The 288,358-nt window shown below is 39.5% G+C and overlaps 15 protein-coding genes across 18 annotated transcripts in view; 7 read left to right on the forward strand and 8 right to left on the reverse strand.

Moving 5' to 3' along the window:
- Positions 1-17,075: 17,075 nt before the first annotated feature.
- On the forward strand, positions 17,076-55,184 carry cadm1b (cell adhesion molecule 1b). The gene is made up of 11 exons (XM_030778088.1): positions 17,076-17,091; positions 19,754-19,774; positions 24,558-24,704; positions 27,544-27,696; positions 29,149-29,286; positions 31,074-31,232; positions 32,044-32,140; positions 32,294-32,460; positions 40,411-40,470; positions 54,799-54,924; positions 55,066-55,184. The coding sequence occupies exons 1-11, from the start codon at positions 17,076-17,078 to the stop codon at positions 55,182-55,184; spliced, it is 1,203 nt and encodes a 400-aa protein (XP_030633948.1).
- A 19,413-nt stretch (positions 55,185-74,597) lies between these two features.
- On the reverse strand, positions 74,598-96,561 carry arhgap32a (Rho GTPase activating protein 32a). The gene is made up of 22 exons (XM_030776808.1): positions 96,443-96,561; positions 94,700-94,817; positions 92,115-92,208; positions 91,860-91,954; positions 91,556-91,640; positions 84,929-85,015; positions 83,719-83,856; positions 82,942-83,034; positions 82,136-82,258; positions 81,848-81,925; positions 81,662-81,743; positions 80,471-80,620; positions 80,149-80,251; positions 79,837-79,981; positions 79,640-79,722; positions 79,400-79,507; positions 79,034-79,179; positions 78,686-78,890; positions 78,454-78,599; positions 78,236-78,310; positions 77,391-78,131; positions 74,598-77,097 (listed from the first exon to the last, which is right to left on the reverse strand). Exons 2-22 carry the CDS (start codon positions 94,786-94,788, stop codon positions 74,783-74,785), a joined length of 5,181 nt encoding a protein of 1,726 aa, XP_030632668.1. The 5' UTR covers positions 94,789-94,817; positions 96,443-96,561; the 3' UTR covers positions 74,598-74,782.
- Positions 96,562-102,426: 5,865 nt separating this feature from the next.
- Positions 102,427-143,322, reverse strand: igsf9ba (immunoglobulin superfamily, member 9Ba). Its single transcript, XM_030777846.1, has 21 exons — positions 143,259-143,322; positions 131,716-131,913; positions 128,496-128,642; positions 120,856-121,007; positions 118,357-118,474; positions 115,187-115,328; positions 114,232-114,377; positions 113,498-113,640; positions 113,233-113,373; positions 113,006-113,125; positions 112,550-112,700; positions 111,325-111,448; positions 110,132-110,307; positions 109,787-110,013; positions 109,351-109,435; positions 108,950-109,111; positions 108,721-108,766; positions 107,986-108,072; positions 105,491-107,131; positions 102,867-102,997; positions 102,427-102,647 (listed from the first exon to the last, which is right to left on the reverse strand). Exons 1-21 carry the CDS (start codon positions 143,320-143,322, stop codon positions 102,427-102,429), a joined length of 4,422 nt encoding a protein of 1,473 aa, XP_030633706.1.
- A 12,713-nt stretch (positions 143,323-156,035) lies between these two features.
- Positions 156,036-161,382, forward strand: jam3a (junctional adhesion molecule 3a). Its single transcript, XM_030778089.1, has 10 exons — positions 156,036-156,221; positions 156,355-156,439; positions 159,343-159,411; positions 159,533-159,646; positions 159,810-159,962; positions 160,067-160,269; positions 160,390-160,489; positions 160,619-160,748; positions 161,064-161,115; positions 161,347-161,382. Exons 1-10 carry the CDS (start codon positions 156,036-156,038, stop codon positions 161,380-161,382), a joined length of 1,128 nt encoding a protein of 375 aa, XP_030633949.1.
- A 2,467-nt stretch (positions 161,383-163,849) lies between these two features.
- On the forward strand, positions 163,850-166,969 carry vps26b (VPS26, retromer complex component B). The gene is made up of 6 exons (XM_030776715.1): positions 163,850-164,523; positions 164,636-164,792; positions 164,976-165,140; positions 165,417-165,592; positions 165,743-165,885; positions 166,037-166,969. The coding sequence occupies exons 1-6, from the start codon at positions 164,301-164,303 to the stop codon at positions 166,163-166,165; spliced, it is 993 nt and encodes a 330-aa protein (XP_030632575.1). The 5' UTR covers positions 163,850-164,300; the 3' UTR covers positions 166,166-166,969.
- Positions 166,970-167,982: 1,013 nt separating this feature from the next.
- Positions 167,983-170,054, reverse strand: thyn1 (thymocyte nuclear protein 1). 2 transcript variants are annotated; one of them, XM_030777849.1, is made up of 8 exons: positions 169,928-170,054; positions 169,746-169,789; positions 169,393-169,604; positions 169,236-169,304; positions 168,947-169,039; positions 168,772-168,867; positions 168,449-168,599; positions 167,983-168,136 (listed from the first exon to the last, which is right to left on the reverse strand). In XM_030777849.1, exons 2-8 carry the CDS (start codon positions 169,786-169,788, stop codon positions 168,090-168,092), a joined length of 711 nt encoding a protein of 236 aa, XP_030633709.1. In that variant the 5' UTR covers position 169,789; positions 169,928-170,054; the 3' UTR covers positions 167,983-168,089. The 2 variants fall into 2 exon arrangements, with proteins under 2 accessions (XP_030633709.1, XP_030633708.1); XM_030777848.1 differs by having other exon boundaries at positions 169,746-170,054.
- A 198-nt stretch (positions 170,055-170,252) lies between these two features.
- On the forward strand, positions 170,253-175,253 carry acad8 (acyl-CoA dehydrogenase family, member 8). Its single transcript, XM_030776965.1, has 11 exons — positions 170,253-170,373; positions 171,161-171,261; positions 171,385-171,554; positions 171,774-171,883; positions 172,383-172,459; positions 172,551-172,688; positions 173,134-173,269; positions 173,554-173,651; positions 173,766-173,918; positions 174,117-174,219; positions 174,395-175,253. Exons 1-11 carry the CDS (start codon positions 170,253-170,255, stop codon positions 174,448-174,450), a joined length of 1,263 nt encoding a protein of 420 aa, XP_030632825.1. The 3' UTR covers positions 174,451-175,253.
- Positions 175,254-175,566: 313 nt separating this feature from the next.
- Positions 175,567-178,517, reverse strand: LOC115815126 (V-set and immunoglobulin domain-containing protein 2-like). Its single transcript, XM_030778090.1, has 7 exons — positions 178,466-178,517; positions 178,001-178,158; positions 177,710-177,914; positions 177,408-177,566; positions 176,016-176,135; positions 175,795-175,924; positions 175,567-175,693 (listed from the first exon to the last, which is right to left on the reverse strand). The coding sequence occupies exons 1-7, from the start codon at positions 178,515-178,517 to the stop codon at positions 175,567-175,569; spliced, it is 951 nt and encodes a 316-aa protein (XP_030633950.1).
- Positions 178,518-180,387: 1,870 nt separating this feature from the next.
- On the reverse strand, positions 180,388-194,837 carry esamb (endothelial cell adhesion molecule b). The gene is made up of 8 exons (XM_030778091.1): positions 194,762-194,837; positions 187,239-187,384; positions 185,220-185,421; positions 184,429-184,584; positions 183,256-183,300; positions 181,251-181,373; positions 181,030-181,159; positions 180,388-180,859 (listed from the first exon to the last, which is right to left on the reverse strand). The coding sequence occupies exons 1-8, from the start codon at positions 194,835-194,837 to the stop codon at positions 180,388-180,390; spliced, it is 1,350 nt and encodes a 449-aa protein (XP_030633951.1).
- A 24,404-nt stretch (positions 194,838-219,241) lies between these two features.
- On the forward strand, positions 219,242-246,620 carry LOC115815128 (roundabout homolog 2). Its single transcript, XM_030778092.1, is given in 27 exon segments — positions 219,242-219,302; positions 223,866-224,192; positions 231,007-231,164; positions 231,528-231,648; positions 231,778-231,916; positions 232,512-232,639; positions 235,105-235,229; positions 236,356-236,527; positions 236,919-237,124; positions 238,556-238,637; positions 238,859-239,027; positions 239,883-240,049; positions 240,135-240,256; positions 241,039-241,255; positions 241,393-241,511; positions 241,710-241,887; positions 242,146-242,364; positions 242,495-242,537; positions 242,699-242,838; positions 242,964-243,233; positions 243,451-243,580; positions 244,551-244,763; positions 244,937-245,100; positions 245,257-245,376; positions 245,485-245,640; positions 245,823-245,962; positions 246,594-246,620. Coding segments are annotated over 27 exon segments (4,113 nt in total).
- A 7,820-nt stretch (positions 246,621-254,440) lies between these two features.
- On the forward strand, positions 254,441-255,590 carry lim2.3 (lens intrinsic membrane protein 2.3). Its single transcript, XM_030778486.1, has 4 exons — positions 254,441-254,615; positions 254,746-254,895; positions 255,174-255,308; positions 255,532-255,590. Exons 1-4 carry the CDS (start codon positions 254,441-254,443, stop codon positions 255,588-255,590), a joined length of 519 nt encoding a protein of 172 aa, XP_030634346.1.
- A 517-nt stretch (positions 255,591-256,107) lies between these two features.
- On the reverse strand, positions 256,108-260,542 carry hspa8b (heat shock protein family A (Hsp70) member 8b). The gene is made up of 9 exons (XM_030777620.1): positions 260,477-260,542; positions 258,942-259,151; positions 258,612-258,817; positions 258,242-258,394; positions 257,544-258,099; positions 257,201-257,403; positions 256,820-257,018; positions 256,497-256,729; positions 256,108-256,382 (listed from the first exon to the last, which is right to left on the reverse strand). The coding sequence occupies exons 2-9, from the start codon at positions 259,144-259,146 to the stop codon at positions 256,188-256,190; spliced, it is 1,950 nt and encodes a 649-aa protein (XP_030633480.1). The 5' UTR covers positions 259,147-259,151; positions 260,477-260,542; the 3' UTR covers positions 256,108-256,187.
- A 3,443-nt stretch (positions 260,543-263,985) lies between these two features.
- On the forward strand, positions 263,986-266,562 carry LOC115815129 (zona pellucida-like domain-containing protein 1). The gene is made up of 10 exons (XM_030778093.1): positions 263,986-264,088; positions 264,241-264,467; positions 264,629-264,813; positions 264,929-265,001; positions 265,099-265,196; positions 265,288-265,368; positions 265,472-265,643; positions 265,759-265,855; positions 266,012-266,038; positions 266,426-266,562. The coding sequence occupies exons 1-10, from the start codon at positions 263,986-263,988 to the stop codon at positions 266,560-266,562; spliced, it is 1,200 nt and encodes a 399-aa protein (XP_030633953.1).
- A 2,737-nt stretch (positions 266,563-269,299) lies between these two features.
- sytl2b (synaptotagmin-like 2b) lies at positions 269,300-274,347 on the reverse strand. Its single transcript, XM_030778095.1, has 11 exons — positions 273,798-274,347; positions 273,029-273,118; positions 272,303-272,397; positions 272,090-272,209; positions 271,556-271,725; positions 271,227-271,329; positions 270,982-271,143; positions 270,690-270,768; positions 270,433-270,532; positions 269,801-270,006; positions 269,300-269,448 (listed from the first exon to the last, which is right to left on the reverse strand). Exons 1-11 carry the CDS (start codon positions 274,345-274,347, stop codon positions 269,300-269,302), a joined length of 1,824 nt encoding a protein of 607 aa, XP_030633955.1.
- Positions 274,348-286,896: 12,549 nt separating this feature from the next.
- picalmb (phosphatidylinositol binding clathrin assembly protein b) overlaps positions 286,897-288,358 on the reverse strand; it is a 10,182-nt gene continuing 8,720 nt past the window's right edge. For all 3 annotated transcript variants that reach the window (XM_030777173.1, XM_030777171.1, XM_030777172.1), the window contains 6 exons: positions 288,170-288,286; positions 287,955-287,985; positions 287,748-287,847; positions 287,572-287,631; positions 287,270-287,374; positions 286,897-286,989 (listed from right to left, as the gene is read on the reverse strand). In XM_030777173.1, coding sequence (XP_030633033.1) covers positions 286,897-286,989; positions 287,270-287,374; positions 287,572-287,631; positions 287,748-287,847; positions 287,955-287,985; positions 288,170-288,286 — 506 coding nt within the window. The remainder of the gene's footprint in view (positions 286,990-287,269; positions 287,375-287,571; positions 287,632-287,747; positions 287,848-287,954; positions 287,986-288,169; positions 288,287-288,358) is intronic.

Below are 288,358 nucleotides of genomic sequence, written 5' to 3' on the forward strand. Positions count from 1 at the left end.
AGACATTAATTACCAACTTTATCTCCTGGGAAAATTACACCAACAAATGAGTTTTTAGAAATGTTATCCATCAAACAGTAACATTCTATGTGTATGTATGATGAGGTCACTAAACAGGGGTCAACATATGGGATGAATAGTATATTGACAGTTTTTATAAATATTTAGTGTATGCAACTATAAACTAGATAGCAAAACTGTTGCATCTCTTGTGCTGCCTCTATATGGTGGAGTCAGTAGAGAGTCCATTTGATACTCACTTGTTATTTTCCACAGGTCAAATACACTGCCCATGATAATGGAGCTACTCGTGGGCTACTTGACTCTGTGGTTTGGTTGTATCCATTCTGGTGTGTAGACAATATAACCTGTCTGCTTTAACTTATCCTTGTTTATTTTTCCTGGTCTATCTCAGTTAAAAAGACAAAGGCCAAGTACTACACTTAAAGTGATAGAAATGAAAGGATCTGACACAAGGCTCAACGCTGCAACCAACAACTCATGGTCAACAGGTGTCTAGGACTGATGCCGACACTATAAATGAAAACATCTGTTGAACAAAGGTGCATACAACTTTAAATGAAGCATTATTTTATAATACTAATAGCCACCTGTGGTGGTCAGCAAAACAGCGAACCTGATTTTCTGCAAGCATACTTCTGCAAGCATAGCATAAGCTCTGATCACTGTCATGTTGATGCTGTTGAATACAAGAATTATATGAAATTACTCAAAAAAAATCATTTGATATCTGAATGCGAGTGAGTGACAGAGAATAGCCTGATGAAATTCTTTGGGCGGGAATGTTGGTGTTTAAAGGCATAATCATATCTGATTATGAATTGTTAGAATTATGTGTTTGTGGAACAGAATTTTTTCCCCCTCCTACAGTAAATTGAGAGAGATAATCTAATCACAAGGTAGATCATGTGAGCATAAATATGCATGAATGAGTTGAGGAAATGACCTGCTCACACTCAGAGGAATCTCTTAGATATGCTAAACAAGATTGTTGTTTTTTTTTTCTTGTTTTATGCAAAACAGTCTTCCTACTTTTTTTTTTGGTTTTTTTTTTAAAATCTGGATTCACCATTCAAATAATCTCTTACCCTGCCAATTACCTAATACTCTTTCCTCATTTAAACAATTATAGCCCACAATGAAAAACCTCAAAGGTGGTTACAGATAATAGCGAGTGATAAACCGCCTGATCAAGCTGCTCCATCCCAGGCATATGAAAGAGGTGGTTGGAGAATGGAAGTGCTCTCTGATAGGCTGATCACAGGCTGGTGGCTGGTTCTCTAAGCTACACTAATGAAGAGCTGATGTTTTAGATGGGCACTGAGGCTTGCGTGTCTGAGTGGAGTATGGTAGCGATAGCAAGTTTGCATAGCATTCTGGGGGAGTCTGGCGGTAGGTTGGGCCTCCATGGCTTTCTGAGGCAGTAAGCAGCTCCAGGCATAAGGCTTCTTCTCATATGTGGGAAGACTCTGTTTTTCAACCGTGGAAAATGAACTGTAACGCAATGCGGATCACAGCAAATGAAAAACAATGTTCGGTCTGAGCTACATCAGTATTCTTCAGATTACCATATGGTTTATTGGTAAAATTGAAACATGAAAGCTTGTTGCTAGCATATGTATTTGTTCAGCATTACGAGAGATGACATTTATTATAAAACGTAGAGATGTAACGGATGTGTGAAGCCTGTTTCAATGACTCAAATGGATTTATATTCAATCTCTGTCACTGGTTGAAAAATGGAAAACACTAGACAATCGTAATGACACTATTACTGTAATACTGTAATTTGAGAAATACAGACTGGAATCAACAGTGTCTTAATAATTAATGCATGCATATTACTCCCTGATTCCTAATAAACCCTCTACTGATGCATGACATAGAGCTCCATGGGAAATATTTGATGACCTGTCAGATCGCATGAACCGCAATTCATGATGCAAAAGGATCATTTGTAAAGGCTCTCCCCCTCACCCAAAAACACTTAAACCTCACGACCTATCTGTCATTCAAATGGGAAAACATGGAGCAGGCTGTATGGATGTTGTGTGGCAGGACTGTACGTGAAGTGACACGGTGTGTTTGGCTGTGGCAGTGGCGTGGAGCATTGATCACTGCCATCATCTGAAGGACATTGAGCTACACTCACAGGATGTGTGTGTGTGTGTGTGTGTGTGTGTGTGTGTGTGTGTGTGTGTGTGTGTGATAACTTCAGCCGGAGTGAGATGCAGCTGGTTGCTGTGCTCCTCTGTTTTTCAGCCTTGCTGCAGATATGTCAGGGGACTGGCAGGAGTGACAGGTCAATCTAGCAACACTCTGTCTCCTCACAAGTGCTTGGGATCCATTTTATTTCCGGTGTTTATACCTTCCAGGTACAAACTTCTCTGAGTTCTTGTTAAGGACGAATACCTTGGCACTGTTTATGACCCCCAATCAGATTTTTTACAAAGAAGGCATAACATCTTCATTAATGTACGGTGAATGAATATTTCAAGAGGACCAAGCTATTTTCAGTGTAAGGATGCCATTATAGCTTAATGCAATATTTAAAGGAAAACCATAGAATAACGGCAGTTTTGTTACTTTTCAATTTTTGGATTCATTTTGTAGATTTTTAATAAAATGATTTCACGAAGCATGTAATTTACCTACACATACTCGCACGAGCGCGCACACGCACACACACACACACAGGCATATGTATGTATAATTGCATATTGCCACAGTAATAGGTAAGAGGGACCAGAAAAAGTGTATGAAAGGTAAATATAGACATGTTTATTTTTTTTTGTTCTTTTTCTTTTTTTTTTTCAAATTGACTGTAGACTGCCACTGTAAACATCAAGAGATGAGAATGAGCTGTCAAGATTCAAAGCAAACTCAGGTTGCCTTGCATTTTGTGGTTGATGACTCTGTTTGTAGCAGTATGGTAGAACCACGCTAGGGATTTGAATGGATGGAGCTAATGATATGCTACGCAAGGCTAAAATGACTCAAATGATGAAACAGAGTTTACCTTTGCTTCCCATACTGTGCTGCAGACGGACTTGCTGTCCGACCAAAGATTTAGCCTAGGGCAGAGTGCTTTGTTTCTGGGGAATCTTTGCTGTCTATCACTTAACTTATCAAAGCTGGGACTTTGGTTCTTTGCCTGAGGGCATTTATCTGTCTGCCTAAAGGTCAGGGACTAAATTATTCAGCCAATGGGATGAATCGGCAGCTTTTAGAGTTTTGGGGAAAAAATGCCCTCCTGTCGACCAGCCTGAAGCAGCATTGTGTGTTTAAAATGTTAAGCTGTATCTAAAATAGCTGTACTTATATGTTCTTACTTTTACTGTGTGTGTGTGTGTGTGCGTGTGTATGCGCGTGTGCCTGCGCCTGTGCCTGCGTCTGTACCTGTGTGTGCGTGCACGCACCTGTGTAGTTATGTGTTTATTTTGCACATTTTCCATAAGCATAACATACCTCATGAGTCTGAATATAAAATATTAGCCATTACCGAGTATTCACTGCACCGAAAAGACCGGCCTTTGTTTTTTCTCCCTCCAGAAATCCTTTGCCATGTGTGAGTGTTAATACATTCGGTTTGTTCAATTTAAGGGAAGGTCAGCCAGCTGAACTGTGTGCTGCTCTTATGAAATATGCTCAGATGAAAGTTTCCTCAGTTTACTAAAACCTTTTATTGAACTTTTGTTTGAAGAACAATAGCCTGCCCCAGGGAAAGTTTGGTGCTGCACTCAGCCTTTGAAGTTCAAAAAACATCATACAAACCCTTTTCTCTCAGTCTCAGATCCAGGCAAAGAGAGAGTTACTGCATCAGTCAATCTAGTGACAAATCTAACAAGCTCAGTAGCATCCTGCATGTATTGTGGCATTTCCAGTCTGTTAGAGTATAGTACTGGCCTCATGTGTGGCTAGTCACTATTTTGCCTTATGAATCTGAAATATTTAGCAACTATTTCGTGAACTTTTGCTGCTGAATGCATGATAATATTGGGTTAGACCAATTCTTCTTCCTTCTACTGTTCAAAAAGAAAAAGAAAAAAAAAAACTCTTAGTAATTCACTTTAGCTTCAGGGTAAACAGTATGTCCTCCCGGAACAATTCTGCAAGAATTTGACCAAAACCATATCTGACGCACCTGAATTTAATACTTAGAGGCATCTCCGGACTTTATCGAGCTGAAAAGCGAGTGCATTTGTGCAAAGTTGGCACCAGAGCCAGCTTAACCTCTACCCTCTCTAGAAGAACCACATCACTCTGGTTAGCTTGAACATTTTCTCACAAGCTGCAGTCATACTTTCTCTTGCTTTGCACATACTACAATGTGTTCTTTTATAACTGAACACCAAAAAATAAAAGTTCTTATCTTTGCCTAATTATATTAGCAGTCACATTCGTCTGCTATTCTGTTTCCCTGGAAGTTTTTACTCCAGCAGTATGTTAACTGGTAGAGCAACTTGAACTAGTTGAAGTACCATCACGTCTATCTAATAAGAGGGAATTGTAGATTATTATATGAGCCCTTAATTGCGATCTCTGGATGTCATCTTTATCAAGCACCAGTGCCTCTCAAACATCCTTCAGACTATCGTTTGGCTTCCTGGAAGCAGCCCCCGAAAAAGAGGGTTTGATCTGAAGAGGCCTGTCCATATTGAATTATTAATCAGATGGCCTAATATTATGCAGGAACTAAAATGTTTTGAGTCTCATTGCAATTTGCCATGCGGTTCAGAAGTTCTTTCTTAATTGTGCCTTGCAGTCCGAAGGCTGGATGTGGTGCTTCACATCTCAAGTAATCCCATCTGAATGTCCCTGCTTGTCAGAGAAAGAAACGTGTCCGCATTCGTAATGTTACGACTCCAGATTCTCTCTTCACTTCACACTTTCCACTCCATGCATCCTTCTGAAGCTCATTTAATTCACTCTCTCGCCGTCAAAGAATAGGAAAATATGACAGGAATTAGCTGACTTGAACACCAATTTCTCACCCTTTTGCACTCACTCTTTCGTTCATTGCAGGTGTAAGCCAATCTTTGATACTTTATGTTTTTCAAATTAGATTTGACGTGCCTGAATGCAGAATGCCGTTTCTCTCTCTTCTCATCAAATTTTTCTCTGCCTACAGAAATTCCCTCGGTACACAAGCCCTGCAATACACAGATATAAAGTATATGTGTGAGAGCAAATGTTGGATTTAAGATTACTTTACCGTCTGTTTTAGCCAAATAATGAATGAAGGTAGAATGTTTTGTTTCAGAACCTTGATCTCAGACCAATTTGGCTCAGGCCCAATACAAAGCCATTTCACTAACTGACCCTGTGTGTGTCTGTGCGTGTGTGTGTGTGTGTGTGTGTGTGCCAAGGCCGTCATTGCCTCTTGGTTTATCATCCAAGGCTGATCAGGATGTGAGCAATTAGGGCAGATCAGTGGTAACCTTGCAAGTCCCCCTGTCCCACTATGTTCTAGATTGCTAATTACTTCCAGTGCTCACACTCGGCTGTCCAAGGGTGTGTTTCATATCCGCAGCAAAAGGATAGACACCCAGGAGAGGGAAATTGATTTTTATGTCAGAGAAGGCGTTTTGACAGGAAATCCAACTCAGTGTGGCTAGAGACACCTGCTCCCCTATGAGGCAGGCACCCCGCCACCCTCACCCTCGCACCCCAATGGAAATGACACTGTTTTAAAGTGTCAATCCCTGGATTTGAGTCCCTGAAGGCTGCCCTCTCTGGGTGTTACACGCTCCACTGTGCCTGTGTTAATTTCAGAGGGTGGAGTATCAAGGCCTGTAAAAGCCAGAGCTGTCAGAGCCCTAGGCATAATTGTAGTGAGCGCTTTCTAAAGTCAGTCCCAACGGCCACCTGTTACTGCACCCGAAAAAGTGGCTGCTCAAGGCTTTGACTGAACATCCTGTCTAACTGAAACATCGATTTGATAAAGGGGGGGGGGGGTTGCCCTTGGAGGCAGCAGGACAGTTTGGACAACATGAACTCGGGAGTAAGAGGGAGGCGTATGCTTGAGGCTGGAATGTCATGTCACTGTGTGTGTCAGTCAGTGAGAAATGAGCAGAGGTATAGAACACGTTTCTATTTAATGAGTGTTCAATAGCATTTTGCTTTTCACTTTCAGGTTTTTTTTTTTATGTAAATGAAAATGTAATAGAGAAAGCTATCCTACTGTGTATTTTTCTACATCCATCATGAAATTTCATTGGAAGACAAATGCCAGCTCTGTGCTGAAGATTACGACTGACCATCCATCATCGCGTTCTTTATGGCGATATTACACATGAGAACTGTGGAAGTGTACAGATTAAAAGATACAAATAGCATTTTTGTGTCTTGGTTTCTTTATTTGAGAGGAATATCAGCATCGGGGTCATAATGTTAACTCATGCTAGATCTTTTTAACAAGAGGAAGTTGCCCTCTCACCCTTTGGCTGGTGTGGAAGAATGTCTCTCTGCAGGAGTAGAGTTCAGCTTGGCTAATCAGTGGATTAAGGACCTCATTTTGAGGCAGGAGCACAGCTCAAAATCCAGTTTTCTGCAGTCTTTGCTCACGGAGTGGTCTGAATTGAATGGAAATGAAGACTGATTAATTCTCTCTAGTGGCTGGTGCTGAAGCTCTCTCAGTGATACTGAAGGTGTTTGAAGAGCTGGTGAGATGCTAAGAGAAGTGGGGTTGGGGGGGGGGGGGGGGGGCGGGTGCAGGAGATTGAGTGCACCGACATTTTTTCCTTAGTATAATGCTGAGGGATATAAGAAGGATGTAACCAAAATTGCATGGCGGTCAGTGGTTTTTCCATTGGTGAGTTTCATCAATATGTATTGTGCTATATCTATATCTAGATTCTATATCTATTATGGATTTATTTTGAAATTGCGAGTTTGTCAGACATTGATTAGTGTAGCCCAGATTTTATATATACACAACTACATATTTATGATTGTATAGCTCATATTATATTAAGTCTTTGAAGCTGCAATGTCAATATTTGTCTTTCCTCTGCTCTGAGACCAATAGCATTACAGAAAATCATTATTTCTGTGTTATTGCCATAGTTCCTCATGCTAGAGGCATTAATTAACTATATACATCAAAGGGTCCTATGAATAGAAAAGAACCAAAGAAAAGACAAAAACCTAATGTCCAGATGATCCATTGCCCTGTGACTCTACATTTTAATACATGTTTTCATTGTAACACAGTGGGCTATAAACATATCGTTAATACAGTGATTTGATACTATGAGCTGCTCTGTCTGCGCCTACATAACCAACTCAGCTGATTATCTCATCTGCCCTTTTATCAAAACACATACACTTCTGTTTCCTCAAGGACACAATCCAGCAAACTAGTACATCTCGTGAGCACAGCAGAAAATTGTTTAAGTGACAATGGTTACTGGATGTCAACTGATAAAGGACAAATACATGTAATGCCATAACTCTCATGGCAGTCAGGAGGCTTTGGTGTGTTGGCATTCCTCTTCCTCCCATGCCACCAACATTAAGTGGCACTTACAGCACCATTCACTGATAAGGCTTTCAGTTAGTGCTATGATAGGTTTTTGTAATATTGGTCAATAAAGTTTTAAGGTTATTTAGTAGGAAATGTTGCAGAAAACTTTATTAAATAAAGCGTGCCATACTGCCATAGCTTCTTGTTTGAACCACAGTGCATGTGACTCAATAATATACTCAGTGTTTACTCTACCTGCACTCATTCAGTAGTAGGAATTTTACAGAGGAATATGGCTGGCTCTCTGCAAGCCCACTAATTCTAATGAAATGAAAGCACATTACATTAATCTGACTAATGATCTATCACATTGAATAAATAAATCTACAAGAGCAATAATGTATTTTAATAAGAAATGCTAAAGGCCATTTAAATGAAAAATTACCTCTCAGAAGTTTTAAACCACAGAATTAATCAGATTTTCTCAAATTGTTGACAAAGAGAGCTATTTAAAGTTGATTTTAATAATTGATCGCTTCAGAGTGCTTCAAGAGATGCTCGCTGACAAAAAAGAGGAATGTTTTTAAGAATCTTATTCGAATTCTTATTCGCATAATATTTTTTGATCCTCCATACATAATGTTCATGCTCTTTTAAGATTATTTGTGGACTGTTGTAAACTTCAAAACTGTCCTTTGTGGTTATTTTGTCTGTGTTTTTTGTTTGTTTGTTTTTTGAGAAGATTCCGTAGTTACCTTCTTCTAATTAACAATCCCAAAATAGGAATGCAGTACTTTTAGTTTAAAAACGATCAAAACGTTTAAACGCAATTCAATACAGTTCCGTTAAATACAATATAATACAAACATACATGACAGTGTTTGATTTATTGGTTTTTCAGTGAGCTTGTCTTTTAAAATTGATACCGAAAATTCAAAATGATACCTTAAATGATACCTTTAATCTTGTAAAATCATAGTTATTTTAGACTTAATACTAGCAGTAATAACAGAAATGCAAGTAAAATAAAATCTTATGAATGAGCACTTTAAAATAGAGAAAAAAAAAACACGAAATGTGGTACTAATGGTACCACTGTAATTTTCCTCAATTAGCGGTCTGATTTCTGCATTTCACCTCTCCTTACCACTCCCAATACAACTTGTTCTTCAAGGCAGCTCAGATGTAGCACATTTGTCATTTTCCTGCGCTGCATTTTGTTTGGCTCTTGTGTCATCTGTCCAAACAATCTGGTGGTAATTCTGAAGCGAAAGAACAGATGTCCTGAACAGAAGAAACACTTTTTAAGTGGCAATATCGCCCATGAAGCCCCATAGACTCCCTGTGCAAAAGTGTAAGCCAGTACTCAAAAGGAAATCAGCGTCTGAGAGATGCTGCTTAAGATGAAGCTGCCTAACTGAATAGAAGTTCATAAGCCAAATTAAACAGGCGTTTTCCTCCAAAATTTAGTATACTTTTTTGGGAGCTCTAGAGATGCTGTATTCATCAGTGCATTGCCATATTCAACCATCATACCACTGACAACCAAAACTGAACATCTCTAGTCAGACATAACCTTTTTGCTGTATAAACACACCACCTAGGATAATGACACTAAGATCTTTCATTTGTTTTGTTTTGGTTTTTTTTTTTTTTTTTTTTTTTTTTTTTTTCTTTTCCACTTTTTTGTTTGTAATTGAGAGATCCTCTTGAGTTTGCAGTGCTTTTATCTAAATATTCAAGGTAAAACAGTTGAAAAGCAAAAGCAAAACTTTCACGGCTGTTTCTAAAAAGCTCTGTACAGTTAAAAACATTCTGCTTGAAGGCAGAGAGAAATGAATAAAGGAAATAAAGGGAGAGAAAAAGAAAAACACTCAGAACCTCTGTAAGGCACAGAGGGATGTCAATTTACTCTGTGACATTCAAATGTTTAATGACACTAATATATTCCTGAACCAAACCTCTCATGTGACTGACTAAACAGAACTATCCGTCTCCTTGAACCAAAGTAAACACTTCATTTACATTAAGTGCTTTTTGAAGTTCGGCCTCAGTTTCTTTCCCGTGTTTTATGTCCATCATCTTTAACCAAGACACATAGTATTTCTTTTTTCATTTGAACTTGCCTTTAACTTTACGCCATAGCAAACTCCCTTTTGGAAGCCTTTTCCTTAGCCTGGGGGAATTCTCTGTATTCTTGATCCCAAGACCATTAGACCATTATTCTCAACATTTGACTGCAGTTATAAAGCACGTGGCAACTGAGGGTTTATTCCTAGCTATTCCTAGTCATTCCTTTTCAACCACATGAGTATATAGTCATGCAGTATTATAATTTGCACGGATCAATGTTATGTATTCATCTTCAAACATTCATCTGCTTTGATCACTGGTTATTGATGGCTTCTGGAGCTATAGCTCATATTTACATCAGACTGAAGATGAGAATTTTAAGATGCCCTCTCTTACCACTAAATGAAGTTGATTCTAAATTTGTGGCAGTAATGTGCAAATTCAAAATACAAGTGGCTGAGTTACTATAAGATGGAGATACTGCTTTTTTAATTTCATACTGTGAAACAAAAATGAGGAACCAAGAAGAAAAACTACAGGAAGGTAATATATATTACCTTTAATTATTCCTTTTAATTAGATGATATGTAATGTCTTGAAGACAGTATCATTAGGGGCAAGTATATTTCTGTGAACACATTTCTCGTTCAAAACACAGCAAAATCCATTACGTGAACCTCACAAAAAACGAATGCAAATTTACTTCAGGAAAATAGGCTTATTTTGTTGCCATAGCAACTCCTTGGGTCATGAGCCGTTCCGTTAACTGTAGGTGGACCTGTTGCTCTTTGAGGGTGCTGAGGCTTTAACACTGATGTTTTCATTTGGTATCGTAAGAAAATGTTTTCTGTTACCTACCACTCACTGAGAAATGTAGGCATGACTTCTGAGCATTTTTACTTGAAATAACAGTTTTTGTCTGACAGTGGTTCCAATATTTGACTTTGAATATGCCCATATAGACACATATCTGGAAACAGTCTATTAGGACACACTCTTTATTGCATATATCATAGCATTTGGCATCTTCTTTTTGACCTTGTCTTTATTTCAGGCATATTTTGCGGTGGTTTAATTTATAAGATGTCATCTTCATTTTAAGCTTAATCTTTAAGTAATTACTTGCCATTTGAGTCAGTCATGACTTTGCGTGATGCATCACGCTGACAATCCTGTGTTAATTTTTAAAAATTTCTTAGTGCATTAAAGAATTATTCGACATCCTTATAAAGCTAAATATTCACACACTGATAGAGACAATAACACAGTCTCAGTCAAAATGCTCAATCTCATTTCTTTCTTCTTCTCTTACTTGACTTTGTGTTTAACCTTCCCTAGCACGTTACCGAGCCTCTTGAACTGTCAGTCACCAAGACCAAATGCAGACGCAAATTAGGGCTTTGGCCACTTTGCCAAAGAACGCTTACAACCCTTTCGATCAGGCCACCAATCATGAACCCTGACAGGGGGAGCTTTGCTGCTGGTGTGTGTGGGCACGGCTAATGCTGAGCTCTGCTCCAGCCTCACACGGTACCCCACAGAGCTGGTAATTACATAGAGCATGTAGAGAGAGAGAGACCGAAGACTGTGCCATTTTTAAAGTGATAGACACCATTTACTAGTCCCTCCAACCCTTCCCTCCCCCCGCCTTTGCCTCCCTCGACATTAGCGTTGCCGTTCGCTACGCTGGCAAATAACATCTGCCACAGTCATCGGAGTGTCATTTCAGCCCTAATGGCTGGCTCAGAGGAAAATTCAGTGCATGTGGGTTTAACCACGGATGCTAATTACTAACTTATGTCATAAATCTTTTAGCCTAAGTAGAATGCAGCAACTTTATCTACGCTATGGAAGAGTAGGAAGAAGTCCGTAAATTTTCATTGATAGAAAAAGATAAGGTGGTGAGAAGGATAAAGATAACTTGAGAACTTCAAGTTTTGCTTTCTTTCTTTTTTTTTTTTTTTTGGAGGACCTTTAATGCCTCAAAGATCAGTTTCAACAGTGTGAGTCACAGAAATGACAGGAACCCTACAGACTCACACATATCTTATATGTGGCTGTTGTAAGAAGTGTCATAAATTGGTGGCTGTTTTTCTGCCTGCAGTCTGAGATGGAGTTGTTAGTCACGGCAAAGCTGCCCTCACTTAACAAACATCAGCACACGCCTTAAAGCCAGCCCCTGTCAGGCCTGCTGATGCTGGCAGCACTTCCACGTCACTTAACAATCTGATCCACAGAGAGAGAGAGACAGAGAGAGAGAGAGAGAGAGAGAGAGAGAGAGCAAGGGGGAAAGCAAACATCCCCAGAGAAACAACTCCCAGCCTCCCACTTGTTTTTGTAACTGTCGCTGTGAATGTTGGAATTCATGCCTATTTGAAATGTTGTTCATTGCTGAATATGTTAGCATTGATAAGTTGATACGAGGAGCAGTGATGCAGGTGATTCTGTTTACGCACATATTAAGCACGGGAGAGATTTGTCAAGTGTTCCCATACAGCTTTTTTTTTTTTGTGAAATATACCATTAAAAAAAAAAAAAGAATTTCTAACTGTAAGTTCGGGCCACGTACGTCTTCAAACACTCCCGTATAGTGCTCTGATATATCACATTTTTTGTAGTGAGGCCACGACTGAACTTAATAAAGATTTCCAGACATGCCTAAGCTTTGCACTGGGAGTGCACGATGTTTTCCTTGTCTGTCAGAGTAGCGCATAAATAGGGCTAATGGGCAGACCTCCAGGGAGGAAAGACTGACAGGTCAGGTGATGATCAAAGGCCTGTTTTCCTACACTTCATAGCATTCATAGAGATGCGCAAGGCGCACATCTGCCTCCCTCTCAGTGTTCTTTTTCTAATGATATTATGTGGTAAGCCCTGGTTAGTAAGCTTGGCCTTATCACCACACAGTCAGCTTCTTCTGTCGTTGGATAAGTTCCTAAAAAAAAATGAAAAATAAAGATGCCTGTGAATACGCTCCTTTTACACACATTCGTGATTTGCGACACTTTGATCCCTTCGTCCTAGCCCTAAATTCGCATCCTGTAGTCAGTCTCACCACCTCCGCATCAAAAATCATGTATCAGCTATCTCCTTTCACTGCCAGTTCTCATCCATTCTCTCTCTCTCTCTCTCTCTCTCTCTGTCTCTCTCACTCTTGCTCTCCCTCTCTCTTTCCCTGTGTATGCAACTGTGTGTGTTCATCTGGTGAAATGCACCTTCCCACAGCGGGGAAAAAAAGATAAGCTTAAATGAGAATAACAGTGCAGGTTTATGAACTGGTTAGGAAGAGCAGAGTGTTAATAAGCACAAAGCATGAATTGAGGAAAATGGAAAAAGCTCAAGGGAGGTGTTGATGCTGTAGTGGATATGAAGTCATTCATCTAATTAATCACTAGGCCTTTCAGGCAGTGTGAGTCATACTGGGCAGGACAATAAGTAGGAGAAGTAAGTATTGAGGAGAAGCAGACTTATTGCAAATGGCCATGTGATTTGATATGATGATCGATTAAACACATTAAGAGGGACATTTCACTACTAAAATAATACCATCACTTTTCTTTTCAGGTCATGTCAGCAATACTTCACATAAAGCTTGCATGTGTTGTGATGCATTATAATTTTATATGAGATTTGTTGAAGCTTATGTCACTGCAGTAAACAGTAATATATATATATATGTGTGTGTGTGTGTGTGTGTGTGTGTGTGTGTAATATATATATATATATATATATAATTTTTTTTTTTTTAAATTATACACACACACACACACAGAGTCATACACATGCACACACACACACACACACACACACACACACACACACACACACAGAGTCATACACATGCACACACCAAGCAAAATATGATCAGCAAATAAGAACCATATTAGCATGCACTAAGGTATTGTGTACATCAAATGTGCCGGTGTTAGATTATCTTTCGAGTGTTTGTTGTAGGTTATATAGTAAAAATGTGTTGACATGTTTGTGTAATCCACTCTCATCAGAGTAAAAGTAGTTACAAAAACTGTAAGGCCAGTGGTATCTCAAGAGCATATGTAACAGTAGGCATTAATGAATGTGAACTACCCTAGAACTCCTTGTAACTTCAGAAAACTTTACTTGGAAACATCAACACTTGCAAATGTGATAAGTAAGAATAGCAATTAATGTGGATTTTTTTTTTTTTTGGGGTGGGGGTTGTAGATACTGGGAATCATCTCAGACTGCCATTGGCATTTATGCTCATACAAACAGTAAAGCAAAAGTGCAATATGACCTTTGATCATAGTAGATGTTGCTGCATTTGTATTGACTTGATGCTTTAACTTGTAGCTTGCTTTCACAGCTAGTACCCAATTTTATGCTGCATCAATAGTTTTTGGACTAGTTGTTGCTGAAGCACAAATTATTTGGCTTCTGACAGCCTCTCCTCGGTTCATAAAACAGACTTCAGAACCTTATTTTACTGCCATGTTTTTTTTTTTTAAGACATATTTTTTATGCGTGCACACACACACACACAAAGCTGAGGCCAGATGGAGGGTAAACAGTGGCTGCTGACTGCTAGGCTTTTCGCCAGTCAAATGTGATCGCCATCAGTGGCAAATTAACAACAAATTAAGTAAGCGGGTTGGATAATTACACACTCAATCAATAAGACATACTTTACACTGGCAGCAGATAAAACTCTGCATAAATGCCCAACTTTAATGAATTAATATAGTATCGACTATACGTTATAAAGTACATATAGTATTTTATTTCGGTAGGATTGAAATACCCTTGGAAAATTTCTATCGTACTTTTGCCTTTGGATTGTGTTATGTAAAGCCTCTGCATTATTTCACACTATAGCACTTTAATATATTCTGGTTATAGAGACCTTTTTTTCAGTAAAGTTGGCATGCACTAAATCATAAAGCCATAAAACCGTTCGAGTATCATCATTTGTTTAGGAAACTGTCTTAGCAAAGAGAAAGCTTGCAGCATGAAAACAGTGAGAGGAAGAGTGAAAAAGACAGAAGAGCGAGCGAGAGAGAGAGAGAGAGAGAGAGAGAGAGAGAGAGAGGGAGAGAGAGGGAGAGAGAGAGTCATATCACATGACTGTCATTTGTCCTTACAGTATAGCGTACTCACAAGAGAGAGATATTTGAAATGCCTGCACAGCACACTCTAAATATTCATTTATAATTCACAAGGGTTTGTCATTTGCACATGAACCAGAGTACAAATATTAAATATTCATGTGTGTCCAGCTTTGAGCCTCGGTCATATGACCATTGGAATACAGCTGTTTCTATCAACACAGAGGAGAGGAATGTTTCTCCGTGAATGAATGAAACCTTTTTCAGTTGTGCAGCCAGCTCTGATCCAGTCATTCGTTGTTGCTGGCCCTTTTAATCAAGATGACTGTTTAAGAAAGCTCTCGTAAGCACCATGCATCCTTTTATAATGTGAATATAATAGGAATATATAAAATGAATAATACATAATCTTCTCTCGTTGTCACTGGGTTTGATACAAATGGGAGTGATTATGGTGCGTGGAGAAAGACCTGCCCATCTAAATGTATTTATTGAATGGATGATATTTCACTAGCTCGCAGCTGTTTTTGCTGCCGAAAAAAACCCTTTGAGGCTATTTTACCAGGTCCTGATGAGAAACATGGTATTCAGCCCTCTTGTAGAAACAGCTCTGCTATATATCTTTGGGTCATTCACACTTTCATGTCTAATTTCTGATACTGTGCTAATGAGGAGGTATGTTGTTACAAACATAGATTCTTCCATTTCATATTACACTGCCTGAATATTTGCATTAGTGGTTTAGATGGGCTGTGTATGTGCTGTGTTAGTATTTGGTCACGACTCAATAACAACAACAATAATTTTCCAACATCTGTCCTCTTCAAATGCAACATTAGAGGTACATACGATAGCGGAGGAGTAACAAGGTTAGGAATTGTCTTCCGTCTCACCTTGGAAAAGAGGTGCGAGGAAAATGAAAAAAAAACAAAAAACAAAAAAAAAAACCCAACAACGACAGCCACCACAAAGAGGAATGCTAAAGCATGGGGAAGCTGCATCTTTTCATCAGCTATGATTGTCTTCTCAGCCTTCTGTATTTCTTTTGAAGGATATTCCTAGAATCAGCACGTTGAGGTGATTCAGCTGTACCATAGAAAACCATATATTCAACTGTACCATAGAAAACCATATTTTGATAAAAAAAAAAAAAAAAAAATCTCACAATGTTGACCATTAATTGTGCCTCGCAGTTGACAAGTCTCTTGTTCCGATTCAACCATTTCTTAAAAGCTTCATAAGAAATGTACACTGCATGAGTATGTCAGTGCGAGCAGGCTATACTTTGAATACAGAGCCCTGTATTTCGCAAAGGCTTTGAAATGGCCTTGATATGGTAACAGTTTTTTTTTGTTGTTAATGTGGTCTGGGTTTTTGTACTGCGTGCCACCTATTTTCTAGAGATACCAGACAAATGAGGCAGGGTGACTAGAGATGTTTCCATCACAGAACACATTTGTGCTTTTCCCTCATCCAGAACTGATTGATAGCTGTGATTTCATTGAGAAAAGGAATGGGGAAATTGAAAAATGGTGGGTGCAGATTGGACACACTGTGTTGATTATAAACTGTTAGAAGAAACAAAAGGCCACCTTCCCATTTTTTAGCTCTACAAATAGGCAGCAGGTGTTTTTGACAGGTGTCTGATTGAGCTGCACAAAAGACATTAAAATAGCAAACAAATTGATGCATTTTATGGCTTTCCAGTGAGTGGTGTTGGGACTGATGGGTGCTATTACCCAGGGATATGATCGGTGCATAAAGTGACTGAATAGCACAGGTGCTATGTAGAGCGAAAGTGAAACACTCAGTGTCTCTGACGTATTGAGCACCCCTGCTGCTCTCTCTGATATTATAGTCATGAAGTGCACCATCTGATTGATTTACCCTGGTGCTATAATTAGGTTAACTTTTCAAAATGGCTGGATAACGTCAAGCATTTATCCACACTTGTGCCATTCACTTGCAGTAAATTTATATATATATATATATATATATGTACACACATACATACACGTATGTGTGCTCACACACACACACACACACACACACACACATGCATGCACGTATGTGTCCGTGAGAGTGTGCGTGTGTACGTGTCTATAAATGTACATGTATCTGTATCTATATCCATATCCATTTGTCTGCGTCGATGTATGTATAAAGATGGCTGAGCTCCTCGGGCTAATGTTGTTGTGTTTCTAAAATATTGTTTATACAGTTTTATGAGTGTTAACTCCTGCTGAAATGTTTTTCACATTATTTAAGAGAACTTTTTTTCGATTTGTTTATCTGAGCGCGTTCTATCGGTGGACCCAGAAGGATAATATTGTGGTTCATGTCGAAGAGGAGGAGTAAACGAAGGAGAGGAAGACTGCAGCTTTAGCAGCTCTCCCTTGACCTCCATCTTTCGTGGACATGCTGAGAAGATGACGTTCCTGTCAGGTCTCCTCAATTTGACATCCTAATTATCTGTGCTCCTCTCTCCTGCCCCACTGACGAGTAGTGGCAGGCTGAAACATGTTCCTTCACAGCAGTTAGCACAATGAGAAAGACAGAACAGTGTTCCCTTTACAAGCACATATAATGGATGATCACACAGGGTGCATTACAGTGGTGTTAAGTGGGGCAAATTGAAGGGCAGATATGGGAGTTGCTCCAAAGGACAAAGCAGTGGCATCAAACCGTCACTAGAGGGATAAAACAACAGTAATAATGTTTTCACCAACCCCAGCTTTTACATTTTAATGAAAATATTCATGTCCACTGTGAAATATATACAGGCGGATTTTTCAAAAGCTGCGAAGTACAATGTATCTAATGAGTTTGGTAATTTAATTTAGGCTTAACGATATACTGATTTAATTTGGGTCTGTAGTGTGATAGCATTCAGAGCTAAGAATATCTACACAATTTCATGCTTTAACACTGAGTAGGTGGTATGACCTTGAAGAGGTTTGACTCTTAAGGATGATTCATTCAAAGAAGTTCTTCTTCTTCTCTATGCAACATTTTCAGTACCTACACAAAGGTTGTAAATCAGCCACTGCCTACTTATTTCAGTAGTGCATTTCTTTTGTGCATTTGGGAATTTTCATACTTTTTACTCAGTGCCAAAGGGTCTTTTAAGGATCATAGGCAAGTCGATTTAGTAAACAGTATGTGCATATGTCTTTGCAGCCCACTGAATGTGACACTGCACAGACTCTTGGCAGTCTTAGTTATGCTTTGATTTGTTTTTACCAGATTTAATTACATGCTCACTGGGCACTGTAAAAACATTAAATAGTGGGGGAGGGACAGGAAAACGACGTTTAACTGAGAAGTCCCTCAAGATGCATCATTCTGTACTGAATGTCAGTCCAAGACAATGCTTCTGAAAACATAGTTCATATAATGTCATGTGTTATGAATGCAACCAATACAAAGAAAGAAGGAGGGTTTTGTCTGTGATATACACTGCATCAGATTACATGGCAGAAATATCAGCCAATGGTATACTCCTATCCACACTGGCGTGGGTTGTTATTCGTTTAGCACATACAAGTACACATAATGGCTGAGTCATGGAGATTTATGTTACAGATGGTCTGTATGATCCTTTTAATGTAAATTTTTTAAATATTTTTTTGTAAAAATTCGATCAAATGTACAAATGAATTGGTGAAAAGCGGTGGCAGAAGTGTTGAGACAGGACAGTGGCATCTGGCATTGAGACAATAACGAGAGCTCGAACAATTATGTGTCTTGCTGTTCAGGAAATTATGTTCATGGGAGCCAATTTGGGTTCCTTGGGTTGACATACCATGCTCAGGTGTTTCCATTAAATCCCTTTTCAGAAACATTTTCTGAATCCACTGTCCTAACCTTTTAATTAAATGAAAGCACAGCAGGTCAAGCTGCTGCCTGAAGTCCAGCCACGGAGAGTGACAGGGCCTCACAGCATCTCACCTACACACAGAATACACAATTATGACCGCTCGGCTGGCTAGCAGGTGATAAGCTACAGACCACACTGAGAAATAACAGGTCAAGAAAAAGCTCCTCTCAAAAAGGAAACTCTGGAATTTGGACCTACGTATCACCAGACATTGTGGTGTACTGCTGGGAGGTTTTTTTTCTATTATTTTTGGTCTGTGGTTTTAAGCCATTTATAGTGTGTGTTGATGTGGGTTTGGGACCCAAATTCAGTTAAAAACAAGCAAACACTAACAAATCACAAGCCACGGAAAGCCAAAGTCGTTGTCGTATCCTCTTTTTTTCCGAATTCGGAATTACTTTGTAATAAAGTTAATGTCTAAGCTGTTTTCATTTTATTGGCTTCCTGATTACTGTGAACTGATCCTTTAAAAACGGTTGACCTCACGGGCTGAAACATATTACGTGCACTGAAATGCATCTTTTTACTGTTTAAAATCAAAGTATACGGCGCAGTATATGGGCACGTGTTTGACTGTTTGGTTGCACTTAAAATAACATCTGTTTGTAGTGCGGCTTCATCCTCTGTGACAGACAGATAACCAGGGTAGCTGCCTTCACATGGATGGCATCTAACGCATTTCCACTCAAATCTTACCATCAAATATCACACGAGAGAAGAGTGACAGCGTTGACACCTAATCACAGCTCAGCTGGCACACCATAAATCCTTACCTAATGCGCTTCAGGTAGAGAGAGTGTATCGACAGCTTCAGTCTCTATTTATAGCATTAACAATGCTGAGTGAATAAGCTGAGAGTCTGAAGGTCCTTACCTGCTGCTCTTGTGAAGTTGTGTACGCAGTTATAATCCTCATATAGTCAAAGCCTTTATGTTGAGTTTTATTGACATTACTGAGAACAAATCTCAAACATTAGATGTTTGTTTTAGATGCAGAGCTTCATCTATGTGGTTGCTTATCAAATTTCTTCTTCTTCTTCTTCTTCTTCTTCTTCTTCTTCTTCTTCTTTTTCTTCTTCTTCTTTTTCTTCTTCTTCCTCCTCCTCCTCCTCTTCTTCTTCTTCTTCTTCTTCTTCTTCTCATTATTATTGTTGCAGTGTTTCTTAAATGAAGCTAACGATTCGTTGTTAACTGTGTTTGTCTGTCTTCTTTCCCAATGCTTGTTCAGGAGCTACTCAGACCATGTCAGGTACACATACCTCTCTATATCTCTGCTAACATCTTTTCTCCTTATTCTCTGCTCTATTACCTTACATATATCGTATATACCATATGTCTTATATACAGTACATGCATTTCTTGCAGGTGTGGTGTCTACGTGTAGACTGTTTATCATTGGTTGCTGTTGTTGTTGTTGTTGTTGTGGCATTTTGCATGTTGCATGGCATGTGACTGAAAATAAAGTTTGCGAAAGATTAAATTACAATATTACAAATGGTTTTATGAGCAGGAGAATACAGGTTACATATAGTACATGCACTATTTTCTTTCTTCATATTTTTGTGGAAGAAAAACCCACAAAGTATAGTCACAAGTGCATCTCCAAGGAACAGTTCATCTAAAGAAATGTTTATGTTTCATGTATATTTTTGCGCTGCCTTCATTTACTACATCTAGCATTTTGCCATATCTCAGAAATGCCTTTGTTAATGTGTTGTATTTAGACATGAAAACATGACACTGGGAGTGAGATCTGTTACTTATAGAAGTACACTGCATCAGAATCGAGTACTCAGGCTTAAACTAGCCATCGTTCCTACCTGTGTCCCTGGTCCTTCATCATAACCTTGAGTTTGGTGAGGTCTAGAAGGGAATGAAAAAAAAAAAAAAGCAGGATTTTCTCAGTCTTTTTCCAAGGGCTTTGTATGTCACTCAAGTTGAGAGTTTTGTCGGAATGAATGGTTTATTTTGACAGAGGCAGTTCTTACCACGAGATCAACAAGTTGGAACATATATTTAAGGCTGTAAAGGAAGCCACAAATATTTATCCATGAAAAAAAGTCTTAAGTGATAATAAATTAATAGTTTTGCTCCAACTTGTTTATATACATTGTTACGTAAATAGTTACAGTTTCTATATCAATGACAGAAATTCATTTGAAACAATGTCCTGGTAAAAACTGTGATGTTTCACTCAATTAGAATCTCTGTACGTGCTGACACAAGCTGTACCTATGTATACATGATCACAGGTTTCACTATATCCAAACAAGAATCTATTGTGAAAATACAGTTATTAGTGACACTGAACATGAAGTGGGTCACACAAAAACACATTTTGTTTTAAACAGAAATTCGTGAATTTGGTTTAAGAAAGTACATTATCCGCCCCTCCCTTCCCACGCAAATCAATGGTCCTCCAGGAATGCTTTGTGTGAACGTCTACCAAGGTCATTTAAAATAAATTCTCTTCCAAGGTGAATGCTAACAGATGAGAATGTGAACATTGAAAAGGTAAATTTGAAAAAGAGTGAAGGCTGTGTTGGACGGCTTTGAGTGGACCTGAAAGAGACAGTAATTTCCATTTCTAATTGCTTTATTCTCATTTTTAAAGTCCTTGAAAGGATGAGCAAGCTCCCTCGTAAGCTGACAGATCCTCGTCCTGTGCACCTTTTTGCATTTGAGTACAACGGGTTTGTTTAAACTAGTGGGTTTTGAATATCAAAACTTTGTGTACGTAAGATCTCTAGCAATCACCTCAGTCTCCTTTAAATCAAGGTTTGCTCCCCACTGCATTCATGTATTTTGTTGGTCAAGGCCACTGATATACAAAGCTACTAACAAGGATTTAATTTTCATTTAAAGTTTAATGGGATATACTTGGCAGCCCAATGCTGTGGATACAAAACAGCTAATGAGCATCTACTTTTATTAAACTTTAATTTAAACAGACCACATGCACACAGTTTTGTTTTTAAAGCCTTAATATGATAATACAGTTAAAATACATATTTATTTCATCTATTTAAAGACAGTAAAGTCTTCACAAAGAACTGTTGCATCATGCAGCACATTTGTTACATGGAAGAGTGGGTGAATCGTGAGGACTGCTTGACTCATAAGCAGGAAGTGGAATGATTTGAGGCAGAATTTACTGTATTAGGAGAATCACACTCTCCTTTAATGTTTCCCAAGGGAGTTTTTTTTTTTCTTTTTCTTTTTCTTTTCTTTTTTTTTTTGTGGAGGTAACACATCCTCCACTCCTCTCTCTGTCTCTGTTTCAAGTGAAAATTCTATATTCTTATTCTCTGTGGTCCTTCATCCGTGGGTGAACCCAGACTGCTGTGCTTTGTCCCTCTTCACGGGGATGGCCATCAGGGACCATGGGCAGCCTGCCAGACTGCAGAGAGGGATTTTCTTGACAACTCCCATCCTCCCATGGAGCTATTGCAATGTCCTCGGCTTTATTAGAAGGTTGATAAAAGGCCCATTGAGTATATCTGCTATGGTCACTTCTCTCAGTAACAAGTCCCCCCCCCCCACCTCCCCATCTGATTTTCTTTTTTTTCTTTCTTTCTTGGCAGAATTCCTCTCAATAAACTTCACCCATTAAGGGATGAAACTGTTAAGTCTTATAATAAATATTTGTAGACTGTATTCTTTTGTGAATTGCTGCTTGTGTGCCACATGTATGCCCTGTGTGCTGAGGACACAAAAGCGAAGAGGGACAAACATTGAAAATCGATGTATGTATCTGGCTATGCCTCACTAAATTGCCCAAAACAGAATTAATGAAAACTCTGGCTTTGCATTGCATTGTATTGCATTGAAATATGAACAGATTTTTTTTTCCCCTTTGCAATATCCTGTTGTAACCAATAGCAAACATCTTTGATTCACCACTTCAGCATATGAAGCCAAAATTGCTTCCAGAGGTGAACCAAAGACTCTCATTACTGTGTTATTACATAGCACAAAATTGATAATCACATAATATGTGTAAAATTTCCTTTTCTTTCGGGTATTCTGTTATTACTAAAAAAAGCACACAGTAGAAAAGAAAAGAGTTGAGTGGGTTTTAATGTGCATTTATTGTGCCTTGGCGATGTATAAGCCCCTGGGCCTTTTATTTGCAGTTCTCTAAATGAGAGTTCCAGTCATGACAGTAGGAGGTCAGTGCTTCTTAGGGTTTGTCATGAGGATGTGTCAGTGAAGGACTGTACCCTGGAGACAGTGGATGAACTGAATAGAGCTATTCATTCTTTTGTTTGAACTACTTTTGGACAACTGATTGATGCTTTACATTGTTAAAATGGAGTTGACAGAGAGTTTAGGGAGGTAGCTTTAATACTACTTGATATTATAATGTGGTTCTTGGCTTGTACTGTAATATCTTGCACTTTTTTCGCTTCAGTAATGAAAAAAAAAAAAAAAAGACTCTACAGTGCTTGTTATCCATACCGCATACACAAACGCTGTTCTCACATGTGGTTGGATCTTTTCAAACGTCAAACTCTAGATTTGCGCTTCATTATATTTCCCTCATATGCTGTAGACTGGAGCTTTTTTTTTTTTTTTTTTTGTCTAAGCTTTCAGAGTCCCTGACAGCCTTTCAAGCCATTCCCCATTTTTTTTCCCAATGTGAGTGTGGCAGTGTGAAACCTGGCGTCACGGATGTTTAACCTCAGGCATGGTCACACTTCGCAGCAGCAGCGGTAGCATAGCACGTCTCGCAACTCACAGACACACTCTGCATGCCCTGCCTGTTAATGCTTGTGTGTGTGTGTGTGTGTGTGTGTGTGTGTGTGTGTGTGTGTGCATGTGAAGCATCAAGCCTTTTAGGGTGAGAAGGACACGGGCATTAAATATATTTTTATTCTTCGTGGCTATTTGTTGTGCTCCACACTTGATCGGGTTCATCTGAATTTTCGTTAGGCTGGGCTGCCTTTACTTAACACGGTTTGGGAAATTGAGATGCTTCTTTAATACTCTGTAAATGTCAGGGAGCTTTGGAGGTGTCTGATAAATCAGGCATGCAAATTTGCAGTGGTTGTTTTCTTATGGCTGACAATGCTAAGAGCCTTGTTCTTCAGGGTGTGTGAATCCCCAGCATTAAAATGCATTCTCTAGTTCTTAAAATCCTCTCAGCTCTGAGTCTATAAATATAGAACAAGGTGACTCTCTGTATCTCCACTTTTTTTTTTTTTCACCTGGAAGGCTTATTGGATCTCCGTTTTGTATGTAAACGAAAAGGGATGAATGCGGTAACAGACTCTAATTATCAACTGTTGCAGGCTCACAGTGAGTGAAGTGCAACAGATAGGATGTTTGTGCACGCAGGCAGTGTGGTTTGTATCTCCAGTCTGGGTATAATGCGGTGAGGAGCCTGCTGCTGATTGCTAGCTTCCATCACCTTGTGTTTAGATGGAGAAACCTGATAAAGTCCTGCCTGGAGCTGCAATTACCAGCCGGCCCTCCCCCTCTCTCTAGCTCCCAGAGCTGTAGAGCTATAACCCAGCTGCTACACAGACTCACGTGAAGTACACAAAGCTGTAAAATCAATATGTCCAAACAGAGCTCAAGACCGTTACATCTTAAGGTTGCACGTGCATTCACTGGTAACACGCGGAAGTCCGTAAAAGGGAGAAATATATGTTCATGTCAGCAAAATGCGTAGAACGATATTCCTTTTGTGTATATTGTGAGTGTATGCATACAGCCTGAGTGGACAGTTGGGGCCAGAATAACAGGGAATAGGAGATTTTTATTCTATTAAACATATATGAAATGAATTTGCCTATTGTGCAAACAAATGCGGTATTTAATTACTTTCGTGGATAGAAAGGTTAACATTTCAAACTGTTGGAGGTTGAATAATGACCTTAATCTAATCTATTTTAAGCATCTACACATTTCAGCAGCATAATTTTTTCACAGACATTTCACCCTTGAAAATACTAAGATGTGCAGTGGCTTATTTAAGCATGAGTATCTTTTAACTCTCACTGTTTGGTCTCTCTTTGACACTCCAGCGCAGGGTCAGAATTTGGTGACAGATAACGTATCAGTGATCGAGGGCGAGACAGCCACCATCAGCTGTCGAGTGAAGGATAACGATGACTCCGTCATCCAGCTCCTCAACCCCAACAGACAGACTATCTACTTCAGAGATGTCCGGCGTAAGTACTGTTAAGTCTCTCCAGTTCCACTCTGATCATGTCCATGGACAACATCTGAAGAGTGCACAGAAAGAGTAAAAAGATTGAATCATCATTATTTGAATAAATCATCTATTTCAACATCTTTCATGCTCTCTCTCTCTCTCTCTCTCTCTCTTTCTCACTCTCTCTCGCTGTCTTTTTCTCTGTTTATCCATCTGTGCTGTCTCTGAAAAACTGTGCTTTTTTCTGTAAAATGTCCTTGCAACAAAAACAGAATTCATCCCATAGCTCATTTTGACACAAAGCTATTCTGTAAAGGTGTCTTATTATTGAAAAGGGCAGTGAGGCAGGGCATTGTTGACAAGGTCCTTTTGACCAGTGAGTGACAGTATGTAATTGTGTTATCCTGATTAGGGCATTCTGAACGCAGCCATTTATATTCCAGCCTAGAGATTGTTTAGATCCGCAATGGCGCACTGCATACAAAGCATATAATCATCTCTTCTTGGCCTAATAAGGGTCTTGATGAGTTGCTAAGTAATGGTCTGACCAGTAATCAGAGCTGTTTTGCCCCGTTTTAAGGAAACTCCCTCAGTTGTGACAAGGTTTTGTCTTCGTCCTTCATTTTGTAAAGTAACAGAAACATTTCATGATTATGGTTTTAAATTCAGGTGTCAATCTTTTTTTTTTTCAATGGGGTGTTGAACTACTTTTTCCACAATGTTATGCTTTTAACTCAGGTGTAAAGCATTGATAGACACAGAATGCGGTTTCTGCCGGTGTTTCTTTATACACAAGCTTCATCATAAATTCGCTGTGAAAATTATTTTCAGGGGGCCATGTTTTATGAATATGGACTATTTATCTCTCGTGTCCTTGTTTACTGCTGGTTGATATTAAGATTATCCAAGAGATTATGCATTTACATTAATTATGCATAACCATATGTCCTTTCTCGTTTTTCTCCTTTCATTTCTGTTTTACCTATTTTTACCATTCATCCGTAGCTCAAGGTGAAAAAATAATATTCTTTCCTCAAATATACAGCCAGTATTAAGAGGCATAAAATGAGAATATGATCTGGGCTTGTTATCTCACTCTCTTTGGATTCTTCCACTTGTAAGAAAGGATAAAAACACATTGTTAAAAGGTCAGGCTCCATTTTGCCATGTCTTTATCTGTAATCTAATTTATGTATCTTAGTGTTACTTAAGTCTCCTAGCAGGCATATTTCACTGCCAATTATACCTGACAAGAGTTCTACATCTCTGCTCCCTCCTTTTTGAAGAAGAAGGAGAAGAGAGCCTCTGCCTTGTAGTGCAGCCTCAGAGAGAAAGGGAGAGAGAGAGAGGGAGAGAGAGAGAGAGAGAGAGAGAGAGAGAGAGAGAGAGAGAGAGAGAGAGGGAGAGAGGGAGGGAGGGAGGGAGAGGGAGAGGGGGAGAGAGAGCTCTGACATTATTACTGTGGATGGAACTGGATGGATGCTCAACCTTCAATCTCTTTAATGCTGTAATGTTTTATTCTGTCTTATGTTTACTGAGCTGCCAGTTGAGTTTGCTGCAAGTATGGCCACTTGAACAATTCATAGTTTTAATGTTTCATCTCCTAAGGCTTGCACTGAACAATGGGAATAACTAAAAAATATTTGCACAAGTGTATGTGTAGACTTCTATAGACCTATTAAATATCTCACAATTCTTACAATAGCTGAGAATATATTTGCATTATGTTCAATAAGCCTGTGTACTCACACTATGTTACCATGGTACTGTTTGTACTGTGCTGTTACTTTGAACTGATGACTATAGTCCCCCTCCTTCAGCCATCCTTTGAGTATAGTCTTTGTCACTTCTCACTTAGAACCCTCTATAGTAAGTCAACACAAAACAAAAGAGGAGGGTACAGCCACAAAATCTCTGTTCAGGCATAAATTTTTCTTGTCGACATTTTCATCCCTAGACTCATCTTCCTGGCAAAAGACATAGAGAAAGTGTGTTATCACTTTTGGGTTCATGGGAACTCACTACAAACCTTTGCCTAGTAATGCTGTATTTATTTCCATGTATTACACCAGTATTTTCTCTCTTAGCGTTAATTTTGAGCAGGGCGGGGGAGGCAGGGTATTTAAGCTAAAGTGCATAGCTAACCACCTGGGACACTGAGCAATCAAACCCACTTACCATTATGCACTGTGAGTGTTGTGCCTTGCAATCTCCAAGGCTCTCTAATGATCTAGAATTATTTATTCACTAAGTTTTTTTTTTTCTTCCCCTTCTCCTCAGAGCTTTTGAATAGCTCTTGCAGAGACACATTGCAATGCGGTGTTGAATATAAACCCATAACTGTTCCTCTGTAACTTTCAGCACCTATGAGTGAGGAAGTTCAGGTAAGACCTGTCAGTGGATAAAATACCTCGTGTCAACTGCAACTCAGTTTGAGAGTAGTGCTTTCATCCCACGTAGTCTCCTCGCTCTCAAAACAAGTGGGGCTCATCGTTATTCTTAAGGGAGAAGACTTCCAAAGACTTCTCACATTAAGAGAGAGGGTTAAGATCAAGTTCTTACTGCAAACACTTGGAGGTCTTCAGGTTGTGATCAAGATTCAGAATTCTGACACATAACGGACTCGCACCATGTGTTAAAAGTTAAGCTTGATCTCTGTTTTTTTTTTTTGTTTTTTTTTTTGTGGTTTTTTTTTTTCAAACCTTCCTGTTATATAAGTCTTCACTCATTTGATATGACAGCACAACTTCTATCATTTCGCTTGCTTTTTTTTTTTTTTTTTTAAACATCATCCCCTTGAAATTCTGCATTGCCTGAGATCCATCTCTCACTTTTCAATGCTTGTGTTTTCTCAGCCTTGAAGGACAGCCGGTTTCAGTTGGTTAACTTCTCCGACAACGAACTGCGGGTGTCGTTGTCCAACGTGTCACTCTCCGACGAGGGCCGATATGTGTGCCAGCTCTACACAGACCCCCCACAAGAGGCATATGCCAATATCACTGTGTTGGGTAAGATGTATATATATTTTTAATACGTAATCATGATTTGTTATTTCTCCTATTGATCCATTCAGTCAATTGATCTTGTTTAATTGAATCCCACCACGACACAATATCAACCAATTAAACTCACGCTGTTTCCAATAACACAAGCTAAACCAAAAGGAACAGATGTGGAGCTATTGATATTTTCTAGACTCCATTTGGCTGTCGCATTGACTAAATTGTACTTACATGTTGAAAAAGGCTTTATTGAGTGATTTCACTCTTTAGAGTCAGCTTGGCACCGTTATGGGATTTTGCATGGAAAAGCGTAATAATAACAGGAACTTACTGTGATGTGTATTTGGACATCCTGGGAGGTAGGGCGGAACTGTGAGCACTTTGAAGTGATGACTCTATTCATAAAGATGATGTACGGAATAGAGTCACAGCATGGAGGCTCCACCAAAGCAATGTCAAAGCATAACGCCTGACATAGAAAAAGAGAGTTACAATAAACAACATTATATGTCAAATGTATCTTCAAATGTCAGTTGCTTCAGTGAATGAAGCTTAATCAAGATTTCTTATGTGGCAGTATCACACAGGTAGAGCTCTCAGTAAGGGGTGTGTGGAGCTTGAGCGTCTTTTTTATACACACAAGGTTTCTGTTTGAAGTCTTCCACTGAGCAGATTCTTGGGGAACCTGTTTTAAGGTGTGGAGTAACAAAACTCCTTCTCAGTAGCTGTGCATTTGGGTAACTCTTATACTCTACATATGCTTTAATTGTAGAAATTCATTCTCTGATGATGAATGATTGATATTTTTGAAAATCACTGTGATTCTTCACAGTATTTTAAGCACTCTGACCCAGATATGTTCACACAGCACGCAGCTATGTGAATAAAACACATGATGTTTTCATTCATCTCATATGACATGTTTTGCCATTCGATTTGAAATATGCATTTGTGAATATCATGCATATAAGATCTATCTATCTATCTATCTATCTATCTATCTATCTATCTATCTATTTATCTATCTATCTATCTATCTATCTATCTATCTATCTATCTGCCCACATGATAAACTGTGCATACATGTAGTGCCATGAAACATGCACGTATTAATATACATTTGTTGAGAGAATATGTACGAATATGTATGTGGGAGTTCAAAGGAGAACAATTATCTGTATTCCTTTGAGAGTTGGCCAGGTTTACTCTCCATCTTGTCATAGTCATTGTCAGATATCTGTGCATTTGCAGGCATAATTAAACAAATAGCGTGTTTATTAATTGATACTGCTCAATTCATAATATAATTAAAAAAGTACATCGACTGGCAAGACGAAAAAAAAAGGAAAAATACATTTTATAACAATTCAGTGATATGGCTTACATTGTATGTAGAAGATGAGCTGTTAGAGTCGAGTTTGACTGTTTTGACTCCTACTGCTGTTTGTGTTATGTCAGTCCCACCAGGCAACCCAATCATCGAGTCTCGAGAGGACATCGTCAGCGAAGGTAACGAGACAGAGATAACCTGTACTGCTATGGGGAGCAAGCCTGCCTCCACCATCATATGGATGAAAGGAGACCAGCAACTACAAGGTTGGCCAACAGTCAAATTCTCTAAACAATTCTGAGAACTGATTTTCCCAGTTTGTTCTGTCCTTAGCAGTATATTTATTTTCTTCTGAATGTTTTGATTATTCTTGGTCAAATAAGTATTTTAAAAGATATTTAATGAAGTCCATTTCAGGCACTGATAAGAAGAAAGCATGTGTAATGTAATAATGTGATTCCATGACAAGACAACATTAAAGAGTGCAATTTGTTTTTCTTTCTCTTTTTTGTGGTTTTCAATGATCTGTGAATAAGTAGCTTGGAATGAACTCCAACTGCTCACCTCCCACACAACAAATGCTGCCCACATATTACCTGACTACAGCAATGTAAGCTATAATGAGTGAGTGAATCTGCACTCTGGTTAATCTGCTCATAAATGCGTTCTCCCATTAGACAGCGGGGAGTAGCTGTTAAATAACACTCACAGGGACTGCTTAGTGAGAAAAAGCAAAGAAAATCTGCAGGATGCCTAACTGTTAAGCCACATTACCTTTCACTGGGACAGTTCCAAAGAAAATAGTTGTGGTATATTGGCATCTTTAAGTAGCTGCAGATTGGATTTTCAGTGTTGTTCTGTATGTTGACTCCATACATACAACTGCTAATATTCTGGCATTTGTACATTTTTCCCAGAGTTAATAGGCCACATTCCAACAATACTCCTACATAAATGCTGAAAAATGTTATTCGTGAAGGTAGCCTAATGACAAGTTATATTGGTGTTACAAAGAGTTGCGGCTTAGGTGATAGTGGATATGCTGATGGTGTTCTTGAACAGATTATTTTCTGTCATTGGCAAGCTTTTCAGTCTGACATTTAAGACAAATAATCTGTCAGCACTGTTGTGTAAAATCAGTTCTGAATGAGAATCAATATTGTTCCATCCTATGACTCAAACAGTAATTAGTGTAGTTTGAAGTTTGAAGAGGACATTGCTGATTGGTTAGAGTCTCTTTTAATCTTTTTTTTTCATTTTTATTTTACAGTTATTGTGTCATAACTAAGTACCATCATTTATTCTTTGCATATTTCTTGACTTGTGGAAAAGAACGATGTTGTAGGTCAAAGCAGGGCTATAATTATTTCTTCACTTCATTACTTATAAGCAAACCATCATACTCAGCACTACAATTAGCTTTCTGACCTGGTGACTTGTAAATTGTCTTTAAGTAAATGCTGCCACGACAGCTAGAGGCGTGATGTGCTACCACTGATCTGAGGGTGCCCCTGAATTCAGAGTCATCATAATCAGCTGCTTATAATTATGTACTACTATTCTGCAAGTCTGAGGGGCCACTCACTGCTTATGCAACTTAAGTATCAAGCAACTTTTTTAAAGCACTTTCAAATTATGTTAGTTGTTATTATTATTAGCAGTAGTAGAAGCAGTACTACTAGTATTAGTAATAGTATTAGTAATAGTAGTAGTAGCACTTTCCAATCAGTTGTCCACCATGTCTGTTTTGATAGTGTAAAAGAACATGTATTGCAATAGATGCAGCTTAACACTGCCAACATATTTACTCTGTGCAGAGGGCAAATAAATTTTTAAAGAATATGGCACATAGCCTAAAAACACATTAAATTAACAGTATGTTGTAGCCCCAGGCTTGTTTTTGCTACTGTGTACTTCCATGCAGCGTGAAGTGAGAATCTCTCTACCTAAGTGTTAAAATTTGAAGCGATGGTAGTAGTAATTTGTTTAAGACACTGACTGAACGGACAGCCGGCTTACTTTCTCTGGCATGCCTACCTTGTTTAAAACCCAGGCGAATCGACAGTTGAAGAGACATACGACAGGATGTTTACCGTCACCAGCCGGCTGACGCTCACCGTCTCCAAGGAGGACGACAGAGTGCCCGTCATCTGTATTATTGACCATCCAGCCGTGAAGGACTTCCAAGCACAGAAATTCCTTGAAGTGCAATGTAAGCCATCTCAAGTTTAGTATGAAATATAAAGTTTGTTCCCACGGTTACACCATATCTGTCTTCGGTTTTACGGCGTGACGATATGCAAGTAGAAAATGGAATTAATTAAGGAGTTAGCTTTCAAAATGAAGGATGAAAGAATTGACAGTTCCTAATTTGAAATGTGTTGACTGGACCTGAGGTTTTAGTGCTTCTGCCGTGCCGGTCTTTAAATAATGCATAACTCACTTTAAATAAAGCAGTGAAACACATGATATTGCATGGCAAGGAAAGTCCTGGAAAGGTTAACCTACCCTTTTGTAATCTTTGCAGAATATTAATTTATTCAGATAGCGGGCTGCTTTGCCTGACCTTTCTGAATAAAAGACAGGAAGGATCAGCTCAACTGAAACAGCTTGACATTTTGACTAGCACAGATAAAAGAGAGGAGAAGGAAAAAACACACCTTTCACTACAGTTAAATTGAGTGTTTGAATTCATAGCTGTGTCATATTCCCATGTGAGTTTTAGTCAGGTCCGCGTGTTTTGTCATAAAAACCACATACTGTAGTACAAGTGCTCTCTGGTTCAGTGATGCAGCTGACTTTTTGAGTGCTTATTCCACTTACAGGGATGGGTATTACTTCAAGATCGAAGGATTAGATTACAGTGACTAAAGAAACATTTACATGAATATATAAATAAAATCCCACACATTATTTTCATAGTAGAATGGTTGATGTCATTGTGGTAAGGACTAAATCAAGAAATTAAAGGATCTATCAGACAAGCAACCTCATGTAATACAACAGTTGTGTTTACTTCACAGATAAACCAGAGGTTAAAATTGTTGTGGAGTTTCCAGATGGTTTGACAAGAGAGGGGGAAAATCTTGAGCTGATTTGTGAGGCAAAGGGCAAACCACCGTGAGTTGTTTTTTTTTTTTTCTTCTGTTCAACGTTAGAATTTCATGTCATTGACTGTTTGCCGCTAAGAGCATGCATTACCATTATTATTTTTTAATTGCAGGTTTAAATCATGATGCTTTCATTTATAACTTGTATTATAATTTTTCACAGACCTCAAATTAACTGGTTTAAAGTGGATGATGTCCCACCCCATGCAGTGATTGCGGGTTCTCACCTCTTAATTGAAAATCTCAACAAGTCTTACAATGGAACATATCGCTGTGTGGCATCAAACTTAGTGGGAGAAGCCTACGATGATTACATCCTTTATGTGTACGGTATGTAGGAGAATTTTACACACTACTTCTTAATTAAAATCAGCTAAACTATTACAGGTTTTCTTTTTTTTGTTCAAATGGAAATGCAGTGCCACCCCCCCCCCTTACATTATCAAGAAGCTTGAAGGAAGCTGTTTTTTTTAACATATACTGTGTTTAGTCTTTGATTTCAATTTTGAACAAAAGATACATGGTTGCCTTGATTATAATTGTAGTCCATTCTATGCTGGGTTAAAATAGAACTTTTGGGGTTGTGTTTTTGAGGTGAAACAGACTGAATATCTTAACCTGTTATGTAATATATTTGTTATGTTCAGTTGTTAGAATCAGTTTTCATGGTAACAAACAGACTCTCTGCACGTTAATGTCTTATAGCATCAGATTTTTGGAGGGCTTGTAAGCTTTGCAACAATATCACATTTGGAGACATAGCGAATGTGTGACTGTCTCACACCCTTACCTGAGTGATGAGCTGCTTACTCACTTCTCTGACACCTTCAGATAGGCTTCCCACATATTCATCATAGTAGATATAAGCATCTGTTAGTTTCACATACTTCTCTCACCATTTTAAATAAAAACATTCCTCCACGTATATATATATATATATATACACACACACACACACACATATACATATATATATATATATATATATATATATATATATATATATATATATATATATATATAACCAAACACATATATACACACACACACATATATACATATGCACATATACATATATGTATATATATGTATACACATATGCAGCATGTGTGTGTGTATATATATAAATTCTAGTGGTTTATACATACAATGGTATGCTCAGCCATTAATTTCATTTTTGTTTCTTGGCAAATCTTCTATCAAATTTTCAAAGTTAGTAACTAATAAGCCTTTTTCTCCTTTGACAAATTTGCACATTTTAGGAATGGCTGAACTATCACATGAGAAATGTTGAAAATTGGCATGCTGTTTTAGTCAAAGCTCTATTAAAAACTCGACACATTTCTGTAGGATCTAGAGACTGTTGTTTCATTTTCTAAAGCCCACAGTCGTGGTTATTGCCTATGGGAGGCCTGCGGATGCTTCACTTTTTTGCAGTAAATAAAATGCATTTCTCCTGGTACATTTGTAAACCAATTCATTCACCAACACTGAAGATCAATTTTGGAACATGATCTTTCTCATAGGAGTGTAACAAGTGTGTAGACGTCTTGTAACTTAATAATATGCAGACTGAACTTATTCCTCCATGGTTTGTCAGTTTTTGCTTTTACCGTTGTTCTGCAAGAGAACCTAGCTTGTGTACAGTGGATATCCAGTTACTTCATGCATGCTGTGAAGCTGTGAAACAGTCCGTTAAAAAGAACCATCACCAAAGTATTTATGTTCTTTTCACAGACATTATCCTGCTATTCTCATTATCTATGCCTATGCATCAATATATTTTTAATTATATCCACACTACACACCCTGTTGAGAGAAATGTTAGATTTATTTAAATTGATCTTTTTACTTTCTACTTTTTAGAGCTTCAAGATTTTATGCACATATAAATTTAAATATATTAATAGAGAGGAAAAAATATGCCAAACTAAAGGGAAACTGATTGAAAATTGGGTTGTAGATAGAATGTTTTTGTATATTTTAACATAATGCACACATATCCACTGGCAAAGTCTTTTGTTGATATTGCAAATGTATCACATACAAAGAGAAGTCAGGTCTCAAAAGTACACTCTTTCTTTCTTTATACCATATTCATATACATGCTGTATTCACACCCCTGAAGAAACCAAGAGCACAGATGACAGTGACAATAGTGACATGTGTAGGCCTCACCACCTCAGACATAGACAATACAATGCTGTACATCACAGGTGTAAATGGCTTTCACTTTCATCTTTCCAGTTAGGGTGATGCCAAGGTGTTTGGGTGTTAATGTCTTACATCTTCTTTACACGTGTCTAATGCATTTGACATGTTACACTGATGGATATTTTAGCATTTTTGAAGTCAACCAGGTTACAACAGACATATATAGTTTGATTTTTCATGAACTGTTTTTCTGTGAGAGGTCTTCTTATAAACAATGGCTCTTTGGTTCAGTTTAGAATTGCCATGGCAATATAATGTCCAAACGTAATCTGTGACTCCCTTAAATTTGAATGCATACTACGTGCTAAAGATATACTATACTGTAAATTTGTGACATATTAATCTATCAGTGAGTACTATTTGGTGTGTATTGTTTTCTCTTAGTTTTAGGCAAAGCTCATGGTCATAATCTATGCATCTGACTCTCCAGTTGATTCAGACAGTTGATGTGATATGGAAATAGTTGGATTATTTTGGCTTTACAGCTCAGTCTTCTAAATTACCCTCTACTGCTGTTGGCATGGTTATTCTCCCATCTTCCTTTGTCATTTTTTTTTTCCATTTTGTGTTACACTGGAATGAAATAATGCTGCGCTACAGCTCTATTTGAAAACCCGTGACCCACAGTGCAAGCTTCTTGAGTTCAAGGAAAGGACCAAAGTAATATCCTCTCTTTGTTGAATGTTACAGCCTACTGTAATGGTCCCATTCAAAAAGATGAAATAGTCTGTATTCTTATACGGAGCTGTCTCTTTCTCAATCGTTGAATGGCTCAGCTCTCTCTCTCTTGCTGAGCAGGACCATCCAACCCAGGCAGAGGACAGGCCATTCCTTTCCTTTTCCTTCTCTTGAACGAATGAGTGCAGCCCAGTTGTTCCATGGTGAGGCATCCACCTTCTCACTCAAACAGTTAAACTGCTGGATATTTCCTCCAGGGGAACCTGCTAACACCCTTTGCAGAGTTCCAAGAACAATTGGGTTGTCCCAGATCTCACAAGTAGGTCATGACTACATGGCATTTGGAAGACATTAAACACACAACAAAAAACACACATTTTGGGAAATCCATGCACATTCTTGGAATAAAACAATGAAAATGGGGTCGCTTCATTTACTTGAAGATAAACATATGTTTCGTTGTCTCAGTTTGAATATCCCCAAGTCTGATCAGTGTCTATGGCATTTAGTAGGCAAAGAATTTTGAAGGTGTATGGTTTACAATAGCTATTATTAGATCGCCACCTTTGTTAGTTAGGACGATGCTGGGCTTTCAGAGATTATTACAAACTCAAGCTCTTGATCTTCCTCCAAACACAAGAGTGTGAACTACAGTGGTCTGCAGACTTTCAAGGTACACTTTATTTTATTCTCCTACGCTCTGTAAAACAAAAGTGTTGTCTCTGTGGTAAGCCTTGTTTCCATAGTTTGAGAGGTTTCAAATTGTGAGGCTTTCCTTATTTGTACATTGCATTGAACACTTATGCATCATTGAATCATTGCCTCGAGAACATTTTACTAATTAAATTCATGTTAAGTTCTTGGAAACTTAAACTTAGCTTGAGTTAAATTTGTAACATTTACTTGATCCAGTCAAGGCACTAAATTTGCCGAATGTTTTCAAGTGAAGTTAACTAATTAGATTTTACAGGGCACAGAAAGGTTGCTTTTTTTCTTGTTTTTTTTTTTCCCCAAAATTACAATAATAGACAATATGCAACATAACGTGAAAATAAACAGCTGAAGAATAAAAGGAAAGGGAGAAAAAAATAATATGCAGTTCTAGGTGACAAGTAAAATTCTGAATGCAAAACTTCTTACTATGGTAAAACAGGTGCATTCAGGTGTAATGCCTCCTTCGTGATCAAAATTAGACTTGCTCGCATGGCTAAAATTTGCCTGGGTCTGGTCTGAAATGTTTAATCTTCCTTGCTCCTCTTCCATTACTTAGTCTTAAACCGCCCCCCCCCCCCCATCTCTCTCTCTCTGTCTCTACGCTTCATACAGTGCTCTAAAAAAATGATAGCTCCCCTTTAGATGATGTTGGACTGATTGCTAATTGAATAATTAAATCAACTGGTATTTGATCTGTGAGGAGTGTGTGTGTTCAACTGATCTCTGAAGTTTTCCATTCTAATGTCAGTGTGGACACAAGCCATTTCCTTTATGAGGATTGTGCCTAATGAGGAAAATTATGTGAAGTGTTTTGGGAAGGATTAAATAAGGCTGAAATTAGTGGTTTAGCTTCAGTGTGTAAACAATTGAGAAACTCGGTGTCCTGAGAGGTAAATTTAAACTTATGGATTTGGGGTTAAATGCATGGAGTTCAAAATTTTCCGCTAACATTAGGTGGGGAACATTATGTATTTATGGTATTAATGCCAGCATTTTCCCCTGGAGAATTATGTCTAAATCTGATGCATGTGTGTAGTGTTTTTTTGCAAAAGGAATCAGCCACTGATGCAAAATGGTTTGCAGTTCAGTAGGAATTGTGACAAGTGAGCTAATTCACTAATACATTTGGTCCTTGTGTCTGTGGTTTCAGCCACAGTCTTTAACAAATTAGGTACACTGAATGAAGCAATTACTATGAAGTAATGAAGCAATCTGTGAAGGCTTATGTTGCTTTGACCTTTTTTGCTGTAGTATGATTTTATGATGTAAAAGCAAAATTAGAGGTTAATTTATAAACTAGACAAAGATGCTTCCTAAACATGTTCCTATGGCTTGTGTATGGATTGTATTTTACACCTGTGTTAACCAAGCTCAAGACAACTAATCTGGCTCAGTCAGCATGGAATATCAATTAAAATGTGTAAACGTGTAAGCTTTTTTTTTTTTTAACACCTAGATTGTGTACCATCTTGGGTCTTTAAGCATGATAATTGATGTAAACTATGTCCCTCAGAGTCCTGTCACTTCTAATTAAATAAGTTGGGGAAGAATCCACAGTAGTCTGAAGTAGTCTGGAATGTTGAATGTGGTAATAATAGCTTTTAATTAAAGTTTGAGGCATCTACACCTGACATTTAGTGTTAAAAATTAGACAGAAACCGTCAAATGCATGTTTATGTCCCTTGGGGAATCGGTTTCCCTGGCTAATCATGCAATCTAGATTAATTAGTGTGTGTCTGTTCATGTACTGTGTGTACTTTTCTATAAAAATCACAGTTGGGTATTCCTGGCAGGTGTATTTCAGCCATTGCACTTGTGCTGGTTCAGATAATCAATCTTGTTGAGTTAATTTGTGTTTATTTTTTAATCTCTAGCTCCAAATCCTTAATTTATTTCAATGTTCAATCTGTTTTAAACTGCCATTCAAGGAATCAAAAAATATGATTATGAGCACATGTTCGACAACAAACAAACAATCAAGTAATAAATAAAATAAAATGGAATAAAATAAATACAATTAGTGTTGTTGTAAGTAGATATATCTAATGACTAGATATATCTAATGAATATATGATTAGCCATATCATATAAACTGTAGTTTTCCTATTGTAGTTTTCCTTGAAATTTGCCACAGCTGCTTTCAGGTTATCTAAGCTTTTATTGACCTTACCTTTTACAGACTACCTTCCCAGTGGGCAACTTGTGTGTTTCAATTACAGTCACTTGGATTGTCTGTATGGTGACCTATGGAGGAGAAGAGAAGTCTTGGCAGAGTGCATGTCCAGTATTAACCTCTATATCCTGGCTCACCTGGGAGTTTTCCCCTCAATAAAGCTGCTGGAACAACATTTGTCTTAACACCTCTATGCTGAGTCATAATGAAAGCATTATGTCTTGATTAAAAATACACGTCTGGTGCAACAATTCAGTTCAGTTCAGATGTGACAGAGCCTTGATGACAGTAACCCATTTTGCACTGAAATGAACAACCTGGGCAAAACAGATTTTTTAGATTTGTAAAAAAAAAAAAGAACCTTACATTATACCCAATGTCCATATTCAGCTATAAGCTTGATCTGTGGCATGTACAGTAGCTTTAAATGGCAACACCTTCCTTAATCAGTAATCTGTATTATATAGTACTTTTGGAAAAATAGGTACATCAGGAGGGCATTATTTAGCCATTTTTCTCCAACTATTTTTCATTCACAACTTTTCTATGCATAGGATAAATTTAATGATTCAGGTGTCTCTTTCATGAAATGTGCTGTTTTCGTATTATAAAGAAAGGGACCAAGCAAGTGAGAAAGTCTGCTAAGAGCTCTGTAATTATTTGATATTTTAATTGAAATATATCCAAATAATTTCTGTACATTGGTGCTTTCCTTTGCTCAATGGATAGTTGTTGTCTGGTGTTCGACACTGATGAAAGCAGGAGAAAATAAACTCAGCTCAAAAAAACCAATATACGAGAGCAACCAAGTGCTAAAAATCACACCTAGCGTCTGTTAGCATGGAACTGAGAAGTCTCCTTGTCCTTCCTGTTTGTTTTGATTCTCTCAGTGAATTGGGATCTCACAGCACTGGCTTTTAGAAACTTTATCTTGTTATTGAAAAGCAATTTTGGATTTCAATATCACAATATTTGTCATGCGTTCTGTTTTAAAAAATTTAATAGGCTGGACTTTGAGTAATTTTATACTCAGGAAAATTATTTCTGCTTTTTCCATGATAAGTGACGTTATGGAGGAAGATGACAAACCAAGCTATTGTCTCGGATATCATCAAAAAAAAAAGGAAGAAAAAGAAAAAAAGCAGTGTTTATATTACCACAAGACAACAGCAAAATAGAATCAACAGACATAATTATAAATATGCAGCGTCTTGTGCTATTAGCAGTCTTACTTGTGCTAAGTACTTGTAACAGCCATTTTCTTAGTGAATGATTAGAATTTCTTACACTGTCCTCACAGATACAAATTCACTAACGGAAATATTGCATGTCCAAACACATTCATATTTCAGTGCTCATAATGCTGAGCCAAGAGTCACCCAGCTCACAAATTGCCCATGGAAAATTCTTGTTTGCTTGACTATTATGCATGCCACATCCCATTCAGACCTTTGTGTTGGCCATCTCCCCTGCATGCACAATCTCGCCTACGAGACTTTGACATTTCCAATACCCGTCTGTGATCGGTCAGAAGGCGTGAAATCCCCGAAATATTTTCATCAGAGAATCTGTCTCCGAGCTACCACATTCAGAGATATTATGCTGTCCTTGATGTTTTATCATTAGTTGGGAAGTGTTTGGGCTCCTACTGAGATCTTTTGATGGAGCACAGACAATAAAGTGATGGAGACAGCCAGCCAATTTTGCCTGCTGTGACTGCTCCCCAGTAAGGGGGCCTGCTATCTCTAGTAAAAGGGAAAAAAAAAAAAAACCATGTGGAATGATAGGTGTGTAGCAAACGTGGCTACACATACATAGTAAAATGCCTCACCTACTTTAGCCATTGATTTGTTACTGGCAGGAATTTTTCATAGTCTGTGAAAGTACCACTTATTTTATTATACTGAGCTAGTGAAATATACAGCCTGTGTTTATAAGTTCTGATAATAAATAAATAAATAAATAAAACATTGAGTCTTCACAATAGGAACAGAGTCCTGAGCAAAGTGAACACATTTCTTCCTAGCTCATGTGTAAGGAAATTGTTCTCTGTATTCGTGTGAGCAGTCTGTGGAAGGCGATACAGGTTTTTATTATCTGTCAGGAGCTGCAATGTCTGTGTTTTCACATGTTAAATACCCAATATCTTTGACGAGCATTCCTCCTTCCATCTTCAAAAGATCACATTTTTTTAGGTAAGTTAAATACAGAGATGTTGAATTGTTCTTTAATTCTGACATTTATTCTCATCTGAAGATTAGCATGACTGTAATCCATCTACATGCATATCAGAGACAAGGCACTAGAGGAGAGTACTCTTTGCACAACATAAAGGAACAATGCATCCCTGACAGTGGCAAATGGCCTTAAAATGGGATGAAATCTTTCTCACAGTTCCTTCATATTTTTCATCATTATACTAACATTCAGCTAACTCATAATAGCTCTTGTCATTTTTTCCTTTCTTTTCTTCTTATACATGTTTTATTTTTTCCATCTAGATGTTCTCACCACAACCCCTACACCCACTACCATCACCATCAACCCTGACGCCGCCCAAGGTACTGTACTGTATGTCATTTCGGCTTCAGGGTTTCACATCCCTCTCCTTACAGTCCTGTGTTCCGTTTTCCTCTTGGTATCCTGCTGTGTGTGTGGGGGCGGGGCGGGGCGGGGGGTTGTCGGGGAGGGAGTGAGGCTGCATGCTATTGTGTGCAGGATAAAAGACAACAGTGAGAAAAGGTGAAAGGTCAGAACACTCTGCAGGTCAGGCAAACTGGTCCAAATAAGATTCCGTCACAGATAAATGACATCACCGCCTGACGGTGCACTGCTGTCAGTGTCGTTGATCAAAATGCTTTCCCTGCCACACGTCTGATCTTTACGAATGCTCCGGTTCGCTGCAATATCTTATCAGGATCTGATGCTGTATCTCAACCTGGAAAAGAGAGCTGACAAGCCCTTCATATTTGGAATGGGCTAAAAGATACAGCAGATATTCATAGGGTTTTGTGTGTCATATTTTGAATTTTAAATGCACAACACAGAAATTCTAAACTTGAGGTTCCACCCCAAAAAAAAGGGGGTGGGGGGGGGGCATTTTCAAGATTTTTCCATAAGTCAGCAATGCTGTCAGTCGACCTAAATAGAGATTCTTTTAACAAGCTTGATTCTTAGTTGTGTCAGTGCTGAGTCTTAACATTTTGAATTAATAATAACCAAAGTGCTGAGTAACACTTTATTTAAAGTATGCATGAATACATCATGAGCTTATTATCGGGTATAATATAACTTTTTATGATCCTACATAAAGCATGATCATCTTAAAATAAATTTGAGGACACAAGGCATTTTACTGTATCATACCATATGCTTATAATAGATTATACATGTGTTAAATAGTAACAGGGTGTTATCTCAATGGATTTTGATTGGATAAACCACCAGCAGAAATATCACTAGAAAGAGACCAATCAGAATAAGAATAAGAAGTGTCCAAAAAAAAGTGTCAAATATCTTTGTCAAAATTACGGATAGATACTGAATGTGCAAGAACAAGCTTTAGATCAACCCAGAATGTCTGAGTCCCAAGACAGACCAGGAACGGTACACAGTCATCCAACTTATTAGGGCAAGACTAAAGGCTGATTTATACTTCTGCGTACGCTCTACGTGGAGCCTACGCCGTAGCCTACGCAAATGACGTCTGCTTCGCTCCATAATGAAACCTTCAAAACGCTAGTGTTGATTTCCTCGTGCATCACAAACGATGGAGTAATGTTAAATAAAAAGTCGGAATTCAGTCCTTGCACAGCAAAATCTGTAAAACAAGTTTTGCGTTCAAAAGAAGGGGTTCAGTTCGGCATTTTGCTGAAAATTTCTAATCGCGACTGAAACTGAGTGGATCACGTTGGAGTAGGCGCTAATAAATGTTGAACAGTTACTTTTACTGAAATTACTGCAACACAGAAAAGAGAAGACATCGGAGGAGACGGTGTGTACGACCACTGAACCGATTGAGCAGAAGGAGGGTGAGCCTACCAAGCGGACCAATCACAGTTGTTGTGGTCTGCTTGAGGCGCGTCGCAGCGATGCATAGTTACATTTCTAGGGAGGTGCGCGTCAGGCTATGGCGTAGGCTACGGTGTCGGGTACGCGACTACAGAGAGCCTACGCCGTATCTATTGCGTAGATTCGACGCAGAAGTATAAATTGGGTTTAAGACTGAGCAATCAAAAACAGGTTGTGATGAAAACAAAGGAAGGCTAACTGGAGCAGGGATGCTAATAGTAATAGAAATGCTAACAGGGAATCAAACAGAATCAAGAAGACTAACAGAAACCCAAAAGCTAACAAGGAACACGGAGGCAAACAAGACCACTTACACAGTATAAACATGGCTCAGAACACTCAAGGGAATGAGACACTGCACAAGGAACTCAGGAAAACATAAGAGTATACATGCACAAAGACAAAATACGGAAATAAACTGAAGACAGCTGAAAAACAGTAATTAGATCATGAGATGATCTAACAGTCAGGTAAACTGTGCTATGATTGGGCAAATGAAAGGGAGGTAGAGACAGAGCCATGACAATAGTAGCAGATTAATACAACAGAAACCAATATGAAAATACAATTACCATCAAATCAGCACTTGACATTCAGTTTATGTATATGTTCATACACACAAGACAATCAGGGAGAAGATTTGTTAGATCTATGTAAGAAATCACACAGAAATGTAATACGTTTTTCATGAACTTGAAGTGTGAGGAGGAAAATGTGCTTCACTTTTCAATAATCAATTAAGCTGCAATGTCTAACCTAAGTGCTTGGCAGCTTTGGGAAATGGCATTTAGAAATGACTTGCCATTTATACTGCAAAATAAATAGCTAAATGGAAGTGCCCTTCTCACCAATAGCTGCAATTTTGACAGATGTCATAGCCTTTTCTGTTTCAGAACACATACTCAGAATAAATATGTACAAGAATTACAAGCTTTGACTAGAGAGAGAGAGAGAGAGAGAGAGAGAGCTCATGCAATAAAAAAAGGAAAAAGCAACAACATTTGTGCTCAGGATGTCTGTCTGTGATTAGTAAAAAGAACAATGGCCTGTGTGAACTTGTGGAATAAAATACATGCAATTTTTTTTTTTCTTTCAAAAAAGTGAATATTTCCTCAAACCTTCAGTACAGTGTTATTGGTATCAGTGTCTTAACCTCAGATTACCACTGAAGCAGCACTTGATGTCAGACACACAAGAGGTAATCCACTCGCCTCCCACTACGAGTTAGAGGCCTCTAGTGAGTGGGAGTGGATACAAGAGTTTTTTTTTTTTCCTCAGCTGCACAGTCATATTTTTGGGAACCCTGACTCTTGCAATATGGTATCGAAATCAGACATCCATATTTATGGGCCAAAACTGCCTTTCATCACTTTCATAGTTATTTTCCGCATTTCTCCAAAGATTCGATTGTGAAGCTTACCTCCCATGGATTTTGCCAGCTAGTTCTCACCAGGGTGCCGCAGATGGATGTTTGATTTGTAATAGAAGTGACTGCCATAAAAGTGTGTTATGAAAACATCACTGATGAATATTGTTCCTTTCTTGTGCCATCAAGTGTAAAAGTCCTTATGTAAAAAAGAGGGGACTCAGTGCAAAAAACAAATTAAAATCTCGAAACAGTCACGGCTAAATTGACAGATGCCACTGATCAGTCACATCCAGAGCGCGTTACAAAATGAGCGCGTTACAAAATGAGCGTGTTACAAATGTTACAATCAGTCTACAGGAGCTTAACAGTTAAGCTTACAAGACCTGCTGGCATGTCTCTCTTGAATACGGGCTTTGCCTAATACCTTTGGAACAGACAAAGGATGTTGAATTATGTCTTTAAGTCCGTATTTTGACATCAGCAATGTTTTTTTCCCCATAAAATGGCTTTCTTTCCAGTTATTTGTTAGGGTTTTTCCAATATTTTCAGGTTCGGCCTCATGTGGCCCTTGGTAAAGCACCATTTACGCAGCAGTGCGTGGGAATGATCGAGACGCTGCTGGGCAAATGACACACAGAAGACAAGGTGTGTCATTACTTCTACTATGGGGGCTCTGCTCTCAGCTGTGATTTAATTTTTTTTGCCATGAAAGACTCCTCTATTCCTCTTTATCACAGTCTTGTTACAAAACAATGTTTTGTGAAAAGTGGTATATAAAGGGCATGCCCATTGAGTTTTAAACTAAGGTCTGAACTTCGCAGAGTGATATTGTTATAATGGCAGTGATATTGTCGTAATGATTACAAACTACATTTATTTAAATCTTCAGAATTGACAAGAACCAATAAAAGACCACTTCCACCAGAATGAACACCTTACAGAATAAAGAACATTATTTTCTTACTGACCAAAAAAAAAAAAAAAAAAAAAAGGAAGAAACAGAGGTATAAGCTCATTGAGTCATAAACAATGTAGACAGATTTTATTTTTGAGAGGTGGAAAAACAACCTTTGATTTGACTGAGATCTGAGTGCATACGTAATGTGCCTCATCAAGCCTACTTAACATGCTTTTTTTGAACAAATGGAAAATCAACACTATGGATGTAACAAGTTCATAAGAGACTCGGTAAGGATGTCCCCCCCCCCCCCCCCCTCAAGTTTGAGAGCCTAAGCCGTTGAAGCGTGGAGTTTTCACCTTTCAAGGCATGTAAAATCCTTTTTTAACACAAGATTCAACTGTGTCAGGTCTGAACTCGTCCTCTCATTCTTTTCTGGCATGCAGTGAAATAAATAATAAAAAATAAAAAAAAACAATAAGGAATTGGAAAATAATATACCGGTGTTTCAGTTCGTTAATTTTCTTGAAGTAACTACCTCTCATAATAATTTAACCAACCATATAATACTTTAACGATGAAGATAGGAATTCTGGATCGATATGTGAGGTTTTCGGCGTGTATGGTGAATGTGCACTGAATGTTTGTATGAGAACATTCAAGTGCTTCTTCCATTCTGAAGTATTGAATTTGCACCCCATCATTTTTTCCATCTTTTATTTGTTCAACTTTGCTTTTTGAATGCTTTTAAAAACAACAACAACAACAACAACTTTCCCTTAACTTACTCTTGACTTACAAAAACATTTCAAAACAGGAGTCTCTGAGTCAACAGGAGAGTTGCAACCCACTGTGTGTATACCTCCCATGGACTGTGCCAAGCAGTCTCACCAGGGTACTCCACAATCAGGGATTGGAGAGTATTTTAGCAACTTCACAAAGAAAAAGCAAAAAAAAAAAAAAGGAGAAGAAGAAGAAGTTCAAAAGTCAGCATGAAGAGCTTCCCTAGTTTTCCTAGAGCACTACTCCTTCCTCCTTCCTCCCCAGTCTTAGATAATGGCTATTGTTTATTTGTTTGTGAGCACTGAGCTTCCTTAGACCTCTTTTTTTTATGTAGACCTGTTCTCACCTCCACTCTTTGTCAAGTCACTCCACCTTGGTATCTTGTGTTTGCTCTGCTCCTTTCCTTGGGTGTAAGACACCTTGTGATGTTCGGGGCTAGCAGTATACTGTGGGCATCCTGAAATGCTCTCCTGCTGAACAAACCTTTTAAGCCCCCCCCCCCCCCCTCCCAACCATTTAAAGTATTACAGCCTGGCTCCACTGGAAACATACATGTGTGTTTGTGTCATTTGTATTTTATGTGGAGAAATGTAGACTTGGTTGAGTTAAGTGAGACCTTAAGTTCACCTCACATATACTTGTAGCTGTGGGGTGAATTGCCATCCTGGTGAGCTGACATTGTGTACAACATAAAAGCAAAATGTACTGTAATGCTGCAGTGTGTTTTCTGATTTATTCAGTGCATGTCGACTGGATATAATTGAGGTTTCCTGCAGCTCACTACTCCTCTAAATGCCATGTCATAAGGGCAATGTTAACATAGCCAGCAATATATTTCTCACAGCGAGGAAAAGGGTGGCGGAACATTGGCATAGCTTTGTAGTATTTAAATACTAAACATATTCCTAATTCAGTAATTTAGGATGTAATCATAGGTGTACTAAAATGTATATATAAATTATTGGGATATATCATATTACTCATGATTAATCACAGTTGAAATTCAGGCCAGACCTAGCAGTAACTGAAGATGGTTTGTGGAATAGACACTATACCAAAGGGTGTAATGGTTTTATTTAAAAGCGAGAATAAAACAACAGTGTGTCCATTTTTACTAGCATCATCAACTGAATGTTTTGCTCATAAATGGTACTTTAAAGTCAATGTACCACGGTGAAAACTAAATTTGGCCGGAAAATAGACCAACATATTTACAAGAACTGCACAGAATAATAAACTGCAATGTATTAGGATAGTTGAGAGCTGCATCTCCTCTGTGTTTGTATATTAATAGTAACATTCACAACCACCAGGGTAGTATTTCCCAACAGACTGAACTGCATTGAGAAAAACAACAACATTATGCACTGTATTGTAATTGTAGAAAGAAATACATGAACTATGATACACCATGTGGTAGGGGACTGATTTTGGGAAAGCAAAAAAAAAAAAAAAAACTTGACTAACATATGCATTGCAGGTTTGTATGCTACAGATAGATCAAAGGCTCAAGAACCTGCCCAACACCACAGACGCAGATTAACTCTGACTATGGGCTTACAACATTGAATATTCTCTCTATTTTTTCTTTGTTCTGTCAAGAAGTGGATTTAGAGAAAGGGGGAAAAGAGGCTTTTAAAGAACTTGCTCTTTGTTTGCCTTCATTTGAAGAAGATGTCCATTTTAATAGCATTTCAGTGTGGGTGATTTCAGAGTTAATAGATATTGTTCGACCTAGATGATTGGACAACCACACAGAGGGTCAGTCAATTTATCTGGTGTTGCATTAGAATGGCTTTTAAATAGTTGTCTTAACTGGAATACTCTTGAAAGGTTTGAAAAGATAATACATTTATATAAATGCAATCCCAACACTATCCTTTGTCTGTCTTGGAGCTCTCTTTCAAACAAAGAGAGATTTGTTGTTACTCCTATTTCATTTTATACCAGACAAGATGAGTGAGAGGCGACTGTCATATGAATCCAACCGACTTCTCTTCATCAGCTAATGCTTGCACTGTATCTGGTCATTGATTGCATACGCACCAAGCAAATTAAAACTGCCTGTTAGGCACTCAGCTATAGCATATGGATCCTTCTCCTAATTAAATTGTCATCATAATTTTTCTGATAGTTTTTTTTTTCAGGACACTAATATTTACCTGATTTTGTTCCTCGTTGCGTATGTTTCGATACTCGGTAACAATGTCAAACCATGGCTGTCTGAGCAAAAAAATAGCTTTATATCTTGTGTCAAGACCAGTGGTAAAAGGTACTGCTGATGGTTAGAAATTTGTTAATTTGAAATTTCCCTGCTGATTTAGTCACAGCCACTGATAGTGTTGTAATGATTTTGATTTAAAAAAAATAGAAAACCTGATGTACCAACAATTGATGAGACAAGGTTTAAAATGAGTCTAAAGGGATGAACTCCCACTCTTCTCCAATGATCAGAGTGACAAGCACAGATCTTGGACACAAATATGGACAGTGCTTTTGTAGTAGTTTGTCAATGTAATGAGGATGTTAGATTAACAAACATTAACATACTGGCTGCATTGAGTGTTTTCATTTACCAAACAGCCTACTTTGCTCTGGCTATGCGTAGAGTTTGGGAAGTTGAAGATGCTGGCCATATCAAACATCACTAAAAAGAATTTCCTTAAAGTAATTTAAAATTGAATTAGGCTTTTCTGATGATAAGAAACAGTGAAGCTGTTGAAGTTTACTCACTTCTTTAATTAATCTCTTGGGGTAAATTTAGTTGATGCTGGGATTATATGTTCCACATTTCAATATTTGACATATAAAAATTAATGGGGATGTTTTTTTTTTATTATAATTGCAATTTTGATTTAAAACTATTGATAAATAGTGATGTGAAAAAGAAACAGTGTCAAAGAGATTTTCTTATTATGACTGATCTGCTGACATTTTGAGTGCTGGATCATCCTGTGATTGGCATTGGTCATGTGGATTGCTGTTCATGTCTCAGAGAGGATGACACCAGTTGACACCTCTCATTTGGTTTGCCCATTATTATATTCTGCCAGATGTATTATTTAAGGAAAGTAAAATTCAGCCAGGCCCTTCTGTTGCTCCTCTCGGTCTGAGCAACCAGAATTTGAGTGCTGTCCATGAGGTCAAGTATTTCTGCCTGACTGCGCAACAGAATGAAAACTAACTGCAGCACACACGTGAAGGGCTCTGGTAAGGCTTATCAGAGAAAATCTTGTATTCAGTTGCTATGATTGCGCATTGGACATGGCTCAGTAATTCATGTCAATGCTGCTAATCCAATCCTGTCTCAGCATCATTATTTTGCCCCCGAGAGTTTTCACAGGTGATTAATTTCCACTGAAACTTGTATTGCCACAGCAAACAGGTTGCAGTGATCCGGAGTCCCATTTACAAGTGTGACTTTAATCAAGCATTGCTGTTGCTGAGAGCACTTAGTGCAGCCAGGAGGCCATGACTGTGTGCGCAGAGTCCTCAGCCACACGGCACATATGCCACAGTGGTGCAGATGAGAATTGGCTAGGAATGCATAAAATGGCAAATTCATGGCAGAAACTCAAACTGGCTCCTCAGTTTGTAATTTAGCCCTGTTACTGTTATTTAGCTGTTTATCCAAGACCACTGAGGGTCTCGATTTTCTTTGGATTTTCTGTGGATGATAATCTGCTTGCAATATGTGTGTGTGTGTGTGTGTGTGTGTGTTTGTGTGTGTTTTGTTTGTGTGTACCTGTGTGTGTGAGCATGTGAACTATATAATAATCTCTATGATTTTGCCATCTCCTGTCTTTGCTTTATGTGTGTTATTATCATACGTTCGCATTTTCTTTCTGCCCACATATTTGCCTGACACAGATAAATGAATACATTTGCTTCTAACTTGCAGCAAAAAGGCAAGCAAGTGGATGTTGAACTAAGCAAAATGCACAAACAATATATTTTGGATTTTTGTTTACCTGACAGAAAGTCATCCTGCATTATCAGCCGGTGCTTTTCATCTAAGTAGTTTGTTCATTTGGGCCCTCTCTGTTGTCATAATGTAGTTTACAGTCAAACAGCAGCAGATTTCAAGCTTGTTATCTGGTATCTCAGCCAAGATGTGGAAGACATCTGGAATTTAGTGGTCCATAGCTCTTAAATTCAAACATAGAGTTACAGTGATGGCTAGTCATTGGGATTTTCCCACATCACAAACATCATCTCTCAAGAGATTTATCACACAGTACATACAACACAAAAAGTGTTGATTTATAGCTGGGATAATCTTAAATCACATGCACATACAAAGTATGAATTTCAAGCAGAACTAAATTATGTGTTTAACCAAATGAGCCACTTCAGGGCCCAAGGACACTCTCTCTTTCTCAGCGAAGCAATGAGCCATTTTGTATATCTGAATTCTGGAAAGGAGTAAAATTAAGTCTTCCTCTTCAAATTACATTTCATTGCTTAGACTATGAGGTCAGTGGAGTGTTAATGAGTTTCTACTGAAAACCTATGGGAGACATTTGTGAAAGCAAATTGAGTGGTACAAGTGTTTGTTGTGTTATATTTGTTTCAGTGTTTTAAGGCATTATAATTGCATTGTGTTCTCAACTGGCTTAGTCATAGTCCTTCAGAAGACTGCATAAAACAATCAGATAAAATGCCTAAGTTCGTCTTATCTTAGAGCAACTAGCTTAGCCTCGCTTCTGGAGGTCAATTGCGATGCAATGTTTGTTGAAAAAGATCAACAAGACTTAAAGATGGCTCAGAGAACAATACTCCTGGAATTGTATTAGTGTCTATGGATAGTAAGTAATTGCTTTAAAATATGTAGCCCCCAATAGACTCACTAGAATCAATCCACTTCAGAACAAGGAGGAATGAAGTATGCAGTCTCTATACTTCGCTGACAGGTTCAGTCATTCACTGATACCTTCAAGTTATCAGATTTTGCCTTTTTTTTTTTTTTTTGCTAGGCTATTCTGTTTAGAAAAATTGACAGCTCTTGTCCAATCCTCTGATATTGTACCAAGTGAATGGCGCCTTGCCCATCAGAGCAGCTTTAGACAGGAGAACCTGATTTCTTTGGAAGGTAAGGAAAAGGAGCAGCTTTGATACAAAAATAAATTCACAAAGACCGCACAATATAAGTGGGAAGTCTTCGCTACTTTTCTTGTTTAAACGCTCCATAACTTTAGCACCTCTTCAGCAATAGTGCTGCGAAAAAATGGGTTTACAGGCAGTGAGGTGCAAAAAAAAGTGTGTGTGATTTTATCGAAGATGCCACTTCCTTTCACTGTGAGGCAAATGACAGAAGTCATGTCAATAAGCTCAGCTGTTGAAAAACTGCAGATTTTCCATTACAGGTCTGACACACAGAGTTAAAGTTAAGGATAAAGGGAATGTGTCATGAGTCATCTTCACTCTCATTCGCAAGATGTGTTTATGTATGGGTGCATGTTGTTTTTTTGTTTGGTCTTTTTTGTGTGTGTGCATGTGATCTGCTCCATGTACTACAATGAAAGTGGTTTGGAAAGTGGTCACACAGGGCAGTCCATTATCAGAGAAAGCTTTCAAAAGGCCTTCATTTGTCCCCTTAAATAGAATTCCTTTTAACTATCTTTATAGTGTACACTTCATTTGCAAAGTATTTATCATGTTATTGAAATGAGAATGAAATAGTGGCTATAAGATTGTAGTAAATTATCTGTACATCTATAAGTCTAAGCATTGAGCTGAAATTGGAAATGTTTTAATTCTGTGGAAGCTTCAGGAATTTAAAAAAAGAAATCGTTACCATTTTGTGTGCTTTGTTACATGAAGTCGTCTAATCTCAAACCACGATCTGGTGAGTCTTTTATGTCCATGGAGTTATCCAGGGGAATGTTATTAAGGTCTTTGAGACTGGTAGATTGTGGCAAATGTCTTTGTTGGCTTTCTCATCAGCAGGTCAGTTTACAGACAGAAGGCACGAACTCCATCTGGCAAACATGTCCAGGAGGTGTCACATGCTTTGAGTTGCTTTTCAATCTCTCTGTATGGAAAGGTCCTCCTTTGTCAGCACAAATGTGTTTGTTTTGTTTTGGTTTGGTTTTTTTTGGTTTTCTTTTCGCTTGTACCATGAAGTCCTTGAATTTTGAGTTCAAGTCTTTCAGATTTTTTTTTTTTCTGCCCTCAGTGCTGATGGAGCATACACAAAGAATCTGTAGCAAGAGTCACAAAACATGTTTAAGTCAATTTGACAAAAAATTGACTTCATTTTGTATAATGGGTAATTTTTTTTTTCTTTTCCACTGGTCTTTGTTTATTGGATAATACCATTACTAAGCTAGTTCAAGGACATACAGCATATTCAAAATAACACTGAGTACCCAAGATTCTCTTCTGTGTTCTGATTTCCTGATGAAAATAATGGGAGTGAAAGAGCAGAGAACTCAGAGAGGGTCATGTAAAGGCCACGCCAGTCCGTATACTGCACAGTTCTTATTATTGATGGATCTTGTATAACACAACAAAATATATAATACAAGGCCCTTAATGATTTTGCATAAAATGTGAATGTAATTTGAGGCTGAATAAAAACTGATTAATTAAAGTAAAATAAAAGAAAATATTCTTGTCAAGTAAAATGAAATACACATGTAGTCAGACAAAAATGTTTCATATTTGGAGGGCCTGAACCCCCAAACACTTTTCATGTCTTACAGCACTTTCAACAGTGAAATGTCATTTTGCTGTTTCACTTTTTGATTTCATTTACTTCTTTGTTTGGTTAGCTGGTTGTTGTTTTTTCTCTTTTTTTGCCCCACAAGTAGCTTTGTGTTCACTGATTTGTTTTGAGAGCTTTAGTCTCCTATTTTAAAGATTTAATCTGTGTACTTTTATGACTTTGAAACAACCTCAAAGCTAACCTATGGCGTTAGCATGGGAGAACCAGCTCTTAATCTGAAATCCCTGTTCCATTGCTAACATCACTGTGTTTTCCATATAATTTGGCAAGCAGATGTTGTATACAATTTTGTACCATTAAAATGCAGCCTTCCTGATGTGCTTCACATGGAAAAAATAAATAATTGTACATTTGTACACAGTACACATTATGTGTATTGTCAAAACAAAACAAAGAACTCATTATAAAAGAGAGAATTTCTGCTCGCACGGTACATGTTGCACTGTACTCGACTACCTGTGGAGACTATTGAGAAGAGCTTCAGTGAGTGGCAGTGGAGAATAGTGCCCAGGTGTGAGGTACAGCACCCTATTCAGATGCTGATACTGAGATGAATAGTGAAACTGGAGTGTGTGTGTGTGTGTGTGTGTGTGTGTGTGTGTGTGTGTGTTAAAGACGGAGAGAGAGAGCAGAAGGTGGCAGGGGATGGGCTCTAATGATGGCCGTTTCCAGTCCATCCACAGCTGCTGTAATGACGCTGGCCTGCAGTTTAATTAGTCACTTCAGCACAGATGCAGAACGAGAGCCATAAAGCACGGGCCCCTGCCCCTGCAGCAGTGCATTAGTCTTTCTTCAGCATCACGCCTGCGTAAATCAATGTGAAAAGTCCCTCTTTATTTCCCAATGAATTCAAATTGCTATCCCCAGCTCACTTGGCTAGTTTTTTGGAGGCTTCGAATAGTGCTATTTCGGGTGCTCCACAAATGTTAAGCACATCCCTGTTTTCAGTCCAGTAATGACCCTGTTAAATGGGCCTGTGGTACGTTCATTATCAGATGTCAAGGTAAAAGAGATGTCAGGATTTTCATAGCCATTTTCACTGAGCAAAGTTTAGGAAAAGCCAATTGGCAGTAGACCTATTTGAGACATGAGATGGAAGCTCGCTTTTGTCACCTGGGCTCTTACCACTAGCATACAGTATATGAAATGGTTCATTTATTATGCATGTATTTTATTAGAGTATCCCACTGACATCTCCTTCATTCATAATTATCCCCTGTGTTTGATCTCAGCATACCTTCATTCTGAAGTTAAACAAGCACGAACGGATTTGCTGGAATTTGACTTTATGGGCTGAGACGACTAAGCCCTAGGACAGCTAATTTATCTGGTGGTGTTTGCAGGCAGGCAGGGTGGGAGGGAGAAGAGACAGGGCTGGCTTTCACTAAGGGAGGAGACACTACTGTGCGAATGTGGGATGGGAAGTGACAGTCTTCTTCTTTCATTCCTCCCTGTCTCTATTTTTCATCCCGTTTGATGGCTTATGCTAATTAGCAGTCCCTAGCAGCCAATCAAAGTACACAACCCTTAGCAGGTTTCGAGAACATGATATATTTCTGGACATCCCTTTCTGATGTACAACCACAAATTTTGTTGCCTCTCTTCACGGCGATCTATCTGTTTACTGCAGACAGAGGTAGAGTTTATCCTAGAATATTATTTTTAAAGTATGTCCAAGCACACTTCAGAAAACCAGGCAGTGTTGCTGCGTACAACGAATGGATTTGACTAAACCAATGCATTTGAACAAGGATATTTAATTAAAATTTAACTCTTTAGCTTTCAGTGAATGAATGTTTTGTTGTTGTTGTTGTTTTGTTTTGTTTTGTTTTGTTTTTCATCTCAGCTGAATTTCTAGAGGTTGACAGCACAGTATGTTACTTACATAAATGGTCTCTTTTTAAATATGATTTTTTTTCTGTTTTGATGATACATTTACAAGCCAGCACCCTGTCATTTACCAAACCTTACCATACCATATCATTTACCATACAACACTAATGCTCTTAGGGTCAGCTGGATTTGAAATATAAAGCCACTTGTTTGGTATCTTGTAATCACTGTATATTACTATATGTCACAATATCAGAGAATGCATCAAATCGCCCTTTGACATCAGGCCAGAACGGAACTCTCCTGTCTGTGCCACAGCTCTCAGTTCAAAAAGTTAGTTGTTCTGCTAGTTTCATGAGAAATAATGCAAATGGATTCTTAGTTGAAAATTTGTATTTCTTTTTTTTCCCCCCTATTTTTCTTGTGTTTGTTTGTTTTGCTACTATTAACAAACACCCATTAAATAAACTGAATATTAGATGAACATGTGCTCCCCCCGCCAACTACACACACACACACACACACACACACACACACACTTTTTCATAAAATAGAATTAATTTCTTGGTAGAATGTCTTTGAACCGTGTTTGTGATCACTAGTGTTCTTTAGGACTGTTAGTGCTGTTAGTTTGATCATTATAATACCAGTCACTGCCAATCATATAAAAGCATTAGTTCATATTATGTTTATTATAAAGGAAGAATAATGTTAGAGGAATTCTAACATGTGAAAATACCGAAGGCTTTTCTTGTCACTGGAAACATGATTGCATATTGAAGCCTACGCATTCTATTATTAGTGACAAAAATCATTTGCTGATTTTGACCTGCTGTGTGGAGCTGAATTGGACTGATAACATGTTGTACACTGCTCATTATCTGCTCATTTGTTTTATCTGAAGTTCTATCTTAAGAGTAGTGAATACAATGCCAACAACAACCAGTTTTTGATTTAAGCCTGCAAAGCTTTTTTTCCCTTTTTTTTCCCCACAGAGATATATTTATGTCTCAAATAAAAGCAGGACGTCTCAGCATGCAGACAAACACAAATCTCAGATAGCTATGCATTGTATTGCCAAAAATAACTGATCAATAATGATTTCTTACTCAGAAAGAAGAGAGCTCTTGAAATAACAGCGCAAGGTGCATTTATTTGTTTTGTTTTTTTTGTATTGTTTGTTTGTTTTTCTCCCCGGCCTGTAGACTCAAGAGCAGAAGAAGTGCCGCAGAAAATTGACCATGCAGTCATCGGAGGCGTCGTGGCTGTGGTTGTGTTCGCCATGCTTTGTCTACTAATCGTCTTAGGACGATACTTTGCGAGACACAAAGGTGAATCAAATCTGGCATATTGCTGTTCTATGACATCATCTTTTCTTTCTTTCTTTTTTTTTTTTTACCTTGCTTTACCTAAACCTACTTTACCATTAATCGTAATCCGTTTTTTTTTTTTTACGATTCCCCCCCACACAGGTACCTACTTTACCCATGAAGCCAAAGGGGCAGATGATGCAGCAGATGCTGACACAGCTATCATTAATGCAGAAGGCGGTCACAGCAACTCAGACGACAAGAAAGAATACTACATCTAACTTTGGCTTGACTCACTGTGGAGTCCTGCTTGGACAGTGAGATATGTTGTGCTGGGTTCTGGGAGGGAGGGATTTAAGACTTTTGATTGGGCATTTTTGGGATGTGTGAGTCTGAGCTGTGCAGCAGAGGATGCTGGGAGAATGACCTGGGATAGGGAGTAGACGGGGTGTGGGATGGCTGAACATGTGGAGACATCACCAGAATTCACTGTAGCGAAAGCTTCACCATCCAACACCCCCCTCCCTCCCCAACACCTCCTGCTGGTGCCAGTTTTGTTCAGTTTTAACATTCGTAGACAATTTTGTGCCTTGTTCTATTTATTTTTTATTAAAATACCTACTTGCTATTACCCCACCAACCAGGTTCACGCTGTTGGCTTTCTGAAAGAGATTCAATCACACCATATTTATCAATGTTTTCCTGCATACAAATATTACAAAAACATTCTCTTACTGTTCTGTCTGCAGGTCTGATATTAGGACATGCAAACACACGCACACACACACACACACACACATACACACATCCAAGTACACACACACACACACACACACACACACACACACACACAAACACACAAAGTGTTTAAGATTTAGGTATCTTTCAGAACAACTGCTGAGGTCATCATCATTTGTTGATCTGGTGTAGTATGTCTGGCACACTGCCTTTTAGTGTCCATTCCCTCTTACATTCAGTTAACAATCTATAACTTTTGTGTCCTCACAACCACAAACTGAAACCTCTCCACTGCATTCTTGTCTTACTACATTATTTATTATGTAAACTGTATGTGCAAATAGTCTGCAGGTGCCAGTAGTCATTACAGTTTGCATTGTGTTAGAAATACCAACTTGTAACAAACACATTTAACGCTAATTGCATTTGTGCATTAACAAAAATGACAGCCAAAGCAAATCCTTTATAATGTACAACAGCAATCTGGCCCAGGTTCAAATGCTGAGAGAAAAATCACGAATGCATAAGAGACATGTGAGGTCCCCATAACTGAACAGAGTACAAAGGTTTCTGTATTTGAGATTAATTTTATACCATTCCTTCATAAATGGTTTTACAGATTATGTTACGTTTTAGGCCCAGAAGTGAACAGCATGTTGCTCAGAGGGCTGAGTCAAAGGTAATAGTGGTAATGAGTGGTTATTGACTGTCTGTATGGTAAATCACCACTTGTCCAATCTTAAAATGAGAAAAATGAAGAGCATTCAGCTAAGTAAAAATGCCGAATCCCAGCTGCTCAGCAAAGAAAAGAAAAAAAAAAAAGAAGAAAAAAAAAAAAGATCATAAAATCCATTTGTCATCCATTACATCTCAAAAACCTTTTGTCATTGACGTTGTAAAGACCGTTTTATAATATAAGTTTGAGTTATTGATGATTTATGTGTTAAATTATACAGCTATGGTAGCTTTTCTCTTTTAGTTGATTACTCTTGGTTTGCCCTGGGGGCTGGATAGACGGAAATGTTAGACATGTCAAATAAATGAAAACATGTGAGCGGGCATATACAAGTTTGCAAATATGGTTATTGTATGGGGAAATATTAAATATCATTATCATATTTTTTATGCATTGGGTGGTAGAGTCTGAAGATATTAGACAATAGACCATTGAATTTTAACGACCTTTATATGAGGGAAGGCTATCAGGGTATATTTATGCTTGACTATTCTGATCAGCCGATGCAGCTGTTACATAACAAAAACTAGAGCTTTTCCTCATTTTGCTTCCTTATTGTTTACTGTATAGTGATTCAGGTCTGATAGTTTAGCCATGGTTTTCTGTGCAAACGTCCAGTTTTGAATTTATCAATGTTTGCTTTTAAATGTATTTGATCTTTTGAATTGGAACGAAAAAAAGAAACCCTTGAGTGGACATGGGACATAGAAAAGGATACTAGGAATGATGGTAATGATGGATATCAGCACTGATATCCACATAACATGCATTATGATACCTTGCACTTCGGCTATGATAGAAATGTCAAAGAACTGTATGACGTACAATAGACTACAATGTATATTGTAATATCTCATCTATGATGTTTGTGAGAGGAGTTTGAGCAGTATTGATATATGCCATATCGCACACAATCCAGTTGTCAGCCGCAGAATGTTAGAGCCTTGTTGTGTTACGTGCTGTCTCTGCTCTCATTCAAATGCGATGTTAATTTCTGCTCACTGCTAAAGTTTTTTGAAAAATGAAAATGTAGTTCAGAGTGTCAGTAACAAGTGTGTCATTTGATATATGGTTACAGTTGAGCATAAGAATTTAATTTATTGTACTTAATTTATAATCATTTTATTTTACATCAAATTGGCCTCCACAGAACCATGAACCTGTGTATTAAGACAAATTGCTATGGCCTAATCTATGTTAGCCTAGGTTACAAGTGAATTTCAGTTTCATTACAGTTTTTAATTTTCTTTACCATTTATGTTTATTCAGGCAAAATTATAGACTGAGTGACATTAGTATTTTCTTCCAACGGTGTTCTTTTGGTTCTGCCCTTTCTCAGGTTTGCAGGTTTGCAGGGGGTTTTTTTTGTTTGTTTTGTTTTGTCTAATTTTTTGTTTTATTTTTATTATTATCATTATTATTTTTTGCGTGCGTGCGTGTGTGTGTCATGATTAGGTCTCATATTTGAAAAGCTAAATTAAATATTTTTACCATAATGAAAATCATTTCAAGGTATGTTTAGTCTAAAACGTTTTTATCTGTTCAAAACCAGATCACTGTTTTAAATGTGAATATTACTTTGTATAGATGTATTGTAGGTCATGGAAAAAGGATGCTAGATTTGTATGGGAAAAAAAAAATTGCTTGGCAACTTTTGCTGTTTAAATATTCACTATAAATCCATTTTCTGCAGTTCTGTTATAGAGCATCTTTGAATCCCAGAGAGAGAGAGTGGTCTTACATTGTTCACTTTGGTTTTATGTCAAATATTTTGTCTCACCGCTGTAGTTTGTATTCCTGTGTAACAATGAATGATATCCACATGCCCATTAAAACACTTTGTATTTGTTCATAAGAACACATTTTTACAAAAATGGAGGAGTACTTGTCTTAATAAAAAAAAAGAGATATTAATGTTCACAAGCCATCGTCTTTCTGTTTGACGTCTTTCTTGTGTAGCCTATAAATGTCCACGATGCTAAGAGGAAGCATAATCTATTATTTATTTTGAAAACAACCAGTGCAATTCCAGCTGTGCTTTGTCTCACATGTTTTCATCAGCTGCTTCACATAGAAAATATGAGTAAAATATCCTGTGGTGTTTATGACATAGATACAAAGCTAAAAGGATGTTACATGCTTTAAAAGTGAGAACGAGAACTGTGTCACAACATAAATGTACAAGAGGACATACTGGTGGGTTTTTTGGTGTTTTTTTTTTACTTTTTTTTCAGTTTCAGTTGACTGAAAAACAGCAGTTGGGCAAATCATATATTCTAGCATTTAAACCTCGCACTTCAGATGTGATAGAGAAGTTGGTTATCTTCAAACATGAATGATGCTTTGAACAGCAGTTCATAGAACGTGCATCAGTAAAGCTGTTGTCTAATTGTGTTTATCACCTAACTGTGTTTTTCTGATATTTACCTGTGGGGAACTGTGAGACAATGATGTTGTAATCAGCCTCTCATGGAGTTTCTCAAGGTTTACGCTGTAAATTAAACATCATCCAGTATTGATGGGATGACTGGGACTTTGTTTGGAGAACATGATAAAAAAAAAAAAACATGAGTTTTTGCTCTGTGAATATGACACAGCGGGGAATGGAATGCATGTATTTTGTGTTTGGTTTTTATGATGACATCTCTGCCTTGGAGTCCACAACATGTTGTTGTTTTTTGTTTTTTTTGTTTTTTTGTTTTTTTTTTTTTTGCTTTTTTCTCCACTGGTGCCCTTGCCTAATTTGATAGCGGCACGCTGAGCCACCCTCTATTGTGTCCTCTTCCGTCAGGCCCATCTCCCTCTTTCTTATGGAGTTCTTTTTCTATTTACCGAGGTCACATGAGCCATGTCCTGCTCTCACTGGAGAAATCATCACAAACTCAGTTTGGGGGCCCCCCCTTTCTCAAGTTTCTTCCATCGACTTCTGGGAAAAGTCGGGGACTCCTAGGAAAACAATTTTGGGGCAAATAATATCAGATTGTATCCAAAAGCCTCTTCAGTTTAATCGAGCAACATTCTCAGATTTATTTGAGAGAAGGTGGAGTCAGCGCTGTCAGTGGGTCGCAGTAGGCAGCTCAGCTGGAGATGTGCAGCAGTACTCCTGTTGCTCCAGATTCACTGAGAGCGGAGGAGGAAGCTAATGCATGTCTTCATTGCTGTCAGTGGTTGTGTGTCAGAGCTCCTGATCTTGCTCATGGCTCCTGTCAGGCACCCAGGCAGCCTGGCTCTGCTCAGTGGAATGAGGACAACTGAAAATGGGAGGAACGGAAAGCATCAGAGTTTGCTGTTGACTCAAAGATAGAATACTGTATGAAAACTGCAAATGTGATGTTAAGATAGTACTGAAATTTTTTTTTTTTTTTTTTGCGTTTAAAGGGTTGCTCCCCTTATGTCAAAGTTACAGATGTACTTCACAGGGCGTACAATATATTTACCCTTTAAACCCTCAAATAAATTTAAACATGTTCAGAATTTGCACAGGACATATCAGCTGTAGTTGTGCTGACATAACTCCATGTATTGTACATTGCACAGGTCTCAGATGATACAGGACCATACTTGCTGTTACAAATACTCAGAGTTCGGATACATGCGAAAAGCTGCTGATTGTATTTACAAAGCTCGCAGTCCACAATCGTAGTACAGTTCAAACAAGGTTTAGTGCCCAGGTGACAGATTTCCAAAGGCAATGCAGAGACAATGACTAGGGACAGACAAGGATCATAACACAGCAAGACTAGGAATTCTGACCTTGGGGACTCAACTGAATTGACTCAACTGAGTGAATTTGCTAAGGAAACGTAAGGACAGGGGTGTGTCTATAGTGATAATGAGTCCATGAACAAAAAACAGGTATTGGTGACAATCAGACACTGAACTAATTAGAGCAGTGGTTAGATTGGAGAGGGTGGGTTGACACTTGTTGCATACACTATTTTAAGAGCAGAACTGACAGATCAACTCAATAAAATCATCAAACTGGATTAAAAAAAATGTGAGATTTACCTGAGATTTGCATGTGTAAGATCAAATGTCAATAAATCACACTCTGACAGTTTGTGCTCAGGTGTGTTAACATCTGTTTTTCAAATGCGCTTATGCTCTGTGGTAGTGGGTATGTCAGTGGACCTCATTAACTCCATGCTATTTTGCTACATTTCAAAGAACAGGACTCTCAACACGTATCTAGTAAGAGATCCCTTTTGGGCTCTGCTGATGTTCGAACAGATTACTTTTGGGCTGTGTTGACGCTGTAACAGATTCCTTTTGGGCTGTATAAACATGGGTTTCTCTGCTTTATAGTGGTTTTTATAGTGGTTTATTGTGGTTTTTGACTCTGTTAATATTGTGGTAAAATATGTGTCTTCGTCTTGTATTTGTTTTTTCCCTTGGATTGTTTACGATTTTTCTGAGATACTAAATACAGTACAAGGAGGGTCTACTTAGTTAAGAAATGTAATGCATTGTGGTTTTGGAATTTATTTGATTTCAAAAAGTAATTTTATGTGTCCTATGTTGCATGCTACATTAGGTCTCATTCAAATTGCTTGTCTACACTCATAGCTCTCCTATAAGTTATTTTTCACCATCATCACAATCAAAATGACTGAAGTACATGAACACATTTTCTTGCAATGGTGGCAGAAACTGTATTGGAGTTTTCTGAGCTATTCCCTTGTTTTTATTAGACCGTACAATTGCCAATTTTTCTGAGATCTCTTTTGTTTAAAATCTCGTTAAACTGTGAACTCCCACAAACCACAAAGCACCTGTATTAATCTTTTATCTTTCCTGCATCTTATTTACTATTGTTAAGAGCTAATTAGATTTCAAATTAATTAGGCTTTTAAATTGACTGTAATTTCTGTTTGTCAGAGGCTTGGGATGGAGTTCAGTCAAACTGCACACAATGAGGCTACCATTGTTTAGAATCATATTCACGCTCTTCACTTGTCAGCTATTTTGTATATTATGGAAGATGTATTTTTTTCTTATTGTTATGAGATATGAATTGTTCTCAACAAAAATGTAGACAATTGTGGTGCTTTCTCACTTGAATGAAAGTTATAAACCACTTACTTTAATGTGTTATTATTGCTTTATTTTACACAAAAAGTAAAAAGTTTGGCAAAATTAATACTCTTTGCTAAGAGCATTGCTTTGATGCAATAAATGATATTCAGCTAGATATTCTGTTTGCTGGGGACAGGCAATTATTCCATGATGATTGCTTTTTGGCATTATGGTTCCACAACTTATTAAAAAAAAAAAATGCATGCACGCACACACACTTACACACATACAATGGAGACAAGTGTTTTCAGATTTTATTGATCATGACTGAGACATCTCATTTGGGAATCTATTGAAGATGGTACAAACAAAACAGGCAAACAAAAAAAAATTACTTTCCATTTACTCCTTAAACATAGAAAGAGAAGAAAAGCTGTGCAGTGCCTTCTGGAGCACAATACCCTGAGTTCCATAAGCAGTGTGTATCCATACAAAAAGCAAAGGAAAAAAAAAAAAAGAAAAAAAAAAGCATTTGTCTAAGGAACCACTCTTGTACTCTTGTACATCTGCCACAGTTGGATGTCGCCCAAACCCACTGTATCAAGAGGCTAACATCAGAGAAACCGGTGCACTGCTGGTCACCGGTGAGAAACAAATACTGTACTGAGATCAATTACTGGTTGTTTTGCAGGTTTTGTACATGCTAACAATTTAACATATTCCCAAGGTTTAACTCTAAATCTGTCCCTGAATGTTTTGTTTGCCTGGCAGACAAATATCATGGAATATCAAACCCTCTTCTTTATTACAGAAGATGCTGATTCTCTGCCGTACATCCGAGTGATTTCAAGACAGGGAATGACATAAAATGATACAGGAGATTAAGCTCCACACAGTGAATAGTTCTCCTCCAGACACACCATACCATATCTAGCCCCAACGTCTATTGCCACTCTGTGGTTGAGTGCACAACGATGATAGCTTTAGCTATCTTATTTTGGCTCCAATTCTCTCCACACACAGCAGGTCTGTCTGTGGACAATCAAATGAAAGAACAACAAAAACGTTTCTGCCCTGCATATCCAATCCAGATTGATTTCAACATTACAGTTTTTTTTTGTTTTTTTTTTCTTGGCATTGGAATGACTCACATCATTTAGAAATGACCTATGTGTCACATTGAACACGAAATCAAAACAAATTTAATTTGTTCTGTTTTGTTTGTTTGACTGTTTTACAGATTGTCTTTTGCACTGAGTTTCTGTCATTGAATAGCTAACAGTGCATCACCCCCATAATCTAAGACAGCGATGACCTCTAAGGCACTGAAGGTGAGATGGCAAAGCTGGTGTTCCTTATGTGTCTTCAGGCGGCTGATATTATTTTCTCTCTTTTGTCTTCCTCCAGTGGCTTCTCACAGCAGTCGTTCAGGACTGTACTTACCTAGCTCCCTGTTTCAGTATTAGGCTTGGAGCTAGACAGAGAACAAATCACTGACAGAATCAAGTATGATTTGTCTATTGCTCATACAACTTTTTGGCAGGAAACACAAACCCTGGCAAGTAAATGTGTCGCTGGACATCTGGCTAAGTGAACCACAGCAAAGCATGAAAAATATCCAAACTTTAATTGCACTAATCCAAAAATGTTCCATTAATTTATCAATACAGACCAAACAAATAATTCAGACAGAATATTTCCCATTTTGCGATTATATGTATTGCATTTTTCTCTGTCAAAGCAGTACGTGGATGTGCAGCTTAGTCATTCCACTGCGGTGAAAAAATGATAATCAGAGCACTGTTGTGAGCAGATAATCAAGCCATCAGAATGCAGATGCCAATGCCAGAGGTACAATCTCAGACATATAATCAGAGGTGAAGTGTGTGCATGCATGTCTCTGCGCCTGTGTATGCGTGTCTGTGTGTGTGTGTGTGTGTGTGTGTGTGTGTGTGTGTGTACCCCCCCCCCAAAAAAAATCTATTACTCCATGGAATGTTAAACTCTGCATTTTGCTATCAACAACAGTCTCCTTCTCTTTTACAACCCTCCATTTTAAAACAGTTTTATTGCTCTGGACAAGCTGTTGACATTTTATTAAGCTCTCAAGTGCTTCTGCCTTGCGCATCAGACCTTTGTCCTTGCTCAAGCAGCAAACTTAATTCATCCTGCAAACAAACAACAGTTTGTTACTCTGATAAAAGGGGATCAAACATTAAGAGACTCTAGTACAATGACAAACCATTGCTGTGTTTGACATCAGAGCAGTTTCACTGGTGTTGGACACTTCACCGGATTGCTATTTCTTGGTCAGTCTAGCATTGACCAGAGTGAACACATTGTGTTAAAAATGCATGTATTTTAAACAGCTGACTGGAGGACAAAGGGCCTGTCTTGACTCCTTATGGACAATCACCAGCACAGCACAATCTCAGAAATGAGAGAATCAGGAGTGGAGTGATGACTTGAACTCACGACATGCAGATCACATGTTCATTTCATTAACCAATGGATGTCCCTTGTGAGATATCCTCAGTGTTTACACGCCAGCCAGAGCATGGCCGATTCAGTAATTACAGTGTATTCAGGCAAGCTTTGTGTTCAGTAATGGTTTAGTGTGGCTAAGCATTGAGAGTGCCCGTGTTAATATGTATGTGTGTAATTGCATGATTTTATGCTTTACAGTGTCAATAATTGCAATCATGCAAGCTAGCCTCTTTAATTTCTTCTACATACAATACATAGAGTGGTTTTTTGGGGGTTTTTTTTGAGGTTGCCAGAATTATTTGTTTGTTTCTTATGGGGACATGAAACAACATGCTCTCTTTACAGCTCAGGATACAGAATTCAGGGGCATTTTCAGATAATGAATTGATTTTGTGAGAAGATGGTTGGATATTAAATAGTTTTATTAAATTTCAAGCACCAGGAATCCACCAAAAAAAGAGAACAAAAGATAGGGCAAACAGGAACTCTAATAGTATGTAATTCATTAGTGCCAAAACAGATTTAATTAAATTCCATTCCACTTCATTTTTAAGTAGAGAGAGGATGTCTCTGGACTATTTTGCTCACTGCTGAAATATTTTTTCAAAACTGTTATTGGATCTATGTAAAATGTTGAAAAGAATTTCATCTTCTCAAAGAAACTGAGTGGTAATCCCACTACCGTCTTCACACATCAGATACATAATATTTTTAATTACATTTAATTTCATTTAACTTTTATGTGATCAGACTAGAAAAGAACGAGCTTTGAAAGGAGCTTTCAATATATAGACTTGTACATAATAGCATACCTACTGCCATCGCAATTGAATCACAAGCTATCGTGCTATCTGAGACAGTATGTATACATGGATGTGTTAACTGACCTGTATTGGTGACAAATCACAGAGTGCTGTGATAAATGGAATCCAATGTCTAAAGACTGGATTCAGTGGCATGCATAGAAAGAACCTAACCGTCATCTAACAAGGGTAAAATGTGACAGCAATCAATTGTTGGTTTGTTTTATAAGAACAACAGGCCCTGTATCTAAAACACAAATGCATTTCGTGTTTTTTGACAAGTCACTACATGGAATATTTAAGTGTTAAATGTTAAATGTCATAAATGGTAAACAGCAGACCGAAAACAGATTTTTGCAGAATCCCAGCTTTTACAGCAAACTCGTCTGATCATGTATCATTAGTTTGAAAACATTGGGATCTAATATTTAGGTGCTTTCTTAATTAGCTAAATGACAGATAATGTGTCAACTATATGCCATTTCTAATTGTATCATACATATTAAAGAAATATGAGGGACAGATCTACCTTACATACAAGAATCCACAGTCCCTAGTGGTACTACACACTTTCCTGTCTAAGAATGACTCATAACCTCATTATAGGTTTAGATTTAAAAATTCAACTGCATTCAATAACACATACATTTCGACTGTAAAAGAAAAGCCCCATGGATGTCTATATGTCTATATGGAACTATGGGTTGAATGTTCAAGTATACTAAGGCAAAAATCAGTAGTCATAGGCCGTTTTCTCATATGAAGTACGGACTGCGTTCGCAGAATCAGGCTCGGACATTGTCAGAAGCTGCCCTTTCACACATGTAGCACACAACAGGAGACTGTCTGTGTCAGACACGTTCTCACCTACTGGAAATACTCCGTTTGGTTCAGGAGAGGGGATGGCACCTGGGTAGAGCATACAGGAGGCAGGACACGACTGTATTGCATTGGCCCAGGACAGTTTTCTCTCTTGAATATGTTTAGATAGGTCATCTGAGAATTAAGGGTTTCCCTGTAATCTCCCAGGCAGCCTCTTCTTTGTTTAAAGTCTGTGCAAAAAAAAGTCATTTGGAAAGTAGGCCCAGGGTTTCTCCATGTCAGGACAGAGAACAAATAAATAAACAAGTCCGGCATGGAGATCGAGACTATTTTATCTGTGTAGCATTGTAGGGAGTCACTGCTAAAAAGAGCACCAGTGGTCTCTTTGCCACTGAGACCAAGCTCTGTCTTAATCAAGTCTGATGTACACTGAAACTAGCTGTATGGAATGCTCTCTTTATACTGTAATTCTTCAAACATTAGGATCAGCTGTATCATCTTTCATCTGTTTTTATGTTTTAAGTTTAATTATTGCCTGAGTGGCATAAAATAGCACAAACATGTTGATGTAAGCTTAAGATAAATTGATGTCGGTAAACATGGCAGGGTTGCCTGGTGAAAAGTAATCTTACATGGAGCTCCAGAGAGAAAAAAAAAAAAACTGGTCACATCTTGAGTTGTATAATGTATTTAAACCAGTGTTTCAGGGGGCATATGAGAATGCCTAGCCCAAGGCTACACCTTATCTTAGGATTAATGCACGGCAGTGTGAACACAGACTCAGTGTGTGGCCCCAGACTATTGTTAGACTGAGGTTATGATTAGCTGAAGGCAGTACAGTGTGAACAGCCCTTGAAAATTCCAAATACAGTGTTTAGAGTTTAAAGATTTACTGTGATATTTTAAATTGCTCAAGGAAAATGACCCACACACTAAATTAAAATTTTAATTTCATTAAAACCATTTTTACGATAACTCATGACCAACCTCTCCCCTAGTTCCAGGATTTGGTTCCATAAGGTTACTGAAAAAATGTCAACCTATTTTGGCCACATTTGTATTATATCTGCTATCTTATACTACAGATGTCATTCATTTAATACACACACACACACAGTTTATAAATATATATAAGTATATTATATATATATATATATATACACACACACACACGACTCTATACAGTATATAGGGTAATGGCAGGTTACCAAGGAGGATATGTTTTGTACATTTCGTTAACAAAGGGGATGGCATCCCTCCTCAAACCCTCACAAATCGCCTGCTGTGTGTATATATATATATATACAAACAAACAAACAAAAAAAACATATCCAGTCTCTTGAGAGAGTGGTTCAAAAATTGTTTAATGTATCTCTAGCAGTGGAGAGTCTCACACAAACATTCCATACCAGGGAGAACTTCAAGCTATCTCACTAAAAAGCCTTGTCTCTTCCACAGTACTCGCCTTATCAAAGATCTCATAGTGAATCGGCTCTAACCAAAAACTTTTTTTTTCCTTTTTAAAAATTGATTGCCATCTCCCAGATGGAGGATGTAGCAATGGGGAGTACTAATTATGTGAATATGAGCATATTTTTAGGCTTACTGAGTGATTTGAAAAAACAACATAACTCTTTGCCATCTTTATCACTTTTCAGTGTGGTCTGTGGATGATATGATTTCTTTGCACATGGGCAGGTTCAGTTTAACTAGAAACATCTTTGGGCCTCTACAGTCAACAATCAGTTTCTTAATATTATGATCAATAAAAAGAATATGACTGATTGACAACTGATTTGCACAGAATGCCCACAATCCCATAAGTTCAGGGTAACCGTTATCATTATTTTGCTACTTCAGTAGAGGTTCTCCATTAGTCAGCTTAATTGAATATGCAGGGACTGTAGTCTCAGTGAGGGTTTGGTAAACATACTACTGTTCCAGAGAGAAGATTTCGACAGTACAGCGTTGTCTAAGAATATACTCAGAATGGCTAAGAATCCTCTTAGAATTGTATAAAGAGTTTCGGAATCACAAGAGACAACAATGTCTGAATATACAGTATAAACTGTTTACTTCAATAAATTGCTCCAGGATATCAGTATAATAGATTGAGTAAAGGCATGTACTAATATTTGAGCAATCTTGTGGTGATCTTTTAGCAGAGTCTCTTCTTATGCACAGTCATACTAACTCTAAGAAAGAGAAAAAGCATTTTATGATGTCTTTGGATACACTTTAACAGAATACATGAAAAAATCACAGACCAGTGTTAATAAAGTCATAGCTTAGTTGGCCTTTTAGACTGAGCATGTGTCAGGCAGAAACCATGGAGCAGGACACAACTATGGAGTAACTGGCGACTGATTTTAAAAACAAAAGAGGTAATAGTACAGGCAAGGTTAACACAGGACTTTGACAGGACACAGACAGGATACAAACTGGTTACACAACGGTTAACACACAAAAGCATTCGGTAAAGGCACAGGGTTACCAGGGGACCGGATAACAATCTGAATATTAGGTTTGTGTAAGAGAAGGCTCAGATAACACATTGAGGGTGTAGACTTCACAACCAGAAAGTAAAACAGAGGGGTATATATATAAAGGGAGAAATCAGAGGAAACCAAAGTGAAAACAGGTGAACAGAAATGATAAGTGCTCAGACTGGTGATTAGTAAACCGGCGACACTGAGTGCTGAATGTCTGGGACCTGTGAGGGAGGAGATGAAGTCGTTACAGCATGAGGCTAAAGGATCGGTTTGACACAAGTTTTTTTTTTTTTCTTAATCATTTTTTTCTTCCATTTACATGGCATATTTTTCATCTTTTTTTTTTTTGTTGTTGTTGTTCTTTCTTTGTTTGTTTCAAAATTAAAAATAATAAAACACGCAAACAAGACATTTAAAACTCAAAGATAATAAAAAGCTGTCGTTTTTCCCTTTTGCTTGTTTTTAATCATTTCAGTCTCATTGATGCTTGAATGACATTGATCAGCAATGTAACAGGCTCCTGTGTAGGAGCTAACATAACTGTCCGTTAAATGAGTGCTGATGTCTTGCTAGTGTGGATCACTATATGTACCTTAAAAAAATCATATATTGATCCCATTTTTATATCTTTTATTAAATCAGAATAAGGTTCCAGAGTGCACATCCAGAGAAAAGAACCTATTGGTTAGTCCCATTTGTACTTTCAGGTCTACACCGTGTACGCTGAAATGTGACACAAAGGTATTTTTCATATTTGGATTCATGAATATTTGATTTCTTGACTTCTTGTGTGGTTTCCCAATAAAAACAATGAAAAACTTAACCAATAAATCTTTTGGGATATAATTTTATGAAGAATTGCTGTATTTTATTTTAGTGTGTGCCAAGAAACACAGAAGTAAAATAAAAAAAAGTTGCTTTCTTGTTTTCCAGTGTTTGATTTCAAAATGAAATAGGAATGAACACAACATTACACAAAACTTTTTTGTTTCCTGTTTTAGCTTGGAATGTTTGATTTGATAATTACATTTCTCTCACTCTCCATGTTTATCTGTCTTTCCAGTGTCCCCCACTGACCCACCCACACACGCGCACACACACACATGCGCACACACACACTAACAAAACATCATGTATAGTACACCACATCATTTTTTTACCAGTCTGACCTATAATCTATGATCAGACTGCAGCAGAAATTGGCTAAAACTGATGCAGTTTTCAGTATTCTTAGCAAACAGAGTAGAACTGCTTAAACATGTTTAAAAATTGTAAACAGAAAAATATATTTTGGGGTGGTTCCCTGGTCCTCTTACCAAAATTCAATCTCCACCCCCAAAGTGGCACGCAAAATTACACCAGTGCCAGGTTCTGCCCTGTTTTTCAATATATTATCTGCACCACTTTACAAAGTCTGGATACCTTTGACTTGAAGAAAACAGGTGCCCTTCTTACCCCTATCTTACCTTACCTACATTGCAGTTATTCTCCATTTACTTACAGAATTAATTTTCTCACTTTATCCAGGCCACTGCCAATTAGAAGACAGGAAAAGATGAATATTTTTGACAAGCCATTGAAATAAACGCACACATTGCTTAAGCACAACATATTAAAATAAATAACTTCATTCTGTAGTCACCATAAAGTAGTCTCGGTATTCTGTGTCTAACAAACCTGGCCCCCGTTCACATTTAAAATGCATAGTATTACCTCAGCATTAAACCAGTGCTTAGAACTAAAGCACCAAATCTTTAAAAATGCATCACTAACTGAAGCAGCATTCTGAGTAGATTCTTTTCCATAGTCTTAAACAGGCATTTAAACTCTCCCACCTGCATTATCATGGTGCTGATGCTCGAGAAAAGAGCTCTGAAATTTAACAGCATCCACTGGCAACTGTAGGAAATATGGGGGTCTCCATGGAGTCCAAAGCAGTAATTAATTTTCGATATGCATATTTGATCATGAATTTACTCCCGTGATGCTTTGTATAGCTGCAAGTGGGGAGAAATATTCAGGCAAAACATTTTCTTGAAAAAAAAAAAAGAAAAGAAAAACTAGGCAGTTTCAGTTATGACTGTTCAGTGACCAGTGGCCCATGGCAGTGCATATATAGTAATATGCTAGTCTGCCAGAGTTATCCAAATTGAAACAGACTATAAAGAAATGAAAATGCTGTGCGATGAATAGTAATTCAGATACATTTACCCAATTATCAACTGAACATTTGTGCATATATATGAATACATGGCTTACATGTTTGGGGGTGAGGGGGCACTAAGAATAGAGCTAACAATAGCTAACAGCTAACATTATGAGATCCTCTTTTTATCTCATTTCCAACACTTCATGCTTTTTGCCATTGTGAATTTGATTCTGTCTTTCAAAAAGCCAAGGTCGAGGATGTCAACCTCGCTATGTGTTTTCAGCCCAATTGTTCAAATCATAATCACCCAAGTTAGATGTGAGGTCCCTTGCACTGAGTGGATTCTACACAACATTAATTCTTATTGTACTGTACATGGGTTCTTGAAACAATTGCATGAGCTGTCTTTATGCACGGAAGCATAGTTTTATGGTCTAAGGACTTACAGCCAAAGGCCGGATGCACTGTTGACAGCTTGTGTGGTCAGAGATTAAAATTGTCAGACAGAAGCCCTGGCTGCTGAAAACACAATGACTTAAATGCTGCCAAGCCAAAAGCAGCCCCAAACAAAGTTACACAGCTTTACTTAAACAACAGCACGTAAACTGAAAGCATGTCTCCCAAGGGCAACTGCTACTCCTTTGAATTAAACTCGGCATGTTGTGACCCGAAACTTTTTTTTTTTCCACATGTGTGTTTTAATCCCCTAAAGCTCTTTTTTTGGAGTGTTCCTTTTTTTTTTTTTCTAATGTGAATTGCAAGGGCAAACTCTGGCTGTCTCTGTGATGAGCAGAGTTGGGTTTGGCCCAGGCGTGCCCTGGGCCACAGTTCCATACAGTGCCTGTACACAGAGTGCTCTCAGCCAGCAGACTCCTCGAGCCAAGCATCTGCCGGCAACTCTAAATTACCTCTCACAGCAAATTCCTGCCTACACAGCTGGACGCAGCCAGCTGCTACTGAATGTCATTCTAAAGGCAGGTGAGGCCTCTTAACCTCAGAATTAATATTACCTTAAAAACACTTTTGAATTTTATATGCCCATTAAACCATCTAAAAGAGCACTGACCACCTGAAATGTTTTCAAACATTTATCACGGATATTCTCAGACAGCAAATATGTGGGCGTCTGAAAATCACTGTTAATTGAATATGTTGACAGGAATGTGATTGATTGTTTAATTTTATGAAGCTGTGTTGATTGAAAACCATATAAGTGATTTATTGTGCTACATTTTTCAATCTTTACTTTAATGCCCAGAACAAACAATCAAAAATCTGACAGAAAGAGGCAGGTCCTCAAACACAGAGTAGGAGTGAATAATGAATGGCCTCTTGGTTTGGCCTGTGCTCATTTAAAACACCATGGAGAGCTAAGTGTTACCTTACCTAACCTCCTCACTTCAATTCCAGCCTCACATGAATTATTTGCCTACAACCTTCAGATGCATCAAAATTGAAACTTGCTAGCAATGATAGAAATTTGTAAGTGCACATGGAATGTAAATGCAACAATAAATAAACAATGGATTGCTACTCCCTGAGCAATAGAAATCTGACAGTCTAGATTTATTTTGTTCAAGGTGACACAGTAATTCTGCTATGATGCTCACTGCTCAGGAAAAAAAAAAAAAAATTCTGATTTATATGAAGCAAAGCTGAGCCCACGATTGGATTTGCATTTGTAGAGTAGGGGGAAAAAATCAAATACAAATACAAAATCTCAGGTATGAGATAGTTCAAATTTGTACACATACCCTTACAAGCCTCATTTCCCTCACAGGCTTTCTAATTACGGTGGGCAGATGAATTTTTCAAGATAAATGGATTTTTTTTTTTTTTTCGGTGGTGTATATGACATGCACATCAATAGGTGAGCAGAATTAATTCCCATATCAAAAGATTCACAGTCTGGGAAAAACAGACAAATATGATATATCTTTAATTAGGTTTGCCTCATCACAACACATAACAGGGGCTTAGGTGTGCTCTAGGAGCAGTTATTTTGAATAGATGTTGTATTTCTGAGGATTACTTGTTTCTAATAAGCAGAGAGAAAATGTATTTTGCTGGTACACATGATACATGATTGATTAAATAGCGTATACAAGACACAAATGAAAGTGACACTGTCAAATAATTACTGATTGATTGCTTGAATATGTCTTTTCTGAGACAGCAGTGAGTGTTCCCATAAACCTTTATCAGGAATTTTCATCAGTGCTGCAGTGCCCTCTACTGCTTCCTACTCTTTTTGGAATTTTTTGGAATGTCTAAATGTCATTTAACACTAGTTTTCTACTGATGTAAGTGCCATACCTAAGGCTGGGCTAGTGCTATATTAACTACAGAACAACATTACTTGAACGGATGCTCTGTGTTAATTAGCCTCCATACTTATTCAGATTGACTCACTGCATTGTACCTAGGTAATTGTGGCTGTATTGTATATTACCTGATCTGTTAAAAGTTTAATGTTACTATTATGAAAGAATGAGATAACTACAAAGTCAATATACATTCTACACACTATGGTAATAATATTGGGACACAACCACAGTACGATGTTAACATTTATACTGTAATGATAAAAACTGGGGTACTAAGGTAGTGACTTAGTAATTTTACTAGTTATGACATATTTTTGGAATATCAAGTGTGAAAACATCAGGTCTAGTTTTATGTGGCCATGTCATTTGGTCACAGGTAGTTTTGTGGGCATTATAGGTGCCAGTGACTTTAATTCATTCAGCTTCTTTTTTTTTAAAGCACAAGGAAATCACAGTAAAGCACTTGTGTTTTTCTGAACTCTGTGTAAAAAAGGAGGCCACAGATATCTTATTCAAGAGTATTGAGTCTCTGTCTGAACACCTTCAGTCAGTTTTTCTGAGCAGTATCTGCAAAGTCTAAGCTAGACTATCATGTCATTATATATAAAATATTTCTACAACCTAGTCAAGTGCTCAAGATAAATCTGGGCTTGATGATGTATTAACTGAAAAATGTTCTATAAAAGCATATTCCTAAAAGGCCTATTTTCAGTATTTGGGGAAAAATAAAAATAAATAACAAAAACAAAAAATCTAAAACAAAATGCCATTGATCCTAGCTTTACATATTAGCTATTCGATAGTAGAGCTTCAAAACACCATCCACTCACAAAAAACCCATATTGACTGATCCATTATTAGGATTGCCTTCAAGTAAATTAAATGTTTTAAACCAGGACTGCCTAAATCAAATTTTAAAACACTCAATTAATGGCTAGGGCTTTAACTGTGTTCATTTCACAACAGGGTTTTACTGAAAAACACATTAAATAATGCTGTCACACAATCAGTAATTACTTTAATCAGTTTTTTCTCTTGGTTTTTAGAACGTTTGTCATGTTTGTCACAGGAACGCTCGTGGTTAAAGCCACTGTTTATAACACAGTATAACATGTCCCCTATATTTATATGATAATCATATTGATAAAATTCAGATTAATGTAAACATCAGGTGTTAATAAGAAACAGTAAGTGTCTCTTTAGTGTTAACAGAAAACAACAGGGGTCTCCTTATGCCCACGAAATCTCAGAGGAGTATTTGTCTTGACTCGTGAAAAAACAGAACACTTTTCATGCTTTTATGAATTCATACCTTTAATGAAAGCAACAGTAAAAGAGGAGAATAGCTGTAAATACATAAAATATTAATTAACACCCCCCCCCCCCCAAAAAGTCAAATATATGTTTTACTTAACATCATGTAATCAGTAGTTTTCATTTGAACAAAACATTCAGTTCTCTCTTAGGACACTTCTATTCACAAAATAGCAGAGTGTTCATCAAACCAAACCAACAGATTTTCCTGCTCTGTGGATTTCCTGACCTTTAATATTATTTTATCATTCACTGCGGTGAGAGACTGGTGACATCCCTTTCAATAAAGTGCTTTCAGCTGCATGAAAACAGAGCTACTAGAAAGTGCTTGACTGTCCTACAGCTGCAGGACAAGAACCATATGAGATAATATTATCGACATTATAGAATGTTCTGACACCATATTTAAGACTGAAAACACTAATCCCCACGCATCCCCAAATTAAAACTTATAACAATTTTTTTCTTGTTTAGTTAATTTCAAGAATGTAGGCAAATCTTATTAGACAAGCTTAAAAGTGTTAATATTCCACAGTGGTTATGCATAAACATGATGTTACATTTTACACTATAATCACAATACCATTGTGTACTCAAAAACTGACAAGTTGGAAATTCTTCCGTCAAACCAAAACTCCCGGAGCTGGAATCAATGATAACATATAATTGTTTACTTTTAAAAAGTATGGAGGGAGAAAACAAACCCTTTCACTACCTGACTCAAAAAAAAGCAATAAAATCACAACTCATGTAACAACGATGTGAATATGTGAACTAAGATATATATATATATATATGTATATATGAGTTCAGTAAAGGTATAGTGAACATATAAACTCCATACAGTGCAGTCACCAAACGTGATGTTTACATATACTCCCATTTCCTTAAAGTTTGCTTTCTTTACAGTCATTTCCTCCTGGTTATTTTACAGACATTAAAACCCACTGTCCTGCAGAGGCTTTTATGACAAAGTTCACAAGTTCAACAAAGTGTCATTCGGCATAGACCTCTGTCTCAGGCCACAGCACTGCATGGAGAAAGTCTCTTTGACCTATACCTGTGGTGTATATTCTATGACTAGGGAGGGGCATGCATCCATGGTTGGGAAAAATGCCGGCCCCTTCATGACTGGACTTGGGTATTTTTGACTGTAAAACAGGTAAGAACGCATCCAAGTGATCAAAGTGAGATGGTTTAGCCATAGTATTATGAATTCTTCTTCTGGTCTGAATAGAAAAGCTTCCTCTGTGGTCTGGTTCAAGAGACATTTTGGCTTGACTGGAGTGCTGGCGTACTTTTACGCTCTGTGATCGCCCATGGCTCCTGGCCTTAACACGAGCAGCCTCATAGTCATCTTTCCGATAGCTGCTGAGTGTTCTGTAAGAAGACCTGTCGTGGGTGTAGAGTCTGTTGTCCTCTGTGGGGTCAGGGTGTTTAAAGTCAGGGCAACTGTACTCTTTATGTAGGGTCAGGTTCCGCAGTGTATTGTGGGATTCCTGAGGGTGCTGGGAATAGTTCTGCATGGAGTGACTCTGCTTCATCAGCATGGCCGATTTGGCAACCTGCCTCTCTGACTGAGCACGAACAGATACATCAGGCTCGGAGAGCGGGTGCTCCGGGGAATGATGGGATACCATTGTGACACGAAACTTTCCATCAGAGTCCTCAGTTGAAATAAGCAGATCTTTTCCTGAGTCTGATTTGCTTCTGCTGTGCATTATCTCTTGGCATTTATGACGGCCTTTCATAAGATGAGGCTGGGACACAATAGGGACTTGTGGTCTTTTATTGGCAACATTTTCCCTTCTAATGGACTGGCTAAAATGTCTGTCAGACAATCTGGAATCCCATGCCTCATACTGAGCAGTGCCCTTCATTCTTGGCAATGGACCAGTGTCTCTACTTATGAAGGCAGATTCCTTATTCATGGAGGGGTTATTGTAATAGCCCCCAACACTGCCTTCCATCTTGATTGGTTGTGTTGTGGATCTGCGGAGAGTGTAGCAGTGACTGTATCCATGGCTGTATCCTCTGTGAGGATCCACATCTTTGTATGGGGCTTCAGAATATGGGCTATAACGATATTTGACCTTCCCATTCTCAAAGTAAGGGCGTACCTGATGGATGTCTGTAGGGATCTGTTTTTTATATGGATTGCTGTGGCAGGGCTGACGTTCGAAGAAGAAAAGTTTGTCCTCTGGTGGAGCGTGCACAGAGCGCACTCTGCGTATGGTGGGATATACCAGTGACCCATCCAGTGGTGGATATCTCTGTCCTCGAGATCTGTGGAGCCCAGGTAAAGGCACCTCCTCTTTGTACTGATTTTTATACTTGATGGATTCATGAAGTGACCTAGGCATCATTGTGTTGTAGAGGTTCTTGGAGAGGACTTTGGGCTGGTGTTGCACAAAGTCAGGCTGAATATGATAAGGTGTACTCTGGCTAATTGGACCACTCCACTGATTGGGGAATGCATGCCCTGAAGACTTCAGGGCACCCTCCTCCTTGCAACTATACTGGTAAGAACTAGGTGGTGTGATAGGAACATGAGGAAGTGCCTCTTGCACGGAAGCAGGCATCGAGGCCTCAGCTAATATAGTCCGAAAGTTAGATGCATTTGCAGCTTCTTTATAAAGTGGGGCAGCGATTGCTGATTGATTTTCAGTAGTGTGATGGCCAGGGATGCGTTTGTCGTGGCAGAGTGCAGACACTGGACTTTCACTAGGATTCATTTTGTCTGTTTCACTCTGATCACATAAATCAACCTGACCCTGTGGTCTGGAGCCAGTAGAGTAAACACGGTTTTTCATGGCCAAGTGATCCTCAGGAACCTGCACCATCTCTACACCTCTAGAAGTGGACAAATCGAATGTGGGCATGATGGTGCTTTGACTCACAGCAGACGTATCACAGGCATCTGTGTAACTGAGTCCACTCTCACTGCCATGGCAGGCGCAGGTGCTCTGTGGGCTGCCAGACTCAGAGGGACTCTCAGTGGAAATTATGTTGGAAGGAGAAGAGAAAGTTCTGCTTGACAAATTATGTTCATCTCGGTCCACGGGAACCGTCCTGGCCTGGAATGCAGGAGGAGGTTGCCACTGTAGGGTGGAGAGAGGATTCTGATGCTGAACAGGAGAGGAAGGAGTGGGGGGTTCAGAGGATCCCCGGTGGGTGAGGAGCGTAGCCTGGTGGGCAGATTCAGCCAGAGCTAGAGCTAGCATTCGAGCAGCACTCTTCACTGGAGGCTTGGCAGTTATGAGAGACACAGACCTCATGAGACCTGGGGTGCAGTCAAAGGTGACAGCTCCTGAATGGGGAGGGGGGGGGGGACAAATAATAAAACTAAATGTTCAGAAGGATCATAAATACAATAATGGATAAAGATGCTCAGAACTGGTCTGGATGCAATGTGGGTAAAAGAAAGACCTAGGGTTCATTACATCTTTTGTTTCATGTTTACAAACCATCAAAAGTCACATCTTTACTCAAGCAACTACTATTGAAAATATATAGACAAAATATATAGATTATAGGGCCTATAGATATTAAAAAAATAGCATCAGAGCTGCTAACATTGCTTGCAGTAATGGGGCTACTAACCTGGTTCTCGATGGGTTTCACGTTGCACAGACTCCGTTGGCTCAGTCTGGTCTTTTACATTAAGAGCTCTTATCTCTGCACCACATGAGATAGAACGTTTGTGACTAGGTACATGATGTTCTTCTCCAATGCCTGAGGTACTCGTGTTATCCAGAGGAGAGGTCATTTCTGATGTAGAGGATGCGGGCATTGGCTCTAACACAGGCACTGAGTCATGTGTAATGACTGCTGGGGCAGTTTTGGAGGACGTTTTCTCTGTTTCAGCTAAAATGGCAGACACTACTTTCCCTGAAAGTGTAGCAGTTGAGTGTTTTTGCTTGGCATCCCCTGTCTCTGGGTGCACTGGGACAACGTCAGGTGGCTGAGCGGGACTGGTCTCTTTGATGAATGACTCTGATTCACGGGAACTGCCCGCACTCTTCCTACCATTACCTGTCTTCTTGCAGTCAGATGCACAGAAGTCATTTGACTGGATGGTGCACCTGAAGGACAATGGGTCAAAGTCTAAAGAGGCCATCCCAGGTGCTGGGGGGCTAAGATGCATGTCCCCAGCAAGGTTTTGTGGTGATTTTAGGGCAGGCACACAGGAAGAGCTGACGACAGTATCTTTACTATTTTCTTTTGAAGGGCAGGTACGTGGGTCCCTCTTGACTCTACTGTCCAGCAGCTCATCATTGAAGGAGGAGGAGAGAGCATCACTTGTGGATCGAGGTCTACAAGGCCGGTGAATCTTTGGTTCACCTGAGGAACAAACAGCAGGTTTTACAAACTGACATGAACAAATAACAGTAACACAAAAGAATTCAAGAGATCTTTGGCACGAGGGAAAAAGAGTCTGATTTTACCCTCGAAGAGGTGAGAGGAAGAAAGAGATTCTTCACTTTTAGCAGAGCGTAAAGTGCCAGTATCTCCTCGCCCGCCTGTGGGAAGAAAAGGAAAAAAAGAAAAAAAAAGGCAAAGTGGCATTTTACTAAAGTTATGTTAATTGCAGATATCATCAAATATTTTAATACTTAACCCACAGTCGCATGCTGGGAAGATTTGCAAATGTTAGTTATTTGACCTGGGATGGGTTTAGTCTTCATCCCATTTGGTTCACTGGGATGCCGGTGTAGTTTACGTTTGGCCATGGAGGAAGACTTGCCCATGTTGAAGAACGAACGCCAGCTTCCCACAGGAGACTTTTTTGCTTTGACTGGAGCCTTCCTCCTACCACACAAAGCGCATTTTAGAACCTGTGCCTGTATAAAAAGCATGCTCATGAATAGAGGCATAAATTACTGTGTCTTATTTACCTCTCTATGGGGAACTCTATGACAGTGTGGAACTTGCCCTGGAGGGCAGCAGACCCCTCGCCCACCTCAATGTACTTGTTATCAGAGGGAGACACGGGCGAGATGAGCTGGGCTTGCGTGCGAGCCTGGGCTTCCTCCAGCGTTAACAGCTTGGTGGATGGAGAGCACACCAGCAGTGATTTGGGTCTGGATAAAGTGCTATGCCCTAGGAAACCACATTAGAAACAAAGGCTCATTTAGCACTTTCGTAAAAGTGTCACATCACCCAAGGATCAATAGCTGCAAACTTGTGAGAAGCCAAGAAATGAAAGCTGAGACATAGAGCAGTTATTGTCCTTATTACTGTACCTGTGCTCTCACGGATAAGAGTGCTGAGCTTGGGACTAAAGAGGACATCCACATGGTTGAGTATAAACTCCACCACCACCGACTGGATACGCACCTCCATGAAGGCAGACGTGCCACTGAAACAAGCCGACTCAATCTGTTTCGACCTGCGACACACATTAGGAGCGTATTGGATTGAAGTAGAAACCATCATTACGTCCAAGCGTAAAAGAACACAAACTCTGCATTTACATAACAAAAAGATCAGGTTTTTTTATCTCAACTTTAATTATCATGCATCACCATCATACCCATCTATCATATACTTTTTTTTTTTGTTCTTTGTCTCCAAATTGCTGTATATGTACTTCCGAGAGCATCAGTCACCTGAGGAGGTTAGGGGCCCAGACGATGGCCAAGTTTTTGCAGTGCATGTTGGTTACATAGCTAAAAGCTGCCAAACGTGACAAATGTCTCATCAGGAACTCCAGAGTCCTGAAAAACAGGAGAAGATAATAAAAATCACAATCAAAGAAGGGGAGGCAGCAAAACGTATGCATACCATACATTGCACACTGGGTGCACTTCTCTCTTTCGTCACTAGAGCCTGCTGTGCGCCAAACATACCTATAGTGCGGTGGAGGCAGTTGCTGGATAACATCATGAATTTTGACCAGCCTCTCCTCATCTGTAGCTGCTGATACAGCTTCCTGTGAACAAAAAAACAACATTAAAATGCTCTGTTCATCTGCATTCTACTTATTCTCAGCGATTTTATATCCAATGTTCATGTTAAATCATTGAGACCTTGAATCAGTGCTTACAGAGAATTTTTCATACAGCTGGTAGGTGAGAAGGGGGTTGGGAAGCTCACGGAAGTAGAGCTTGCACAGGGAGCCAACAGAGTGGATGTCCTGTAAGTATGTGTCTTTAGTGAGGTCTGGGATCTGCTCGGAGTCAAACTCATGGCTAGAAAACAAAAACAGGGAGAATACACCCGCTAACTCATTTGTATTCATTAAGAAGACCATGATGTATACTCACAAGGGGGAAATTTGAATTGTCCACAGGAAAAAAAAAAAAGTGGAACGAAGCGATCGATTAAGCTGTCAGTGTGCAGTTGATTGGTGTCTCACCGCAGTTTCTGGATGTTGGAGGAAATCCCAGACAGGCGGTAAATTCCATCGACAACCCCATGCTTTTCAATGAACTCAGTGCAACTCTTTATGACCTGGGGGACTGGAGGGTAGAATATCCATTTATGATATGTAAGGAGGGTAGGAGGGGAGTTGTATGAAAATACCAAACAAAAAAAAACAAGCAAATGTGGTCTGAATGACAGGGTAGGGATAAGAATTTAAGGGATTCCGCTTTTGGATAAGCAATACATATTTCTGAAAGTTACTTCAAAACCTGCTTGGTTGCCTAATATCATCCCTGTCATGTTGAGGTTCTCACCGTCACGACCCGAATTAAGGAGGTGCTCTCCCAGGTCGCAGCCAAACACCCTTTCCCTGAGAATTCCTCTCTGCTTCAGCTTCTGCTTGCTGGGCCGAGATTTCATGAAACTACGCAGAAAAGTGATCAACTTCCCGTGCTTTTTAGACACTGAAAGAACATGAGATGACATTAAATCTTTAAAACCTCTTCTGAGGTCACCATTCTCACATCAGCATAACATTATTATCACAAATGAATAATAAAACATTTACAATGGCTCAGATGAGAACCATCTGCAGCACAAGTATCTAAGATTATAAATCCTTCTGAATCATTAATGCCATCATCTCCCTTTTTCTCTTTTTCTGTACAAGTATTTTTGTTCATGCTAGCAGTTTGCTTCTTTGAAGTAATGCAGTTTAGATTATGTTCTTATCGATAGCAAACTCAGCACAGGCCCATTTAAGAATCTAAGATCTCCTTGTACAGAAAAACATTGAGACGCTCCTTTAGAGTGCTCTAAGGTTTTGATAAAGCTTCCATTCTAAAAGACCTGAATTTAGAGAGCTACGAGGTGCCAGATTTAGGAGCAATACTGGTGCCTGGTATGAGATTTGGTATCAGGCTTTCAGAATTTGAGCTTTTAAGTAGAAACACATAGCTGCCAGTATCACAGAGGATTTTGAAGCTGTAGTTTTAGTTAGCAGAGGAGGGGAATGAACAGGAGGAATTCTAGAATAACACCATTGGTAAACTCTTAAGTATTATCACTCCTAAAATGAACGGATTAAATTAATTCAACAAATGCAGCAAACTAAACTGACTTGTGCTGCGTTTGTGGTGTGTGATTTTGCTTCAGCAAAGAAAACCGCGTTTGATTTGAGGAACAGAATGATCCGAATCACATCGAGACCCCAGATGATGTTGTCTCAGTTGTGTAAAAAGGGGTTACGCTTTGTTCTTTCACAAAATGCTCCTTGTGTGAATAAAAAGATTGTGGTAAAAGGTCACAAGTGCTTTTCAAACACAAAAACGAACAGCCAGGATGGAATATAATGGGAATTTACAAAAGCCCTCATTACATTTCAGATGTGCTTAGACAAATATTGAACTAATTAGAGCATTCATTTAAAATGAATAAAATTGAGCCATAATGAGGAGCGAATACGTCTTTAAGGTAATTCTGAGGGGAAAAAAAACATATCAAACCTGGCTTTGGCAGAGAGCTGGTCACACATGGTGATATTTTCTCACTGATTAACTCAACACATTCACAGGGGAAAAAGCCCACCTGACAGGGGAGTAAAAAGTGAGAAGAAGAATTTAGATTAAAAAGATTTCAGAGAACACAACAATGGAAGAACAAAGCTGAGGGGCCAAACATGTGCAGTGTACCTGAAAGCCATGTTTTCCTCTCCACCAGCCAGTGTCTTCTTTAGGAGGCATGTCAATCACTGACACTATGTCTCCAACCTAGAAGAGGACAAGACAAAAATGAAAGAAATATTGTTTTTAGATAGTAGTGTATTGTTAGGCAAAGCAGACTGGGTTTACTTATTGATGATTGTTGACAACATTTAGTTATATCAGTAGCACTACAAAGGAAGAAAAATATTAGCAAAACATTATTAGGATTATTAGGATACGAAAACTTAGTCATCCTTGTTTGTCCAATAGAATTACCTCAAAGGACAGCTCATCTGCAGCCTGAGCAATATAACGCTTTATAACATGAGCTGCAGCAATAGCAGGAACATTAATGGACGACTCATCGTGGACCAGGAGATGGTTCCCTTTGTTATCAATCTAATGGCACAAATGTAGACAGTCATCAAAGGCAAAGAAACAATGGCTTTAACAGTCAACACGATGAACAGAAATAGTCTGGTAAAAACCTGAATTCTGGTTAACAGTTTGAAACTCATACTCATGTTTTCAAATATCACTATACGTGTCAGACAAAGACCTGAAAAGTCTCATTGTGCATCTTGAATTCAGCACGTATTACATTGCCACTATACTGACAAAACGATTGTGTTAGATGAAACCCAGGCTGTGTCAGAGACAAAGACATTCTGTCTCTCTTAAAATGACTCACACTAGCGAGTCGCAAATAGTGAATGAAATCATCTCAAACGTCTGATAATTGCAGGGTCTGACCTATGTCCTCCCACTGCTGTTGGTTTGGGTTGCTAGCTGTTTTTTTTTTTCCCCCTATACTGTGAAACGTAACAAACACAAGAACACAAGAGGCCAGTGTTCAAACAGTACCTCATCACAACTGGCCTCTCTCCATGTAGGACATCAATTAATGTCTAATTCCCATTACTATGCAGTCACATTTGAAAGGCAAGATGTTTCTGCCAAAACAATCAGTTTGCTTTCTATTGCTCGCTGCTGTTAACCGTAGATGGGCCTTTTAACCCAAATCTCTCAGACACTCAAGTTGAAGAAGGCACAGTGGCCCCTAGTCCTCTTGTTTATGTTACCTCCATCCATGTCAGTGCGGGCCCACAGTTTATCTTGTTGTCAGCAATGGCTGAGAGGCGGGAAAGGTAAGCAGTAAGCATCTGGAAAAGTGTCTGAGAAAGCAAGAAGTGGGCAGGAGGGAGAACAGTAGATGAGATGAGGAGTGAAAAAACAATATTGAAAAAAAACCATGGTATAACTACTAAGATCTGCTGAAAAGCTGACCAGCTGGTACTCTCCAGCTCCTGTTTATTTTTTCTCTCTCTGTACACGTTTTACAGAATGGCCATATTTCATCAATTAGAAAAACACAAAAAGTCCTTAGAGGATCATTCTTTTTTTTTTTTCTCAACTGTCATCTTTTTTTCTTGCTGTGTTTTGGATGTGGTTAAGCTCCTTGTTTGCAATGTTTATGTGTTTAGGGATGGGAATTCACCACCGCAAGCAGAAACTATTGGCAACATTTGCTAGAATCAGCACAGCAAAAGGACAAGAGTAAGAACAGGAAATAGGTAGTAAAACTGCGGTGGATGGTGAACTTGGGTTTCTTTATGAATCCAAAAAACACAAGAAAACAGTGAGAAAGATATACACAATATCCAGGACAAGCCTCATTGGCTACATACACAGAGAAGACACACAACATACTGGAACCGGCTCAGCAAGACAATGCATGCAAAAAAGCTTTTTAATAAATGCTGACTATCCAACACTTGTAGATGTACTGTGTATGATGCAACATTTTCTCTCTGTGATACAACTTCTTTTGTAGACAAAGAGATGCAGGACATGTTTACCTCTGTTTTGTCTCTCACGCTGTCAAATCGGGGGAGTTCTGTGAGATTGGAAAATCTTCTATCGTATATACAAAGATGAAGGTGTTTGTCAAGGACGCGGAAATCTTCATATGAACGCCTGACAATCCATTTCCGGCCCTGAGGCACATTCAGAGGGGGGGGGGGGAAGAAAAGAAAATGAAATCACACAATGGGGGCACTGAGATGAGGTTTCAAAAGCCAATGGTCCACAAAGCTAAACACCATCAACAGTCCAAAAAACAATATTGCTTCCCAAAATATCTGAGGAACAACAGATTACTGAGAACAGTCTACTTTGTTAAAAACCTACTTTTTTTCATACAAAACAGTTCCTATTCAACACCAATTTCCTCACCAGGGTTAGATTCAACTGACTTACCGACACTAGTTAGTGCATTATTTGTAGAGGATTATGGAGATTTTTGTCAAAAAAAGCAGTGTTTAATATGTCCATCCCCTCTAATCTTACATCAATTCATCTGTTTTGCTAGCCTCACTGATTTCATTGTTCCTCCCTTGGCCCCAAAGCATGAGGATTGAGCCTGGGTGGTTAAAGAGATTTTCTCCTGCCCAGAAGGATAGCTGTCCTATCAGCAGACCAGCACATGCCAAATGTCCACATATCCCTTCAGTTAGAGCAGAACCCCCCCCCCCCCAAAACCCACATGCCATTTCAAAGGTCACGCACATCTCGAAAAGGTTACAATTTTAATGCTTATTTTCAAAGCAATTTGAAGTTGACCCTGTGATCAAAACATGTTACTTTATCCTGCAGGCTACATGCACTCCTTTTGTGAACACAACGTGATGAAAGGGCAAAGGCAGAATAAGAGACTTGACCAAAGAGTTTTGTTCTCCGTGTACCTTTTAATGTCCTTTCATGCAGTCATTCATTCCTAAAACCAATCTATTCCAATCCTAAACTGAAAATTGTTTCAAAGGAAAGACAAATTACTATTCATACTGCATGCGGTCTGTCTCCCTTTTTGATCACAGACTTCATGATGTTCTTTTTATAATGTCACCGCTTTTTAGCCCTAAATTCGAAACCAAGCTTTACTCTGTTGCCATAACAAATCAGTAATCTACAGAGCTGTTTTGCCCCACTCAAAAAACGTGCGGCCCATAAACACAGATATATAAAATCTATCTTTTATGTTTCTTTTCCATTCAGCTCAGCCAACCATACCTGGCAGCTAATCTGGACCAGATACACAAGCTCCTTTGACTCCAGGCCATTCCGTGTCACGTCACCCTGGTCCTCAGCCAGAGACAGCTGCAGAGAGAGGGAGAGGGGGAGAGACAGAGGGAGAGACAGAGAGAGTGAGAGGGGGGGGGGGGAGAAAGAGAGAGAGAGAAAGAGAGAGGGGTAAAAACACAACTTTATCAGCAGTTAGGACCTGGACCTTATTGTTCAGTTCAGAGAGTCCAAAAGAGTTCAAACAGAGTGAACTGCAGGTGAAAAAGGGAAGAAATTAAGACAAATGGAGATCATAAAAGCAAAAATGCACATCAGACCAAAGGTTAATGAAAAAAAACAAAACAAAAGAATAATACAGTCACCATATGGCTTGAGATGTACTCACAGTGCAATGGGAGTTACATGTATTCTTGGAAAATACTTCAAACAAAAAGTTTATTCCACAACTGACCGCATTCAAATGTGCTCAGCTGAATCTCTATGTCAAAGGTCACACACTGTGACCTGCTCAAGTGCACATCAGCAGACAGCTGTGATTCTTAAGAATCACACCAACAAAAACGACTGTATCCCTACACCAATGTATGAGACATCCTCAACATCATCTATTACTTACCACTTATGAAATTCACATTTCATTAACATTTCATCCCTGAAAAAGATGGAACCTTTTCCATCTGGTTAAGACTTGATTAAATAACTTTGAAGTTATTGAATATCAAAGAAAAGACTATTCCACTGGAACCCATTTCATAAGCGTGACACTAAATTATTCTTTTTGCAATGGCAGCATTATGAGCAAAGGCTCAGGAGACAGTTTTTCTGACTTTGTTTAATTTTTCATAATCACACAATGGCACGCCGGATATGAGAGAAGCTGCTTGGATGCAGACTTGCTGCAACATACATAGCTTTTAACAAACATATATTGCCTTTCCAAACTCCTAAGAACTGTGTGTGCTCCAAGGTAAACACAGTGAGCCATGCAACTTCGTTCTCTGAAAGGAGAAGATGCAGAAAATTTATGGGTATAGCTGAGACCTCCAGGGTATGTTGAGCATGAATAGTCAATGTCGTGAAAATGCCTATGCAAACTTCTCCAAAAACAAAAAGGCTTTGTAGTGCCTGCTGCTGCGATTTATTTTTGCATTGTTTCATTAATGCAGCCTCCCCCTGTATCGCTTGATTATTCTATTCCAGCAGATCAAAGGCTGAGTATGTTGTGAGATCTGATATTAAGATGCTTCCATAATGAATAGCTTCAAAGGCAACAGAGAACACAAAAGCATACGTTATTTATAGCTAATCTTTAAAAAAAAAAAAAAATTACACAAGTGTAAATGACCTAGTTATTTGCTGCAGTTCAATACAGTATAATTGATGTTAAGGTTCCTGGATGGCAAATGTACGCACACAAAGAAAGCTTAAGAGGAATTCAAACGATCAACAGCGAATCTGTCATGTAAGTTTGTGTCATCATTAAATTCAGCACCAAAAAATTAAGGAAAGGTGCTGTGTTTGCACTCACTGTAAGTCACTGCAGATCTTACTGTACGACTCATTAGCATATCCACAAATCTGCACTTACTGTTATTTTAGGAGGGGTGGTGATATCATAACACATTGCAAGTAACACCCAGTCATCAATATTCAAACATCTAGGGAAACACTACATAAATTTAACAAAAGCGTGACTGACTTAAACGTTTTAGTAACGACGTCAAAGTACGCCTTCGAATTTAAATGTTGTTATTTGTGACTGCAAAGCATCGCCAGAAACTTCAAAACAGAACATCATTCAAATTCAAACAGTCTAAACTGGCTCTAGTCTCCAATAAAAAGATGATTACTTTTGGTAGTGATAAGAGAGGGTGAAAGATCTGAAGATCCATACTCACTGAAGTAGGGTCTGTCTACTCTTATCAGCTGAGCCAGTCCCATTCTGGTACTCTGAGAGCTCTTAAGATTATTACCTGAGCAGCATTCGCTTATTCAGCCTCTCCTTGGCTCTCCTCTCAGAGGCACTGCTGTGTGCAGAAACATCAGCCCCTCAACTCTCAGCACACACACACACACACACACACACACACACACAGGCAGCTGCCTACCTCCCGTTTCAACAGAGAAAACTCTGTGCATCCTGGATGCCTGAATTGGAACGAGCGAAAAGATTGACTTGATTTCCCCGACGTTGAAGAGATGACTCAGGTTTCGTCATTCCAAAGTGACTTTCTGTCTGTCCCGGCTAATCCCGTCTGTTTCTCATATCTTATGGCAGGTTGATGAGCGCTGCAGCACAGGTCTAATTAGAACTGAGCAGAAGGACAAATATAGAGAAGGAGGAAGCTCCACTCTCTCTCTCTCTCTCTCTCTCTCTGTCTTTCTCCCTCTCTCTCCTGTCTCTGTTTTCCTCCTCAACCCCTCCCTCTCAACTGCTGGATGCTAGCCCTCCCCGCCGAGGCGGTGCAGGGTTGTACGGAGAGAGTTTTATGTGAGGAGTGGCATTGAGGGATGGCCTGCCTAAGCAGGACCAGCACTGTGTACTGAGTCAGTCTGACACAATCATGAAAAAGCAGTACAGTGAAAAGGCATTAAAAACACAAACCTTTAAATGCCCCCCCATCCCCCTCTCAAAAGGCCACAAAAAAAGGAAACGATTTTTTTTTTCTTTTTTTTCGTTAATACAGCGAACATTTAAACGACACAAAGCGAACTCAAAAATACCATGCATTATACAAAAAGATTTCTTTAGTTTAAGAAATTCAGGGGAAAGTAAATAAAAAGGCTTCTGTTAGAACTTTAGGCCCAATTAAATCTTTTATGTCATAATGCAAAGATTAAAATTCCTGCTGTACAATAAATCTCACAACAGTTCAGTATTACCTTAAAGAACAAGCGAGGTATTTTCTCCTCTACAGGTTACATAAAAGATATAAAGCACAACCTAGTTACGTTAAGATTGCCATACCCCCCCCCCCCCCCCTCTTTCGTAACAACCTGCCTAAGAGCCACATAAATTAAACATGAATTCTCAAATCGTGACACAGTCAGCTACGAAGGCATTCACACTGAGGACAGGGTACAACTGGCCAGGAGCTGATTATCCCTGTGCTGCCTTGTCCTTGGGACATGAAGCGAATAAGGTGGATGTCATCTTATCTCAAGAGATCAGAAATTCATCAGGTTACACCAGGGACTGAAATATGCTAAAATTTATAATCCTTCGCTGACCCACTTTATGGCTCTCTTACCAGGTCTTCGTTCTTTTGAAAATAATGCTCAAACGCGCGAGGCTCGCATAGGAATAATAATTTTTTTTTAAAAAAATACAAGCATTTCTGCTCTCGACAGTTGCAGCTCTCTAAAACTAATCAAAGACGCTACAGTTCCCCACTGCTCAGAAGGAAATTGCATGATTTCTCCGCATTCATCCAAAAAACATTCAAACTCATTCATTAAAATCAGACCCTAGCACTGGTTTTGGGGGATTGTTTTAAAAAAAGGGAGATTTTCGGTCATTCAGATAGCACGGTAGTGAGGGTGGCATCGCAGTACAGTCCCTGAGCATGACGCTTGGCCCTCATCTCTGACCATGAGGATTTACGGCTGAGCAGACAGGGATTAAATCACTGAGGGTGGAAGACCTGAAAATAAACCGAAAGGAGCTCAGAGAAGAGCAGTCTGCAGTCTGCTCTCTCTCTCTCTCTCTCGCTCTCTCTCTCTCTCAGCTTTGCTGCATCTGGCCCACTTCCCCACTCACTGAGGCTGGGCTGCAGTGGAGGAGAGGCATGCCGCAGGCTAACAGGTACATCTAACCTATGTATGTAGGACATCCCCACTGCCCTCTGGGAGTCCAACCGAGACCCACATAGAGACATCTACAGATAACTACTCACATCATATGACATTCTAAGACCAGACTGCTGAACGACAAACAACGTTTCAGGCAAAATACGGCAATTCAGTCGAAACGTTCATGTGACTGAGCGTTACACGGCTTGAAAAGAAATGCTAAAAAAAAAAAAAAAAAAAAAATCATTTATAATTCTTCCAGCTGAAACTGTCTGGCAATGAGCACAGAGCCTTGTCATTACAAACGACCGTCTGCTGTACTAACACAAGCTGAAATTCATTTATGTTTTTTTTTAGCGAGAATCTTTCGAGGCCAAGGGTAAAGCAGGGAAATGTAAGACAATGGCAGCAGCTTTGGAGAGATGAGAGCGGGCCACTCTCTCGCTTCATGCAGTGTGGTTTTGAAACTAAAGGCTTGTGGAAAAGGCATTGTAAAAAAAAAAAAAAAAAAACGTCTGGAGGCTTGCACACAATCGGAGGATTTCTCAGGAGAACAAAACGCTCTGTTATTCCGCATTCAACTCCTATTATCTCCACTGCCAGGATATTCTTCTAATCATCCTTGGACAAAATGGAAAAAATTAAACCGGAGCACTCTGAGAAATAGTGATAATTACCCTGCATTGTCTGAAGAATATGTTGATATAGTACTACAAGTCTTTGTATGGCACAGACAACCGTGCGATACAAAGTGGTAATTAAAGGACCTTAAAACTGCTGTGTTCACTGCTTTCAGATGGTAGTCCAACAGAAATGTGCCATTAGAAAGACTTCCTTGCACTTTCTGCACTACAGTCGACATGATCCAACACGAAATCGAGACGAGGAGGACAGGCATAATATCAGACAAAGGCAGACTGGCCTCGCGTTGCTCTTATGGCATTGTACCTCTGACATCTGATATAGCCGCTGACTGATGTCCTTTGTCTAAGCCATGGGATAGCAGGGTTGGATCAGCACAGAAAAAGGTTGGTAATTTTATAGGGGGGGGGGCACTCCCACTAATCTGTCAGTCCACTCCCTTTTAGAGTGTATTGAACATTGATCAATAGCGTAAATATGTCAGCAGGGAAGACCTAGAGAACAATAAAACAAAAAGAGAACCAAAGCAGCAAATACGGCAAAGAGAAAGAGTCTGTCACCGGGCATTCGCACACCGCCCCCGTGATTTTCCATTAGAACAATACCATCAAAAACAACATTTGGTAAATAAGTGAAAACGTTTAACACGCATTGTGTCATTTCCATTTAAACGGACGCAGTTTCATATCATAATTGGCATTTGAAATAATCCATTAAGTCCACTCTGAAAATGCAGCATTATGAGCGGCTGCTAATTTATTCAAATTGAAATGGACTTCACCCTAAGGCAACTGCTTATTACATTTATTATAACAACCAATAAACACAGGCTACAGAGAGAAGGCACCCTTTAACCTTTTCATATTTAATAGTCAGAGAATGTCAACATTCACAGGGATGCTTAATCAAATTAGAAAGCTAGTTTCAGTCCATAATCCATTTAGGAGAAAACAGCATCTTCAGTAAACTGCTATTGCTAACTCCAGCTCAGACCGAACAGTGTGTTATTATTAGGCCTGAGCTGTATCTGTGTTACACTGATGTACTCTACTGGCTAATGCAGCATCTCGTCACGGTGCTTCAGCGTGACACATTCACGTGATTGAGTCACTACCCCCTGGGAACGGTGTGCAATGCAGTGCAGTGCAGAGTGGAAATACTGTAAGCATCCAATAGTCACAGTGACCTTGAGTGGAGGAGCAGAGTATTAGAGAGAAGCCATTCTTCACTCTCACACACACACACACACGACTCTCACACACACACACGCACGCACGCACTAGTGCGCAAGCACACACAGACACTCGCTCTCTCTTTGCCACAGGAGACCATACACCAGTCTCAGAGTCTAAATGATGCTGATTTCAGAGGGTTTTGTAGAACACAAATGTGACTACGTATTTGAATACAATGGCTACATGTTGCCCTCTAGTGGAAGCCAGGCGGCACTACATAAGGTTAATGTGCTGCAAATCTGTGGTCTAATGGAGCGGTCAACATTGCCTAAATGGTTATAACACAAACAGGCAGATTTACGACATACGTCATTTCCGACATGTCTGAGCTGATAAAAGCCATGGCAGATGTCAACAGGTCCTCTCACAGCAGATTTAGCCCCTATATAACTGTCAAGATGCAGGTGGATATTGGACTCCAAAACCCCTAAACTCCACCATTTCCTTTTTGTCGTTACAGAAATTTCACAGTGACAGAAAGCCATACATAGACTATTGAGATTTATATTGCAAAAGAGAAAGTGAAAATATCTTGTAACCAAAATAATCATCAGTGTTTTGGGATATAAAGTTGTTGTTGATATGCTAAGAATGCAACCAAGATACATATTATAGGAAACAGTCCATTATTATTATCACATAGTTGAGGATGGAGAACACATATTTATCCACACCTGGAGCTGAACTGAGGTATTAAAAGAGAAGGGCCCTATACATAGCACAACATGATGGATAACTTCCCTTCAACCTGAAAAAGTCAACTACAGTTTGTTTGTATTACTACGGACAGTCTTTAATTAAATTAAAGAAGATGAATAATGAGAGAGCCGATTCTTTCAAGCCAGCCAAATATCATTTTCAGCCAAGAACACAATTAACACATAGACAGCCAGCAGGAGTGATTATGTTCTTTTATGGTACTACATTCATCTTTAAGCCCTCTCACCTGCACAGAGCCAAAGTCAACATTCTCATAGTGGAAATGTGCACACTCTGCCAGCCTGGGAAAATGGCCTTTGCTGAAAGACAGTCTGAAAAACAAGAGAGCTCATCAGTATTCTCCAGTGTGTCTGCTCTTCTCACACACACACACACACACACACACACACACACACACACACACACACACAAACACAAACACAGCCAGTCAGCTTCAGCCTATCTCCGCAGAGCCCCTGTCTTCTTTATCGTTTATATGACACTGTCATGTTTTACGGCCCTGAAAGGCCCCGCGCCCGGGGTACACTTACTTTTTGACATTCTTGACCTTCATGCTAGCCGTGCTGACACACGAGCGAAGGGAAGACTCGGGGGCGGGCTGCTCGGGGGTGTCCGCACTCCTCGCCTGCGGACGCAAGCACACGTACAAGCAAAAATGACAAGGCTCTAAAGACGTGCTATCGGTCAGGTAGGGAGGAGAGAGAGAGAGAGAGAGAGAGAGAGAGAGAGAGAGAGAGAGAGAGAGAATGCTCAGCACTAGAGACAGAGCACACACACACACTGACCATAAGAGCGATGGCGTCCTCCCATCCAGCTCTATCTGCTGGAGCAATGCTCTGATCCTCGTCCTCCGGGTGGGGGTAGGGGGATGATGCTGCTCTACAGGAGGAACAAATGAGGGGGGGGGGGTTACCTCCCAAATTACCACCATAGCAGATTTACCACCATCAGCTGTTAACATGGGGAGCATACAAAAATCTCTGATACCACTTTAATGGGACTTTTTTTGTCAGTGCGTATGTATTTTAATGTCTATTTTATTAATATGGGAGCAGAAAATGTCAGCGGTTAGATTAAACACACTTGGGAGTTGTTCCACATCCTTGAGAACAGAATGTTACGAACGCTATAAAAATATTTTAGCATACAAAGTCTGCCAAAAGAATGACTAACATCTATGGAGGATGACAGTTCTCACATCTACCCAAAAATAATAATTACAACGAAACATTTACCCTTTTCCTTATACGACACACACACACAAAACATCATTAGAATGACTGACCTTTTATTTCCCTATATTTAAACTATGCGGACTTTGGCCTATGATGCAGTTTCTGTACGTGGCAACAGCCTTCTGCTTGCCTTGAAATCATAGTGAATTTTTACTTAGCATAAGACAAACATAACACATCATGCTGCGTCAGTCTGGTAATTCCTAAGCAACTGGGCCAAAGGCAGAGAGGTCATAAACTGGACAGATGGCTGTGTACAGGTATCGCACATCATTCAGAGAGTGAGGCAATCGTCAAACACAGCGTACAAAAGGTAAACAAAGAATGAGTAAGTACAAAGATGGGGAAATGTCTGAATAACAAGCCCATAGACTTTGTATTATGTGATTAGTCTTTACTTTTTTTTTTTGCCGTCTCCGTACCGAACCGACAAAGACCTTCAAGCTGACCTCAAAAACTTTGTTGGCAAACTGTTTTCACATTCTCTGGCTTGAACGCTTGAAAATCTACACCGACGCACTACACTTGTTCAAATCAGAATGGCCCCAAAAAAAAAAAAAAGAAAAAAAAAAAAAAAACGTGGGCTGAAATATGTGTTCAGGTGAACAAAGCCGCTGCTTCAGTCAGTCTGTCACAAATGAAACTGCGAACAACAAAGAGCTGAGCTAAACGTGAAATCTGAGTCGCTGTGTGTGTGGGAAGAAAGAAGAGCCTATTCAGCTTGAGGGATTGAGAGGACCTTTCGATGTGAACAGAAAACGTGAAAAAGAAAGAAAAAAAAAAAGGGGGGGGAAAAAAGACTGAAGATCGTCTGTTAAATTGCGTCCCGAGAGCCAGAGCGAGGACGTGATTCTCCGGCCTCTCCCCGCGGGACCGACCCAGTGATCAGGACCAGCCCATAGAAAGATACTAATCCTTCACCTTTTTTTTTTTTCCTTCTTCCTCTAAGGTTTCAGAAAACGTGTGCAACAAGAAAGGACCTGTTGTTTGGAAGGGTGGGAAATGAACTGATCTCGTGTTACACAGACCACTGAGCAACTCATAAATGCTTTTTTTTAAAAAAAAAAAACAGTCATCATGACTGAAAGAGCTTGACAGTTGATATATATATATATATATATATTTTGTGGGTGAGAAACTAAATGGAGGTGTTATTATAATCATAACCTCAAAGTTAGAAGGAGCACCTCAAAGAAGGTGAATGGTCATGATGTTCAACTGAACTTTGATCAAGATCTTCACTTTTCTGGAGAAAAACAAAAAACAAAACAAATGATGATCTAGTTAGCATGGCCCATAGAGGAGATTCGGTTTTAACTTTCTGAACGGCGCTTCATGACTAATTATACTTTGGCCATTGCTAAAACTATCTGTGCAAGTAATACAGATCTTAGTCTTTGTTTGTTGATTTGACATCGCCGAATACCTGCCAATCAAATTGCAGGGGCATTTGCTAATTGCCAAAATCTTACAAAATGACATAGGAAAAAATTGCTCGTACAAACAGAATATATGCTACATGCAATATGCACTACAAACAAAAATGTACTATATGCATTGCATTATAATGGAATTGCTAATAGGACATGCCCTTGTAGGTTTGCAAACTTGACAAATAGAATTGATCTCTGTACCTTAAAAACATCTTCCTGGTGCTATTGAATCCAAATAACCCGCTCATGTCTCTGTACGAAAACTATTCTAAACCACACGATGTGCCTGCATTGTAATCAACCTTAAAGGACAAAAGCTAAAAGAGAATTCCTTCCGGATTACTGAATAAGGCCACGCTGAATAGTAAGAGGCATCAGTCACCTGATCTTGTAGATGCTTGTGCACACAAAAACCAAAGGTGACTCCGTTCAGGAGCACTCTATACAACATACGATGTTATTCCTGTGCACCGTGCACTGCAGATGTAACAGCACACGCAGTCTATAGGATGATCATCTCCAACTATCCCTTTAAAAACCCCACACAACCACGTAGACATCCACACACCCCTTAAATCACACAGCATGACTAATCACAATCTTTCACAAGAGCTAATACGGGGGGGAAAAAAAAGAAAAAAAAAAAACAGTTGAACTGAGGAGGCTGCGACTGGGTGGCTGAGGAACAAAGCGCTAACTCACCCTCCCAAGGTATCATGTCTGTGCGCGTCTCCCTGAGGTGCTGGAGCTGAGCTCAGTGTCGTCGCAGCAGCCCCACTGCCTGCCTCCATGATACTGAATCACTGCAACAGCTGCCTGTCTGCAAGGGGAGGGAGGAAAGCAGATTGGTCCTCTGTCCAGGATAAAGCTCCAACCTTGGCAAGGGAACTGCTAGACGTTAACCCACTGTAGGCTGTGGTATGTAAAACAGCTAGAGCACAGAATTCTCCTGAAATAATGCATGTCTTGTGGAGTCATTATGGGCTGAATGACGACAATGCAAATTTACCTGTGTTAGCTTTAAAGGAGTGTTCTGTGAATGTGACTACGGAGTTGAGGGTTGTGTGAATGACGGGGGGGGGGGACCAAGAGAGAGAAACATTGTAATTTTTCTTTTTTGTCCTTTTACTTTGGATGAGAGACAAGTTTGCCCTTTAAGATGACAGAAACGAAATTCTTATTTAAGAAAGGAAACGAATAAAACACGGCAATAAACTAAACAAAGAGGTCATATTGACCCCTACGATAAAAGTCACGGTTTTCTTTCCGTAAATCTACACGTATGCCAGGTTTCTGAATGCGGCTTTGAACGGCATAAAGTAAGACCGCTCTCATTTTACTCTCTCGCTTATCTTCTTATCACATGACTCACTGCACCATAGTGAAGATGAGAATCAGCACAGATCTGCACTTGTCCTGAGGAACCAGAATAAGGCCTTAATCCCCCGTGGACTGTGTTCACAGCCCTCACTCTGCACATCAAGGAAAAAAAGGGTGGGCATACCGTGTAACAATGCATGCTACACACCAGGCCCCGGCTGTTTCACGTTTTTAGTGTAAACACAAAGAATGCTTTATCATACTGTAATGTAACACCACACTTTGGGCTTCCCACCATCACAGCAAATTGCTCTCAAAATCTCTCAGCGAGAGAATTCACCTTTTAAGACTTGATTTGCATGAAGTAATGTATTACTTAAAGGTTTAACATTATAATGAGTTTCAACATAATCTGCTTTTCCCCTAGTTTATTCTTTTACACTCCAGGCCAACAACACACTTAAATTACAAACCTACAGTGAATATCTTTCTGGGTCCAAATACTCAGTCGATATGATTTCGCTGAGGTGAAGCAGTAATCTGTAAAATGTAAAATTCCATGTGTGCGTGTAGACGTGCTGACAAGGGCATGATAAGGATTTGACTCAGCAGAAACCCATACCTACAGGACTGCACGTGGGCTTCTGTGATGGCTAACTAAACAATCCCTGTACACAAAGACCTGGTACGACTTAACTCAATCTATCCAGTGCTCCCTGAAAAGGTTCAGTACTGCGCACACATTTCTCACACCAAGAACAGTCAGTTTGCTGATATTTGTCGTCTTTCGCTATGGTTTTATGCATCTTGACAGGTACAGATGATTGGTAACATAACGCTAAAATGACCAGAACAGGTTAAGCCAAAGCAGCTTCAGTTAGGCAAACATTTACAGACACTGTGTTAAGGTACAACAAGTGCCTAAGTATTGTTCAAACATCACTGAAAGTGTGAGGACAGACTGGTTTACTAGTGAAACAAACTTAATAGATTTCGTATCTAGGCACTCTCCAAATCACACCCAGAGTTTTGGAATTCATGCGGATCAATTAATCACATTACACACACAGGAAAGGGTGGACATCATGGGAAAGTAACTACGATAATTAACTACCAGATATGTACCTGTCTGTGCGTATCTCAGGCCTCTCACCGCGTGATTCTTCTCCTAAAAAGCTTTCCGACGACGTTTATCAAGTGTTTTATCCTCAGTGTGCCGGTATCTACTAGAGGGTTAAATATCTGGATTGCACAGCCGGTGAGGAGAGCATGGCATGGGCGTGTGAGAAGTGGAGTGGCAAGCCAAGCCTTTTTCTTACTCAGTTTACACTCGTGTAACCAACTCTACAGCGCTGAGTGTAAGTCCACAGAAGCAGAAAAAAAAAATCATGTGCGCGTGGCTAGGGGCGTTACTTAACTGAGAAGGGCTGCCTACTTATTCGCTTACATCATTAACGTGTTTTTTCCCCTGATAGTTTCGACTACTTTGGTCGGTTTTCGCTTTTCCTTATCAGATGTGGGGCTAATTTTCATTACATTTATATTACACCACATATTCCTGTGTATTTAACGCTGCGGGCACGAAGCGACTTGCCATGTCTGGACTTTGAACTTTCTTTTCTACAATGCCTCAGCATTCTTAGCCCTGTCTAGATCAGTATCATAAACAAGTTGAATGGTATTACTTTTTAGAACCCTAGAATATCACATTTTGTACTGTATCTGATATGAATTCTCTCTCATTTATCTTTAAAAATCGGCATAAATGTCCATGAAAGAGTAATCAGTTGTGATCTGATTAAGTTGTGTGAAAGAGACCTGTACAGCTTGGAACTATATTTTATTTCGTTGAAAATGTAGTTTAGCTAACATTCAGCTAGTCTTCTTTTGTATTTAATCTGCTCTAACAGTTACAAAGGGACACAAGGGGACATGTATAGATACTCTTATATTTTTTTTTTATTATATCAAAATACAAAAAATTTTAGAGGGTTATTACATGGAACAAAGCATTGGAAAATGTCAACTGAACAGAACCTGCCAAAATGTGCATATCTGGGCATCTGGTGATGTAAACAATGCTATTATAACTGCTGCACACAAGACCTCAAAATACACAAGAGCTATGGGCACACAGCTCAGAAGGACAGTTATGCCTGTACTCCCTGCATTTACAACCTGTCCCTCTCACTCCCAAACCTGTTTCTCACAACAATATCAAATCAAAAGCATTAGTCAGGAGAGCATGTTGGTTTTAATGTGATCACATTTGCTGAAAAATGATGACTCATGGGGACGCTTCCCTTATGTGCCAATCATGTGATTACTTTTAACTAGCCTTGATCCCTTTAAGTCATGATACTGGGCCACACCCCCACAAAAAGGAGCAGTTCTGGAGAATTGAAAGAGGGTGTGGCTATGATTTACATATTATCTTAGCAGCAGACACCATGACACACCAGGCACCAAATCTTACTGTGTGTTATATGTGTAGATATTTTATGTTCATGGGCATAAGTACCAATAAGAAGTATTGCCCACAGGCAAGAAGTGTGAGGCACACTGCATACAGTTAACATACCAAGTCTATCAGATAGTCTGGACAGAAACATGTCACATATCATCAAATAATATGCACTTTCCATAACAGCAGTGGCAGAGGAGTGAAATGATACAGCAGAATCAAATTTTACATAAGGCTTTGGTACAGCACCATACTGTTTAAGAATACTACCTGAAATGAATCAGTTTACTAAAGAATGACGTCCCAAATAACTGTTATCCACTCATTCAATCATATGTATCTGGAGTAAAAAAAAAAAAAATAGAAAGAAAGTTTACACATGAACAGTCTCATATACTTTTTATCTCAAGGGTTCAGACAAACAAAATATGAAACAGAAGTCAGCCCAGAAGAAGACACCTACAGAAAATAGAATTTGTAAACAAGAATGCAGTGTGAAATCTACTACATATTTTTTTTCCAGTGAGTACTATCTCTATGCGTGAGGTTTAACGTTAAAACAGTCATAAATTAGTGCATAATGTGATATTACATTCTCAGTGCTGGTAAACATGAAAAGCAAAATAAAGCACACAACTAATGACAGGCATTGCTCAAATCAGAAGAACACAACTGAATGAATGATAGCTCAGTGGTTATATGCCTTTTTATGCAAGATTAACAGTTTGTAACCTAAAAAGTATTTTAAGTGTATCACAAAGCACCATATGTAAGAAGCACAAGAACCAAACACAGGCAATCAAAAGTTTAGATGACAATACCTGCAAATGAGCCCTCTTAGAATTTTTTCTTTTAATTACGAGCAAAAGGGGCATTAAGTCTACATATACAGTATCCATAATATTCTACATGAGAAAGGTATTAGAGGTGTCCTCCACACACATACTGAAGGATCCAGGTTAAATACAACTGCATTAAACACCATCTGAATAATGCATTTCTGGATATACAGTAATACTGCCACCCAATAAGAGAATAACACAGAATTTTGAAATATATTACTGCTCTGTGTTTGCAAACAGCACAGCAAAACAATAACACTGTATTTTATCTCTCAAACTCTTTGTTTACCACTTCAGTATCTTCTAAGGTTCTCTTTAGGCATCCACGGTAAGCTATTACTCACCCTTGGATACACGGAATAGGATTCCAATATGTTTAATCTGAGTTTAAAAAAAAAAATTACAGATCACCTTTTTTTTTTTTGGATTAAATGTGAAAAGCATACTTTACCAAACACGACCATGCCTTTTAGTTGACTAAGTCAAATTCCATAGAGAGAATACGGTGAGCACAAAGGACTTGACCTGTGTGAACAGTTTTATTGCTTGCAACCCTACACGAGACCTTGACAAGAAGAACCACAATGGCGCCTGTTGGATTTCGTTAAGACAGAGGACTTGCAATGTGCCTGAAATTTCATTTTAAACCTCTGATTAACAGCACCACAAGAGTTCAAAAAGACATAGCACCAAGTCATAATGTATACAATGCGCCTACATTCTTACACGTTATCTCTAAGTAATGTAAACATTATGTGTATTCTGTAGGACTTTAGCAAAAAGGTACTGTACATAATGTGAATATTTTAGATGTGAGTCAAAACATTAGGTTAGACTTCTTTAATTTGATATCTCTGACCAACTGCTAAAGGCAAGTAAATGCGAACGCCTTGCAGTGACCCCCAAGACTGGACATCACCCATTCAAAGCAGCTTTGCAAACTGGTGCACGCGTTGTAGCAAGCAAATCAGAAACAAACGGACTTGTGCCATCTGTTGGCCAATTTACCATAGCTCTGGTGTACCATACTGTGCTGTTTGAGGAAAAAGTTGTACTGAAGTTGTACTGAAAAGGTAACAAAAAATTAAACAAAATAAAAAAATTAAATTAAATTAAATTAAAAAATTGGGCCCATAAGTTCACCATTTAACAGCAAGTAAGCACTTTTATGTCATGCATCACACATATTACATTTTCCCCCTCAATCTTTTTGCAAGAAAATCATTTCACTCTTCTTCGGGTGCCTTAAAACATCATGCAAGAGATCCTGGCTTAGAAAAATGTCTCATTTCTTATTAAGCATATTCAAATTCATTTTCTTCTCAGGATACATATCTTGAGTTTCACTCCTTGTACATTTTTAAAGCTGCATGATGTCATGTGTAGGCTATTTCAGTAAACTTTCAGATTCTTCTCTTTAGAATATGAAATGTTAGATGGAAAAAAGGAATCTTGTGGAATATTAGTCTTTTTTTTTTTTTAACGTCCAGCTTTTATGCAGGGGATGCCACTTGCCAAGCTAGTACGATAGCCATAATTTAACAGTACGGTATTATGACCTAAGAATCTCACTCACTCACTCACAGCAATACATTCATCATCGGTTAGATTTCAACTGAATTCACGCATACACATACATACACACACACACACACACACACACCCACACGCACAACGCTAACTGCAGGTAGCAGAGCTGCATGTGTTAGTGAGTTCTAGCAACATAGGACAGCCTTTTATACACAGTTCCTAACTGTAGTTCAGAACTGTAGTTCAACACGATACTTGCTGTGTCCTCAAGGGTAATAGTAAAGTACATAAGAACTTGGGTGCAAAAGATAATACAAGCAAATTATTGATGAAGCCCTCCCTTGAACACAAAGCGATTTAAACCAAAAATTCTGCCCCTACATATTTTTTCTCTCAGTAAAGAGGAATCTGTGTGGGTTTTAAACACCTGCGTTTTCTACAATAACTCCTTGATGTATTCCCAGCACAACATTTGAATGAATACTTGATTATCTCTATTAAACTGATTGGACTATCTCAACATCACAGTTTACAATTGATAGAATTAATGTCATCACTTCCTATCACAAGTGTGTAAGGAAAACCCTCCAAAAAAGGCTTACATTGCCTGAACAGATAACAATACATGTAACATAGCTCAGATTTCAACATTTAGGGAATGCCAAGGTTATTTTTCACATAATCCACTATATTTCACATATTTACCCTAAAATGGAAGAGGTTTTGCATATCCAGCAAGATGACATAACAAAAAAGTCCAACCAAAGACGGACTGGGGCTATGCTTAACATGTGCTTACACCTCAATTATCTAAGAGCCAAACTCCAATGTGATGTGTTTGATTCACAGCTTACAGGCTAAATGAATAAACTTCAGCAGCTATGGGACAAGACATCAAATTTCAAATCCAATAACTAAAAACCTCGAGAGCATCGTTTCAGAGGCGACCTTTCAATTATGATTTTGTTTTGAAAGCACAAAGAAGCCTTTCATGTTGAAATGATATTTTAGACTATTCTTGTCCCTGGTTTAGATTTGTCATCCTGAAGTTTTCTTAGGTACAAAAAATGAATAAGGAGAACTGTTTTTTTTGTCATTGGAAATGACAAAAATTTGAAAATTCCTCAGGGCACACGAATGAGACTATGAGAAAGATAGTCATTTTAAATATCAAGAGCATGAAACTACTTATCGGTAATACAAATATGCCATATTTCCATCCATATTTGTCCTCTTCACCCACACACTAACTCCTCACTGAAAAATACAAAAGTATGCTACCACATTCAGTTTTTAATAATGACTAGTTCTTGTTATATATATCAAAAAATAGCAGTGACTGCCTGTATTCTGAACTAAACTAGAAACAAAGTTGTTTTTTTTGTTCCACATTGGAGTGAGGAACGTGGACATATACAGGATTTGTTAAGCATCTCCAAACTTACAATAGTTCCCCTTAAAGAGAAATGCCAACAGCACTCTAGAACTTAGCAGGAGGATCGGCAGACCAGTCTTTTATGTGAGCAGAAAACATTTTGTCGCTTATAATTCTTTTATCCCACTGTGCTTTACATTAGTTAATTTTTTTTTTCTTTGAAAAATAAATCTAATACTCAAAGCAGAACAATCAGTTTCTGGGCCTCTGTGTTTTCTGGGTCATGTAAATACTTTGTAATATTCAGGTGCTATTGCAATTGTTTTGCAATTAATCAAGAGCATAATATGTATATATAAATATATATATATACGAATACTTTAAATTGCACAAAATATTGTAGAAGTGCCAAAATATGTGCCAATTTTTTGTTATTCTGAGGTATACACTGAGGAAAAAAAAAAACAACCCTGTGTTAAGTATCAGTTTTTGAGGGCCAGGAGTGTACTGATTACATAACTGTCTGGTTCTGACATAACTTAAAAGAAAAAAAAAGCTCTATTTTTTTGTGTGCGTGACAATTGGACTACTGAGCTACTCCTCATATTTTAGAGGGAAGAAACAGTTGTTTCTATCCACTCATGTTATGCCCCAACCCCCCAACCCCCACCCCAACCCCTCCTTACCCACAGTTTTCCACATGTTGGATAAGATGATTGAATTTACACAAAATACAAGATTTAAATGTTTTACTCTTGTGCCAGGAAAAAAAAAACGGGGACAAAAAATAAATAAATTACAGCTTGTTTTAGATTAACAACAAGCACTACCAAAGACCTGTTGCTAGACTGGATTACAGATCCTTTGAGGATTAGGCTCTATACAGTGCTGGAGACCTTTAGAGTAGAGTGCCATAGTTTGGAGGGAGAGTGTCCATACTGGCCAGAAGGGCCTTCCTGTCCTCCCTGGGATGAGTCCAGCGCAGTAAGGAGGAGAGATGGAAATAGGGAGATTTTCTCATGGGTCTTTTCCTCTTCCTCTTCTGGGGAGAGCAGAGTTCTTCTTCGGCCAGTGCTGCCTGAGGTGTGTGGAGCTGCTGGGTCTGAGAGGTCGACACGTCTGGGTAAAGAGGAACAAAGGAAAAGGATTTTGTGACTCAGCCGCGGTACCCTTCAGTTTGGCCTGATGATGCCGTTATCCAAGAGCGTACTGTTTTTTCATCACCCAAAGTAATTAAACCAGTGGGCAAACAGCATGTTATGGCCTTAGAGAGGGATAGCAGGACAGAGAGAGAGAGAGAGAGAGAGGGAGAGAGATGTAAAAAAAGACAAAACTTACCTTGTCTTCTCTTGGATTTGGAATTGTTGTTGTTGTTGGCAGCCACTTTTTTGGCTTTTTTAATGCAATGATTAATCAGTGCTTCAAAGCTCTCAGACCCTGCAGGTACTCTCACTGCACCTAGACATTGCCTATGAGATGAGCAAAACATCATTTTTATTACTTCAGACTGTTAAGATCAGTTATATTTGAGGGTAAACAAGAAGAACTGCAATACACGTCAACTTCACTGATCAGCACATACTGCACATTAGGGCAACGATGAATCAACTTTGGGTGAGCTGTAAAAACACTTATCTTGCAAGATTGTTAAATTGTTAATCTGCAGAAATTCAACACGAGAAAGGGATTGTGTTAAAAGACGATTTGTTGCCAAACATGTCACTAATCTCATTAACTGAAAACAAATGTAGCAATGCTGTGATATAAAAACTGAATCTGAAGAGCGGTGATTCATAAAAGGTTGGGCTACAACATAAAATAATGTGATTTATAAAGAGTAAATGTATTTTTCTGTAAGTAAGTACTTATTAAACTGAGACGTGTCACATTTTGTATTAGATGCGTTTGGTAAATTTTGTGTACTACCAACAGATTACACAAGAGGGCACTCCAATGTCAATTTATTTACATTCATTTTGCCTGGCAGCTGTTACTTCACGAATAACTTGTTAATTAAACTCTAAACACCTCAGCATGAGACTCTTGAGGTTTTGATGATTCCCAAATATATCCTATAATTCTGGTTTATCTATCTAAACTTTATACAGACTTTAGAAACATACCAGTGCTACACCTCACAAACTATACTTATATTACAAAGCAAAAAAAAGAAACAAATTAAAAACAGGTGAAAAACTAATCGAACATGTCTTAAGACCCAATACCCATACCAGCATTTCAACAGGTAAAAGTCCTACTCCAGCACCTAAATGTTGCATGTTCTCGTGTAAAATGTTGGACTAAAAAGGTCCAATTATGTTGTCCTTGGACTTGAAGACAACTTTAAATTCCTTTCTGTAGATTCAGTTAAAAGCGTTCCACAAGGCACAGAAACACAAAGCTTTATAGACAGGGCTTCCCTTGTGCTGCTGCTGTGGAGAGACAGAGTGAAAGGCATTAGTAGAGGGCCGGGGGCAGAGACATGGCTGAGTACTACAGTCCGTCACATCAAACACAACTCTCATTACCATGGATACAGCGGAACAGTGGCTTCACCATGCTGACAGGAGAAGAGATGGCAGGAAGGGGAGATGGCCGTTAAAGAACAGTCACATAAAAAAGAAAGCAACCAAACCACTAAGGACGACAAAAATGTGACAAGAATTTAGTTGGAGAAATTGTTGTTACTGATTTTTTTTTTTTTTTTTTTTTTTTTAAGCATTGAGAAGGAGTATTTAGAAAAAGGCATGCATGAGATTTTGGATATGGAACAAAACTTTAAAGGGGAATATTTTAGTCTGCTCATTATATGGTTCCATGCTTATGAAATAAAATGTTAAATATTAACATATTAAATACTAAACCAAATGTGAATTATTCATTTAAGTGATTTTTTTTCTTTTTTTCAGTTGTTTCAGTTTAGTGATAAATGAAGCTGTTTAGTGATAAACACAGCCAGGTACTGATGTGGACTGTGAAAATACGTATTATCCGTATCAAAACACCCATGTACTGCAAACCAGTACATGGTTTCTATAGTGAAGCAAAAAAAAAAAGAGAAATACTCCAGTGACTCAACAAAAGACTGTCATTCCCCTTTAAATGAGAATGAGAATTAAAACCCCGCCTGCTAACCCCTCCCCTTTCAGACATGGATTCAACCCTTACCTATTGTGGTGTAGAGGACCTGGTCACAACAATGCTGCCCAGATAGCTGAGATCAATCAAAAACAAAGAGGGTAAGACTAACTCAAGTCTCAAGTCTCAGAGAGAACGCGACGACTCTACTCTACATGACGATGATGTTGCTAGAGATGAGCGTACTCATCACTGGCAACGCAGGCTGCCTAAGCAGGCCACCCAGATGGTCAAGCCTGGAGATCAGGGAGGGACTGAGAGAGAAATGAGGAAGCTGGAGAGGGAAGGAGGAGGAGGAGGAGGAGGAGGAAGATGAGTTGAAGAAGAAGGGGTGTGATGCAATCAACCCACAAAAGAGGACAAAGGGTATAGAGAGTCATGACGTCATTATGAGAGTACTCAAAGAGGAAAAAAAAAAAAAAATCACGAAGCGAAATTACACGAAGATCATTTATGAAATTAAAATAGATTAGGGATTCCTCAATGTATAGTGGATTTTAATAAATAATAAACTGGGTAGCGGTATAGGTACCACTCTACCATTAACAGAGAAAATCATCTTTAAAAAAAAAAAAAAAAAAAGGATAAAATAGTATGCATTGCTCGGACTAAGTCTGAAGTCATTTTAATTATATTTGGAATAGATGTGGGAGGAGGGAGGTATACAAAGAATTCATTGTCAAGTAAGCACTAAATAAAAATACATTAATAAAATACGTATGTATATACATTTATTTAAATGTATATTTCTTTTAAAAAAAAACCTCTCCATAAAAATGTATTAATAAAAATATATCGGTCCTGAGACGGTGAGTTTGACCTACCCTGGGGAGGGCTCTGAGGGCAGCATCTCCTCATCAGTCCTTCTCTGGGATGGCATCTGCCCGAAAACATCACTGCTCTCCACAGGGGGTGAGGGGGACTGAGAGGGGTAGCTGGCTGCTGCGGTGGCAAATGCCATGTGGGCGTGGTAGCCGGGGCTTAGCCGTCTGCTACTCTCGCCCTGGATGGGTGAAGTGGCTGGGGAAGAGAGGGACCGTCGGGAGAACGAGACGCTGGCCGGGTGACGCGCCGACTCCGGCATCTCCTGAGAGCGGGAGGAGCGCAGGATGCTGCGACGGGGCGGAGGGCGAACTAGGATATCTGGGGAGCCAGCGTGCGAGCTCGGGGGGGTCTGGGTGAGCGGGGAGAGTCGAGACGGCTGCAGGACCACCTGCTGTAGGCCCAGATCCATCCGCCGCGCCGTCCTGGGGCTCAGCCAGGACTGTGGCTCAGGCCTCCAGGTGTCTGAACTCTCACTGTGCAGTGTACTGGGGCTCCCCATACGGGCCGCCACACCCGGGTAAGGCAACACTGGTACACCCATACCATGGGCAGTGTGTCTCAACTGCCCTAGACTCTGGGCCTGTTGCATAGTTACATGCTTGGCCGGAGGGCCCTGAGTGGGGAACTTGCCAGGAGATCTGCTCAGGTGGGCCCTGGGGGGCTCCAGCTGCAGGAAGGCAGAGCCGGAGGGGAGCTGAGCACTGCTGAACGTGCGGCTATGGGAGGGGTATGGCGGGGGCTCGGGGAGGTCCCGGTGAAGATGTGAGGGGTGGTGGGGTGGCAGGGCGAGACGGGGCCCCTCCTGACTCACAAAGGGGAAATCAGGAGGCTGCCAGATCTCAGACGAACGAGAGGGCGAGGGAGGGCTGCGGGCCAGCGGGAGGGCGTGGCTAGAGGTTGCGTACTGGTGGATCCTCAGCTCCTCCCTCTCCTCTGGGATGGTGGGATGGCGGAAAGGCCCCTCGGGGGGGTATGGGGGTGAGGACATGGCAGAGCTACGCGGGCTGATGTCAGGCATGTAAAAAGGAGGGTGCAGCTCTGATTCGGCTGCGCTACCTAGATAGCCATAGAACGGGCCAGGAGGAAAGACCCTGTGAAAGTGAGAGACTCGACTCTGGCCTGTGGCGTGAAGCCGGCTACCCTCCAAAATGCTCATACCTTCCATGGGCCTCTGGAAGCGGGGGCTGTAGGCTGGGGGCTGCATGTAGGATTCCTGGCTGGAGGAGACTGGGGAAATCTGGGGTCTGAGCGTGGCCATAACTGGGGGAAGGGGCCCTGGGTCGTCGTTCTCTTCGTCCGACTGCCGGAACTCGGGATACAGGTCTGACTCCTCCACGAAGGGGAAGCCCTCGATGCGACGGGGCTTGAGGGACGCCTCCGGGTCTGTCGTGTCCATAACGAAGCGGCCGTCCGGCCCGCGGCTTATCAGCTCGATGGGGGTTGTGACTTCGGCCTCGTGCTTGGACACGCTATACTTCTTGCTAATTATTGCTCTCTTGGTTTTCTTGTAGAGGGAGAGTTCCTTCTCTTTCCTAGGGCTGGGGAGCTTCTTCACGTAGAGGCCGTGCCCTCCGACGCTGGCCAGAGAAGACGGACGTGAGGAGGGGATGCTCTCTGGACTGATCTTCCCAGAGGACAGCCTGTCAAAGAGAACAGATAGAGGTTTCGCAAGAGCAGTGTGTAGTAAATGAAGCTACAAAGAAAAAAAATAAATAAATAAACGGGGCCACAGAACCACACAAACAAATGGAGTGTTTCATATCAGACTATTAGTTGACAAATCTACCGCAGATACTTTCAATATGGCGAAAGACCACGAAAGAGGATTAAGATGTCCATAGGTGGTGACTGTATGTCACTTTTGTGAGTTAGGGGACGTCAAGGGTATCAGTAAAACTCACTGTGTCAAAAAACACCCACTCTAAGTATGAAATACATTTTTTTTTACATCCATCCTAGTTGACCATTATTTATGCTTCACCATTATTATATATTTGATGTATTAATTATAAATTCTAAAGATAAACTATATATCACATTCTCAGGTCCTAACTGTGTGGCATTTTCCTGAGTGGATGACTGGAGAAAGACAGTGCTATGGAGCGACATGATGGAGAGAACAGAATGAGACTTGGAAGACTGAAGGAAAAAAAAAAACACACACACACACACACAAATTAGAAAAAACTCAAACTCTTATATTTTATCCTATGGCAACATCAGTGTTTTTTGTTTTTTATTTTTATTACTATTCATCTCGATTCAACATAAACCTCATATATTGTTTTTATTCATCAGTTCTGCATTTGTTCTAATTATTAAAACACACAAAAGAAGGAGCAGCAGTGTATTATAATACGCATCGCCCCAAAACAAAACTAAACTTAGCCCAACGCGGAAAGAACTCGCTCCGCACCACAGACGGAAAGCATGCGACTAAGACTGACTAAGCGCCCCCTAGCGGCGGCCGCTGGAAGGACTTGCAGGCACTCACTGAGGGCTGGTGGAAGGGGGCCTGTAGCTGCTCCTGTCTGGCTCTTCCCAGTAGGGCTCAATGCCAGGCAAGGGGGAAAGTGGAGGCCTGCGGTGGGAGACACAATAGAGACGGGGCAGAAGAGGCCATCAACCAGACTACGGTTCCACAGAGCAACGTGGAGATGGGTGAGATGAAGGAAATGGGGCTGGATATATGAAAGACCATCATGGAATCAGGGTGGGAGAATGAAGTCTAGTTCTGACGCTCTCCTCTGTTTTAGTCCTGTTCAAATGCAGAGGTGATGTGCTGTCATGCTCATTGATCAGTGCTGAAGAGCTGAAGCATAAGTTTTCATGTTGATAATTTATTCGGCTTGGATTGATAAGGCTCTGTCACAGCCCGAATCATCTACTGGAGGAAAAAAAAAAAAAAAGCTGGATAAGATCGTTTGTAATGGCAAATCAATGCATCTTCTGGCTGAAAAGCATAGGTAAGCACGGATGCATTTATAGCAGCCATTCCTGGTGACCGTTCAAATCCTCCTCCAAACGTCCCTCTCCAGAGGAGCGGAGATGCTATGGTCAGCTGTTTGAGCGAACCCCCGCCTCCTCCGCCATACCCCCTCCCCCCCCCCCTCAAACATGCCCTCTAGCACTGTGTGCTGCTGTGAGCCTGGGATCTATTAGCTCTGCTGAACACTTGCTAAAAATGTTGGCTGAAATATGAGTGATGTTTGAATATAATATCACTTACGGTGATTCCAAGCTCTTCCTACAATGTGTTATGGACAGAGGAGGATCTGAAAAAGACAGAGATAACAGGAAATTAGCCACAAATGACAATATCTCTGAACTGTGATTAATTCTGCCTGCAATACATCATCATCATCAGAACGACAGTTTCTCCTCTCTACTGTAATTAAAAAAACGTGTATTTTCAGAGAAAACTTTTTTCGAGATAAAACGATCCGGCTTAAACCCACCTCGTTTCCGTTTGAGTTTTCGGCGGTGCTGCTTATTCACGAAGCATGCAGCAAGTGTGCTGAAGAGGATGGCGGCAGCAAGGAAGCAAATAGTAGCCACGATACCAGCCACCACCGGCCGGGCCAGGCCCTCATCTGAAACCTCTGTGGGAGGGAAGGGGTCTGAGAGAGGAGACATACTCCAGAGGATCAAATAGAAGGGACATATACTATGTACTGCGGCCAATCAGCCGTTAAAAGAGTTGGTTGCTCCATCCAGTCGTCATTTTGTCAGCTGATATTCAGGCTAACTTGGACACTGTGCATGCTGTGCTATGTTGGGTGCACTAACTGTGATGAACAGCAGGGGGCAGTGGAACTCTATGTAATTACAGCGAAGAAAATTGATCTTATATTCTCACCTGTACTTGACACTCCCACTACATTACTGCTTTCACTAATAAGATCATCCATGACAGCCAACGCACGGAATTCATACCATGAGTCCTGTGGGAGACAATAATGAGAAAACAGACTCCGTCTTATTACTGATAAGGCTAATTACTAACCCACTAAAAAAATATATAGAGGTTATGCCATAACATTACATAGCCTACATGTATTAGAAAATTATTCTAGGGACTAATATAAAACCATGTTCCGTAACATCCAGAACAATTTTCTTACAAAGCAAAAACAGCATCTGTTCTGCAACTACAGTATCAGCATCTAGCGGCTTTAAGGGACAGATCATTAACAGTTCTATATACTGCCATGCATTCACAAACACAGAGTGTGAAACGGATAGCTGAGAGGCAAGGGCAGGATGCTTTTGTCCAAGACTATGACAGTTTTTACCTGGACAAGGTCTCTGGCCATTATCTCAGTCTCAGCTGCTGGGATGTAGTCGTCTAGCACTTCCCACCTCTCTCCCAGACGGAACTCGATGATGTAGCGATCTATAGGGGAAGTGTGATTGGCTGGAGGAAGCCATGTCAACAGTACACCCTGCTGTGTCCGATTGGCTGTGAGGCACCTTGGTGGAGTAAGAAGCACCAGTGGTTCAGGGGTACTTATGGGGTACACTGAGAAAGACAAAGGGATACAGAGGCCTTTGTTTATTAAACAAAGCCAGAGTATTTGATTGGAGGAGACAGTTAGGGGTCAGGAGCAATTTAAAAGCTTGAGTAAAACATCACCCACCTACTGTATTCACAGTGACTACCTCACTGAAAGGGCCCGTACCCAGCTTATTCTGGGCCAGCACACTGAATTGATAGGCAGTCTTTGGCTCCAATCCCTGTACCAACAGCCATGTTTGGGAGCCCGGGACAGGCAAGGAGAGCCAATCATGTGGCCCAAGATCTGTTTTCTTCTTCCTATTGGGTAATTAAACCAATTGACACTCTGAATACACATTACATCAAGGGCTTGTCTGCAAAAACATTTTTATATATAACACACATATATTCATTCCTTCCACCAATCTGTTGTAGTCTTGTACGAGGTACGTTTATCACAACACACCTCATGAGGATCTCTTAATTTGAATTGTTGAACTAAATGTGATAAGTGAACCCAATTTGTGACTCCCAGCCCACAAATGTGCATAGAGGAGGCATCAGTTCAACAACAGTAAGCCAGAAACAACAATAAATCAGAGGCCTAGCATCTAGTCTAACACAGATTTCACACTGAATAACGATACAGTGCTTTTAGCGACCATAATTTTTTTTTTGGAGTCTTTTCCCAGGGCAACCAGATAATTTATTCTCATGTATTTACAGCTACAGCTCCCAGAGAAGAAGTCATACATTATTTAAGTGTGTAACAGATGTAATATTCTCCTCTGATTTAATGCGTAATTCAGAGAAAGTTTGTATTGTCAGGCTGTGACAGAACAGTAATGAAAATGACAAGTAACTGCATTACTTGGTCAGGGGATCCACAGTTTTATAACTGCAGTCACAGTATATCACAAATCACTGAACATGACGTAGAGGCAGCTAATGTAATTCATATCATATTATAGATCATATTTCATGAAATATAACTTCAAGGGGTTCACATTATCTTATAATGCTTTTTCAATGAAACAATGCTTTCGATGAAACAACTGCCTTCAATAAGCGATTTCTTTCCGGGAAAATAAATCTATGCATACACTGAATGAAAATGAATGCTGTGGGAACTGATTTATCAAACCATATTTACTTTAAAATACCAACTTTCACCATGAAAACAACAGATTTTCCATGAAGGAAAACGGAATGCATGGAATGTTCTTAAATCAATGTTCTTTGACATGCCAGAGTCAGTTCTCAGCCAATGCCAATGTATATAGGGCAAAGCGCTGAGAACAGTCGTAGATAAAATAGTTCACAGACAGGACTTACACAGGACCATACCACACTGAAAATGTCTGTTCGAAGCCTCCGTCGTAGCCAGGTTCCCAGGAGACATTAGCTGAGGTTGTGGTTGCAGATACATGAATGTTGGCTGGCGCATGTGGACTAGTGCCTGTGATCCAGAAAAGCCCTGGTCATTTCTCACATCTTCCAACTGAACAAAAATTCTCTCAGATTCTTGTCGTTATTACAGCCCTGCGTGTCATGGGTGTTGTCATGCTTCATTGCTATTGAATAACACATCAGACAACCTTTGAGACAGAAAAAAGGCTATTCTATAAATTGTCAATCACTCCCCACTTTTAACCGCGACGTATCACAGCTCAGCCAAAGCTTCCCTATCTTTAGCAGCACAGTACAGCCTAAGCTGAGCTATACAATATGAAGCCTAAATCCCTTTAATCATCCATATCTATACGTTCCAAAGATTCCGGTTAATTAAAGGCTGAATGAGACACTTATCATACAACGACTACATCTCAAATTATAGGCTTATGGTGTATAACAGACAAGACCATGTTCATCAGAAGATAAACAGGATTTTAAAGAGTGCAGATTACGTCAGTCTACACATTAGTGACCCCCGTACAGACATATTTAGTCCTGAAAGTAAATAGTAACCTGTAACCACAACAGCAGGAAGCAGTCAGATAAGAGAAAAAGCTGGACTGGGCAGTAGGATGATATTAAAAAAGACTAGGTCAGAAATGCCTTTATGGTCCTTATCGTGACAGGGCAGCTGTACAGTGTGGCTTAATGGCCAGCTCATTAGTAACGAGCACATGTCATGTCGTGAAATCTGACCACGCTTGAACAAACAGCACGTGTCTCGCTGTCAGCCCACTCTGACACATCACTTGTCATACGGGGGCAAACTCAGTGACATGACAGCTGCGATTTATGACCTCAGGGCTGCCAGACATTTGCCTTAATGACTCACTGATGCTACTTGGCGACGAAGATCTATTTTTCACCCAAAAGCTCCACGTAGTGGAGCGAGACAACTCAGAAACGCACGTCTTTTTGCAGCTGAGAAACAGTGCAAGTATGCTGTGAAGTGCGGTCTCAAGCCGACTCAATAAACATCAGTTAGAATTTCATGCTCAAGCTCAACACTGGTTTTGTTGTGCATGGTATACAAAATTTTGAGGATCTCCTACGTAGGTGGCAGAGTTAAGAGTAGAAATCGTTTTCAGGAGTACAGTACTTTTACCTATTACAAAAAGTCGTGTGCTGGCAGTGATGCTTGTGACAACGTTGGTAGCGACACATTCCCACTCCCCATGGTCCTCCTTGCTCAGAGACAGAAACTGTAAGCTGCCACTGGGTAAGACGTTGTGCTTGCTTCTGCTGGGCTTCCCTACCTTTACCAAGACAAAGCACAAGTATGCTTTACATAGACACAAACAGAGACAAGCTTTTCTATGAACATGAATAAGAAGAACGTGTGAGTTTTAGACACATGAAAGACTATGAATGGCTCTTTGTTTAAAGTCAGTGAACCTGGGCATTTACACGTTAAAGGAGGTATTGTCTCTGTGACTGCATCTCTGTTATTGATCATCAAAAATTTCTCGTAAATGTTTGTATGGTAAAAGATCCCTCAGTTGCGGTGTGAGAGATTTAAGTGGTATGTGATTGCATCTGGCGTTTGCCGAGCCAAGCCTACTTTTCTCCACGTGATCGTTGGGATCTCAGGGTCTCCAGAAGCAGCACAGGGAATGACCAGCTCTCTCCCAGCCTCCTGACGGTACTCCCCCCCAGGCCTCACATTAAAGTAGGGTGGGTCCTACAGAGTGAATGGAAATACAGTATTTGACCAAGCAAGGAGCAGAACCACAGCAAGTTACGAACTTTATCAGGTTGAAGGCCTAGACTCATGAGATGTTTCTGTACCTTTAGCACCAGAGTGGCTGGGGGGGACTGTCCCATGGTACCTAGGACATTGTAAGGCACACAGGTGTAGGTGCCAAGGGAGTCTTCTGTTACCTCTGCCACTCGAATGCTTCCATCTGCCATTTGGCTCCAACCAGGGTACTGCGAGAGGAAATCAGCATGTGTATGTATGTGTGAGGATACATATGCTATATTTATATGAAAATGAAATTGCTTGAGTCTGTCACCCCAAGCTGGAGAGGTCTCTAATTCACTGCTGACTCACTTTCTCAACTCTTAATGGGTAGCCATCTTTTTCCCATCTGACCGAAGTCACAGGTGGGTTGGCATCCACAGGGCAGCGAATAATTCCTGGCAACTTTCTCGGCACGTAGATGACTGGCGGCATATTCACGACCCGGGCAGGATCTGAAAATGGCACGAAGGAGAGAAAAGAAAGCAGAAAGAATGAATTCAGAAAGAAAGAATGTAGAGAATAAGCTCCAAACTTAAATTAAAATCTCAAGCTCACAATTCCATCTAATTTTCCCTCCACAATTCTACATAGACTTAATCAATTTCCGTAGGCTATATCCAAAAAGGAATCTAATAGAATGTTTGTGTCTAAAGTATTTTAATCATTTACCCAATTACAACAGGCAAACAGCATGGTGGGGATCCGCTCTAATTAGCCAACACTCAGGAAAGAGAGAATAGCCAAACCTCCCATTTAACAGATGAATTAAATTAATTAAGAGGACATTATTAAGCAGGTGTGTCTGTAAATGACTAAAATATAAGAGAATGTATAAGCAATGTAAAGATCGTTGATGTACTTGTGTTTATCTAAATCCTTTTTCCCTTTCCCTACACAGTACCCAAAAGAACACACTGACTGATGTGGCATAACCCCAAAGTGCGAAGACCTAACAAAAGAGTCAGTCATAAACGCAAGCGCTGTATGAGCCCTGTTGCTTGTTTAGTCAGGCTATTGGTGAATATAAGAGCACACACACTTACACTGCACCGTCAGGTAGGCGGAGGCAGACGGAGAGATGCCCAGGCTGTTGCTAGGACTGCAGGTATATTTCCCAGCATCCTCTGGCTTCACTCTGAAGATGATGAGAGTGCCGTCAATCAGAATGCGCACTCTGAGCTTCAGATCACTGCAGGCAGAAGGAGGAAAAAATATTAAGAAATGCACCATCTTTTAAGACTGAAAAAAAACATGTTTTGAAGGACAAATAAACACATTTCTGGATTTTAAAATTCTGACACTGAGTGCCAGAAAAAAAAATCACATGGCCTAATTACCTCATGTTATTTATCAGAAATCTTAAACCACTAAAATGAACGGATAATGCAAATAAACATTCCCTATACATTTTGGAACAGCATACATTCTGAATTACAGGTTTGCATACTGCAGAATTTCCTTAGGGTTGGCTTTCAGAGAGATTCACAATTCAACAATTTTGCTCTATCACACACTCTGAATGAAAGGTTGCTGTACTACTGGAAACCTCAGTTTTTATGTTCTATTTCGGGACTGCTGATCGAAAACGTAAGATGGGGAAATCAATGTGAAGGGTCAATACAGGCCTCCATGTAGAGGGTTATTTTAGGTATATTTGCAGAGTCAGAGTACCCTTTCAACACCCAGTGTTTTTTTTTTTCTGGCATGTGATGACATAAGCAAAGTGTCACAAGATGTTCTAGTCATGGCTTTAAAACCTGCTGTGTGCACCTAGCATGTTTTTATACTACTGCTACATCTTCTTTTTACACTGCAAACTTAAAGAACACTGAGGTTTCCAGTGAGGAAAGTAGCAAGAGCAATACAGACACAGAAATAAACACACCCACTCTCTCAGTCACACACACACACACACACACACGATAGCTTGGTGAAAAGAACTTTTAGAACAGTCACTGAAACATCGCGGCACAGTAGTGAACTCGATCATAACTTTACTTCTTGAAGTAGACGTTATCTTCCTCCCAGAACCAGGTGTAGGTAAGGTTGCCAGGATATGCTTCAGCTTGGCACGTGAAGAGGGCATTCTGGGATATGTTTACGGTAACGTTCTCTGGCGGTGAGACAATATACGGAGGTCCTGCAAAACGATGCAAAACAACAGGGCAAAAAATAAACAAAAACATCACCAAAAACGTTAAAACATTCGTCAGCCATCAAGCTACAACCCAGTGTGAGTACTTCATCCTCCACGGTCTTGCGTGTGATGTTGCAACGGGGTCTGTGGATTAAGGTATCTCTACGCTGCAGCACACGCTTCCTCTCTAACACCAAGGGCATTAGTGTCAGACCTCCCCACAGAGATCACCCTTCCTGCCCACGTGAGGCTGTCCCAGAAATTGGCAACAGATTTTTTAATTGGACGTCGGCAGGCAAGCGTACAGAACCATCCCGGATCTCGGTCGAGTGTAACTTGCATATGCTCTATGAAAAAATAAAATAAAAAATACGCAGCCACGTAGCCTTCAGCGCAAACAAATACATGACTTGCCATGAAATCCGTGCTGACGATTTCTTATGGACAGTGTTACAAAGCCTCCTGGATATTTCATCACTATTTGGTTAATGACATATTACCTCAAGGGACTACTTGTAGTGCAATAGATTTGCATTTAGAAAAGAAAAAAAAAATACAAGTACATCATTTGAAAGAGGCTAAAAATATCCAGGCAAGGCTCATCCTCTGTTATTGCACATAGATTCAAGTGGAGAGCCTCTCCTGAGGCTCCAAAAGAATATTGCACTTTGTAAAAACAGTGAGCAATATTGCTAGTTAACTGAACTCAACAAACACCCCTGGGCAGGCAATTTTCAACTGGCACAGTGTAACTATGCTTCTGTCGTATGACTAAGTCTCTCTCTCTCTCCCACACTCACACACACACACACACACACACACACACACACACACACGACTTGGTACAGTGCTCGTGTTTGTATGATTTAGTTACTATTATCTTTTTTTCAAACCGCTTTTTTAATGCATACTAAGAAAAAGTGATAGTGTTGTCTGGTGTGATAAAGGTTGTTGTCCAAAACAGAGAACAGGGACCAACAGATCTGGTAAGCCAGTCACATGTGTGAGGGTTGGACATGCCTGGTATAAGCTGAGAATCTATGCATTTTTGTTCGTACAGAATGTTTTATGTGAAGATGATGATACTGTATCAATAGCATTGAATTGCAAGCTTTTTACTGCATTTTGATGTCTCTGTGACACTTATTTTTGATGTAGCGGTTTGAAGAGTGATTATAATATGTGTTTCTGTGAAATGTTAAACTGACCAAATAAATGGGGATTTCACTCACTCTCTCTCTCTCTCTCTCTCTGTCTCTCCCCTCTCTCTCTCTCTCTTTCGCTGTCAGAGATGAAAAGGGAGACAGAGAATCTCCACACACCAGGCTTTGGTTTTTCCCCTGTGAGCCTTTCTATGCGCCGCAAGACTCTGTATTCATGAGCATGCTCAGCTGCCATAAATCTGAGAACAGAGAAAGCCACAGAGCCACTGACAGACAGACTACTCATGTTTGCTGTCATACTGTACACGAGCATGGGTAATAAACTTAACCACTTCATCATCTCCATCTAGCACAGGGCCATATGGGGAGAGGCTTGGCTCATTGTGGTCCTGCTGAGAGTCTGAGAAGAGCAAGGTCACTGACAACAGCTAAAGGGGGAATCACCCTCACACACTTAAGGCTCATGACCGTTTCCATCTGTTCCCGAGATTCCTAACAAGACCCAGTCACACCCCTACGCCGACACCACCCACAGAAAGAAAGATCTAGAACGGTTGACGAATGAGAAGAACAAAAACCTTTCACAGATAAACTGAGAAAAACAGAGACAATGAAACCCTGCACTAATCAGCCCGAAGCGTCCTCCTCTGAGAGACCAGTGGCGTTACTCGCTCTGTGATTAAATGACCCACTCTGAAGAGAGGGAGTTTTTACAGGGGACAAGCAATAACTGGAGGCCCATATCATTGCCATCTATCTAAGCAGTACTCTAATCTGCCTCCACCAACAAGACAGAGAGAGAGAGAGAGAGAGAGAGAGAGAGAAAGAGAAAGAGAGCAAGAGAGAGAGAGAGAGAGAGAGAGAGAGAGAGAGCGAGAGAGAGAGAGAAAGAGCGCTCCATTAAAGGCTGACTGACAGCCAGTGATCTTTACAGATGGAGTCTGCGGGAGAGGGCCAGAAGTATTGACTGGTGCAGATGTGCTTAAAGAGAAGCAGCTGTAAAAAGACAGACACCGCCATTCGATGTTTCCAAACACCGAGGCAGAGAACCAGACTAATTAACAAGGGATTCATTAGTATTCATTAACATCTTTTACACATTATCAATGCAGCACTATGTGTTCAAGGGCTTCTTTATGTATCTTGTACAGCCCAGTGGACCGAGTCCAAATTTGAAAAAAAAAAAAAAAAATGCCCTATTCAGACCATAGTTAATACCCTAAGGCCCTTTTTGTTGATTTGTATTGATAGTGTACATTCAGTATGTTCTACCAAACTAACCACTGATAAAAGTACAGCTGTTAGCATGTTGCTAATGTCAAGCAAGTCTTCTTGAATTGGCAGGAAGAGGTTAAGATTAGGTCAGATCTCAACCAAACTGCATCTGTACTTAAATGCCACAATATGTAGCCAGCTAGACTTTGATAAGACAAATAACTGCTAGCATAATAACAGTGGCAAGATGACCTTTCTTTCCATTCAAGTTTTGGTGGCATTATGGCTTTCTTAACGGTCTCTTGGCTGTTGCTGCGGTGTTATGGGTAAAGAATGAGATGCAGTTTAACCAATGTTTACAGTATAATAGCGTACATGACCGTCCACTGGTGGCGTGCGAGAGGACAGGACCTAAACAAAAAGGTCAAAGCGGTGCAAATGCACACACAATGAATAGCGACTGTATAAAGCAAAAGCAAAATCCCGGATATTTTTGGCGATTTAGAAATCCTGGCCGGACGCGCTTTTTAGATCTGAAAAAGAGGACATGTCCGGGAAAAAGAAGACATATGGCCACCCTACCGTATGAGGATTAGACACTAGTAACATGAACTGGTAATGTCTACAGTATTCACTGAGCCCAGCATCCTCACCTTGTACCAGCAGGCGGGTGGTATGCACTGCCTCCCCCTGGTCACTGTGAGCACGGCAGGTGTAGGCCCCTCTGTCTTCCCGCGTGATGATCTGGACTGTTAGACTGCCATCACTTACCTGCAGAAACACGTTCATAAATGTCACCACACATACACGTTCATTATTATTTTTTACCACATTATCACACACAGATGCCTTCAGAGATTACTGTAACAGAGACGGGATTGAAAAGACACTGCATGTCAAGCGGCTTTTTCAGTATTATAATCTCCCATAATTCACACAGATTTAGCGCATGTCTCATCATTTTATTCTCAGTTAGACATGTTAGCGGGAGTTTGGCAGTTTGGGCGCTGTGAGGGAGTGAAGACAAGTTTTCTGTGTAGGTGTAACTGTATTTCTATATTGAGTACCAATGCAGTGATCATATGACATGAGTCTATATTTAACATGTTTACAGTAGACTGGTTCCTGCTGTATCCTAGCAGTGGAAAGAAGTTTTCCCTAAGATGTTTGTTATGCATATTAATGACTATATGTGTCAGAGTGTTGTAATAGAACAGAGCCTTCACCAAAATGAGCAAGGGATCTGCATTATACAGACAACAAAGCTTTGTCCACCTCAGCAGCCCCTGCAACAGGACTTGTCTTGCTCCCCCCTCCACCCCCCACCCTCCCTACATAGTATCCAAGGTGCATCAGAGATGGGCAGCCAGCAGAAAGTTCTAGCATATCAGTGGTGTGACTGTCCTGACAGGAACCTGTCACTCTGTGATGCATCACCCTGACTCTGCAGATGGGAGCACGTAATGAACTCCTGTGTGTGTGTGTGTGTGTGTGTGTGTGTGTGTGTATGCCTGGAGTTCCGTATGAATACACCCAGACACACAAATCATTTCAGAGGAGATAAGGGTAAACACCAGACCCAAAGAAAAGATCTCTGGGAGACTAAACACTCAGCCGCATTGAGATGTCCTCCCTGAATCTTTTGGTGGTTTTATTACACAGAGACATTCTTTCTTTTCTCTCTTCCCATGCCCTAGCAGCATAGCAGAAAGCACCAAGCCCGTGGCCTTCCCACCACCTCTTTAAAAGGCGGGGTCATGACACTTGTCCATTGTGTACACTGCGACTGGGTTTTCAGAACAGAATGACTTCAAAAGGGAAGACGGAGTCAGGGCAAAGAGGGGCAGACCTATTAACGATTTAGTAGCAGCAAAATACATAAATTATATATTGTACTGCCCTTCTTTACAGTTAAAATACAGAAACTACAGCCCACTGTTCTTAGCTCACGAATGACATCTGGTCTCCAGGTTATATTTATATTTAGTTTTATACTGAAATGAATGTAATATTAACAGGGGTGGAACTGTAAATGTACAAGAACTGCCTGTTTTTATCTCCATGGCAAGACTGTTATACTGCAGAACGTCTGAGCATGACCTTTGCTGGTTCTGCCGGGCATAATTCTATGAGCATAGCTAAGATCCTAGAACGCGTCCGCTCGCTAAGAGCAGGTACGGATGAAAAGGAAAAAAAAAGAACAGCAACAAGCCATCGTTTCCTGTTCATCACACATCAACGAGCGCAAGTGGCAGCCGACGCAAGGCAAATGTCACTCAGAAAGCCCAAGGCGCAGATGTTACGTATAGCTGACAGCATGCTTACGGAATTACAACAAGCGAAACACCGAAAAGACGAGGCTGGCGTAGTCACCACAGTTCAAAGGGAACGGGGAGCATCGAAAGGTAAAAAAAAAACTCTCCAACAGAAAACGCCGGGGAAAGAGAGGCGGGAAACGGCAAGTTAGATCCGCCTCAGCAGTTTGTTTTCCTGAGGGGTAGCCCTCTGATGAGCACCGAGACAATGCCTGCTGGAGCCAGACAGACTGCCTGTTCTGTCAAATCACAGACAGCCTTCTCCCTTCGCAAGCTTGAGGCAGTGCTAGTGTACAGACGTACTTGTCAGTTCCTTTTTCCAAGTTCCCAGTGCATACATGCTCTTTCATCTGTCACATTTGCCACGATCAGAGCGAATGACAGAGCACTTTTTTTTTTACTCGTATATTGTCAAGACGCACATATCGATATTTATGGTTAAATCAATTGATGGAGCTCATTAAGTGCATTAGAAACAATTACCGTGCAATTCTTCTTCCCAAACGTATGTGTTCAAAGCACAGTATTTTGGTTTGTGGTTCCCATGCAGGGTTTTACCATTCCTTCCCCTTTCAGATGCACAAGATCAAAAAGGCTTTTGTTTCAAAGAACCTATTCATAGACTAAGAACAGTAAAAAAAAGGACAAGACTCAAAATGTCTAGTGTTTTGGGGAACCAGGTCAGAAATTAGGAAATATTGATTAATGTTTAGTGAAACCAAAATTGTTTCTAACTCATGTGGAGTCATAAAAACTCCATTTTGTACACCGTTGTGTATTTTAGATCAGTAAATAAGGTGGTGGCTGAGTTTTTTCAAAAAGGCAGCATTTGGTTACCGTGTATTTTTTGTCAGTTGCCAGTTGCTCCCCCTCTCTTAGCCAGGTGATGACTGGTTTTGGGTTTCCAAACGCAGTACAACTCAGAGTGATGCTGCCCCCCTCTCTCGCCTCCACATACTGCGGCGGTATGTCCGTAAAGGTGGGTGGCGCTGTAAATCAGAAATTTTAAAAAAAAAAATGCTGTAAACACAAAAAATACCGCTACGTGACATTTAACAGCATCTAAATCCATATATACGTGTGTTTGGCGCATCCACATTTAATGACTACTTTTCTGCTTATGATTGCAGAAGACTATGACAGGGTCTGCTGCTTTCTCCACTCTCTTGGTAATACACCCCAGTAAATCAGAGGGAACGGCCCAGTGTACTTACAGCAGCAGGGATAGTTCGCAGTGTGCTAATATACATTTTCGAACATCGTTCATAACACTCAACACGTTATGCCCCCTGCAGCCCCCGGAGCCAGACTGTTATCAGCTCAGAAACACGAACAGTGATTGTGGGTCTTTACCTCTCATTAGTGGCTCACACATAGATACGAATTTTGCTAAAAATTTGGAGTAAATAAGACTCACAAAGCCTTACAATTCCACTGTTTTATGGCATGCCACATAATTAACCTACGCTTTTATCTCCACAGTAACACCTACATACTATCAACAGTAATGTATTTATGTAAAAATATCTCTACACTTCAGTTGCTGTTTTGATAATTATTCTGTGCTTTGTTTTACTAGATATATAACACCCAAAGTTAGAGATGCAACAAAAGTTTACACACTTTCACAGTACATGGATAGCAATTAAGTGAAACTCGGTGAAAGGAGCTCTACCTATGGCTCCAACTACCTGCATATTTCATGTAAAAACAAACTAAAAACAAGCTATAAATGTCTTTGAACACTTCATTCCCCATTTGTCATCAGTTACAAAAAAAAAAAAAAAAACGTAAGGTGGCCAATTTGTTCACTCCACTTGTGAAACTGAATCATTCCTACAGACAGTGAGTCATGTAGCGAGGACATGCTATATAAAGCAGGCAGACAGGCATTACGGGATCCAGTTCCTGTCTGACTAAGTATTAAGCAACCTTGTGTTAAGCATGGCATTATTGTCCGTGCTAGGGGGGCCGGATCCAGGAACACAGAGAGGGCCAGCCCTCCTGGTTGTGTCATGCATGACAGTGTCTAGGATTCACTGAATAATACAACCAAAAAAAAACCATCCAGTCATCAGAAGTGTTGTGGTCAAAAACAAGTCATTTCAAGAATAACATAAGCTAACAGACAGGCCACAACCAGCAAATAAGGACAAAGTACAACAACGGTATGCAAAACAGAATCTGAGATAGCACAGCGCATCGGTCTTTGATGGGCTATAGCAGCAGTCAACCAGGTTCTATTTCTGTCAGCTACAAACAAGAAGTTGCCCAATGAGTAAGCAATCACCACCCCTAGATCAACACTGATTTGCCCATTGGAGCCACCCGGTCTGATGAATCCTAGTTCCTGTTGCACAACGTTGATGATAGAGTCAGGATTTGGCATAAACATCATGAGTCCATTCTTACCGGTGTCAACAGCACAGGTTGGTGGCAATGAGGTAATGATATGGGGAATGCTCTCCTGCCAAGTGTTAGGCCTGTTGATACCAAATAAACAACATCTGGAGGCCACAGCTTATCTATCCATTGTTGCCGATCAGACACCTTCCTCCAAAGCCACATTTTAGCCTTCATCGCATGGATAGCCCACACAGGATATAACGGGGTAAAAATATCTACCATCTCAGAGTGCTTCCAAGATCATAACAGAGAGCCTACCATACTTGAGTGGCATGTGCGGTCCCAAGATCTCAACTCAATAAAGCATCTTTGGGACAAGTTGATGTAGGCAGTTCGCACCATTAATGTACTGCCATTCAAACTGTAGCAGCTGTGAAATACCATTGTGTTTCAATATGCAGCAACATCCCGGAGGAGAATGTACAAGTTGTAGAATTCACACCCTGAAGAACTCAAGCTGTTCTGGAGGAAAAAAGGGTGTGACCTAGTGCCAGAATGATCCACCTAATAAACTGGGCACTGATTTATCACTGTAACTAGTTTTGACATTTTGGGATTTTTTAAAACTGCAAAACTAAAATCAAATATTCTTCGATTGTATGCTTTAAGATTTGGAAAACATTTAAAATTCAAGATCTGATTATATCTGTAATTTTTCAGGCTGATTTAGAGATGAGGGATGTCAGAACTAGGTTAGTGTACAAAGGCCCTTTAATGCATAAAAACAAAAAAGGGAGCTTTTGTTTTTACCATTCACTGAGCCATGAAATGCACTGCGCTAAAGCAGGGCTAAGTGGTATGGATGGACATCTGGATATCTTACATTTTCTACTTAACTTGCCCTCACTTTAACCAAGAACATAAAAGCCTATTTTATGTTTGTGAAAACACAAACTATAAACTATAATTACCATTGTAGAGCTCGTTGCTGAAATATATGTTGCTAAACACCCTTGAGCTTAGCTGACTCAGCAGGTTTAAGCCATGCATAGGCATAAACGTGCGCATTTTATATTTAACAAAAGAACAGGACCAAGTCATGTAGTCAAAATGTCAGTGGTTTTCATGTTGGTCATTTCTACCTAGGGCACAGCATTTCTAAAATACATAGTTTACTGTCATATTCATGCCATAAACTTTCATCCCTAATGAAGTGGTTGGGTTTTTCATCCAAATGAATCAGACGGTTCATTTATCTTGACTACCTCTAGACATTAACCCTTAAGACAATGAGCTTCACTAATGGCCTCCATCCCTCTCTGAGGTCTTTAAACCGCTTCCTACGTGCTGTGGATTTACTTTCTACAGCACTGATGGGTAATGAGCTGAGATATGAGCATAATGCCAGTTAGATGGTTTATTGAATGGGTCTGTGTGATACCCTGAGCTGCTTTCACAGTGGTTCCACTGTCTCAGTTCTCCATCAACTGCCCATCTGACACCTGCTATGTCTAGGCAGGGAGAGATCCCACACACCCCTCAGGGCAGGAAGAGGACAGCTGCCCACACTGAACCCATACACAATCGTATGCTAATGCTGCCAGGCCCAGGAAACAGGTGCTGTCAGCCTCCTCTGGTTCAGTGAAACTCAGAGAGCACCTGCCCCAACAAAGAAGCATTTGGAAGTGTCAAGAGAACTGCATGATAATTCAGTGTAGGAGCCAATGTTTTGGCAACACTACAGAAACTAGCAAAATGAACTAGAACTTATGTCATGTGCATAACCGGGATGGGTATCAATTTCATTTCAAGTTTGCACTTCTCATATCTTCGTATAGTGTGAGACTGACCCTAGCTGTCTCTCCTGTCTGAAGGTAACCGTGCACATGCAAAGAGTGTCAAATGTTATGAAAATGATACTGGCACTATGCAAAATCACAATTCTTGATCTGTTTTAATAGCGAGTACTTACTGATAAGTACCTACAAAGAGCACTAAAGAAGTGTGTGCGTGTTCGCGTGTGTGTGTGTGGGGGGCGGGGGGGGGGGGGCATGAATGAGAGAACTAAGGGGCTGACCATGAATGGAAACAAGGCAGCCCATGAGAGCTTTGTGCATGGCGCCAGCAAAGGAAGGCATTAAACCGTGCACAGATGTTCACTCTCCCTCTCCCTCTCCCTCCCTCTCTCTCACTCTCACTCTCTCTGGTCTCGCAGCTGCCTAGGTGACATTTCAGGAAAAAAAAGCCTGACTCTAGAGTAGCAGACAGTGAACTCATTTACCCAGGGCCAAAAGCACACACACACACACACACACACACGCACACACGCACACACGCACACACACGCACAGCACATGCAAGTAATGCATCCCTCATCCCTGCAACAGTCACTGTGGGCTTTCCACCACCAGCCAAAGATGACAGGGTCATTCATTATCATTGTTGAGCTTCTCCAACAATCTGGGCCATGGTGAACAATACTAAATATGCCTCTTAAACATCCTTCCTTGTGTCATCACTTTCAGATTAGAATATGCATGAGCCTCACCTAGCAGGCATATGTTTAGAGAGCAAATATTCACTGCATTCTAAAGGCTGACGGCACAGCGTCTGCTTATGTGCTAATTATATCCCTCTCTCAGAAAACAGCACCTCCAGAATGTTACTGCAGGAAAATCAACATCAAGTGCTGTGAAACTTAATGACGGATTGTGAACACAACTAAATGAAAAACCCAACCACAGTATTAAACTGGAAATGTTATAGCAGCACATAAGAAAGGCAAAGCAGAAAGCACATTGTAATTGGGACTGAAATCTACAGAAACAAAAGGATCTTGGTGTCACGGTGTTATACTGGTTGACCCCCTCTGGCCGCACATAGAGATGAGAGAAATGCAAGTTAGAAGGCAAGCAGAGGGTTAAGACCAGTATTAGTGAGACATTGAGGTATATGCTGTTTTATAGGAGTAGAAGGTATAGAATCTGTTTTCTGCAACCTCTGAGCGTTCGAAGCTCAGCCACATTCTTTATGTGGGTAAATCAATAAGTGGGTGTGTCTCTACAATCAAGAAGAGTAACAAAGTTGTCCAGGGCCAATAGATGTCCAAGAAATAACAACTAACCATTCTTAATTCTATAAATATTGACTTGAAGCTTTTGAGAAAAACACCAGCAAAAAAAAAATTAAAAATCATTAAAAATGTTTTTCAATATACATTATTTCATTTCTCTCTTTTCCGCTCTCTCTCTCTCTCTCTCTCTCTACACATACACACACACACACAATCTCTTTGTCTCTAAGCAGCTCATACTTGTAAACTGATGAACAGGGAGATTTTGAAGTCCCGTTGCCTTTTGTGCATTTTGCAGGCAGAATACAAAACATTCTGGTGTTAAAATTAATCTGCTCTGTCAGCACTCCCCCAAAGCCCGTAGCGGCTTTGCAGTGCTATTAATATGCTACTGAGGGCCTCTGGAAAATGACCTCAAGCAATGATTACAGACCTGTGAATCATGATAGTTTACATATTGTCTTAATGGATTATATTAAATTCATCATCTAATAAAACGCAAACACTTACCAAAGAGGAGATAATACATTTTGAGCAGCCCAAGACCCTGACTATAAATAATATAGCAGGCAAAAATATGATGTTCAAAAGGAAAGAGAGGGACACAGAATCCAGAGCTAGTCTAAATTAGACTCTTTACGCTGGCTACAAAGGTGTATCTAAATAAAATGAATGAAAATTTCAGGTACTACACTGACTTCAATAATATGGTTTATTTGACACTACAGCACACCAGCTGAGTGCATCACACATTACTATTATAAAAAAATCATTCATACAGCTGATGCTTTGGTAGTAGCTCAACAGAGCAAAATTCATTGAAATAACTGTAATATGTGGAGACACAAAAATGACTGTTTTTTTTTTTTTTCCTAACCCTTCACGGGCATTATCCACTATTTGTACACACTCAGTCAGCCATTAATAGTGAGAATGACTCAGAGCCATCCTGTTTTGCTGAGCACCAGCCAGGGAAGATGCGCTGCTGATAGTCTGTATAAATGGAAAATCGAGAGCTTATTAGCCGTCTTTCTCCACCAACAAAAGACATCCATTAAACATTAGGAGGCAGAGAGGGTGGAGAAACAGAGTAGAGAGAATAGCGCAGTCCCCATAGAGGAATGCCTGTTAGACCCTCTCCTGCAGAGAGTAGGGAGCCCTAGGGAGAGCAGTGAGACACACACACACACACACACACACACACACACACACACGCACGTGTCTGAAAGTATGATGATAACCCCAGGCATAAGAACACACAGACGCATTAGACATATTCAATATCCCAGAATGCACACAGAGCATGATATGGTGGTGAGACATCTCAGCACACACATCTGCATTACCATTACAATCCACATCGCAAAAAATAAACAAATAAATAAATAAAGATTCGAGAACACTCAAGCAATTCAATGCCGTTCATCATTAGCAATGGCTTCAGACCGTTAAGATCCTCAGAAGTATCAAATTGCATCCTTGTTCCATAAAATAACCTTAAAAGGCAGGCACTCTGAGAGAAAATGCAAATGTGCATTTTTTTTTTTGTCCCGTCATCAGTTTGCTTTTCAGCCTAGCAGAGAAACTTTCCAGACCGGACCGCGTTGAAAGACTCCAATCAATTTTCTATTTTCAACAGTCTTTGATGCGTGCACAAAGTTATCAGTACGTGGTTGATTTTTCTGCAGGGTCCCTTTAGATTTACTACTGCATACTTCCACTCTTGGGGCCAAGATTTAGCAGTTTCACAGTGATGACCGTTAGCAAATCAAATATGACTAGAGTAATGAGTATTGGGAATACATTAAATATATGACACATCATAAGTTATGTTTCAGAATATTATCATAAGAGCACTATTGTATATTGTATAAGATAGAATGAAGGTGTGTATTCTCCAGGGCTGCCCCCTAATAGTCAACCAAACCGTTAGTCCATGAGAAGAGTTTTAGTCAACCAAGTTTTCATTGGTCGGTTAGTCTCAGGAGAAAAAACAAAAAACCTAAAACTCCATTTGGGAACTGCGCCTTGTCATTAAAAAGTTATTAGACTATGTTGAGCAGGAAATCATCCAAAGTGTGGGATCATTACAAGCATATAAAGGACGACCCCAAGAAGGCGACATGCAAACTCTGCATGCAAAGATTCGCCCTTCATTCATCAGCCTCACACATATGGAGTGTTAGGGCCACACTGAGGGAAAAAAATTCTGAGATTTCAAGAACGAGGCTGAAATATTACAAGAATAAAGTCGTAACATTATAAGAAAAAGATCCACAATATTACGAGAATTTCAAGAAAAAAGTTGTAATGTTACTACTTTTTTCTTGAAATGTCACGACTTTATTCTCATTAAATTACAACTTTATTCTTGTAATATTATGACTTTTTTTCTAAATTACGACTTTATTCCCCTAATATTCCGACCTTGTTCTCAAAATCTCAGAATTTTTTTTCCTCAATCTGGCCCTAATACTCCATCGAACAAACATGACTTATCATCTGAAACATGTAAGTATCCTAACTTTAATTATTCCGTTATGTTAAATAATTAATGGCCTAAATGTGTGGCAGCCTGGGAGAACTCGTTGGGTGTCGCTGTCGCTAAGATACTTCAGTCCCTATACTTTAGGCCTACCACGGTGTAAATACAGTTTTTAAGAAAACAAACTGGATATTGTCCTTTTTTAAGTGTTTGAATGCATTAGGTAGTTACGAAAGTGAGCTTTTGCCATTAGCATTGTCACTAACAGACGGCTCACTTCGTGTGTACGCTTGTAAAATTTATATTCTAAAGGCTAAGTATTACTGTCTCGTATTTCTCTGTAATGTAGCACAGTGTTAACCGATGTTTCCTAACATTCTTTCTCAGCCCTGGAACTCAAACCATTTTCTGATGCCCCAAAACATATATATTCAAATTGGCTAAGTGAAATAATATCATAAACGAGCAAGGACTAGTCGACTTCTGTCTTGAACTAACGACTCCTAGTTGACTAGGAAAATCTTTGGTTTGGGGGCAGCCCTAGTATTCTCTTGCACAGGTGGTAAGACTCACCGTTAACCGTGAGGTGCACCCAGCTACCGTTGTGGAAGGTGTCGTACTGCTGTTCCAGCATAAGAACTCGGCACTCGTACCAGCCTTGGTCCTCTGAGCGCACCTGGTCAATCTGCAGAGAGGCCTTGCCATGTAAACTGGCTCTGCCTGCAGGAGGAGAAGCAAACACACACACACACACACACACACACACACATTCAGTCTGTCTGTCTGCTTTCACATGGACCAGCTCTGTGAAACAGAACCCAAGAGTTAGACAAGATCACATTACCAATCATTCATGAAAAGGGAAACTTGTCTTCTCAGATCAAGTTCCACAGTAAGGTTGTTGTATGACTAGGAAGGCACTAAGGTGTTAACAAAAATGAGTCAGATTTATTGCTATGCTGTGAATCGTGACTATGTTTTTTTTGTGTAAGAACTGGAATATAACGTTTATATACAAGATCTTAAATAAGAACACCAACACATATCTGCATTTGTAGATGTATTAGTAGTAATTGCTTTTCCCTCATAGACAAGTAATATAATTACCACTGAACAGTAGGGGGGAGGAAGAAATGATGCCTACTTCATTCTTTAATGTGTTCATAAAACAAGTTTTTATATCAGGTTACACAGTATCAATTTATGATATTACTAATCACCTACTAGCCTCAATTAACATTTTAAGTGGACCGTGGATGATGTACTATTCCCTCAGAAGAACTCCAGTGAAAGTAAACCGCATCTGAATCAAAGCGTTTTCAGATCTACCTGACAGCCTCTTGGAATGCTTGCAAATGACTGAAGCCAAAGCTGCTCGCATCATGAGGATCAATGTGCTGCATTTCTCGCAAAAAGCAATCTTTTCCTGTCTGCTGCAAAGCCTCCCACACTATCAAATGAAACGTGTTCTGCACTCAGTGAACTCTGTGTCGCAGCTCTGAAGGAAACGTTACATGTTTCTTTTTTCTTTTTTTTTTTTTCTGAGGAGCTTAGAACCACATAAAAAGAGGAAAGTCAAGGAAATGAGTGAATTTTTTTATACATATAGAAATTGAGCATTGTATGCCTCTGACCACTGAGCCATTCTGACTGCTCACAGAACACACTGCATTGACCTGGCATGCTCTAACAACCACCAAGATACAATCTCTTATTTCCCTCTCTGAAGATTTTCTTGGGATTAAACGCTTGCTAAACTTAAGAGGTTATACTTGTAGAGCTAGCAGGGTCAACTGTCTCCAAAATTCCAGCAATTGTATTGACACTGCAGCTAGCTTCCATACTTCATGCTGCTGTGTACAGAGCAAAAGATATCATAGCTTTGGGATCATAGCCATACCTGCAAAAGGAAACTGCAGGTTTGGAGAGCAGAAAATCAATAGCGCATATATATATATATATATACACAGAGAGAGAGAGAGAGAGCAAGACAGAGAGCAGGAGAGAGAGGCTGCAGTTGTGCTGTAAAAAAAAAAAAGAAAAAAAAAAAACACAAAAGAAAAATCAGGGCTTCAGAAGTCAAATCTATTTTTGTGTTCATGATAGAGTACTGTGGAGAGCAAGCATTGGCAGGAAGGTTAGAGATGGCTCTCTCACTCAGTCTAACAGGAAATGAAAGACATTCTCTAAGCAGAGCAAAAAGATTCCCGATTTTAGGCAATCACTGCATAATCTAGTGTCATGTCTTATCTATTTCGGAGAACATTCCAGCACTAAAGTAGACTTAAGTGATCCAGCCGAACTATTCACCTGCTTATTGAGTATAACTTCTCTCACGCTATTGCTGACTGAGGGAAGGATATGAGCTCAGTATACAACCTCTGTACATACGACTCGAAGCATGGGAGTAACTGAATTAAAAGCAGAACAAAAGCAATCAGACCATTAGCATTCCACCATACAGCCTCTTCATGGAATAGGACAGAGGTTTACACGACCTGCATGTCAAACATAAGCGCTAATAGCACAAGCATCCTCACAGAGTCCAAGACGAGAACCTTGTGTAGCACTGCAGATTACGCTGTGGTACTGCACTTGTAATCACAGGAGACAGTGCAGCCACATTGCAGGGGTGCTGAAATTGAACATGAAACCTCATATCTAATTTAAAATGCGATGAAGCAGCAGCGGCCAAATAGCCAAATGATCGTTCATTTACTCCCCCCCCCCCCCCCCCCCCCCCTCTCCAGTATCAATTATGTATGGGATCTGTGAAATCTGTATTTATGGGAATTGCAGTATAAAGATGTATATCAGTGAGGCAATTCAGTTCTGTGCTGCAGGCCTGCTTTAGACTCCAGACACTCATTTGCATTTACAGAGAGGATCATCCTATTAAAACTGCCTGTTCTCCCCACGGGAGCATCTAATAAAGTTTCATGGTGTCTCTTCTCTTTTTTCCTTCATTAGGCTGGCCTGGTGGTAAATTGTGCCTTTTTACTTCTGCAGCCAATCTTATCTCGACAATAGATAAGGCTGGTTCTCCTTGTGCCTCCCTCCGTCTGTCTTTCCACCACCCTGAATCTCAAACCCCATGGATTACTGTCATTATCTAAAAGACTGACTGCTTATGAGAAATCACGTAAGAGCTTGTCACAACACCATGTATTGAGTGCGTGCCTTTGTCAACAGGGGACAGCAGCATGAGTTTTTCAATTTGCACAGGTACACCACCGTGCCTATTAAACAATTAGGTGCACCCTTATCCACTTGTCATTAGCATGAAGGTAGCTGACTAGAGCTATCATGCATCCCATGTTACAGAGAGTAGGTGCATGATCTATAATGCTGACAATGGGCAGTTTTTTTCCAGACATGTAGCAGCAGGTGTTTAGTAACTGAAGTGTTGTAATGCATGTGTAACAGAACTGTGCACAATGCTAGCGGTGGTAAGAGGGTTATGGCTAAACACATTATCTGGGCTGCAAATCACATCTTATTAGCACATTAAAACAAAATAGGCTCTGATTCATGTACATATGTACAGATGCACATATGTACATTGGAATTCATGACAAAATAAATGAAACAACAAAAACAACACCTCAGGCTTGAAAGACTGAATGTGTTGTGATTAAGCACATTGTTTTTGCATAGCCCAATTTAAAGGGGCTCATAAGGATCCTAAAACAACATTTTAATAACACTTATAATCTCATAATCTAATTTGAATGGTATTTAAATCTAAACAGCAATCTCAAATTTAATAGTGAATCAGGAACTGAGTTCTCACCAGCGTACTCGGGGTCCACATGAGGAGGATAGAAGCGGAAGTTGATGAAAAAGGGAATAGGCACACCAAACTTAAACCACTCCACCACGTAGGGAGTCTGCTGGCCGTTGAGTGGGTGGCTCACATCACATCCCAGAACTACACTTTCCCCAGCACGGGCTGTCACAAACTGGGGCTCCTCTCTTACTCCGTGGGCACCTGAAGACAATTAAAGAGAAATCTTAAAATTCACACTCTTTAGTTTGAGGGCCTGAAATCAATCACTTCTTTTCACTTCCTAATCCTGACAGCTGTTTCATGGACAAGTGCTCGCATCAAAACAATGCAATATAATAAAACAAGCAGGACACATAAAAATGAAGGAATGTCCTTAATCTTATTCAATCATCCTTACTCTTGATAGAGGATGTACATCCTTTCCGCAGTGTTTCGAGTGTTGTCACTAAGACCAGCTTGTTGTCTTAATCGAGAACCTGCAGGTGAAAGTTCTTCAGCGGTAATGAGATGACAAGCAGCTCATCCGCTCCGCTCATTGATCTCAGCCAATTCACACTTGGATGGCTTTTACAATAAAGGAGCCAGAGTTTTTAGCAATCAATGCGCAAGCACATCACTTGCCTATGAGTGACCTATCGGAATAGTAAAGGTCACTGGAACTGCCTCAGCAGAAAATATACTAAGGGGATGGATTTTCCCCCTGTTGGCTCCACTACTCTCGTTGAGTACTTTCCCTTCTATCACAGTTAGCATGGCCGCAGCGCCTCAGTGAAGGGGAAAATCACCTCAGGGATCAAAAGACATGCTGATGTTGCAATCTGCACTACCTCAGGATTGTGTGGAAACACTGTTTCAAAGATCAGAGTAAGACATCAAAAGAAAACTTAAAAAAAAAAAAAAAAAAAACCAATGTTAATGGAAAATATTATGAAAAATGAAAAGCAGTTTAATTCATGGCCACGTTCTTTTCTCTCTTTTTTTTTTTTTGTTTGTTTGGTTTTTTTTTCTATTAAAATGTTCTTTACCTCTGCAGTCAACTCCCCAAGTGATCCTATGCATCAGTTAGTGATTGTGTTTACCAGTTTAATCCGCTTTATCCAGCGGAAGAGTTAATCCACTTTATTCGATTTAGCCAGCACAGCTTTTGGACTGAAACAGAGCAGATTTAATCAAATTACACTTTTTCTAAAGTGGAGCCATGCTCCCCTAGTCACGGCCTGTACCCCTTGGAATCCATTCTGCTTTTTTGAGTGTGAAAAGAGTGCAAAAAAGTGTTTCAGAAGCTTAGCTCTGAGGAAACGCCAACAAGGGTCCATGCATACACATCAACTCACTAGACTCTGCACATGACCAGCATGGAAGGAGCTTAAGGCCTCTTGCCTGAAGTAAGAGCATTTCAGAGATAAACACGCTCACATAGATGTGGGTCAAGAGGATCCAGTTCTCCGTTTGGGTTTGAACAGGTCCCAGGACCAGAGATGAAGTTGGTCAGAGCAAGTGTTTTGCTAAATTTAACTGAGCACTTGTTTGTTTTGATTGTTTTAGGAGTTTTAAAACAATAACCATGTGTCACTCTTAAGAACTCAGACACTCGTAACATGATAGAATTGTATTATTATTATTGCACAGGCATTGCACTGGGCCACTTTGGGACCGCCACCGGACAGAACAAGAAGTGTTCTAAAGCCCCATTGCTCTTGTCAGGAGAACTTCACAGAGACTTTCCTGTGGAGTCATAATTAAGGAAGCAATCAGGGGGACATGAACACTTTGACCCCACACAGCTCAGCTCATGTGGCAGTCATTACAGGCATCCAGCTCATAATCCACTTTTGTCTGCTCCCGCTCCCAGCAACACAACATAGTCACATGAACACCTCAACATCTATACATACATCCATCACTGACTCTGTAAATGTAAACAGAAATTGCCCTCACTTTGACCAGTATAAATAACACATAGAAATTTCATTTGCAATCTCTGATCTGAACTATGTAAAAAATTACTTAAGTATGTATTTTTTAAGACATTTCATGGAGGTGTTATAAATAACTAAATTAGTATTGTATTGGTCTATCCCCACACAAAGGCAAAAAAAAAAAAATGTTTTAATAAAAGTTAAGTAGGTAGGGAAGGCTGCATGGAGTAAGGACGTCTGTTCAAATAGATCCCTCTCACAAGCTGGTTAGCATGAGAAGAGCTCAAGCTGCCTGCATGGGACTGAGCTGAGGAATTACTACACAGGCCGGGCATAATATACTGCCTGGCTAATAACTCTGCAATCCCTTTATGAGATCATAACAAGGGGAATATCAGTACAACCCAGGTCACTACTAGTGCTGTTTTCATTTACTTAATGGAAATACAGCGACCCAGCTGGTTTTATAAGGTTAAGAGGGGAACACATTTACTCTGTATGTGCCAGTCATACAAACACTGATATAGCACAGGCTGCTATGCTGTATCTAAGGTATCTGTTCATATGTTTTTGACTGGCTTACTAAAAACAAGGATCCTTTAGCTAACATTCCCGTTTTGAGCCACTGCGCATTGAGTTTCATGACATATTGTCCAAAGCCATTGTTTATGGACCTCTTTACTTAATGAAAAAGGATAAACAGTATACTCTCTTGAATCAAATGCTAAACCACACTAGGCCTACCAGCAAATCAAGGACACGGCCAAGCTCCAGCCCTCTAAGGACTCATATTTAAACAGAGAGAGAATCTTTATATTGGCCATGTTTAGAGAGCAGTGTCATACTTCTGAAAGAGTAATAAATTATAGTTAAATGAGACAAATTGCATAAAAATTACAGCCAGCCCTGACCATGACTCCCTCTTCAAATTGTACATGTCTACAAATTATACAATTCTTCATGCGTGCATTTTATTATCACCAGGGAAAACTAGAGAAACTATGAAACATTTAGTTTACAAATTTGTGAACATGTATTTAAGTCCCAGAATTTTTGATTAGATTCTATAAAATGCTAAACTAGACCCATGCAAGAACATAACCATTTCTTCTATCTTCCATTGTTTTCCATTTTTGATGAAAAAAAAAAAATAGAGAGTACTAAAATAAATGTAACCTTTTAGGAAGCGTAAGTCTTTCTTACAGCATTAACACATTATAGTCAAACTAAAGAAGACACCAACGTAACTAACACTAACAAGTATTTTAAAGGGCACTGGGCCATCATTAGCCTCCAGACATTCTGAGACATTCATGGCATATGCTTTACAGCGTTATCATGTCAGCTTTTCAATGTCCTCTTGTGTCCAGTGGATGTAGGCAGTTTCGTCCTGCAAGAAACCACTTCAATTAGAAGAGTAAAGCTTCACCATGGGCTGAAGGTGATCAAGCATAATGGCTCTGTATCTATTAGTGTTTACCTTACCCTCTAAGGGTTTGATTGGTCCCAGACCATCTCAGGAAAACACATTTCACACAGTAATAGAAGTAGAACCACCAGAACCATTCTCCAAGGGAGAAAAGACCTTTAAGCGTCCTTTGAAGCGTGCCACACGTGCATTCATTCACTTGTTGAGATTAGTGAAGGGTGATTCATCTGAACATATGATTTTTCACAACAGGCTGGCCTTGATGAAGATGCCTTCTCATGGCCAACAATTGACATGCATTCAGCAGTATATCTGTTTTGCTTTGCATCTCACACCAGTGCATGGTATTCATGGTAATGGACCATTCTAAGGTATCCTGTTTTTGTATGGCAATAACTGCAATTTTTGCCTCATTGGTGAACCTCGGTGTGTCTAAAGTCTAACATAGGAGCCAGATGTTCTGCTAAACAAGGTATGTATGGCCTGTGTAGCACTTATACCCAGGCCTCTCATCTGGAGCCCTTGTAACCATGTTGGCATGCAGTTTTTCCTGGCAGACATACACCTACATACAGAACATAAGTGACAGCATTTTCCAGTTTTACATGCTGGATTCTACATATCTTCAGGGATGTTTAGGGTTGCCTCTTGTACCTTTTTTCTTGCCTTACAACGAGCACTCTATGAGCTGTAACTGACCAAAAAAATTTTCCATGGGAGCCAATCCATAACATTTTAATGATAGGGCTAACCCAGTATGATTAATGGTTCATTATCATGGTTTCTTTACTTCTCCAGTTTGTACTTAGCAGCATTTCAAAATGGGGCACAGAATAACAGCAGTTCATTGCCAGGGAATTTGATATGGAAGCATTCAGGATGGAGGTACCTCCAAGTACAAGGTCCATGTCTCATGACCATAACAGAGAACACTAATGCAAATGGCCAAGTAAACTGTTCTTTTGGTTTTTAAGTTGAGGTTTATATTAAAAAAAAACACCTATGTGATATCATTAGGATCCTCTACGCAGAGCATGAAGACATTAAAGGTTGTTTGCACTTCAGCATTGTTCATTCTTGTCAATTTAAGAAGATGAGCAAAGAGCCATACTGTCTCTATAAACTTGCCCATGATCATACACTGATAAGTCCAAACAGTCAGAACCTCTTACTGCATGAGCGATAATCATGTTCTTGATGTCAGAGCATCATATTGTCGTACAGTCCAGCACTTGTCAGGTGCATCCTGGAAATTTTATATGGGTTTTTTTCCTGTTAGAAAACTGATGGTCAAGTGCTCTGAGTCATCCGAGTTGCCAGAGCCAACTTTTTGTCAAATAGACCACTTCATATAAAAATGGTCTTCCCCACTCACTTGGCATTGAGATCCTGAGCAGAAAGATCTTATTGTTGTTAGGGATACGGTGGGCCTTTCCCACTTCTTGGTAAAAGCAATGCTTTACCTCATTTTTGGATGGCAAAGTAGGTGGACAGGCACAGGCCAGAGCGGCATATTGCCTTTTTTCAGTGTACATAAGCCTTTTGATTATTCCCACAGGTGTTTCACTTAAATTGGGCAGTAAGTTTTTTGTTGCAAGCCCAACACCATGTTGATGCTTCTCTCCTGGCTGGTACCCTCTCCCGAAGGGGGTGTATCGCTGCTGCCTTTCTTCTTCACATAATCAACAATCCAGGGGTTTCACTCATTGCATTGATGTTGTGGTACTTCAGGTCACTAGGAATGAGGGCAGTCCTGATGTTGCCTCTCTAAGGGGTATTATCTTCTTTAACTGCAGTAGTGGAATGTCCCGATAGGTGCAGAAACCTATCCAGAAGGGATCTGGGTAACTAGTGTTTAGGCCACCTTTAGTAGACCTATCATGGCAAGCAGTGCAACCCCAATATAGAGAGGCGCAATCATACAGAGGTCTGCCAAAGGTACTTTCCAATAAAGCCCAGCAGCATCTCACCATGACAGCCATGCACTGTTGGCATGCAAGGGTCTGATTATGGGCTAATGGTTTATTGAGTCTTGCCCCTGTCACCAGACACCCTATCGACGTCAGATTTGGAAGGTAAGGATTCTGACTATGCAATCACCCTGGTCAGGAGGTGGAGGATGCCTATCAGAATTCCACTAGGAGAACCCCCCCCCCAAGGGTGACAAAAGGTGATCATAGCTGATGTTTTTCCTTTAGACTTCCGTATCTACATCACTTCACCCACTCTTCCTCAAGAAACCTCAGAAAGTTCATGAGTATTCATCAGTGAAGCTATAGCCAAACACAGAGTTTTCAGTGTAATTCGTATGCATATTGTATTGCCTTTATTTCAGAAATAAATTGTATTTTACACTTCATTTTATGCCTATCAACCAATCAATACAAAACATGCTATATTGAATAACTCAGCACTGATTCTAAAAAGCATAATGATCTCAAACACAACAGGGTGCATGTTCAGCCTACTTCAATCTCGAATTGATTATGCTATCTAGATGGAAATGTAGTAAATGGAATATTCCTCTGTTGGTGAATATTTAACTATTTAACATATGGGCCACACCAGTGTTCATTTAGACTATGCTATAAGCCAAAATACTGAGGAAAAACTCTTTAAAGACAATTCAGCACCATCATAGTGAAATTAAAATACAGCAATAACTGTTACAACACTGTCCAAATTTCAGTAGATGACTCAGTAATTATTTAGAACAGCAGCACCTACATACTCAGTAAAACACTTATCTTGCAGAGGGTAACCATCCGTGGACACTGGCTGACCATTTTGTACTTTGTATAACTAATCAGGTCCATGGCTGCAGACCTCTACCTCATGCAAAGTCAGACAGTAAATGGTAAGCCAGTCCTGCAAATTACCCATCACAGGATATGGTTCTGTTTTTCGCAAACACAAATTATTTTAGTAGCTGCTGATGGATTTAGTAAAACTGACCTTTTGAAGTAGGATGACTTCTTCATGACATTTTTGCTACATGATATTTGCGAAATTCTAAGGTTAATAACATAGCGTAATAGAGAAAATGTACAAGATGAAAACCGTACAGAGAAGCACTGTGGGCTATTGCCAGTAGGGGCATAGGGACACACCATGAATAGGACATCAAATGGCAAGCAGAGCAGAGATGCTTTTTCAAGGACACCGGGCCACTCGGCTGGAAGACCATTGACAGATCTGTAATTGAATGCCAGCCTCCGTTTGGTGAAGGTCACTACGGAGCGACATGCACTACAGAGCGATGAGGGCAGCATACAGACAGCATTAAATGACAAGTGGCTGAGCAGGCCAAAAACTAGACAGCACACATCCACTAGCTCCATGGGCTGTTGCTTAAGAAGAAATTCTGCTGATTTTCAAACGGCACATATTTGACTTATTTATATATTTATGCTACTAATTATCTAGAAAAGTTAGTTTGGTAAAATGAGGGCTTTAAAGACACAAACCTTGTCATACATTTATTTCATTAACTGCAGACTTAAATTTGTGATGTTTTGTGATTTCGAATCTAAGGTTTGCTTTAGCATGTTACATATGTTACATATGCTCCTACTTGGATACATGACACAAATGTTACCAGGCAGAACCCCAGACCCAAGGGATAACAGATGGTCACTCTCTCCTCTTTTGAAACAGACAAAGTGGTCACTCCAACAGACTCATAGGTGTTCATCTGACAAAGAGCACCCCTTACTTGTCATCTTACCCCTGTCCATCTGGAGGCTGCAGTTCCCAAAGTCCTCAATCTGTTCCCACCCTCAACACACATCCCATCTTCACATGTGACAATCAGTCCATTTCAGATATGATTACGGGAAACCAATTTGAATTTGTTGGAGCTGTTTAGCATTTCAGAGGAAGAAAATGTATGTGACTGTCATTCTACACTACGACAGAAATATGCAACTCTGAGAATAAAAAGATGAGAACCATGTATGTCTATTACATCAGACATAGTGTATATATTTCTCTGTCTCTCTTATTCTGAAATCTTGGAAAAGGCATTTCATTACACTTATGGTTAAAACTGATGACAGAAGAGAAAGAAATGCACATTCTCAGCAGGAAATCCCATGGTGAACAAACCCAAAAAGGACATCAGCGTCTTTCTGTACATTGCAGTGAAGTATGATTAGATCCCAGACCATGATGGGCGAGAAGCAGAAAAACTTGGCATTTCTCCCAATTAAATCCCATTTAGATGCACCATCAAAGCAACACAATAACAATATGTAAAATTTTCTCCATCATAAAACCCCATTAGAGCTATAGTGTCTCCTCAGTTATGCAGTTTCTACTGAGGATAGTATTTTAAATAATGTCATTTCTCTTTAGGGAAAAAGCCTTGTGCTTCCTGACAATTAAACACAAAGCAATGTAGAACGATGAAGATAGTTGCACAGATGAAAATTAACAGAACATAACTATATATAGCATTTCTTCACAAATCTAATACAGTGCAGTGTGCACTATTACCTTTAAAAAAAAGAATGCATTTTAATGATGAGCATCTCCATAGCTGAATGCAGAGGAGTGAAAAGAGCCTCCTGAGCAGAATGTAGTGAGTTTATTGTAGTGTCCAGTATCAGTGAGCGGCCTCATGAATTCTTAATAGCAGTGAAGGAGACAGCATGGGGTAAGCTGACGGAGCTCCAGCTGATGTAGGACTGGGCAGAGACAGTCTGTAAGGTGAGACTGGGAGAGGATGTAGAGTGCCATGGCGACATGCCCAGTTCTAGCAAGCTCTACTGTCTAGGCTCACACTAACAGACACACAAATACACATACTCTGTTTGGGTTCACACAAACAGTCACACACATACATGAATGCGTGCATGCACACACATACACACATACACATGCGCACACACACACACACACACACACACACACACACAAATAACACACGCTGTCTGGGTTCACACACACAAACACACACATGCTGTCTGGATTCACAAACACACACACACACATTAAAACACACTGTCTAGGCATGCACTAACACACAAACAAATACACACACCTAAAAAAATGTACACACTAAGGCACCTAGGATTCATATACATATATGGAGGAGACAACAGTTCAGATCCACACTGACTGATCCATACATTTTCGGTGTTGCCACTAATGAGCATCCCATAGCTTATACATTAAACTAACATATTACTAACATAGTACTGTACTGTGTAAACATGTGTGCTGATGTAAAGAACATGAAATCTGACAAACAAAAAAATATGTTCAGTGTGATTTCAGATAAATCAGCCTGTCAATTCACCCCATAACCAAAGAAAAGAAATAAATAAAATATTATGATGAAATAACATGTCAGACTTCTGTGTTTGAGGCCTCTGCTAGATTTTTCCTCAATTTCAAAGAGTTGTAATGGACCACTTTACATAGTCTCAATATCATAAAGTAAAGTTTCAGAGTAGCAGAAGTCATTTGAAGAGGGAAACACAGAGCAGCAGTAAGTGAGTCATCAGTCTGTGATCTCACTGTACACAGACAACCAGTGTGGTATGGACTCAGCATCAGACACATGAGGGTCAAACGAATGCAGCTTGGCAAACTGAAACAGAAGGAGGCAGTGCCAGAGGTATCCATTACAGCCAATCAGCAGGCTCTACTCACAACAGGGCAAGACTAGAGCCATCTACAATAATAATACTTATCCTGACTTTCCATATAGTACTCAAACACACAGATTTATAGACGCACAGTATGTGTCCAAATTAAAGAACATACATCTGCACATACAAAAAATAATCTCTCTCTCCTTCTCTCTCTCTCTCTCTCTCCTCCCTCTCTCTCTCACTTACTCTCTTTCTCTCTCTCTCTCTCTCTCTCTCTCACATACACACACACACACGCACACACATAACCACACAGCGAGAGTGGATATTTAAGCCCTTTCAGTCACTAATACATCTCTCATTGTCGGATTCATTCACCATACATTCACATCCTGAAGAAGGAGAGACAGACATGTATAATGCCATCATGTTCTCAGTACTTACACTTGGTAAACATGGACTTATCCAATCTCAGTTTGTTTGTTATAAAATAACTCTACATGTCTAAACATAAAAAAGTATAAAACAGACGCATTACTAATAACTGTCTTATGTTGAAGTTTTGTCCGCTCTCTCAAAATGATGTTTATGTGACAAAAATAACTACAATGTTCACCTCAGTACTTTAAAGACCACATGCTGTGCTTAAGACATGAATATAAAAGAATTTTCAGGAGGGCTGCTCATATACACATTCACAAGTAGACATCTATACACAGAAATGCCCACACCCCACCAACTCCACACCTAGACCTACTCTCAAACAGACACTCAGACATTGATACAGACACAGACAGACAGACAGACACACACAGACACACACACACACACACACTAAGGCTTCCTATCTCAGGCAGTCTTCTTCACAGGCGGCACCTATATCACAAAATTAGATCTCTCAAACAGTGCTGAACTGAATAATTTTGCTACTATTTATTTGCTCCTTTTAAATATTTGAAACCTTGTTGCTTGATGATGAAATCAATTTTCTACTTGACTGCCTAAGCTTTACTCCGAGTGCATAATCCACCAACGTGGTCTCATGAGCTTGTGTGAACCTGTTAGGTGCTTCTCTCTCAAGGAAAGATCAGCCGTGATTTACATGATACAGCAGGCTGATGGTAACACAGTGACACAATTGAACTGACTGCTGGTTATATACAAGGTATTATTAGCTGAGAAAAAAAAACTACAGCGTTAGCTTGGGTGCATTAAGTACACCAGCGTGATCTGGTGTGCGTCAGAGTATACAGACAATAAGAAATTTAACCAGATCCTAATTTAATGTATTCATATGCTTATATTGCCAGTGGTTGGTGCTAGCAGACAGTGTCCATCTCATTATTTACATTTAACATGTCGAATTAACATTTTGAGTAAACATTTGCGTCAGGGGTTAGGAGCTTTGCATGATCACGTTAATGATTGTTAACCTGATTGTTAACTTTACACTCCAGGGAACAAAACTACTGTATCTTGAAGTGAGATTAATACATAAAAGACTGCAAATTAATACCGATTCTCACTCAGAATCGATCGTATTTTGTACACGCTTTTTGTCAGGCAAAAACAGCGAATCAAATAGTGGCCTACGACCCAGTGCAAGTCGCACGAGGGGTTCGAAGTTCGGAAAAAAACACCTTTTCTCTCAAATTATTACAGTTCATCACATACTCATAACATTTCAGATGAAACTGAGCTCCAATTAAGTTTTTACAGGAGCTTTAACGACTGCTGCGGGTGACGAAATGACCCCTCCTTCTGGAAATGGATAGAAGTGCAAGGTTAAGTCAGTCCATTGGTCTTAAGCATCGATCTGCTTGAAAATATTACAATCCATCAATGTGAAACGAAGCCACCAATATAGCCTAATTATATCTATTCATACAGCTCACGAGACAATTAGATCTTCGACTGTATATACCGAGAGTTATGAGAGAATCGGCTTAATGAGGGGAAAAATGAGCAAACCAACAAATAAGCAGATTTTAGCAGTTCTTAAAATGACACATATCTTCTATCAAATATTTCAGTTTAAAATGTCACCTGAAGATCAACTCATGAATGCAGACAGCATAATGGTGTCCAAGCCTTGCTCCATGTCCTTACCCAGTCCCTTCCTCACTCCGCGCTGCACACCCCTTTTCCATTGTAACTGGGAATTCTGACTCATAGAAAATAACCTTTCAAATCTGCAACTGGTGTAAACTACTCGACCGAGACATCGGGTTTTAGAATAGGCTATAACCTATTTGTACTTACAGACTCATAGCGATCACAGGCTAATCAGACGGCTTCAATGGCACGAGGGAAAATTCGTTTACTGTCAAAGGCGGCTCTCTTTGAGGGCATTTAATGCATGTAAAGCGGTTCATGCCCAGGTAAGACATAGTCACAATATATGTAACAATCTTGGCTTAATACTTTGAAATAATGGCTAATAGACTGACTCCTTCGCAGTCTACAATTAAATGCAATTTAATTATGATTTTTTAGAATTATTATATCATGTATCTACATTTACCACAAACAGGTAAATGTGGATACAAAAAAACCTTAAAACATTTGGAGTAGACAATATTTTGCACTTCAACTCACCTTGAGCTGCCGTTCCTCGGGTGCTGAATACACTTGCTATCAAAGTGGCCACATACCAAATCATAGTACTATTGCCAGCCAGAAATAATAGCTCAAAGTGCCCCTTTCAATAAATCTTTCATATTCGATTTCCTTGCACCGCACAATGTCCGATTAGTACCCTGTAATTCATTTCCTGTGCATTCTGTTCTCAGCGTTTTCCTTCATTCTTCCCCTGCCCGTCCTTCCTAAGGCATCCTCCCCTTCAGACACACAGCACCTGCACCAACGCAAATGTGGAAAACGGGGATATTCTCAAGTGCAAAGTGAAACCAAGTGTGGGAATTTAGCCATTGGGTCCGCCTCCACTATGGTTCTATTGGTTAATATCATGAAGCTTTGGGGCGTATATTGGTTAATCATCCGCCCCCTGGTAGTAAAATGCACAACAGACGTTCTTATTCAAGGTGAGTTGGAGCGTGCTGGTGTAGTAGAACCGCAGTATCATGCGCACTGACAGAGAGTCAAGTCCGCATCTTTTTATATTCTCTCTTCTGTGTCTCTTTGTATTGTATTTCCCTTGTTTGTTCTGTTCAATATAATTTAGGGGTTTCAACGTGAATCTGTATTGTTTCAGTTGAGTACAAATGTATCCAAATTCCTAGCCTGTCGTGGTAGCGAACTTCTCTCGTGCACATGATTAAAGCCACGTCTGTCATTTTTGGGAGACAAAACGCTCCATCACCGTACATATCTTAACGAAATGTAATGGGTGTGGCGACAGTCGCAAGCGATGTGTTTCTCCCATTTCACAGGCACAGCACATCGTGCAGTGACAGACACAGCATGAGAATACTGTCACTGTATTAGTCTCCCCGTCTCGGCCGAGAATCCGTTATGTATTTAGCCGCCAGTATTCATGATAGATTCCGCGTATAGGCACATCTGATTGAACACTGAACAGACTCACAGTAGTTGCTCAATATGTGCCACATTTTTATTTTTCTATTGTTCTAGTTTTGGACAATACCCAGGATGTTCATCTGCACAGTTAAGCACACCATCCACCTTAGACCCTTAGTGGTGCCAGAATGCCCATTTTTAATACCTGGTTTACAGGGGACCTCCTTTATCTTCACTTCTCTGTCACACCACAAAGCTGTTTAACTCCTTGTTTTGTTTGTTGTTGTTGTTGTTGTTTGTTTGTTTGTTTTGTTTTGTTTTCTGCTTGTTTTGTTTGAGCAGTTGTTGGTGGCATACCTTTTTGGTGATCACTGAGCCTAGAAATATTGAGTCTGGGCACTACTTATGACCATAAGTCATTTGAAATATTAAGCATGCAAAATCTTGTTTAACTGACACAGTTACATATTGTGTTGTGTTGTGTTCTCTTCCTTCCCTCTAACAGGAAAAACAGCAACAACAAAACAAAACAAAATTATCCCTTGAGAAAGTATTACCAGGGATAATGAATGCTTTGAACCAGAAACCTGTCAACCATGAAATGCACTCATTGAACTTGTTTTGATTGTCAGATATTTGACAAACATTTTACATCTCAGTGCATGCGATTCAACAAGACATCAGATTAATTATTCCTAATTGGGGATGCTTATTCCAAAATACATTAATTGCAAATCAGTACTAATCAACAACCTGCAAAACATCCATTTTGGCCACTATTTGAAACTAATAATTTATGTGTTATTATATTATTATTATGTTCATGTAATAATACCTTACAAGAGTCTACAAAATGATGCCACTGAAGTAACATACGCATTAATTTCCGTAATTGCAACGTACCAAATTCTTGTTCCCAGTTCACCACACTGCTGAAACCTAGGATTAATTGACATTGAGCATAGTTAAAAATCCTTTTGTCCTTTTAAGAGCATGTGGCATTAAAGCTTTAAGCCAGTCTACTTGTTGTTGGAGTATGATCCTTTATTTAAAATATTCAATAAGAGACCTTTTGTTGAGTTTTTATCAAAGCTTGTACATGACTGCATAGCTGGTTGTTCAAGACTGGAGTGGCTCCATGTGTTTGCCCAGGGGTAGCTTGGCATTGAACTCTTACTCTGGTACAGTGGCGTATTTGAAGGGAAATGTAGGCCAGACAGACAGCATGAGCTGCTGCGTTTTGGCAGTCTGTGAGCTTTAGTGATGTCATCAGTCCAAGAACAAATCCTGCTTTTTCTCCACCAAAGATTTGCTTGCTTAAACGTTAAATTAACGATTTGAGCGTGTCAGATACACACCAGAATGCACGCAATGTTATTAATCTCAGCGAGTGCATCACTGGAAAAACAAAATTAAATCATTTTTGATTACAGATTTGCTAGAAAACATCTTTGGGAAATATCTGTTATGCAGGGGGCCAAAATGAGGGTAATAGGATTTGTCACAGTAACAGTCCTTGCTTCCACCTTTAAACCAGCCTCATTTTGCAATACAGCTTACACAAACCATATATATAGTGTTAGAACAATCAGTTCACCAAACAAATAACAAAGAGGGTTTTGATGTAGAGTGTGAGGTGAATGGGTTACTGCTGTTAAATTCAAGTACTCTCTGTTGTGAGGATGAAGAGCCACTACATGTTAAGGGCTTAATAGTTTGATTCTCTTCATTGATCTGCAGCATGGAGGACAGGGTGCAAGGTCATCCGCCCTCTGTGTGTGTGTGTGTTTTCTCCCTTATAAGCATTGCCTCAACTTCCAGAACTGCTGAGCCAACATCTCCTGACCAGAGCATCACTGCACCCTCTGGGAAAAGAATCCCTGACTAACACAAGCCTGGTTTTCATCGGGACACAAACATAGTGTAGTGGCGTTATCCCAAGTTCATGAGACAGAGTTGGATCAAGGTTACGCTGGTATTTTTAGGAATCATTTGGCAATTCATAAACAGAAATGGGAGGGGGCGGTTAAGGAGATCAAGTTATATTTTTGGTCAAATTGGGGCAATAAAATGAGTGACACAGATGTTTGAACATGTGAAAACCCTGCAGTGGCAGTAGCATAGCAGAGATTATATGATCCATCAGTCTCCATTTAGACTTCATCTGCCATGGTTTAAGTGCCAATACACAATGGCTCCAATGTGTGTAATCCTTTCCCTGGAGCACGTGATTCCTGTAAAGGCAGCTTGAGTTTGGAATTAAACAGCCTTTTCCAAATGCTTGCAGTCAAATTTCCCAAACATCTGTTGCCTTGAGCAAGGACAGGCACTGTAAAAACAAATCAGCAACCAGACACTAAATCTCCATTAATGAATTTGCATTATCTGTCATTCCTGTCTAGGAAACATCTCTATTTGCTATTTTTCATGTTGAATGAATGATCAATGTAGCAGTTCAGTTTTAGCCATTTTTCACACAAACAGGCTTCTGAAATCACACTGAACACAGAGATGGTCAGATTTTTGTGCGTGTTCACAGGAGCTGATCATCAATGCACACTCACTGGATTATTTTGTAAGCCCCACAATGAGAAGCTACTATGTGACCACTGTCTGTGTGGGATAAACAGTTTAAATACCATCTGCTGCTCTCCAACTGTCTTCAGATTAGGCTGGACAAGCGAACGGAAGTACAGCTACAAAATTTTACACCTCACTGAAATATGACAGTGGTTTAATCTTCATCCAATTTAATCTTCATCCGTAGGCTCTGTCAGTCATCCCTCCGATCAGTTTAGCTCAGTAAAACATTCTGCGTTTCAGTGCTTAAAATCGCTCCATTTCTGGGGAAACTATGATGGGAATGTCCTTTTTGTCCTTATCCCTCTCTGTTGAAGCTCATGATGAAAAACAAGCCTACAGTATTTTTCAGTGTTTGTTGTTCAATCCCAAAGTCCTTGGCATAGGCTCATCCTCAGTAGGGATATGGGGCTGCCAAGTAATGCCAGCGAAAGACTGACTCACAGCAACAGCAGTCTAGCACAGCCTGTGCTTTTAAGGGCAAACAGAAAATGACATTTTCTCCAGGCTTTTTTTTTTTTTTTTTTAAAAAAAAAAGAAAAGCACATTTGTAGTTTCTAGAGTGTTTGTAAGCAGGGGCTTTGCTGGCAATCGCGTAATTTGCACCTTCACTAATTGGGCATGTAAGCATGTTTTTGTGTTTACAGTTCTGGCTTGAAATTGTAATGACGGGGCCTTTTTTGTTTACAAATAAGCGTGTCTTTAGACATGTATGTGTAAAAAGGATTTCATCTTACGTGCAGTGTTATTCCAGTTTTTGGAAAAACGACAGAGAATACGGTTATTTAAGATCACCTCTCTCTATGGCGGAGCTGTGTCGAAGGCACAAAAATCACAATTAGCCTCGTTATGCCTTTCAATCACACTATACGTAAAAAAAAACCTTTTCAAGGGCACCAGGTAGTCACCAAGACTAAATGTTAGAGTTGCTTGTTCTAAAGGCAGAGTCTGCAACAAAAGTCATTTATCTACACACTTCTCTGGCACACAGGAGCCACTGCAGGATTCTGCCAACTGTCACCATTTCAATATGAATAGGAGCTTCCCAGCACACACTATTCTAAAGAGTGTATGCTTTATGGCCCCTAGAAAGGTTACTCTGCTGTCAGAGCTGCAGCGGAACAAACCAGTTTTTTATTATATGCTACTAAGTCCTTTACAGGAGCACACATCAAAGTTATTTGTTTGTAATTTGAAAACAGCATACAATGACCCAATTAATCAAATGAAGAGAATGACAAAATGGATGAGGGTATCTGTTTGTTTCCTGATGTATTAATGCTGCTTCATTATATCAATCCGTGCACGTAAATGTGATGAAATGAAACTACAATATCATTTTCACTTGTGTTAAGTGTATGAGTTGCTCTTTTCACTGTTTGTCTTTTTTTTATTCTTTTTCTCAGAATAAATTTATTTTTTTTAATGGAAAATTGATTTGCAGAGTTACACAGAGAGCACAGCTGAGTCCTCATTGAATCTACGAGAAATCTTATCATTGCTCTTCCTGTCAGTAAGTTAAAAAAAATAAATGGAATGTCTCTGTAAGTTAAAAAATAAAATAAATGGAATAACAGTTGTGCGCTTTTGCACCAACTGCAGTATAGCTGAAGCTTTATGTCTGGCTAGAGTTTGTTTCGCTGTCTCTGTCTCTGTCTTTGCCTCTGTCTCTCTCTCTCTCTCTCTCTCTTTCTCCCTCTCTCTCTCTCTCTCTCTGTCCCTCCCCCTCTCTCTCTTTCTCTCTCTCTCTCTCTCCCTCTCTCTCTCTCCCCCTCTCTCTGTGTCTCTCTCTCAGCACAGGGCAAATGAGAAAGTTTTTAAGGGCTTTTCACACTAACAGTATTTTTCACCAGTCAGTGGCTTATTACAAAAGCTCATCCTTAGCCTTGACTATATGGGGTACCAAATCATGTATAAGTAGTTCAAATGTAGATCTAAAATGAGACCTTATTGATATGAGTATTCTATATTGATTATTGAAACAGTTCATACCAGCTCAGTGTTTTCCAGAATGACCAGAATTGGCCTTAAAAATAATACATGGTCAATATAAATCTACAAACATTTGATCTTGAGATCAAAGATTAACTAAATGTGAACTGGCGTTCTTAGAGAATAAGATAAGATGGTGTATTTATCTTACACTCTGTGACATCCAACAGTGGAGCCCTTTGACTCTGGGACACAGCTGGAGTTAGGATGGACTGTCTGTCTACTACAGAAAGCCGTGCTCTTAACCCGATTCAGTGATATTATCCTTGTAGCATTGCATTTCTGTACAATCAGATTTAAGGAGAGGGCAGATGATTGGGAGGGTAGACCTTTCGCCCCTATTTATGTTGCATCTGTCCAAACAAAGGCATCGTGCTATTTTGGGTCAGGGCCGGGGGGGGGGGGGGGTGTTGGGGGGGATGGGGGGGTTGGATTTGGAGGAATAGTGAAGGTAGGAAGATATTATGGTTTGGATCGTCTAAATATTTCACACAAGGTATCAAATCTATTTCACAACATCACACAGTTTAATTTTCAATATCATCTTTGCCTCATGTATGTTTTTGACTGATTTCTAATACATCTGTTAAGTTACAGAGAGGGTTCATTTAATCACCAATTCAGTCAGAGAAGAATCGCTAAAAACTTAATTCATTGTAGTGGACTATCCAGAATAAGTCTGTTTGTTTTTCTTTATTGCCTAAACGTTTGAGTCACCATCTGTTTCACTTTGGTCCAGTTAAACACTCAGTGGCAGTCCATCACATAAAATAATCCAAGCAGTTTTCTGTCAGAGCTGTGTATTACTGAAATGAAGCATCCAACTCTCTTGTCCTTGTGTCCTTTTAATTGTGCCCTTAAACCCAAGATTGTGTTAAGTGGTACATTATCATTGCATATGTCTTTTTATGACTCTCAATCCTTACTGTATATATGTAAGAAGCTGTACAGCTGTGCTGGTTGACTGCAGTCAAAAATATTCCCTGAGAATTTTCTCTGTTACCAGGCAACCAAACACATCATTTAACATGTGGTGTCAGAAAAGTGTGTTAAACGCCACATGTAATAGTCATGTGCTAAAGGAGAGCTCGCTGAGCACAAGGCAAATCATGGTTAGAACCTCGATAAGCTCTTTTAGTAGTTGCCATTACTGATAGGAATCTTGCAGCTGGACCGAGATACTTTAAAACTAAAGTGTAACAGTGTGGTTTATGTGCTATATCACAGATATCTTAAATATTTCAAAATAAATAAGTAGTAAATGTTTATGAAACATAATAAATATTCGCGCATAAGTGTGAACTATTAAGACAATTGTTTATTTGGGAATGGAATGGAATTACACAGGAGGAATCCCTCATACAGGAGTGTAATAAAATGATGAGCCATTTACAGTATTTCATCCTATATACACTGAGGAAGAAAAATATTCATTTAATTTATTCTTATTTTCACTGGAATGAGCTCACTGGTGAGACAATTGTATGTAAAAGGAAGGATGTATGTATTTAGAAATATGCAAAACCAGTGTAGTTTGAGTTGTTAGGAGGAACTTATTAGATAGGTATACATTAACAATGGCAAGCAAAAACTGCCTTAACCTAAAATAGAAAGGAGCTTCAAGGAACCACAATTCATTAAGGACTGCCCGTCAACCTCCGGGCTTGACTCATTCTGTCAGAAAATAAAGTTCAAACAGATAGCAACAAATTTCAAGGAGCAAGAAGACAGAACGGCTGAGAAGAATGGAAAGATGGTGAAGGTTAAAGTTTATCACAAATGTTTTAGCAGGAGTTACATCAGAGACAGATTTGTGAAGGAGGGGCAGGTAGTCACTGCAGAAGAGGAGAACCTGGCCAGCTGGCATGCAGGCGGGAGAGCTGGCACGCACGGTCAGAGGAGTGCTCTCAGGACTTTAGCCAATGGCTATGTTCGTAGATGGCCGGACATGCTGAGTTTGGCAGGTCACTTCATGTGTGTCTATGGCTGGGGGCAGATGCTCCAGGGGTGGATCGAGAGAAAGAGATAGTGGGCATTAGTGCTCATGTGGAAAATTTCCGATGACATAGATGCTGGTCATGTAGATCATACAGATTAAGGCATACGTGTGCACGGAGTGAGACAGCAGTTTCTGGTTAGACGGGCTCTTCAGAATGGAAAGCGGTGGGCAGTCAGGAGCTCAAGGGAGGATCAGTTAGAGGTGTCAGGACTGACAGTGAAGCGAATGTTCATCAGTAACGGTTAGCTGAATCAGATGTATTTGGGCCTTTGGGAAGTCCTGCCCATCAAGAAGTGAGAGGACATGAGTGAAGACAACATTAGTTACTGTGTGAGGAAGAGGAGTTTATGTGTCACATGGTGGGTTGAGATTATGAACGCAGCTAAGGCAAACCGAGCTATGACAGGAAAAGACAGAGACATGAGTGTTTCCTCAGACCTCAGCACCCCAACCAACTCCAATCAAATGCCTTTGATAGAATTCTGAACATGTGTTTTTATAATCATCGTATGGAACACAGCGAACTGTGATATCCCGTGTTCATTTGATTGTGCAAGTATGCCTTTCAAAATGGATTTTCTGAGTCTTGTATATGAGTACTACTATTATACTTGATAACTGGAACATATGAAAGGATATGCATATTTTTCTTTCACATCCTCTGTTTTCAAAGTTTAAGTGTAGGCTGTATAGTCCTGCCACCCAAACTGCACCCATGAGATTTGGCATGAGATTTGCTAGAGTCTGCTCTTTTTCGCTCCTGGGCATTTTTGACTGCTCAGAGGCAAGAGGCTGTGCAACCTTGTATGCCAGCTGAGACTTCACAGGCCCAAAGTATTGATAAGGGATATACTGCAGGTATGGGCAGCCTACCTGTGCTCTACACGGGATATCTTTGGGACTTGGCCAACAGTAAGTACAGTAGTTTCACAGCATGTCTGAGGTTCACATGGAGCTGGTGATGAGTTTAACAGTCCGTACTATCTAAGACTTGGACTGGTCGTGTCAATATTTTTATCACATGGCTGGTTTGCATTTCGTTTTGCTCTAGTGCTTGTTTATTTTTATACTGTCTTTTGCTTTAACTGGATTCCCTTAATCACTGTGCTTTGATTTCTATTTATCACTTCCCATATTTTATATCTACCTATACAGCTTTCCATTTATTTGCTCTATCCCTCTTCAAACTTCAGCTCACATACATTGTTGTTTGTTTACAGCGCTCCGTTCTCAAGCATGAGAAATATCTTTTTGGTGTGATTTTTCAGCTGATTTGTGAAAATTAAAAGGATTAACATTGTTTAACAATCGCGATAAACAATCGTGACTTACATTTTTGATAGCTCTTTCATGCTGGGTTTTTTTTTTTTTTCAGTTGGATAGGAGCTGTATCAGTGTTTAAAAACTATGGAAGATTATCAGTTTTATCAAGGCTTTTCTAACTCAGTCATAACCCCATCTAGCATTAGAGCGACCCAAAGCCTTTTCCATGGCTGATGGTCTAATCCATTTTATCCTGTTGTAATGTACTTCATAATAAGCAAGCTGTGTTCAAGTTACTGTTGAGCTAGGGAGACAATAGTAGTCCACACTTTAATATGATTTTTTTTTTCTGGCACCATGATCATAAGCAGCATGGCCATTTCTCATCAGTGGCTATTCAACATGGTTTTTGAAAATTATGCTAATGGATTTTTTCCTATAAGCTGTTGTCATTTCCTGGCCTTTGACCATATTCAGTCATTCATACATTTTGAGCTGACATTTTGAGCAGATTGCTGGCTGCACAGGTTCTACATTTTCCCGCTCTTCTTTTGGCAAACCAAAGCACCTGAAACGGTTGCCATGGTTTCCTAGTTACACATGTTCTGCTGAGAGATGTGGACTCAAGTGGCTCTCAAAATTTAGAACGCATCCTGTAATTCTGTTTACAATGTCAAAACTTCATATCATGCACCCAAACATTGAACTGCCTCATGTTTCATTGAACTGCCAACAAGGCATTGTTACACCATCAGCAGACAAAACCTTTATTCTGACCTCAACGCTTTAAAGCATCTGCACAAAGAGCAAGCCTATCTATCCATGGTTTTAACAGACTGCTGAAGTTGAGAGGGAAGGTGGGGAGACATACTATATATTCAGACACGATCAAGTAGTATATAGTTGCCATGTTTCGAGAGAGCGCAGTCTAATTACATTTCCCTATGGTCATCAGATGATTATGAGTATAATTTCTTGAAACCCCAACACACAATATGCCTGCTGCATTCTCGTTCACGTAGGTCAACCATGTTCATTTGTTTTTTGACAGACAAATATAGGTGGATATCACAGAACACTTCCTGGCAAAATTAGGTCGTTGCCAGAACTGCTGGTGGGCCTGTTAGGGTTAAACATCTTTGTGGACTATATGCAGAGCGGATTGAGGGAGATGCTTGTGAGTTATGACAAGTACGGACATGCATTCATTACGGCTATTATCATTATTATATAATTGTCCAGTCATTATTTTCAATTATGATAATTATTATATTAAAATTGTTTTTTTACACTGACTGAATAGCTATCATATCTTAATGAATAAAATGTTAATGTAGCTAACCCTCTTGTCTGCTTCATTCCACAGTTATATTTTACTAGAAAAAAATCATAAAATTATATTACACAATGACATTTTTAATTTCATGAATGTACCCTAAAGAGGCATTGTTTATTAGCATATAGAACATTTTGGATACCCAAAGTATATATTATACTTAGCAGTGATGCTAAACGTGATTAACTGTAAATTCCAACTGTTTCAGGAGCAAACCATTCCCGAGCAAATTGTCCTTCTCACAACCTGGAATAACTGACCAGTTACAGTGTATTTTGAAACCGTGGATATTGAAAGAGTTGGCACTGCAGCACCATTTGAACAAAAACACCTCCACAGCATTGTAAGCTGTACAAAGAGTAGCTGGAAAAGTACAATACCACTCTATGAATGCAAATGCATTTGACACTCATTACACCTTTGCTCGGCACACTTGCCTCTTGGTCCTCATCAGATAGGTAATTAAGTATACTATATTAGATGGCAGAGAAAAAACAGTATTTTTTTTTTTTTATCCTTAAGCTCCTTTCTACTGAAGAACGTGTGTGTTGATTACATTTCTGCAGCTTCAAGACAGTTTCAAATGTGTAAATGAAATTCAGGTGACAGTGAATTGAGGTCATGGTGCTTTAAAAAGAAACATGATTGCATTGATCTTCACCTTCTTAATCTCATTGTGGTTTAGAGGACAGCGAGGGGAAGAGGGAAAAGGGTGAAGACATGTCAGCGGCTCGAATGACTGTGAGTAAAACAAAATGATACTAAAAAAGCACACACAGGGCAAAAAAAAAAACCTGTCCAGTCCTTTCTGTATCCACTCTGGCATCATACACTCAGAGTCATATGTAATTACTGAGAATGTCATACTGTAGATCCCGCAAAGCACAACCATGCCAAATATGAATTCTGTTCTGTAGCCTCTCAAAACCAGGTTTTTGTTACAGCTTTAAAGAAACACAAGTACAGATGTCAACAATAACGCATTTTACATTTACACCTATTCAGCTGGCAGAGACACTCTCCTAAAGCAACTTAAATAATGGATGAAAATTTGAAAGCCGTAAAAAAAAAAAATCATATGATGGGTCACCTCTGTGTCATTTAATGTCATGGCGGTAAACAGTGTCTTGCCAGCAGTTAAATTATGTGGTATATGGAAAGCACAGCGTTGTGGGTCACAGAGCATACTGCACAAACAGATTTTAGTTTTTGTTTTATTTTTATTCAGTAATTAAAGAAAGGAAGTGTATGGGGAACACTAGAATATTTTTTCCAAATCCCTCATGTTTCTGATGAAACTGAAACTTATTTTTTGTTCCTTTGAATGCATGCCAGATGTGTAACATCCATCCCCATGGAGATACTGCAAAAGGTCTGCTCCAAAGGGTATATGCCACAGGGTATATTGCCTAGCAACACCTATTAGCAATTGCTGCTATGATGAAAAAAAAAGAAAAGCATTTCACAACTCTGAGAACCACTGCACCATATGCTTGTCATCATATGAATTATTGTCTTTTACACTTATAGTCCTAAACATAAAAATAATATGTCTAATATGTTGTGGTGGGCATTCACAGGACATTCTAGATATGTTTAAAACCTTGATAAATATGACAAAAAAAATACTGCAAATGAAACAAACCGCTGTGGTACAATGTTAAAATGTTGAGGGGGTTGGTAGCAGTTGAACTTTTAACACTTGTTTTCATATTCTGCATTTCCTCAATTTCAGGAGACAAAAATCTCTTGTCATTTATCTTGTAAACAGTATCATAGATAATGGTTTACTTCCTATTTTGAAGTATAGCATTTTTAGAATTTTATAAGTATACTGTTTTTATCAAGGACATGGAAAAAATACAAGGTATTGCATGTGTGCCTTTATTGAGTACGTTTATGCCTTGTAATGGTTATCAAACACTGCCATCTGGTGCTGAAGCAACTGAATAATTATATACAGAACATACACATGCTAGGCAGGCTTGAAACCACTATATTTAACCATGATCCACCACTGCCACCACCACTAATACAACTATTTCCACTGCTACTACTACTGCAACTACAACAACAACACTAATAATAATAATAACACTGAAAATTATAGTAAAATCCTTACTAGGTGTATAAATGTGAAGTACAGCAAATAAAACCCACATTTGGAAAGAATCCTATATTCTTAAGACTGCAAATTTGTTTTGATAGGTTATTATTCATTTGCAACATTAATAAGCTTATAATTTGGAAATTATACTGTGTTAACATTGAAGGATTTTACAGCTTTAGGTGATTCATGAAGAATTTGTTTCTAAAAGAATAACTAGTAAAATTTAACGTAAAACACTAAAAATTACCACCTTAATCTGATAAAATAAAAAGAAAAGAAAAACAAAAACAAACAAATGCGCTTTCGGGTTATGGAACACATGCACTGATGTTCTTTAATGTTTCGAAAATTTTGCCACTCTAAATCTTTCAGTCCATTTGAATATTGAGTTCTGCCGCTAAGTTCCCACTGACTTCTACAGACAAAACAAAACAACCAATAATATGCTAATACATTTTTTACATATAATTTTATATTTAAAAGTGTGTGTGTGTGTGTGTGTGTGTGTGTGTGTGTGTGTGTGTGTTGGGATTGCTCCGTAATACCTATTAAAATATTTATTTCGAACCCACTCATTTATTAAATATTTCACACACAATCAACATTTTAGCCGCAATGTTTGCGGCTGATCGTCTGTTTGTTGTTCATCATCGTATGACTGAGACAGAAGATGCCACTCACATTATGACTGTACCTATTTGGCATATTTTGAGGCCTCTGTTCAGTGGAGTCACCCCAGCCTTCATGCCCCATTATCACTGTTATCGCTATGAGGACTACTTAGAGGATAATCGCATTGCTGTAAATCTCTTTTTTTTTAAATACAGATTCTGATCCTTCAAGAAGTGTTTCACATCACTATAGTCACTATAGAGAAATCTCATTACGTTTCCGGTGTACATTGCTCCCCTCTTCCGCTCAGATGTCCTTGTAGCTATGGAAACTCATCAACGACAGCATCCAGCAGCTTGTCCACTCCATCGTCTGGACCGCCAAGCTATCTGGCTATATGTGTGCATGTAAATCTGCTTCAAGATGGCGATTGGGTGTCAAACTGCCTTTCTGATCATCCTCAGCTCATTCTGTAAGTAAATGACTGTATTTATACGCGTGCTACCCCGTGGATTATTTTTTAATCACAATAGCAAATATATCCATATCTTTAGTACGAAATTATCGCGCCTACAGAGCTAATCAGCTAACAAGCTGCTCCATTCCTATGCATGTGACAACATATTTCAGGTTACTCGTTGCCTTTTCTTCAAATGTCTGTTGGTTTACGGTATGTCTGTGTCTATGCGGATATCACTTGGCAAGAATTTCCTCTAAAGTGTAGACCCCATAGTATGGAGACATACTCTATATTGTAACGCCACAACGAAACAGAGAACATTTGTACTGCAAGTACCATTTACAGCCGTAAAACCTGTAACGTTAGAAGAGTCGTTTAGCCCAGACATTTTCTCGTCTTAGACAAATTACCCTGTAACTGTAACCAAGACTGGTTCGATTCCATTTTGGACTTATAGTTCTTGCGATTTCCAGTAAATTCGTGTGTGTGTGTGTGTGTGTGTGTGTGTGTGTGTGTGTGTGTATGTGTGTGTGTGCGTTTGTCAGAGCGAACAAGATATGGAATATTAAGTGACTTAGAATTGCCGATAAGAGTACTTTGTATTCACACGTGGGATATTACATTTCTTTTGGGAATTGAGCTTATTATGGGAACAGAGTCTTTTTTGTCAGCAGCCAGGACAATAAAGTGGAACATGTTGGACAGCTCTGAAAATCAAAAAGATTACTAAATCATAAGAGAAACAAAGGAATGGTTATGTTGCTGAAAGTTACTTTTTTATGAGGCTAGATGTGCCCCAGCAGCCACACAGCTATGAAAGCTCAAACCAAATACCTCACGAAATGTAAATAACGTATGCTATAATTCAGTAGAGACGAAACAAGGAATGAAGTCGTTTCGTGATATACAGAGTTTCTTGTAATATGTTTTTTTTCAGATGTCTGTCAGTTAGTCAAACATAATAACTAGATGTGAACATTTCTGGCAAATTACTGATTATTCTCTATGACTAACATTGCTGCTTTAATCTCTTTAAATAAACACGTAAAAGCCTTCAGACTTGAATATGCATATGATTCTGGTTCTTTTAGTGACAGTTCCTTGGTAAATGTGCTTTGAATATCAAAATGCGTTCAACCAAAGCCAAAATGAACTCCTGCCAATAGCATGCAGTAACTAAGCAAAATAAGGACAAACACTAAGGGTACTGAAGATTTCTAAAAAAAAAAAATGTATTTTGAAAACAGGCTGTAAATAGCTGAGATCATTCCACAGTAAAATATAGACATAACCTCATTTTTATATTGATGGCAGGGTCTGGGGAGGTTTTGGGTCCCCACACTAATTTACTACACAAAAGATTCTTCTGGTAATGTGACCTATATCTGTAATTCTTATTATTTTATGCACAGCAACAACAATCCACTATTGTCTTTTTAATAACCCACAAAGATGATTAACACAACAATTGTTCCGTGAGGATGACTACCACCTACCTGAATGTAACCGTGAAATGAATTTTCTTATGACACTATTCTCTTCCTATTCTTGGGACAATGGTAAAGAAAGTTGTTATGAAAAAAATATGTGCAAAATGCAAAGTGTTCCCTGCACAAAAATTGAGCTAACCACTACAGTATTTACACGTGTGAGCTGAAATCAGGGCCAATACAGAGCAGTTTGTCACATTTGAACTTGGATATGCAGTGACAAAGAGAAAATCACCCCCCCCTCATTAACCGTTTTATGAATTGGCACTTACGTTTATTGACAGTACTCTTTTTGTCAACTTGTTGTTGTTGTTGTTGTTGTCGTAAAACTTGTTGGTTTCCAAATAAATGTGCAAATCAAAGACAGACGAAATCTTACGTCCTTAGACGACTCTTGTTTACTATCAACATAAATACAGAAGTTCTTGTGTTTAAAGAGAACATCTCGTAAAACAGATTATAAAATACATCTCAAACAGAACAACTGGATTACATCATCTTCCTCGTGGGACATATCCCTGCCCCCCTCACCACTTCTACTTTACAGTCTACATGCTACACTCAGCAGTGTTTGATTCACAGGGTCTCTTTTTTGCCTCACAGTCTAATTGAAAATGTTTCGCATGTATTAACGCTGTTCATGTACCTAGACTAAATGTTATGATAAAGTCAGAGCTTCAGAAAGGATGACTAAGTCTGTCTCCTCCTATCATTTTTCTGTGGGAGAATTGTCAACATTGGGTGTAAAAATAGAGCAAGAGGCACTCGGTGGGAAAGTCAGAAATATAGACGTCAGCCGAGACCTCAGTCAGAAGAGCATGCAGCTGTGATAATATGACTGTTCCACCGTACAAGTTTTCAGGGGTTTATCAGTTAGACATCTAAATCCCAAACAGTCAACATTCATCCTCTCCGAAATACACATTCAGTCTTTCAGTTGTTTGCATCTTCAAATGAATTAAAAAAAAAATGTACGTTCAGAGTTTAATCTTTGTCAGGCTTAAAGGATCCTTTGACACAGAAAAATCAAAAAGAGTATAGATTGTCCGTGAGATTAAACTTATAAATAAATCCAGAAAGTCTACTCTGATTACTTATGATGTAGTATAAAGGTTAGGGTATGTAGTCAGCCCATAAATTCCCTTAAGAAGGTAGATTTGATTGAGCATCAAAGCAGCAGTTGTCTTAAGAACACCAACACAACACAAAATTGCCACCATGTGTATAGTAAACATCTGGACAGAATCCATTAGAATACTTTTTAATAGATTCAGACAAAGAAGTCTGTAACAGATTCCGCTCCTGTTTTATCAAAACATATTTGAAATGGATCATTCCTTGTGCTCTGCATCTTTTCTAGGCCACATCTCCACATATGCAGTAATTCTCAGAACTACAGATAAATCTGTATGGGCAAATGAATTTGAATGTAAGTTCAAACAACGATTTTTTTTTGGATCTTATTCATGGCTAGTGATTATACTGGCACAATTCTTTATTGTTGATACCTCATATCTGTACTCATGTTAACATTAAATTTCTGTATTTAGCAATTGAATTGACCTGTTTGATCGAGTCCATCTCAACCAACAATCCCAGAATCGAATGGAAGAAAATCAAAAATGGAGTTCCAAGTTATGTGTATTTCCAGAACAAAATTTCAGGTAACAACATGTATATTTGGTTGTCAGCACTTGCACCTCTATAAACAAAACCACCTAAGTAGTCCTCCCAGAAGTTTGATATAAAGGTAAAGGATCTTGCCATATGATACAATGGTGACATCATACATTAAATTGCGTGAGAAATATCTTGTATTCTTCTCAGGTGATTTGGAACACAGGGCTCTTCTGCGAGAACCTGCGAACCTTCTCATTCTGAACGCAAGCCGATCCGACACTGCACAGTATCGCTGTGAGGTTGCCGCTATCGATGACCAGAAACCGTTTGATGAAATTTTAATCAGTCTTGCTGTAAGAGGTCGGTGTATTTCAAAAGCTTATGCTGCGTATCTCTAGAAACATAGCATCTGTTTGTTATTCTGACTAAGAACATTCCCTGTGGTGTTTGTTTTTGCTCCTCAGTGAAACCGGTTGTGCCAAAGTGCAGCGTGCCAGAATCCGTCACTGTGGGGTCATCTACGGAACTGCGATGTATTGAGAATGAAGGATTTCCTCCATCCCAGTACCAATGGTTTCGCAACAATGAGGAATTACCAGAAGACCCAAAAAGTAGCCTCAAGTTCCTTAACTCCTCATACGTTATGAATGTTGACACCGGCTCACTGGTGAGTGAGAGGTATTGCAATACACAGGGAAAAAACAAGAATTATATTTGCGCCTCACAACAACATAACTTGTGACCAACAAAGCTGTCCACTGAACTCAATATCCTTTTTGGGTCGTAGAAATTTAGAGTGGTGAAGAAAGAGGATGCAGGGGAGTACTATTGCCAAGCAAAGAATGAAGCAGGGTATGCTAAGTGCAATGCACAGAAGATGGAAGTCCGTAAGTTTGTCTCTCACGGAATTCTGTATCACAGAAAAAAAAGGTGTTTGTGTTGTTTTACTTTTTAATTGTTGGAGGCTGAAATTTATGGATTGAGTAATATTTGAACCTTATCATTTCCCTCAACAGATGATCTTGACATTATGGGAATATTCTTGAAAGTGTCAGCTGGGGTGGCTGCACTGGTTATTGTAATCATGGGAATCTGTCATGTCCAAAAACGGGGTTACTGCTCCAGCAAGAGCCAAACAGGAAACAAGTAAGTGGGAATAATTAATGAATGCTCCTGGAAATTTCTTATCCAATATACTGTGATATTATTTGTAACAGAAATGCATTACTGAAGTAAACATATTTAATATCCCTTCATCCCATATCCCTTTCATGTGAAGGACTCGGTGCATGTAATTTCTCTAGTATGAAGCACTTTGAGTTGCATTTCTTGTATGAAAGGTGCTATACAAGTAAAGTTTAATAATGTTAATAATATAATAATAATAATTATTATTATTATTACGTAAAATAATTCTTGAATTTTTGCACTTGAAAGTGAGTGTTCTCATTTTCCCCCTAGTTACAAGATTCCCCAGCGGGATAATAGAGAGGATTACGTCAGTGCAGATGAGGTGAGTTTTTGAAGTTTTGAAGTCTTCTGAGCTGTACTTTTACGTGTGCATGTCATGTTCACAAAGGTGGTCCATTCACAAAGCCTTCTGATTATATTCCCATAATGAGGCTACACATATATATATATATTGTCATGTTGTCTCACCACTGTAACATATTTAGTGACATATTTCTTTTAAATGAGAGTCATATTTTTGTTTTGAAGTGTTTCTATCACTGATTTTATTCAGGGACATTTTCGCCACAAGTCTTCATTTGTCATCTGACCAAGGCAAGAGCTGAAAGAGAAGAGGAGCAACACACTGAAGTGAAATAAGCTTTAGTTGTGTGACTGCCTTTCAAGATATTTCAGTCAACTCGTCACATTGTGCATTTGTTCTAAGGTGCATAAACAACAAGCTTTTATCTTTCTAAACTTATAATCAGAACGTCAGCCAATAATTACCAGCATTTTTCTTTTTTTTTCCCTCTTTCTTCTTTTTGTTTTGAGAGTACTATCACGCAAGTGTAAATAGTAGTCATCGGCCTCTTATGTAAAGATGTGTATTTACTCAGCCATGCCATTATCTACTCTTTGAAAAATGTTTAACAAAAGATGTAACAATAGATGTATAAGTTGGGTTTTTTTTTTTTTTCAGTAAAACATTTCAAATTGTTGTAATGTAAATGCCAACATCTTTCTCTTAACAAATTGAAACCTCATAATTTTATTGCACAAAACCCACGCAAGCCTATTTACATGAGAGTAACATGCCATGCTAAGACTGTTTTACGTGAGTTGATTTTGACCTAGAAGGATATCATGTGTTAGTGTATTATAGTTAGATAGTTAGACCGTCAGTAAATACAGTGTCAAATTTTAGTATTTTACGAATCACCAAACTTGGTTGTGCTAATTTGTTACTTTCTTTAGTTTCATTTTTTAAATAATTCTATAGATGCAGGTTATGCACTTCTGACTTTTTCTGAGTGCTCTCTCTGTGTTTAAGTGACCTTCTATGCTTAATAATTATTTTATACATTTTGGACATATTGTCCAGGTTTTTGACACAGTGTTACTTTTCTTATTTCTGTATGGATGTACATTTTTTTAATGGCTAGGTAGACTGTGGGCCATGGCAAAAGCAAACAACAGTACCAGTCACACTCAGAAATAACACTAATTGAAAAGTTCCATTTCATGTCATTGAACCATCATAAGTCCTAATTCTGCATTAAACAGTTCTCTCTCTGTTTTTTGCAATTTGATTTAACAATAACAGACTCTTGTTTGGTGTGTCATTGGTTTCCTTGGTTTGTATTCAAACATCCATCATACTGTTAGACTGTGTTAGCTTTGTATAATGGTAGACTGCTAAGTTTGTGAAATGGCACATGTATTTTTGCGGTTTTAGTTTTCTTATTTTAACACAACAGTGCATATACATGAAAGATTTAACCAGTTTTGTCTCAGTACAGTCATCTTTCGTCCATATAGGTCTTTATCCCAGCCACCACCCAAATCATCATCTACCTCATTATTATAAATAAAGATAACGTTTTCTCTTTTAAGTAGTGCTTCATTTAAGAAATCACAAAGCTTCCAGCATGCTATGTCCCACTGTCTAAGCAGCAATAACCCAAACAGTATAGTAAAACTGTGAAAGCTTTGTTTTCTCTGTTTGAATGAATAAACTGAGGCCTGGAATCATTCAAAATAGTTTCCCTGTATGTATTACCTCTAAAAAGTCACAGGTTGAAATTCAGGTTGTCTTAACTTGATTAAATTATATTAGGCCAGCATATAACTCTGGATAAAAATCACTGGCATAATGATGAATGGTAAATTTAGAATAGACTCAACTGTATAATTAAACATTACAGCGTATTTGATGTAATTTGTGGATGAGTAAATCAGCTTAAGTATGCTGAAACCCTAATGATGTATTATTCCAACACTGTGAATGGATGTAGTTTTTGATGTTATTTGCGGCTTGCCCATCCAGCTTTAGTGGTTTTACAGAATGAATCTGCTGTAATCAGTCATTGGAACACATTCTGTCGGCATTTAGCAACATAATATATATTGAATTGTTTTAATGTGTTCTGTTGTTTACAGAAGAATGCTAATTTTTCTTTGTTGTAGTAACTTAGGCTTTGGACTTAAATTTTGACTGAATCCAGGTCTTAATAATTTAATAAAAATTTATTTCCAAATTTAAAACACTCATATAGATTACTTAATTGACATTCCAATTAGAAATAAATGTTAACTATGTATCAGTTATGTAGTGCAATGTATCTATAAACTACTGTCAATTATTTTTGTATTGTCAGTATTGTGCATTGTATCAAGTGATGTGAAAGAGTTCATCTTTTGTTTTAGACAATATAATGTTTAGATAACATCTTCCCCATTACTGAACTAGTGAATTGACTATCCATTTTACAACATACTGATGGTGATTTTACTCAGGAACACTTGAAAAGGAAAGTTGGCACTGGTGCTTAAGTTCAATGTTCAAGTTGTGGCAGTCAAGTATACTGTGTGTGTTTTTCTTTTTTCCACAATAAAACCGTTCTTGTACTAACAGACACCTGTCTCCTTTTATAACAGCGCATGAACCAAACAGATTTATAAGCCTGAGCGTTTGTAACATAAATTTGACTTTTAGATTGAAATTCCTGGAAACTTTTACATTGAAAGTTGGTTGAACGCTTACATTCCGGAAGTGGAAGAGGTCGGGGCAAGAAGGCAGCTAGTACAGTTGCTACTTTAAAGGGAGAGTTTACTCAAGAAGTTTTTTTAATCAAGTGTCCAGTTTCAGGTTTTAGGGTACGAAAAAGTCGTAAGGTTATACCGAAAGTAACTAACGGAACTCATCTCCTTTCGGCAACAGGTGGCGAAGTACTTATTCCAGTAAACTTCTGTATAAGTGCAGTGAGACAACGTTAGCTAGCGAAGAAAGATAACGTTAGTTGTAATTGATCCGTTTTAGCTGAATTTTTGCTGGTACAGAGTTTATTCTGCAGTAAGCTTGTTAGTTGCCGATAAATGTAGGTAGATCTGTTCCCCAAAACTGTCATATTGTCTCCTGCTGTGCATGCGCAGATTTATAAAGGTACCACTAAGCAGTGGACCTCAATCAAATTAGCAAGCTAGCTTCTAAGATTTGATCGAGCAAATTAGCCGCAAGTTTTAGTGATGAGTTTTTTCGGCTTTGGACAAAGTGCAGAAATCGACATTGTTCTTAATGATGCCGAGACACGGAAGAAAGCGGAGCACAAAACAGAAGATGGCAAAAAAGACAAATATTTCCTCTTTTATGATGGCGAAACTGTCAGCGGGAAAGTAAACGTCACATTGAAAAATCCGGGGAAAAGACTTGAACATTACGGGATTAAAATCGAATTCATCGGACAGATCGGTAGGCGCACCTAATCAATACGAGGAAATATTAGTAAAGATTCACTTGTTGAAAGAATTATTATAACGGTGTGTCACGAGGACAGCTTGTAAACATACATTCTTCTCCTCAGAGCTGTACTATGACAGGGGAAACCACCATGAATTTGTGTCCCTCGTGAAGGATCTTGCGCGACCTGGTGAGCTGTCACAGTCCCAGACATTCGACTTCGAATTCACGCATGTGGAGAAGCCTTATGAGTCTTACACAGGCCAGAATGTTAAACTAAGGTAATTAGGATACCGATAGGCTCTGAAACTCTTGAAAATATACAACGCCTAGAACGAATGTGCCTAAGTGATTTATATCTCTGCCTTGCCAACGTCAACAGCAGTTCATAACAGTCTGTTAATTTCGTGTGGCCTAAACAGTACGTTTTTTGTCCACTGATCCTTATATTTGTTCTTCTTCAGATACTTTCTCCGTGCCACAATCAGTCGACGGCTGAATGACATTAGCAAAGAAATGGATATTGTTGTGCACACACTTTGTACATACCCAGAGCTTAACTCCTCTATCAAGATGGAAGTGGGAATTGAAGACTGCCTCCATATTGAGTTTGAGTATAACAAATCCAAGTAAGATTTATTGCACTACCTTTTGCCATGACCTTTCCGTTCTTGAAAGAGTTGTTGTTTAAATGTGAAAATGCAGATATTTGCAAATACACTCTAAGCACAAATGTAAATCTGCTGCCCTAATGTATTTATAAAATGCTATTTGAAACAAGCAGCATAAATAATTATAGTTGTTATAAATAGCAAAATAAATAAACATTTGGTGGTATAAATTTCTGTCCAAAGAACAGCTGTTCCATCAGTAATAACAATAATCTTTTAAAATACCTTGTCTAGATACCACCTGAGGGATGTTATCGTAGGAAAAATTTACTTCCTGCTTGTGAGAATAAAAATTAAGCACATGGAAATTGACATCATAAAACGAGAAACAACCGGCACCGGACCCAGTGTGTACCACGAAAACGACACCATTGCCAAATATGAAATCATGGATGGGGCACCAGTGAGAGGTACAGTAGAGACATCATAATGTCATTAGTAAAATTGTATGGTTGAAACAGGGATACACAGTGGTGTGTTTTACATGTAGTTATCACTTTAAAATCCAGTTTTTATTTGAAGACATTTCATATTTTAACCATACCGGCACTGTATTTTAGGAGAGTCGATTCCCATTAGACTATTCCTAGCTGGCTATGAGCTGACTCCCACCATGAGGGACATCAATAAGAAGTTCTCAGTGCGTTACTACCTTAACCTAGTGCTGATCGATGAGGAGGAGCGACGCTACTTCAAACAACAGGTACAGAACTTTACAAGCAATCATCATGTGTACATGCAAATAAATTACAGGGTTTCCAAGATTTCATAAATGAAGAATGTAATTGTTGAAATGGTTGGGAAATTGTCAAAATTATCGAATGTGTTAATGCTGTTTTATCCATGTGCTACAGGAAATTATTCTTTGGAGGAAAGGGGACATTGTTAGGAGAAGCATGTCTCAGCAGGCCGCCATTGCTTCTCAGAGATTTGTGGGAAGTTCAGAAACTGCTGCTGTACAAGCCAAAGAGGAGAGTAAATAAGAGTTCTTTCTTTTTGTTTGTTTTTATTAAGACATGCCTACCAGCTCGAATGATTTTTTTCGTCACTGTCAGGATAGCCTTTTTATACCACAGCTGTGAAAGGGACAGGAAGGGATGGGGAGACATTTTATGCTAGGTGAGAAACGTTAAGAGCCAGAATGAGGAATGAGGATATTCATGACCTCATCAATATAAGTCAAATGTATATTAGTTATTCAGAGTTGGGTTTTTTTTTCTTTTATCCTTTAAGTGTGCGTGAGCTTCTCTAACTACAGTCTAAAGTATCCTTTTAATTTGTGTCTTCATGTCCGGCCAAAATAAGAGAAGCCTGAAAAAGCAAAGCTGTTGACCGTAAATGGGTGTTTGCTACGTCAGATGTAATCGTTCAGTTGGTGATTCCACACGATACGTATGAGTTTTATTTCAAACAGAATCACGTAGGACTGTACTGATCATTAGATCATGAATGCATTCCTGAGCTTTTTTTTTTAAAAAAAAACAACAAAAAAAAACGAGATCAGTTAAGCGAAAATATTTTTGCACTGATAAATATGATTTACCCTAGTGATAAATTTCTATTCTATGAATGTGAGTATATGAAGTTGGCACTGGATTGGGGGTGTAAGAAGTATGCTTTTTTTTATTATTATTCATGTATTTTTCTTCTTGTGGTTGGGTAATAGTGTTCTGCGCAGTATTACTCTTGAAATTCTGGCTTCTAAAGTGTAGTAAATGAAGGACTACACAGAAATGTACATACTATATACAAAAAGGGAATAAATCATAAAGCTACTATTTCAATAACGATGACTGTTGACTTAATTTTTTCGTATGTTCCTGCGTGCCCACAGATACCACTTACGCATGAAAACCATTCCGTGCCTTATCTGTATTTTTAGGTTCCGTCCATTTCTGTAATGGAAATTGATTAACCTTCATTTACTGTTTTAAGCCCATCTCATTAAGTAATCACAGATCTCTTAAAATTAGTCCCCTAATTTATTATAATTTCAAACTTTTGCAGATTACCAGTGTTTTTAGAGCATTGCTCAAGTAAAGTGATTATGAAGTTTGTTTATACTTGCAACACTTTAGTCCTATATGCACTTAACTGCTGCAGGAGACTGACCAGTCAAACCATAAATTAGAATGTTCCTACCTCTTTGGCCAACTTTTTAATCTATCTTTTCATGTAATTCTTGGCCCCAAATCATTGATCTTATTCTAGACATTTACTACAGGACATTTCCCGTTCTGTTCTCAAGCTAAACATGCAAATGGTAGGCCATTTTTTCCAGATTAACATTTCCTTTGCAATTTAGTTGAAGAAATGGGATTAACAGTTCACAAGAAGATTTTTAAATGTTTTGCTAAAACAGAAAATGGAGGACATCATGTGTCTTGAAGGAAATTTGATCCTTATAAGAAAGCTTTTAAGACTCCAGGTCAAACAAGGTGACAGGGCTGACTGTTCACAGTTCAGCTGCCTGTTGTTAGGCAACCATGTGGTCCGTCCCATAACGTTATGTTATGCAATTAGCCCCAAGCCATTCATGCCTTGCAAATGTGGGTAAATTTGCAAAAAGTAATCTCTGATAACAATAAAGGAAGATGCAGAAGACGAGAAAACAAGTGAAGGCGTAGAGTCCCTGCTTGGATCCCCAGTACTAACACTGAACATGGCACTAAAGCAACAGGACTGCTGTAGCTTTTCCTTATGGACCCATAATTTAATCTCAGTACAACTTGTAAACTATAAAACGTTTATTATAAACACAAAAACATCTAAGTGATTACAACATGTGCTTCAGACATCATAGTTTTTAGACTAAGAGAGAAAATATCACGACAAGATGGTCCTACAAGCAGAGGAGAGCTCTGATGCCATGTTTTGCCATATCCGGTGGTTTCCAGTGGAAGAACATTAAATTCTGCCTTTGCCCTCTAAACTCAGCACAAAGTTAAATTCCTCTGAAAGAAAGAAAGAAAAGCAATAATGTATTTCAAAAGTATCTCACTTTGCAAAAATATTCCAGATAACTGTATTCCCCTTAATATTTGCAAGCCTTGAAAATTGATCTGAGAGAATATTTTCTACAGTTTACTCACCTGTTAACAATCATCAATATTAACATAAAATATATCAGATTAACAATGTGACACTTGATATATATATATATACACACACACACACACACACACACACACACGTTTCATTGAGAACAGTACAATGGATAGGTTAAGATGTCTGTCTGGGTTTGTATTGTACAGAGCCTGACTAACCTTCAGTGAGAGGTTGCACTGAGAGCCTTGACCTGGTGAAAAGGGCCATGTTCTTCAATGGCCCACCTTTGGCTTTGTGCCGTAAGTGGTACTTCTTCAGCTCAGACAGAGGGATGTACCGCTTGGTCTTCCTCTCAAACTGAACATCTACCTAAGAAGACAAACAGACAGAGATTTTGAAGGAAATGTGACAAGAGTTATGGCTTTTTTTCAGGTCAACTACAAGGTAGCATATGTACATACTGTGGTAGGTGTAATTTTTTTAGGAGCCGAGGAAAAAAACAAAACTAAAAAACAATTGTTTAGCAGTAAAAAGTACTTACCATAATCCACTTAGGGTTTCCTGGCTTGCTAGAGGGATCATAATGAGGATCTTTCTTGTCAAACTGTGTATGGTCCACATACGCCTCCTTAACTATCTGGAAAAAGAATGACACAAATTACCCATTATTCACCATCATATGCTTCTTGTCTAGCATCACAATGAGAGATACTTACTTTCATAATGCCAGCTATTCCAGGTTCTTTGCAGTTACTGTGGTAGAAGAATGCTTGCTGCTCCACCTTCATGTCTCTCATGAAGTTACGGGCCTGGGTGAACACACAGATGTTTTGGACTAAGGTTGTGCAAGTATTTTACAGTAAGTGATAGAAAGAACCAGTGGGATGTATCGTAAATGCAACATTTCGTTTGGCTGGCTCTAACAGTAGCACACAGTGCACATCAGTGTGAAATTATGCCTCCAGTCTGGTGTCCACTAGCTTTACCAAATTTCCTTTTTTTTACCTGATAATTTCTTACTCCATCCCAGCATCCTGTTTGATTAGGAAGAGCCTTTAGATCTTCAATCCCAAACTACAGAATGAAAAACACACTAATCTCAGATTTAACATTCAGGCACAGTGTCTAGGCCTGGTTAAGATAATTGCTTCAAGGGAAATACCTTAACGTCTACTCCATTCTGGATTCGACTCTCAGGCTCTGATTTCATTAACCAGTGGCAATACACAGTTTTTCCTGATGCATCTTTTTCAGATGTGCCTTTCTGCTTTGCAGATGTCTCTGTTGCTGGTTTCTTGCGTTTACCCTTCACGTCATTATCAAAATCCTCAGCTGACTCATTACCTGACAAATTATCCTGTCCTGCTGATGTGCCTATGAAATTACAACAGAACGAATAAAGAATACATCCTTAAGAAAGTCAACAACAAACATACTCTCCAACTTTCAACACCAGGATGTATGGGCCTCAGCGGCAATATGAAGCGGGTAAGTTTCTGGGCGCCAACCACTTACTTAGTTCGTTGCGACTCCCGCCAGTTCTCTTCTTGGGTGGCATGCTTTCGTGTTTATTATTTGAACGAAGACACAAGACTGAGTTGACTTGATTTTTGTTATACTATTTACAAGAAGTTTAAATGCAACAAATTCGTTTTCAAATACTGACAAGCATCCCACAACAAAATTAATCTGTGCACCTTGAGAGAGGAAGCCGCTGCTCTTGCTCGTGGGTTTGTTCTGTCGGTTGAGGAATGCGTGACTGCGCCCCTTTTCATACTTCCTTGAAATACAGACGTATTAGTATTGAGCTGCATAACAACAAAGTGACCCTGTATTGTCACTCTAACGTAAAACACCAGTTAGATCTCCATAGTATTTGAACAACTGCTGTTCATCAGCCACAGATACAATTGTTTTCTTGCGCGAATACCGCATTCGTGATTCTCCTGAAGTCACAAAAGTCAGCGCGTATTGAACTACAATACCCATAAGCGGTGTGACATAACACCATACTAGAGCAACATGGCAGCAGTGGGGACGTTGTCAAGAGTTGCCCGATGGGGTGCATGTAATGTTATTGGCAGAAGTCGTCGTTTAATATTTAACAGAATACAGAAACGCGGGATAGCAGCTTCAATAGATCGTAAGTTTCATTCGTAAAAAAAAAACATCTGAAAACAGGTTACAGGACATTGCACTGCCACTTCTGCCTACACTACAGCTGTAAACCACCACTGTTGGTTCCGAATTGTTAACTACGTGTGCCTACTCTAGATTAATGTTTATATTTTTGAGTTGTTATTAATTTCCCTAGGCAGTTAGCTTGCTTGAACCAGTAGTGTCTTATGTCATCAAATGTTGCGCATAAGACTCGGTCACCCTTGCCAACTGCATGAACACAGCGGTAATGGAATGTTAATGTAAGGTAATGTAACCTTAACCTGGATAGATTTGTCACAAAGGATAACCTTCTCATATTGTAACAGTTAGTTACAAAAGGAGATCCGTTGTCATCTAGGAGGCATTGATCCATAGAACTGCATGAGAGATTTAAAATTGCAGCGTTAACTTTGTACTGGTATGTTAGCTTTGATCCACTGAGTTACTTTTCCTTATGAAAACAAGGACCTGCAATATGCAATTAAATCGTCCTTTTACTCCTCGGTTTGAGAGCAGAATATGTGCGGTCAATCCAGGACAGTTCTAGGTTCATGTTCATCTCTGCTATTGGTCAGCCGCTGTTCGGCTTCACCAGTCAAATAAAGGGGTGTGTGCTTGACGCCGAAGATTTCCAAAGTTTCACTTGTGCTAGTAATTTGCTGGTCTCACTCAATTGTCTCAATGCAGTGGAAGTTGAAGTCCGCTAATTATATCATGTAAATCTACCAGAAAAGATCATTTCCATATTCTGCATTTTTTTACGTCCACAGCGTCAATTGGGCTCACAGATGAACAGAAGGAATTCCAGAAAGTTGCCTTTGACTTTGCCGCTAATGAAATGGCACCACACATGGCTGAATGGGACCAAAAGGTAAATTGATTCATAATCGTGTGTAGTCTAACAACTCAATAGACACCTCATTAATTTCTGGGTTATATATCTCATATAGAAAATCAGGACATCTAAGCAGCTTTATATCTCATTTTCACTCAGGAAATGTTTCCGGTGGAGACCATGAGGAAGGCGGCGCAGCTCGGCTTTGGTGGGATTTATGTACAACCTGATGTGGGAGGCTCGGGGCTCTCTCGCCTAGACACATCTGTCATTTTTGAAGCCTTATCCACTGGCTGTGTCAGCACCACAGCATACATCAGCATTCATAAGTGAGCCCTCTTTTACCCGAAGACATTTCTCAAGTGTTTAGTTTGAGAACGCTCTCCAATATTTAATATGAACGTCTGCGTGAAGCGCTTTGCATGGGTTACATACATCGGAAATGACAGTGAAGCACTGAACTTTAGAAACGGTACAATAAAAAGACTATGGCATGCCATTTTTGTGATAAAGTGTCTTCATCCGAGTGAATGTTTGTGCTGTTGCAGCATGTGTGCCTGGATGATTGATACCTTTGGTAATGCTGAGCAAAGGGAGAAGTATTGTCCTGACCTCTGTACAATGGAGAAATTTGCCTCCTACTGTCTCACTGAGCCTGGTAAGAGAGACTAGTAAATATCTCAGAATTGACACTGTCTTGTCTAAAAATAGCTCCACATTTAAATCACATACATTCTCTAAAGAGGCTTATCTAAATACATGGCATTCGACATGTCCTATATATGTGTAGGATTTGCTGCTGATTTATGCATATATATAAAAAAGTGGTTGTATATTTAGCCATCAAGTGTTATAAGCATCAGCCTCATGCACTGAGTGGATGCAGTCATAATCTCTGCTGTCAGTTGGTTACAGGGCTTTTATGTGTGTAGATATGTGTATGGCATCTTATGTGCTTTAGTAATGCTTTTCCTGCACTTCCCATCAAAGCACTGACAGGAGACTCAAGAGTTTTCCTGCCCCTATAGCAATGTTAAGCTTTTATTAGTGCCTGTGACACTCTGCCTCTCAGCTTGATGACTATGCTGAGTTGCTACTATGTCATCGTGGTTAATGTTTTCAGTAACTGACTCATTTTCATGACTCCTTATTTCTAGGTAGTGGGAGTGATGCAGCGTCTTTACTGACCACAGCAAAGCGAGAAGGAGACCATTATATCCTAAATGGCTCTAAGGTACAGCTTTATGTGTTACACACAGCATTGCTGTATTTTTACTGTAATTTAACAACCGATAGGGTATTTAACTGTATTTTATTGTCCTTAGGCTTTCATCAGTGGAGGGGGAGACACGGATGTGTACATTGTGATGTGTCGAACGGGTGGCAAAGGCCCTAAGGGCATCTCCTGTCTCGTGTTGGAAAAAGGAACCCCAGGACTCAGTTTTGGCAAAAAGGAGAAGAAGGTATGGGGAAAAAATATGATTAAACAGGAAGGAAAAAGGTTACCACCTTTTAACTGAAACACTCTGCCTTCTTCTGGCCTAACCAAAGTTCCATATTTTTTTCTTCATTAACTGACTTGAACAGATTTTGTCCTTTCGTATATATATTTTTGGACGTGTAAATTCTGAGAAATTCTTTTTCTCCCACTAAGTCATGTTTTAATATGCTTATTGTGTTCTGTAGATGTAAATAATAAACTGAAATAATGAAAATAATAATGAATGATGACATAATGAAAAGACTTATTGAAGTTGTCTGCTTGATGATTTTGCTTATCAGTTTCTTTGCATTTTTCCTGCAAAATGTTCAAAGACAGAATACTGTCCAGCAGGAGGCAGTAACGTGTTACTTTGAATTTTTGCACAGAAAATATAGGCACTTCAACAGCTTATTTGATTTGACCAGGTTGGGTGGAATTCACAGCCAACTAGAGCTGTAATATTTGAGGACTGTGCTGTTCCAGTGGCCAATCGGCTCGGGGAGGAGGGGCAAGGCTTCAATATTGCCATGAAAGGTCTCAATGGGGGCCGGATTAATATTGGTGAGTTAACAGTACAAAATAAAATAAAAAATAAATAAATAAATAAACTGCCGGAGTTCCCGTTTAACCCCGTGCAGTGAACTGCCCATCATTACATCAGTTGTCATTTTGCAGTCAGGATCTCAGTGACTGTCAGTCTAAAATATAATCCAGTACTATAGACCCACATTAACTGGACTTATGAATCACACAGTGAACACACCCGTCCGAATGTTAGTTAAGTAGAGGAGGTGCTGACAATTAAAGTTCTTTAGTTTCAAAGTTTACTTTCACTGTACCCACAGCCTCCTGCTCGCTGGGGGCGGCTCACGCTTGTGTCCAGCTCGCTCGAGATCACCTGTGCGTACGCAAACAGTTTGGAGAAACTCTGGCGAACAACCAGGTAACACTACGGTTCTTTTCACACCGTTGAATCTCGGGTCTCGTATTGCTAATCTTATCTTCGAGTGCATACCCCGCAGTTCTCATTCTCCGTCCTGGGTGTGGTCTCATTCAGTTTCTGCAGTTTAAGCTGGCAGAGATGGCCACTAAGCTGGTAGCGTCTCGGCTGCTGGTGAGAGAGGCCGCGCGGGCTCTGCAGGAGAACAGGCCGGACGCGGTATCATTGTGCTCCATGGCCAAGCTCTTTGTCACTGATGAGTGTTTTACAGTGAGTATTATACATCACATTCGTCTTTTACAGCAAGTGCGCTTTATTATTTTTTTGTTTGTTTTTCCATGTGTACTTTTCAGTCTACATCACCAAGAGATATAAACTACATCTATTGCGTGCTAATATTAGTTTTTAGGTTTTTTTTGGCTTCATTATTGACTTCATATTATTATAGTAGTTTTATTCACCCCTCAGGTATGCAACCAGGCCCTGCAGATGCATGGAGGTTATGGCTACCTGAAAGACTATGCAGTGCAGCAGTTTGTGCGGGACATTAGAGTGCATCAGATACTAGAAGGTAAAATCCTAATCTGGCTGAAATGATCAGCAGCAGTGCTAGAATCATTATCACTAATGTTAGAATGATCAAAACTAGTGTTAAGATTTTTACAGTACGAGTCTTAAGAAGTTAGTTTTAAGAACACTAAACAGGAATGATGCAGTTCATGTGACGTTACGTTTTCTTCTTTTAGGTACAAACGAAGTGATGCGAATGATCATTGCCAGGAGTTTATTAACAGAGTCATGATGCTGATCTCGTGTCTGTCAGGGGACATCTCGGACTGTCTCGTCACTGTGGTGCTGGGATCTAGGACCTGTAGGATTGACCTCTAGTTTCTATTAATCAAAGTTTTGAATTTCTTGAAAATCAGTCTTTGGGCTGAAAGCTGTGGGAATTTTTGCTGTTTTTTTTTTTTTTGAAAACAACATATTTTGTCAGATCTTGTCACTACATTATCATGTCCCCTGAAACAGTAAAAGTAGAGTTACTGCAAAAGTATTCATTTTTGTTCTTTTTTTTCTCATTAGATTTCTGAGTTAATTACAGTCCAGTGTAGCTATTTGTGGGTGAGGTGGCATTGCTGTCACTGTGTTACATGGCACTTGTAGACATGTCTGTGTTTTCAATGCCATATATGTCCTTCATACTCACTGTAAAACACTGTCTTTCATTATGTGTTTGTTGAATTGAGTTAATACAGAAAATCTTCAACATTGTTTCAATAGGGTTTCATACATGACCTTCACACCACAGGTTTTCTCTGCTGTCTTTCATTACAGGGCACAGAGACTGTGTCTAATCCACCATAATGAGTCAACAAAGCAGCACCCTTTACATGTTTCTCCCTCAAAAAAATCACATGATTTACAGATTGTTTTGTTTTTATCTGTTAAAACCAATAAAAAAAAAAGTAACATGTCATTCACCTATTTTAATTTGGCATTTCTAATGCAGGGTTTGATTTGATTCAGTCACTGTTGTTAAGCTGACCTTAAATGTCTGTTGTGACCCTGAGATAAAACCTTTGGCGCTCTCATTGTGCACCTACAATAAAACAAACACATTGATGATGTAATGCTGTCCTCTCTGCAACTTCAAGGTTATAGTTATTGTTGTATCTGAGGATCAGTGTGTAATGAAGGGCTGAGAACACGAGCTTCTGTTTAGTGACAATACATTTCCGGGAGCTGTTTATTGATATAAGGAGAGACAGTTTCCCAGGGAAAACTTTACATTTGCTCAACAATATTATAGATGAATATGTGTAAATCACCACTATTTACAAGTGACGTAAAAAAAACCCATATATATATGCAAGTATAAGGACAACAGAGTGAGGACAGTTAAGGTGTGGAATTAATCCTACACTAGTGGACTGAACTTGGAGACCTTCAGGTCATGATCCTCTTCATTATCTGAGGAGGTGGAGATCAGTTTGTCGTTAGACACTACTGCTGGCTGCTCCAGTGTTGAATTCATATCAATGTCACTATGAGGAAAGACAATAATTTATAAACAGAAACAAATTCCTTAAGATCTAGAATTTATCCCTTTTTTTTTTTTTTTTGTTATCGAGGTTCGCGCACATACTTTTGCTCTTGCCTGCGTTTGGCCGACCTCTTCCTGTACCACAGGAAATAGGCCGCAGCCGCCCCAATCAGAAGGAGCAGGAAGAAGATGCCAATCACCACTCCGCCAACCACAGCTGCAGTGCTAGGAACTGAGAGGTAGTCATATGTTACATGCTTCAGGGACTGCAATGATTACACCATTTACTCAGAATGGAACAGTATATTTCATTGTGGACTTACAGGACACCCTGAGGACTACAGAACATTCAGCCTGTCCCAACTCATTGGAAGCTCTGCAGGTGTAGGTGCCAGAGAAGGCAGTAGACAGATTACGCAGGATCAGAGAGCCAGCGCTCTGGTCTGGAACATAAAAGTGGAGGCTTAGCTTCCAGTAGAGACTAAAGCATTAGAATAGTAGACTTATAATATTTAATCGGCAGAGGTCAACTGAATACAGCTATTCAGCGACCGGATCCAGGCACAAATAAAAGTAATAATCAAATTGGCCAAAAAAAAAAACAGGGTGCTGACTGGCCTTAAAGTCTTAGAAAATACTTGATTTTCAGAAAAGTAAGTCTGCAAAAGTTCATGAAAATAGCACTCGGTCATTGAAGGTCCTTGTTTTTCTTTACTTTTGATTGATTGTGAGTAATAAACTAGCAGCTCACTATCACTAGTTGTTGCTAATAGGTAGTCGCCTCATACCTACAAACAAACATAAACATTGTCTGTTTAAGTCAAGCATATGCTAACATTTTTAAATCAATAGTTCAAAGACACCCACTGCACAGCTTTAGCAACCTGAGTATCAAAATATTTTTTCCATGTCATAAAATCATAAAAACACATTTTACTTTCTCTGAAAATGAGTTTTATCAGATAATATGCTGACATAGTATGACACAAGCTTGAAATCAATCGCACAGTTTAACTGTATCTTTGTTTCTCTAATCTTGCCCATGCTGCTAATCCATGGCAATGTTACATGCATACTTAAACACATTTACAATTTACATGAGAGCATTTGATGCTCGCCAGATGGTAGAAGCACGAGAAAGATCAGACAGCCAATATTAATACAGAGTAGAGTACTTTATGTAATTTATTCTGTAACTATAGTACGTTATAAAATAGTTAACTCTACTGTAAATACATTTTATTATTAGCTGTTATTAGCTGCAGGATAGTATTATTTTAAATTGTTGTAGTTAAGTTAAATGTTCCATTCAGTATGAATAAAAATTTGTTAACTTAGCATTTGTCATGTGTTATCTTACATTTCACGCATGGTTTCATGGCTTTTTTAGCGGGGCTTAGAACTTAGCAGATGAGAACCTGAGAGACCTTGGAACATGCCTGACTTGGTTCGCCTGAATAGAGTGGGAACCTTGGAGAAAGCAGTGGTAATGTGGAGTTGGCAAACAAGCACAGTTGTTTGCCAAGCAGAGCTGAGCCCAGAGGCTCATGATAAGAGCTGAAATCGTATGGCTGGGCACTGTTTGTTCACCTGGGAAAGCTTTAAGACATTTATCTAAATGGCAAATATCTTTCCCTTCTCAAGATGAGATAACCTAGAAAATATAATATAGTGTTTAAATTGAATTCTGTAAATTTGGGCAAGGTCTTACACACCTAGCACCATCTGCTCTGGTGGCAATGGGGCAGCAGTCTTCTCTCTGTTCCAGTAGTAAATGGGTTTGGGAAGTCCCTGGGAGCTTAGGCAGGTAAGAGTAACATCATTTCCCACAAAGGCACTTCCGCTACGCTGACAGACCGGCACAGATGGTGGCACTAAAGTTAGAGAGATTAACATGAGAAAACTCCCCCTAACAATGGACTTAAAAGTTATATCCTATTGTAATGTGGTGTAACACAGAACATTAGCGTGAATTATTCTAAGTATACACTTTATGATAGGTTCCTGGTATTCTTACTCAGCACAGTGAAGTTAATCAATCCCTGTCCACTGCGGGACCAGTCACTGGGATTGGTGATATCACATATATAGAGTCCAGCATCAGAGGGTTGGACGTTGTAGATCCGCACAGATGCAGTGCCAGACGCTGGTGGCTCCTGTACTAACGTCATCCTTCCACCCCAGGTGTTAACCCAGTACAGCTTTCCATTGTAGTACACAATCTAGGGCAGATAAAGCGCAATGAGTCATTGAGGGAATGGCTACTAATGACAAGCCAAATTGGAAGCCCTTTTCTGCTTGCGCTCACCCTCTTTGCTTGTAGTGCCGGGGTTCCAGGGGGAGCGTAACTCCATTCCAGAGTGAAGCCCTCAGAGGCTTGTGTGCTGTAGGTACAGGGGAGGACAACAGACTCTCCAACCCGGGCAAATACAGGACTCTTTACCTCCACTGCCTGCCATGAACAAACTGTATTTGACCAAGGGCAGAGAGGAGAAGCAGCCTGACTGCGGTTAATTTGCAATAACAAAGCATTATTTCTACTTCAAACTGTGGCTAACTAGGAAAAGGTTTGTAAAACAAACACAAATACAGTATTTGTTGAACTGTGACGAATAAATAGAAATAAACAATTTAAAACATGCTACGCAGCATGGTAAAGCGCCACCTTTTCAAAAGAAAGAACTTACTTCGTTCATCATGAAGGTCATCATAAACAAACAGCATGTAAACATCACCATGGTGATTTCATATGAGAAAATAAATCACTACTCACCAAAATGGCAGATTACAATCCATAGGATGAAGGAAAACTGACTGTATGCCATTGCGGTTTCATTTCACTCAGTCTGTTTGCTTCTTTTAACCGAGCAAGATGACTCAAGCTTCATGACTGGGTGGTTCAGAGAAAAACAACAGCGACGAGATTATGCTGGGCCATAGAGAGAAGCAGGTGTGGCCAAACATAAGGACCTTAAATTCAGCTTTGATCATCAACAAAATCAGTAAACACTAGCTGTGTTTTTTTTTTCTTAGTGTATGAAACTTCTTTTGATATGGAGATAGAATACATTAAAATGATTTCTAACAAGAAAATCTGTTCATGCGGCACTAAAAGTAGAGGTTCTATAGGTGCTACTTAAACACCTTCAAGCCCATTTTGAGTAACATGTGGTAATGAATTTGTGTTGTGTTGGCAAGCAACTCTTTAACAACTACTGACAAGCACTTTAACAGGACTTGAACAATATTGTATTTATTGGACAGTCAGAACAGTTTTGGATTGTACTGAAATAAACACCACAGACGTAAACACTCTTATCCTATAAGAAACTGAAATGCTCTCTGAACTCACTACATGCCTCTTTGCTTTGAATTGTGGACAGTTGAGGTGTTATGCTCTTAATGCAACATAACGCCAGCTCTAAAGTTCAAAAATCTAGAATTCTCTGGTAAAACCAAATAAAATCTTTCTGCTGCTAGAGTTACAGATGAAAGACAATTTGTAAACTCTTTAATGTTAGTCTTTAGCATTTGTTGTCATGGTAACTACAACTCTTGTCAATTCAAACTATCTTTACAAACATGAAAACGTGATAATGCAGTATTTTCAGTTTCTGTATCCAGGAATTACATACTTGTCTAATTCTGTAACTTTTGTCAATGTAACAGTGCAACTATTTTTGTTAATACCTGCATAATATGGAGAGTTCAAATAACATCTTAAAACCACACAGATTCTAATTCAGAAACCAGCTCAACACCAACACTGCTTGTGCAGTCTTTCCATTTATTTACAAAATTTCCTAGTAATACTCTGCACAATAGTCTTTCACACAGTGTACAGATCAATCAACTTTTAGGTCAAGAGTAATTTTCTTTCAGCAAATACATAATTAAAAAAAAAAAAAAAAAAACATACAGGACCATATTCTAAGGCTTCTCTTATACATTCAAAACCAGGTAAATACTGTATAATTTGAGATAATGGAGAACTTACGCAGTCAGTACTTCTATTGAAACTTTTGAAAGATTGTAGAAAGGAGGCACAAAATTCTACCTTTCAAAAATTGACTTCCACTGTTCTTTTTTGTCAAACGTCTGAACTCAACTTATACAGCCAAACAAAGTGGATTATTCCAGTTCGAAATTGCAGTTAACTCTTTGAATAGAACTCTTTCTTGATTTTTAAGAAACTTTAAGTATACCTTTCTTAAGTATAATAATTCACATAGTGAGTAAGAATGAAGTTGTCACACTGCCAGTCAAAAAATACTCAATGACGAACACTGCCAACATCAAAGCAACACTTTGAACAGTTAGGAAAATCGTATCTTTTTTTTTGTTGTTGTTGTTACAGGATATAGGCATTAGGGCCTATTCATAAAAGAAACTTAGAAAAACACACATACAATATATTTTATAAAAAAAAATCCTGCAAAAGAGTTTTACATAGATGACTATTATTTCCTCATAATTATTATAAAGAACCAGATACAAGTAAGTCTTTCAAGTTTGTGCTACCTTTGACACCCCGCATTCTTTTGACACACATCAGTCTTTGCAGCTTGAGGTCAACAGCTTGTGCTGGAGTGAACGGACTTGTTTGTACTTGGACTTGACCCTGTACTCTTCAGGGGAATCCGTTTCAGAGTAGTTAGTACCGATTGTATATTTAAAAAAAAAAATCCTCCCCTGCTACACCAGTGACCCTGCCTGATTCTGTGCAGGTACCATGACTGGCATGCCGCCCATACGAGTCAGGCTGGCAGAGTTGATGCCGATGGGTGAGTTGGATGGACGAGGGGCTTGGGGCTGAGCCCCCTCAGTTCTGTGTGGGGAGTTGACTTTGGAACCGTGGGGACGTGGATGGTGGTGCATGTGCGGATGGGGATGTGTAGGGGTGCCGCTAACGTTGTATCCAGGCAGGCCGTGCAGCGGGTTTGGTTCTCCCGGGCGGAGGCGATAGGTGGCGGTGCTTCCGGAAGCCGTGAGTATGGAGGCTGTGTCGGAAGGTGCGGCGTATCGGTAGTGGTTATTGGCTTGATATCGAGGATCTCCTGGATGAGGACTGGTGGCTATGGAAGACAGCGTGCCGTTCTTGGAAATGATATCCGAGCCCGTGTTACTCTTAGCCCAAGAGACTCGTTTGGGTGCCTGAGCATCTTCCCTACGACAAAAAATTCATTCAGTCAACAGACAGATGCAAACTGGTCTCCGTGGTCACCAGGTATAGCCCCCTCTCAAACAATGCACCACAAACCCATCAATGGGGAAATAATGGAAAAAATACATAGAAAAGTTTAGACACTGAGTTTAAATAAGCATACATGCACTCACTTAATATCATTGGCCATCTCTTCCTCAGTGTCACGACTCCGCCTTAGGAGAAAGATGAGGAAAAGAATGAGGGCAACCAGCCCAACCACTGAGCCCACCGTGGCGCCAGCTATCACCCAGGCGTTATTAGCTGCAGGGAGGAATGGAGAGAAGTTATACTGGCCATGGTCACACGAGGTAAACATGAGTCTAATAGGATGCCGCGTGTTGGTTTTACTTACGGCTGGAGACCTCTAAGTTGATGTGACAGGTATCAGAGCCGGCCGTGTTGCTCGCTCGGCAGACGTATTTGCCGGACATGTTTTTAGTGAGATTACTCAGTCTCAGAGTGCCCTGCCTTTCATCTGAAACCAGAACATTGAAACAGAGCTCAGTGCTCACGTGCCCCGAAACCCACCATGATACACCTTCTACACATTGCAAAAAACAGCCCCGATAGACTCCAGGAAAACAAGCCTTTTCTAAAGTGTCTATTCTCTGATATAAACCACTGTTTGACCCAAAAGAGCAGGTCTTTTAGAGGCCATGGCGAGATGGGTTTTTTTTTTTCCACAGTAATATATGCAACCTATTTGTGAATAAATAAATTAATAAATAAAAAGCCCCAGTTGGATGATTCTAGCAAAAAAAAAAAAAAAAAAAAATCCTTTGAAAATCCGTCTTTAAAAGTGCACTTGGTCAAGCTTTTGTTTCTGCAAAGAAACCAGAAAGAATGGGCGTCCACAATAACGTATAGGATAAATTCCAACCACAACAATGTTGATGTAACCTAATGCCCACTTTCATTAGGAAATAGTCCCAACAACCGTAAGAAGATGAGAGATGAAGGCTATAAACATACACTTGCTAGCATTACATTTTGTGCTGTTATGAAAAGAGCTGGCAGAGATTGCTGTTGGATAACTCTCATTGAGGACCATCTGCTGCACTGAATGCAGACTCAAAACTGATTGCCCTGCAGAGAGGGGGAGCAGATTCCTGTTTATGGATAAACTCTGCAGAAAGGGGGGAGCAGACTCCTGTTGCGATTTCTCAGATTTAATACTGACAGACTTCAGTGAGTTCTAAGCCAAATCTAAAAAAAAAAAAAAAACTATATAAAACCGTCAAAGCAGACAGCATTGTTCATTTTCTGCTGTAAGAGAAACAAACAAAATTATGCCTGGCACGCAATTCTTAACAAGCATTTACTGCAAATTGGCATTTTTAAACGGGAATGAGAGCACATCTAAATAATGGCTACTTCTGCCTGAGTGCCAAATAAGGGCCTCATTAAAGGGAGATTCTTTAAGAACAAAAGCCAGGCAGCCACAAGCTTTTATGACAATCACAATAGGCCACTGTTCTTTTCAACACTGTTAACAATGCATGGAAACTAAACAAGTTTGTTATAACTGATAATCAAAGAATTTACTATTTGAAATACACAGATATTGTTGTGCATCTATTACTCTACTCTTTATGACAAAGCCAGTGTTTTTTTTTTTTTCAGTTTCCCATCACTATAAATGAAGCAATTATAAAAACAAAAAGTTAACACAAGCCCTGGGATACCATGCTTGACTATAATACATTAAAAACAGAGCAGTGTGGAAACTATGTCTCCATTCTACAGATGAAAGCAGTCAAACAGGAAGAGAGGGTGATTTGGGATTCTAATCAGATTAATGACAAGCATTGGACAACTATTTGGGTTTTAATCCTACTCTATTCTACTCTATTACACTATTGTGCACCTCTGCGCTCATGTTGCCATTGGTTCAGTGTATCACAAGCTTAATGTTTGAACTGAAAATCTGTTTGAAAATCTCACACACAAATCTTACACCATTTGTTTGATTCAACTGATTCACTAAGTTACATGTCTTCTCATGGATCCAAATCTCAATTTTACACTGTGAAGCAAATGGCCCTTCATCTCTGTGACAAACAGTATCATCTAAAACCAAGAGGCAACATGAAACAATGATGAACAAGAAAAATAACGAAGAAAGAGGAACAGAACCTACAAATTCTGTACCTCAAACGGGAATTTTGAGACAACTAACGATACAAGAGTGCAGAGTGTTTTTTTTTTTTTTGAGGGGGGGGGGGTGTAAATTTGTCTAAAGGGAAGACTTCTAAAGTCTCTACAGTTAGGTTACTAAGAGGGAGAAGAATCTCAGCGTCTGAGGGCTCCTACGACAGCCATCTAGCTTCAAGGAGAGAGGGGAGCAAATCCCTTACCCAAGTACCCCAATACCAGCACTGGCTGGGGGCAGGACCTCCACTCTGTGAAGGCAGTGACAGAGACAGAGAGGGCAAGAAAGGTAAATAGGACATAAGCTGCAGGGCTGCTGTCACTCAAGAGACAGAGCGAGTTGCAGTTGGCCTGGACTACGTGTCATGTCCTCTCCGGCATGACGGCGGACTCAGAGAGGAGTCATGACTGATATGAGACAAATGTGTTGGGATCAGTGAGAGAAACCACCACATGGTTCACAAAAAAACTAAGCCAGCTTTGATGAACAGCTGGCATCAACATGCATTTTCACAAAAACATTGCAGTCATTATATCTGACATGTCAAAACAAATGTCATGAAATATGTCCAAAAACCCCTCAAATATGACCACACATTCTCTGTGTTTTTAAAGCATGGATTATGTAAAGTAATAACACTTATTTTGGAAGAAATACAAAAACTGGATTTGCTAAACTACTTAATCCACAGTGGAGGAACGCATAAAATACATTCAGTTCTTGTCATAGTTTCTGCTTCTTTTATTCAAGCATGCAGAGAGATTGAGATTCTCTGTCTCCAGTCAGGAAGATACATTGCTATATCACGGCAGTCTTCCTACAGCCTCAGGAAAGTGGAAAGGTGGTGGGAAAGCCATCTCAGCTATTAGAGAGCAAAAAAAAAGAAAAAAAAAATACGTGAGAGCACATTGCTCTCTCATACTACACATTTTTGTCCACACCATCCATCAAATTTTACACAACAATTCTCCAGCCCAAGGAGATACAATCCAAAGAGGAAATTGTTCGGAAACAAAAGGACCTTGAGTGAAAAGTTTCCCAGGTTCCTCCGGTCAGGGCTGTTTTATTTTATTTTTTTATTTTTTTATTTTTTTTTTTATTACAGTGTAAAACAGGTTCAGGTTTTTGCATGGATTTAAAATGATTCAAAATGGCTGCTTCTTGACAATATTACCATCATTAGTAATGTTTATTAGTGGGTCATTAGGCAACATTCATTTCCGTGTGCTTTGTGGGTGTTCCTAGGCTTTAACGTGTAAACAATATCTTAAATCACTGCACGGAGATCTCTCAGTGGAAATAAATGGTTTGAATGGTTAAATGCAAGAGTATAAAGAGAGAGAGAGAGAGAGAGAGAGAGAGAGAGAGAGACACTCACTCTGCATGGGGGAGAAGAAGACCTCAGACAGTGGGGCGGCTTTAGTCCATTTGTATTGAGGGACAGGTTTACCGTAGCTGGACTTACAGCTCAGGGTCACGTTCCCTCGCAGCACCGGATCTCCTGTCATCGAACATACAGGAGTGGAGGGAGGGACTGGAAAAGCCAGAGAGACAAATCACACCATAAATCTCAAAATGACCTCACCAATAAAGTAGTACCACAGCAATTAGCATTTTTCTAGGCAATGGCTTCTTAATAACGTACTGCAGACAAATAGGCTCCGAGTACCATTTTGTTCATGTGATTTCACACTTTACAATATTTATTGTTGGTTAAATACGTATAGCAGACTTCCAGCATAGGTTTATGGGCTGTTTTTTTTTTCTTCAAACAATGTGCTTTATATACATTAGGAGGTATTTTCTCTTAATTGTGATTAACCCCACAGACAGACATTACTGTCATGAAACAGACTATTTGTTTTTAATCCAGCTGTATTTATCCTGATTAGTATTTGTATTTTTCATTTCATAATTAATCTCATGGTCATTTCAAAACAGCAATGTATCGTCCATTATGGTCCTGTCTGCGCTATAACATTCACCAACATCATCATCATAATCATTGCCATCATCATTAGCCTCATTATCATTAGTGAAAATAGCAGTAGGGACATTAGCGGTGTCCAAAACACATTCATTTCACAGATTCCTAGAAGAAACATGAAAAACCATATGGACGGTTACTGTAAAGCTGAATTCCATAATCGAAACAGATGATTCCCGTACCCTTTACGTTGAGTCTTAGTTCCCCGGACAAGCCTGGAGCTCCTGGGACGAGGACGTCACACAGGTACCGGCCTGAGTCCGACTCCTGGGTGTTGTTGATATAAATTGACAGGTTTGTGGAAGGCATGGATACGGCAAAACCCACACGCTTCCTGAACTCAGGACTTCCGATTCCAATCTCGCCTGCGGTGTAGGAGATGATCTACAAAGCCAAACAAACAGAACTGCACAGTCAGTATCCACAACCATTTTTTTTCTTTGTTTTTTAACTTGGTTATTCAAGCTGATGAATCAAGAATGTTATATTTTGAGCTAACAATTGGCACAGATGGTTAAGAACCCGCCCACATGGCAGTGATGCATCTGGAAATCATAGGTTCAAATCCCAGCTGTGCCTCTCTGTGCCCAGTGTGGCTGAGAATCAATGGGAATACAGCCTGACTCTGTACTTTGGTGCTTGAGTCAGCCAAGGTCCCTCTGCCTTTCTCCTCAGCAGTAACCACTCACTGTCAGGTGCACATAAGGTTGTAGGTGAAGTTCATAAAGCATGTTTTCTTGTTTGACAATACTACACATCTTTTAGTGTGAAAAAATAAGTAAGTGACATTACATATGATGAAGGACGCATGAGCTAGCCTCACTCACATAAACTGAGGTTATTCTCTAAGAGGGGCAGATTTATAAGATCTAAATTATGAGAGAAGAGGTAGTAATCGTGTTTCCTGAGCCACATGCCAGTAAGATGAATATCATACAATTTGTTGCAAGACGCAAACTAATCATCATTAAGCACTAAAGAATAAGGACCAAAATCAAAATGTGACCAGCCAGTACTGACAGTCTTACAATAGGTCACATACATTTCATTTTAACAGGAGCATCGTTTACACATGGCTCAAAAAATCCCTTCAAAAGCAGGACTTTAAAGAGGGGGGGCTAGTCACTGGTTAATACACTTGATTTTGGCGAAACATCCACAGATATAACACACTGTTTTGGTGTTCTTGTTAGAGAACACAAGTATTAACAATTTATTTAATATCACAAACATCTGATAGCTGACGTTAAACTGTCATTTTTTATTTGATCTGTCTAAAGGCCCTGTTTGTGGAAAAATATTTTTTCTACATATTTTATGATGAGCCATGAATTTGCCACAGGTAATGTAACACAATCAAAGGATTGTAATTAAATTACACTAAATAGCAAGTTCATAAGAGGAGAATATGCAACATTAATGGCCATTTCTGATATTTGACAGAGTAAAGCAAACCCTCTGTATAACAGAGTTAGGATAAATCTTTATCATAAAGATAATCTCCAAATGCATGTGCAGATGGTCAAGTTAGATTTTTAGGCTGATTTTCCATTTATTTGAGATAAGCTCGCAAGCAATGACAAGTGAAAACTATCCAGATTATCAAAATCATCACGAAGATTACGCTAACACAAACATGCACCACATATAGAGGATATGCCGTGCAAGTGCATGTATTCATACATGTGCCCCATCAGAGATAACAACAGCACTCCTACAAGCTTTAGGCTTTACTTTCTGACTTTTTCAACCCTGACAGGAAACCATTCATATAATATTAAAAGGAAAAGCTAATCCCTTTCTCGTCTGACAAGAAATACCAAAAGTACCTTTTGACCTGAGAGAAACACCATGATAAAACTTTGAGTGACACCCATCTGTTCACTGAATACAATATGTGAAATATTAGGCGGATGAGGTGAGAGCTAATCTCTGCCAGCGTGTTCTTTTAGTTTCTCATTCTGTCTGGGTCAGGCATATCACTCTGTTCTGATGCACCGCTCCACTGTTCTATCAAACAAGCTCAATTCAAGATGCCACAAATGTAAGATTCAGCAGCACAATGTAGCAAGAGTAACAAACACAGACATGAAGAAAGATCTCAGATTCAAATTGGGGAAGTATTAGGGGATGTGTCGCCCATAGCAGAAATGTCAAAGAAACAACTGGCTGGATCTTTCACCAGGAGTTAGCATACTCACTTGTTTGGAGTCATTGGTCATAAATTTCCAGATGACCGAGTTCTTCTCAATGACAGAAGTAGGAGTGTACCAAGCTTCCAGGACGACCATTTGGCCCCTGACGACTTCCATCTCTTTCCGTGGTATCTCCACTCGTTGAGAATCACCTAGAGTGCCAGCATGAAGAAAAGCGTTTGAGAAAACCATTCTAGTGCAAAGTAAATAAAGACGATGAGTGTGGCGGCACTTGTCTCTCACTGGCATGATTATACATTAAAGCTATCATAATCCACTGCAAGCATATTTCCTAATCCAACCAAATACCAGCAACACAGAGAAGTTAACCAGTAAAGCTCCTCTGGTCCACAGGGATAAATACAAAACAAAATGGAGCATGTATGGCATTAAAATCAGATGTTCAATGACTGTATTTATTTTTTTAAAAAATAAATAAGTCTTTGGCTGTAAAACTGCAAACAAGATTATGTAACAGCTCAGGATCAAAGCGTATTTTAAAAGACTGAACTGGTATTTAAAGGTCAATTAATTTGACCAGCATTCTTCCATGTATGTCAAAACCTTCAAGATTTTGCAAGAGATAAAAATAAATCCACGCAGAAGTTCCAAAGTAATCAAAGACGCAGTTCAGTTATTGTTCTACGCTCTTAGAACAACACTTAGAAAAGCAGGAGAGCACACGAGATAAATTCACAGAGAAATAAAATATTAAAAGTGAAAATAAAACTGAAATTCACACCTCAACAACAGACCAAACGTGGAAAACCACACCAACCATTACTTGTACATCTCCGACAGTTGACACCCGGGCAGACAGGAAGGCAGAAGAAAGGAAAGACACATCAACAAAGCTCACTTACAAGGCATATAGTCCCCTGAGCTGGTCAGTTGAAGATGGATCAACTGATCCCAGCAATCGCTGTTGTCCTGATCAGCCAGCTTGGCGGCGGATTCACACACACACATATACACACAGAGAAAGCAAGCGTCCTGCTTGGCCGCGAAGCGCTGCCGTTTTTCTTCTCTTTCGGAATTAAGCTGAATTTAGCTGTGAGAATTAGAGGAGTGCACAACTGTGCATCTCTGTGACGTCACAGGATGGCATCTTGTTTTAGGCTTAAAGTAGTACTGACTCTATGCTTCCTTATTACCCATGAGAGCTCGAGAGAGAGAGAGAGACAGAGAGCCTCTGGCCGCGTACCATCTCTATTTTTTAATTTCAGTTGCGAATCTGATAAGTCTACCCGACTAATCCCCAAACAATCCCCCCCCCCCCCCCCCCCCCGACTCAATCTTTCAGCCGTTCTTTCACCTCACGTGAGTCAAGTATAGTGCAGCTCAGCTGGACTCAGAAGATGATGTAACACGCGGCCACACGCTTTGACAAGCATTGTGAGCGTTTCTAATGTTGTTGTCTTCATTCACATTCTTAACCTATTCATCTAAAGAGGTCAACGGATCTACACACAAAACACATTTCTCATCTTTTCCAACTGATTCATATATGATGGCGTGACAGGTGGTATATTTACAAGGAATCAAAGCATATTACTTTTGCAAATCCAATATACCTTTTTTTTTTTTTTGCTTAAAATTGCGTTGCATATGTTTATGAATACAATGCATTCTGAATGCTTTGTTGTTTAATAAAAACAATGTCTTTGGAAGCTAAAATGTCTGTAATATTGCACTTTCCTCATGGTATGACAAAAATTTGAGTGACAGATTTATGAATGGTATTCACAAGTAACAGCCCTATGCATCAGTGGCCACATGCTGTGTGTAATCCTAAAGATTACATGTTGTTTGACCTGTTGGCTAAAATTCACTTAAAAAAAGATTTAAATTTCGCTCAGTACTTATCCATGACCTTTATGACTTACAATAACTCTGGGCTTTATTTCAATTACTATTTAAGCCCAAAAAAAAATCTTACACCTGATGCTTGTCATCTGGCCATATTTGTTTTCCACTAATCCTTTTAGTGATAAAACCTTGGTTTCGGCCTTCAAAAGTGACAGGATGTGTGGTGGGGCGAAAGTAGGGCATGCACTGGTTCTCCTGTAGCAAGGCTATGTTCTCTAAGCTCATGAGGGAGAGGGAGAGAGAGAGAGAGAGAGAGAGAAAGACAGGGAAAGAAACAGAGTGAGAGAAAAAGAGAGTGAGAGAGAAAGGGGGGGGGGGCACTGAAGCGCCTTGTCACACTCTTCACTGAGGTTTCTGCACTTCGCTCCTGTCTCTTTGTTCAGGTTTATCCCTCCATCCCTGTGTCATTGCAATAGTTTATTAAATCAAGGAAAATCTTCCTTAATCCCTCAGCTCCGGTTCCATCTGTGCGGTTCCACACAGCTGCAGAGAAGAGCAGGAGGGTGTGGAGGCTGTCACGAAGTCTGCAGTCTGAGACTGTGCAACACACACTTCACAGCGGTGCCGCGAGAACACACACACACACACACACACACACACACACACACGCACACACACACGCACACACACATACACACACAGTCAGGAGAGTCAACCTGACATCTTCTCTGTATCATTAGAGCCTCCTGTCCAGTCTCCAACTTAAATAAGGCATGACAACCCCTCACCGCTGGGCCAGAAATGGAACCCGGAAGCCTCAACAGAAACACAGAGGGCTCCTCAGATCTCTTCTCAAAACACACCCTATTTTAAACAGTATGTCAGCATCTTAGCTTCTTTCACGTAAATTTATGAAAATACTTCTGCTCTCTTCACAAATAAATGTTTCAGAGTTTAGATTTGCTTTTATCGCTGACATCACATAGACTTTGGTGGAAGGAGATGGAAGGGTCTTGTGTCCATAATTACCCTGACATGATCAGGTCAGGCTAAATACCATCAAACAGAAGTCTTTTTTGAATCGTAAGAGAGGGTCTCAGATGAAAATGTCAGAGCAGACAACATACAAATGTCAAGTCAACTCTGCACTTTGACATGTCAGCCAAATGAGGGCAGCACTTTATTGTGGTATGGTGGAATAGATTGAGGACAGTCAGGAGGGATGAGTCCTATAAGATGTATGTCTATTGTCTATATGCCTGCACACTGCAGTACACACACTGGACACTCAACAATACTGTTCACTTTAGTTCAAACAATTTTTCATTTCCAGCTATTTCAATAAATATATGGGCAATAAACTGAAGTTCTCTGTAGCTATAACAATTTTTTTTATTTCCAACTATTCTATCAAATAGAATAACAGGCAATAGATTCAGGCTCTATGCATAAAATATCATTTCTGAGTCCTTCCAAGTTTCCTTTCAAAAACAAAGAATCCATAAACTTAAATATCTACACCATGCATGTTTATGAATGATTATTATTCTCAGTGTTTTAGATGACAGATTTTGAGGTTTTTGTTAAAAACTATGTTGGCAATACAAGTCCACTGAATATGAAGAATTCGCTCTCTGCCTTTTTAAATAAGGGTTTCCACCAACCATCACGACTAAAGAAAAATAATCTCGGAGCATCTCAGGTGCGATACACCCAGAAGTTTTTATTTATCAAATACCTCATATTGATGAAAGGGCTACAATCTTAGACCCACGTGTCACACAGAAATCCATCGCCATTAGACAGAAGCCCTCTGTCTTCTCGAGTAATCTTTTTTTTTTTCTCTCTTTTCTTCTTGTCACCAGCCCACAAGCGTCCTGTGATAAGGCCATTCCTCAGACAATCTCTCCTGCACTGAGCCAACCTTAAAATAACTGCTAATCTTGAGCAAGTGAAAGCAGCAGCTGCACATCACAAAGCACTTTACTGAGGTCTGGCCTTGTGGGGTTCAGGTCCGTAGTGCATGACCAACATTCACGGCCTTATTTCAGAGTCAATGGGCTCCATTGTTGAGAAAATTCTGGGCTCAATTATCTCAAGGTTTTTTTCTGCTGTACCTAATTCAGTGATAAGCGCCGGTTCGTCAACGTAAAAGAAAGACTTCAGTATGTCTGCTGCAGGAAGTGAAGTAAGCGGAGTTACGTTATCGGACAAATATGAGGGGAGATCTGTTCTAAGGCACTGGTGTCAAAGGGTTAACTTAGACCCTTCAAACAGATGGTCTTTAAATAATAAACATTTGGACAAGGCTCCATTAAATGGGATTACATTAGTTTAATCGCTACAGCTATTTTAAGCAATTTTGAGTGTGTTCACATCAGAGAGGTTTCCAAATCCCTCTTAAGTTTTGGTCGTGTTTAGATTGATTCTTCATGCACACATGGACACAAACCGCCAAATCAAACACTCTGTCTGTCAGCATCCAAATCCCTATTCTCACCACCACCAAACACACACACGTGCGCCCACACACACACACACACACACACACACACACAAACACACAGAAAAAATACACATACAGACACACACACACACACACACACACACACAAAAGGACACACACACACACACACGCACACACATAAAAACATCAGTTTTAAATTTACAGTTGAAGTGATAACAGATCATATGACATATGACCACAGGGTATAACTAGAGGGGATAAGAAAGCTGACAGCGGTTTGATGTGAGTAGTTATTTTAAAGGAACTGCACCCTCAGTCATGTTGAAATGCTCTGTTTCTATTGGCTGAACTCTCACTGTGAGGCTGAGGGAGAAGATGCACCCCTGTGTATAAAGCTACTCATGTGCATCATTTCAGTCGATAGCTACTGACAAACTGTTACTGACAAAATTCTGGACTGATTTACAACCCCCCCCCCCCCCCAAAAAAAAACAAAAACCAAAAACCCTTTAGGATTTGTTGCAATTGTAATGTCGTTCTGTTTTTGAATGAATCAAGCTGAAGGAAGTCAATTACGTTTTGTTTATATGCCTCACTAGCTCTCTGTAACGGCAAAGGCACGATTTTGATTGGTGCAACGTCGTGTATGAGGACTGTAAATCTATAGCCTGGTCTCATGTGTGAACAGAACATCAATCACCTGAATATGTCTCTGGAGAAAAGCTCTCCATCACTGTCAAGCCGGTCTTATGGAAGAAAATGATGCCGTAAAATGATGCCACTGAGCCCCCCTGTCTCCACATAGCTCATGGCATATGGACACAATCTCCTCCTACAAATCTGGGCACAAAAAATTAATCCAAGCAACAGGCAGATGGATTGGATTTAAATAATATATTAAGAGTGATCCAAAGAAGAGGACAAATTACTCTATGTGGGGAGAACGGACATTGCATTGCTCTCCCTCAGCCAATAATGTCTATAACAACCAATCACCATTAGGAACATGATAATGATCATTACATTCAACACTTCATCTGTTATCAGGACTCCTAAAGTGAGTGAGTCATAGAGATTAAACCATTTTCTGACGTGTGCCACCACTACTACTGAGTAATGCAAGTAATATGTACACAGGGGAAAAACCCGCAGCAAAGAGAAGATGCAATATGTGCCCTCTGAAAGAGACATAAACCAAGAATAAGTCACGCATTTTGAGGTTAAGTCTTCTTTTCCTTTCCATTTTTTTTTTTAAAGTATAATTTGTGGATGTATCTGAGATCATTGTGCATTTGTACTGCCTGCATTTTTAAGTCTGTGGTCCATTGTTCACACCCGCGTGTTTTAACACGCAGTTTTACAAGACTGAAAGATTTCAATCTGAACGTACAAATGTAAACATATGAAAACTGTATGTGGGTCCATCCCACCGACAAGGCAGCCACACATTCAGGGAGACCGGTCTCAGGGCTTTCAGTTTTTTGTTTTTTTTCCCCCCACAAATAAACAGTGACAGATATCCACAGCGACGCTACCACACAGCTCTATCCCCTAATGATGTTTTAACTGACCTAAAGCCCTTTGTAAGCCTCTTGGTATAAATGAGGAATGTGGCTAAACAGTAACCAGCGAATTTGCCATCAAGCCCTTCCAACCGTCACAGGCGCGGGAAAAGACATTTAGAAGTCGCTGGTGCTATGGGACTTGCACGGAAGGTCTTTTCATCCCCCAAACACATCATTTTCCAAGGGAGAAGAGAGAGAGCTGCTATGGCAACGTCAGATCTGATACCAAAGTCTCAAAGACTCTTAAGTTTAGCAGACAGAGGTTAATTGGGGCAGCAAACTGTATGATCTAATTTTGTGATCTCTCTTCTGATGTCATATAGCATCCTCTCGGAAAAGGAAATCGTCTATAGCAGTGCAAATGGCAAACAATCGGATCAAAAACCAATTATGAAAACTTGACATTTGCTGGTTTGTCACTTTTATATTGGTATTCAAAACGATACATTTTTTTCAATGATGACAAGCTTAAGGTTAGCAAAGCACCTCAGACATCAATAAATGAAATTTCACATAAAGACACTCTGTTATACAACAAAGTGGAAAAAAATAACCAAGAGCCTTACAGAGGATAAACTTTAGGATCACAAATAAAAAGAGATTCACTGCTTTGGATGGCTTGTACACATATATTGTCCACACAACTGAACATGGCAGATAGAAACAAATAATTAAACTGTCTGTAATATTATGGAGCACACCACTGCAAACTGCTCTACCTTCATTTGGTATAAAACATAAGATGGTCTATAAGTTTACGCACAGCTTCTGCATACTCAAACAAAGACATGTAGCAGTATGCAGTACCACACAGTGGATAGAAAGTCGCACATCATCTATAAGCTTTTTTATTGATTGGATTAACATGCCTCTATGCATTTCAATTCTGCACACAGGAGTACCGACATCCCTTCAAATCGAGTAAATCTATAAAATAAATCCAATAGAGTATCTCTTTTGTTTAATCTACGCAGTTGACTCAATTACTCAAACAAGAGGTTATCATTCTGTCACTGAGCTAAATGGTCGCATGATTCTTTCTTTTTTTTTCTCTCTGGTTTACAGCATTGGTGAGTCATAACCGTTGCACATCCGGTATAGATAACAGAATTACAGCTGGTAATGCTGTTCCATCACCACTGATTCTTTCCACGCAGGATTCTCAGAACGGGAAGAGTAATTGGAGTTGGAGGATTTGTCGAACTACAGACTAATACTGGACTTACATGAAAGATAGGTCAAGTCACGCCTGAATGGGTGTCTTAAAGGGATAGATTTACAGCAGCACGCTATGACAATTATTTGTTTATTTCAGGTATCTGTGAAACTGTTAACGGTTCATCTGTGGTAAAATGTTGGTCAAATATTTGTGGTGCACCAATCACAGCTCAAGTTACTGCTTTTGCACATGCAAAGAAAATGTTAATGTTTCTAATGTTAACACTGACATTAGCAAATGTAGTCGTATCTACGACGCTTAAGAAGAAGCTGGACATTCTGCGGCCTGTTGATGTCAGGAGATGGACCGAAACGAACAGGACAGAATGAAAGCAGGGAGCATTGGGTTGAATCTGAGAGGAGCTGGGCTTTGGTTAAAAGAGCTCTGATAGAATCCCATGGGCGCCGGCCCGTGCAGCTGTGGGACACTGTGTGCCTAAAACAGTGGCTCAGGTGCTACATAGCATTACCCAGACCAAAGCCAAAAAGCTCAGAGACAGCACGGAGACACACGGACAGCTCCGCGTCACGTGACCCACACGACATGATGGAATGACTTCAAAGGGGGCAAGTCCCATCTGATCCGGACTCACAGCCCCAACAGACTGTGGCATTGCCACTTCCAGCTGAATGAGGGAAAATTAATCCCTCCAGCTCTTCGCCTACTTAATTCTATCCGTGCAACTGTGGCTTGTTGTTATTGTGCTTACACTGTTTATGTCTCCAGTGAATGACTGACAAGGCCTGCAGAGAACATAAAAGAGGAGGGTATGTCAGCATATAAAATAAATATAATAATTCCAATCAGGAACAGGACAACTGGTCAGCTCACAATGCCCACGAATCCTCCCATCACTAACTCTGGAGGGACGCATCAGGACTCACAAGTGAAAACATACGTCTCTGTCAGTTGCTGGTGTAGTTTGGAATATAATGTGATTTACTGATTTTATCTTGATACAGGAAAGCTATTCCAGGCATGACAACAGTTGACTGAAAACATGTCAGTTCCACTGATATAGAGTTTAAATATAAATGCAACTGTTTCATCTAAGACTTGCCTTGACAACACAGTGAAGGAAAATGAAAAAAAACTGTAAGAGCGTGACCTGGAGAACTATACAAAAAGACAGCCTAAAAATAAGCTTAAACACACTAGCAAATGCGATAGCTAATCCATTTTTTTTTTCAGGTAAAGATTAGGAAGATCATCTTAAGGAGTGATAGCATATTGTAGATGAACAGACGGTTCACGAGAGAGCAGTGAGAGTTTAATATATGGCATAGCCCCAAGGCTTAAATGATCTACGTCTTGATAAACAATTTTTAGAAAGTGACCTGTACGGTAGATAAACATCATCTGCCTGATTATCCCATTGTTTTTCCTTACAGTAATAGCATAGACACACACTGAATGTCACACCTGCCTGCAGCCAACTCTCAGTTTAGTCACTCTTAGTCTGGCCACACTCCGCCTCTCCTGACTATTAACCTCCACTGTGACTCACTGCCTAATTACCCTGCCTTGTGTGTGTGTATATATATATATATATATATGGAACCTCCTCGCTGGCAGTACTCTGAGAGGTATTGAGAGTCCCATCACGCATTACCAAGCCTGTGTTTTTGTATCCTGTTTAAATCTATCCCATTTACCACTTTGACCTGGTTCTCATCGGCTTCCTGATTCTGTCTTGTGATTTGCGTTTTGGTAATTCGTCTGTATTGGATTTACTGTTTTAAGCGAACGCTTGTCCGTAGTATCGATGTCAGTTTTGGATCGGCATTTAGGCTTGTTTGTTAAAATCAAATTGCGTATCTCCATGAATGGATCCATGGACGTGGTATTTTACTGAGTCTGTATGCCAGGACTAACTGTAAGCGCCAAGCACGATCTTAATGTGATTCCTGCATCCTGCACATAAATAAGGCAACTGCCTGTTCATGTTACCATTGACATAAGCCAACATTTGGGTCAGGGCAAGTTCACTATGCAGCCAAAAAATCTGAATCCATTTCACATTAAGTGTATCTGAGACATGGTTCACCAGTAACAAGTTTTGTAACAACTACATAACACAGAAATGCCCTTTTGTACTATGTCCACTGGCTTGTGGGAGGAGCAAGCTTGTCATTAATTATCCTTCCTTAATTAAGATCTTCATATACAATGTGACTACAGAGTGAGCTTTTATGAGATTTAGTAGACATTGAACATAATAAGATTTCTGGATGTAATCTCTTTTATACGTGTGTGTGTGTGTGTGTGTGTGTGTGTGTGTGCATTTGTGTATGTATGCATCTACGAGTGTTTGTGTGCATCTGCATGTGTGGAGTGTTGCATGACATCTGCAAGAATGAGACATCAATTTGGGGGAGAAAAAAAAACAAAGCAGCGAGATGTGTTGGGGCATTCGAGAGCCCTAACGAGATCTCATAGAGAGTGATCAAATGTCAGTTGGACAAAAGGATTACCGCAATCCCAACGTCAACCAGCTTCACTCTCCACAGAAGACCTCTCACCTACATGACATGTGATTTACCACAGCTGCCCTCTCAGATCACTCCTCCCCAAACACAAACAGGCTGATGAGTTTTCCTTCTTTTCTCCACCTTGACATACCCTGTTGAGACATACTTTATTAAGACAAATAAATCTTTAAGCCAAAGTGAATATCTACATTCAGACCAAAGAGGTTTGCTGTCACTTTTAGCAGCACTTTAATCTATCAGGGACCACCAGCACAAAGAAAGGCCTGAGTCAGCGCATGATTGCACACTAAACATGTCTGTCCTTGGACGCATCAATCATATGGATGAACGCATATTCCAAAACAGCCCAGAAGCACAGATAAAGTCGTGGGAGAAATCAGAAACCCGCAGAAGAGCGCATTGCAATAGTTCAGTCATGATATTTCATAACATTATCATTCTAAATACCCAACCGTTACGGGAATTTTTAAAGTAAATATCATAGTTTTCTGAATATTTTCTCTCTTCCTTTCTCCTTGAAAAACTTAGTCTAGCCTCAGTCTTGGGTGGTGGACAGTAACTGATGAACCCTCTGGTTTGAGCTGCTTTGTTTACCCATGATTATAATAAGATATGATAGATGCCCACCACTGTCTTGAACAGTCAACACCACAGTCTCCGCTGAGGCGGTACATGTAAAAGATCTTTTTTTTTCCCTTTAGTGTCCAAAAAACAAAGAAAATGTTTGAAATTGTGATTTCCCTCCTTCATAACCACCGACACTTCTCAGAGGCATCTCCATTTTATGGGAATTCTCATGAGACAGCGCTGTTGGAAGAAGTCCTAGTGCCCACAAGAGGTAATTTCGTAGCAATATGGTTATCTCATAGGAGAGGAAGAATATGCACTTGTATTAAAGTCTGTATATGAGAGGAAAAGATATTCCAACTGAATATTACTTATTCAAGTCGAAACATATCACAAAGGCTCCTCTACAGAGCTAGGCAGAGAGCGTTAATGCACCTGAACTGACAGGGAAAAGCATGGTGTTTGTGGGTGGTGATGTGTAGCAGCTACAGTTCACTAACAAAAAAGAAAAAGAAAGATATTATTGCCGCTGCCGTGGAATTCATTTACTCCAGTAAAAGTGAAGATGGATCCGACATAATGTTCCCTCTGTGTGTGTGTTTCTCATATCGCCAGAAAATCCAATTGCTCCACAATGTTGAGAAAGCTGTTTATGAAGACAGCTTAAATATTTTTTATAGTGCAAATGTAGGTATTTACAGATTAAAACAGGAGCTATATGAAAAGAAAAAAAACCACACACGGTATCTGCATAAAGTCCTGTTTCTTTCTTAAAGCCAAGTATAAAAAAAAAATTACATTAAAATATTTACTTTTCACTTATGTAGACGCTCTACTTAAAAACTTAATAATGAATGAAATAGTCTCAAGAGTGAACCTGCTTCTGGCTTGACATCATACATTAATTCTCGCTTGCACCTGAGTTTAAATGTACAGGGTATATGATTACAGGATGTAATCATATAAAATCATAAATTTCCAAAGACCCTGTCGAGATCACGCCAGGTCTTGAAACTAGACGAGAATGTAAGAGGCAGAGTGATTAGAGCGACTACTGTGAGGACAATGGAAACTCTCAAAGGCCCAGACACACCTTTCAGGACAAGCCTGGTAAAAAACACCTGTGAGACAAAACATTTCACAAGTCCATCCCAGCCTGCAGGGTTACGAGACAAACAATGTCGACCAAGAAATCCTTGAGTCTGTTTTTAAATATTACATGCATAAAAGGAAAGAGATTCCATAACCAGGTGGCAAAAAAGTACTCTAGTCGGTTGAAACATTTGACCTAAACACTGAAGTGGCTATGGAATGAAAAAAAAAAAGCCTTAATTTGACCCATCACTGGATCCAGTCTGCAGCTTAACTTGAAGAATGCTGTATGTAAACAGTACCAAAGCAACAATATGAGATAACTGACAAATAAAAAAATGAATTTGTAAGAGGAAACGTAGATCTGCAAAGATAACGGAGACCCGGTGCAATAATCATACTGCAACTGTTGCCAAATATGTTTCGACCAAGTATTAGTCTAACTCACCAGAAGGGCTTGTATTCTTACTGTATCTTCTGATTAGCTGCAAAAGTAATGTGAGACATACATTCAGCCACATTGTCTCAAAGTCACAGATGGCTCTTCCAGCTCTCTGTGCTCTTATCTGGTAAGGCGGAGCACCTAGGTGAAGGAACACAGCTCCTTTGGGAGTAAGGGGCAACGAAACACATCACAGTTCACCCTTCCCTTCAGTCGACTGTACGGTCTCCAGATCTCTCAGTTCAACACAAGAGCTGAATATTTTTATTCTGTCACCAAGCTCACCGTCAGTATGTCATCTGCTGCATTCTCAGGGCTGCGTTGTGTCGCACATCGAGATAAAACTGACACAAATCAAGGTCTTGAGGAGTAAATCTGTAAACCACGAATTTTGTTTTGTTTTGTTTTTTTGAACAACAATGCAGCACAATACAGTATACATTTCCTGACTAATGCATACCAGCTCAGTGAACACTACTTTTACTCAGAGGTAAGTGTGTAAACCAGGGTTCCCTGGGCTTATGATACTTGTGACTGCCTCTGAATAACGCACCACATCACAACCCAAATACTATACAACCAACAACTAAGACAAAATCCGCTTATAATTTCTCTCAACAAAAATAAAATGAATGTGATTGATCCTGAATCGATCCCAATGTAAGCATTGTATGTGAACTTCAGTACACAGGACCCAGCTGTTTGCTGATGGGTTGTCAGGTGTCAAAAGCTGTTCATGGATATAACCCATCCATGCTCCATGACAACGTACAAAAAATAGAACACCAGAACTATATCTAGAGTTTAAATATAGCCACAGGTGTACATAGTTAAAGACACTTGAACTCTCTGCCCACTGGTACTGATCAGTTCAGATGTACATAATCAAGATGGAGCCATTCGCTGACATGTTCTGCGCTGAGAAAGGTTACATTAAGGGAATGATCACATTTCTATTAAAAGAGGAACAAATCACGTGAGTCTGTTTGTAACAAACAGGTTTGTGGACAGATCCACAACATTGGAAAGCTGATGATGGCTTTGTTGTGTAAAAGATGATTAGTCTTCAGCCAGAGCAGTATGAATGAGCATTTATGTGTGTGTGTGTGTGTGTGTGTGTGTGTGTGTGTGCAGGCTGTTGCTTTACATATGAACTACAGCCCTTCCCCCAGTTTGTTGTATCCTGTAGCACTTGGAAACAAGGATTGGAAGATGTTTGGACCAGGTCGCTAAGCTGTCTCTTCACACTATAATCTTATTATCAGCCCAAGCCGTCTTTAAAGGGAAGGAGCTGGGGACAGGCAGATTTCAAGCCACACTCTGAACACATCTTAATCTGTGACTCTTTGCTTCAATACATTACACAATGGCATTAGACATCAAAAACCCAACTGATAAATCAAAAGGGTGGGTGGATATTCTTTTCATAAGCTATTACTGTATTTTGTAACGCTGATGTACTTTTTGTGATTCACAATCTGCCAACCATCAATGCACTTTTATCATTGTACATTTCCATATGTATTGTGTAAATCCATTTAATCCAAACCATGGTTCTCAAAGACAACTTGAGGCTAAAATAATAGATAAATAAAAATCAAGATTGGGTACTTCCTAGTCTATGAAGGAAGCACAGAGTTTTTCAAAATCTAATTTGTCAGTTCCTACACTGAATTAATGAGGATTGGTCACACTAACTATGATAGACGGTTGTCCTGTTTGTTTACTTTTCATTTGTTTATTTCTTCATTTATTTATTGGAAGAACTCTGTTGCAAAGAACAAAGGATCAGATATACACTTGTATTTTAATCCCACCATGGCTAACAGCCAAGTTATTTTAAACCCACGGCACAAAACATAATTCTAAACATATTATATTATTATTTTTGCATTTTCAGGACTATATAAACATGCAAGATATATGAGAGGAAAATACTGTAAAATATACAATATTGTAAAATATACAATATCTTTTTAAATTCACTGCAATACTTTCTCAATGACCTGTTGACAAAATTCAGCCTGCAGCAAGGTACATATAAATTATAGTCAGATTCAGTTGTATTGGACACATCTCAGACAAACTTGAGATGTTCTTCCTCTATATTTTATCCATTTTTAATCCATTATGCTGCAGTGAAAAACTGCTATGAAAAATTGAGAGTTTTTTTGTAATGAAAGTTTAAAAATGTTTAATATTTTGTTGAGAGTTTGTATTTTCAGTTTGCCTAAACTGTGTCATGTTGTTTTGTCTCTCTGAATAAATCCATAAAAATGGTTTGTAAGTGTGCGATTTTTTTTTTCACATCTTTTCCATCATTACAAGACTGCTGGTGTTATTAATACTGTAACACAAGCTGAGGGTAGTGTTTCAGGCCTCTGGGTAATATCTGTCAGTATGGAGCTTTACTGTAACTGAGATGCGTGGATAAAATACGTTTGCCTATTAATGTTTTAGAGACAAATGGAAGTATGATGTTCTAGCTTTAAACACAGCACATTTTGCAGTGTCATCTCTGGTCAAAATCTCGGCCTCACATGCACATATTGTTTGTAGCTAAGTATGCTAATATAAGCATCTTGAAACTTTGCTATCGCAGCCATTGGAACACATTAGATCTTCATTTACAGAATTGTTTTCAGGGGAAAAAAAAAAACAAGGGAAACTGCTGAAACATTTCTTTGTAACAGTAAGCTTAAAAGTGTTCACAAATTTTAAATCAAAGATTCTGTCTAATTAATAATAAGGCATCAAAATACTTTGCCATTGAGAACTACACCCTTGTACTAGAAAACAGGTCAACGGTATGGAAAGATCAGAGAATATGCTGACACACTGAATGGATCTCCTACAGCATTATCAATATGTTTCACTCAACAATTTTTCCCTACATTATAGCACCACTATGACTGAAGACCTTGAAGTGTCCTTGAACTTTCCCCCGTACATAATCATGTAACTACTGATCTCCTCCGGTGAGCTGAGGAGTGCTGCACCCATGAAATACAGCAAGGTCCCTTAAACATTTTCTATTCACAGAGGGTGATTTCAAGTTCATGCTAATTTAAAAAGCTTTGGCTGAGACTTGGAAGAACCACATTTCTGTTTCAAAATGCCACTGATTCTGACATATACACAGTACAATAAATATCATACATGACTAATGAGAGTGTACTGAAATGTGAAATTCCTCTTCACATAATGTTTCCCCCCTTTTTTAATCTGAAGAAAAGACCCCTCGCTCTCAGCATCAGTGTATATATTAATAATTCTCTCTTTTTGTCTCTTTCTCTGACCACTGGAAACCTATCAAAGCAAGAGAGTCTGTTTAACAATATCAGAATCTGTTTTACAGTATTTTTATGACAGTGAAACCAGTTCTGAAACATCAGGCCAGGGAGTGCTAAACTGTTATCTGAGCCAGAACATCTTCCTGAAAATTTAATGAATTTTTTTCTGGGGTTTTCTAGGCAATTTTTTGAACACTCATATCAGATGTGCAAACAAACGAATCTGGAAGACATAACCTGCTGACGATTTATTGAACAACAAGTTATTGATCAGTTATTCAATAGGTTCATTAAACTACAGTAAAGCAGAGACATAGTGGGTATAAATCATTGTCTCTCTGCAGAATAAATAGCTTGTGAGAAACAGTTAATCAAAAATGTAAAACCAAATGTTTGATATACAGCCTTAAAGTTAAAGCAGGCTCTATGGTATGATTTTCACATTTCAAATATGAGAAAACTCTACAGCTCCTCAAAATAGTGTGCTAGGCTTATCAGCTCAGAGCAGGTTCCACTGATGCTGTTTGCTCATGAAAGTGGGACTAGATCAATTTAGCAAGTCAACTGGGTAAAATCAGGGACTGAAATAGAAATGCAAAAGGTAATATAGGTTCAAATATGAGGCCAAATTTCTGTCTATTCTGCATGAGCTGAAGCACAACTATTTCTGTTCTCGATTTGATCAAATGCGAAAGTCACTCACAAGATCGTGCGCTTTAAGGTTATTACCGATCCACTCTGCATCTTGACTCACTGGGTCAGATGTTCAGAGTACTGTTTCTCATATCCACAGCGTATCCAAAACAATGATGCTATTGACCATCATTTGAATCCTAAAAAAGAAATTCCTTTCCATGCTTCCACTTTGCTTCATCTGAAGAAAATTCTAAGCCAATCTTAACAGTAATGTCCTGTCATGTCTTATGAATGTTGCACCCACCGGTTACTCTCTGTTGCATTCAGTGAATCATATTCCATATACTCAACCTCAAACATGCCAAAGTAATTGGTAATATTGCTGCCAAGGTGGAGCGATAAAAACATTTGATAGAGTCCATGCTAACTACGTGAGGGTCTCTCATGAAACAGTTAGGGCATACTAGGTCTATCAAACAAGCCTAGAGGAGATGTGATAAAAAATGGATCTTGTGCAGCAACACAGATGGAGAAGGGTGAAATGAAAATGTAATGGAGTGCTGGAGGTTTTGCTTAGTATCGCTCATATCTCTTAAGAGCTCAGGGACTGCAACTCTCCCCATGGTAGGCACTGATGCAGAGAGAGAGAGAGAGAGAGAGAGAGAGAGAGAGAGAGAGAGAGTGTAAGACAGATTGAAACAGCAAACAAATCGCAAACGTTAATCTGCAAGGCACAACAGCTGCTGCTGAGGTATCCCCAGGTTCCTGGCCGGATCGGCTTCCTTTAGACCCTTATTAGCCTCATACGACCAGCCTGACGCCTATAAGTCCAGGTCGCACCTCATCGAGACTCACTTACGCTCTAAACCTACCATTAGGCCTGAGTGGCAGGGATTAAACACTCATCCCAACAATACAGTAATTACTAACTAACTAAATAGATAAATAAATATAGAGATTTTTTTATTGTGTGAGCTTAAAATTATTTATGGGGCTACAAATGCCCAGAAAAACATGTGATTTCAGTTTCCTGCAAATCAGCACGTTCTAACAGCTAAAAGAGATAATAACCCTCACGAACACACCCCCACCTTCACAGTAACAGCCCCTCTAGATCAATATCCATGGTGTTACCTGCTTTAGCTGACAGGGCTTTCCAAGATCACCCCCCAGTCTAAGGATAAGCTTTTCTGTTCCTGATCGGAATTGGAAGAAAAAAAACGTGCACATCTTTCCTCCATATTGGTACTTCTTAAGGAATCAAAAAGCTAGTGAGACTTACTGGATCCATAGATGTATTAAAGTGATAACTGTGATGTTTTTATTTATTTATTACCTACTTGTTCCTTTATCTACTTTGCAAAATTAGTTCTTTCAGATTTCTAGACCCCTCCCACTCCTTTTCTTTAATGGTAACATTCATCTGCATAGCTTGTGGGGAAAAAAAAAAAAAACACCTCACCTAAAGGTTGACTAATGACATCTGTAAATATACAGGCTTTGCCTGTAACATGCTAGTTTGTGGTTTTGTGAGAAGAATTTATCTGATGTCTGAAGCCCACACACATGCACAGACACACACACACAGCGTGCTCAGTGGAGCCTTGGCCTCATTTACTTGGGTGACTGTCTCATTACTGCATGCACTTTCCCAGGTTACACCTGCAGTAAATCACCACTGTCCTCGCCTACGCCAGTGGAAATGACACAGTGCCACCTTTGAAATTTGTCACCCTTGAGGCATACACAGCGGGGGCATGGGAAATTAGAACTGGCCAACATATGCTTACTTTACATACTTTTGAACATCTGTAGCAAGGCAGCGTTTCAGAATGCCCAGCAATGCCCTATGTGAGCAATACTGTGATTGTGAAGGCGCATTACTGACAAATCAATGCCTAGTGTCTGCAACTGTGAAATATGCAGGCTGTCTGTCTCCACCAATCACCTGCTCTGGTGTCTCTGAGATCTTTGCCCTCGCTGTATCATTATTCACACCAAATGACAGAAAGGAATGAAAGGTTGCAGAAGGGCTAACACCTGTGAAAGATAAGTGTCATGCCTCCTTGCACCAATCAGAATATGGGCTGCACAAGAACATCTTTGTCATTTTCTTACAGCTCCTCTTTTACCCTAAGTTAACTTAAACAAGCTTTTGAATTAAGACAGCAACAATGGCCCTTTATGTTGTTAACTAACGACATGACGACTATGACGGAAGTGTTGAGAAAACACATTTGAGTTGCAAAGACATATGGATGCAAGACATGCCAGCACTAAAAACAGGGTTAGAAGAAACACGTGGGTTACAGGGTTAATGAATTGAAATATGGATTTCTTTGCAAGAATGTAATTGGTGTGCCATGTAGGGGGGCATGTATAATTGCCTCTGGTAACTGTGCATTAGGCTTTATAATGATCTCTGCTGTGAGGAGCAGGTGATCCCAGCTCAATTATAACCACTGACAACCCACCTCCAGTTTTATTTTCCCAATATCTTTACAAGAAAATAGCCTCTGCCTGCTAAAATGATATAGAGCACATAACAATTGCAAAAGAGTGAGACAGTTCGGGACATATATCTAAGTGAACAGCTCTATATAACCACTGCATGTCTATCTAAACAAAAATGAGATGATGTCATAAGCACAACCTAGAAAGAGGTTTATGGTAACGAAACAGCATAAACATTTTCTGTGCTCAGTTTGTAAATTATAAGGTCAATTTTGATTTCACAGTTTTTTGCTAACAGTTTTTTTTTTTTTCATAGACACATGGCTGAGCTCTTTTTCCATGAATTTTCTTACTAATTCTGGATACAGTCAAACACAAATTGTTGTAGCCACACTGACCTAATATTCCAAATCCATGGGGACAACTGAACTCAGATGGCATCAAAGCTAGTGCAGCACAAGAGACTTGTTCAGCTTTATTAGCAATCAGTGACTAAAGAACAGGGTCAACCTTAATTATTGAACATCACATTCATTCAAGTAATGTCACCGCTCACTTTCAAGTGACAAATTATAATCAATCAAAATATATTTGATGATTACTGAATGGTAGCACTGATTATGTGTGATATACATAAAATCAAGATGAGGAGCTAAGGGAAACCTTGCCTGATGTTAAAGGGGAATTTCACCTTTTTTCATATATAAGCCAATTATGATGCTTATCATCCTCTAATAAAATCACAAACATAATTTTCTAATATTTGACTAGTTATCATGGTTACTCAGAGCTTACATCTTAAATTTCATCAAATATACCAACGCACAGCTTCATCAAAATCACACAAGACAGATCCTTTACCTCACAGCTTTTGAGAACAAGTAAGAATAATATCAGCCAGATTGCACCTTCTTTGGAGGACTTCTGCTGGCTAGAAGTAGATTTTTTAACACCACTTGACATTTAAAAACATATATTTGGAAATTCAGTTTCAAAACCAACCACCATCATAAATGCCATGCCACGCCACATCCTAGGTACTGCTCAGTGTTGACTGACAATGATTAACCTTAACCCTGAGATCACATTATTACTGCCTCTCTCAGATAAATGACTGATAGCTCTGGAATGAATTCAAGTTTAAATAGTGAATTCAAATTAAACATAGACTAAACGGGAATGTATTTTTTTTTAACATTTAAGTTTGTGCGAAGGTAGTCAAGTGTATAGAAAAATTTTAGCAGTTTTACTTTTTTGACAATAAATTCAGTCAATAGATCAAGGTCAAAGAACTGCTTTCTCTGAGACTGGCTTAGTCCTTTTTAGACTAAGTACTGTCCTTGGCTGTTATGGTATTTTTCTCAGACAAATGAAAGGGGTATTATGTTTTCTTTTATTCTCTCTTTCCTTCTATAATTCTAAGTGCCTCCTTTTTGTTGCTGTAACTACTAGGATCCTTCAGTCCTTGAAATGAATAATGTCGTTAGTTTCATTAGTTTTTTTGTTCCGCACTGGATTCAATAAAATCGTGATTGAGCCATAGACAAAGTAAGGTTTTTCCTATCAGTGTAATAATTATTTTAATAAAAAAGAGTTACGGTACAAAGACCTTAGAACATACATAACTGCTGTTGCCATTCTGTTATTCTTAACAGAAACATGTACATGTCAGTCAGTTTTTTTCTCCATACTTATTTCTGCACTCATTCTCCATCACCTTTCCAGGATGACAGAAACACTGTAATTTACGAACAGTGACTCACAAGTGTCAATGTGTTTGCTTGTTCATTACTTTGCAATATAAACAGTCATTATGTTCGTCCAACGTCTCCCAAGGGGAGCATGAAATAGCACAGAATCAGCATTTCACACATTTGAGGCAAAGAATAAATCCCTGACAAAGCAACTAAACCACAATAATACATTCAGTCAATGATTCAAAAGAAAATTGTTGAGCTAAACTGACAGGTATGTGTTTTGCTAGAGAGAAAGACACAAGTAATCCAGATGTATATAACATTTTGTCAATATCATGTTGGACAATTAATCATTGGTTAATCACTGCACTCTGTGAGGCCATTACATCTACACGTAGCAAATGCAGTAGATAGGCCAGTTATGTGCTCTTCTGTGATATCAGCATTGTTGTCATATATTGGTATTTGTCAACAGTGAGTGTGTTTAAAACTATTTATGAATTACAGGATTGCTGTTGAACAAGCTCTATTTGTCAAGTAAAGTCAGGTAGTTCCATCCTAGCACATCCTATAGGGTCATTTCTTTCCATTTTGCTCTGAATATAACATAAATGCATCAAGAGAAAATCTAAAGATACTGGTAGAAAGTCAACTGTCTTATAACACTCACCTAACAGTAAGTCAAATCTTCACAAACTGAATTTGTTGGAGAATCGACCACGTAAACTCAACACAACTTACAATAAGCACAGCAAGCCTTTTTTTCTTGTATTATTCAGTGCTTATTGCTCTGTTTAATCCACTTTAAAATGACACATAAGAGCGGTTTCTCCTAGAGGTATTTTACAGCACGCTTGCAGGTTTTCAGTCAGTAAAAAAAGGGGTACACCCGCAGACGGGCACAGCAGTGTCACACAGTCCTACATGTGGGATCTTCCGCTCAACGATAACACATTTCATTCTATCCACTTTCCACAGTCAAATCTCAAAGGGTACACACACTCCCAATAATTCACAGTTTAATCTTGTCAGCAAGGACTGAGAGAGAATTTGTACCTCACCCATGCCAGGGGCAAATCATCAGATTATAGCTGCATTTGACTTGGACCATGCTAAAGATTAGTCTGGACAATACTCATAACACCAAAGAAAAACAGCCATGTCCAGTTCCTTCGTCTGTAGTAATGTCATAAAATAAACAGCTGATTTAAGGAAACCCTTTAATCTCTATCCCTCACCTCTGAGTGATAAAAAAACAGGAAAGTTTAGTGTCCAGAAGCTGCTAAAGGTGACTGCTAAGACAGATGTAGAGCTCAATAAGGGCAGAGTCAGAGTACACATAGATGAGTCTGCTGTCATCTAAAAACTGCAATGTAATTGTAATGTGGTGTGTGTATATATATATATATATATGCATATGCTGTGAAATGCAAAGAAACTGATTCATTGTTTGCGTTTCATTATCAAAATCCGTGCCAACACTAAATAAGCTGTGATGTGAAGCTCTCACAAAAGTTGTGTTTGGATCAACTTATGAATTTCCTCAGTTGTGACTGATTATTAATAACTAGCAACGGCAGTTATGAGAGTTAAATCAACATTTGCATTTCCATTGTAAAACAGGAATGGTCTCAACTTTTGATTGTAGATACTGAGAACTGCTAATTTGGCATATCATTGCAAAGAAAACCTGGATGTTAAATTTGCTTTGTAGTCCTCATCTTACTTTACATAAATAGCCTTTCATTTCTCGGGTACTATACAGTTCCCAGCTGAACCACAAATATGAAAAACTGGTACATAAAGCTGTTTGAGCTTTACTGTCATTCTTCAAGAGGGGAGTCATCCTTACTCACACAAGAACAATCCATCAACAAACCATTCTTAGACGCACATGGTAGATATCTTTCGACATGAATGAATTGCCTCAACAAGCTAAATGACATTGTAAGGTTAAAAAAAAGCACATCAGAAGCTGTAAATCTCAGACTTATTTTGCTCGGAAGTGATTTTTTCATGCTGAAGGTTACTCAACCATCTACTAATCTGACTTGACTATCCAAACTATATCCAATTTTAAGCAGAAAGGTCATTTACGGGCTCTGCTTCCAGGATTCTGAAAAATCCATGGTAAGAAGCACTGGTGGATTATTTAATTTATTTTGAATAAGCCGTGTAAATATATGCATGTTGTCATGAAATCCCCCCGCCTTACCTGGAAAACCATAAAACAAGGTCAATGACAGCAAAATACCAAGTCTGCCAGATATCATCATGTCCATTTGCCAACATGAACCGTCAGCTCGTGCGGCAGCAGCGAACTACTGACTTTCAAAAATTCGTCCGAACTTGTTCTTGCAGGTGTCCTCGCGCTGGCTTGACTAGTAATTACGTTTAAAGGTAATGTAGCGAATGGGGAGGACACTTCGACAGGATTTGACAAAGGAAATAATAATTAGAATGCCAGAACGTCTCCACAGTCCGAACCGTCGCGTGGCGGATGACATTTGTAGAGCGCGGATGCGGTTAACAAAAGTAAAGAAAGCGTCCGTCCATCAAATCTATCATTCAGCGTTCTCCTTTTTTGTCTCAGCAACTGCCATCGAAGTACACTGAACGGCAACCGATGCCCTGTGCAAGTAGTAAGTTATTTTCTCCGGAAAGACTGAATGAGAGGCAGTACCTGAGAACTAGTAAATGTCACCGTGCTTCTGTGTTAATGCCACGCCTCCTTTTCCTCGCAGGTGGACTTTTGCTCTCTGTATCAATCAACTGAGAGAACGCATTTAGTTTTTATGGCTGTTTAAGACAACCATTGCAAATAAGTGAGCGCTTCTGAATATTAAACTAGTTCTGCGTTTACGTTTGTCGCGCGGAGAATTATTTTCTCTGATTACCATACACTTTGTTACAAGTATTAAGGAAAACTAAATGATGGATGGGACTTTTAAAAACTGTGTTAACGTTTTAACCTTGCACTGAATTTCGCCATTATGGTGGAGGGAGACTGACTTTAGGCATAGCCCATTCTCCCCATTTCAGCCTGGCCAGTTGCCATAGAAACACATCAGAAGTTCATGCATTTGGACTGGTCAATTATTAGGGGTTAGTGAACATAGGTCTAAGCTAGTCGAAGTGTAATGTCTAACTTGTCTATTGACATGATATAGAGTTGCAAATTCAATGTAGGTAAGTGTTGAAGTCAGGCTATGATAAAAAAAAAAAGCAATTCATATGTAAAAACATGATAAATATGGATTTTGTCCAAATTAGTAATATTCAGTTTATTTGTTCAGTAAAATTGTTTGTATGAAAACATCAGAAGACATGTACAGTTTCATGCAGCATACAGGCTTATCAGTTATAATGTAACTGTCCTCACAATATCATTGTACAGTGAAATCTTAAAAGCTCTCAGTGCATTGCTACTTGGCTTGTGAAGTGAAATGGAGTTATTGTACATACCATTGTATGAACCACGTTCCACAAGCAATTTGACCTCATCTTGACAGGAAACAGCAAAGCCAGCATCACCGATATGACAGCTGCTCACCAGTCTAAAACAGTCATAGTGGTGAATTTGGGCAGGCCATTGCATGAAGTTAATAATTGACTTAAAAAGGTTTGAATTTTTCATGAGTCTGTATTTTGGGGTCTGTTTGCCCTCCTTTTCATTTCAAGATGATTTTTTTTTAATTCAGAAGGAATTATACATTTGTTTACTTATTTGTCTGTTTGCATGTGTATGATTAACATTGATATGTTTAATATTGATTTACATGGTCATCAAATGTCATTTTTAAACAGCGGTTATAAGAAACTGATAAAAAAAAAACATTACCTAAACAAACAAACGTTAAAACAAATCTTAATGCATTGGACCTAGGTCTCACTTTATGGTATTTGTATCAGAAGAAACACCCTGTCCTTTTAGAATGAATCTGAGACATTTTTGAGACATACTGAACAAATTGCCTCCATCATCCCATAGCAATCTTACGCCGATGGCCAGTTTGAATAATTAATTGTCATTTCTTAAGTCAGGGAAAGGGACACAGCACAAAGTGCACAGAGTGTGCTCACAATTCACTCTTACTATGAATCAACTGGGACTGCGACGAGATGTAGTTTGAACATGAATTGATGGGGGGGGTTTTTGTTTTTGTTTTTTAAAGGCCGTCGTTTTATCCAACAACTAGGACACAAAGATATGTACAAAATTTACAGTCAAGCACTCAGATCTCAACTCTTTTGCATTCAGTCACAACAACAATGGCTCACTGGACGTGACTCAGGGTGTTTCTGAGAGGATAAAATGTAAAATGTGACATGTCATAGGTTATTAAAAAGGACTTAGATGTGTTTATGATTCTGTTTCAGTAACTTTGCATAATGACGAGTGGTGAAAGTCTGAGCTTACAAAATGCTGTAGGTTTTCTTTTGTTTGTTTGTTTTTGGCTATAAATCAAACAGGACAGTTCAGTAGGCCTCGTTAAGCTGGCAGGTGTGTAAATATGTGTTATTGACAGGGTGCACAATTAAGTGGTGAATTTGTTGAGACCTGATGTATTTCCTAATACCACGACAATGCTGTTGTAGCCTGTAATTTATGTGATTGGGGATTTGTTAATGTTTACTGCCATCTAGTGGCAGGCATGGACAAAGCATCTGTTTCCTCTCCTGAGACAATGGGGCAATGTTTATGTAATACCTGGAGCCACACAGGAAATAGAAAACAGTGTCACTTTTTCAAATGCCAGCCAGGACTCCCAAGATTACTTCTCTTGTCTCTGTGTTCTTAGTGGAGGCTAGTCTCACATACAAAAAAAAAAAAAAAGAAAACATTCTGATATGACATGATGAGTAATCTTTGTGTGAGCTCTTTCTTTCTTTCTCTTTTAAAAGGAAAAAATCAGTCCGTGGAAAATGAAAAAGATTTGGGTTTTTACAGAGGGTATTGATTTTGGAACAAGAAATACCCATAATCCCATGAAATGGAAAGCTGTGTACACACAAAAAAATATCTGAAAAGCTTTCGTTCACTGTCCTTGTAGTTCTGTAGTACTCATCATAGTTTTGGATTTTTCTCTCCACTTCCAAAAACACTACAAAATTTGCCCTAAAACAGTATATTTAAGATTATGTCATTACAGCTAAAATAAACTCAATGTTCACAACCCTGTAAATTCTCTGGCCTGCATTATAGATTTACTAACCTTTACACTACACAGAGATCCCTTGACATCACAAACAATCCCTTGACATGAGCATGTGGCTGTATGAGTGGAATTACATGAGCAATAATCTAGACATCTTACTCACCCTGGAGAGGTCATGACCTGATAGAGCTCATACGTACACAGCAAAAAGGGATCTTAGGCCAGAGCGGCCAAGCTCAGGAGGAATAGAACAGATCTTTATGGGGGGGGAAAGGGCATTTTTGTATTACTAAATAGGTTATACAGAGATTCTGATATTGAGTTAGTATAAATATAAAACAAATGCAGCTGAAGAGGAATTTCACAATGTCTTTCTTTTTACAGCGACGGCCTCTGCTTGGTCATTTCTACACCAGAAAAAAGGAGAAAAAAATATCACCACCTCCGCCACCACCATCATCATCATCATCTTCATCTTCATCATCCTCATCATCATCATCATCATCATCATCCTCATCTTCATCCTCATCTTCATCATTATCACTTAATGTAACCAGAGATAAACCGTGATTATATACCCTCTTTACAGTTTGTATGGATAAAATCAGCTGTACTGAAGTGCTGCAGTACTGAACATTCTTTTATTACTGGTGTCTCTGAAGTCAGGTGAAGGGATTAATGACAAGCCACAAGGGCCTGACTGTATTTGCATTCAGCACACAGATCAATATGAGTCAGCTGGGGACAATAGACAGAACCCTCTGGCACCCCATCCCTGGCCACTCAATAGCACGTTTGAAAAGAACATAAAGGGACAACTGGGTTATGGGGTTAACCTCAGCTGTGAATATTCCCTTAATCACCAGGACAATTCTAGAGTTATAGTCATTTGTTTAGGAGTCAGACACACATAGACTATACATCCCCTATTAAATGTCCCCTCTCTTTGTTGATACTAGTCATCATGATTAGCAAGGTGCTCAAGTTTTAATCTGTGATATCAGGATGACAAAATGCCTTAGTCCCCAGCAACCTATGAAGATTTCACATGTCTTATGTTTTCTCTCACTGAAATATATACATTTAATTCTCTTTAATGGGGTTGAGTTTGTATGAAGGTAAATATAATACAAACATCTGGCATTGCTCACTCTCACCCTTTACAAGTCCTCTGAGGATACTCATTAACCCACATTAATGATGGGAGAGAGAGAGAGAGAGAGAGAGAGAGAGAGAGGAGGAGAGGGAAAGAGAGAAAGAGAAGGATATATAGGTAGAGACAGAAAAACACAGAGTATCAGTGAATCACTCAGCTAATGTTAAATGAGTATTTTTGTAAATTTTATTAGTTTTTGTAAGGAATATATGACAGATCTTTTTCGAATGAACTAAGATTGTTTCTGCTGTTTATGGTTCTCTCTTTTTTAAGGATCACTTCATTTGACTACGTTTCCTGTGGAGAGCTGTTAGCAGAGTGATTGGGGATCCAGAGGCTGAAGTATTGAAAAGGAACAGAAGAATATTGAGACAGATTAAATCATCCCATCAGAACGACCAGAGTTATGCTGCTTCATCTAATTGAAGTTCTTCTTCACATGAATGTCTGGGCAAACTCCATTAGCCAAGACTTCATCAGCACCAACAGCCACACAAATCTCACAGCTTTTCTATCCATCAGCACATCACATCTGGATTTGGGAGACATCACTCTCAACAGTGGTGAGTAACAAAGCTCAAAAAGAACCAATTAGTTGCAAATAAATACATTAGTTATTGCATTCACATTACCTTTAATGTACCCCATACACTGACAGAATAGTCTGGTAATGGTTCTACATATTAATTTTCATTTGTGTCCCGTTTTATACATGAAAAGTTTCATATAGAATATTTAACTCACTGAATATATAAAGGAATCTGAATTGAAACAGTATTGAGTGTACACTTTATATTGTTTTATTTTGTTTTGCTTTTGCTAATCACAAACTGCACATAAAATACCAGCTTTTTGGTGACAGGTATATTTTTGGTGTGTTTCAGTGTGGAGTAGTCTGGATACAGTAGTGGTGATGCTGTTTGGTTTAAAGATTAGTCTCTTTGGGTAATGACCTGCTTAGGATGGGTCACAGGGAAGAAGTATTAACAATAAACTATTTGTCAGCCTTATCACTCTGATCTATACAGACATTTCCCAGACACGATGGCCAAGCATGTTGCCATGACAGCAGCAGAGGAGAAGCAGTAGAGCTCTATATGTGAGGTAGAATGTCTCCTCTTCATTAGTTTAGTGCACTGCCTCAGAGCCAAACAAGATAGAGCTTTATAATATCCCCAGAGCCCCACATCCACAAACCTCTGACGCCTTTAACCCACAGTGGGATCTCAGAACTTCTCTGGCTGATGCTATTCTGATGCGCTATCTATCCAAATAACCTTTATCTGTCTGTCAGTCCATCTGTCTGTCTACCTGCCTGTCTGTCTGTCTGTTTGTTTGTTTGTTTGTTTGTTTGTTTGCTTGTTTGCATGTTTGTTTGTTTGTTTAGGTCTTAAAAAGTTTTGTGATGTTTCAGGCAGCTTTTTTATGCATTATTTATGCGGTCATAAAGTAGTGTTATACTAAACACAATACGTTTGACAGCAGAGTAACAACAATATCAGATGATTAGGAGATGGGTTAGCACAGGTTAACTCTGTTTCTAAAATGGAACATGACCAAATTGTGCTGACAAAAGGTTCGACCTGAATGGAGGTGAAACAGCAGAAGCAACAGCCATATTATGGTTCCCTGTGGTGAACAACTGTAGAATAAAAAGGCATTTCCTCACAGTAGCCATGTAATTACAGTTTTTAATAATTCCTCTGTCAGAGAACCACAAAACTAGCTAATGATCATCTGAGGAGCTGGATCAAGTATGTCTGAGATGGACTGAATAAAAGTGATGACAATAATGAAACTGAGGTAAATTGCTCTATAAACCAGTTGATACAGGAAACTCACACTAGATAATTCACTAAGTCATTGTCTGGTGAATGTTTATGAGGAAACCTTTTGGGAATCACCTCTAACCTAGAGAATTGCACGTAATGTTATCATCTGTAGATCATTATGAGACTCCCAACTAATTGTCATGGATCAATAACTGATAGAGCAGGAAACAGAGGTACGTTCAAAATCTAGCAAAACAACAAAAATGTTTCTCGTTGCAAAAGTCTTATATGAGTGACTACCACTACATCTACTGAATTTCTCCTAATCATTGTTTGGCACCCCCATACACCACTAGGTGGCAGTGTTATCTTGCCACACAATGTCACCTAATGGCTTCGCTATTTTTTGTGTGGTGAAGGGCTCTTCTCCTGGTAGTGATCACAGGAAATTGTCTGTATCTAATTTGCCTCAGAATATTCATTGTAACCGCAGCATGTCTGAGTGGTCAAAGAATTCTTACCCACTGCTTTGTGTAAGTACTGAGGCAGACACCACACAATTATCTCACACTGGTGCAAAGTTATTAGATAAGAAATCAACTATAGATAAGTTTTTCATGCACTTATATTGGTGTACTGAGGCATTGCTGAATTATGCTTAAACCTAACGTAATACATGTTGTTTTGTGTGAATTTGTGTTGTTAAGCAGGTGTGAGGGCTGTCCCTATAAATAACTTTTGCCACCCTCTCTCTCTTTGCTCAGACAGCTAGAGTGACGCCCCCTCTTCTGTCACCGAGTCCACTGTTGTTTGATTACTGCAGTGCCAGGCAATAACAAATTACTTGTAGCCTTTAGTAGTCTTCTTAGTGAGTGTTTATACGCCTGTCTTGGGACTGGAGCTTTTGTCAAGAAGAGCACTAGCGTTGACCTTGTGTGACCTGCAATCAGCTGCTGTCCTCTGCTTCCCTCAGCTCAGGCTGAGGCACCGGCCGCTTACCCCGGCCTCTGTAATGGAGGACTGGAGCCAGATGGCACTGAATGACAGGAACAACAGATTAATTGGAAATGGGGGGGAAACAGAGGCATGGGCCCAAGGCCAGTGAGAACCCCTAAACTTTGTTTTCAGATCCCCAGAGACAGTCCGTCATATTGACATCTGCTGGGCGCTTTACTCATGACGTCACGACAAAAATACACAACTGCTGTTTTTTGAAGAACTCTGAACAGTCGTTATGTGTAAGTTCGCAAAGTGTTCTTTATTTGCAAGTGTTCATCATCTGTTGTTTTTGAAAGGAGCAGAGATGACTCAGTCTTTGTGAGATTATTCTGACTACTTTACTCATTCTTTTCACACATTAAGGATAATGGCCAAATTCGGCCGCTGAAGAGTCTAAAGAGCTGGACATCAACAACAACAACAACAAAAGGAGGAAAATCAGAGCAAACAAATGTAGAAAGAAAATGAGAGGGGTTCTCGGCCAACTGTGATATTTTGGTGATGAAAAGGGCAAAGTGTTTCTGGCTTTGGCCGCAGCCCGGGCAAATTATGCAATTTTTGGCCATCTGGCATTAATTTTTAAACAAACAAAGAGGGAAAAAATGGATGTTTGACGACACATGATAATTCAGGGAGTCATCAAAGAGCCCTTGTAAGTGTGCATTTTGCTTTGCCTGACAGTATCTCTAATTCTAATGACAAATCTGGGACTGCAGCCAAGAGCAGCCATATTATTTGTTGCTTACCTGAGCACTCCTCTGTTTGGACTGCAAATGACAGACAACTAGCTGTGTGGTTCCACTGGGTCAATAAATGAATAAATTCATTTATACTGCTTCAGGCAAGCTGAAGGTCAAACCACACTTATAAAGTTATGGCTCAAATATAATCTCCTATGAATAAGTACACAAATACAATTTACTGTCAGACAGAAACAGCTGACTTACAAAAAAAAAAAACCCCAAAAAAACAGAAATATCAAAACAGCATGTTGAGCGAACTGGCTTTTAAATTTTATGTGCTGTAAAACAAACAAACATACAAACAAACAACTATAAATATATATATATATATATATATATATATATATATATATATATATATATATATATATATACACACATATAGATATATAGTGAATTAACTTTCAGTACATTTGGAATGGCCATACACATAATTTAACTTCAGGAAAGCGGGCTTTCAAAGACATTGCAGAACAGCAAAGGCCTGTAGATGTCTGGAAATGTCACTGTCAACTACCTAGCAATCATAGATGACATCACACTTTGTTGAAGTGACAGCAAGATGATGTATTTACAAAGAGTGACATCATCAAGCTAAGCCCCGTTGCACCCTAGAATGCTAAGTTAATAGCAGGTTTGATTTCTTTAACCAAAACAAGCCATTATGACAGGAGCATTTCTAAGCATAATGGATCAAGTCACTGCCAGTCAGCTTAGGACTGTTGAATAACTGTCAGTTTTTAGAGTGGCAATAATTGTCATTGCTCTAATCTACACAAAGCTTGATTTTGTTGGCGTGATAGTCTACAGAATATGAAGCCTGGTTCAAGTGAAGAGTCCACAGAAAACATTGCCTGTTCATTGTACATTTACAAAGATCCTGAGTGTTCAAGTTGTTGGAATCTCCATTTGAACCCCATGAATGCGAACACAATTTCATTTGAAGTCAATTTCAGTCTGCCCTGCTGGAGCACAAGTGTGAACTGTTTTCTGAATCCTTGCTCCCCAATTTTCAACTCCATGTTGAAATACAAAAGAGAACAAATGATCATTCTCATTCTCAAAGCCCTCAATTATGTTACACTCTCAGACACAAAGCCAATGCACTGAAAAACTAGTCCCACTGGCAGTGACAGTGGTGGAAGAGGAGAGAGAGAGAGAGAGAGAGAGAGAGAGAGAGAGAGAGAGAGAGAGAGAGAGAGAGAGACTGGACATCTATATCCCTCAAGAGTAGACCACTAGAAAATCGCACAGCAGTGAAGAGGCTGATTACATTTATAACAGCACCTGCATGACAGCAGGTTGCTTTGAAATGGAGTCAGCTAGGCTCCTAAAATTACTGGGTAATGGCAAAGATTACAATTCTGAGTCAACACAAAACATTTACTAATTTTAAGTTACTTTTAAAACTCTTTTGTATCAAAATGAATAATGCAACAATAAGCACAGTGCTGTCCTCAGAGAAGTCTTACTGATTTATTTGAATTACAAATCAACAAAGTACAGAATCTAGCTGATACTCTGGATTTGTATACATTTCTCCTAACTTATTGCTCTTAACTTTCTAAGGCTCTTTTTTGGGTCTTCACGGTGATGATCATCATCACTAGTCAATCTGCTGTTGTTTTAAATCATGCTTGTTCCAAAATAATTTATTACCGAAAATATCCAGTAAGGCTCATTTTTACAACCCAGTGAAATAATAATGCACAGTTGTATCGACCCTCTTTTCCCATTCAAAGAAAGCACTTTAGTGGGTATTGGCACAGATTCACATCATTCCGGATGTAAAAACCACAGGTTCCAGCACTGTCTCTTTAAGATTCGCTTAGAGTCGTTGGATGCATTTACCGTCCGGTTTTAGACGCACAACAGTTGCAATGAGCTAGCGCGCACTCGTGAAAACGGGACTTGGATTGCGAAGTCATCCATACTGACAAGACAGTCAAATTCACGCTGTCGTCCACGATGGTGGCGCTCGTAACAATCACCGCGCAGTAGAGAGAGGACTCAGCCCAACTGGAACTGAAGCGAATTTAAAACAAGTAAACGAATATGTTTGGATGTGGCGATCAGAAATTATAGAATCTATAATGTGGTCACATATTATGAAAACTAGGTTCGTTTAATTCGAATCCTGTTGTTAGTGTGTAACGATATAGATTTTTATCTTCTAACTGAATGAGTTTAGTTATTGCGTGTTTTAACGGTCAGTATTACAAAAAAGAAGTATTCAGACAATGCTGTTCTTTTTTCCACACTTGGAAACTGTACGTTTTTAGGCAGTCTGAGAAGCGACTCGCATCACTAGGGAAATTCCAGCTGTGTTCTTAACGTAGCCGCGATAATGCTTGTAAGCGTTAACTCCGGCTCTTTGTGCCAGCCCCATTCAGCTGCGTTTACCAACTTTTGAGAGAAGACAAAATTTTTTGGTGTGATACGGAACCATGCCTCTCCGGCTTTTAAATATCCTGCAGCTGGTGCTCGTTCAGACCTGCGTAGCCTCAGGTAAGACACAAAAGCGCTAATTGCCCTTGAGCAGTTTCATATGGGGGGACTTCTGTCAGTGAGTACTGCCGTTGTAGATGCGTGTACCGCCTCGTTAGTTAAATAATTGTTTTAAATGTGATGCTTCTTCAAATAGTAGCAGGAGAATTTTTCTTTGTTGAGGGCTTCACACCACCACGTTTGTTTGATACTTAATATGTTCATTAAGTAATACTATTATGGATGGATAATGAATTATGTACCCATAAGCGCTGAAGTTGTATTTTGAGCACAACTGTGAATGTGTTTGATGACAACATTATGAATGCTTGTATGTGAACGTTTTGTATGACAGCATATTGGTGCCATATGTTAGCATATCAAATAAGCCGTTGTGCTGATGGGAAGAGATTACACTCAGAGCATCAGATAATGTTTGCACCTCCAGATGTTTTTGTATTCACACATTGTGAACGCACCTTATGTCCAATTAGACGCCTGCATCTGTTAAGTCGAACAAATCAACAGTATCCACTGCCAGAACAGATAAGAATAGGATAAATGTGATTTTTTATTTATGGTTCTTGTAAAACGCACGAAAACAGTGTTGTCATGACATTATCATGTGTATAGCACAATAGTAAAACGGTGTTGTCTTGACAGTATCATGTATATAGTGCAATACAACACAATATATCACATGCTTTTCTTTGATCACCACTGTGATCAAATGACTCTGCAGTTTGTGTTGTGACAGTGACAAGACATATGAAAAACTACATTGTTCTGTCACTTGTATCATAAAGCAGACTGTTCCTTATCCCAAGAAGTGGCATCTCACAACGGGTATACGTCACACATCAGTGACCTTTTTGTATACCGTTTTTATGCAACTTCATAATGATTACTTTTTTAGAGACTTTCCTCTAGCAGAGGTGACTAAGGACACTCCTGCTGTATCATCAATCTGCAGTGTAGTATGATGGGTCCCCCTGCCGAGGACAGCTTAATGGCCTTGTGCATTAGTGGAAAGAGAAACTTCTGAACGCATGCAAGCCTCAGATACAGGCACTCTAGATTCTTTCATTCCTTTGACTCTATGGGGATATACAGTACACTGCCACTTCAAGTACTCTTGAAGACAGACTTTCTTCAAACAGAAAGAAAACCTTGTTCTTTGATTTGTGTTTTCTTTTTTTTTTTAAACTCTCCCGTTAAAAGCATATGGGTAAAAATTGTGAGAACATTAAAAAAACCCTGTTTCGTCTGTCTCTGGCTAATAAAATCTGAAAGTAGAATTCTAGTTTGACTCGTCACTGTGGTTGCTAAGATACGTCTTTGCTCCATTCTTATAGATGCGATCTGGCTGGACAGACCCTTGACAGACTATTCTCATGTACCGTGTTAAGTTACCATGTCATGACCATTTCATATCTCCATACATATTGTTGAATAACTTGCTGTACATAATGGGTAGATATTCTATTATTTTTATTTCTGTTGTGTTTACATTTTTAACTAATACTAATGCACAGTAATTATTTCTGGACAATGAGTCATTTTTAGTTGTTTATGTCTCACTACTTGAGTCAAGCACGTTACATAACTGCCTCATACAAGCTTAATTCTTTAGGGGTTCATCACTATTTGGATTGTAATTTAGTTCATGGCTATTTGTTTTTCTCAGCATTTCAATAACATTAGAATGCCCATCCTCTTGATTTTATGCTCTTAATTTGATACTAATCTGATGCTTCACAGAACCTATGCCTTTGGTGATTGGTTATAGGGAATGGCTGAGAGGAAAGCTCCCGGTTACTACTGTCCATGTGATTATGGACAGTGATTATGATTACAATAAATAACCGGCTCAGTGGCTTAAATCACAAAGGGGGGAAAAACATGTCCAGGTGTGTTTATTTATTTATATGTTTGTTTATTTGTGTGTGTTTTGTTTGTCAGGTAATGGCACCTTTGAAAAAAAGAAACATGAGGGAAGAGTACAGATTTTTTTTTTTGTTGTTGTTGAAAACATCAAGCTTTGGCATCTTAGTGGAACCAGTGTACATGCCAGGAGACACAGATATGACACCACAGGGTTGGTCTTTTATATAAGCGACTGTCTACCCCCCCCCCCCCCCCCGTGCTTTGACTGGGATATTGCCTGATTTACCAATGCCTATACTAATACCCATTTTAAAATGTATTAGTTTAGTACCAAACCTAGAGACGTACTGAAAGGATATTTTCGCTTTATCTGAATATGTCTGAGACATAAAAAAAATCGTTGGAGGCTCAACAGGACTTGCTCCCTCTGGTTGTTGTTTTCACAGCATATTAGCATAACAAGAGCACATGTATACCTTGAGGGAAAAGAGGACGAAGCATGCCTAATATTTGTAAATATTAATTACCGTAAAAGATTACGTAATCGCATAGCTTTTAGCCATGCACTAAAAATATCTTATATTGACGGCCTTTGTGGAAAAAAAAAAAAAAAAAAAAGACAGCTCCCCCCCCCCCCTCTTTTCTTGTGCCAACCTTGGTCCTACTTTTTCAGCCTGAAGTATTTTGAAACCCAAGATCAAACAGCAAGAGAAGTCCATCTTAGGTGCAAGAAGCTTTTTGGTGTTCAGCCTTAATTCTACCCTGTTATTTCTCTGCCTTAGTGTTGGCACTGAGGTGGAATCATATCATAGAGGTTTCTAGTTCATTTTTGTAATGTATATATTTGATATAAATATTTTTTTAATATACTGTTAAAGCTTATATTAAAAAGGTAATCCAACTGGAGTATTACTGCAATAAAATAATGAAATGTCTCCCATTAATTTTAAAAGGACAACCATCATAGTAGGCTGTTCTCCACCTCTCTGTTCTAACCCTCGGAGTGTAGGCACATCCTAAACACAAGCTGAATAATCATCCACCCACCATTGCACCGCCTTTGCAACGCAATCAATCGTACTGCAGACTGACAATTCAAGGTTTTTCCTCACTCTAGGCTCGTGGACATCAAACATACTTTTGATCAAGGTTATGTTTGATGCACACATGCATGAATCCAGTGCAATATATGGCAAGTTTTATTTCTGTGCTCTCAGAAATCGCATTTATGCAGTCGTCGTCACAGTTAACTGGGTATAAGCGGCATATACAGTAATAACATGGCCTGACCGGTTATTGGGATACATATTGTCTAACAGGTTATCAGGTTAGATACAAACATAAAACAGCAATATAAAAAACAGCAGTATAAAAAACTAAATGACCCAAAAACTGAATTGAGGAGTGTAATTTTATGTCTTAAACTAAACATTGGTGCAGACAAAATTTATAACCAACTACAGACATGAATACATTAACTCAATGGGGAACTGCTTTGCAGACTGACATTTCACAAAACTTAAAAGGACATAAATGTCTTTCTGATAACTAAATCCACCTTTGCTTAAACTTTTCAAAGGAAGACTGTTTACCATAAAAAAATTCCAAACAGATAATTACTCTTTCTTGCATGGTATTGTATGTTCTTCTCAATTCAAAAAGTATAAGTCCTTGGCTTTTTGTGTTTTAATAATTTTATTCCCTTTCAAGCATCAATTAGCTTTTGGTGACCTCTGATAATGAAATGAAAATCATGAAAATGTGATGTGCCTCTTGTAATTCAATACACCACAGTGGAATTTAGGCAATTTCATGATTTAACAAGATTTCTACTGTAAGCGAATGTTAGTTTCTCACTAAATTGGCCAGCTAAAGTTTAAATGAAAGGTTAGATAACTTTTCCTGCAACATCGTCATTAACAACAAAAAATCGAGGTCTTTTACTCTTAGCTGAGAGGAGCTAATCTCCATGATTCAAAATACCATAACAACTCCTATGAGTTTATACATTTAGGTATATGAATTAAGAGTAAGGAGATAAAAAGTAGTCTTTAATTTCAAAGTGACAGCTAGCTGCTCAAAGCAGAAACCCCGGGCTGCTAGGCCTGTATCCTAACATATAGCTTAGTCCAGCACTAATGGGTCCCTAGAGAGGCAAGACCACGAGTTCTCTGGCTCATATTCACTAGAAAAAGTCTGGCCAAATAGCCTTAATGTCTGCTTCTTTTAACTTCTCACCAATCTCGTCCGTCTCTCTCAGAGTTAAAAGCCTGTTAGGTGCTGAGCCATCATACTTTCAACTTGTTCTCCTTTTTGCAAGTCCCCATTAGAGAATACCATCCCTTTTCTCTTTTTTTTTCCTTGGCCGTTTCAATAAACCCATTAGTTTTTCCTCAGAGGGTAGACTGTTTGAAATGGTCCAGGTCTTTATACCATGTAATATTTAGTTTGAGAGAAAGGGAGAATATATACAAATGCACACATTTTACATACTGTGACCTAACCTGACTTTTGACTTTAAGCCCCCCTGAAGGTAAGGGAATGAACTGTTCGGATTCACAAGGCGCTCTTGGTTTTCTCTGGCTAACAGAGCTGTCCAGACCTGTGTTCATCTGGCTGGAGAAGTTGAGATATTCACGTTGGAAATTTTATGTTAAGTGTTAGTCTAATCAGATCTTTATCAACTCCTGACCCCAGGATCGAGGCCGCGTCTGGAGGACAGTCCACCACGGATTGTGGAAGACCCATCCGATTTGATTGTGTCCAAAGGAGAGCCGGCCACGTTGAACTGTAAAGCTGAAGGGCGTCCAACGCCCACTGTTGAATGGTACAAAGATGGCGAGCATGTGGAAACGGACAAGGACGACCCACGGTCACATCGTATGTTGCTGCCTAGTGGCTCCCTATTCTTCCTGCGCATCGTCCACAGTCGGCGTAGCAAACCAGATGAAGGTGTCTACACATGCGTGGCCCGCAACTACCTGGGTGAAGCAGTCAGTCGCAACGCCTCACTGGAAGTAGCCAGTAAGTCTTTGCTGTGGGTTTTAATTGAGGTATGGCACTATAAAACCAGTGTAGCTATTCTGAGCATTTGCTACATTTTTTTCTCCGCTTGATGCACTGTGCTTCAGTAAGATTTCTCGCGCTTAGCTTGAAATTTGACCCGGTTCAGAACAACTGTGAGGAGACTGTGAGAACGGGAAATTTCGTCAGCTGATTTTTCGTAAATTGTACAGTCAAATCAATATTAGAAAAGAAAAATTTCTTGAATAAGGCTTTCGAGCAATTGTGTTTCAAATCATCTTGACTACGTTTTTTTTTTCCCTTCTTTTCTCTTTGGGCATTTTCTCTTATGAGACTTTTTGGCTTTGGCAGTTTCTCCTTGTTCGTCTTTGCTGTAGGGTGTTCAGATTTTCTGGCACTTTCCCTCTCTCTCTTTAGCCATAATCCTGCTGGCACTGTAGACATACCGTGGAGCTCCAGCTCTCCTCTGCCAGGAAAAAAAAAAAAAATGGATTAGCGAGTTTGCCGATTGGAAGATGAGCGTAGGAGCTTACAACACCAAAGTCTTCTCATTCTTCTCATTAAAAACACAAAACAGCAATTTAATGTTGCCCCATCCTCTGCACCCCTCTTTTTGTTTAAGTCATTGGAGCGTCTCATGGTTGGATGACCTCATCATGAGTTAATCTTACAGGGTCTCTCAGACTGAAATGACATCAGCCAAAGTAAAATGGAGGACAAGCAGCACGCTGTTGTTGTTTTTGTTTTGAGATTGTGCTTATGCTTACATTGACAAATCTGTTCAGTTTTCCGAAGGGAACAATTATTTTTCTCAGTTGGCGCAGTACATTCTGAAGCAGTGTTTTGTTTTCTTGTAAAAACGTTACCATTTTCACAAAAAATCTACCTCTAAACATTGTTTGTGATGTAGCTGCCATAGCAGGAAATTTCTGCTGGCTTGTATCAAACCAACAAACAAAGAAGTGTTGGGGGAGTCATCCATAGTAGCTTAAAGTGAAGTCCTTGTCACAGATAGGGTACAGAGGTCTTATCACATTACCCAAGGTGCTTGTTACCAGCCCTGTTCCCTTCTTAATTAGTTCTAAGTGAATTAATTAAACCGGAAGGGAGGATAGTGAAATTGTTGTCTCCGATGTCGGCATGGGATTGTGGACTAGAACAGGAAAGAGAAGGGAAGTGGACAACAGGTGGAGGGCTGGGGGGTTTATTAGGGGCCCAAAATATTCCCCACCCCTAAATTTATTATATCCATGAGGCAGCATGTCCTGCAGTTGAGATTACAGTAGCAGCAAGAAGATTGAGCAGCAAAATATGGCCTTACATGGAGGCATTATGCTCTCAACCGCTTATGATAAGTGAGCAATATCCAGAAAGATTAATCTGCTTCTTCAAAGTCCATCTGTCTTAAGAGGACGTTGTATACTTAGTTTTCATACCGGGAAATGTTTTTATTTTGCGTAATCTTGAACTACTTGTTTTGTGTGAGATTTTTTTCAGCGTTGTATTGAATGAATGGAACAACAGTCTCGCAAAATGTTGTTTTTTCACAAAAGATATCTAACAAGAGCTGTTAAGAGCATAGACACATAATGCAATAAAAATATTGTATAAAACGGTTGTCTGAGGTTCAGAAGAAATAGAAGTGTTGGGTTTTTTTTTATTCACTGTGCCATACTAATACTCAGGAGCAGTATGGGTTGAAGTATGTGCCTTTAAAGGGAGCTTTGTTGTCTTACCCTTCTGTGGCTCTTTGTGGAGGCAAGCCTCGGATTTCTTCTGCGGGAGAGCTGTTGCTTTGGTCCAGATGAAAGTTTCAGTTGAGTCACAAACAGCTTTCATTGAATTGGACTCATTTACAGATTATACCAAATTTGGTAAATATACAAAACACAGATGCATGCACACGCATGGACACACACACACATTTTGCAAACACACAAACAAACAAATCACACTGGGTTCCAATTGCATACTGCTAAAATAGTGTTAATTTAGATTCTGTTGAAATGAAATTCTCAAAAATAACTTAAAATACGCTCTGAAATCTCTTCTGAAAAATTCTGAAATCATGAAGATTGTAAAGTTCTGTCCATATGCGTGATACTGAATTTAAGTTATATTACAACATGCATAAATCGAAGACTTCATATACACAGAGTAAATGGGCCACCAAGCACTTAATCTTGTACTTTGTCATAATGGCTAAATGCTTTTAGTCTGTTTGGGAGCAGCAGCAAATGCTGAGAACAACCAGTTGAGCTTTTACATTTTTGGCAAATATTTAGTACTCCCTGCAAATGTAGAAATCCATTCAAAGATTCTTCCTAAAAATAGCAGCTTTGTCTGTGAGCTTTTATGTAAGAGCAAAAGCAGTATCTATTTCAAAGCTATGAATGTGGCAGTCTGTCTAAGGGAGCATACTCCGGCATGCACTGAGCTGGGATTAAGATAAAGTAGGACAAATAAAAAAAATAAAACTTGCTTAAAAGGCTTTAAAGCCAGCTGTCCCTCTTTCTCTCCGTGTAGGATTATAAAGTGATGATGCAGGGGGGTCAGCCAGTTTTCTAATATGTCTCTCCCCATGGTTTTCCTCTTAATCCCAGAGGAAAGAAGAATACGTTATGTGACGTGCAACATACCTCCGTACACGTTCTTCTTCTAGATTTGCATCCCCTTTGTTTTCCTGTGTAATTTTCAGTGATATCTAGACCGTTTCCCCTGAAAACTCTGCCCTGACATCTACATTTGAGAAGACGGCTTGCCATAGTTTACATTTTCATGATTTAGCTCTGTGTACGTTTAAGAAAAATACTGAAAACATTTTGAAGGAGTTTATTTGTTGTGAAACAGTTGCTCTGTGAAAGACATAAGTGTAAAACCATACTCTGTTAACCTCATCCTGCCTTTGCTTCAATAACCCCAGACTATGTCTGGATTAACCCAGTCCCCTCTCAGTGAACACCAGGCCTCTATTAGCCGCAACGCCATACAAGCAAGAATACAGGATAGGATTAGCCCACCTCTCTAATGGATTTATTTATGCTGCTCTCTCTGTAGAACTGAACAATACCATGGGCATGTGCGCTTTACAACCTGCCTGCTGTGTGCTTGTCTGCTTGGCTCCACGTTTCACTGGCTAGTGAACAGGCTCAGAGAGATAGTGTTGTAGGTTTTTCCTGTTTTTTTTTTTTTTAATCTGAGATAGACTGCTGCATGATACCTAACTAGCCCCCCCTCCCCCCATCACACACACACACACACACGTTCTCTCACTCACTAACTGACTTCATTTTTCCTTTCTTAAGATTGATATCACTGCCATTTAGAGGTCGACTTTCAATCGATGGCATAATGATAAGTCTTGCTAAGACAGTTCACCTGTGCCTCTCTAAGATACTGCAAATCGCAATGATTCTTCCCAAAGTAAAGGTGAGCAGAAGTGTGCCATTAATCAGTCGAAGCTCATCAATAATGGAGGACTTGACAGGCTTGTCATTTAGCCTCACTCCATGATCCTCACAGGAGGCAGAGAAGAAAGGGGCCTCTCGGCCTTTGAAATGGGTTCAACCTGTGTGAAGTTTAGCCTAGTGAAATACCCTCACACACCCCTGCTGTGAAGGCATTTGTTTCACCTTACTTTTTTCATATCAGACATCAACACACTACAGTATATGATCTATACTCCATGCTAGGTTCAGAATTTTAGTGGATGTGAAGTTTAGTGACTTGATGGTGTGTAAATGTTTTCAAACACGTCAGTACTTCTGCTTGAAGCACCCTTTTCACTCAATATTCTAATGACTGTAACTTGCGCTGATGTAGATTTATGGTGTAAATGTAATGGGGAAAGCATGCGAAAGAAAAACTATGACCCATATGCTGTTTATTTTTGGTCACGTGTCCCCTTCAAAGTCCTCACTTTTGGCTAATGAGACTCTCTGCTCAAGTCACTCGGTCTCATGGGCGTCTAAAAATAAACCTGCACTCTTGCTCTAACTCTTTCTCCCTTGTTTTTGGAGGTGCTGGAGTGGAGTGGAGTGGAGTGGGGTGGAGTGGAGCAGGCTAAATGTCTTGACGTAAGCAGAAAGTTTTGGGGGAGCTTGGTTGGGGAAGCGAATGGATGAACCCTGACAAGGTGGAAGGTCTCATTCTTACTCTTAAATAGGGATTTGGTATGGCCCTGGGCTGATCGGGTTGTGTGTCGGGCTAAGCTTGCTGTTGGTTAGCGGCAAACACTCGTTTCTCTCCCTTTCTTAACTCGCTCATGAATTACGCATGGATGTCCGTAGTCTCCTGAAAAATGCAGTTTGCTGTAGGGATGTTTGTGAACAGTCTGTCCTTGTCCTTGGCCGTCCAAGCGCCTTCTGTGTTAGAGCTTTAATTCAGTAAGGCAGTGAGATACTGTAGTCCACAAACCACTGGTAAAATATTATCTTTTCTCCATGACTTGTAATCACTGCTGATATTGATTTGCGTGTACGGCTTAAATGGAAGATGTATGTTAAGTTTCCATTACATGGTGAATTAACAACGCCGTTGTCCAGCCCACGCATATGTCTAAAACTGTTGATCAAGAGTGGGAGAGTAATTGACAGGTTTGTCATTCCCCCTGCAGCACTATGTGGGCAACCCCCACCCCCAACCCCAACCCACCCCACCCCACCCCCCTCCCTCCCCATCCACTCTCAGTTGAGCTGTCTTTATCCGCCAGCGTGCCTCTTTGATCCTCTCTGGGTTTAGGTGGGGGTATAGTAACAGGTTGGGCGGGGGTTCCACAGGGCCGGACACGGGCCGGGTGCCGCTGTGGGCCAGATGTCCCAGTAACGCTTAGCCTTTCTCCATCGTTTGGCCCCCTCCCCTCTGTGTCTGAGGGGTGCCCGCACTCTTGGGTCTCCGTTCTCCAACATCTGTGCTTAAACACCAGAGTGAGATTGCTCTTTGTTTGGGCACCGCTGTGGAGAACCGCCTGTGGGACCGCTTGGGTGCACACTCAGCACTGACAGCCTGCAACGAGTGAGTCATCGCACAATGCCAAAAGTGGAGAGGTGGATAGTCAACTGTGCAATTAAATCCTGCTTATTAGTGAAACAAAACACAACTGTAATGAAGACACTTCATTTGCGCTTTTTCGTACGATTTGTTTAGTGCAAAAAATCAGAGGAGTTGGTTATAAAAGAGAAGTTACATGGACAGAAATTTTCTCACTTATATGAAAATTCATTAAGCAAACAAATGATGCTTTTGATAATATGCTTATATTCCTACAAATGTAATATCGCTCTCTGTAACTCAGCTATTCATGGGCGAAGTGCGTGTTATTGTGTTGTCCTAAATTTGATGAAAATGGGAGCTTGTCGTGAGGAAGAGTGTAACAGATTGGGTTTGTGTATGGGGTGGGAGTAGGGGGGGAGTATGAGCTCCACAGACTGACAGATGACCACTTCAGATGCTAACGTGAGATCTTGAAGATAAAGGGTCCAGCCCAGATAAAGCTCAGATCCAGTCCCTCTCTCTGTCTGGAAGACGTGAATATTCATACACTGTGGGATTAGAATGATTGAAGTCAAAATAAGACTCTGAGTTTGAGAATTTCTTGATGACTATGATAAATTTTAAATTACACGCGTGCTCGAAATATTGACGAGGACACACTGAGATTTCTCTCAAACTGATATTGGGCCGTCTGAGAGAAATATGGTTAGAGGAGAGAATTGGATGAAAATGAGGAGTTGTAGCAGACTGTTCTCCAATGTGTATTATAAAGTAACATGATAAACATGATAACGTCTGTTACAATAAATCTTTATTGTAGGTTGCTAATGAGAACATATGCTTACATAATATCTGGTGGAGAGATAGCAAACAGATTGCATTGTAGCCCCACAGATGGCTTCTTATTTAAATATTGCTTGTCTTCTGTTTTTACTGCTATGATATTTTTTTTTTTTAAGTTTCAGGGGAAGGAAGTAATTTTGAGTGGTGTTTTTTTGTGTTTGGTGAAGGGTTTAGTGCCCATCCGTTGGTGGAAATGGAGCTGGAGATGATCGCGCTTTGATGTCTGAAGCTCAAAGTGTCCCCCTGAGGCTGTTGCTAGGGGTCAGAGTGCGTGGTTTTCATCTGTCAATCACCACCAGGGATTTATGCGGAAAATAGTCTTATCCAGCCATTCCACTTTAAGCGCTGAAGCATCTGATACTTTTTTCATATGACAGATAAGTCAAAGAAAGAAAAAAAAAAAACGTTTTTATTTGCGCAAGCAGCATTTGCATTTATGGAGAAATATTACTGTTTTTATATATATATATATGGACCTGTAATATCTTCTTTCTTTCCATTTTCTGCTTATACATCTCAATCATCTATATATCTATAATGGTGATATATATTTTAATCATCTGACAAGCTTTCTATTGCAGAAGCTGTAAGAGAGAATATTGTTATCAGCTTTGCTCTTTTATGTAATGCATTATTCATGTGTATTTAAAACTGGATGCATTGTTATGAAAGTAGTACATTATTGATAAACTGTGAGGGCAGAGGCAACAGACAGGGAGGTGCACAGGAAACCTCTGAACCTCAGACCAGAAGGCTAACGTAAGACAAGCAGCAGAGAACAGGGATCAGAATTCCATTCTGTTTATACTGACTCATAAGTCCCCTAACACCACCACCTCCACACTCCACCCTCCCGCCCACCCAGTCTTGGCTCTGAAACCAAAAAATATCTATGTATCTATGAAAAGACATCTTGCGTGGAGACGGCCAAAACAAGTATTCAAAACTTCACACACTGGTGCCCATTGTTCCTCCTCAGTTCTCAGGGATGACTTTCGCCAGGCTCCAAACGACGTTGTCGCGGCTGCGGGAGAGCCCGCTGTGCTGGAATGCGTTCCCCCTCGTGGACACCCAGAACCCACCATCTACTGGAAGAGGAATAACATACGGCTGAGCGACAAGGACGGAAGGATCTCGGTGAGTCATCACGCCGTAACCAATGACCTGATTACGTATAATGTGCTTTTGGACCAGTGGTGACATCACCTCTTTTTGACTCTGGGATGCTGATGATTCTGGGGTTTTTTTGGTTTTTTTTGTCCTGGTGTGGATGACGCAGAAAAATAATTAAGCCTATAAAACTACTTACGTGACTGCGTTTGTATGTCTCGTGCCCATTTGATTTATTATTCAGCTGTCGTAGCCAATTCAGCAAAAACGCTTTCAAAAGCAGAGAGATTCCCTAGAGACGACACTTGTCTGAGTGTCGGCTTCCCGTTGCTGAGGAGGGTTTGCGGCTTTGAGTGGCCAGCTGAAGTGAGATTCTGTCCTGGCTTTCAGATGCGAGGTGGCAAGCTGATGATCTCCCACACCAGGAAGAGTGACGCAGGCATGTACGTGTGCGTGGGGACTAACATGGTTGGCGAGAGGGACAGTGACCCCGCCGAGCTGGTGGTGTTCGGTGAGTCTTCCATTCGACTTCATCATACTGTAGGTGAGCTCTGCTTCTGGATGTATTGTTGATTGTCACTGACATTTCTCTCTCGCTCTCTCTCTCTCTCTCTTTCTGTGTGTGTGTGTGTGTGAGCAGAGCGGCCGGTATTCATACGGAGGCCTGTAAACCAGATCGTCATGGCAGATGAGATGGTGGAGTTTGTGTGTGAGGTGCATGGTGATCCAGCTCCCACTGTGCGTTGGCGCAGAGAGGAGGGAGAGCTCCCCCGTGGCAGGTCAGCAGAAAAGAAAAATGACGACATAAGCAGTCATGATACCTATTATGACCACTGTATGACACTCATAACATATGAGCTGTAGTCAACTGTATGTCACTATCATAGCAGCTTTATTAGGCTTTATTACAACACTGTGACACTGTCGTGTCAGCTTTAGGAACGTTGTTAGTGGAGACTGGGAAGCTACAAACATAAACCGTATAGACAGGAGTGTCTCAGAGACACTCATTTGTTCATAGGGAACCCATACTCAGACTATTTTTTAGAATTAATGAAGTGCACATTTAAGCACTCTCCAATATGCAAATGTGAATACTTCACCACGACGCCTGTAAGCACTCACTCATCACCTGGCCTCATTTTGGCTATTAAACTGAATGAAGTGTTTTAGTAGACGGGATATTTGCATTTCATTTTCACATTGGCAAAATTTTAATCAAAGTCAACATTACAAGGTATTGAATCCACACAGAGAGGCCCTAAATTTAAGAGTTTTCAAAGAGAGGTGAAAGTAAAGAGAAAGGGAGGTGACTCCTCCTCAAGCTCCGTTCACTGATGAGTTCTGACTCCTCCTTCTCCTCCTGTTGGACAGGTTTGAAATCCGTAGCGACAACAGCCTCCTCCTCAGCAAGGTCCGAGAGGAAGACGAGGGGACGTACTCGTGCATGACCGAAAACAGCGTGGGGAAAACCGAAGCCTCCGCCATGCTACAGGTCCATGGTAATAAAGACATGCTCAAACGCTTATCGCGCACAAACACACACACGCACGCACACACACACATATTCATATAGCACACACATATACGCTTCTTCTCATGCGCTCACAATCTGAAACATCCATTAGAAATGAATCAAGGGGGGGGGGGGAAAGACAAGATATATATGGATGCCTGGATACAGTCATCCTTCATTTCCCGACGTTTTTGAGCATTGCCATTTGAGTTTGTCACACACAATCAGCTCACACATCTATGTGAAATCAAATATGAGCAGTGCATTTATCAGACTCTAGTTTTTTTTTTTTTTTTTTTACCCATACATCCTCTAACAGAAGCTTATGGTAAAGTGTATGGATTATTGCATTTGACAGCTGTTTGTGAAATGGTGCGCTTGAAGAGAGTCTAGCATTAATAGGACATGGCAGTGCCAGTATACCGGCAGGAGTCTGAATGGCAGGCTCAGGAGAGGCAGCTGGAGAGTCTCTGATTCAATTCATCCTCCAGTTACTTTGCCAGGCTAAATTAAGTTAGCAATGAGCAGATTTTCTCTCTCTCTCTCTTCTCTCTCTCTCTTTCTCTCTCTCTCTCTCTCGCTCTCGTCCTTTCTCTGTGTGTGCATGTGCAAGTGTCTTTTCTGCTTCATATTCCTTCGGTAATGTCTCACTTATGATGTTTCTGTGTCACTGACCTTCCGTTTTTGTTGTGCTCTGTCATCTCATCCGTCGAATCATCTTCACGTTCACCGCATGCTCCCCCTTTACTCTGGTTTTAACCAGCAAGTAACTGTTGCATGTTTATCATTTTTCATGTTGGATACCTGCCTTAGACAAGAGCACATGAGTGTATGTGCGGTTGTGTGTGTGTGTGCGTGAAGGTCGTTACTTCTGGGTAACTATCACACTTAAAAAGAGAAAAACTCATTAAAAAGAGTTTAAGAGAGTGTAAGACAGTCAACCAGCCATGTCTCTCCCTCGTGCCAGAATTCCTCAGTCTTATTTACCAAGATGCTCATCTTAGCCTAGTCAGAAGGGGGTAGAAAAGTGCTCAGAGATTTACCGTGCTGAGTTTTGTGCACTCTCCTGAGGGCACAGATGTCGGAAAAGCACCTGAGTCCATAGGAGACTATCAGAGATACAGAACATAGAGTGAGATGAATCCTCTTAGCAAATGTGCGATGGCACCGCCGCAGTTCCCAAAGTGTCTACGGTGCAGACATGCCAGAGCGTAAACCCCCGTGTCACTGACTTAATGTACTTCGGATCACGGACCTATCACGCGCGCATCTGCTGTTTTGAACACGCAGTCAGACCGCACAGAAAAGGCTAGCCAATCAGAAGGACAAGCTATGTAGAGCCAAAGTGTTTCTCATCATTTAGGATCGTTAAGAAATACAGTAAATAAGCATCTCTTCTTCCCCCCCAAGACGGCTTGAATTTCATTATCAAGTATTCGGATGAAGGAAAAATGATGTTAATGTTGCTTATTATGTGTCACCTTCATGCAAGCTTTTATCACAGTAGACAAATGTGTATTATGTGCATATTCCAGTTAATTATCTTTGTCCCTGAAGCAAATCTCGAGCACTCATTAATATGTCTGTCCAAATGTCCAAGGATGTTCTCTCCGATTTAATTGCTCATACTGTATATGAGTCAGAAGATGCCTTGTCACTTCTCACGACTCAATTGTTCTGTTTGAGTCGAGTGATTTTTGTCACCTTGCTTGCGCGGACTCTGCTTTGTGTGGGAGTGTGTATCTCTGAGGGAGAGTGTGAAAATGAAGGCAAAACAGATGATTCTCTCCTTCTCTCTCTCTCTCTCTCTCTCTCTCTCTCTGCTTCTCTCACTCTGTCAGTCTCTCTCTTTTTCTTCTCTCTCAGCTTCATGCCTGCTGTGAAGCCTTAAGAGACGCCAGGGCTGATTATTTTAGCTACAGTAAAAGCAACAAAATGTCTTCCAACAAAAAATAGGTGGTTTTATGTGTGTGTGTGTGTGTGTGTGTGTGTGTGTGTGTGTGTGTGTGTGTGTGTGTGTGTGTGTGTGTGTGTGTGCGCGCACACGTGCATGTGCGTGCTTGTATGTCTGTGTGTGGAGGGGCTTTGCCTTGTAATCTTCATGCTCCTGGCAATGGTCTCGACTGGTAATATTGCTGTGGGAACAGATGTTCCCTTACACAGTGTGACCACCACTGTCCCAGCATGCATCTCTTACTCATTTGCCTGGAACCAGGGAAATTTTTCCTCCAGCCCCAACTAATTAATTCCTTTAATCCTGGATGAGTGAAAAAAAAGCTATATGCTTTAACCCACACACACTAATGTTAGATCAAAGCATTAGAAATGAAATCAACTGTTGATTTAAAGGCACATAACAGCTCATAGACTGTTATCGAAAGACACATTAGATTTAAGTATGTTGCTATTTTTAAGCTTGTCATCGTAATAATATGATCTTTCCTGTCCCAGTGCCCCCGCAGATATCCATTCAACCCCAGGACCAAATCTCTGCCCAGGGACGAACCGTCTCCTTCCACTGTGGCACTAAGGGCAACCCCCCACCTGCAGTTTTCTGGCAAAAGGAGGGAAGCCAGGTAAAAAAAAAAGCATGGTGGGATAAAATCAAACACAAAATCGGTTTCGCTTGGTCAGACAATGTTGCTTCCCAGGATGATTTTTCAAGGGCAATTAGTGTGACCTACTCATCATGTTATATAAGAAATTTGTCTAGGAACATATGTTGGTTTAAAAGTCATCACTACTTTGATGCAAGGCTCTGCCTCGTTATGTGTTAGTCAGTGACTCATTAGGTTATTCAGAGGCAGAAAAATAAGCGTAGAGCTCTCCTAATGAGTTTTAAGGGTGGTGTTTTTTTTTTTCTGTCAGCGTTGGTTCTTATTAGGCTTAAACCGACGATGGTTTGTTTTAGCTCAGCTGTCAGAAAAAATCAGCCGATACGTGTTTAGAAAGCCAGCGATGAGAGTGCGTCGGTGAAAAAACCCGGCAAAATCTATGAGCAAAAGGGAGGACTTGAAAGAACGTGAGAAAAGGAGATGACTCAGTGGAACATCAGGTGTCAGAGCAGCTCCCTCAACCCAGAGGAGAGCAAGTATCAACCGAGATGACGGGTTGAACGTGTTATCGCCCCATAAATAGATTTGAAGCAGAACAGTGCTAATGATAAAAGTTAGACCAGTTAGACTGAATGGATCTGTGTGAAGGAAAAATATACTGAAGTGCCTTCTGCTGAATGAATCCTGCATGAAGTCCATTCCATTTTAAGTAGTTCATGTACCATTAGCCTTTACTCTGAGATTATCTCTTGGACTTTTAGGCTCAGTCAAAGACTCGACCAGTGTAAGCCTCTTAGAGGAAATAAAATGATGGTCCCCACCCCCCTCGCAGACCCCCCTGTCTTACCCTGGCCGCTAATGTCCTCTAAAACAACAACTGGTTGTTTACTAGCCCACTTAAATGACTCCAAAAGACTCCCCATTGTTTTTCTTTGTTGTCTTCTTGTAGAGGAGGATTCTTGTCCCGCTAGTCTATAGCTTATATGTTTAATAAAAGATATATGTAAAAAGAAACGTAACTCATCTCAGCCTCCAAACTGTTGGCTCTTTGCCTCCTACTCTAGTCTCCTTTGATGTCAGATGCTAACAGTTCTCTGTGGTGTGTGTGTGTGTGTGTGTGTGTGTGTGTGTGTGTGTGTGTGTGTAGGTCCTGCTGTTCCCTGGCCAACCGCCCACGCAATCAGGACGGTACTCGGTGTCAATGAATGGTGAGCTGAGCATCTCAGACGTCCGCCCAGAGGATGCAGGGTACTACATCTGCCAGGCCATCAGTGTGGCGGGGAGCGTTCTAGCTAAGGCCCTGCTGGAGGTGGAGGCTGGTGAGGTCACTGGGTTATTGACAGAATACATCCACTCTATCACACACTAATCATAACATCAGAGAGAATCAATAAAGTAGGCTTGTGATAATCCAGAAATATCACATTCTGTGAGAGCTAAAGCCTTCACAGTAGACAATTTTGCTGAAATCATGCCACAACGGCTCTCAATTCTGATATACGTGTTTCCTGGAAATGCTGAAAACACGTGTATTTCTTTCGAAAACGTGAATGGGTTTTGGCAGAAATTCTGAGAACTGGGCAAGTGTTGCATTGTATTAGGTTAACGTTTTTAGTTTTCGTATCCTGTCTGTTGGAAAACATGTTTTCAGTAATGCTGATGTGAAAGGACAAGATTGTCAGACAACATATTCTGCTGTCTGTCCTCAAGGCCCATCAGACTTCGTCCCACCAATTATCCGCCAAGGCCCAGCCAATCAGACTCTGGTTTCAGGCTCCAGTGCACAACTGGAGTGCCATGTGATGGGCAGCCCACTCCCAAGCATCAGGTGGGAGAAAGATGGCCTGAGGATTCTGGGAAATGACGCCCACATAAGCCTAATGGAGAACGGCACTTTGCGCATCACTGACTTGAAGGTATGTTTGACAGACATTTCAGACAAAATGGGAATAGTCTTTCTTTCATCAGTGGGGGAGAAATTCAAAGCACTCCTGACTAAAAGGCTCTCCGTGAAAATTTCAAATTGACACTGACAATTATACCTTCAGAAACGGTGTCTGTCTGTCGGAGTCTGCTAAAGGCTCGCTCCGTGTCAGTTAGGATAACACAAGTGTTATTGTTACAGTGTGAGAAAAGACTATTTAGTGTTCTGTGATGTTTACATATCACAAGCCAGCAAAAAATGCTGTCTCTCTCTCTCTCTCCCTCTCTCCCTCTCTCTCTCTCTCTCTCTCTCTTTCTCTCTCTCTCTCTCTTTCTCTTCGCATTTCAATGCCACGCAATACAAATCAAGCAAAATTAAATTCCCCTGCGCAATTAACCGAATAATCTCAAAATGGTAATGCGTGACCTTATCTTAAAGGGCAAACACATCTTGCTTGCACACAATAAATAAATAAATAAAGAAAGAAAGAAGGGTCATTTTTTTTTTCCTTCGCTTTGACTCACCTCAAGTTTAGCATCTAAGGTGGAACGAGGTGCATGGTGCATGCTAATTGATTTTGGCCACGCTTGACCAACGGTTTTGGGGACTTTAGTCCAATTTTCATAACAGCGGAGAGGGCGTGTTCAGCTCTGTCTCAGTATTCAATTCTGAGTCACTTGCTTCAGTGAAGTGAGCCAAATGTGCCGTGTCACAGTGTTTCAGGGAACATGGGAGATGCATTAGCTTATCTGAGAGGGAAGGAAGCATTCCAAAAAGAACTGGAATGTTTAATTTAGTACTGACACTCTCTCAGGGGGGAGGCCACCGGGAATGCTGAATGATCTCACTACCCCTTTGCCCAAAATGCGCAACAAATAAACTCAAACAATTAAACTTTTATGAGAACCTTTAGCTCATTCATGTAAATTTGATTTATTTTTATATCATATGTTTTTATTTATGTATATAGAAAAAGAAAGTACTACATACTAACCCAAAGATCAGAGTAATACGCAACATTGTGAACAAGTTTTCATTAATCTGAATATGAGTAGAAATGAAAACAACATGGTCAGTGGAATACTCAGGATCTGTAGTGTTTTCCCATGTCTTGTAACATCAAAGAGTCAAATAAGAATTTTTTTTTCTTTTTTCGGTGAATAGCATGTACGTTTGGTAATCAGTGGACATGTGGAGGACATGGTAACATTGTAACAACTAACTATTATTTCGTATTTAACATATCAGCTCCAAGCATAGCCAACACTGAGGACAATGTGTGGGTTCATCTCCGTGGATGTGTGTTTAAATAACATGGAAGTGAGCCGAGAGTGAGACGGTACTCCGGAGCTGAAACACATTCACGATTATCTCAGACTCCTTTCATCCATAAAGCGATATCATTTGTGCCGTCTGTTGCTAGGAGACGGACTCAGGGATATACACCTGCATTGCCTCCAGTTCCAGTGGGGAAACGAGTTGGAGCGGGACCGTGTCCGTGCGAGGTATCACCACACTCTCACACTCGTATGTTCAACACACACGCACGCGCACACACACGCGCACACACACACACACACACACACACACACACACACACCATGTTCCATTAGGAGACTTTTCAAAGGTTATTGCCGAATACGTAATCAAAAGTACTTTAGGGCCAGAGATGGGCATGCAGTATTTCTGGCTTGTCAGATTAGCTCAGTGTTTTTGCTCTCTGTAGCCGGCGGAGTACACTCTGCCCCACGGGTGCCCCAGTCCCTGCAGCTGCCCGGCCCCCCCCACAAACCAGTGGTGACCGACGTGATGAGGAACAGTGTCACCCTCACGTGGCAGCCCAACCCACACGAAGGAGGCGCTGCCGTTACCTCTTACATTATTGAGGCTTTCAGGTACAGAACACCATGAAGTTGAAGAATCACTAACATATAAGCATCTGGAAAGGACTAGCGGGAGAAAAGTAGTGGTTATTCTTCTAATTGACACGGTCTGCTACCTTCAACTTGACCTATTAGATACTGAGACAGTATCAGAGGTTCAGATTTAAGCAATACTATTGGGAGAATGTTAATTTAGAAGCTGTCATTCTAGATGAAATGCGGCCGTACTCTCGGGGTGTTTTCAGAGAGACCTCTTTTCTTTGAAAGGATGCTCTCTAGGGCGGCAGTTAGACTTCACTAAACTTCACAGAGGGCCCTCTCTCTGAGCAGAACGAGCAGAAGGTCTTGTGTGATTCACACAGACAAAGGGAGAAAAAAAGTAGGCAGGGAGAGTCAGGGATAGAGGAAAGAGAGAGAGAGAGGGAGCACAGGGCAAGTCGTTATTTAGCTCAAGTCTGACACCTTGTTAGAGAATTGGAGGGATTTATAGCAGAGCCTCGTTTATTTGGGGTCATGGCCGTGTGCACACACAGGCTGTGAATAGACGGCGTCAACCTTCTGCTCTCTTAGCCCATGGAGAAAGAGCGCACACACAGAGGTTGAAGGGGAGTTTGCCAAATGTCAGAATTGTGGTATAATGGCCAGATTTACTCACATCATTTGCCCTTGTTAACCTTTATTTGCACTTGCAAAAACCAATAACATGTCCAGTCTTTGGTGTTTTGCAAATATCTTCTAATCTAATCGCTGACCAATATTTATGATTTTGCAGCAGCTAAAATGCTCTGGTATTATAACGTGTCCCCTGGGTTTAAAATGTAGAAAGTCGCGGCCAGTAGCAGTGATGACCAAATGTTCATTTTACAGCCAATCCGTTAGCAGCACCTGGCAAGTAGTGGCTGACCAGGTGAAACAGGAAAAACATACAGTTACCAACCTTTACCCCAATACCGTCTATCTGTTCATCGTCCGTGCCGTCAACTCCTACGGACTGAGTGATCCCAGCCCTATCTCAGAGCCAATCAGAACCCAGGGTATGTATGAGGATCTGTTGCCACTGCTCTCATGTGTACAATGGAGAATTTCCCTGTGAGCTTACTTTCTCTGTGTGTTTTTCAGGTATCAGTCTCACTGATGAGGGGCTGGACCACAGACTTCTGCAGACAGAGCTGGAGGAGGTTGCCGTCCATCTGGAGACTCCAGTCATCCTTAGTCCCACCAGTGTTCAGATCTCCTGGACTGTTAGTGGACTCTCAATTCCCCTCTGTGTTGTTGAAAAGTGTTGTGTTTTGAGATATTGCTTTATGTTCTGGTTCAGTGGCCCCAACTACATGTAACGGGGGACTGGTTGATCAAAGAAAAGGGAGTCCCCGGGACTTGCTTTTGATTAATTTATCAAAGGACGCTGTTATATATACACACAAATGCAGACACAAATTAATATGTGGTGACTAGCAACTTCAGCTAGAACTGTTGACCCAACAAACTATACTTTATGGACCTGATTTAAGTTGGGGATTTTTTTTTTAAAGATTGAAACAAAGCATACAATATTTCTAAGTGCGACTTACCTCTCAGCAAGCGTACATGCAAACGTTCTAATAGGACAGAAAGGGCAGATCCAAAAATGTGCAGCGCACCACGGGAGGCTCCTAAACAGTTAATACTCACCCGTGACATTTAAGTGTGGCAAGACTCACTGTTTTTTAAAGAATTCAGTTTTAACTGTGTTATACACGCACGCTATATATGTCATAAGTCTAAATAGTCTTGGAGAACAAGAACAAGCTGCGAAATGTCACCCTCCACTTAAAGGGAAACCTTAAATACTTTTATCCCTGCTGTTGCATATAGGCTATTATGAATGCATATATAGTAACTATGACAGTGCTGTGAATACCTTTTGATCTATAGCTCTTGACATGTACCTCTGTTTGCCCTTCAAAGAGAATATTATTAAATCCAGAATACAGCTGGGGAACTGTTGGCATGCTGCTGATGCTCTGTGTATGTCCTCTCACAGGTTGATCGGCAAACTCACTTTATTCAGGGCTACCGGCTTTTGTACAGACCAGTGGGAAGTGGCTGGCTGGTTCAGGACATAGGGGTAGGGGGAGAACACAGAACCGTCCTGTCAGAGTTACATGAAGGCACAGAGTACGAATTCAAAATGCGGCCGTACTTCAACGAGTTCCAGGGTGTCGACAGCGAAATGGCGGTGGTGTATATGCCAGAAGAAGGTAAGATGAGATACTTGTATTAATTCAGCAGTTTTAAGACATGTTCTTGTCTCAGTTTGTTTTTGGTTTAATTCTGATGTTGAAATGTGTGTGTGTGTGTGTGTTTTTTAGTTGTTGTTAATTGTTCTAATTCACAGTGTTAAGTGCTGCCCCTCAGTCTGTGAGCGTGATGCAGCTTAGTAACAGTACAATTGTTCGTGTATCCTGGGAACCCCCCTCCTCTCATATACCGCAGGAAGCCATTCAAGAATACATGGTAAGACCGCTGACAGTTTTTAAAATGGGAGGAAATCACATTTAAACAGTGGGTGGCTGGCTTCTTGGTCATTTTGAGACATATTTTTCTCCCTTCCCAACTCTCTTTCTCTCTCGCTCTCTCCCTCTCTCTCTCTCTCTTTCTCCCGCTCTTTCTCCCTCTCCCTCTCCTTCTCTCTCTCTGTCTGTGCTACTTTAGGTCTGGTGTATGGGAAATGACTCCCAAATGTATCACCACGTGAACAGGACTGTAGACGGTGCCATGCTCTGGGTGCTTTTAGAGGAGCTGCTTCCTGGGTTCATGTATCAAGTAGAAGTAGCAGCTGTCACCAGTGCTGGCGTGGGCACTCGCAGTCAACCTGTCTCCATCTTTCTCCGTGAGTCCCCCTCTACTCAGTGCCCCACAGCAATACAGTCACCATTAGTCTGGATATACTGGACGAGTGGAAAATGTATTCTGAATCCAAAGAACTGCTGTAAACTGGTTTGGACTGAACATAATATTTACTGTTTATTATATCGCTTACTGAGCCAGCTTTCTCTCTCTCTCTGTTTTTCTGTGTCTGTCGGTCTGTCTCCCCTTCTCTCTCTCTCTCTCTGTCTCTTTCTCTCTCTATATCTGTCTATACCAGAAGTGTCCCCAGATGATGAGCCTTCCTTGCCCGTGCAGAAGGACGACAGCATCAGCCTATCAGAACAGATCACAGGTATGGTCAGACAACCGGCCTTTATTGCTGGCATGGGTGGAGCTTCCTGGATGGTCCTGATGGCTTTTTTTGTGAGGCTTTGCTGGAGGCATAAGAAGAGGAAAGAGCTTGGCCACTACACGACTTCCTTTGCCTACACACCTGCAGGTACTCTCCACCATATCCAAAACACCTGCTCCAAAACCAGACCACTTTTCTATGAGACCTGAGGCGTCTTTTTTTTTTAACCGGAGTTTTAGACTTTATTAACAATATCCTTTAATTCTTTCTTCCACAGTTGGCTTCACACATGGTGATGGATCGGGTCTTATCAATGGAAGGTATTAATAACACCTTAGCTAATTCCTCTAGTCACAGTGAATACCATTGACTGATGTTTTATTTTGCAGCCAGTTTAATAGCACTCATTATTCACTGTCTTTCACACACTGCCTTGGCTACAGACATTTCGATCAATTTGATTACATTCTCTTCTCTCTAGACCGTGTTTGCTGGGTCCAAACATAGATAAGTACCCTTGGCTTGCCGATTCCTGGCCAACCAGCAACTTTGCCCACAATGGAAAGGACTCGATGAACTGTTGCTCTGCCGGACACGACTCTAACGACAGATATTACAACAGTACGAGCTCTGTTTGATCTTTAAGGCTCACTGGAAATGCAACACTCAGCTTTCAGCACAGCTTCCAAATGCCTTCCGTTTTTATTAACTTATAGCTCATTTACCCGGCTTAATTTGTTTTGCAGCAGTGGGGATATCCAATTTTCTGAACGAGACAGAACAGTACAGTCCTACATCCAACGACGGCCCCATTTACAGCACCATCAACCCTGCTGAGGAAGATCAGCCTGACTTGAGCAGTCTCTACACTCAGGGCCCAGACCCTTATGCCAGCACCCCTGTCCTGACCAAGTCTGACCTCTATAGCATGGATCAGGATCAGGACCACTGGAGCATTCAGTCAGGCCACAGCGGACCTGAATATGCTAAATTACAGTACTCCAGGGCAGACAGCGGTAAAAGCATCTGAACTCAGCAATTACAACCATTGAATATTAATGTGTGTCGTCAGAGTCGTGACTGTTAGGTTGCGGACTAACGATATTACTATGAAAAATGTATGTTCGTATTTTCATAATTATTTTCAAAAAGTACATCGAGATCATATTGTTTCATTAAATTAAAAAAAAAAAAATGCTGATAACATTGTGTAACATCGTTATGACACCACAGCTAAACTGAAGTCTGTGGGCCAGGCAGCAGGGATGCCCACTCTCACCTGGACAGATGTGCTTTCCCTGCCTCCCCCTGCACCCAGGGACCTAAAACACTCCAACAGAAGCAAAAATGAGAGGCATCCCAGGTCAGAATCCCACCCTGAGCCATACACCATCTGTGTTAAGGAGAGATCCCCGTTTCATAAAACACTGCAGCCACCAGGGGCATAATTTACCGGTTTTAAGAATAATTGGGCGTAATTTGCTGCTTTTACAGCTTCAGGAGAAGACACTGCGATGAGCACTAGATCTGTGAAGTGCTATAATTTGCCTCGCCAATTAATGCAAAAAAAAAAACCCACATCTCAAATCCAACTTTGGCTCACTTACGTTCTTCTTTTGAAAGTCACTCAGTAATACTATTCCGGCACTCCAGAATCTGAGTTCTTCACTCTTAAGCCTATGTGTCTTCTCTTCGCTGTTGTCTGATGCTTCTCTCCGGTCTGTGCCCTCTTACTGAACTCTTCCAAGTATATCAAATGGCAATGGCAATAAATAAAGGGCTCCTCTTATCTTATTGGATGTTCCAGCTCAAACTGACAGAGGGTAATGAAGTTCTTAAGCCTGAGCTCAACGAGACTTTCTGACAAAAAAAAAAAAATAGTAGAGTTGAGACACAGGTCACAAAGCCCTGTTGAGATTTTTACAGATACCCCCCGGCAGGACAGAAATGTATGGCACACATGTCAGCTTCTGCCATTACTTATATTTCCTGTCAAATCATATCTTGAAAATCACCCTGGAGGCAGAAAAATGGTCTGACAAGGTTTTTTTTTTTTTAACAGCTCTGCTTGTAAACATGTTAACCACTGCTGTCTGCTTGCTGCTCTGTAAATCGGGTTTCATGTCTGGAATTTTTATGAGCAAATTAGATCTCAGCATGGCTCTTTAATAGATATTTGTGTAATGGTTCATTCAATCTGTTACAAATTTCCTCTGTTGTTCTTTTTCGCAGATTCATGCCTGAATTTCATGCCTTGTGACCACATTCTTTAGTGCAGGTTACAGTCTAATAAAAGCCGTGATGTCTCTGTTGACTTCTCTTCGTTAATGTAGCTCTGATGAAGACGAGGACTGGTGCCCGCCTCTGCCCGAGAGGTCATACCTCATCGAGGGTCTGGAGGATTTGCCCCCACTGCCGTTGAGAGAAGAGGACTCTTTTCATGCCACGACCTACAGTCTGCAATCCACTGCTACTCTCACTCCATCACCGCATGAAGAACAACGACCTGTCTACTCTCGCTTCCAACACCCTGACCTACTGCCCCAGTACTGTATCTCAGCTATGTGCCATTGTCTAAAAATATACAAGCACACAGAACTGATTTCCACTCCAAACAGATCAGTTCACTAAGAAGCTACGAACTATATAACACGTATGTTTTGTGTGTGTGTGTGTGTGTGTGTGTGTGTGTGTGTGTGTGTGTGTGTTCATTTAACAGAAGGGCCCCACGTGTACCCACTTCACCTTTCACCATCTTATCCAACCCTAACTTTATGGTCAGTCTTGAGAATTACAATGCCAGTTTACCACATCTCACAAGTCACTGGAAGGACATCGTCCAGATGGATGGAGCAGGTTCACACAGCACTGCTACTGGTATGTGTTTAACTACTTAACAAGCCTAGCAGACCTCATACATTTTTTAATACTTTTCAGTGACGTTTAATTGCTCAATGTTCAATGTGTCTGGCAAAATAAACTAATCTAAGTTCTTGTTTGACTTTAATATCTGGTAACACTGCTGTTCTATATTTGCAGGAGAATTTCATTCATTTACGAATGAGAGAAAGTTCACCTCATCGCTTATTCAGAAACCCAGACCCAAAAAGAAATCATCAAAAGATGGACAGCAAAGAAGAGAACCACTGGGGCTTGGAGGTCAGAATCTCAAAACCAGTGTCTGTCTGTATATTATTCACAGTGGTAAGTCACTCTGTTGAGGAATTGTTGTGGGTGGTTTGGTGACCAGATATTTTGTCTCTCCAGACCTCCCTCCTCCACCAGAGCCCCCTCCAACAGAGGAGCCAAAGAAGCTCTTGGGAGATATACTGGACAGCAGCAGAATGACCGTGCAGCATAGAGAGAGAAAAGGAGAGAATGTCACTGCACACAGGAAAGAACCAGCGCAGTGGAACACAGGGGGTCAGCACCTCGGCCCCAATCATCACATGACTCATGACTGCTTTTAGTTAACGTACAGACGTTCCCATACAGGAATAAATAATCATTGATGTCCACACATGTAGTCATTATTGAAGTTTGATCGCGAGATACTCTGATGTTGGTTTTAGTCATATTTAAGCTTTAAATGTTGCTGCGTGCAGATGAGGACCTGTTCCTGTACTGTAAGGCAAGTGACCTGCCAAAAAGCCCAATGTCCTGCCACTGGTCACCAACCGGCACCTCCTCCTCTCACTCCTCAACAGCATCTCATGGCCAGGGAGCAGGCAGGAAGAGACATAAGGTAAGAGAGATCTATGTGTGTGTGTGTGTGTGTGTGGGTGTGTGTGTGTATGCACTTTCAGATGCCTTCCTTCCAGACATCTTAATTAGTGTCTTGTCCATCACTCTCGGGGGCTGACCGAAACATTTTAATGAATTATCAACCAACAATTTTCACCATAACTTAAGTATTTTATGCTGGAGAGATATAAACACACCCACAGAAGAGAATGTCAAAAGTGAAAAGTCCTCAAAGTTAAACCACGGACTGTTAATTTTCTGTGACATTAGCACGTGAAAGTATGGACAAAGCCGACAACAATTACTGTGCCTTGTTGTATCCTTGAGGTGTCTGGATTTAAACAGCTGTGACAAAAAAAACGACTTTAATGTAATTTAATTATGTTTACTGATTTTCAGAGAGTGGCATAAAGGGAAGCAGACTGGTAAAAATGAGATGAGCAGTGTTTTTTCTCCATCTTTGCTGTGGCCATTAACCTGCTTTTGCGGATTCAAAGGTCAACTGAAGACATCAGCCATGCAGTATTCATGTGTCACCTGCTTATCAATGTTGTATTTATTCATTTATTTATTTCGTTACTGGTTGCTCTTATTTTTTCTTAATTGTGAGTTTGATTCCCATGTGTACATAGATACCCCTGCAGTGTTTTTACCGTTAGTGAGAAAACAGAGGTAGAGAACCCATTATTTTAATCTATTTATTAATAAAAATTGAAAATCTCAAAAATTAATGATGTTTGAATGTACCTGCTGTTTATATGTAGACCTCAATGAATACATGTAACACAATGAGGTTTTTATTGTTATATATATATCGCAGCAAGTCTTTGTGAACAAGCCCATCAAAGTAAAACAGTAGATTTAAATATAAATCCAGAATTTCTATCTGTAGAACTTCATCTCTGCACCTGCTGTGAACATGCTGTCAGAAAAGGATTTTATCCAATCAGCATGAGGAGGAGAACTTCATCTGGACATTTTGCTGAAAGTGTGTGATTTCCTCAAACACATAATCATTTCAGATTATGTATCTCGTGGATTGTTTGTAAAAGAAACTCAATAAAAAATAGCCTAATTTGCTAAGATATTCTTTCAAATATGAATTCATGTGAAGTATTACCCAGATATGGTACACCCAAATACAAAACACCCAAATACAAAAGCTTAGAACCAACGGCAAGGAGACATAGTTTGAATCATTTATTTAGAAGAATGTGGTTGTGTTATGTCAGCTTCATTATTAGGGTCCCTCAGCTAGTATGACTGAACGTTGGGATTTGCTTAACACATGCTTAACTCACTTTTACAGGGAAAAAGAGAGACAGGAGATGAAGCAAGAGCAAGCTTCAGCTGATATCATTGTAATTCAAGCTTTAACCTGTGTTTTGCTCCAACATTATTACACTTGACAAAAGAAGCCATTCGAATCACAGGTTAATGTTGATAATCAAAAATAAACATGAAAGAACAGTAATGAGAGATGTTTAAAGTGATTTATGTAAATTACCTGTGTAATAAGGCATGGCAAAGCAGGTCCTCTCTGTTGAAAATACCTCCAAGCACATACTAAGAGAGCACATTAGCTACGGCTGAAAAAACATGTACTAAAGGGAAATTGACTGTGTTCGGGGAAGGCTAGAGAAAGCGAGAGAGGGAGACTATTCATGCTTTTGTTTGCCTGCCTAAGACACACTTCCTGTGTGCCTTTTGAATGTTCAAATCAGAGATTTGACTTTTCTCACAAAAATGATGTCAGTCTCCCTGTTCTTCAAAGCCTTTGTTATGACCAACTCAAAGACATAAACCCATCATACTCTATGCTGGACACCTCTGAGATGTTCACTCTTGCTGTATTAATTAAAAAGAAACCACACGTTTTAAAACCCTCTGGATCCACGCACATATTAAAAAAAAAAAAAGCAGACTCTTTGTGCTAGTTGTCAACTTAAGTTTTCTGTTGCCTAGATACACGGTGGAAGTGCAATAATTCTAGGTATGTGGGTCAACAAAGAGTGAATAATAGTGTGGTTTCCCCAGTTATCTTACATCGACCTCAAGATTTCAAAATTGATAAAGTTCCTCTCTCTTTCTATAGATACACTATCAACAGCACTCTCAACAACACAAACTGCTCTGTATTCACTAATACATGGTTAGTGTGGCTCGCTAAGCTACATCAAGGTCAGACTTGGTCAAACGCTTTCTCTTCTGTAATGTTGTGTCGTCCTCATAGCATTTGCTTAAAAGCAGATATGACTAAACCATTACAGCAAATATAGCCATTGCTGCACTCGCGGTTGATTAAATTGCACAGAAAATCATTACTAGTCTGTAAAAGGCATTTATTTTATATGTGACTATTGTATGGATCCTGGGGTAGTAGCGTGTGGAATTAAAGATAAGGCAGTTTTGCGTCGGTGTGTTTGCCTATAGAAGCCTTTGGTGATTTGGCAATAATCCCGAGAATGTATGGCAAATACGGGGGGCATTGTATTTTAATGTGATTGATGTTATTATCTCGACTAGATTAGGGACTAATAGTCGTTTATGAGACCCTCGCACTTGACTCAAAAAAGTCAAAAGAAGTTCAGCACTCTGAAAAAGGCCAAACAAAAATTTTGCTATGACTCGTGCGTCATTTGATGATGGGACTTAAAGAGATTTCTCTCCTAATCTGATATAGGGGAGGAAAATCTACATATATTTATTTTATGTATTATACATTATGTATATGACTCACCGTATCTGTCAGAGTTAATGACATTAAAATACATTAAACTGCTGAGCTGGGTTTTTAAAAACGACACAAAAAAATTTACCCACAGTTCAAAAATACATTAAGGCTGCGGTGCTGTGTTGCTCGGATGCCAGACTTATAATGACTAAGGATTGTAATATAGGTAGACGGTTAAAAATATACGTTTTATCACTTACGAGTTCAGTTCCGTTACACTTCTTTGGAAAACCCCTCTTTCGGCGTTTTGAGTTCATTGAAGAGTTGGTTTTGTGAGATGGTACCATCTAGTGACGAAATTTTTATACTACTCCGCTAAAACCTGTATATTGCAGAGGACAGATAGACAGATTTAGAGGAAAAACACAGGAAAAGTATGGGATTCTATGCCTTGCTAAATGGCTCGAAACATTCTTCATACAGCGCAGTAAGCGGTAAGTCAAAGTACCTCGCCCATTAAACTGACAAGTTTGAGTATTACTGCAATCTTAGTCTCGCCTCATTACAGTGTTAAATGAGATAGCCTGAAGAGTCAGTTCCACCTTATCTATCTCTTTATCCCTTAGGCGAGAGAGAGAGAGCGGATACGTTTTTGGACATACTTAATTTAAAGGCAGCAACTTTTAAACGAGAAAATACAGTTGGCTATTTAACCCAATATGTATTGCCTGTTCACCTCAAAAAAAACTTAACGTTGAAAAATATTGTCAGAATGATGAAATATTGTCTTTGGGATTATTCGAAAGATCTTTAGATGAAACATATTTGTCATACTATCACTAAAAGATATTCTTACTTTAGCAATGTACTATCAAATGCTATATATAGACTGCATATTAAATGGCAATAAGGTCAGCTCAGATTAGTTTATAATTTATTTAAAAAGTTTTATCCACTGTGAGCTTGTAGAGACAGCATTTAACAGGAGACCTGTCATCTTATGATCTTATGAATTATGGAATTTACAGTGAACTAAAGCAGGGTTGGTGAAAGAGAGCCCTACAGTAAAGGAAGTCTTGAAATATATATTATTCACTGCCTAGTTTCATCTTTTCATGGTTTTGTAATTTTTGATGTGTCATTTAACTTGATTGGAAGTTAAGATGAAAAAGTCAAGATGTAGAATCATCATAAGTATTTTTGTTTTGTCTGTGCCAGCCTAAGAGTGGGCAGTTGTATTGCTTTCTCTGACGTGTTGTAGTTAGTCTGCCTAATCCTATTTTCAGGCCTGTTTTGATTACCTGTCTGACACTCGCTGCTTCATTGAGGAGACAGAGCAAGAATATGATATAATATTGGCAAGGCACATACCAAAAACCACCATTTGTTTTTCTGATCTTTTATTTAAGACGAAGCCTTGTTAAGTGAAAGAAAGAGTAAGTACAATTGAATGTTTTGAAAAAGGAGAACACAGAGAGCAGCAATTAAGGCCTTTTCATTTTTTTTTTTCCAAAGTGATTCACTTCAATGACAGAAATAAAGATAATTCCACTGAATTTTTTGCCTTTGCTGTTCACTCAAACAACATCCTTTTTATATGTTTATCTTTTGCTTTCACTTTTTTCCGGCCCAAGTCTTGCCGTGTTAATTCAGCATAATTCTAATATTTCTATATTTACTACGTATTCCTTGTTGGCACTCGCTTTTCTCAACAGCAGGCTAATTGCCCTTTCATTAATAACTGCCAGACAGTCTGCTTGAACAGGTGAGACCAAGAAGTAACAAGTCTGAACTCAGTTAGTAATAATGGGATTTAAAACAAAGCCTGCAAGTGAACAGTGTCAGCAAACAAGAGCAAATATGTGTTTTGATCAAGTGAAAAGTCAAGCTACCTGCAAAGGAAAGTGGTTCGATGGTTTGCCAGTATCGTACGTTACATCATCAGGAAACAGAGCAGCAATATAGAAAAAAACAAATTTGCATGTTCATATTTTTGAGCAACGTGTACTGCTCTATCTAGGCTGATTAATGCAAATGGAAACCAACGCTGCGAGCGCAGCATCATAAAAATGAAAGCGGATCCCCACACAATTGCTACCAAAAGGTCATTGGAGGCCAGTTCCAAAAGGCATTAGAGGGACTGATGTTGATTTACCGGTGTGTGAAATGACGCCATAAGCATTTTCCCTTCGAGTGGCTCAACGACAACGAAAGAAGAGAAATCATTTCAATGGTACATGGCTTATGAGTTGTGAGAGCCCCTCTTTGCATCATATCCATCCCTCTCTTTTAAAGTCGTGCCGAAAAAAAAAGAGTTCGGATGGCCAGATTTGAGGTCTCTGCCTTAGCAGACCGTTGTCTTCTGTCTCTCTCTTCAGTCTTTCTCATTATGCTCCTTTCAATGATTTCTCTACCAGAGATAAGGGGGTGAGGATTTTTGCCATTGTTCGCAGCAAATGTTGTCTATTTTCTCACACTACCGCCCACATCTTTCTTTCTTTAGTTGTTTCTTTTTTCTCTCATTTCACAACATTTCAAAACAAGTTCCTTTATCAAATTGATAATTACGAATCATTAAGGCTACAGCCACCACATTGCTTTATTTTCAGTGCACATAATTTAGCAAAAAAAAAAAAAAAAATTCTGATTCAATGTCTTCACGGATCACCCTCTTTTATGGCAGAGCTTAAATGAATTATTACTTGTTTTCAGGGTTCCAGTTTATGGCAGTCCTCAGCTCCCATATGTTTCTCACTAATATGCATTCAACATAATGTGCAATTCAGCTGTCTCTGTGTTTGACAAAACACTGACATGATGCACCAGAGCCAATGTGCATATTATGAATGAAGAATGAAAACAGTAACTATGCTCTGACTTGTCTGTTTCATTATTAGTTCATTTTTTCCCCTCCCTTACTCTCTCTTATTAATGAAGACTAAATGGAGTGGGGTTTTTTTTCTGGTTACAGATTCTCTGCAGTAAGTGACACACACACACCTTTGGAAAAAGCTTTTTTCATTAGTGGTTTAATGCTCCTTTTGTTTGTTGTCTCAGCCTTCTGCGATGTAGACACTCTTTTCATTTGACTGTACTGACTGTATGAGAAATCAGAGCACTGCACAAGCAAAGGTCATCACCATCAACTTTTGGAATCTGGGAAGAACAGAAAGAGAACTGTTTTCTCTAGTTTGAGTCTTTGTATTCTCTGAGACAATAATGAAAAGAAATCCGTGCACAAGTCGATTGCCAAAGAATTTTACAATCGGTAAACCAGAATACGATGCAGGCAAATTCTCAGTTTACTTACTTTTTTTCTGAAGACTTAAGGACATATAATTAATGTGAGAAACAAGTATGTAATTTAATTGAATTAAATATATCATTCTGTATGATAAGGGCAATGATGACATTTGAATTATCCAGTGTTTTGTTCCACCTACAGGCAAAAGAGGATGAAAGAAGACAGATTGCTATGCAAATCTGATTTTGCTGCAGATCAGTAATTAGTCTGAGAAGTATTTCCTCACTGTGGGTCATGTTGTTTTGTCATCATTCAAAGCTGTATGGTGCCCTCTACTGGTCAAAGTTGTTGGCATCACTCCCACTCAACATACAATCAAAGAGCGTATTAGCACTCAAAACCAACAATGAAACAGCAATCCACAAATACATGGGAAGAAATCTCTTGAAAATCTATTAAATGTGTTCTATGTAAAATAAAAGAGTAGCCTACATTTAACAGTTCTATGTTAACACTTAAGTTAACTTGAACTCTGTTTCTCATAAATAAACTCTATCAGCACTGTAGTAACTAACATGTAACGTGTCACTGATCTAACAAAATTAACAAAATTAACAAAAAATCTCTCACAAAAAGAAAAGGTGTGTAATCGTCAGCTTATTATTTCACACAATACGGGTTTACAGTGAAACAGCTTTTCTTACTAATCACTGTGTTTGGAACATTTCATATGAATTCAGAATCTTTATTTTGTAATGTTGACCATGATTTGACAGGATATTTGGTGCATGAAGGATACGTGTAGAATCTGAATGGTGTTAACTTTTCTCTCTAATGTTAGAATTTTGCTTTTTTTTGGTTAAAAAATAAAATTAACAATTCAATTATAAATCAAACTTTTCATGTGTCAATAAAGAAAGAAAAAATGAATAATAAACTATGTGGATTAGGAGAGTAAGTAGAGATCACAAAAGAGTCAAAAAAAGATTCTTCAGAAATGTCACTGCTTTATTCTTTAATATATCATTATGCTGTTTTTCACGTTTAATACTGTCCTTTTTGGTTGCTGTTGCCAGCATAATTACACCTCAGCTTGGAAATTAATTAAGTCCAAGTGGAGCTTGCATATTGTCAAGGATGATTATCTTACTTATATGAATTTACATATTAATAATCATCAGCACTGTGTGTGTGTGTAAAATTGGCTTGATCCCCGTGAATAACGATGTATAATCCTGATTCTGAATATCAGAATTGCCATTAATAAAGGCCCTTAATTTGACCAGTGTACCAACAATTCGTACTGTTGTATGAGTAAATTGTTGCATTTTATAATATAATTTGTAATGTATTTGTTCATCTACTGGGATAAATTACATTTTGAAAAGTTTAACGGGTGTTAAGCTGCTAGAAGTATAAACTTCAGTCTAGCTTGGAAGAACCATCCCTAGACATGCGAGTCATTTGCTCAAAGAATGAAATGAATTTTTTTTTTTTTTTTTGTATTTTTAGAGATATTGTGACCCCAAGCCTAAGTCGCCATACTAACAGGTCACTTTTTCAGTTGCAAACAAATTTAATTTACTTTCACAAACAAAACAAATGATCAACTTTTCAAATATATTGTTTCAAAATTGTCAATTGAAAGTACTTTGTCATCAGTATTAGCAAAGCTTTCTAGTGTTAAATAGTTTTGTATTTTCAGCAGATTCTCTTAAGCACAAACTCGGCCGCTCTGATTGGCTGCCGCTCTGACAGGTCTTTTGTCTCTGTGTCCTGTCCTCCCTGGTTCCTATGCACAGACAAAAAATAACTGCCAATAGCTGATGGAAATCTGCCTGCCTTGGCACTATTGAGGTTCGGAGTTTTCCATTTTACAGGCCACCAATTTTGGAATTCTCGAAAGACTAAAAGAGGTATGTTTTTAATTTCACTTTGAGAAAACTGCTAAATATAGTTTGTTACATTTGTTTGTGACTTTTCTAAAGATGATGTTAGATGAACCAGGTACATATGTATGTGCCGTTTGTCAGTTATGTCTGTTGGCTTGAGTGAGCGTCCACTGATGTAAAATCTGAGAATGAAGTTAAATTATCACAAGTGCTCAGATTTTAGTTCTAGTGTAATTTAAATAAATATATGTGTTACAAACTTTAGTCCATCAGTATCAAAGAATAAAAAATACTCTGAATTTTTGAACATATACAAATTTTTATATAACATATCTGGCTCCAGAATTCGTAATGTATTGTCATCTGATATTCGAACAAAATTAAATATGAAATTCTCTTTTGGGTATTTTCCATTAATTTACCCCAACTCTCAGAGAAGTGACACAGCATATGGTTAGTTGTCAGTTATCCGAACAATGTTGGAATTCAGAAAACCATACATCATTTGGAGCGTTTATCTTAAAGCGGCTGTAGAAAGACTGGAACGAGGTGTCCTTTGATTGACAGAAATCAGTTGTGATGTGAAAAAGCTGCACAACTGGAAAGGTAAAATGCGGGTGTATTAAACACAAGCTTGATTCTCTCTCTGTCAGTTACCATAGGTGCACAATGTACAGCTTTATGGGTGGAGGATTGTTCTGTGCAGGAGTGGGCAACATACTCCTTGTGGTTTCTACAGCAACCGATTACTGGATGCAGTACCGCCAATCTAGCGGCTACATGCACCAGGGCCTGTGGCGCTATTGTATGCCTGGGAAATGCATGATGCACACAGACAGCATTGGTGAGAAAATGTCTTTGCTAAATTGTGATTACCAAAAAAAAGAAAGAAAAAAATAGCATGCTTTAGTATGATAGGTGTAGATTGTGAAATGTTCACATGTCAAAACTTGTCCTGTTTTCCCTTACGACAGCATACTGGGATGCTACCAGGGCTTTCATGATCCTTGCTATTTTGGCTTGCTTCTTTGGGCTCATCATTGGCGTAATGGCTTTCATCAATTACTCTTCCTTTGATGGCTTTGATAAAACCTTTGCTGCTGGCATTCTCTATTTCATTTCATGTGAGTGCCCTCAATTTTCTCGTGTCTTCTCCCAGACTCTTTGAAATTGAAGTATATTCAACAGGCTATAAAGTTACCAGTACAGATGTGAAGTTCCATCCTAATACTAATATGTCACCAGTCACATTTAATGTTTTATTGTGGGAAGCACACTCTCACAAAAAAAAAGACATTCTCACATATACATTGAGTATATTAGAGGATCACATTTATCAAACGCTCTTTCAGTGCTGTGTTACCACGTGTCTGATTGTATTGCATTTTCTGCTGTTTTCCAGGCTTCTTTGTGCTGCTGGCCATGGCAGTTTACACTGGAGTGACTGTGAATTACTATGGTAAACGATACGGCAACTGGCGGTTCTCCTGGTCATATATAATGGGCTGGGTGTCCGTCGTGCTCACATTTTTTTCAGGTATGGTGCTTTCAAGGATTGACTTTGATATAAGGACAGGTTTCAGTGCTATGCAAAACAAGATGTATTCAGGCAGTAGCACAGTCAAAGCATGTCGCTCCTTCTATAGCGAGTCTTGTCAAATAGGTGGTCTTTCTGTGCATCTAGACGACACTTGAATCTGTACAACACAGCACGCACCATAAAAGTGCAAAGGTTAAAAGGTCTTCTCCTGTCTTTACAGGTATATTCTACATGTGTGCCTACCGGATGCATGAACCCAGAAGTGCTAACACCCGTTGATCCATTCATTTTGAATGTGAACCATCATGTAAACCCTGGTCCTGCGATTTTCCAGCTGTCATTTATTGTTTATTTCACAAATAATGAATATCGGACAAAATAAATGACTGATAAAAAAAAAAACTGTTACAGAAGGCATTTTATGTTAGATGCACATCCAAATAATTTTAGTTATATAAGGATTACAACTTAATGAACTTTTTTAAGAAAACACCATAGAGAGAGAGGCATTCATTTTGAAAGAAGAAAAAAAAAAAAAAAACAGTGACTCATACTCTTTAAATTGTGAAATAAAATTATTTATTGTTAACATCTGATATGACAGGGTGATGTGCAGAAAATAACCCATTAGCCGTCACACGACTCCACTGAAGAACATCATGCAGCTCCAACCAGCTGTTTAGCAAGAGTAACTTGAAATAAATGCCCACAGGAGATAAAGTTATTCCTTTTTGTCCTTTGTAATACATCTGCTGTAATGTATAAACTCACAACTTTCACAAGGCAGTGCTTTATACTATGCATTTTAGGAACATGCCACCAAGGAAAAACAGAGTAGCTACATTAGGGTGAAGGAGCATGGAAAATGCCATCATTTTAGTCAACCTCCTCAATGGTTGGGCCAGAGGATCCTCCTCCAGGTGCACCTCCAGCTCCTGGGAATCCTCCTGGCATGCCCTCAGGCATCCCTCCGGGCATGCCGCCAGCACTCTGGTAAAGTTTGGTGATGATGGGGTTACACACCTTCTCCAGTTCCTTCTGCTGGTGCTCAAACTCATCTTTCTCAGCGGTCTGCGTAAGGACAACAGTCAAATAAGTTTCACAAACGTTCAAAAACACAAACCAAACATGAGTTACACATGGTAATAATCCAGTCAGGGACTGCTGAACAAACTGAACTAATACCTGGTTCTTGTCAAGCCAGCTGATGACCTCGTTGCACTTGTCCAGGATCTTCTGCTTGTCCTCATCACTGATTTTGCCCTTCAGCTTCTCGTCCTCCACAGTAGACTTCATGTTAAAGGCGTACGACTCAAGGCCGTTTTTAGCAGCCACTTTTTCACGCTGTACGTCATCCTCAGCCTTATACCTCTCTGCCTCCTGCACCATGCGCTCAATGTCCTCCTTACTGAGACGACCTGAAAGCAAAAGTACAAACCACCGCTTCATATTTTGCCTTTAAATGTTGCGAACGGAGACAGGAGAGGAGATGAAGAAGGCTGAGGTACCTTTGTCATTGGTGATGGTAATCTTGTTCTCCTTGCCAGTGCTCTTGTCCACAGCAGACACGTTCATGATGCCGTTGGCATCGATGTCAAAGGTGACTTCAATCTGAGGCACACCTCGAGGTGCGGGCGGAATGCCTGTCAGCTCGAATTTCCCCAGCAAGTTGTTGTCCTTGGTCATGGCTCTTTCACCTTCATAGACCTGGACAGAGTAAAAAAAAAACCAAACATTTAAGTCCATGCTTCATTTTATAAGAATAATGATAGTAATGGCAATCATTACTACTTCATACTGTTAACATGAAAAAGTAACTACTTCAGGCCTTCCAACCTGAAAAAAAATTTTTAGATTATGCTGATTTGATCTAGTGTTCATTCCCTCACCTGAATGAGCACACCAGGCTGGTTGTCTGAATAGGTGGTGAAGGTCTGTGTCTGCTTGGTTGGGATGGTAGTGTTACGTTTGATTAGAATGGTCATGACCCCGCCAGCTGTCTCAATGCCCAGGGACAGAGGGGTGACGTCCAGCAACAAGAGATCCTGTACGTTCTCTGACTTATCCCCTGACAAAATGGCTGCCTGCACAGCTGTGCAACAGGATAAAAAAAAAAAAAAGTCACTGCTATGTGCTAAAAATCAACCTAGTCTGCAGGGATGCAATTTCTGTAACGTTCTACACAGAATATAGAATTTGCAGTTCTTAGTGACTGGTTACATGTTTAAATACCTGCGCCATACGCAACAGCCTCATCCGGGTTTATGCTCTTGTTGAGTTCTTTCCCATTGAAGAAGTCCTGTAGGAGCTTCTGGATCTTGGGAATACGTGTGGAGCCGCCTACAAGTACAATGTCATGGATCTGGGACTTGTCCAGTTTGGCATCGCGGAGGGACTTCTCAACGGGGTCCAGGGTCCCACGGAACAAGTCTGCATTTAGCTCTTCAAAACGAGCTCTCGTGATGGAGGTGTAGAAGTCAATACCCTCGTACAGGGAGTCGATTTCGATGCTGGCCTGAGTGCTGGAGGACAGGGTGCGCTTGGCTCTCTCGCAGGCTGTGCGCAGGCGACGCACGGCCCTCTTGTTGTCGCTGATGTCCTTCTTGTATTTGCGCTTGAACTCTGAGATGAAGTGATTGACCATGCGGTTGTCAAAGTCCTCTCCACCCAGGTGGGTGTCACCAGCGGTGGACTTGACTTCAAAGATGCCATCTTCGATGGTGAGGATGGACACATCAAAAGTGCCCCCACCAAGGTCAAAGATTAGAACATTTCTCTCTGAACCAACCTTTTTTAAAAGTAAAAGACAGAAATTAATACAATGGATTAGAAATGACACTAACAGAGTGCTTAAACACATCTACTTATATTTACATGTTTCACCATAATGCATGAATGCAACACCATAATTTCACTGAGTGAAAACTCACTTTCTTGTCCAGGCCATAGGCAATAGCAGCTGCTGTGGGTTCATTGATTATTCTCAGAACATTCAGGCCAGAGATGGTCCCAGCATCCTTTGTGGCCTGACGCTGAGAATCGTTGAAGTAAGCAGGCACTGTAATAACAGCATTAGTAACACTCTGTGGGGGGAAAAAGAAAAATAATTATATAATTATTTTCAGCCAAGTATATACTGAGAGAATACACAGCTATGCCTCAATTTAAATTCTTATATTCACATTATTGTGCAAATTTATGTCTTTTTATCGTTTGACTAAGTTTGACTACATTCTGAGCATAGCTTAATTTGTTTTAAGATGTCATTGAAAAAGAAAAAAAAAAAAAAAGTAGGCTCACCTTTCCTAGATAAGCCTCTGCAATCTCCTTCATCTTGACAAGCACCATCGAGGAGATTTCCTCAGGATAGAAGGCCTTAGTCTCTCCTTTGTATTCAACTTGAACTTTTGGTCGAGAGGAGTCATTGATGACTGTGAATGGCCAGTGCTTCATGTCGGACTGAACGACTGCATCATCAAACCGCCTTCCGATAAGCCTCTTGGCATCTAAAACAAATAAAAGAAACGCGATCAGACATTGACCATACATCACAATGTTAAATTTATGTGATCGTTTGACAGGGCTGTAACAAATGCCCTTTATCTTGACACAAAGAAACTGCTGTCTTACCAAAGACTGTGTTGGTGGGATTCATTGCAACTTGATTCTTTGCAGCATCACCGATCAATCTCTCAGTGTCTGTGAAGGCAACGTAACTGGGCGTGGTCCTGTTACCCTGGTCATTGGCAATGATCTCCACTTTACCATGCTGGAAAACCCCTACACAGGAGTAGGTGGTCCCCAGGTCAATTCCAACTGCTGGTCCCTTTGACATGGTTTCTGGTGACGGAGAGAAAAGAAATGTACAATATATTTCTTAAAACAGTGGCACAATGCTGACCTCTACTGGTACGAGAACTCAAAAAAATTTGGCCTACACCATTTAAACAAGAAGCACAAATTGTGTGTACAGATCCTCAGGATGTAGGCTAGGGAAACCATTCCTCAATGGCTTGAACGGCATTGTCTATTTCTGAGCATGCAGTCACAGTTTTAGAATTTAGTCACTCTCTCTTTACTCACTAGATGTCAGCTGAATTAACTGTACTCATACACACCATGAGCACCTGTTCACAAGTCTACAGGGCAGACCATCTGCCAGTGTATGAAGGGGTGCTGAGCTCTTTGACGTCTACTCTGCTTGGCTCGGGCCATTTAGGCCATATTTGGAAGTCCACACTCCCAAACTCCATCCTAACGCATTTCTGTCAACCCGGAAAGCACACTGAAGTTTAGCTACGCCAGTTTCCTTTGCATTTCTGAAAAATATTTTACAGACAGTAACAACAAAACAGCAGACATCAAATGTTTCATAGCCACGTTTTAATTAGCATCATAATAGCCAAACGGTGAAACTGTACACAGTTCGGGCTATTTCTGTAATTTCTGGAAAGTTCATGGGCGACTTGCCAAATGCATTGCTATTCACCGCAATTACATTGCATAAGACGCAAAGGGAGTGCCTCCTTGGACTACTTTGGAAGAGAATCATTTTCTAGAACGTTCTGTACCGCCTCATCCACAGATTCCAGACGCCGAACAGAACAACCAACCTACTAACCTCGGTTGATTTCGCACATGCCAGATCAGGCATGCGACTTTCGGGAGCATTCTGTTGCCTCTTCGTAAAAAAAAGGGCATTGTTAATACTAACGTTGTTTTTCAGCGATACGATATCAGAAGAACTATCATTTTAGCCAGCTAACGGCTTTCCAGTGTAGCTGCGACAGGCATTATCTCAAACACTTCGCCTAACTGCGAATAGCAGCCCTGTCTGCACCAGCTGCGATATTTGATACTGGGGTATACAATACAGCACGCGAGAGATAGACATCATACGTGCATCACCACACGACTAGTCATATCTCTTCCAGCCTAAATAACTCATTAACTACATGCTACCGACCGAAATATTAATTTAACGCATCATTTGCGAGTCACAAATGATAACGTTGCACTAATGTAAATTTCTCCCTCCTTAAAAACATTAAAGACCGTTTTCTGCTTTTGGTATTTTTAAGTACCTCGTTTGGTCTCTTTTACTGTTGCTGCAAGGGTATCTAATGTCTAGCTTTCCCATTGAAGAAATGCAATTTAACTCTTACCTGTTTATTATGTCGTGCCCACACTAGCACCTGGAACCCTCCAGATAACTCTGCACGTACTTCTTACTTGCTGTCTATATCAAAACTGCAGCGCCCAACTCCTGTGAAACCTCTTAAAGAAAATCGTGGAACAGTCGAGAACATGGAATGGTCGATAGAGCCAATCAAATACCAGCAGTCACACCAGCTATGTGGGGAAACCAATAAGAATTCAGAGCGGATGAGGATAACACAAATAATTAAAATATTAGAACTTCTTATTAAAACAGTCTGGAAGCAGCATTTTAAATGAATCATTCAGCCGTTGTGTAAGGAAATCTTTCTTTAAGGTGCAGTCTCTGGATCTGCACAGTTGAACTAAAAAAGCAGCACAGTTTAATTGCCAAAATGATTCTTCTCCAAACCCATACGAACTGAAGCATGCCGTGGGGATACGTGAGCAGTGACAGCGTTTTACAGTATAACGTTACGGAGGTGACACTGGAGGTGTTTTATCTGAAACAAGGTGCACAAACAGTGAGTACAGTTAACCTGAAGTGAGACATTCAACCACCCAGTGGCGCTCGAGTTAGTTTATTTTCAGAGGAATTTTATAATGCCTTATCAACCCAACGGCCCAATCAAACATTTTATGAGTTACTTAAATTTATTAATAAAAAATATGATGATGATGATGTCACTGAATTACTGGAAAACAAATGTTAAAAATAAACAGTGGAGTTTCTGTGACTTTTCTTACATTCCATATATGTTCTTTAAATTTTTATTTTTATTATTTACTTATTTATTTTGACAAATTAGGATATGTGTTTTTAGAGAGTACAAAGTACCAAAGTACAGAATGAACATTCAACAGGGTAAGACTCCAATTTACACCATTTAATCTGGGTGTTCAGTGGAAGTCTCCTGTGATTCCCTTGGATTGTGGCTGGGTTTTGATTTCAGGTTTTTTGTTTTGTTTTGTTTTGTTTTGTTTTGTTTTGTTTTGTTTTGTTTTGTTTTGTTTTGTTTTGTTTTGTTGGAATCAAAGTGTAGGGCTACATCTAATAAAAGCAACAAATTTGTTGGGTTTTATTCTCTTAGTTCAGAATACAGTCACAGAGTAACAGCTGCACATAATTGCAGTACACAGTTGTAGTTCATTCCCCTTTGTGTGTTGTGGGATTGTTGCCCTAGTGGCTTCAGCTCCCCTCTAAAGGGCATAAAGGGATAAAAGGTTTAACTAGATGAACTAGGGCGGCGATGGAATAGATAAATGATTTTACAGTTGGCACAGAATATGGATCATCATCATTGCCATGTTACTTACACCATAGATGTGCGCACACTGAAACTTAATCACTATACCCCTTTTCCCGAAGGAAAAAATCAATTCACTGACAAAGGGACACAGAGATCGTTTGGTGGGTGTGATAATGTCTGATATGAAGAGAAGTAAAGAAGAAAACAAACACACCCTTTTGAACCAAATAGTGTTGAGAGGAGGAGTTCATTTCTGTTGTGATCTAATTTGAACAGCTAAAGAGTCAGTCAGCATAGTACTGTAATATTTTATGATTAACAATAACCATTGTACATGTCCTGGAACGAACCCTAGGGTGGTTGGTCCTTTTAGGTTCAGATGTAGAATTGTCATTGCCTCCACATAGGTTTATCTCTACATCAACAGCTGAGAGGATCTGTTGATTATGTGCCATCGAACACTATGTATAAAATTCAACACAGTGCAGTTCAGGTAGGCTTTTGTTGGTTCTAGTCTCTTGGGTTTACCGTGATGACTCACTGCTAAGGTGGGATACACCATACACAAAAAAACAGTTGGATGTTTTTGAAAAGGCATCAGTTTCACTGACATAGGAGAAGGCATTCTATGTATCAAATCCCAAGGGTGTTAAAAATACATGTATGCGATTATGAAACACATTCATCATCAGACAACAGTCTTTATGACTATAACAAGCTACTGTAGTTACCATGCAAACATATTTTGTTCAAAGTAAACATGGACCTCTCAGACATTTAAGAACCTTTATATAATGTCCTTAGGGTCAGTTAGAAGTTTTAAGTGAACACGTGAGGATTAAAAATAGTTTTCCCTAGTTGCCACTTTACTTTTTCCCATAGATTCCTCTGCCTGTTTTTGACTTCCTCAGAGAACAGCAATTTGTACAATGCCATACCAGCCCATGCTTCCCGATGTAAAAAATGAACCTTTAATATGCCAGTAATGTGCTGTTAAAAGCCTGCAGTGAAAAGGTCTGCCCTTTCAGTACTTCAGTACGCTTTCAGTGAGTTTTCTGTGACACTTCCCAACAGCATATTACACTACATTGACGTAGACCAGTGTTAATTGCAAGTTCTCAAGCCACAAAACAGAGGTAAAAGTCAGAGACCACAACTTAAGTAAAGCTTTAAATTTAGTATATATGTCACTAAATGAAGATAGATAGATAGATAGATAGATAGATAGATAGATAGATAGATAGATAGATAGATAGATAGACAGACAGACAGACAGACAGATAGATAGATAAAAAATGAATATAGATAGATAGATACATACATACATACATACATACATACATAGACAAATAAATAGCTATGTTTAACCTGAAGGAATTTAGAGCATAGTGCCCTCCACAGCTTCTCATATTTGAATTTTCTGGGGAGCATGTGCTAATGGCAGTAAATAAAAGTGAGTATATATATACTTGTACTATACTCAAGTAAATAATTTTTTTGAGTACCTATACATTTCCTCTTTTTAAATTTAAACATGTATCTTTTTATATTTCATACTTTTAGCTCCAGTAGGCTCCGTACATTTTTAGTCCTGTCTCTTGGGTAATATTCTAGCTTGACATAAATTTTCACAAACCTTTACAAGTTTGGGGAAATGGCAAATCTGAGAAGCTGTCAGTTTGTCACTTTGTGTTGATTTTTTGTGGACAGAAAACACATAGTTAATACAACATATTTAAAATATAGAGCAAGATTTCGTTGCGTATTGTATCAGTTGTCCTTAACTGGTTTCATGTTGCTGTCCTCTTTGTGATATTCCCTATCACGCCCTTTTACTCAACAGACCACCTGCATAAATAGAGGCACGTGGAGAGATAGGAAATTACACCAAGAGAAGGAGAAGAGATACATCCAGCCTGAAGGATTTAGCCTCTTCAAGGTAAGAGGGTGTAGCTGTACTTTTGTTAAATTCTTTGGCTTATGGCAATAATAAAATTAGATTTGATCATTTCGCTATACCACTGATGTACCCATATTGTAAATATTTTGAAAAACATATGTATTTCCAATACAAGTACTAGAATATTCTGAAACTGGTTATCCAATTTATGAATGTTTAATTTTACAGGGTCTTTTTCATCTGTTAAATTCTACGAGCTATACTGCCATTTTTTGTCATGGATATTAATTCAGAATTTAAGAATTTGGAGTTTGGAGTTTTTGCTTGTTTTTCAAACCTTTGCATGTGTCCTTTCAGATAGAATAAAATGTGGTTAGTCGTACTGCTTTGCCACTTTGGCCTGATCCTACATTGTGGAGCACAAACAGGTTTATCTGTGTGTAGCTTTGACTCTACCTTCAGACAACCAGGTCTGTGATTTCAGCTTTAAGAAATTATGTATTTTGTCCATTCAACAAACCTTTCCTTTTCTGTAGCTAAAAATTGTCCATACCTTTTTTAAATTAACAAATTGCTATTCAATGCAGTACACTAATTATTCCTCTATCCATCTGTCCTTCAGATAATTCTGACATCACAGTAACATGTGGCACTGAGTATATGTATCTGAGCATCCTGCTGTGCCCTGTCTATTTTGGAGGATACAATGAGTCTTTGATGGCCCTTAATGCAAAGTTTCAACAATCAGAGTGTCATGGAACTGCTGACTGGACAGTCAGTCCACCTGTCTTGAAATTCAATTTCTCTATCAACGAGAACACAATAAATTTCTGTGCCAACACATTAGAGGTATGATGATTGAAATACATTAATTTGCGTGGAGATTTGTGTGATCTAACATTAGACGATATCGCTAATCGCCCCTTACGTTAAAGATGTGATCCGCACTGGTATGGTAAAATTGCCTAAGGAGCAATTCAAACCGTGTCTGTGTCTTTGTCCTGGAACAGATAACAAATGAAATAGGATCTGGTCAATTCTCAGACTTCTCCAACATCCAGTTTGTTAACATTTCTGGGCTCATCAATTCCTGGGATCCCAGTACTACCACTATCACTTACCGCCAAGAGCTAATGTACAAGTTCTCCTGCCGATATCCATTGCAATATGTGGTCAACAACACAGAAGTTAGCGTGTGAGTCCTAAGTCAAGTGTAATGTCTATGAATTTCCATTTGCTGTTTTAAAGCTGTTTTGAACAGATGACCACTGGAAAGAAAAATGCATCAACATTTCTCTTTTTGTAAACAGATCTGGGGTGAGTCTTGCTGTTAAAGACAACAATGGCAGTTTCATCAGCACCCTCAGTATGAGGCTGTTCACTGTAAGTCTGTTTTCTGTATTTGTGTCTTAGCATTCAGTGGCATGTAAACACACACACACATGAAGCATTTATAAACTTCTCTCTTTTTTCCCCAAAGGACGAGCAGTACACACAAGCACTCCAAATACCTGAGACTGGGCTGCAACTGAAGACTCGAATATTTGTTCAGGTCAAAGCCACTAATCTCACTAACAGGTACCAGCACTACTGAACGCATCATCCTTAAAATGCAATTAATAAATCAATACCAATTTTGCAAGTTTCTCACTCTCATTTGTTTTTAAAGGTTTAATGTCCTGCTTGATCGCTGCTACGCCACAACAAGTCCCATCCCATCAAACAGCACTTCCTATGATCTTTTTGTTGGGTGAGCTGATAATAAAAGGAGTTAAAAAAAAAAGGCTAGACTGGGGGGTATCTTTTTACCATGAGTCTTGAGTGAAAGTCTGTGGTCGTATTGTTTTGACCAGGTGTAACCGCGATGGCCAAACGGTGATTGAATGGAACGGAGTGGCTCAGGAGGCTCACTTCTCTTTTGAGGCCTTCCGCTTTGTGGAGCACAAGAACTTAAGTGTCTCCACTTTCTACCTTCATTGTGTTACCCGACTCTGTGAGAACTCCACCTGTGCTTCAATGATCCCGGTAAATAACATAAGCCAGAACATCTGACGCCAACCAGCAAATGTTTCAATAAAAGTGAACGGCTGGCTCAGACCGCTGAAATGTTCAAATGGAGGGATTTCCTTTTGCCTTACAGAGCTGTCCAGCAAGGAGAAGGAGGGAGGCACCATTTGCAGATTCACCTGATGCAACGACTGTCTCTGCTGGTCCGATCAAGACACGAGTAGACAACGGTGAGAGAGTGCAACCAAAGTGCCGGTCACCAATTCATACCAAAGTAACCACTGTAATGATCAGTCCACAGTGGTGTTAACAGATTCACCATTTCAGTGAAAGTGCCTAATTATCTATAATATGATTTTCGCTGCTCTCCCATATTCACTCCTTAGGTGCTCCGTTGACTGCAGAGGCACAAAGTAAGAAAAACTTTCTCGACAATTAAATTGATGACTAAAACTCTCTCTCTTTTTTTGTTTTTAGAAAGAGATACAAACTAATTAATATAAATGTGGAAATACAAAAACCAAGTTAATATGTATATTTAGCTATACTTTTATTTAACTGCTATTGTTACTCTATGTATTTATTTATTTATTTAACTGTACCTATGTATTTAACTATATTTAACTGTATAACATATATTGCCTTGCAAGTTGGCTTTGTACGTACTGGACAGAGCTGCCATTAAAAATATGTCCATCTCTTATCAAACATTAATGAGATTGAAATAACAATAGAAATAATCCAGAGACATTGCATTCCCTCTGTTTTTTTCAAGTTTTAAACATTTTCCCCCTTTTTAGACAGCTCCGTGGAGACCCGAAGTAACAGTTCTCTGGTGGGAGTTGCTGTGGCTACGGGAGTGTTGTGTGTCCTCTGTATTGCAATGGCAACATTCATTGGTATCCTCTTCAAACGACGGAGGATACTCATCCACTGAATGAGGCAGTGGTCCAACATGAGTTATGAACTTTCTGATTCAATCTCAAAAGGGAATCCCCACAAATCTCTGTGGTGTTTTACAGGTGTAGATGGGAGCTATCTTAATTGTTCATATTCATCCATGTATGATTTCCACTTAAAAGAGATCTTCAGATGGACTTAAAGAAGGCGTATGTCAATAAGTATCAACTTCGCTGTCTGCTCTTTGCTATGGAAATATATGTACCTCCACATCCTTTAATCACAGAACAAAAATATTGCATGCAACAGAGTGATGTAGCCTAATAGAGCTTACTTTAGTTGTCTCAAATGTACATATCGCACTTATTACTTAATGAATGGACAAGTAAAATTTTTTGTTAAAATTATGTTTCCTTTTTGTGTGCATGTGCCTTGTGTAATATTAAACTGCTTGAGCAATAACAAGACTTTTCTGTGAGAGTGTTTCTTTTCTATTGCTATGTACCTGCAATGCCTCTATCCTATCTGTGTCTACTATCAATCTCAAGAACATGGGCAATGCATATGTGTAATGAAGATGCATATTGAAGATGCAAATTTCAGGAGAGTTCTATACTCTGTACAGGAAACATAGAATCCTACTCTTTCTTTAAAAGACCAGATCACACAATGTGGAGAATTTTTCATAGTCCACAACAGTGAGTTTTTCATATGCCAGTTCATTTTATGTGCTTGTCAGGTCATCATGATAACTATAAATCATAGGGCTAATCAATTGAGTTTCGTATTCATCATTGACAAGGAATTGAGTCTTCATTGTGTCTACAAAAGTATAATTCAAAGTCCCTAAAATGAGGTCACCATTTCATGAGGGAACATGAAGACACCATTACCTTAAAAAATTTCAGGTTTCAAGATACTCATGGACTGTATCGAGGACAAGGTTATTCTTGCAGTTGAGCAATGTGTAAATAGATGAATGAAACGTTTGCTATGTAATACATGGATGTGTTGAAATTTAAGAAGCCAACAATAATGTGATATATTCATTTATAGTTCAGTGGACTTTCCTGGAATCTTGCTTGTTGCTGCTGAAGAAACAACCCATTCAACTGTGCCAGAAAAAGAAAGGGCACAGTATTGAGTAGAAAGGACTGACTTTCTATGAACTAAAAAAAAGTAGTGTTAACATTGGTAGTGTTATCAGATAGTCCTAAACACTACCAGTGGATTACACAAAGAAATACCTCAGGGCTCTTGTGTAAAAATTCTTTTTGTTGCTTTATTACTTTTCTCTGTTTGGAAGCAAAGCATTTCTTGTCACTTTAGGTTTAACAGATGAACTCAAAGATTAACACAATTCTTAAAGTGACTTGTCTGTAAGGATAAACACTTAAATTTTCACGTAATCAATGAATGCATGAAAAACAGAATGTCATTGTGAGTATTCACACAACACTAAAAACCTTTTAAGACAAACATCAGCTAGACTGCATTACCAAACTCTATTAAATAATATTGAATACAAATAAAATGAGTTTGTCTTAACTCCATGGTATGGGTGTACCTGCTCTTTATAAATGTTGAGGGAAATGGGGAGCCCAGTGTTCAACCACAGTCTTTTAAAACAGTGAAGATGGTGGTTGAGCCGCTCTGCATTGATACCTTCCATTAGCTCTGTACTTCTGCATGTTTAATCAGAGTCGTGGAGTTTATGAGGAACAAACACTGTCTCCACAAGTTGTTCTGCAGCCATAATTTAGGTATATGGTTGTAGATAAACTATATACATAAGAAACCTCATCAGATACTTCATCATCACTCAGTAAAGCTCGGGCAGTTGACATATTTATAGTAAGTATTAAATCTGGTCAGTCGACAGTTTTAAATTTGCCTAAATTGTTTCAAAATTGATAAAGCCTAAAGACCTTTGAAAAGCAAATAATTGTTTTTGAAAGTGGCGTGTGGAATATTATCCATTCCTTTGACAAAAGCTTATCAGTGAGAGTGTGTAATCTGCACCTTACAAAATACCCAGAGGGCTCTTTGACACCCTCGCAGGGACAGAGGTGAAAGTACATGATGTAATGTGTGTTTTATGCTCTAGGTGGGGCTAGAGACAGTCAGTTCCCAGTGTTTTCAGCAAGAAGAGATTTGGCATACAGACTATGCTGTCACCTGTGATGAAGAATCCACTGAGCCCAATGCATGATCTAACTACGATTGAGAACATGATCCTGATCACATTTATCACCTCTCAGGACCTCATCTACAAAACAGTCATTGTTCATAGTCCACCTCATTCTCCAGAACTGTGCCCCTGCGCCAGTGTAATTTGTCTCATGATACAATAAAGCTTTGGAGAAAAAAAAGGTTATACTGTATGAAATACAGTCTATTGAGCTACTTTTTCAGTGTTTAAAAAGGAAAAGAACAAGAAGTAACAGAGCCTTTGGAGGTAATCGTTACTCTCAATCTTAAATCCTGTATTTATTTATAGTCCCTTACAGAGCTCAAGACCCCTGTAACTGTCATTTTAAACAGATATCGAAACATAAAGTATTGACTGAGCATAAGTTCTTACTCCATTTAAAATGTATTTCATACCATACAAATAACATTAAGTTGTCATGTCTAAATACTGGAAACATGCCATCTGGTATGATATAATATAAAACATACTTACATAATCTTATTTACTGGAAGATAAGTATGAGAGATATTTGCATTTATGGTTTTGTACATAAACATTTAAACGCTGGTCTCTGACATGCTTACTTCCATGCGTTTTTGGCTGCCATCACCACTCTCAAAGGTAACACATTCTCCACCCACTCATTAGGGGATTCGATCATTCTTTGCCATACAGTCACTTCCTCTCTTGTCGAGTCCATCCAATCTACTTGCACACCATAACTCTTGCCTAGAGGGGGCAAAAGAATGTGGTAAAGAGAAAATACCTAGAAAAGCTGATATTTTTGTTACTTATGACTACGGGGTATAAGATGTCATTGGGAGAATCAGTAGAGGGTGTCATATCCCCTTAGAAGCACTTATGTCCGGCTATTGTTACAATTTGTAGTATGACGCAACCAACATGCTGAGGCTGAGGTAAATGATGCTGAGGATCCATTGTGTAATAACTCTTAACCTTTAAGCAGTGTGAAAATATAAGACCTAACCATTGAAATCTCATTTGGGAAAACATGACATTTTCACACGAAAGAGTGTAAAACAATCTGTTTTACACCCTGGTGGAAGCACACGGCAGTTACCTGTGCCCAAGCCAAGCCTTACACCTCCAAGGAGGTGATTGGCCAAACGATCGTGATCCCAGACAGTAAGCTCCACACAGGCTTCCTTCAGGTCCTCTGTGTGGAAGCCATCATACACCATAGTGTGGTTAAACACAGGGTTAACTGTCCTCTTCAGCACACGAGTCTTCTGCCTACTCTTTCGACTGGTGTCTGGTAGCACACAGCTGTTGATACATAGGACAAATGGTTGCAGAATATGTAAATGTTGACGATTCACGTATACTGTCACTCCTAAAAAGCATATAAAGAGATGAAAATGATACCTATTGAATTTAAAGTAATACCCATGCAACACTAAGCCAACGAGAAAACACACTCTTTCAAAAATGGAGGCATGAGAACAATTTGTCAGGGTAACTGATGAACAATGCAGTATAAGATATATGAGATAGTCCTGTAGCACATTTTGAAAGCGTTATATAATCTCGTAGCCACCACTGCCTCAGGCTTGCTCACTGGAGGTGTCTGGCCAAGCAACTTGTTAAACTGCTCAATGACAACATTGTGGTAAGAAACACCATACACATTAAATTGAACAGCAATGAATTAAGCTGAACAAGCATTGAACAGTTGGGATTTGTGTGCTGTACCACTTCACATAAGGGTCAATAGTGGTGCCTCTGATGAGTGGGAGATTCTTGCACTCTTTCACCCAGATGTGAACTTCACCCATCTTGGAAACCGTCCGGGCTAAATACAAAAAGGAGAGGTTCTCAAACTGTGCAGCTATTGACTACTACAACCGTGTTAATGCTATATATAACATTGAAGATTACTCTATGATGTGATGATAAAGAAATGACAAAAAAATACATATTAAAACAAGATGAGGGTAATGCAATCTTACTTTGTGAAATCTGAGGCATGAACCGTATGGCTACCCTCAGATCTCCTCTGTAATCTGATGCATTGAGGCTTGATACTGTCTGTAGGAAGACATTCTAACGACAAAATAAAATATTTCAGATCAACAATCTATGAGAAAAAAATCACTTTCAAAGGATCATACAATTCATACACACAATCTGGACATTTAACAAAGCTAGCGCGAAAGCTATCACAAATATACCTCATCAGAGATGAGCTGGATGAATATCATGTCAATATCATTTTATGGAAGATCAGGACTGATAGTATACCTTTGGTTTGAGGGGCAAGTTGTTCATTGGAGTGGTGCTGAAGTCCCATGTCGACAGGTCTATCTCTACTTCTCCCAAGAAGATGTTTCGTCCAAATGTGTCATTGTGCCACACGGAGAGATTCAGAACCTGAGTTTTCAGGTAATCCATACGCACTCTGTACTGTATGGGGAATACAGAGTGAGATGTAAAACCCCTCAAAGGGACCAGATTATGCTTCTCTGCTGCTTGTGGGATTTGCTTACCCGTAGGATCTCGTTATAAGAAGGATTCAAGGTCCTCTTTTTCACTGCAGTTTTTCTTTTGCCCAAATTGGCTGAGTCTGGTATAAGGTAACTTTTAACATACCTACAACAACAAACGTAATGCTGAAACAGCTAGAAGACGAAAACCTTTTCTGAATTACCCACCTATTTTTTAATCATTTCACCTTTTACTCTGAATTGTTCCTCTTGAAAGTTATGTAGACATAAAGCTGAGTAAATAATGTCCAAAAAACACAGTACATTTAATGTCAAACAATTCCTTGATGTGTCAGTTCACAAAAATCCCAGACATGATTAGGAACACATACGGATCAGATCGATTCCTCTTGAGGTCCACTGCTGCTAGGTTTTTGCACTGAACAATGAAGATGTGGAATTCTCTCAACTTCTGCACATAGTTGATGGTGAACTGAATGGTTCCTTGAACCTCCACGTTACCAAAGTCACCACTGTCAACACTCATCACACTACTGCTGGTCTGCAAGATGACCCAGGCAAACACACAAACCATACTGACAATATTAAGGGACCATAAACTTGAAATAGTTGTATCAGTGAAAACAAAATCACTGGAGTGCAACATGGTATTTTGCTCAAATAAGAAATTCCAGTTGTTGTAAATAGGTATGAGAAGATCATTAACAGGTCAACAAGACATGTTTTAAAGAAAATCTCTGACAAATATAAGAGAAACACAATAAACCTCCTAAAATAGTTTAGAGTTTATATAATATTATATTACTATATTGACACTGTATGGATAAAGTTATGACAGTTTTACTGTAAAGTATGCAATTAGAATGGGAGAGGAGATTCTACCTACAGTTTGCATGATGACTTACAGAGGACACAGATGCCATACCAGAGGAGTTGCTCACATTGGTGAGAGATCTACCAATCTTTTGTGGTGTGCCACTCTGGAAACTGTTGTCTGAGGTGGACCCACTATCCTCCTCATCACTCTGAACAACAACAAATAAAAGATCTTAGCATGGTTCCTTTACTTTCCTTTTTAAAACAGTAGCTCAGGGGTGACCAGGTATGGAATAATTTACCTCCTTCTCCAGGAAAGAAGGCACAGATTTGCTCAATATTTTCATGCGACTGGGGTCTGAAAAGGAGGATGTCGATGAAGGTGGTGTTGCTTCAGCTGAAGGACAAGAAGGTTTGAGTAAGTTTGCTTGTATGGAAATCACACTGTACAACGATTTTTAAGTGTAATATAAAAAGACATGATAATTCCAGGCCTTAAAATAGGTGTTATGTCATGTTCATCACATTGTTATTGATATACTGTAATAAAATGTTGTTAAATGTTTCCATATGGGAGAAGACACAGACACACTTACTATCATAATGGCTCTGCCCAAAGTCATTTGTTTGGTTCATTTTCTGCTCTGTTCCTTGGGGGAGAAATCACAATGCTAAATTACAAGAAAACTGGAGCACAGGTATAACAGTTTCCAGAACTTTCCATTATTAGCAAGACAATGAGGCATTTCACCAAGAACACAGACAAAAGAGCAGTGATATTATTACACGATAAGGTCGAAACAACAAAATAAAAGAGAGAATAAACCATGGACAGTGGATCACATTTCCAGAACACACTGGGAAAACCCAGTTGCTGCCATTGTGAAATAGTATGGTAGAGCTGCATTTCAGAGGATGCTTCTGAGAATGCCTCAAAGAGTGCAAAATAACATATATCATAATGAGCAAACCAAAAATCTTTATTCTGTGCTATAGTGACCTCTACCAAGAACAGAAATGATGCTCACTGGGCAATGCAGTAATGTCCTCAAGGCTCTTGTGAAACACAGGTCGAGTAGCCGCCCGTCTCAAGGCCTTCTGCACTGGGCTCTCTTCCCCTAGCATAGAGTTAAGAGTCAATAACAGAAAACCATAGCAGCCTCACTTCAGAAAAACCACTCTTGGGCCAACAAGCCTTTTGAAGCATTCGAACCATTTGTTCTGTCTCCACATTATTACATGGGTCCCGGGTTTGTGGTTCTACCTCTTAGCAAAATCAAGACTGATTTAGAAAGTTAAAACATCATGCCAACTAGTTTATGCAGTATACTGGTTTGGTTTTTAGAATGGTGTATTTACTCGTTAAAATTCGTTTAAAAGAAGCACCAGTGTGCATTTTTACTGTTAGCACTTTTTCCCGTGTAATATCCAGACACGTCTCTGAAATTGTGTAGCTGAAACAATTAGACTATGTATACATGAGAAATGTGTACAACAGGAAGATCCTGTGTGAAAAAATTTCACACACCTTCAGTGTACACAGACCATTTCTCTCTCTTTACTATCATTTTGGACAGCTGACAGCTCAACCCACAAATTAAACATGAGCAACTGAAGATCAACAATCTACCCCATTTCTTTTGTTATGTAATATTTTCTGAGATGCTCTCCATAACTTAACTAGCTGTGCAAAAGTTAACACATTCCCTGTATTTTTTAATAACACTAGTATTTTAAAACTGAATCACGAAGAGTTGTGTTGACTGTATTGAAAGAAAACAAAAGTTTTTCTCTCACAGTTTGATCTTGCCTGCGAGTGGGACAAGGTGTCAGATATGCTGCTCTTAGAGGATCCTTGACTGACATCATCACTGTCATGCATCTTATGCATGGTTCGCAATCCCTGGTTCCCTCTTCTGCTGAACTCTTCTGAGCCCAATGGCGTGCTGGCTTTAACAGGTCCACTCATTATGCAAGGATCTTTCTCAGGTGCTGTGCAGAAAGAGGTGCAGATGAAGTCCCCACTTTCCCCGGTGACTGGTCCAGTAGAGAACGTGCTGCTATTGTCTGAAATTCCAAGATAATGCTGAATGTCTTTTGGAATGAAAGATCTCGCGAGAGGCTGTGGGGACCCTGATCCTTCAGATGATCGCGATGGCCTTCTCGTGCTCAGGCTCCCTTGGACCTCTGGTGACCTTTTTGACTGCAAATTGTTTGTTCCCTGTGTTTTCCTGGACTGTGTGAGAATGACCTCATGTGTCTTTTTGTATGGAGGAGGACTCTGTACTTTACTGGACTGCAAAACTAATTCTTGATCTTGGTCTTCATCAATGTTCACAGCATACATGCTAGTGGCACGTCGAAGAACACTTGCTCTTCCATTTGAACTTGATTTGTTGTTTCTCCTTACTTGCTGGGTTCTTGACCCTTTATCCTGTGTGCCTTGAGGCCTTGGGGGTAGCCTATCCTTTGTCTGTTGGGAACCTCTTTGTGGTTGAGACACTTCTGGACGCTGTAATGCACCTCTGCCTGGATACGGTGGAGGGGGTTTACTATCAGACAGACGTCTTGGACCATCAATCTGGAGTCCTCTCTCTGTTTTTCCTTTGACAGATGAGGAGGACAAATGGTTGTCTTTCCCATAAAGTTCAGCATAAACCTTTTCCGATTGTTTTGAAGTCGGTGGGACATTGAATTTGTACTCTGACACTGATTTTGGTCCAAGCTGTTTTGTTGGAGATCCTCCCCAAAAGTCACGAAGATTCTTGAATTGTGAATGGTTGATTTTCTCAATTGTGAATGATTTTTCTGTTCGATCTTTCAGTGGAATGACAGTAAAATTACGTGATTGCTGATTTCCTGAGGAAAGAGAATCAGAATCTTCCCCAGATTCATTGCCTATAGCTGTGAGATCAAATTCTGACTTGGTGAACCTTTTGCTCAACTTTGCAGAGGAGATCACTGAGGATTTATTAACTGGTTTGGCGCCATACATTATAGTTCCACGTTGCTCACTTTCCCAGAATGATTTCAGCTGCTTTATCTTATCTGCCTTATGGTCTGGTTGTTGGAAACTCTGTTTAGACAGAGAAACGGAATTAATCTTCTCCATATGACCTCTGGACCTGGTGGGAGATCTTAATTCAGCACAAGGTTCCTTTTCTTTGATGTTTGCACCATGTCCATACTCTTGCCCAGTTAATGACACACGATCCCCCAAACTATCAGTAATGCTGGGACTTTTCACGTTCTCACTGCTCTGGCTCCTTGACTCAGACCCACTACTCAGTGATAACGAGGGTGTTTTCATCTGCATGACAGGAGTTACATCCATGTCCGAGGTTGTGCTTACACTAGGCGTCTCTTTCTTTTGATCATCGTGTTTACTCAGTGGTGTACTTGTGTCTTTTGTGTAATAAGTGTCAACAGTTTCCAGCTCTTTGAAATGGGTTTGGATATGATTTCCACTGTCTTCTCTATTCTTGAGATCTGACCCATACCTTACACTTGCTTTCTCCATTCTGTAGGGGACCGGAGAAGTCTTTTCAACAACTTCTGGTTGTTTTTCCATTGATTCTTTTGATTTTGAGCTAACATCACCTTGATTTAGAGCCGTGTCTTCATTTCCAGAATGTAGATTTGATCTGCTAATTAAAATTTTGGGGCCAACATTTTCTCTCTCCCAGAATGATCTCAGGTTGGCAATTTTCAGAGGTGATTTTGTGTCATCTGTTGGACTCTGTCTCAATGCTGTAGAAAACTCTCTATCTGCATTCTCCTGGGCACTGTATTCTTCTCCTTTGTTTTGAGCAACTGCAGATACTTTCTCTTTTTGACTCAGGGTATCTGCAACGGTCACCTGCACCTTTTGATGGCTAATGTTAAGAGAGGAGTAAGGAGGCGGAGAAAGTTTTGGAGATTCCACTTTCGTGGTCTCATCCACACTCCGCTCCTTTCCCCAGCGTCTCTCACACTGCAATATGGTGTTTGTCTCATTTGTTTTTTCTTGGCGAGTTATGATAGAGTAAGTATTTTCTGCTGGTTTGGGACTTAGCTTCACATCCCCTTCAAAGTCAATATCGTCCTCCTTTGTGTTGTCTTGGTCTTGCACAATGCTCTTAGTGTCGAGCATATCACTGCTATCTGTGCTCTTACTGAACCAGTCCAGAACTTTAGCTATGGAGTCTTCCTGCTCCTCTGTTGGTGTTGAATTCTGAGCGACAGTGCGGAGAGGAGATTTCCGATCATCATGATCATCTTCTTTGCCAGGAGTTGACTTTTTAGCTATATCAAATGAGAGTGAGAAGTCAGTCCTCTTGAAATCCAGAGAAGAATCAAATGAATGTTGACCTTGATGATCTGCAAAACAAACAGTGCATTAGAGAATGCTGAAAGAGCACGGGCAACACAACAGTGCATTCCACTGTTTGCTTCTGTCAGAGAGACACAGAACTTTTATTTTCCTTTATTGTGCATTAAATGCTATCTCAGATCAATCTGTTGTCTTATCAGATAAACGGCTGCACATACTTCCATCCTTGAAGCAAGTAGAAACTAAAATCTGAAACCTGAACTATGATAAAAGGCTGTTCAACCTCTTGGCCATACACATTTGACAAAGGGCATAACCAGTTTACTGGTTACCCTTACAGAAGCTTAGATGTCTTAGATGTCTTTGATGATGTTAGCCAAACCATTTTGTATTAAACTGCTCTCCACTTGCTTCAACTCCACTTATGCAAATACGGCTGACTTTTTCAGCAGTAAGTGGCTACACGTTAAGTGATGTTCTAAAAATGAGTTCTTTTTGCAAAAAATGGTGAATACATTAAGCTGTTTTCACGATTCACATGAAAAAAGATAAATAACACAACTTTTTAACAATCTTTCTAAACAAAAATCTCATGGATCATACCAGTTGATGTCTGGATTCGACCTTTATCATTTTGTACAGTTTCAGTCACTTTGTCAGGAAAAGAAGTCTCATTTTTCTCCATCTCCTTCAAGTTAGTTTGTGACGGCTGAAGGTTTGGATTTTCATTTGATGGCTTGTCAGAGTAGTTTATGTATGCCAAATCAGTTTTCTTGAAAAGTCTGGAGGATTCAAGTTCATTTATCGAATTATCCACTTTCTTTTGGACCTGTGATTCTGTAGGTGTTGCGAAGTTATTTCCGTTACTAGCCTCACTTTTCTGTGTGTTTGTTTGGAGGGTGTTTGCCTGACTGTTGCTTTCTATTAGCGTTCTGGATGTCAGACTCTTTCGAGGGTATAGTTTAGGTTTTTCTCTTGGCTTTGTTTGCTCTCCATCTTGTGAGATGACCAAGGAATCCTCAGCCTTGTTTTTGGCAACTGAGAGGTCTTCAGCCGTTCTGACCTCATCTGTGATGGAGGATATGGAGATCAGTGTGACAGCAGGTTGTAAAGACTGGACCTTGTTGTTGGAGTCACTGGAGCTGCAGCTTGAACTGTATCTGAGGATTCCTCTAGGTGGAGGTGTCCTGATGTCTGATCCTGTTGTGATACTCTGGGTAGACACTGAACTGGTGCTGTCTGAGAGAGAAGTTGAGCTCTGAGGTTTGCTGATCTTAGTTCTCTTTTTTGGGACAGGTGCCTGACGAGCAGATCTTTCATCTGTAGTGTCAGAGCCTTCAGTTCTACGATTACTCAGAGAGGTGTCAGAGCTTATCTGTGATGAGGGCACCTCTGCAAAAAACAGTGAGGCTCATTAGAATAGGCAGCACTGATATTTGTAGATTTTGTAAATGTAAAATACAACATGAAATAAAATGACAGCAATATTTACACTTATGGAGATGCAACAAAGACTTTCAGTATATCCCTGAACTCCAATAATTTCATGCTACACTGAATGTAGATATATTACCAAGTGTGGAAAGTTGCAGAGTTACTAGAATTTTTAAAGTAGTGTTTTGCAATCCTGAGAGCCTATAGCTGTACACATTTAGTTCTCTGTGTATTCTAACATTACCACTTAAGATAATTAAGAGGATGGAAGTTAACTGATGAATTGAATCAGGGAGAGATCAGGGAGAAATCTAAAATGTACAGTAGTCTGGCTAAATTCTTTTAAAGCGACATTTAACCTTCGTGTGATGACCTTGCTGATTCTGAAACACTGTTGGATAATGGTCTGTCAGGATCTTCCAGGTCAAGATCCACTGGCATACTGTTAAATGGATTGTGCCTTGGCTTGAAGAGAGAGAGCAGAACAAATACAGCTGAATAATTTATGTTATTCTGTTGCTTTGTTTTCCAAACTATTTATGTGAAAGGAATAGCTAATACCATTAACTGACTTTCTCAAAATGAAAGCTAATTATCTGAAGTTAAATACTCAGTTTTAATGGTTTTGTGGCTGCCACTGCACAAACCTTAGGCGGTGACCGCATGACTAACTTTAGTTGCTCCTCTTGGGCCTCCTCAGTAACAATACTACTTTCCCTGTTGAAAGAGAATTTAATTACTTTCAAACAAAAAAAACCTATTAGTGAGAGGACCTGGAATGAACTTGATTTGATGGCCTGAAATACAATACAATACCTTCTTTAAATGCTTATATATGGTAAGGTCCATAGAAAATTAAATCTCCCAAATGGGTCTGAGTTCTTTCCTCTGCTGCATAACTGACTTCTAATCAAATGTGAATAATTCTAATATCTCTCACAACACACTGAAGCTGACCACAAAACAAACACTTAATCTTTAAGAAAGTGCTAACATCATGAAATGCTGCTGAACAGCCAACATACCACACCAACATACCACACATCTGACATCATGTTATTTTGTTTACATGTATATTACAGGAATCCTAGTTGTTGGATTAAAGCAGACTTTTTATCCTGTTCAGGCTGAAGTCTTTTAAGCCCAGCTAAAGTCTGGAATGCAACATGTCTGTTGACTTCTGATGAGTAACATACTGCCTGGAACATGAGTTATCCACACCTTAAAGACACACATCCAGGAGGGGGTGGCGTGGGAGAAATTCAAACAGTACTATCACACGTAACACATGGTACTGACAAACACTGAGGGTAATTACTGTTCTATTGCTCCATATCAGTTAAATGACACAGGGCTCCTGTCACATGATTTAGTAACATTAATAACTTAGATCGCCTAGTGTCACACAAAAATGTCTAAAAATGCCTATGATAGCAGGAAATACTCCATTTGCACTGTATGCTGGAAGTTAGGTTAGGTTAGGTTAGGTTAGGTTAGGTTAGGTGAAGTTAGGTTAGGTTAGGTTAGGTTAGGTTAGGTTAGGTTAGGTTAGGTGAAGTTAGCTTAGCTTAGGTGAAGTTAGGTTAGGTTAGGTTAGGTGAAGTTAGGTTAGGTTAGGTTAGGTGAAGTAAGGTTAGGTTAGGTTAGGTTAGGTTAGGTTAGGTTAGGTTAGGTTAGGTTAGGTGAAGTTAGGTTAGGTTAGGTTAGGTTAGGTTAGGTGAAGTTAGGTTAGGTTAGGTTAGGTTAGGTTAGGTTAGGTTAGGTGAAGTTAGGTTAGGTTAGGTTAGGTTAGGTTAGGTTAGGTGAAGTTAGGTTAGGTTAGGTTAGGTTAGGTTAGGTGAAGTTAGGTCAGGTTAGGTGAAGTTAGGTTAGGTTATGCTACGCTATGTTATGTTACGTCACGTCACATCACGTCACGTCATGTTATGTGGGCCATGATATTCATAGAAAAATGTGTTGCGGAGCCAGAGGCAGGTGTGATGGGTGAGACATAGGAGCTTGCACTAAGACCGCAGTCACCTCTCCTGTAGCTGGTCTGATGCCACCAGCATTCGAGGTGGTTTTGGTGGTGCAACAACATCATTGTTTCTTCGACTCATTTTTCTCAACCTGTCTCCCCATGACTGGGTGAATTCTGCAGAATAGAAAGACAGAAAGGCCAATGAAGAGAATACATCAGGCAGAACCCAATCATTTCAATTTTTTTTTCAAGAGTTGTTTCTTCTTTTGATGCGGTTGCGATGTTTTCAGTGATGTTAGGGGCGCTAATGACATAAACCTCACCCAGTTTCAGAGGCTTCTTCGGCTTCAGGGATGCTATGATGATGTCGGAGCCATGTATTCTATCCTTGTGTCTCTGAGATTTGGCTTCATAAAACCACTCCCCTGTCATGTACTTTAGTTTTTCTTCTTCAGCAGCCACTTTTTGCAACTGCCTGTTGATTAATAACACATAAATATGGCAGTAAGCAAATGAAACAAAACTTGTTTTGAAATTAAACACATATTGTGGGAATGCGTTTAATTAAATGTGCCCTTCTTTGCAGGCTACACAAGTTTAAAAAAAAAAAAAAGCCACAGTTATTTGAGTTTAATGTCTAACCCAATGCTGTCTGCTAACAATGAAGTACTTAAGGACAAATGCCGCACATTCCTTGGGACACAGACTTGTTTACTCAGTCAGACAGCATTAAAAGTGGAACAAGTACAATCTATTTTTCATTTTTAATTGAATCTCTACAATATATCATGAAGAAACAGCATGGGGTCTTCATTTTCCTGCACGTGTTAGTATCAGGCTCTTTTTCAGGATATTATATCCACAAGTCTGCATGCCTAAAAAGCAAATATCCACTTATAAAAGTGCACAAACATGGTTTTATTGCTACAGTTGTATTGCTTTACAATGTATTCTATCCATTCAGGTATCACAAACCATTCAACTTTATGATATCTTCTATATCTTCTCAGGGCCCTAACTAAATACATTTATCAAAGGTATGGGCAAAATCTCAATTGCATTCTGAATTCACATTATGCAGAACTGCACAGAAACACAAAATTCCTCAGAACTACAAAGAGATTGTCCATAGACATACCTCATCTAGAGGCCAAACTGTGTGAAAATAAGCCTGCGGTAAGAGAGCCGCCTAAATTGCAAACACGCTTTATGGCTGAAGGAGTTGAAAGAGTTTGGCTGAATAAACACTATGCTTGTTCATTTCCTATATTTGCTCAAACTTTCAACTGAACATTGAATCTCAAAGGTGTTTGAACTTCACCAATCTATTCAACCACATTCTGTCTGTTTGGTGATCAAAATACTTAACTAAAGACTAGAACATTTAAAAGCTTTTATCGCAAAGTTCATGCAATATGATTGTGAAACTTCTCAGAGAAAAAAAATAGTTTGATGAAAATCATGTGTTCGGATGTGGCGGTTACCACATATTTGAAGGAAAAAATATGTTTATCATGTGAGAGGGGGCAAGACCATTCTTCCTCAAAAGTAGACTTAATCCTTTTATACAAGGTTGAGTGAGGCCAGGCTTGAACACAGGGAAATCACCTCACAAGAGGCTCCAGAGCTTTTTTGTTCTTTCTTACGGAGCGTCTCTAAGACACAGTGGATTTAGTGCACTTAAGCATGAAAAAATTGAGAATTAGAGTTCATGCACTGAGCACACTGTATGTTTACGATTGCATCTTCGTATGGTTACATACGGCACATTCACGATTCATATGAAGAGAACAGGGGAACCCCTTTACCTCTCCTTACGGCAAATGTTTGTTAATCTAAATGTTTGTTTCCCATGTGCTGAAAAGATGAGGTTAAGCCATAATCTAATTAGTTGTCTCACACACGGAGACAGGCTGAGGGTTGATGAGGGATAGATTCGCAGCTCAGTCTTTATTACATTACAGTTAAACAAAACATTACTTTCACTGTTGTGCTTATGTCCTGTTCTTAAGGTATGTGACAAAAAGGCTCTCGCACAAACTCTTCTGTTTACCAACCAAACAAGGACATCCGTAAATTTCAAACACTAAGCTAAATTACGCTAACTCCTTTGAGGGGCTTCACAAAATGCGCTAGGGTTCATTTTCTGAACAAGGAACGTGCAAACTTACTTGATTCTTTCTTCTTCTGCTTTTTTTAGGTCCGAATCCCTCTTCAAGACAGTCATGATCATCTGCTGCTCTTCTTCCGTGAGATAGCTCAGGTCAATCATAGTGATGCTCTCAGTCTCTATGGTCTAATACTGAACACTCTTGATGCAAGCTTTCTATGGCTTTGCTTTATCAAAGTCTGCTGCCTTGCTTTTGTTTTCCTCAAGTGTTATGAATCAATGTCCTGGCAACTATGCACATTAAGCAGAGAACAGATACTATGGGCGGCAACCTGAGCTTTGTTTTCCTCTGTTCACGGTCCAGCTCTCTTTCGTGTCCAACGCTGCAATGTGACAGACAGAGTTACAGTAAATACTCCACCTGTTCAAAGCTTTCCAACTTTGTCAAATGGATTAAGTAGTCTTACAAAGCCTAGTTTGACAACTATGGAATGATTACAAAAAAAAAAATTCATCATTTGAGATGTTATTCAGCTTGCCACTGAACGTCTGAAAGAACCCAGAATAAATAAATCTAATAATGCAGAGCCTTTATAACAAATTGGCAGGTCTTTGGAGTGAGATGTGACTTCTTATTACTTGCACAATGAGAGAACAAGCGAGTCTCAGTTTAGAGTTTGCTGTGATTCAGCAAAACATGTGACACACAAAATTAGTGGGTTGTTCAACTGTATTTTAGCCATGTTCTACCAAAATTGACAAAGGAAAAATATGGCTATGCACATCTGTTTCATGTATGATCATCTAATTTAATCAGAGGTGAAAGACTGCATGGTTATGTAAGAGCATATTATAATCCATAGGGTATCAATGGCCAAAAGTATTTTTGATCATGTTTAAGACAACACAGACAGTTCACATTATGAAGACACCCACTGTCTGCCACCAAGAAACAGCAAAATCTCCATTTCAAAATATAAGGTCATTTCTCTTTGTGAGAGGTTCAGAACAAAACTAATTTTAAAAAAAGTGTTGCCTTGATAGATAGATAGACAGATAGACAGATAGATATACAGACAGACAGACAGACAGACAGATAGATAGATAGATAGATAGATAGATAGATAGATAGATAGATAGATAGATAGATAGATAGATAGATAGATAGATAGAACAGGAAGCAGCACACTAATCCACACTACATTACATCATTACATTAGTCATTTTAAAGTACACTGGTACACTGAACACACCTACAGGCCGTCAATGACTTCCTCAGTTCTTGGTCAGTGATGACCAATTAGGAATACAACAGCTCTTCTGTATGACCACTCCTGTTCTTTTCATAACACCCAGAGAAGCAAAGGCCAGCACCCTGTTGCACTACTCAGTGCAACGCTTTGTGTGCTTTTAGCTCAGCAACTCTGGTCCTCTTCGCAAATCTGATTACATTAAATTCACTTAAGTTATTACCTTAACAGACAGTGGGTGTTTCATACAAATATTATATAAATTCCTCAATAAAACGAAGTACAAGTTTTAAATCGGGGGATTATTTACTGTACAAGTAGCCAATCGGATGTGATAAAAATGGTAAAATAAGTAATATGATCCAGGTCACTAGGTAGGCAGGCAACTATTTTTTGGCTTCAGTTAACGCGCATCTAATTGCATTCCTGTAAGGAGGTAACGACGTTTATCCCAAGGACTGCTGCCTGCAAAACACCACTGTTTTCTGAGGCTTTTTGTCTTTAGCTCCTGTTTTAAATATATTATATAGCTGTCCCATGAGAGTGAGGGAGTCACTCTAAAACGCTCTCAATATTCAATATCTCAGTCAACAACAACAACAGCAACAACAACAACAACAAACGTTAGAATGGTCAAAAGACGCGGCAAATGTAATGTGTTGTTTGTGCTCCAAAATACACTACAAAATTCACGTGATGATCTAAAGTTTTGGGGGTTTTTTGGAATTATTTCCAAATCATCGTTGCTGCTGAGAGCGCACTACGTCACTTTCAAAGGAAAAGGTGCACCTGTCGACACAACAGCCCCTTAAGAATACGTTCCTGTAGATCAGTATACAGTGATCTTCATATTATGCATGACAGTCACACTTAGAATCGAATTGGTTAATAATATAGCCTGTAACTGCTCTGATGTAAATAGGAGAAAGAGTTCTTACAAGATGACCAACAGTTTTAAAGAAATTATTCTCTCATTGTCGGAACTTACCAGTAAACATGGTAATCACAAAAGTCAAACTAGTCTGTTGTCAATTTGCATTGGAATCAAATATTCAGCCACATGATCGGTCGGAGCAAAAGGGAATGTTTAAGCAATCCTAAGAGAATTACGTCCAATGAGATACTTACACTTCACTACCACACAAGTTAGAATGACAGGCTAGTAGATATTAGGCAACTTACCTTGATCCAGTGGCTCAGGATTTGTTTGACTCACTTGCACTGACAGAGCAGAAATAAGCAGAAATGGTTTGACCACAAGTGGGAGGCTTTGGGTCGTGTTCCAGCCCAAACGATCCTCTACATCAGACAGTCATTGGCATTGTTAACTAAAAAACACATTAATTAAGTAAATAAAACAGCATGTCTTGCATCCACAAATCTTGCATTAATGTCGTTAAAATTACGTTAGAAGTACCCTGATATTAGAGAATGCTACTCTGCTGTCTGGCAAATACAGTGACATCTCCTTTTTCTATCTCATATTCTCGTTATGGAAGCCCCATAATATTGGTCATGGAAACATAAAGTAAAGATCAACTGTGCGACTAAGTTAAGTATCCATATAGATCATATATATGTACCTCAAAGATCCGAATCAGCCGAGCTTTTAAAGAGACCAGCTGTCTTGCTCTATGTTTAACAAGTAGGAGTGCACAGAACCTTAGAGCATGTTAGAGATAAAATACCGCGGTTTAAGTCTCCCAGAGCTCTCAGTTACATGTCACAAGACTGTCCTTCACACAAGACCTGCAAAATAAATACGACGTGCGTCATTTGCATTTCTGGTTTTATCTTCCCTACAGATCTTTTTTTCCCCGAAACTAATAGCCTACTCAAAACACGGAAACCTAGTGCAAAGTTAATCCCAGAAAGTAAACGCTGGTTTAGATGACGCTTCAGTTGCTGCGTTAAAATTATTATTGGTCTCTAGTTTTGTGAGTGACTACATTGTAACCACTTGTATATCTACGGCCCTCACTTCACAGGTACAACTACTGTAACTTAACTTTGTTTGCTGTTCAACAGAGAGATAAAAAGAGGATAACACAAGACACAACGTTGTCTGTGGAAGCTGTACTTTATTTGTAAAAGAAAAAAAAAATTCCACGCATTTCTGCTTACATCTTTTAAATACATAAACAAAAGTAAATATTATCTGAGAGCAACACAGGAAAACAGACTCAGATTTGATTGAATTGCTTTCATATTTCAAACCATCCCTTTGTCACAACCCAGATGAACCGTCCACGTTATATACACAGAGCACCGATCAACAGTGCGCAACCTTTCTCCTTTTTTTTTTCACAAATGTCTTCCTCTTATTTTACACAATAAATTTACAGTGATAACAATTACCCTGACCGATTTACCACCTAGACCTAGTACCCATGGGATTGAGAGAACTGGAGGTGCTGGTTGGAAGAATAGAGGTCTGAAATGTGAGGGCAACTCTTTCACATTCACAATAAAAAGGCAGCCATTCTGTAAGTGTGAAATGATGGCATGCCATGCATAATGCAAAAAACAGACCCTTCCCAGGTGCAAATGCTTTTGAATTACTGATGAGATGTTTCACTATTCAAACAAATGATTCATTGCCAAAACAAAAACCCCTAGGCACAGTTATGACTAATAAGATTGACAACTCATATTCTTATCACTCTCATAGTGTAGGGTTGTGATTTCTTTTTTTTTTCTTTTTCTTTTTTTTGAGATCTACAAAGAATTATTCTAAACACAGATCTTAGAGAATAATTAGTGCTCTAGCATTCATCTTACAGGTGTATTTTTCATATACCTATTTTAAAACTCTAACTCTCCATTATACAATCCGACTTCATGTATGTTGAATACATTTTTTTTTTCTCCATGGACTTCATATTTTATCCCATGTTCTCGAGTCATTAATCATAAATAAATACAAACGACACACAAGAAATGTCTACTGTGAACACAATTTAAAAGACAAAACTAAACAAAGAGGTGTGAAAGTCTTTGTCACTACCTAGAATTATTTTATTTACTATAGGAAATGTTGACTAATAACTGGAACAAGGGAGACCCATCAGCCTCGCCTTCTCCTTTAATATTGTCCCTGATTTAAAAAAAAAAAAAAAAAATCAAGTGGAAACACCAAACTATAGTTGCTCCAAATACATATATCATAATATCAAAGTCTTTCAGCAGCCAAATCTAGCTTACGGATTACAAAATGGATGAAAGGGGTCCCTATAGGGGGTTTAACAGCAGCATCACTGGACATCTCGGACAAATTACAAAATGATTGCGGATATTATCCCCTGTGTCTAAACTTATTCCACTCATCACCCCTTGACTTTTTAGACAGGTTTTCTTTCTTTCTTTTTTTTTTTTCTCTCGAGGATGCTCGTCTGAAGGGCGCTGTGGACAGAACTTTGCTGCATAGTGCTTTGACTTCAGGGAGCAATTGTTTCATCTGTGTTACATGAACTGCATCTGAAACAAACAAGCAAGGAAAAAAAGGGTCCGGCGTTAAAACCGGCGATTTCAAACGATTTTGATCTCATTCTTCCGTACATCTTTTTTTTTTTTTCAGCAGATTCAGTCCGTGTTGATAGACGAGAGCACAGAAGCAACAGATCAGATTAAAAGTAACACGTACACAAAAGGCAACCGTGGCTGCAGAGAGTGAGTGGGGGGGGGGGGGGGGGGGTCTTTGATTAGTCTGCAGAGGAAGTTAACATGATGCATCTTTACAATGAATGGAGTTATGCTCATCTGTCATGCCACGCACGCGCACAAACAGGTGTCTGCAAGCACAGAGAAGCATGCTGTACCTAGGAGACGCTCTACAAGAAATCCTTGAGAGAGAGCTGTGCAAAGGGATCCTGTCCTGGAGCTCGGAGGGGACTCTGACTGGAGGGACTAGAAGCAGCCGAGGGCTGGTTTCAGACACAATGAAAGAGAGAGAGAGAGAGAGGGAAGAAGTGGGAAAACCGAAGGAAAGAGCGAACACGTATAGGAGGACTGAGATGGCAGACGAGTCTAAGAGGAGGAAGGCCTCTGTTACATGGCTCGGGTCACCATGGCAACACAGCGTCTTCCCGAGAGCTCCGTTCATTGCAAGATTAGGACACATACACACACGCACACACGCATACGCACGCACGCACACACGCTCACAAGGGGGACGTGACCACTAACACAAAAAGCAGACGGTACCTGCGCGCTGGACACAGGGCCAAAGGGGTTGGACGGCCGTATGACCGGCTGAGTGTACATCATAGTGGGCTGTGACATCATGGTCATAGAACCCATCTGAGGAGGCTTCAGGGAAAATCAAAACAAGAACAAAAGGAGAAAGAACTTACATTGCTCGATTTGTTCAAGATCAAAATGTGTTATGAATGCACCAAAAATCAAATGAAATACATATGTTTCAGGATAATGATCAGATCTCTGTACAATCTTTAATGTCTTGCTGTTTAGGTATAGAAAATTCAGTTGCACTTCTGAAGACTCACCATGCTGTATCCCATAATTCCTGTAGGTGTAGTGGCAGGGAAGGCCATAACCGAAGGTGGCTGTATAGAAAAGAAGAGGAAGAAGAAGAAGAAGTGGAAAAAAATGAGACGACCCCACGAGAACATATCCAGCTGAAAATCTCATTCTAACATTCATAATGATAACATGGTGTTACCATAGAAACAGGGTTCCATGTTGTGGATGGGGCTGCCTTAGGCTGCCAGTTCATTCCACCAGTCAGTTTCTTTTCCCCAGGTTGATTCCAGTGGAGATCACTGCAGAGAGTCAATGTCAGTATACAATCAACCGGCAGGTGCGATAGCACACACTGTACTTTGTACACTACAATAGGATATTTCACAGAGTAACACATGGCTCTTACTTTTTTGTTGTACCGTTTCCAATCCCCAGATCTAAAAGTGATTTAAAAAGAGGAGTTATCTATCACTACAAACGCCAGTGAAAGGGCGAAAGCAAAGGGAAAATGAACACAAACACCATGTTTTAAGACACTGGCAATCCGGCTTTATTTCTTTGAATTCTGTCTGTCGAATTCTACAACAACTGACACAATCTTTTCATTCCACTGATACTTACTGCCAACCAGGTTGGCCAGAGAAGAATCCAAATCATCTGACACCAGCTTCTCAGGATGCTGACTGTTGGAAGCCAAGCCCGGATTGGATGAGGCCACAGTGGGTTTCAAAATTCCACCTGTATTGCATTCAATACCAAGAGGAAATAAGCAAAAAAAGAACAAAACTACATACATCAGCAACAACAAAT

The sequence above is a fragment of the Chanos chanos genome, chromosome 6 (assembly GCF_902362185.1).
Source record: "Chanos chanos chromosome 6, fChaCha1.1, whole genome shotgun sequence".
Lineage (NCBI taxonomy): Eukaryota > Metazoa > Chordata > Actinopteri > Gonorynchiformes > Chanidae > Chanos > Chanos chanos.

Excerpts from the sequence above, each read along its gene's own strand:
- cadm1b (XM_030778088.1), top strand. Across the intron at positions 29,287-31,073 it reads AGGAGACCAGCAACTACAAG|GCGAATCGACAGTTGAAGAG; the intron begins GTTGGCCAACAG and ends TTTAAAACCCAG. Across the intron at positions 40,471-54,798 it reads CAACCCTGACGCCGCCCAAG|ACTCAAGAGCAGAAGAAGTG; the intron begins GTACTGTACTGT and ends CCCGGCCTGTAG.
- lim2.3 (XM_030778486.1), top strand. The coding sequence starts at position 254,441 with ATGTACAGCTTTATGGGTGGAGGATTGTTCTGTGCAGGAGTGGGCAAC. Across the intron at positions 254,896-255,173 it reads CATTCTCTATTTCATTTCAT|GCTTCTTTGTGCTGCTGGCC; the intron begins GTGAGTGCCCTC and ends GCTGTTTTCCAG. Across the intron at positions 255,309-255,531 it reads CGTGCTCACATTTTTTTCAG|GTATATTCTACATGTGTGCC; the intron begins GTATGGTGCTTT and ends CTGTCTTTACAG.
- thyn1 (XM_030777849.1), bottom strand. The coding sequence starts at position 169,788 with ATGCCACCCAAGAAGAGAACTGGCGGGAGTCGCAACGAACTAA. Across the intron at positions 169,305-169,392 it reads AGAATGGAGTAGACGTTAAG|TTTGGGATTGAAGATCTAAA; the intron begins GTATTTCCCTTG and ends TTCATTCTGTAG. Across the intron at positions 168,600-168,771 it reads GAAACCCTAAGTGGATTATG|GTAGATGTTCAGTTTGAGAG; the intron begins GTAAGTACTTTT and ends TTGTCTTCTTAG.
- jam3a (XM_030778089.1), top strand. The coding sequence starts at position 156,036 with ATGTTTGCGGCTGATCGTCTGTTTGTTGTTCATCATCGTATGACTGAG. Across the intron at positions 160,270-160,389 it reads ATGTTGACACCGGCTCACTG|AAATTTAGAGTGGTGAAGAA; the intron begins GTGAGTGAGAGG and ends TTTGGGTCGTAG. Across the intron at positions 160,749-161,063 it reads AAGAGCCAAACAGGAAACAA|TTACAAGATTCCCCAGCGGG; the intron begins GTAAGTGGGAAT and ends TTTTCCCCCTAG.
- hspa8b (XM_030777620.1), bottom strand. The coding sequence starts at position 259,146 with ATGTCAAAGGGACCAGCAGTTGGAATTGACCTGGGGACCACCTACTCC. Across the intron at positions 258,395-258,611 it reads CAGAGGCTTATCTAGGAAAG|AGTGTTACTAATGCTGTTAT; the intron begins GTGAGCCTACTT and ends TTCCCCCCACAG. Across the intron at positions 256,730-256,819 it reads TACCATCACCAATGACAAAG|GTCGTCTCAGTAAGGAGGAC; the intron begins GTACCTCAGCCT and ends TTTTGCTTTCAG.
- esamb (XM_030778091.1), bottom strand. The coding sequence starts at position 194,837 with ATGTCGTGTGGGTCACGTGACGCGGAGCTGTCCGTGTGTCTCCGTGCT. Across the intron at positions 183,301-184,428 it reads CTTCTTCTCCCCCATGCAGA|AGTGGAGGTCCTGCCCCCAG; the intron begins GTGAGTGTCTCT and ends CTGCCTTCACAG. Across the intron at positions 181,374-183,255 it reads GCTGGTATTGGGGTACTTGG|ATGAAAGGCAGGGCACTCTG; the intron begins GTAAGGGATTTG and ends TTCTGGTTTCAG.
- acad8 (XM_030776965.1), top strand. The coding sequence starts at position 170,253 with ATGGCAGCAGTGGGGACGTTGTCAAGAGTTGCCCGATGGGGTGCATGT. Across the intron at positions 170,374-171,160 it reads GATAGCAGCTTCAATAGATC|CGTCAATTGGGCTCACAGAT; the intron begins GTAAGTTTCATT and ends TTACGTCCACAG. Across the intron at positions 173,652-173,765 it reads AAACTCTGGCGAACAACCAG|TTTCTGCAGTTTAAGCTGGC; the intron begins GTAACACTACGG and ends GGTCTCATTCAG.
- sytl2b (XM_030778095.1), bottom strand. The coding sequence starts at position 274,347 with ATGTATGCTGTGAACATTGATGAAGACCAAGATCAAGAATTAGTTTTG. Across the intron at positions 270,769-270,981 it reads ACTTGCCCCTCAAACCAAAG|ACAGTATCAAGCCTCAATGC; the intron begins GTATACTATCAG and ends GTCTTCCTACAG. Across the intron at positions 269,449-269,800 it reads AAGGCTTGGCTTGGGCACAG|GCAAGAGTTATGGTGTGCAA; the intron begins GTAACTGCCGTG and ends TGCCCCCTCTAG.
- igsf9ba (XM_030777846.1), bottom strand. The coding sequence starts at position 143,322 with ATGATTTGGTATGTGGCCACTTTGATAGCAAGTGTATTCAGCACCCGA. Across the intron at positions 111,449-112,549 it reads CACACGACTTTTTGTAATAG|GCACTAGTCCACATGCGCCA; the intron begins GTAAAAGTACTG and ends TCTGGATCACAG. Across the intron at positions 108,767-108,949 it reads AAAACTCAAACGGAAACGAG|ATCCTCCTCTGTCCATAACA; the intron begins GTGGGTTTAAGC and ends TGTCTTTTTCAG.
- LOC115815126 (XM_030778090.1), bottom strand. The coding sequence starts at position 178,517 with ATGGCATACAGTCAGTTTTCCTTCATCCTATGGATTGTAATCTGCCAT. Across the intron at positions 176,136-177,407 it reads ACCAGAGCAGATGGTGCTAG|ACCAGAGCGCTGGCTCTCTG; the intron begins GTGTGTAAGACC and ends TTTATGTTCCAG. Across the intron at positions 175,694-175,794 it reads AAACGCAGGCAAGAGCAAAA|TGACATTGATATGAATTCAA; the intron begins GTATGTGCGCGA and ends CTTTCCTCATAG.
- LOC115815129 (XM_030778093.1), top strand. The coding sequence starts at position 263,986 with ATGTGGTTAGTCGTACTGCTTTGCCACTTTGGCCTGATCCTACATTGT. Across the intron at positions 264,468-264,628 it reads TCTGTGCCAACACATTAGAG|ATAACAAATGAAATAGGATC; the intron begins GTATGATGATTG and ends GTCCTGGAACAG. Across the intron at positions 265,644-265,758 it reads CCTGTGCTTCAATGATCCCG|AGCTGTCCAGCAAGGAGAAG; the intron begins GTAAATAACATA and ends TTTGCCTTACAG.
- arhgap32a (XM_030776808.1), bottom strand. The coding sequence starts at position 94,788 with ATGGAGGCAGGCAGTGGGGCTGCTGCGACGACACTGAGCTCAGCTCCA. Across the intron at positions 91,641-91,859 it reads AAGGTCAAGAATGTCAAAAA|ACTGTCTTTCAGCAAAGGCC; the intron begins GTAAGTGTACCC and ends CTTGTTTTTCAG. Across the intron at positions 77,098-77,390 it reads TGAAACCCATCGAGAACCAG|GAGCTGTCACCTTTGACTGC; the intron begins GTTAGTAGCCCC and ends CTCCCCATTCAG.
- vps26b (XM_030776715.1), top strand. The coding sequence starts at position 164,301 with ATGAGTTTTTTCGGCTTTGGACAAAGTGCAGAAATCGACATTGTTCTT. Across the intron at positions 164,524-164,635 it reads CGAATTCATCGGACAGATCG|AGCTGTACTATGACAGGGGA; the intron begins GTAGGCGCACCT and ends TCTTCTCCTCAG. Across the intron at positions 165,141-165,416 it reads TTTGAGTATAACAAATCCAA|ATACCACCTGAGGGATGTTA; the intron begins GTAAGATTTATT and ends TACCTTGTCTAG.